Source organism: Trachinotus anak, unplaced genomic scaffold (assembly GCF_046630095.1).
Source record: "Trachinotus anak isolate AG129_WGS33_773 ecotype Australia unplaced genomic scaffold, CSIRO_AGI_Tana_v1 ptg000005l, whole genome shotgun sequence".
NCBI classification, from domain to species: domain Eukaryota; kingdom Metazoa; phylum Chordata; class Actinopteri; order Carangiformes; family Carangidae; genus Trachinotus; species Trachinotus anak.
The window spans coordinates 16,264,788-16,553,145 of record NW_027273856.1 but is presented as its reverse complement, the minus strand read 5'-3'; the positions used below and the strand labels follow the sequence as shown (position 1 = coordinate 16,553,145).

The following is a 288,358-nucleotide window of genomic DNA, read 5'->3' as shown; positions in this document are numbered from 1 at the left end:
TTTGCTTCCACTTTTCAAATTAGATTTTGGTGGAGCCACTGGACTGGCCCAGATTTATGGAAGTGAAAGGGGTTTTCCTTCTTTCCTTTTAGATCAGTGCAGGAGCTTTTTTTTCTCCAACATTAATTCTTTTCTCACTTCTGTGCCATAAATTTCCATTAAAAATTACATTGAAGCAAAATGCAGGTATCTTGGTATTAAAGTTACAAAACAGTACTCTTCATTACAACAAGCTTCACCTGTGATTTAAAACCATTTATTAAATCAGTAAGACTAATGCCAATGAAAAACATTCCTGTCTTTGTAGTTAAAGCATTTGTCAATAGGAGGAAAACATTTTTGCATATCAATGCTTGGTTAATCTATTCCTCTTAAACATATATGACTGTTGCTGTTGTTTCTTGTCATAATCTGACATTTCTGATATGTCTCTGAAGTCTGAAGCCTTAATCAGGTACTGAATCCTTTACTTATTATCTTCGGATTGTGTAAATCAACAATCAGCCTTACTGTGGCCCAGAAACTCTTCTATCACTTCATTTCAGCAAAACAATAATATTCAGCCCATTAAAATGTGGCTGGTTGGCTCAATTAACAGCTTATGTTTAAAGAATATTAAATTTACCGCCCAAAAAAACCCTCTTGAGTTAGTTTGGCAGCCCTCATTACGTAGCTTGTAGTTTGAAATGAGGAGACAGGGATTATCTACTTATCTACTTGTGTTTTTCACTCCTCGGTTTATTGATTGTTATTCCTGTGTCTGTGTTTTTGGCCATGCCAGCAGCATAAAAGATACAGTAGCAATGTAAGTTGCTCCACCACTTTGGTCCAGACTGTAATGTCTGGTTTTGCTTTGATATTTTGAACAGAAATTCACATTTCTCAGAGAATGAATCCTAGTAACTTTGGTGATCCACTAATTTGTCCTCTAGCACCATGAGGTTGGCATTTGTAGTTTTGTCTCGACAACCATTATATTGATTTCCATGAACTTTGGTAAAGACATTTGTGCTCCCCTCAGGATGAATAACTTTTACTTTACTGAATGTGCAGTCTTCCATTACACATAGACATTGTTACCTGTACATGAAGCAAACTGCACAGTAAAAATGTTTAATTATCAGTCTTGCTGAGCGCTTCAGCCATCTTTGCATTTACAATAGAAAACATCATAATACGTCTGCTGTGCAGCGCTACTTCTTCAATAGACTGGACGCTACAGTGACTCGGTATTGGAACGTGATAAGACAGACTGACTAAGCTGCAGATAGCTGGTTTGCATGCTAATTTCACTAGAAGACAGTAAAAATGATAGAAATAGAAGCAAAACAAGAGGGTGGCTTTCCACCTCTGGAGACAGCCCTTGGTGAGTAAAGGAATGATGCTTGATCCTGAACTCTCAACGTTTCTTCGAGACTGGTAAGTAATCAGCTGTTAATGCTAATGTTGGCTATGTAGCAAAAGCAATACTTACAAATAGCTTCTTTAAATAACACACGTTTAGACACTTTTTGGGGCCCTCAGGTCTCTCAGTCAATACCTACTATATTTTAGGGGCACTAACAAAAATCCCAGAAATTATAATCAACTGTGTGATAAACGCAGGCTGGACAGATATTAATGTGGCACTGTGTTCAGATTAATGGACTGTCCACAGTGCATAAGCAGCAGGGGCCTGCAGACAGGCCGTAATGTTCAGAACAGCTGGCTCATAAAGGCTGGGAGGATGCAGGCGGCCGGGGCCAGCAGGACGGAAGCTTTCCTCTGCCCAGTAGCTTCCTGTTTTCAGACACACAGCTCAAATGAAAGGAAACTGACTGACCTCAGATTCACTCTCATCTTACAATCCAACAAACCCAAGTGCTTTGGGAGATGATATCATTTGCAGTTGCTGTTGAGATGAAATAGCATCATGATGTGACACACCCAGCGCAATTATAAACAGTCTTCACTGGACTCTCACTAATTAACAGTGGCTTTTCACTGATCACTCAAGGCTGACATGAACAGTCAGTAAAAAAAAAAAAAACAGCTAACTCATGCCATCCAGTGGTGAAACTAGCAAATAAAAATGTGCCTCCACCAACAAGGTTGTCTTCATCTGTGTTTGTCTGTCTGTCAGAAGGATTATGCATAAAGTGCTGAAATAATTTGCACTGAACTTGCGAAGGGATGGGGGATGGCCGAGAGAAAAAGCCTTTAAAATTTGGTGCAGATGCAGATCATTCACTAAGATTTTGAATTACTTTTTATGAAGTCTGCTGTATGTAGTTTGACAGTGGCCTTGGTGTAGGTCTACGCTCTCTGAGGGCCCTTCTGGTTTCTAAATTTTACAAAAGCAATTCTGCTCAATAAAATAATTTAAACTGTGGTTTAGATTAGGTGAACCAACCCAAGGCAGAAATCAAGTGTTTTTTTAGTTTTTGAGTTTTGTGAAATTATGATGCATAAATGTGAAACTAAAAAATATAAATAAAAAGAGACTTTACAGATATATGTGAGATTTTGTTTTAATTCTTACAATACATGATCATTTTGAAAATTAATCAGATAATTTTGATAATCAATCACAGGTTGTCGCTAAAAACATCAAACCCTTACTGGCTCTTGTTGCAGTGATTTAATGTCATTATGAATACACTACTTTTGGTCTTTGACACATATCACAATAACACAAATCATTTGTTTGTACTATACATGTAATTTGGTCATGGAGTGCTTTAAATTGTTACAATGACAGCTGCTACCTCCCACTGCTAAAGGAGCCAGAGAACTAGCTTACTGGTGATACTTCAGCATCATGGATGTTGGTATCTGAAGGTTAAAGAAGGGTTTCTGTAATATACAGTCAAAGGTCACATAGCAATTGTTGGGATGGTCTCCAGCTCTATGTTCTCCTCATTTTGAGGTTGAATGTTTGACTCTGTGGGCTGACGTTTGTCCTCTGCAATCTTTTTCACCTTGGTGTCTTTGAGGATCTGTGAGATCAGTTGCTCATAAAACCACTCCAGGTCCTGAGGGTCCTCTGGCCAGATGAGGTATTGTCTCTTCTGAGCGAAAGTTCTGATTGCGTTGTACTTCATCAGCTGGTAGTGAGCCACCTTTGGTTGTGTTTAATCAGAATGGAGATTTAGGTCAGTGAAGGTGAAAAACTTAAGTTTTCCTATTGTAATTCACTAAAAGTTGCACAGCACCAGCTTACTGCCCCATGCGAGGCAATGTTCATTTAAATCTACATGAGTCCTGCCATCTACTGGTGAGAAGTAGGCATTGGCTCTTTGGTGGTATTTTGGTGTTAGAGCAGTTCCCTGACACAAAAGACCAGGCAACCTGTTTTCACACATACTTCTCAGACTTAACAAAAATTTGGGTTTCTTAAAGTGGCTTTAATCCATGATTTTATATTAACAATGTATCACATAACAACTTGTATGTTAAAGTGGTCAGTTGCAGTGACAAACCCTCAGACAATCATCATCTGTGTACTTCAGTTCTCCTCAGTTCTACTAAGAGTTTAGGAATCTTTCGAGTAATTGCTTTGTTTTTCTGATCCACAGCTTTACTGTTTGTTTCACTCTCACTGCTCTTATCGGTGTTGTTTTTGGCAGCAGACAGCTTTTCAGCCAAGATCGTCATTTAGCAGTAATAGGGTCATTTATTTCCCTGAAGAGTTGGTAGAGACTGAATTTAGAACTAAAAGCAGAGTGATTATTGGACTTAGACTTCTGAGGTGGTCAGAAACATCACTCCAAACTACTGCTAATGGTTGTTTTAATTATCTGTTAGATGTGTAAAGAAGCAACAGTTGCTTACGCATTTGCCAACAGGATTTATAAGGGGATACTATGTCAATGCTGTGTGTGCAAGTAGCCGATAAAACGGTTATTGCATGTCTAGAGAAAGACTTTCACACAGAAAGGGTGCAAAGTAAGTGTCTCCGCAGCCTAATACACACCTTCCCTACCACCAGCATAATCAAGGTGTTCCTCAGCTCCTCCAGCATCCTGCTCTGGGCCAAGGTGAATGCCTCCAAGCACCAGCCATCTAGAAAGTGGCAAATCCCTGTTAGTTTTGCTTGTGCAAATTATGTTTTATTTGTTAAAGGGGCTATTTGTAAGTTTTCTCTGCAACTGAATGTAGTTTCTTGTCAGGCATGGGTGGTGGTGATTGACGCCTGACAAGCGCTTCAGCCATCATTGCGAGGTTCTAATACATCCTCTCAGCAGTGCTACTTTTTCAGGGAAGATTGTAGGCTATGGTGAGTCGCTATCAGAAAGTGACGAGATGGGCAGGGGCTAGCTGGTTAGTGTGCTGACTTCAGAAGAAGACAGAAGACTTGATAGAGACAAGAGTTAACACTGGCGTTGCTTTCCTCCACTGGAGACAGCTGTTGGTGAGTAAAGGAATGAAGTTTGATGCTGGACACGTTTCTTCTAGACTGGTAAGTAAACAGCTGTTAATGCTAACATCTGCTTTGTAGCAATAGCAAAACTTACAAATAGCTCCCTTAAATAATTTAGTAAGGGAAAGAAAAGATGAGGGAATATCAGCCTAAATATGGCTATAGTGTTAGCTATCACGCTAGCTTTCAGAAATCAGAACTGCAGTGTCTCGTTTGATGTTTTGGGAAATACCTTAGTTCACCGTCATGAGCTTTAGATGAGAAGCTTGACATTTCGTTAATATCTGTTGAGTATGAAGCTACACCCAGTAGCAGGTTAGCTTAGATTAGTGTAAAGACTAGAAACAGGGTAATCAGCCAGCTTGGTCTTGTCCAAATTATAAAAAATCCAGCAGTGAGCACCTCTAAAACTCAAGAAGGAACATGCTATATATCAGCTGTTTAATCCGTTCAAAAACCTGCTGTCTTTAAGCTAAGCTAAGCTAACCTGCGTCTGGCTGTAGCTTCATATTTGATGGACATACAGGAAGGTGCTGTCAAATCTTCTCATCTAACAGTTGGCAAGAAAGGTAGTTTATTTCCAAAAATGTAACTATTCTTTGAAAAAAAAAGACCAAAATTAAGCAGACATGTTGTAACCTTATGACTGGTGATACAGATAAAAAAAAAAAAAAATTATGTACCTTTAAGGAACTCCTTGGAAATGATAACCAGAGTCTTCCTGCTGCCCCAGATGGCATCTCTGATGTTTGAAAGGTGATCCCCACCTGGCAGGAAGTCTCTGGCCTCAAAACAGCAATGGAATAAGTTCTCTTCTGAAAACTGATTATCAAACTTTTTCAGCAAAGCAGCCTCCACCCACCGATAGTCACTGTTGTTGAAGCAGAAGAAGACGTCGTAATGCACCTCATCTACAGGAGGCATCTGTTTTGGGCCCTCAAGAACCCTGCCAACAATTTTTTTGTAGATGATGAATATGTGCCCTCGGAGACGAGCGTAAACAATGCCGCTGAGGGTGACAGTGATGATGAGGAGGGCAGAGAACATGAAGAGGGCAAACTTAAGATCTTGGACAGCGTTTTCATCATCCTCTTCACATGGTTCGATGATTGTGGCATACTGCAGCAGAGGAAGGTTGTGAACATCAGCTGGAAACTCACATCTCAACTCTTCAGTCGGGCTCAAGAGAGTTACATTCGTCTCGTTCAGCCACTTCAGGAAGCTCTCCAGATTACAATCACAGTGAAACCGGTTTGCTGCCAGGCTGAGGAAGATGAGTGACTGAAAAGTCATCGGATCCGGGGAGGCTAGGAAGTTGTTTGAGAGGTCGAGTCTCATCAGGCTGACCGGAAAGACATCCGGCTGCAGATAGGTCAAGGAATTAGACGAGAGGTCGATCTCTATGATCGAGTGGAGACCTCTGAAAATCCCTTCCGGCAGACTCGTGAGTGAGTTGAAGCTTATAACGAGCAGAAGAAGATTGTCAAGATTATCAAACAGGTCAAGGCATTTCCTCTGCTCCCAAATTATCTGCAGGGAACTGCCATGAAGATCTAGCACTTGCAAACTATTATTATGAGGTACTGTAATAATCCCATTTAGTGTACACCACCTGGCGTAGTTGCCACCGTAAAAGAAGTTCTGGAGACGCTTGAAATTAGTCATTATGAAATAAAAATCCTCCAAGTTCATTAACCTGTTGTCTGTAATGTCCACATAGATGCTGTTACCACCCAAGTTAGTAATACCTCTTAGCGATTTCAATTTATTGTCACCCAAAAGCAGATAATCTAAGCTTGGTAATGATGCAGGAAAACCTAGGTCTCGCAGTGAGTTTCCTGTCAAATATAAACTTTGTAATTTGGGAAGACCACTGAAGACTTGGTGTCCCAATGCACCAATGTGGTTGTGAGACAAATCCAACACCCTAAGCTCTGTGAGACTGATGAATGTGTGTGAATATATCTCTCCTAGCAGGTTGGATGACAGGTTGAGAATCATTAAATGCCCTTGAAGACCACTGAAGGCATTTCTGTAAATCTGATTGATCTTGTTTTTGGAAATATCAATCATCCTTGCAGTCTTTAGGGGGCTAAAAACAGCCCTCTGCAAAGCAAATATAAAGTTCTTAGACAGGTCAAAAATGTCAACTGTACTGTTCATGAGACCTTCAAATGTGTTTTCATTTGGATCAGGTAAGTTGTTAAATGAAAAGCCTCGGCCTATGTGTCCAAATAATATAAGATGATGAATTGGAGTCCCCTCTATGGCTTTGAAAAATTGTCTTATTGTGATCACATTGAAATCATTAAGGGATAAATCAAGGACATTAAAAGTCATCCCTTTGAAAGGGTTACCACAACTTTCCTTGTCAAAATCTTCTTCATACATTCTACCTAACTTGTTGGAGTGCAAGTTCAGGAGTGTGAAGTATTTCCCCCTGAAACCAACAAGATCCCCTTCACATAATCGTTTAATCTTATTCAATTTGAGGTTTAATTGTGTGAACTTTGTGAGTTTTGAAAAGAACAGTCCCGGTCGGAGTGTCTCTATTTTGTTAGCAAAAAGGTCAAGCATTTCTAAGGACAAAAGGGGCTGCAGATAGCTTTCCGTCAGTATGGAGTCTCTCAAATTGCAATAATCCAGAAAGAGGTGTTGTAAATTATACAGTCCTGCAAATGCCCTTGGCTCCAGCTGAAGACCAGTATTCTGGCCCAGAACCAAACGTGTCAATTTTGTCTGCCTTAGGAAAGCATTGTTCCTTATGACAAGTTGCACTCTCTGCATTCCCAGGTCTAATTGCTGCAGATGGACATAATCTCTGAGTGAGGTGCGGTTGATCTCACTGATGTAGTTCAGGTCCAGGTAGAGGTCGGTGATGTTGGAAGGCAAAGCAGGAACCCAGTAGTAGCGCTGTGAGGTGCAAGAAGCTATAAGGCCATATAAAGTGCATGCTGCGTAGCATGTGGTTACCTGCAAGTTGGAAGATTACATTAAGATTATCTGAATGATGACTGTATTCTACAGTTAACTTCGGGATATAGGCTTCTTCACCTTTTGCTGAGAGTTGAAATGATAGATGTCACAGCACAGCAAATATGGTGCTATAGCCAGCAGCCAGTTAGCTTAGAGAAATGCACACAGCCCATATTCTGAAGCTGCCTTAAAACAAGCCATCAGGACTTATGTAACTTTGTGATGTCACAAAAAAACACTCACTGCTCTCAGCCATGCCCGAAACCCAGCCCACTCCCACTGTCTAGCCTTGAAGGATTTGGTTTCTCTGAGTGTTTACTGCTATATTTTTATTCGATCACGCAGAAAAACAGTCAGCCAATCAGAGGAGAGGCTCAAAGCCTCTCTTCTGACCTTCAACTTGTTTCTGTTAAAATGCCAGAGAGAAGCCTGAGGAGATATAAAACTACACTGAGATGGTTTTTGGTGCTTAAAACACAAATGTATTTTCTTATTGATATTAAAACTTCAAATAAAACACAGGAAAAGTGTAAAATAAGTGTTTGTTAAATCTGCATATAAACCCAAGTTTACAAGATAACAAGTGCTGGTTTGAAACTGAAAAGTACCAACCCCTCCTCCTCGTGGCTTCAAGACCTGATGATAATCTTGAGAAAATAAAATTTGGAATGGGAAGCTCCGTTTACAAGATATGTCTTTTTGACTGTATATAAAGGGATGAATGCATCTATGTATCTACTTATTGCATTGTATTATCATATTAATTTATTTATTAATTTTTCTTATTTTCTCATAGTAACTGTCATTTTGAAATGGGCCATCAGCTGATACCTTTGTATTATGCCGGTAGTAACAGACAGCAGTGCATACAGGGGGTGGGAGGGCGGCTTGAAGCAATGAGTAAAGAGGCTTATTTGTTGGGCGTAAAAGAAAAATATGTTAATACTCATAACTTGGTCAAAAAAGGTGCTGGTTGGCAGAATTTGCTACCTATGTTGCTGTTTCCCTTTGTTTTCAGCTATACTAAGCCAACTGGCTGCTTGTAGCAAATTCATAATTATATGTACAGATAGCCTATAACAATAGTATCGATCTTATCATCGGAGTCTGGGCAAGAAAGTGAATATGTGTATTTTCAATTTGAATGAGGATATTCCCCAAAATATTGAACTATTTCTTAAATTCTTGTCAGGCTGGATTGTTGTTCAGCTTGTGAAAAACAAAGTGTAACTGATCAGTTTAGAGCTTGATGTTAGACACATACCTGTAGGTGTAAACCAATGAAAACCAAGTGAAGGGCCGGCGTCCTCATGCTGTCCTCGTCCCACCAAGGCGTCCACAGAGAGTCAAAAATGAGCAGGGCCTAAAGGACGTGATGTTTTTGCATTGGCTCAGAAGTGCAAATATTAGCGAGGACACAAAAAGGTGAAACAATCAGACTGTTTGCTTGAGCAGGTTCATAGTTCACTGGTGTGCAGCTTCAGTGTCATGCAGCTCAGTACACAACCAATCCTCCCCGACATCCGCTTGAACAATAAGGCTCCGCTCTCATGGTTGGCATGTTTGGCTTCAGCTCGTGTCCCTCAGGAGCCGCCTGCAAGTTGCACTGTGGGAAATGTCTCCTGTAGGAAGAGGCGGGGACACACCTCCCTGCAGACCTGCCCCTCCACGGTCCCCCGCTGTCTGGAAAACTGCGACTGATACACTTCTGCTCTGCGACCCCGACACTTGCCTCCTCTGTTGCATGGACGAAAGTGGGGATGTCACAGTTTCCCATATGAGCAAACAGCTTCTTCCTCTTTCGAAGGCGACTTCATGTTTGTGTGGCAACCGGGGTTTGAGGGTATTTTTGAAATTAGAGTATATTTCAGACTTGTCTGTATGGTATCCATTGGTAAATCTAACTTTGCTGTTGTGCTTCGTGTTGAGAAACTTGTCGATGAAGTTGGACTGTGGTTGACCCGCCTGGAGCATTTCAGCCTTCTGCAAAGTACAGCTCTGATAAATGCCACTAGAGGTCATTTTTAGATTCATAATGTCCAGTCTTTATTTCAGTGTCTTTGTGTGTGCTGTGGATATATCACCTCTGCTCCCCTTCGCCTCTCTGCTCTTTAACTTGTACTCCAGATGATCTCCCCTTTGAGCAGCTGCAACAGGAAAACGCCTGTTACATACTAATGCATTAGTATTAACTATCTCATAATGTAATCTATAATAATAGATCAGTCACAGGGGACATCTGACTGCAGAATAACTGCTTTTCATTATGGTTATGATCTAATATTTATGTTTTCTTGTAACTTTTCCATAGTCTCCTAAAATAGATGATATGAAATGCAGAAACAAGAATGAAATGTAGCCTAAAGTTATAGAAGATTATATTCCTTTGAGAATTCGTGTTCATAATGTATTGCTTATTATTCAGTCCCTGTTCAACACACATTGAACACACATTTAACTCTGCCCTGTTGTGATCCGCGGTAATGCAATGTGTAGGGAAGAAGAAGAAGTTTCATGTGATTCATTGTTGCGAGAGTTTGTGTTCATGTGTTAACTTCCCTTCCCAAAAAACGTGACATTGTGTATGAACCAAAGTTTGCAGCCGGGTTTCTGGGCGGCCGACCTCCAGTTCCCCCTTTCCGCCACACGGTGGAGCAGTCAGCCTGAGTCTGAGGCAAGAGTCAAAAGAACAGACTTCTCCTTCGTTCACATTTTTATAATTTAATAAGGTTTCAGCACAGACTTAAAAAAAAACAAAACAAAGTTCTTTTTCATTTTTATTACATTGAATCTGTTGTATGTGAGTTGAACTGTAGATGAAACCAGTTTTCTCAGGCAGTGAATAACCTCAAAGAAAACTTAAGTTGTTTGCATATATTTCTGTTGTCTTGTGAGTTTATATTATATGCCCACAGTCCTGTCCTCCGTAGCTATTCTTCTGGTTTGAAATCTGCATCTTTCATACCATGTCCAAAACTGTCTTTGTAGCTGTTGTCGAGTCTTGATCTGTACATTCACATGTCTTTCTTTAGCTCCCTCTCTCCGAGGCTGCCCCCCCCCCCCCCCTTCTTTCTCTAACTGTCTGTCGACACTTTATGTAAACCGTGAGCCTCATCCTCCCGAGCTTTGAGCGCACTGGTGCTCTCCATCTTCCCTCTGCGGTTAAGGAAGTGATGTGCGAGAAAAACCACCAGCACAATAAAGAAGACAGTGCACAGTATTATCCCAACAAACCCCCCCACTGACACCCCCGAGGGCTGCCGTGTGGGCTCAGGCATATATGAGGTTGTGGGGAAGTTTGGAGCTGTGGTCAAGTCGGTGCCGTACTCGTTTTTTACGCACTTATATTGGTCAACTAGCGTATATCCCGGAGAGCATGCGCAGACATAGCTACCGAATGTGTTTGTACAGTCCTGATCACAGTAAAAGAAGGCGCACTCGTCAATATCTATGCAAACTGTTTGGCTCCCTCTTTCCTCTGCTATATAACCGTCTGGACAGTAGCACTGGAACGCGTCATTCGGGTCGCACTCCGCAGGGCATTCTTCCATACCGCAGTAAAGTTTACACTTGTTCGGCGACTCTGGGTCCACTTTGTATCCATCGAAACACGAGCAGGTGTAGCCACCGGGCGTGTTGTGGCACTCGTGTTCGCACGGAGCGGACACGCACTCGTTGTCGTCCACGCACAGGTCGCCGGACATCGAGTACCCGTCCTTGCAGACGCACTCAAAGTTGCCGATGGTATTGATGCACTTGAAATTTTCCCCGGGACACTGCCGCTGGTCCGTGCAGTCATTGAAGTCCACGCACGACCTGCCGTCCCCCGCCAGCTTAAAGCCGTGGTCGCACACGCACGCGTAAGAGTCTCCGCTCTTGAAGCAGGCGTGGTCGCAGCGCAGGGCCAGGCACGGGTCGTCTGCGGCGTCTTCGCAGGTGACTTTATTTGCGGGGTTGACGGTTTGACCTTGAGGACAGTAACAAGACGGGACTTCGTTTGGGTCCACTGCGCATTTGTGGTCGCAACCGCCTTCATTGATCTCGCAGCTCCAGGGCGCCATCAGCCAATCACTGGAGAAGCAGACGTATTTGGTCTCAGATGGCATCAGGGTAGCGATGGTGCCAGGGGGCAGAGACAGCACATCCTCGACCCCGAACCCCATATGGGTTATGTAGGTGACAGACTGATTCGCAGCCTTTAGAGTTCTGCATGCCTCAGTGAAACTGTACTCGCAGAGAAACCCGGCCGCCAGTTCTTCACATGGTTCCTGGGTCCATTTAAAGTCGCTCTCTTTGGAAACTGAGACGCAGCGATGAGAGGAGCAGCTGCTGTCAAAACCTGGCGCCCAGTTGAAGAAGTCACTCTCGTTGTCTTTGGTCACCCACTGGAAGCCTCTCAGCCCAGCGGCGTCCGGACAGCCGCTGTTCAGATGCAAGCCGATCCAGAACCGCCCCGTGAAGTTCCCCAACAAGATATTCAGAATATCATGTGAAACAGATGAGCGCACTGTCATTAAGTGACCTCCTTGATCTTTGCATTGATTCTGCGCTGTGGTGAACTCGCTGGGGTCTTGTATCAGCCCGAAACACTGGTTCCCGATGCAGTATCCGCTACTCGGCTGTGTCCCGCCGGTTCTTCCCATCAGGGAAACCAACATGACAACAAGCAATTCCGTTACATCCCTCATGTTTGAACTTCGGCTGTGTCCCTTTAAGTTCTTGTGAGTTCCAGCAGTCTATAGGCTTGTTTGTTTGAGAAAGCGTTTAGCTCGCATTTATAAGCCCCCGACTCCATGCTACTGCGCCGGCGGAGGAAGGAAGTTGCTTGTAATCGGTCTACTGTGCCGCTCACTGCCTCTCAACAAACTTTCTCCTGGGCACAGACCATATCCCCAATTACGCACGACTTTTACGCACATACGCACCAAAGACGCGCGCACGCAAAGGGGCATTAACCCAACGCCCCCTTTTCCAGTAGCCCCTCCCAGCTCCACTCCACACGACATGTCAGTCTAACCGAGTGGTCTGGTCTCCTGGTCAGTCTCTATATCCTTTGACTTTAAACATTTTCTCTTGGTTTAGACATTTTCAGAACATCTCAAAACAAGACAGGACAAGGGAAGTTAACATTCATGCCCCCTGTACAGTAGGCTATATGGTACAAGGAGAAAGAAGGAAACAGACAACACAAAGCAGGAAACAGAAAGGGGCAACAGTCTGAAGTTTAGCTTATTTCCTTAATTCTCTATTAACCAGTGTGAGTGTTCACTTACACCACAGTTTCTGTCCCTCCCACCCTCTGTTCTCCATAGCTTCTACTATTGGTTATGATGCTTATTCCATTGTGGCTGTCATTACAAATTGTTGTGAATGGTGTCAGCTTAATGCCCACGGCAGTGTGTAGTCGTGTAAATGTAAATATAGAGGAGCTTTAGTTGGGTCTCACAGCAACTCTGCAGTCTAAATGAAATGTTACCACAAGCCAGCTGAGGAAGAAAAACAGCAAGGCAATTTAAACAAAGAAATATATTACTTTTGTGGCAGGAACAAAACAAACAAACCAGACCAAACCACATTAACTAACTAACTAAATAAATAAATATGTAAATATGCCCCCACCCTGACACAAACAAACAAACAACCAAACAAACAAATACACAAACCAGACCAAACCAAACCGCATAAACAACTAACTAAATAAATATGTAAATACAACCCCCCCCCGACCTGACACAAACAAACCATATCAGACCTAACCATACCAAACCAGACCAAACCAAGACCAGACCAAGACCAGACCAACAATGTAAATATGGCTCCCTCCTGAAACAAACAAACAAACAAGCCAGACCAAGCCAAATAATTAACTAAATAAATAAATGTGTAAATATGCCCCCATCCCAAAAAACTAACAAACCCAACCAAACAACATAAAAACTAACTGAATAAATACATATGTCAATATGCCCCCACCATGAAACAAACAAACAAACAAACACACAAACCAGACCAAACCGCATAAACAACTAACTAAATAAAAAATACCCCCCCCCCCCCCCCCCCCAACACAAACAAACCATATCAGACCAAACCATACCACACCAGACCAACTAAATAATAATGTAAATATGGCTCCCTCCCGAAACAAACAAACAAACAAGCCAGACCACATAAATAATTAACTGAATAAATAAATATGTCAATATGCCCCCACCCCAAAACAAAGAAACAAACAATCCAGACCAAGCCACGTAAATAACAAACTAAATAGATAGATATGTCAATATGACCCACCCTGAAACAAACAAACAAACAAACAAACCAGACCAAGCCAAATAATTAACTAAATAAATAAATGTGTAAATATGCCCCCATCCCGAAAAACAAACAAACAAACCCAACCAAACAACATAAAAAACTAACTGAATAAATACATATGTCAATATGCCCCCACCATGAAACAAACAAACAAACAAACAAACAAACAAACCAGACCAAGCCTTAAATAAACATGCTCCCACCCTGAAACAAACAAACAATAACAATCTGAAAAAAAACAATGTGAATAAAGCCTTTAGCTCCAATGTTTATTCTTTCCATTTACAGTATCATTTAATAGTGACATACTGAACAAACAAACAAAAAAAAACATCAAAACCTTGTAATAAGCCTGTGATACAGTGGCTGGTTACATCATAAGGAGGTGCACATGTGTTTTCATTAGAGGCTCCATTATATAAGAAGATGTTAGCAGCACAGTTTTACATTCATGTCTAGCTGATCTCTCTGGACCAGTCTGTTATACAGTAAAGTTAATAACATTCAACTTCATCATAATGTCAGTGGCAGCAGTATACAGCCCACAAGGCACCTCGGCATTATCTGTGAGCATGATAACATGAAAGTTCTAATGCATATAACTAAAGTGTAACTCTATCAGTATTTAAATGATCTATGTTGTATTTCTATCTGTGATACACTTCTGACAGTTCATCTGTCGTAGATAATGTGTTTTTTGGCTGTAAAATGAATCATTTTCACAAACGATGTCACAGAGTTCAAAAAAGCCTCAACACATGCCACCATGGCCTGCTTCACAAAATGTTCCTATAGCAACCAAAACAAACAGTGGTCTGCCTCAAAACTATACATCTCAAACGTCCGAATCCAAGAAAGACAGGAATATTTTATGAGCAAACATCAGTCACAGCGAGTCACTGTGTCGACATAACCCACAACAACACATACAAATAATGTGCCTTTGACTAAAATGTCACTTTCTATGGCATGTTTTATGAAGAGTTTAAAGTGAGACTTCATTTTATCAAAAGATAAAAAAGCAGTTAACACACAAAGTAATAACGTGGAATATCATGTTATGATGTGCAAAAAATGAAAATGTCAAGCAAAGGCATGTTTGTTTTCCTGTTGACGTTAAAGAGCTTAACTACAGTGTGTGTCTACAGTGAAATGAAACATGAAACTGGCTCTTTTATAGGATCATCTGGTCAATCATCAACAAAAAAAGGTTTACATCACTGGATTTGTGACACTTTTTATGAAACTACACTATAATTAGAAAAAAATAACCATATTGACTTTTTAGTACTTTTTTGTGTAACAGCATCTTATAACTCCAAAAATTAGCCTGATTTGAAGTAAATCCAACAATCATGGATGTCAACAATAAAAAGGTGAAGTTACAGCTCCAGTGAATGATCATTATGAGGCAAATAAACCTCAATTCCATGCAGAAATCTATTACGCTTTCAGAAAGCATTCAGCTGCTTCTCTTTACAGTCACACATCTCCACTGGTCATCATTTAATTGCAGCTTTAAGAACTAAAACTATGGATAACTCAGTGGAAAGAGTCCCATGTATCTAAAAAGAAAACAATGCATGAGAGGGTGGTCAAAGGTGTTGAGTGGCGCCATCACTGTCTCTGTGCGTCGTTTTTAAACTGTTTGTCGAAAGATAACCTCTTGTACGTCTCTGTGGTCACCTGCTGCAGGTAGAAAATATCTATATCTGGGCTGGTGAAGGACGAGAGCTTGAATTTGCCACAGCGTTTCACCATGTGTCGGGCCAGGCAGCACAGCAGCGCTGCGCACAGCAGTACGAACACACTGATGCCCAGGACGCTGCCGGTCTTGATGTATGAGGGCACCGCGGCTGGAGAAGCGATGGCTGGTGTTGGGTGGTGAGGAGGAGAGCTGCTTTCCATCCAATCGTCTGGTACACACGTGTGGTCGTCGTGCAGCGTGTATCCGTCATTGCACACACATCTGTAACCGCCGAAGAAATTCTCACACTCGTGGTCGCACTGCTTCTCATCCGCGCACTCATCGATGTCAGTGCAGATGTTCGTGTCGTTCTCCAGGTGGGAGATGTAGCCGTCAGGGCACCTGCACTGCTTCATGTCCTTACTCTGTGCTTCTGTGTTTCTGTCGCACTCAGCTGGACAGTGTCTCGTTGTGCAGTGCGTCTCACACCTGGTGGGGTCTTCGGCTGACACCCTGAACCCCTTCCTGCACGAACACTGGGGAACCCCATTGTGGATGTTACAGTCGTGCTCACACTTAAAACAAATGTCGCTGACACACACTCCATCGTGCATTTCAAACTCATCTTGGCAACTGCACTCATACCCTCCCGGGGTGTTCAGACACTTCTCACCCTCACCTGTGCACTTGTCCTTCCCCTTGCACTCGTCCACGTCCACGCAGTGCTTCCCGTCCGGCGCCAGCTCGTACCCAGGCCTGCACTGGCACACGTTTGCTTGGCCTTCCTGCTGGCAGCCCTCGGCGGCTTTGATGCAGGAGACGCCGTTGGGGTGCAGCGTTTGTCCTTTGGGGCAGGTGCAGGTGTGATGTATGGGGCTGCACTCATGCTCACAGCCGCCCCGCAGCACTTCGCATTGCCAGGGAGCCGGGATCCACTTCCCCGAGAAGCACACATGTTTCGACTCCGGATATTGGCCACCCATCTTTTCCGCCACAGCCGTGGTTCCTTGGGGAAACGCCTCCAAGTCTTTAACTTCGAAATCCCAGTAGGTGATATACTTCAGCTGTGCGCCCCCGCTTGTCTTCAAGCCAGCGCACGGAGCCTCGTCTGTATACAGGCACAGGGCTCCGTCCAGCTTGTCCCGGCACTGCATCCACTGCACCGTGAACTTCCCTCCTGACGACGCGGGGGCGGAGGGGCACAGCTGGAGACCTGGCGCTGATCCTTCGCTGGTCCCGCCTGTCAGCCAGAAACTACCGTTGACTGTGCTGAGTAGACTCTCTAATGTCATCGATTTTTCCTCACCGATCGGGAGTAACTTCGCCGACATGTGTTCGCAGCTTTTCTTGGCATCTGAAAAGTCCTTGCGCTCTTGTAAAAGCACCAAACACTTATTCCCTGCGCAATGGCCGAGCTGAGAGAGCAACGCTTCCTCCAGCCCGCACAGGAAAACCGCACAAATAAGCAGAGCTCTGGTTGTAGGAGTCATGATGTCGATGTTAGAAAAACCGACGGGGGTAAAAAACCTCTGTGTTCAACGATCTGAAGCTAACGCAGCGACTGACAGCAGAACATAGTCCCCATTTATAACAGCCCCCAACTGTGTGTGTTTTTTTTTCCTTGTTTTTTTTTTTTTTTTTTGGAAGGAAGGAAGTTCCGTCACGGCCAATGGTTTAGGTTTATACACACACACACACACACACACACACACACACACACACACACACCCCATCAGATTCTCCCATGAGTGAATCTGCTCCCTCTTGATTGAGATGAAGTGAAACCCTCATGGGAAGAGAGAAATCCAGCTCTCACAAAACCCATGCAAATGTATAATCTTTACTATTATTACTATTTTTTTTTTTTGGCATATCCCTAAAACATGATTAATAGTCTCTCAAAAAATATTCTGTATTTTAAGCAAGTAATTTATTTTCGAAACCTCTATAATGTCACCAGTCCCTGCCCCAACTTTCCCTCCTTTTACCATCACCACCTGGAATCCTTAATCACCATGAGCAAATTCCCAGTTATCCCAGTTAATATGATCAGCTCCAAGAGGCAGGCATGCCTTCCAGGACAGGCACTGACTCATGGATTCAGAAGGTCGACAAACTTCCCTAATATATAATTAGAACTACAGAGGTATACATGCAATTGTCTGACTTATGGTTAATCTAAATCGATCATCATTTCCAACACCGCTCATCATCGTCTCTCAGACTAGCAGAGGAGGAAGAGAGCTGCCCTTCCACTTTTCCTCAAGGGGCCGTAGTGACTGGACGCTGAAGAGGAAGTAGAGAAGCAGACGGCCGGACAGACTTCCTTACTACGGCTGCAAAACGTGACTAACATGAACTGCATTACATGAACCCAGTTATTCCTTGATCTTTAGGGGTTGAGTCGACCTGAAGGAATGTGATCACGTCCGATCGATTCCCTCCCAAAGTGACACAGAGTGACTCAGTAGATGATACAGATGAACCATATGTTGCAGAGCAGGAAGAGTAGAATCATTAGGACATTATTGTTTGATTTGAGCCGCATGAAAACTGACTTATTGGTGTGATTACAGACATTTATGACAGCGATTCACTGAGGTGTTAGAGTCAGTGCTGTTTCAGTGGCTCCTTACTTCCCATCATGAAGGGTGTGGTGCAAAGGAATGGGGTGGAGGGGATGTGGCATGGAAAGGAATCCTTTGTTCATGCTAGAAACAAAATAATCTGTTGTTTTTATTTTAGCTGTGAATGTTATATTCCAACATGCCTACCAGTCGGTGGCATGGATTCAGTCCAGCACAGAGACATACGCTTCCGTGTAAACGAAACACGAAGTTAGCTTGGCGCCAAAAACCAGGTCACTCGCTGTCAGTGTGTTATTTCTCTGATGTCTATCTTAATGCCCACAGTGAGCTTACCCAGGCGCCTTGAAGACTGTTTTGTTTCTGCCAAATCCAACCGGTTCTTTCCAGTCATCACTTGGATTGTTTGCACAGTGAAACCATCTGGTGCAGGCCCCTTGATAAGGTTTGATGTCTTGTTTTTAATTGAATGTTTGTGACATTGCTTCATATTTCTGTTGGAGCAGTTATGCCTTGAATGACCAGTGTGGGCCTTGGTTTCTTGCCACTTGTCAAAGGCTATATACAGCGTGCATAAATATTAAGGTTGCCTTCCTCGTGCAGTAAAAAGAAGTGGCAGGCTGACTACAGTGAAGTAGCTTCTACACATTACAGAGGAAAGTAATATGCATGTAATCTCCTGCAGGGGCGTAGCACAAAAATCAGGGCCCCTTACTTATGTGGTCTCAGTGGGCCCCCTTACATGCTCAATAATCTATTGCCACGTCTGTATGAATAATAAAATCAGCAAGTGTAAGCTCATGCATTTTAGTGTTTATCATGGGAATCAGTAATAAAGTACTTTAAACCATTAAAAAAAATATTTCAGCCTCCTTTCTCTTGAGTTGCAGAATTAAGGTGAATACGTTTCCTACTCATGGCATGGAGGTACAGTGGTTAACGCTGTCACCTCATGTGAGAAGGGCTGGCAAACTACGTAGGGTTTCCGTGTTGTCCTGCATGGGTTTCCTCTGGGTGCTCCAGCTTCCTCCCGCAATCCAAAGGCTGCCCGTAGGTGTAAGCGTTAGTGTACAATACTTTTTATATTACTCAGCCAATGTAAGCTGTGATTTCATTTTACAAAGAAATTACAAGAAACTATTTATTCAGCCCACACTAATAAGTCACTTATCGTGCCAATGATGCAAATGAAGACAAGGATTTCCAGGCTTTGTCAGAGCCCTCCTCCATATTGGGACCCCAGTAACTTTTTTCCACTATTACCCCCAATTCAATGCCCCTGCCCTCAGTCATCAGTGCTCAGGACTCTGCTTTGCACACACACACACACACACACACACACACACACTTATACATAAAGAGCAATATCACTGTTTGTATTAAATTTACAATAAAACTGATGCTACTCGGAAAATGGCACAGACAAATAATTTGTGTCTCACATCTACATCCTTTCCAGAAATAAATCATAATAACATTTGAATGTGTAACCTGTATTCTGTGTAGCCTTAAATGTAGCCTTAAATGAACTGACTTGCAATACTATGAGCATTTAGGAACAAATACAAATGTGAATTCAGTTAGTTAATCTTGGGTCTTCAGTGCTGATTAATGGTTGTAGCCTACGACTGGGAGCTGGGCTCATGTGCCTCACTGAACCGGTAACTTTGCCCACATTTGGGATTTTCAAGCTCCAGAAACTGATTGAGATGTCAGGGTGTGGTATGTACTGGTATGTGTGTCATCACAAATGTTTTACATTGAGATGAATGTAAGTTCATGTTGAGTTTGCTTTTCTGTAAAGTAATGAAGCTATTTTAGACATCCAGGGCTCTGGAAGTTAGACTACGTTTCTGCACAGACACTACTAAGAAACTGGCAGGTTAAAGCTCTGGTTACACTGGCTTCAGGCGACATAAAAACAAGACTGTCCTGTAAAGAACGAGCCTACAGGTCGTTTGTGCTGCAGGTTATTATGACTCGTAGTTAAGTTTTGTTGTTAGGCAACATCTAGCAAAAGCAGTAATTACGAAAGGCGCAAAGGGAAAAGTTTATAGAACGACAAAGTCCACGTCAGGAAGAGGCTGGGGTGGATGGATGGGTCAACAAAACACAGGCATATGACACAGGAGAGTGGTGTGCGATTCCCATATGAAACCATAACTTCATATTGTAACCATGACAACAAAGAGCATCTAATGTTGAGAAGGTAATTATTTTAATCCAAATCACGATCTTTCCCTAAACCTAACCAAGCCATGACCGTTATCATAGTAACCATGGTGATGTAGGTAGGTGTGGTGCTGTCAGTCTGCGTGTTTATTATTGTAACCGTGACAACCAAAGTCGAATACGCCTTGTGCCATATGGCACTATTTCAGGAGACACTCCTATGGGGCGTATCAGAGGGTTGAAAAAAACGACCCTGATTGGGAAAAACATGAAAGCACCTCTCTAGAGCCTGTGTTTGTCCGTTCTGGGCTACTGTAGAAACATGACATGTTCATGGAAGAGGAGCCACTCCCTGTGTAGATATGAACAAGCTCACTCTAAGCCAACGAAAACACGATTCTTAGTTTCAGATGATTATACACTAATGAAAATAGATCAATAGATCCTCCTAAATCTCCGCACAGTAACATTATCAACCATGTGTTGATGTAATTGACGACTCTGGATGGAGGAAAGAAAGAAAGGTCAGGCTTTAGATGGCAATTGTGCAATTTCAAATGTGTGCTTGAAGTGTGCTGCTATAACAAAGCGAGCAGTATCAGCTGTGGATCGGCCAATCTCACTCATAGATGATCGGCATCTGTGGGGGAAAAACGTGATCAGAGCATCTCTGCTACAGAGAGAGCTGCCACCAGCCAAGGAGGAAAAGGGAGGTTGTTTATATGTCCTGCCCGAAGAAGAAAGGAAGGAGAGCTCCCTGGGGCTGTGCCACCCAAACTCTGAGGAATTGACTCGGTGCTGCTGCTACGTTATAGGTGGCACCAGTGGGAAAACACACACACACACACACACACACACACACACACACACACACACACACACACACACACACACACGGCACCAGATCCCACAGTCATTCTCAGATGGATCATTTGAGTGTTTAATCATTTTGTAAATTCACTCCCTCTGGTTTCAAGTCATGTTTGTATTAACAAGGATGTGAGCCACAGTCCTGTATAATCAGCCCGTACACTCAGGAAACATTTCTTTTTCATCGTCCTGTCATCACACAGAAGGTTGTGTCTCTGAACACGTTTGCTTGGTTGCACGTTATATTTCTGGATCACCTTGCTCAGAGAGTGATCACTGAATACTAGGTGATTCATATATATCAGTTAATAAATCCAGAATAAGATAAAGATCATGATTAGATTTTTCCATAAATATTCGAACGACTTAAATAATGTTGAAAAGTTATAAATGTAGAACTTCCTGTTGACAGTATCCATCCTGACAGATCCAATCCTTAAGTTATTTCAAATGTAAGTGATGGAGGAAAAATCTACAGTCCTGATTCTGTGTTAAAATATATACCAAAGTTTATCTGATGTTAATATGAGGCTCCAGTATTCTGAGATAGACAAATGAAATGTATGTTTTCTTAGTAAAAAATTTCTGTTTCTGCTTCCAACCCTCCTCTGCACCTGAACAAGCAAAATCTGTCTGGAGAAAAAACAGAGATGGAATTTCGAACTAAAAGGGCAGAAATGTTGAAAAGTATCCATTTGATTTGTTTAAGTCTGATGAGGCTTCACATTGGCTTCAGAGTAACTTTATTCCGTGGATTTTGTCCCCCATCATGTACACTGACAGTGCGTCAAGACGTGATATTTTATCAGACAACAGCAGGAGTGATTGCAGCAAATAAAATCTGCTACATTACACATATGGACACCTGACTATTGTCTATCCTTTAATATGTGATAGTGCCATCAGATGTATAAGTCTGCAGGTAAACTCTTTTACAATGTGCTTGCAAATACACTTAACCACCAGTTCATTAGTTGCACATTATTGCAGTCTAACACAACAGCTCTGCAAATCCTACTTTCATGAAGGTTACAGGAGAAAGGGAGAAAGAGTTCAACAGTGCAAACTACAACTTCCACTTTATATATATATATATATATATATATATATATATATATATATATATATATATATATATATATATATATATATATATATATATATATATATATATATATATATATATATATATATATATATACATATATACACACATATACATACCTTCATATATATGATTTGATGGGTGAAGCCGCTGTTTTACTGTAATTTCATATGAAAATGACACAACAATGGGCTGTTAATGAGATTTAAATGGAGTGAAGATGTAAGCAAACATTTAAACAAGATATTTAAAATGGATAATTTGGCAAAGTTGTGTCATTTGGTAATGTGTTTACTGTATTCCCATAAAAAGTTGATAATCATTCTAATCAAACTGTGCTCCATTGTTTGACTTCATACCAGAGAAATCCCCCCCCCCCCCCCAACAAGAACAGGGACCCCTGCTGACTTCCCACTCTGCGTACAAGATGACAAGATGGTTGATCTCAATTTTCCTGTAAATGTTTATTCACCCCTTGTTTTCATTTCATCAGGTGTTTTAACTGTGGGACAAAAAGCGTCCTTTAAAGGGTAATTTCAGTTTATTCCCACGTGGGTCACACTTTTGTAGTTTTGTCTGTTCTCTCTGTCGGTTGTGATTATGTTGTTCTCATCAAGTTAACTGGTGACAGTGTTAAACAAGACTAGGTCAAAACCTAGTATATGGGTGGAACAAGGGCCTGTGGTCAAATCCAGATTTTATAACCGTGACGTCGTCTGACAAAATCACCAAACACATAAATTAAAGGCAAAGACTGTGCAGATATATTTACTTATAAAATGATTGCTCAGAGAGAAAGTTAGAAGAGAATGAATATCTTTCTTATTTTTGTCTCTGACACAGAGCACAGACAATAGTTTAGCTTTTATTTTCTTCCAGCTCCAGAACCTAACTGACTTTTATTAGAGGCAGGGCTTTATTTCTAACTCCCTCTGTTTGATATGTAGAATTGGTCATACCACTATTTTAGTATTAGGTTTTATAGTCGCTCCTACTTGCCATGTTAAAGTTGCTGCATTATGTGTGTAACAAACTCAACACTTTCTGTAAGCATTTCAAAATTAAAGCCCTCTAGCTTTTCAGTGGGCAGAAACCCTTTTTTTCTTAACAGAGTTTTACTGCTGTGCTGCCCTCTCTCCTGCTCTCTCTGCTTGGTGTGTCTTATGTTTAGTTATTCCTCTGCCTCCTTTAATAACAATGATACATGTAATGAAAGTAGTTTATTTGCTGTAATGGAGGCTAGGCTCAGTGTATTGGAAGCAATCTATCTATCTATCTATCTATCTATATCTTACTTCACAGGTAAGTGATTTGTGCCAACTATGGCAAGTACAGTAAGTACAAGTTAAAACCAGGTCGGTCTGTAAACTGTGATGAACTCTGGGTGTTGGTTTAAAACCTGTCATGACATGGTTAGACTTCTTTTTTGAGAAATGATGGTGCATTAATATATATATATATATATATATATATATATATATATATATATATATATATATATATATATATATATATATATATATATATATATATTTTTTTTTTTTTTTTTTTTTAATTATAATTTTTCATCAATAGGCATTATGGGGAAAAAAAAAAGAAAAAGTGAATTCATAATAAACGGCAAACCTCCTTTAACATCATTGTTGAGCTCGCAGGAAATTATCTCAGTAAAATTGAGGAAGGCCCATTTCTCCTGTAACCTGCTGTCACAATCAGTGGTTTATGATTAGTACTATTGTGACACAGGAGACATTTGCCAACTCTTATAAGCTACTGCTGAAAAAAGATGGATATAATACAGAAATGTCTTATCTGTAAAAACTGTCCAACGACATACCTACTTGAAAATATGGGAGGATTGCTTTAAAATATTCCTCGATACAGAAATGTTCTCCCCCCTAGATAACTGAAACCTGAAGAAATGTCAGTGACACCTACAACTTGGCAGAACAACGTGATCCCGACAAAGTCACGTGTCTCTAAATATTCTGGCCATCCTTCAAACCTCAGCCAGTCATGGTTTTGAAATTCTGGCATGGTCTTGCTTTCCCTCTCGGACCCTTGCTGACCTTTGAAGAACGTGCTGTGAGGATATTGTGTTTCACCATCTGAGACACACAGATAAATATTCATGTCCGGTGTTGAGGTATGCGGGGGGGGGGGGGGGGGGGTGGATCCACTGCCTCAATAGCAGGAAAAGCCCCTTGGGACCACTGGGTGATGTCACAAGCCTTCAGGTTAAACAAGCAATCTTTAGTACAACGTTGTCACATTTTAACATCTTTGTTTTCATCCTTACTGACTCTGGAGCATGAACCTCAATGAAACAAAAGAGGAACAAGATAATAAACTCAAACTGAATTCATATTTATCAGGGAAAAAAAAAAACAAAAACAAACTGAGATTATTAGTGCATTGACAGATAATTAAAACTGTGAAACAAAATACATGGATGTATCTGGATAAAATTCTTAGTTCGTGTATGACTGGCACTGATGGACTTTTTTGGCTTTAGAAACTCCACCAGAGGTTATGAAAGACATTTTGAGCAGAACACAGGAAATTGCATGAAAATATCTAGCTCGGGTTTTCCTGTGTATTTTAAGTAGAAGGTTTTGTAATCCACTTTAAAGGGGTTTGTAATAAATGATATCATGGGGATCTTGCAAGTAAACCAATAGATTTATGGTTATTTATGACCTGTCTGGTTTGTTTTAGCCATGACTCTCATAAAGCTGGTATGGCAGAAATCCCTGTTTACACATCCAGCAAACAGAGAGCACAATTACAATTATGTTTCTTGCTAACTTTTGGGTGAAAGTCCAATATTCACGCCCCCACCAACTCCTGAGGAAAATATCTGTTTTGTTAGCTGCTAAATGCTTCACTATGTTCACCAGCTGGTCGCAAACTATCTGTTTGATGTTTGGTGCTGAGCAGGTGGTGTTCATTAATTGGTTTGTGTTCTGACTAAGTGATCGTCCTCCCATTAAAAAAACGAACCCACAGGTAATTTGTTCAAGCATTTATGTTTTATTGTTTAGTTGTGTGAGACAGCATCCATCTTTCCGGAAAATGCCTCCAAACAACATGTTTACATTCCTGTGACAAAGCCCTCTAGCGGCTGTAATAACTCTAACAGGAGCAAAGGACGACAAAGTCCATGCGGGAAGTTGGATGGATCGACAAAACATTGGATGGGACCCAAAAGGAAATGCTACATTTTCAGTGCTTTATCTTCCCGTCAAAACGAAATGAAGTTCAGCGATTTCTGATCCAGTGAGTCCTGAAGGTGCACTTGTGTGTAGGAATATGGCGGTTAAACAGTTGAAGAATGTAGTCCCAAAAGAAAGTGCTGTTTTAATGGAAAGCATTTATAAAGATATTGGATTGTTTCAGTGGGCGTCTTTTAAAAGTGTCCAAAACACATTTTTTTCTGCTGACCCCGTGCATAACAGCACATCAATCTGCTTCTGTTCCCATGCTCCAGGCTGACTCTCTTTACTGGGGGGCGCTCCGAATATGCTGCACATAACATGAGTCAGATAACCTGAACTATTCCATTAATAGTTGTATCACTCAAGAAATCTTTCATATTTGTTTGAATATCAATTCTAATTACATTTAGATATTTTCCTACCTGTGTAAATTATTATTTGTTCAGTAGGAGAATTTAACAAATAATTAACCTATGATAATTACACATGCTAATTCTGACGCATAGTTAAGTAGGTATCTCAGTGCATCATGGAAAATAGGACATATTTGTGTGTGTTAAATTTCATTCCTATATCTAAATTACACACCATCACCCACCAAGGGCCAAGGACCAAGATTGGAGTGAACATGTTTTTCTGTATTATATTTAGCAGACTACAATAATCTGATAACCTCACCCTGGTTCCTGCACCCTTACTGTGAATAACACTTCCTGAAACATACGCTGCTTCAGAGGGCACCAGAGACCAGAGCTGGATGATAAATCTCCGCTGATTTTGTAGAAGAGGCACATGATGGATGAAGGTGGATGTTGATGGCTGTCAGTTCAGAGCATCTTCTGCTGTTCTCTCCTGCATGCTCTCTTCATGCCACAGTTAACTGCTGGAATCCACCGACCTGAATGGGCCTCATCTCACACACAGCCAGATTATTCTCAGTCTGTGTGTTTTTGACAGAAGCAGAGGAGAAGCCAAGTGGAAGAATGCTCCTTCCAACAGGAAATCACAGTGGGACATTGTGTCTGTCTTATTTTTCTTCATTGCTGTTATCATTTATGACTTGAAAAAGTCAAAGTGGAGGGGTGTGTTTGGAAGCCTTTTGATTTATTGGCATATCACTTTTCACTTCTCGTCTTGCTATTGTGCTTTCGTGTTAGGGAGGAGTAGAGGAAGGAGGTGACTGAGCACCATGTCTGATATGCAGAAATAACAGCAATGATGAAAGTTATCTGAGCTAATGCTAGTTTGAATTTGCTCTTCTTATAAGTAGAGAAACTGTTTTCCCACAAAGAGTGATGACCCTTTTTTTGTGTTTGCCACACATATTATTTTTTTGTCCAGTTTTAGCTCAAATTTTAGGAGTTAAAGCAAGTCTGTGTGACTTTTGAAAGAAGAAAAAGCATAATCTTCCTCTACGAATAAAAACATTATAACTATAACTCACTCATTTTAGTACACTGAGCAGTTTTTCCTTCTTCAGCCTTCCTTGGTCTGGTATGATCAGTGGCTTATGGTAGTTATAATGTTTGCTGATGTTAGCAAACTAGCACAGCTGCCTGTTTCTGCTTTGTGACATTACTGACTTCATGATTCCTTATTTACTCTGGTTCTGCTGCAGTTTAGCATTTCACAGATAAACCTGTCAATGGTTTTATCAAAAGGTAAACACACACACACACGACACCTCAGCAGGAATCAATGATTGTTTCCTGCTTGTGGCCACATGTCACTGAGTCAGATCACCTAATGATGACGTCTTTAAAGCTGCACCTATCAGTGTTTTCATATTAACAATGAATACAATAACATGTAACATAAACAGGGTCACTCATAGTAATGAACTAATACATAAATATTAACTGTTCTTGTTCCCTTTAGCTCCAGGAATCAATTCATTACCTTTTTAGCTCATTGTTTTGGTTTTAAAAGATGTTCACTACAGCAATTTCATATGGAGAAGAATAAAAATGTTATGTTATTGTGTGTGTGTGTGTGTGTGTGTGTGTGTGTGTGTGTTGTTTTCTTTTTCTTTTTTGCAGCTTTAAATTTAATTTTCCATTTGTTGCTGTTGCATTGCACAAGTGAAATAGTCTTGCTTTAAGGCTTAGGTATGTTGTTTGTATAAGAACAAAAACGTAATTTTTGTTTTGAACAAACTGTAATACATTTTCCAAGAAATGGGACTAAGAAACTTGCAGGAAAGCTATAATACTAAATTGTTCTTGCAAATAACCTCTAAAACAGGACAGTAGCTCTGCATTTTTGTCTCAGTTCCCAAGAAAACTGACTTTGACAGATTGATAGCATAGAAAATCTACCTCATTGTGCTCGCAGTGCCAATAACTCAGCCTCCCCTGTGCCTCTTTACAAAGCCCAGTAACACCAGTGTTTCCCTTCAGCTTTCCTCCTCACTGTTCCCAGTCCTACCTGGAGTGCCGCTGCCCAGTGAAAGACGGACGCATGGATGGATGGACAGGAACACCCCTTTTCTGTTCTCTATACTTCTGCAGTAAACAAGACTGCCCCCCTGAGGAGCCCTCCCTGGCATGCTGACAGAAATATTCTGAACTTCCTGTGACCCCAGAAAGAAGAACAAATACCTTCGCCTTTGTAAGGGAGGCGTAAGTATGAGTCTCTCTCCCCCTCTCATTTTTCATCTTATACAAGTCTGGCTGTTTCCATTTTCCATGTTCTACATTCACTGGTTTATACACACATTCAATTTCTGGCTCTTTTTGCACCTATTGTTCTACATACAGGAACACAAAGGTCCACACAGACGCATGATAACATTTGACCAGCAGATTGTTTTTAAGCTGGTTGCTGGAGTAACATCAGGATGAAAGCATGAGAATGGAAGTCTGCAAAACAGGAGGATTATAGACTGCAGATTTAAAGGGATATATATATATATATATATATATATATATATATATATATATATAAAAAAAAAACTCTGCCATGCAGGCCATTTTTGCCCAGTCTCTTTCTTATGGTGGAGTCATGAACACTGACCTTAATTGAGGCAAGTGAGGCCTGCAGTTCCTTGGATGTTGTTCTGGGGTCTTTTGTGACCTCTTGGATGAGTCACCGCTGCGCTCTTGGGGTAATTTTGGTCGGCAGGCCACTCCTGGGAAGGTTCACCACTGTTCCATGTTTTCACCATTTGTGGATAATGGCTCTCACTGTGGTTCGCTGGAGTCCCAAAGCTTTAGAAATGGCTTTGTAACCTTTTCCAGACTGATAGATCTCAATTACTTTGTTTCTCATTTGTTCCTGAATTTCTTTGGATCGGAGCGTGATGTCTTGCTTTTGAGGATCTTTTGGTCTACTTCACTTTGTCAGGCAGGTCCTATTTAAGTGATTTCTTGATCGAGAACAGGTGTGGCAGTAATCAGGCCTGGGTGTGGCTAGAGAAATTGAACTCAGCTTTCCAAAGATGTGATAAACCACAGTTAATTTATGTTTTAACAGGGGGGGGGCAATCACTTTTTCACACAGGGCCATGTAGGTTTGGATTTTTTTTCCCCCTTAATAGTAAAAACCTTCATTTAAAAACTGCATTTTGTGTTTTCTTGTGTTATCTTTGTCTAATATTTAAATTTGTTTGATGATCTGAAACATTTAAGTGTGACAAACATGCAAAAAAATAAGAAATCAGGAAGGGGGCAAACACTTTTTCACACAACTGTATGGTATGTGTGCCAGGACGTATGAAATCCTAAAGCCAGGGGTCAATGTGCAGAGAGGAGCTTCAATATTGCAGTGAAACAGACACTACTTGTAGTGGGCTGTTTAACTCCACATGTGTCAGCTGTTAGCTGTCTGTAAGTGTGTGTGTGTGTGTGTGTGTGCGTGTGTGTGTGGTTGTGTGTCTTTAGTGGGGGTGGTGGGATTGAAGCTCTTGAGTTAATCTACTAAGGAATTCATGAGTTTTTCCATGACTGCAAAGCATCTATAGAGTTCATGTTCCTGCAGCAGGTCGTGCCCTCACACAGGGGAACTATTCCCATACGTCCTGTGCTCGTCTCCAAGGATCTGGTATATGATATATAGAGATATACTGTACAGGGATGGACAAGTAAATTTATGTTTGTGAGTGGGAACTGACCCATCTGCATGTATTAAACTCACAACTAGCTCCCTAAAGTCATAGCTGGAGAACAATATCCTGTGGGGAGGTCAGCTCCTTGGAAGTTTTCCTAATTTCATCTTGAAAGTATGTGCTTCTGGTGAGGTTGAAATGGGCTGCGATTCCCGTCAGTGTGCGCTCAGACACTGTGTAACTGTGAGTCTGACCTGGTTTTCCCACACAGCAAGGCCTCCCCCTAAACCCTCTGTGGAGAAAAGCCCCCTCCCTAATGCTCTGACCTGTATGTGGATACAGAGCATACGGAGAAGGCTGCACTTCTTTCTCTGTCTTTTGTTCATGGCATGAATTTCAAACGAATACGAGCAGCCGAGAGAGCAACCTGCAGAGTCAGTTTCCTCCAGCTGGAGAGAGCTGAGGTGCTCATCTATTACTGGTAGTGTTCAAGTCTCAAGCAAAGCTTTTATGTATACAAACATACAGCTTGTATCTTAGCACCCAGAAGTGCAAAGTGCTGATCATTCAGCTTGAAACCAACAGTGGAACTTTTTTTATTGCAGTAAGTGAAGACATTTTAATTCAAATCAATCAACTAATCAAACCTGAGTGAATCTTAGGGAGTTACAAGGATGGAGTATGATGTATAGACAATGTGTACACAGACTCCATAGGTCACATTCCAGTCAAGTAATAAAAATAGTTGAAATGCAGTCATCATGTGGCAACATATATATAAACGTTCCCAGAAAAACTAGAGAAGCATTTCCTGAAGAAAGTGCATGTGATGGCTGTAAGTGAATTAATGCTGGTTTGCACAATTTTCATCCAGTGTCTGAGAATAATTAACACTATAATCATATAATTGCTCTAATTGTACTGGCTCTAAAACTTGTACTGAGTTTAGGCTTTAATGAATCATGTACCTGATAACAAAATAAACTTTATATGTCATTGTAATGAGCTTCAGTTGAGGGTGTTGCACATATTACTTTTGAATCTGAGACATGTTTATACTCTACATAATGACTCACATAATGTATTATATACAGGTGCTGAGGTATAAATACAATGGGAGTGAAGGGGCCTCCATAGACTTTAATTTTATAACTGGTAATAATTAATTAACTGTATCTTCCATCATAATGAGCTCATGTACAGTTCATTTCTGTGCAAGACTGAGTAATATCTTAGTTATAGATACAATGTAATTGTTTCACTTAATTACTTACTATGATATATTTAAAAAGAGTTTATACATACGTATACATACTGAATCTTGGTAGCACAAATGCTGCATGAGGAGATACCAATTTTTAAAAATTATATTTTAGGAATACAAATTAAACATAATACATTAAAATATACATACGTATATTTATATGTGAATGGTGAATTACAAGTACTTTAAGCAAACAAGGCACGGAATGAGAATAAGTAGGATATAAGACAAAATGAGTAAAAAATATTTGTTCACTTCTTGTTCTGGTACAGTTTGTGATTAAGGCTGATAAAATGGGCAGATTCTTGCATAAACACTGTGCCAGGTTCAAAGGTGGCAGAGACAACATTCAGTGAGCAAAGTGAAACGGAAATCTGGTGCAACAGCTTTGGCTTTGATGCAGCAGTGAGGTAAAGCAGAGACAAGGTTGTGCTGAAACACCCTGTGTGGACTGATATCATTAGAGGACAACGCTCATGTTGGAAGTAGTATAATGTGATACTGAGTAACAAAGGCAGAGAGGAGGCACTGTTTGAACAAAAACACCCACATCTGATAATGAAATAATATTGTGCAGGACTATTTAGGCATAAGACAGTGAAAATGGAACCTGTTGAGAAAATGAGAAGATAGTTTTTTGGATAGTCCAGTGTCCATGAAAAAATAAAGAATGGAAAATTCATGTGTTCCTTCTTCTCCTTTTTTATTTGGCATATCATCATCTTTATGGATTCAACTTGATGACAAACAATGACCAACCAGAAAGGTATGAGCTACTGAATAATTGTGGCACTGTGGAGTTTCATTCTGGTTTAGCAGCGGCTTTTTCCATTTAAGGCAACATATGGACAGAAGCCCCAGTTCTCAGTTTCACCCTAAGGTAGCTCATTTACAAACTGCAATGATGTGAGATTCCTTTTTTATTCTACATATGCTGCTGGTTCAGATTCATTTTAACTTTTTTCATAACTCCTTGTTGAAGGAAGAGAGGATTTGAAAGAGTGCTGTTGCTCTACACAGTCAGTGAAAGAAACTAATCGTTTACATTAACACTTAAGCCTTATTACTGATGTTCTAACTTAGTATTTTAAATACACTTACTTATATTTTGGCCATTTATTAGGAGGCAGCAGAAACAAGATGAGAACTCATCATTAAGATACTTTTACATTTTTTATGCTCTGTAGCTACCATGCTAGCTACCATGCTAGCAAATAGTTACCTATTTTAGATAGATAGATAGATAGATAGATAGATAGATAGATAGATGGATAGATAGAGATACTTAATTAATCCTTCAGAGAAATTCAAAATAGTCTCATTAATATATTGAGTTAGTCCATGTCATGATCCACTGTCTATGTCTGAGGTGTTGAACAGTCTGATGGCAGAGGCAACAAAGGATTTCCTGAACCTCTCAGTCCTGCAGTGCAGAGAGATGAGACGTTGGCTGCTGTAGCTGCCTCTCTGGTCTGCAAGGACGTTGTGGAGAGGACGGTTGATATTGTTCTTGTCTGACATGCAGCACACAAGAGGACACTGGCCACCACTAACTTATAAAATGTGCAACATTTCAGTGCAGATGTCAAAGGACCTGAGCTTCCTGAGGAAAAAGAGGTGGCTCTGCCCCTTCCTGTTCAGGGACCAGTCCAGTTTACTGTCCAGGTTCACACCTAGGTATTTATAAGTGTGCACCACCTCTATTAAATGCTCCATTATGTTCAGCAGCTAATTGCTAACTTTATCTGTCTGCTGGTGGGGGGTTGAGCAGGTAGTTTTCAGTGGGTTTTCAGAGCTTTTTCATGTGAAACAGTTTCCTGTGGTGGCTGTAAACCACACAAACAAGAGTGAACCAAAAAAGTAAGGTTGCAGGCTGGAAAATCAAAACAATGTACTTATAGATGCTAAAAGGCTGCATAGTCTTACAGAAAAGTAAGCTATTAGAACATCATGGACATTATAAACACAGAGAACACTGACAGGTTGAGGATTAAGAAAATATATTGTGCCATGGGAGACATATACCGTGCTGGAGCCAAAAGGATGTGTCTCAGGGAGGAAAATCAAAATCTCACCTGAAACAGCTTTTCCACAGACAATAGACTGACAGACACCATAAAGTGTCCACAAGCTGGAGAGTCACTAATATAACCTGAACAAATCAGGATGTCCAGTTACAGTTGACTGGGAAAAGAAGCCTCAACAGACAACATCTGGATTAGCATTAGCATTTTCATTCACCTGCTGTAGGTACAGAATTTACAGAGGCCCTGAAAGGCAAGTTAATTTCTTTTAGCAGCTATAAAGTGAGTGCTGTGGTTGATTTAACATAATGTGTCTCTTAAAAAATGCTGCACCCAAATAAACTCAAAAAATAGCTGTGTCCCAATTCAGGAGATGAAGTCTATTAAGTCGTGGCCCCTCGTAACAGTCATAGAGTGTAAAGGCCGAGGATTTTCGCTTTGTGTCACCAGCTTTACTTGTCCTTACCGTTGTGTGGCAAAGCTTGACTCCTAATGCCTAGCAACTTTGGGACAGTCTAGTCCAGCCACTGTGAAGCAATTGGTCTTCAATCAGCCTCCGAAGGATGCGGCCCCTTTAGTTGGGACACAGCTAATATACTATATATGTCATTTCATAGTTAAACACTTGGCACCTAAATTGTTATTTCCCCAGCTTTGACTTATCTCATTACATGGTGACAATATAAAAACAAGCTGACACCTTATTTGAAAGCACACTTTCAGTCCCTTTATTGCCTTCCAACAATTGAGCCACTACATAAGATAAATTCTTGCTAAATGCTTGGCATGGTTATATGTGTGCTTCTGGTCTTGGCCTGCTCTCCTGTCTGGTAAACACATTGGTTCCTGGTTGTGTTTCCTTCTATTTATGTTTTCAAGTCTATCTTACAGCTACAGGAGACTGAGATGCTGGAGGCATCCCAGAGTTGGCTGGCTCAGACAGAGCTCAGTAGCAACTAGCTTGTATTTTAATATTTACTAATCACAATTTCAGATGCCTGTCTGGTCCCTAATTAAGACGTCAATAGACCCAGCAAATGAAGTTAAGAGGAAAACAGGAGTTTACAGTTGGAGCTATTGTTCTGAAGTGAACTGATGAGCTCCTGTTTGTTGCGTTTTGTCGTTCTTCTTTGTGCCATGCCTGATAACTTGTGGCACAGGCAGTGTGTTTGTCTGCAAACTGATGAATTAAGGGAGTGTCTTCATCTATTTATATCTAATTGTGGGAGTGGAAATGAAGCTGGTGCATCTCGACCCAATTTCTCAGTGAGTGAGATTTATAAAACAGAATTATGCGTATGCACGACTTTCTAATTCTGACATAAAGAATGTCTTTTCATATTTCTGGTTTTGTGCATACACATAGTTTCAGTCATGAATCTGCACAGAGCTTTATGCATCTGGCCCCAGGTACTGTATGTTTAATGTGTTCTCATTGTCCTCATTGAGGTTGGATCTCTTTCCTCTGGAGCAAAACCTGCGCAGGAGTAATTTGAGATAGTGGCAAAACAGCTGTAGGTATCAAAGATTGTGTTTGCACATACCTAAAATGTGAATACAACATGATCCAGTCAATCTCCAGAAGGGGTCAAGCAGATCCAATCACGTTCTGACAACATATACACATTGCATTAACGTGTTTTTCTTTGTCCAGTTCCAGTGTCTGCATACAGATGTGGGTGTAATCAGGGTGCGAATGATGGATGCGTTATTAATACACTAAATCAAAAAGTAGTCAAAATCATTGAAAAATTAAATATAACAATGATAAAGTGACCAGATTCTTGATGCCAAACAAGTTATGTTGTCCAGTTCCACTACAAACATATTTTAAGTGCTGTCTGATGGAGAAATATTGTATTCTAAACAACCACGCAGACACATTTTGTTAAAAATGCAAATGATGTCTTTGTTTAAAGAGAGGAAGCAGATGCGCAGCTGGATTCACTCATTTTGTTGACATTAAGATGTTTGGATGTTAAGTCCAACTTTTTCTCCAAGTCATCAACCTGACATTTGAATGCTAAGACTTTTTCACATTAACTCAAAACATTTAAAAATTTCAGATGGAGATGAAAGTATGCTGCTGATTTTAATTGCTAAAAAATAACTTTGATGAGACGTTATGTCTTGAAATAGCAAAATGGCTCTGTAGGCAAAGACATGGATAAACAAAGACATGGATAAAAAATATACATTAATAGTAATACTCATACAAATGTATTTTAGTTGTAGAATCAGTGTTTCATACTGTATACATCACTTTTCAATGAGTAAATAACCCCTAGTTTAATTTTGTTCAATAACAGTAACTGATAAAGTGATTATACAGTTAAATGTACTGAGTCAATTTGAACAAGTAACTGGTTTATATGTGGCACCAATCATCTACTTCTTTATACGTCCTGTGCGTCAATTCAGTAACTATTGCCTGAGCTCAGGCTTTTGCTGAACTGTCATCTTAAGCCAGTTATGCAGATTGTTGAGATACTGTTGTACAGACCAAAAAAAAAAAAAATTGATTCCAAGTAAAATGGTCTTATCTCTTACATACCTGCTATTCAGAAATGTAGCATGTCTATTTACTGACTTGCTGTTTGAGATTGCTCCCATATGGCGGATCTACTTTTTTTTTTCTCAACATGTGATGGTACAGCACTTTCACAAAGCATTGCTAAGTGAAACTAGGTAGAATTGTTTTAGAAATACAATCCGTTACAGTCCACAATGGATACTGCCAGATCAAAGACAAAGTGAGGCTGCACATTTCTGTACACTTATCCTTTTCCATCACAATTAGTAACCAAGCTTTTGCACAAAACTAGACAAAAAAAATCCATTAAGTGGGCATTAGGGATGATAAAATCTGATGAAGATTATTAGGAAAACCCATGACATAATTTATGTATTATCAGAGTTACTTAAAGGACAGGTCTTGCTTCTAAATCTGCAATTCATGTGCAATGGGTATGTAGTGTCGGTGTCATCGCTTCACGCAACCAGCAGCGAGTTAGGAACATTCGTCAAGGACGGAGAGAGGCCACAACAGCACCTTGTCCAGTGGGAGGAAACAGATGGAGGAGGCTCTGAGAGGAAGAGAGCCAAGTCTTAGGGGCTGGTACTGTAGGTGAATGCCAAAGCAGGGGATGGATGACCCGATGTGACCCCATTGAGGTCAGGTGGAGAGACTTCATTGGTAAGTCTCACGACAAGGCTCTTAAGCGGCCAGGAATTGGAGAACTGAACAGCAGTAGAGCGATGAAGGAAATCACAGATGCCACAGAGAAGGCATGAAGGTGGCTGTGAATCAAGTGGGGTGATTAACTCCTAGCTGGGTCGCCTGGGTGAGGGTGTCTGATGTTGAAATACCTAAAACACCCAATGACCCCAGGAAACATCACTGATGATGTGTCCATGTTGCATCGAAAAGTGTGTGCTAAAACCAGCATGGTGGTTACAAACTGACATAATGTCTGTGTTGGATTTTGTGAGGAGGTAGAGTGTAAATGGAAAACAGAAAAAATAGAAAGTCCTAGTCAACGTGACATCTTGTTTGAAACATTAGGTCTGATTGTGATATACTGTTTTAGTCATTATTTAATTGATCGCTAGTAGACCTCAGTGATGGTGTCAGCTGTGCTTGCTAGGACATTTATGATGCAGCTGCAAATCCTCTATGATGTAAGAGTGTGCCTTTGTTAGATGACTATGTTACCACACTTGTGTATGACTCAGCTGGTTGAGCAGGGATGCTGTCTGCAATTCCAACTGAGTTAGAGGAGTCAGAAAACCACAGACAAGAGTGAAGAGGTTAGCTCATCTTGGTCAGTGAATTTACTGATACTCATCTGACCGCTATGTGTTGAAACTGAGAGAGCATATAAACTAGTTAGCAAGCAAGCAGCGAAGTCTTAGCAGTTAGCTAAAAGCTATGGAGCACTGGCTGAAATAGAAAGCTACACTTGATAAAGTAATAAATTAGATTAAATTAGTCCTGTGATAGACTGGTGACCTGTCCAAGGTGTACCTCGCCTCTTGCCCAATGTCAGCTGGCATTGGCTCCAACCCCCCTGCGACCCTCATGAGATGAGTGGTATAGCTGATGGATGGACGGACAGATCAATAGTCAGATACATGTACTGGATACGTTTCGATAGCTAAAAGTAATGCATAAATGGTTGAAATAGTTCACCTCAATGTAAATGATGGCATTATAATAACAAATACAATGGAATAGCTAAAAGTACTGGATAAATGTTAGAAACCTCCAACTTCTACTTTAAAATGGTCGTAGTATGAACACAAACCTGACCAAACCCAAACATGTACAATTCAACTGTATGAAGAAGCAAATTGTAATGACCCATTTTACAGAGTAAACAGTGTTGGGTCCTCAGTCAGAGACAAAAGCTGCCCAGTCCTTTTTTTCTCTGTGTTTTGGATAATGTTATATTATTCCTCATTTATATGAATAGATGCAAACAGAGAGTATAATGTTGCTATATATTCAGTGAAGCTCTGTTAGGCTGTGGTCTACTGCTTTTATTTGTAAATGTTTCGTAACGTTATGCTTGCCAAATTCACTTTTAGCAGTTCCTGTATGCTATGCACTATTGGATGTTCTGACAACTTTCAATGAAATACTTTGATAGTGAAGAAAAGGAAGGAAAAGGAAGATAAGTTCTGGAGTATGAAGGAGCATATGTTTTATTATCTATTTGTGATGGAAGATAGGAAATAATGATATCCTGAATAATCTAAATGACACTGAATCTAAAAATATTTGTATAATCTATGTGTTCAGATTTGACTGAGATATGACTGATTAGTGACACAAATTTTTGAATTTGTTTATTGCCTTCAATGTAATATATAATGTAATGTAACATAACAATGCATTCCATTGGTTCTTGTGCTTGAATAGATTAACAACACTATGATGATAAACTGTAAACTATATATATATTTTTTTGTAAGGGTAACATGACAGTTAGTACAATACAAACGTTAAAGTGAAAAAGTTGGGTTGGTAATTTTTTTTTTTAATGTTGTAATTAAATTTATTAACTGAATAGGCCTAAACCTGAGGAAACTCCCATGTTGTCCTTGGTGACTCCAATGTCCCAAACAAATCAAAATTTTGACACAACAGTGGACATTATTGGGACATTTGTGGTTTGTGTGACATTTTGTGATTAGTACATTTCATGTGTATTAACGTCATCTGATCTGAGAGTCATACAGTAGCTCATGGTTATTTATGGAAACTGTTGACATGTTATAATGTTGGAATCTCCTCCAGTGTTGCCCTCATGTTGGCCACAAAGTCTAATAAATTCAACTGGCTCAGCAGTGTGATGCTCTTAAGTCTCAGTTACTCCCAGATATATTCATCAGGTATTATGCTGCTTTTAAAAAAACGTGCAACACAAATACTGGGAGAGATATTGTTGCTATGTTAGTATTTCCTGAGGGCAAACAGGATATTTTCTTTTAAAAGTCAGAGCAGTTTGCATCAGTAAAATTGAAAACATCACTTTTCTTCTCAGGGTTCAACAATAATGTGGCTTCTGATCAATCTACATCATTAAGTTTGAGTTTTTACTTGTGGGGCACAAAAATGACCATGCACATTGTGTTCTGTTGTTCAGCGATGTCCTGGAAAGTGAGTAGTATTTGAGTTGGCAGCTACATCTGCCCCCACTTTACGATAGCAATGGAAAGAAGTAGAAACAAAGCAATCTTCGGGAAGGACAGAGTCCTCTGTGTGAAGCCATTACTGGCAGGCACTTAGTGTCATGTGTGACCTGCTGCTTCTGTCTGGCCTGGATCACTATGTTTCAATAAGCACTAGTTTACTCTGCACGTGGAGAGACTCTGAGGACTAACAGCAAGTCAGCTGTGTGCATCTGTGGGCGAGGAAGTGCGCAATTCTTACATCGGAATTGTTGTATAACAGTCACTCATTAGTAATTCTGTCATGGAGATGATTAGACGTCATGAATGACATCATGATTTTTTTGGACATGCTTCTTTTTACTCATAGGAAGAAAAGTCTCTCTCACAGAAAATGACATTTTCTCAAGTGCTGTTCCTTATTTTTTCAGTAATTGATTAATTTTCCACTTCAGATATAATAAAGACACAAACCACATTTTGCCTCAAGGGATTCTCTTGACCTTAGAATCAGGAAAGTCAGTGTAAAATATTATTTGTAGAGCATCTTGGGAAACCAGTCTATTGGCAGTGAGCATGAGACAGTTCAAATTAGTGTCACCAAGTCAGATCGAGTTCATAGCCTGTGTGCGGCACAAACTTTAGATAGCCAAGCCTATCTTAAGTCTAGCCTTTCATTATTATCAAATCAACCACACCATAGAAAATTAATACAGGAAAGAATAAAATAAAAACAAACACGAAAAAGAAAGCAGAAAAATGGGGAAAAACCTTTGGTTAACCATAGTAGCTGATTATGCAATGACAGGGCAGTGAATTGGACATTATGAAGAATTATAATAACACACATATACAAATGTAAGACACAACTGCAATTACTTAATACTACTTATTAAATAATTCCAGTTTTTTACAACTTGGGTTTTATGTTTCATAGAATTGGGAACATTTATTAAGATATTTTTTAAGTACTGTAGGTGTTTCCTGCCCTGTCGCACTCTTTTAGTGATGTTGCCATGTTCCCAGATCTCAGCTTTTAACTTGGTGAGTACAGTGTTATTATGTCCTCCAGGAATAATGGCCAAAACTATGAAAAAAAGAACTGTGGTGTAATAAACAGAGTTAGGGGAAACTCACAGTGCTGAATTAAACACATTGGACCAAGTGCAGACAGACACGCGGCCGGAGGATGCGGCGTCCATGGTTTCAGATCAGATCACAGGACGGTTTTCCATTTCACCTCAGACCATCTTAAATGAGCTCGGGCCCAGAGAAGCAACATTTCTGGATCATGTTTTGTAGAGCAGTGTTCCTGAGCCCATGCAGTGATTTCCACTATAGAATCGTGTCTGTTTTTAATGCAGTGCTGCCTGAGGACCTGAAGATCACAACCATCCAGTATTGGTTTTTGGCTTTGTCCCTTGCATGCAGAGATTTTTTGAACCATAGATGCTGAAATTCCAAAATTCTTTGCAATTTTATGTTGAGGAACATTATTCTTCAACTGTTGCACTATTTGCAACAATTGAATAATATAGTGGTGAACTTCTCCCCATCTTCACTGCACAGAGACTCTACCTCTCTGGGAATTTTTATACCAAATCATCTACTGACCTGTTGCCAATTAACCTAATTAGTTGCGAGTTATTCAACCAGGTTTTTTTTTCAGCATTACACAACTTTTCCAGTCTTTTGTTGACCCTCACCCAAATTTTTTGAAATGTTGTTGGCATCAAATTCAAATTGAGCAGATTAAGAGAACCAGATTATTACACTATTACACACTTCAAACAAGACCTGTGGTCAAACTTCCCCCTGCCCCCCTCTACATCTCCCAGCACCTCTTAGAGTGAGAGAGGAAACTGTCTCAGCAGCAGAAGCCTGCAAAAAGTAAAAAGACCATCCACTCCGACCCACATATCTGACATATCATTGATGCCATGTGCAAATGAGCGAAAGGAAATTGATTACATGAATGTACTTTTTTTTTTTTCGAGGGCCCGTGCCGTTCCTGACATGATACTGCCCTGGGTGGCTGCCCATGTAGCCCATATCTAAATCTGCTGTTGGCTGCATGTGTCTCTGCCAATATTTAACCAAATAATTTGTAATTACACATTGGTAATGTGTAATAATAAATAATGTTATTAGGTTTAGGGAACTATCATGCAAAATCCTTAAAACCAAGCGTAATTTTCACTCTTTGGAGCTATTTGTAAGTTTTGCTCTTGCTAGCCATGTTAGCATTAACAGCTGTCTATTGCTGTTTATTTACCAGTCTAGAAGAAATGTTGTGAGTTCAGCATCAAGCTTCTGTCTTTTACTAGCCAAGAGCTGACTCAAGCGGTGTAAAGCAGCTTCTATCTATTTCTATCACTTCTTTTCTTCTACTGATGTTAGCCTGTTAATAAACTATCCCTGTCATGTGACTTTCAGTGACTTGGTATCGGTATTCTTCCCCTGAAGAAGTAGCTGCTCAGAGGATGTATTATAATCTCTTGTCTTGTAAATGCAATGATGTTAATGCAAACGTTGGCTAAGAAGCATAGCAACTTACAAATAGCTCCTTTGAGAAATGTTTAACAAATGACTGTCTGCATTGCAAACCTTAGCTGAGCTGAAACAATTGCCATCCCTTGTTAATTCCAGTTTATCATTTGTTTCCATGTGTCTCTTCCATCTTACCATTACAAATATGTCATCGCTCTCAGTGCTTTTTGTATTTCTTTGTCATGTCAAGTAGAACCATAGAAACATTACAAGTGTGACCTGTTGGGTATTTTTAGCGGGTAAGTTCCCACCCTGTGAGCCTCTGGCTCTCCTAAGTGGCCTTGAGCCTTCATCCGAAGTGTGTGTGTGTCAGCGCTTGTTAAACAAAAAGTGACAATAAGTTTTCAGTGCTTGTTAGTCAACATATTCAAGGCTAAGGAAATTGCCCTATCCCTGGTGAGGTACCGCATTCTCATAGTCTTGCTAACAAACAGTACTTTGGTATGATTTTTATTAACCGATGATTTGAGCGGAAAATGTGCATTTGTCCACACATCCCCTGTGGCAGCAGTGTTGTTTGTGTCACCATGGAGGTCATTTTATTGCAGTGGCAATGATATTATTATACACCACTTATATGCCAAGTCATAAATCCAATACAACAGTAGCTTGCTGCAATGCCAGTTTTATTTTCTTCTCTTGTGTGGACGTTCCCGTGTGCGAGGTGATTTAGTTCTTCCTACAGTCAGAGGCCATTGTTACTGAAACCCCACAGACGTCAACCTTTTGGCTGTTTTTTTTATTTTTCTAAATGTTCTTATTTTACAGGTTTGTTCTGGAAGACCACAAGCTCTCCGTAATTCTTTTTTAATAAGGCAATCCACAAAAAGAATCATCACTGCAAAGAGGAAACGGTCTCACACTGAAGCTGCTTGGTGGAATAATCAGAAGTAAATGCTGTGTTGATTGGCACTCAAAAAACAATTTTCCAAAGAGCAGGGTTTGGTAAGTTGGCATGGTGAGCCTTCTTATAAAACTTCCCGGAACACCACAGTCCTTTCCAAGGACTGTGGTTGGTCTCTGGACCAGCGTAAAGTTAAAGTTTTGAAGTGATTCCCAGCATATCCAGCCACCAACAAGGAGCCTAGTCAGAGGACCAATTTAATAAATTATTTAAAAATCTCTTTTGACGGTACATCTCTGTATCATGAGCCAGGTTTAATTTAAAGATAAATGGCAGCTCCTTCACTTCTTTCTTCATTTCTTGGATTTAAATAAAACCCGAATAATTGCGGCCTGATATTTAGGCTCAGTTTTAATCTTATATTGACAACTTAAAAGAGAGTGAGCATGGTTTGCAAATTCTATTCAGTATAATTGATCTCATTAAGTAAATGCAACAAATTAGTTTTAGTTTAAAGAAGTCTTGTTCAAACTGTTTAAGCTTGTTTGGGTTCAGTGCCAGAGCAGGAACAGGTGATGTTCTTAAATGAAACCCAAAATGCTTCACTTATCAGAGGTTCATGTCTTTTCCCCCCTGAAAACAAAGTATGTGCTCTTTCAAAAACACATTAACCAAAATTGCTCCCTAACCTTATTTGCCATAGGTTGTTTTCTTGTCTTGGTATGAGAACTTGCTGTAATTGGCTGTTGGTTTTCAGCTGATGTTGCTGAGATGCTGAAGAGGTGTCCTGCAATACCCAAGATCAAATGACTTTAAGTATGGGATGTGAAAGGGGTTAACTGTAGCCATGAACACAAAGAGAATAACTGCCCGGATCCTCAGTTTCCGTTAGCGCTATGTCACGTTTTAGCATTTTTACAGCTCATTGTTTTGGTTTTATGGCCTGCAACTTGACTGTTTTGTTCCACACTCACCGCTCCCGTCAACACTGTTTCCAGCAGCAGCCAGTTGTTTTTGGTAAAAACCTCGGATGAACCCGCTTTATGCTGCCTTCCCAGCACCAAACAGCAGACAAGGCTAGCTTCTACTAGCTGGAGAACATGGTGGAGCATGCGGCTACTGAAGAGCCAGATGTTTCACGCAAACACAATTAAAAGGAGAGTGAATATTAGATTTAAAAACATCAGGTGGTGAGAAAAATGACCCTAAAATAATGTTAAAGTTGTGCATATGTGGTTCATGCCACCATGCTGCCAACTGCTGGAACCAGCTCCCAGTGAATGTCACATCCGTCCAAACTGTAACTGGCTTTAAACAGAAGCTGAAAACTGCTCTTTTCTCCACTTCCTTATTTTAATCATTTAATTTTGCACTTTAATTAGATATGACCTGTTTTATAATATTTGTTTTCATACTATTTTTTGCAGAAGCCCTGAAATGTTTTTCCGTTTTTTCATCTGTGAAAACATACCCTGAGAGCAAAGTGATTAAAAAAAAAAGTATTTATTTTTTGTCATTTAAGTGTTTGATTTTGTAATACTGATTTCAGCAAGAAATTTCCTTCCTTCCTAGAAATGTATTTTTTATCAGGATTGGCTTACTACCAGAGACACTTTTGGAAGTCAGGTGAGATAACAAGAAACAAAGCCTACAATGTAATAGGAGAATGAGAATTTGCTTGCCTCACGGTGGTTTGTTATACAGTTGGAAAAAAAAGATCCTGGCCAAAAAAAAACCCAACTTTTCAGGGCTTCTGTAGTTTTCTTCATTTTTTTATACATCTTTTCTCTCTGTTAAGCACATTAAAAGAACTCTGTGTATGATAATGTGCTGTACAAATAAATTTACCTCATGCCTTTACATGTCAACAGGCAGCTATTGTGTTGTAGTGTTGGTAAAAGATCATAAAAAAAGTTGGAGAAAGGCTTTTTTCTTATATAACAGTGGCTAAATTTACATGCATGTATGACAAGTTGTTCTTGAAGAGACACATGATAAACCGATGACAACAGTGTGATGGAGGACAGGAACATCATTTAACTGGGGCACGACAGTCAAGTGCATGAGGTCAAAGTTTCATGTAAACAGCGTATCCTGGATTAGACCGTGACTGGCGTAGGGCCAGCAGCCGGGTCACTGCCTGCATGCGAACCCAGCCCTGATGGTAATGTGGATTTAAAATACCACCATTTTTAGGTCTTTCCAATAAAAGTGTATTTAATTTTTCCTGCTGTTGTACTTTCCCCATATTTATTTGTAGTGATTAATTGGACGTCTGAGCACTGAACATTCAGTACTAGCATGACATTAGAAGCAGCTGTGGTTTTCGCTCTGACATGATGTCTGGGGAAGAGGGAGAAAGAAAAGGGAAAGGAAAAAGTAAGACAGGGTCATCTTTGCTGCTGTGAACACCCAGTCCTCTTCATCCACTCCTAATTTTTCAGTTTTCAGCAGGATGTGTTGTTGTTGTCTCCGTTTCTCTGGGCGACCTGACCATGAGCGTGAAATGAATCAGATTCAGTTATACTCAGGATCTCTCTGTGATTCAGCATTACTCACTAGTTAACCTCATCAGATTGAAAACATGTGAGGAGTCGATGTCAGTGTGTTCATGGTTCAGTATATTTCCTGGGGTGTAGGCCGACAGTGTAAGACCTGACCAATGGAAATGAACCAGGATAGTAGGCAGCAACAGCACAAAAACAGTCACTGTATTGTGAACGTGCCAATGCTGTAGTCCATCGTTATGCAACAGGCAGAATATAACTCCATCCAGAGGACAGGTTTAATGTTGCCTTGCTTATGTTAAAAGACCCTATAAAACTCAGCCTTGTAAAATAACATCCCAACATTATTTACATTGCTGATCTCTGGCCTTGAATGTGCTGACAGAGAACGCACATACTTGGAAATCCAGCCTCAGGGTTCAGGAGGAGGCTGAGAATGTGCTGAAGATGTTTTTTGTTAATTTTTGAAATCCCTCACACTGCACACTGTTTTCAGATTAAATCACTGCAATGACAAATGATATAAAGCAACCAGCTTAATGTCAGGACATAACATTTGTAGAGAGGAAATCAAGAACAACATCTAAAAATATCTGTAATTCAATTAGACAGCTGTTAAAACAAAACCTAATTAAACAAAATCATGCCTAATCTCTACCAGCAGTCTCAGTCCCTGGCCTGCTTTCATATAATTCACCAAAATTATTCATGGAGTGATAATTAATCCCCATCCAAAGCCTCTAATCACTGTGAGCATTCCTTCGTTTTGGCTCTGCATGCATGACCAGAAAGGATTTTCAGGAGCCTGTCCAGCCCACAGTGGGTTATAGTCCTGCTAATGCTTGGCCGCCTCCCTGTTACGTTCCTGTGTCTCTATATGGATGCTGGGTCATATATATGCAGTCAAATAAAAGGATATACAGTAGATACATTTAAACATAAAGATTTCTTTAGGACCTGTAACTGCATATAAAGATGGCCGACTCGTCTGTATTTCTTCCCACTAACATGGAGGGGGCGGTGCTTATGATCAGTTCTGCATCCAGCCACCAGGGGGCAAGCATGATGTTTTGGCTTCACTTTTGGTGAGTTGCAATGTTGTCCCTCTGCATTCATTGTTCAATACATGAACAATGTTTTCACAAGTTGAACTCTTCAACTCATCTTTGTTTGTGTCTTTTCTGTTTGAATTCTTAGACATGTACATGTAAATACAGCCACAGTTCTCAGTGGCAATGGTTTTACAAGATGTTTTGAGATTCTGCTCCATGTTGAAAGACTGCATCACATCATTTCTGCAGATTTGAGAGCTGCACATTCAAGCTGCCAATATCCTGTTCTACCACATCCTAAAGGTTTTCTACTGGATTCAGGTCTGGACCAGTTTGAGACGACTATGCTCTGTGACATGGAGCTTTATCCTGCTGGAGGTAGCCATTAGAAGATGGCAGATTGTGTCTATAAAGGGTTGAACGGGGTCAGTAACTACACTCAGATAGGTTCTGGTTTTTAAACCTCAATTGACTGGTACTAGGAGTCTCAAATCGTCACCAAGAAAACATTCCCCACACCACTACACCACCACAGGCAGCCTGGACTGTTGACACAAGGCTGGTTGGGTCCATAGATTCATGCTGTTGACTGGAAGTTTTTGACCTGACCATCTGCTGCCTCAGCAGAAATCCAGATTCAACGTTTTCCAGTCCTGTTCTGTGTGAAAATAGCAGAATAGCAGCAGTTTCAGAAAAACTCAAACCAGCTGGTCTGACACCAACAATCATGTCACAGTCAGCGTTACTGAGAGTCACGTTTTGTCCCTGTTCTGATGTTTGATGTGAGCATTAACTGAAGCTCATGACCTGTGTCTGCAGGATTTTATGAATCGCACATGATTGGTTGAATGGATAATTACATGAATAAGCAGATGTACAGGTATTCCTAACATAGTGCCCAGCGATTGTACATGATCATGCAAATCTTTTCTCATCCCTTGAGGTTTTCCACAAGCATCTTGTTACTTTTCTGAAAAACTTCTCTACCAGACAAAATTTTACTCTAGTACCCAGATGCATGCAGAGTTGTGCAGTAATATATTTGAGACACGAGAGCTGTCCTGGTTCCTCACACAATGAGTGATTCATGAACACAAAGCAAATATGCACACACAGGGCACCTCCTGCTGTGTTGCGCAGTAGCTGGTATTCTCTCATTTCCTCTGTCACGTGTCTGCCTGTCTCTGACTGTGGGAACACCGTGCATGTAGGCCTCTAAATGTGTTTATGTATGTTTACTATTGGAAAAAGCTACAGGTGTAAAGAGTTCACACCAATAAAAGGCCCGTAAATCCACCCATAACAACATCACAGCAGCTGCTCTCAGGATAGACTTGTCCCTGAAGACATTATCTTTTAAAACCTTAAATTAAAAAAAGACACTACACATGTGCTCACAGTTCCTAGGAGGTTTTTAAAGTTTCATGTCACTGTCCATTGTCTAAAGCAGGGCGCCTATTTATTTAAACTGGAAGACAACTGAAAGGGTTTTTTATAGCCTGTCAGTTTGTAGAGTTTCTCAGTTGTGCGTACATGCACTGACAGTTTTATTGTCATCCGGGGAAATTAATCCATCTGCTTTGTGATTTGATTACATTCTTGTCCTTACTCTCCGAATAAAAGATTATCCAGGCTGCAGAAGTGCAGGTAACAGAGGTTTTCATGTTGTCTGTCGAACCTGGTGGGTCGATGTTTCATATTTTAAATCTGCTTTTATACTTTTGTTTTAAAGCATTGGATGAAAAACAGATATTTGTGATGTTTTGATGATGATTGTAGTTTTGTCAGTCAGGTATTTATTGAATGAAGAGAACGGGATTCTGCTGGATTAACGTCACTTTTTCAAAACTCAGCTGTTGAAATGAAGAAACTTGCTTACCACAAGTAAAGCCAGTGGAGCCAATCACAAACATCTTGTGAACTGGATATATGTTGGTCGTTTCACCTCTTTGGTTCAGAAATATTTCAACAACTATTTGACAGATTGCCATGAAACGTACAGACATTCATGGATAGATCCTACAGGCTGGTGATCCCCTGTCTTCGCTGTAGCACTACCATGCGGTTAATTTTTTTGGTTTTGAGTCTGTTGTCTTGACAACTATTGGATGAATTACAATTTGGTACACACATTCATATTCCCCTATAGAACTGTCATAACATTGATTGATCTCTTAGCTTCACATCTAGTAACATCATCAGGTCCCATGTTGTAGCCTTGCACTCAGGTAGAGGGCTGAGTAAGGGAGGTGGTGAGATGCTGATGGTGTGTCCTTGGGTGTCTCTGGGAGGTTCAGAGAATTGGCAGGTCATGTCTGCCACCTTTTCCATGAAGAAGGAGGCAAAGATATTGGTTGAGAGGTTTGTGTCTGGTTGGGGTGGTGGAGGATTGAGTCAGGTTTTGAAGGTGGACAATCTTTTCCACGTGTCTGGGGCACTGCTGAGCTTATCATCGGTTGTGGCAGCCTTGATGTTGGATGAGAGGGAGTGACTTGTAGCCCTTTAGGTCAGCAGGATCACTGGGCTTTCTCTCAGCAGCTCTGAGATTGGCGTGCATCTTTCAAACGGTGTCAGCCAACCATGGGTGAGATGGAGTGCAGGTTTGGTGGATAGAGGACTCAGAGTATCCAGGGATGAGCTCAGAGCAGAGCAGAGACACTCTTTGGAAACATTGAGCTCTAATGAGGAAAAAATGCTAAAAGAAGGAAGAGCTGAGATGAGCACTGGGGAACAGTGGGTGGGACACAAATTGCAGAGAAACCAGAGGTGGTGGGATGGATGGCAGATCTGGGAGGCAAAGAGTGAAGCAGCTGAAACAGTGGTCAGAGAGTTGCAGAGGTGCGACTGTAAGGCTACATCCACACTACTACGTTTTTGTTTTAAAACAGTGTTTTAAAATTAAATGATCTCCGTCCAGATGAATGTTTTTGCTCCATATCAGAATCGGTGTGTACAGGAAGCAGTTTATTCTCAGCTGATTAGTTGCAGAAAATACTATGAACCGGGAAGGCAAAGCAAGTTGTGGTGCCAAAATGCAGAATTTAACTGCACAACAGCTGCTAGCAAAGACAGCAAGGTCAGTAACACAAGCGACCAGGGAGGTGTGATTATGTCATTGTTTCCACAGGTCTCTGTTTCTGCCACACAACCGTGGAGATTTCAAACTGAAATGGGGCCAGTGTTTCCAAAACTATATATTTTCAGGGCTTGAAAACTCCAGAGAAGTGTTCACGGGAGGCGAAAATGTAGCGAAAGAGATACATTTTAAGACTAAAACATGGTAACGTGGATTTAGCCTTAGACAGTCTGTGGCTTGTTCACACTCAGGAATATTTGTGAATAAGATAATAAGAAGTAGCATTTACGTTACAACTGCAGCCTCCACACAGAGCCTCCCTGATCTTATCACGTTAAAGTAAAAAAATCCACCCTAAAGGGCTGCCCTGGTAGCTCACCTGGTAGAGTGCGTACAAATACAGCCTTTGGAGTTCAAATCCAGCCTGGGCCCTTTCCTTTCTCTCTGCCCTACCTTGCTTGTCTCTCTCTCCACCTTCACTATCACAATAGAAGGCACAAATGCCCCAAAAAATAACTGCCTCTGTAATCCTCCCTGTTTTTGATCTGCTCCTATTATAATTTGCTGTTTATTTTGGTGGCTACTAATTCAAACTCAAACCTTCAGTGTTTATCTACTGTCTTCATACATTTGTGGAAACGGTGAATGGACTTATATATCAAATTTATACAGCGTGCTTTACAATTTGCCCATCATTCTCCCATTTACCCACTCACACACTGATGGCTGCAGGCTGCGGTACAAGGCGCTCGCCTACCAGTTTGGGTTTACGTGGTGCTGAAGAACATTTCGACACGTGGACAGGAGCAGCTGGGGAACAATAAAACTTTCCACTGACTCCGTCATTACAGTCATGTCCTACTCACTGCTCTGCTGTTAATTCCAGCTGATTCCAACATCTCTGTGTGTGCGTGTGTAATTAGTCTCCTGATCAAAGTGACTGCGACGTGAGCAGTGATGGTAAACAGGTTGAGGTAAAACTGAAAGTGATCAGTAATGATCCCTCTTTGCACAAGAAAACTATGCACAAGTTCAAAGAAGTTGGTCTATAAAATTTGCTGAACATTTACAACAGATGTGTTTTATTTCTTTCCAAATCAGATTGACTAATCTGCAGGTTTAAAATCTGCCTGATCATCTGACTTCACATCTTACTCCCAGATCTCAGCAATAACCTGTTGACTATTATTATTGATAGGAATGGTGGTCAAAACTTTATAGCTTGCAATAACCTGAAATTATCCCTAACTGTAGTGACCGTGACTTAAAACTCTCTTAATTCTCCTTTACCTCCATCAATCACACTCCATTAGTTTTCAAACATTCCTCCCCTCTGTGACTCACAGCCCTGTGTTACAGCTCAACATCTCTTTGTTTTACAGCTGTCGGGCCCATCACTTGTAGCTTCAGCATATGGTGATCCAAACGGCCTAAAACCAGATGTGGGGCTTCCGTAACACAGCGTCCCATCTCGTCGTTGTGCCAACAAACAATCTTTGAACCCCAAAGTTGAATTTCTTGATTAACAGAGTGTGTGCTGTTGATGACAGAAATGAGAGATGGCCATGAAAAATGTCAGCTCCTTCATTCACACATACACCTCTGCAGGACACAAGAGGAGAAGAGACCCGACTCTTTTCAGCACTTTGTTTTGAACCAGGATAAACTTTGTTAAGCCTAAATGGCAGGGTGGATCCAGGACATGCTTGTTGATTTAGGTCGTGAACATTAGTTGGCTGTATAAATCTGGAGTAATTATATTGAGTCTGTTAGACTCAACATAATTACATCTTGTTCTCATGGAAAGAGAGAGTCACATTGTTCATATGTTTGGATGAGATTCTTCCTCTTGCAACAGTTGCGTGTTACAGACTGTAATTAACAACACCAACATCAAAACACTCCTACATGAGTAATTACCACTGTTGCTTCAGATACTGAGATAGTTACATGAAGCACAGCAATAATCTTATCTGCAGTATATATTTATTTTACAACATGAATGAAATAATTGGAAATCTGCTTGAATGGAAACTGAATGCAGGGAGGTTATGCTTTCAGCCATGTCTGTTGGTTTGTTTGTGTCTTTCTCAACCGAATTATGCAAATACTACAGAACTGACTTGCATCTACCTTGGTGAAGGGATTGGACATGGACCAGGGAAGAACCTATTAAGGTCTGGTGCAGATGCAGGATTTTTTTTTTTTTAATCACTTTCCGTAACATTGCAAGGCAGTTTCATCAGTTTCTCAGGAAATGTTTGGATCTAGATGTAACAAATCACGACATCTGTGAGTTTGTACAAAACTGCTTCATAGTGATTGATGTTTTATACAGTGTTATTGCGTGTATCATGTAAAGTCATAGGCATCTGATCATTCAGAAAAATTGGCAGGTTTATTGGAGATTAGTAATATGCAAAATACAACATATAATTATATATTATGTACCTATTGGCAGGTTGGGTGTTTAATGGTAAAATAAAAAAGGGGTTAAGGGGTTGTGGGGGTAGGTAGAGGGGTCACTTCCTGGCTTTCTGGGAGCTTTAAAGTGCATCTCATCTGTCTTCCTCAGCAGATGGAGTTTGCCATGTTGATGTGGGCGCTGTCATGCTCAAAAACAATACTTGGTAGCAGAAAGGTAATGAAACTGTGTCAGTAGTTGGACTTTACAGTCTCCACTTGTACCTGCTCTTTACATCTCTGCTGTTCCAAAACACTCCTTGAAGTCTTTTTACAACTATAGCTGCAGAGTGGTTACGTCATGCAGACTATAAGTTAGAAGTCGTAGTTTACAAGCTCCTACCTCCATCTTCCTTTACTGAAAGACAGAAGAATTTGGAGGGGAGGTTAAAATAAAGTATGAGACACTTGAGGAAAAGATAATGGTTGCCTCCTTAGCTGATCCCCCTGCACATCTTTAGCAGTGATCAGCATATTTCTGGCAGTATTAGTAAGAATTCTGATGTATCAGTTGTTTTTGACACAGAGTGCTTGGAAATGACCCTAAATCTACAAATGTTTGGCTTCAGAATTTGTCAGTGATGGATCAGTGGAATCTCTAGAGCAGGATGTGTGAGGTCTTTTCTGTTGTTTTTAACCAAAAGTATCCTACAAAAGTCTTTTTATGCACCAGAAAACAGAAGATTGATGGAATAAAAATGAATTCATGTCAGTGTTGACAGACTTAACTGGAAACAACTTACTTTTCTGTCTTTGATAGGAGAGATCCCTCCTAAACACACCACCTCTGCTGATCCCTGCAGATCACACCCACACACAGACACACACATAGACAGACACACACACACACTCTCTCTCTCATTTCCTGGCATGAAAGACAAGCCAAGGTGTCAGTCCAGGGCATTCTCGCATGACTAGCGTGTTCTCATCTGCTTTCACTTACTTCTCACCATCTCCATATCATGGCCCTGGCACACAGCACCACTGGCTCAACAACTCACTGCGTGGCTCACTCTGGCTGTGTTCAAGTGTCTGTCTCTCTCTCTCTCTCTCTCTCACACACACACACTCTCTGTCAAATCTCTGTCTCATTTATCCACCCTTTAAAGCATTAGCTGTTAGTGAATTACTTCACAGTTTTAACTTGGTGTTATATAACGGTTTAAGGGGGTACATGTAATATTGCTCTTCCATGAAGTTTGGGAACTCGTGAGAGAGACAGATAAAAGAAAAAAAAATTAATGTTCATAATCAGAGCAGCAGAGGCTGACTCTGTGGGTCCCATGATCAATAGCTCACAGCAGTACAATGAGATACAATGAGACACTTATTAAAGGTTCGATAAACAAGATTAAACAAGGTTTTAAACATTAATATATGAGTAAACAACTATTTTTATGTAAAGATATTGTAGTAAAGGTGTGCTGATTGTAGAACAAAGTCACACCCTCTCTGTGTGTGTTGTAATCTGAGTTTCTCTGTTCTCTGTTTTGGTAACCAGGCTGGAAGTTTGAGATGTTTGAGTGATGCGTTTGAGTCCCTCCTGTTAAATGGTTGGCCTTCCCATATTTAAACAGATAGGCACTGCACACACACAAGCTGACACAGTGCAGTATACAGCCTTTAAGTGACAGTGTTCAGGTAAAAGAGACCTTCCAAAATTTCCTCCAAGTTTTTAAGTTTCTGCTGACTCCGTCAGTGTCTTTAGCAGCTCCTTCAGGGTCATTTGTGTTACCACTGTGCCAGCAGATAAATCCAAGGCTGAATTTCTTTCCTTGTCCGACAGTAGCTGGACCCCTTTCGGCCAGTGGTATGTCAAAACATCCAGAAAGTTTTTGCCAGCCCTTTCAATGTCTTTGCCAGCTCCATTGTTCTCTTAACCAGCTCTTCAGTGTCTTTACCAACTCTTCAGGATCTTAACAGGTCATTCAGTGTCATTTGTTCGATCATGGTCCCAGCAGTCCAGCTGAATTACTTTCCCAGTCCGACCATGGAGCCAATACTGCTCTGGCTCTTGCTAAAGGTCTCCAGCTTGACTCAGAACTGGGTTTCTTCTGCTCCTAGTGTAAGTAACCCGATGCTACATAATGTTAAATGTCTGTTTTCATTAGTGACTAGCTACAGTAGCATGATAACATTATCTGACTTGCTGTTACCAATATTATGAATGTTTGGCAATGTTGCTATTGCTAGCTAGCTGTCAGTATTGCTGTGGAGCATATCACAGCAATGCTAGTGTGGGCTAATGGCTGAGGTTAGATTGTATAGATTGTATCGAATGGAGGCCTGAGGTGTGGCTGACATGCTGGTGGTCAAGTGTGACATCTAGTGGCAGTGATGATCGTTTACAGAACCTTTATCATGATCATTTTTGATTCATCACGTGTTTAAATGCCGTGGACACTACCTTTTCAGTCTGTTGTGGGAATTTTTGAGGAGCATAAATTTCCGCTTCAGAAAAAGGACACTCATTCATAATTTTCTACAGAATGTACAGGCAAAGCGATCATGGAGGAAGAGGTCAAATGTACAGAGAAACAGGATGTGGTTATAGTAAAAATGTTTTTTTACATATATCTATGGTATGCTGTACAATACTGTACTACAGTTGCAACAGGAATGTTCCAAAAACTAAACATAATGTTTCAACATTGAATTGGTGTTTGCTGTGTACGTTTCAACCCCTCTCAGCAGATTATTGTACCATACTGTCACTTTAGAACTCTGTAAGGAAATGTAAACACCAGCCACTGGAAGTCAGAAGAGCTTTAGGCTTAGAGAAACAGTGTGCTGGTATATCCAAAAATGCACTATAATGAAAAATATTTTTTGCAAATACTTGATTCTGAGATGTATTTGTGACATTTTCTGTTCGCTGTTTAATTTTGTAGCTGATACGTGGCACTTTGCATTTTATGCGTTTGTGTTTTTGTGTAGAGTTTTGAAAAAATTAGATCTAGTTTAGAAAATGTGTGAAAGCAGTTGTAAAAACTGTAAAATGATAAAGTAAATATGCTGTATTATATTGTAAATGCGGAGTGATTTTGGGCACAGGCTCTGTGTTTTGCTGAGAAACAGCAAAAGTAAACTGTTTACAATAAATTTGCATAGGGTACCTTTAACCCTAAAGCCCTACCCTAAACCTAGTGCTAAGTTGTAGTGTAAACCCTAAATATAAGTCCAAAAGTCCCTGATCCTAAAACAGAGATTTAATGTTGTGCTGACCAGAAGAATGTTATCATTTACTCTTGATAAGAATAGAAATGTTTTCTGTCTGTTTGATAATCTGACAGGAACATTATGTTTGCACTTAGCTCATAGCTTTTCTCTGAACCAGACCAATTGCTTTTAACCCCAGCAGGCCTGAGCAGCACTGTTGTGGGTTTGAGCATGATGAAGTCATCTGTTTTATTGTCAGGCCATCAAACAAAGGATGTTTTCGTAATATTTGTACAATGGGCTGTTCCAACCAATGGAATTGGTTGAAAAAACACGTTCATGCAGTGCTGCTGTTAATTTTTATTCCCCTGGTGAACTGACGTATCAAGAGAGCTGGCTCCAGACAAGCTTTTCATTCAGTTTTTACTTTGAAGAGATCCTCTAAAACATCAGGAACAACTGTTCACAATTATAACAACCACAAATATTTCAAACATGTGGTCTGTTCATTTTAAAGTGATACTCCACCTAAAACCTCAAGTCATTTTTGGTGAATCACTTTTCGGGACATACTGAGTTACCTCTGTAACTTTGTGATGTCACAACAAAGCAGTCACTGCTTTCAGCCACGCCCCAAGCGCAGCCCACCTGGACCCACCATCCAACCTGGCAGGATTTGGTTTCTCTGAGTGTTTACCTGAAATCTGCTATATTTTTATATGGTCCCTCCGAAAACAGTCAGCTCACTGATCTAGAGCCCCAGAGAGAAGCCTGCAAGAGGAGATGTAAAACTACACTGAGAAGGTTTTGGTTCTTAAAACCACAAATATATCTTCATACTAACATTAAAACTTCAAATAAAATATGGGAGAAGTCTAAAATATGCCACCTTTAATATAACAGTTATTTATTTACACATACAGCAAACCCAGACAACATTTGCATTCATTTGGAGTTATGTTTCTGAACACAGCTCCTAAAAAAACTTTTTAGGTTCTGCTACATGTCGGCTAACTAGTCTGTCATTCAGTGCTGAGCAGATAGCATACAGCTGATTCTTAGACCTTTTTTGTTGAAAACAGATGCCGGCTATATCTGTGAACGACGCTGGTGAGACAGAAAAAACCAAAGCAATACATTTGCAGGCTGTAAAACCAAAACAATCAGCTTAAAGACCCTAAAGCTCAGGGTCTCTGGAGCTCAGGGTTAATTCTCTTTGTCATTTCACGTGGCACCTTTCATATTACATTTAAACCATTGTTTATACAAAAATATTGATGAGTGCAGCTTTATAAGTGTAATACAAAAGTTATATAAAACAACAGCTGAAGGATCTATGCTTTTAGGTATGAACATGAAAACATTACACACTCTTCATAATGTTTTTACTGGCTGGGTCTTAGCATTAAATCTTCCTCATGTTCTTCAGCACTGACCTCGGTGTGTAATTTAATTCTACATTTCTGATGTAATCAGAAGGAGGCACATGCAGAGTTAAAGTGGGGAAACTCCTCCATGTGTGCTGTTATACTGTAATCCTTCAGTGTCTTTGGACGATCCTGGCGGATCCATTTTCAACTGTTTATCTCTTGTGAAACCACTTGTGGAAACAAATGGTGAGCTATGATGAACTGCAAACAGCAGCACAAAGGACTCAAGTCTTGGATTTTTTCAGTTTTGGAGTTAATTTTTGCAGACAATATCTCCATCCCACTAAAACATAAAAACTTCCTATTTAAGCAATAGCAGTAAAAGTGGAGCAAAAAAAAAAAAAAAAAGAGGAAAAAAATCAAACCAAAAACTGGCTGTCTTTGATGCTTTTCAGTCTGGATGCTGCCTTTGGACCATGAATCATCATGGAAACTTACTTTAAATCACTTGTTTGGATTCAGAAACTGTATAAGAGGTGCTTGAATAAAGGGAAATGGCTTGATTTAATTATCTGCATATTTTAAAAAGGTTTAAATATGGGGCTTTTACAGAATTTGAGTCAATGTTTTAATGATGAAATTAACTTCTTATTAACTTAAACACTGTGACATGTTCTGACTGCTATCTGCAATGTTTGTAATTGCACTACCATGCAGCAGCAACACAAAGGATGTTGCCCATGCATCATCTTACTGTTTTTATGTGGTTATTTTTGGATTAGTAATTCTGTGGCTTTACATCTGTTTACATTTTGCATCATATGTGGTTATCTACTGTAATGTCTGTTGTTATGTGGGTGTTTGTCATTTTAAATCTCTGTATTTTTGTATATATTCATAACAGACCATATAACTAAGGTGAATTCCTTGTCCCAGATTGGCGGATTGGAGAGTTTTCCGGTTTCCTGTATTTTACAGATTTTGTATCTGCATCATTAGGTGCACACAAGAATACTGAGGATAAAAGATGTTGTCCTCAACTGTATAAAGTCTTCATGATAAGGTCTCATTCATTTTCATAACCTTTCTAATTCCTTAAAATGTTGTGTAAGAAAGAGAAAGTTTCCCATGGCTCCTACTGCCAAGAGAGAGGCAGGACTCTGTTTTTCCACTGAAATGGAACAGTCAGAAAACAGCAAAGCGTGTTGCTGGAACAGAGAACTGGAGATATGAAAAACGTGTTTCACAGCACATAAATCAACAGTAAATGAAGGCTGACAAGACTCAAAACTGTTGATGGCTTTTGATGACCTCGGCACACTGTTCCATACATGCACGTAGAGTACATGTGTGTGACAAGGATGTTTTTCAATTCAATTGTTTTGAAAAGGTTTAAAATGGAGAAATGCAGTGTAGAAACTCAAGCCATGACTCCACATTCTGTCATGAAATGTTGGTGCGACTGTGGTCGTATTGTTTTTTCACTTGTCTCATTCTTCCGTCTTCTGGTCTGAAAGGCAGCATGACGTGGGATTGAGTGTGTGTGTGTGTGTGTGTGTGTGTGTGCATATGTAAAATAGATGTGCATCAGGACAAAGAGGTGATTGGTGGACTGCAGTAGATCCTGCAGCAGATTGGCTCCATTTTGATGACTTGTTAAACAGAAGGATCCAAGATGGCGTGGCAGTGCTGCAAGGGGAACGCTCCTCTCCCTCCTGTCCCAAATAGCCACACAGTTGTTTACATCCTTGTAAGTTATTCACATTTACATTTACTCATTTGGCAGATGCTTTTATCCAAATCAACCTACAAGTGAGGGATAACACTAAAGCTTCAGTGCAGTAGGCTCTATTTAATGAGTGCAAGGAAATCAAGTAAAGAAGTGCATACTAAGTGGTAGTTAGGCATATTAGGATGTTAGAGGTGTTAGGAGAGGATGTGCTCTCAGTAGAGATGAGTCTTCAAGAGATTCTTGAAGATAGAGAGGGACGCCTCTGCTCTGATAGCACTCGTAGCTTGTCTGGGCTGAGGTTGTCTTGTGTGCAGGGATGGCAGTGCCAGACGACATTTCTTACCAGTGCTGGATTCCGCCGAACTCTCAGCATGAGTGCATGTCACTTTGTGGCAAGCATACATTCACTCACTCACCTGTCACTCCAGACGGCACGTCCTCAATTATGCAGAACTTTAAGCCTTAATAAATTTTGAACAGATGAGTTATATAAAAATTCACCCCTGTACACTTCTGATGAAGGGGGATATTAGGTTCAGAGCTTGGTTCAATTGGGTGCAGACCCAGAAGTTAGTCTGAAGGCAAGAAATAGTGACTTGAATTTGATTCGGGCAGCCATGGACAGGCAGTGTAGGTGGATAGGCTGCCTCATTCTAGACCATCTGCCATTGGTTTGACTGGGCAGAAGGGCAATGCAAAAGTCGAGTTGAGACATAACCATGGCCGGGACCAGGAGCTGAGCAGCATACTGAGTCAGGTAATGCCTGATTTTTCTGACGTAAAGAGGAAAGTGGCACAACCGAGAAATGGATGCAACATGGTCAGTGAAGGATAGCTGGTCATCGAACATGACACCCAGGTTTCTTGAGACATTGGTTGGGGTAAGAGATGAAGAGGTGATTTTGATAGTGATATCATGTTGGATAGGCTGATGAGTTCAGTCTTGCCATGCTTAGCCTATAGTTTCTTTGTATGAGAGAGAGATTTGGCAGGGGTGGACAGCCATTTTCCTTTGATCCAATTTTTCTTCTGTTTAAATTCGCTAGGGAGGTAAGTTAACGTCATTTGGTTTTGTTTAGATTTGGATAGGTTACCTTGGAGTTTTATTGTCAAGATTTATTTGTTTGTTATTTAGGCCCATGTTCATCCTGAAGCTAGAATCCCACTCTCTGTTCTTTGAAAAGCACATTGTAAATAAATATCAGAGTTAGTAACTACCTGCATGGTGTTCTGTTGGGTATTTGGGACCTGGGTAAGACAGGACATAACAAATGAAACAAAAATGTCAATTACATAAAGAAAATAATTCAACATGAAGCATGAGACAAATGTGATGAAAACACAACATTCCTACAACCTAATCCGAACGCTTACCCTCAGTAAATATTACACATAGAAGGAACCATCCAGTTAGAGAGATCGAACCATCTTTGTTGCTAAAAAGAAAGACAGCTGTATTTACTTTCTTTTTTAAAATCCAATTTTTATTTACTGTTCAAAACTAACCACTGACTTGCGGAGTCAACAAGCTCAGATTAATAGTGAAATCTCCTTGGACTGCAACTAACAATCATTTTCCTAATCTAACTACTCTACAGATTTTTTTTTGATGAATTTTTTTAACTGTTCAGCCTCTAAAATGTCAGAAAATGAGCCAGAGCTCAAGCTAATGTCTTCAGATCGTTTATTTTGTTCAAGACAGAGGGATATTCAATTTACAAAGATATAAAACCGAGAAAAGCAACAAACCCTCACATCTCAAATCTGGAAACTGTGAATTTTTGCTTGACAAAAAGATTTAATGCAGTAAGTGATTATCAAAACAATTAGCGACTGACTAATTGATTAATTGACCAGTTGTTTCAGCCCTACTATTTCCCACCATAGTTGCACACTTTGTTAGTGTTTGCACTATGGAACTGCTTTTACAAGCCAACAGGAGGCCTGTTTCATTGTTCATTGTGCTCTGGTGTTTGGGTTATGCCTGCTTTGATAATAGATTTGTAATTAAACTGTGTGTTAGTCTAACAAAAGGTTTCTACATAGGATGCTCTTGTGTATCCTGAGGCCTCGTCCAGGAAGCCTCCTTTCTCCATGATCTGTTGGGGATAATCGACTCGCTCTAGGGCACCTCAGCAGCTGTAGCAGCTGCTTTCCCCAACAAACCTGCATACAGTACATTATAATCTCAACATGTAGCCCTGAGTGTTATTAGTTTTTAATCATATAATCCACAGTTATCGCATTAAGAGTCTGGATGTGGTGCTGGAGGAGTAAAAGAAAACAGTTGGCTCTGCACATGGAGAGTGAGACGATGTACTCTGATTTGATTTGCACACAGAGCTCAAGATTACGTAATCCAAAAATGATTTCCACACTCATATCCTGTTGTTTCTTCATTTTAATCATTCCCTAGTTTATTTCTGTGGATGGTGGGTAGTAAGATTTCTTCTGCAGCAGAAGGAAGCATGTGCAACAGGATAAGAATTCTCTTGTTCTTGTGGGCATGGGTCCAGTACTGTCTAACTGGGTGTTTATTGCAACAACTACTCAGGGATGTGTCTTTTAACAATGTGGAGGATGTATGGTAACTCTTATAAGACTGTTGGCTAAGTGTTGAACATGTGCAGACTGTGACAGCAGTTTGATCCATGGTGGTTACTTATTCTGGGGAGTGGACCTGTAAGAGGAGACCGTCATGGTCGCAGCTGTTGATACAGATGTGGGGACCTCCTTGCAGAGGAATGCAGTTTGTACTGGTGGACATTTAGATACAGCTGCAGTATACATTCAGCCAAGGGTTTGAAACAAATCTTCTAACACTGCTTACAGTAAAATAAAACATTGTGTCTATAGAGAGCCTTGTCAGCTGCCTCCTGTAAGAAGCTCAAGTGCTCAAGTTTTTATGGAAACTTACAGTATCTGACTAATTGTAAACAGACGTGATTCCTAACGTAGTTTTCAATTGCACTGCCATTATTCTCCCCAGATTGCTCAAAGAAAGATGTACATGTTGGAGATTTTAACAGTACAAAGCTGGAGGAAGACCTTAGGGGATGTCCTACAGATTTTACACATGAGGTTTGGTTTACACGTCATGAGGAGTACCACTCAGTGTGTAGAGCTTTCTAATGTCAGAAGAAGTAATCCCAATGATGTCATGGCTCAGGCTGGGAGATCACATAACAAACATAATGAACTGGGGTTTGGTGAGTTTGAACCATGGGTGTAATTGCAACAATTACCAGGCAGTGACAGTCAGACTGAAGACTGTTGAGTTGCATCATGGGAAATGTAAGACCCACTCTTTTTTAAGCTTGACCCATACTAGAGGCTAAAAGTCAGAATATCCTGGTGTGTGGATGAGGGTTGATTTCAATTGGCACAGACATATAAAAGTGTTTTGCACCTCTTTTTAGTCGTTGTGCCTCTCTTTGTTGTCATTTTGTGTCTCTCTGTAGTCCTCTTGTCTCTTTGTGGTTGTTTTGCGTGTCTTATTGGTTGTTTTACGCCTTTTTTCAGTCATTTTGTGTCTCTTTGTAATTGTTTTTCATCTCTTATTGGTTATTTTGTGTCTCTTTTTGGTTAACTTACATGTATTTGTGGTTATTGTGCATCTCATTTATGTTTTTGTGAGTCTCTTGAAGTAATTTAGCATTTCTTTGTTGTTATTTGATGTGTCTTTGTGGCCTTTATGTGAAGCAGGTGAAGCAGAGCAACTGGATTTCAGTATTTTGTTCACACTGGACATGAAGAGAGGCTTTCCTGCTCAGCTTCCTGCCACAGTAGATCCACAGTAACCCTCCTCTGCACAAAATATTGCTTTATTCCTACACAATATTATAGGAAACCATAAAGAAACTTTTAGGGTTGCCCTGATCATCCTTTTAACTGAGGTGACCTTCCAACAAGACAAGTAAACAGTCACTTCACAGATGTTGGTCTACAGTGGTTCTCAGTTAATCCTACAGCAGGTGGTGCTATACTGCAACAAGAATTAGCCCCTTAAAATATTTCTAAATAACACCCCTATATATTGTAAATATCTGTTAATTGATGACATGAATTAATAAAAATGTGCACTGAGGTTTTTGACTCTCTGATCCAACCGTGAGAGAGTCAGCCCTCTTAAACCAGGTTCATAAATAGAACCCGTTTTCTTTTCTTTTATGGGAGCCAAAGGAAAGAAGCCATAAACCCAGAGCACATCCCTGGCTAAACGCCCTATATTCACTGGGCAAACACATGTTGGCAGAATGTGCTGCTGGCCACAAAAACTCCACAGACCAAAGCAGAAAATTATATTAAATCCTATTTATAAGAATGAAACTTAAAAATATTATCAAACTTAACTGTTCTGCATCACATATGGGTTTCTTCTCAGATAGCGTGGAACTCTGAATTGCCTGAACTTGGCCTAATACTGAGCTTTGGGGGATGAAAAAAAAAAAAATCTTGAAATGCAGCCACCTGCAGCTCACAGAGAGAAATATTTGTCCAGGGCCTGTTGGATGAGACTCTGGTCCAAATTTCAGAGTGGAAAAAGCTGTTGTGTGTGGGATGTTTTGCAGGCACACAGGGACCTTCAGTCTTTTTTAGGCAACGTGTCCTCGCCTGTGTTGTGCATCAGGCTAGCCGTGAGTGTCCAAAAGTGGTAACAAACCTGCTCATATCATTAGATGCATTGACACAAGGAAAACATCATTTTAATGAAATAATTTTAATTCAACATTTCAGCAATGAAGACACTGGTGAGCCACTAAACTGGGTGTATATAAGAGTTAATTAAGATACAGGGCCTCACATACTAATACTAATACTAATACCAATACTATGCTAATATGAATATGAATATGAATATGAATATGAATATGAATATGAATACTAATACTGATACTGATACTAATACTAATAATGCTAATAATAATACTGATACTAATACTAACCCTAATAAAACTAATAATACTAATACTTAAACTATGCTCATACTAATGATATTACTAATACTAATACTAATACTAATAGTAAGTCCTATTTCTTGTGACCACAGTCAAAATGTAGGACCAAGAGTGCTCAAGTGTTCTGTGGTTGGCTGCTGCCACCCAGTGGCTACAATAAAAAACTCCAAGTGTATGACTCATCCATTCACAGGGTTTGACTCATGATCATTTTCTCAGTTAACTGTGTTAATCTTTCTGTATGTTATATGGTCTATCCAGACAGCTCCACGTGATCGACACAGCTGACTCTATTAGGCAAACTGAAAGTCTGGATGAGTTGGTAAAAAAAGAGCACAAGGATTCTAGCATATTTCTCCAGTAAATTATAATCATTATATAATGACAAGATACAGTGCAGTTTAACATTTTTCCACCATGACTGTTCTCAATGTTGCCTGCTGACTCCCTTTAATTGGTGTGATGTTATCTGATCAGCTGTAAACAAGCTGCAATTGCACATTTCCTGCTAAGTGTTGTCATAATGTGGACCATTGCAGATGCAGGTTTCACATGACTTCTGTTGCAGGAAGCACCTGCGGGGTAATGAATTCAGCTTGTCTCTCACTGTGCAGCAAGTAAAGTTGTGCATCTAAAAATCTAAACTAGCTTCATGCATAAATTATCTGTAACATTTGAATTAGAATACTATGTCAATCATCATCATTAGGAGAAGAGTGGCCTTTAATATCCCACACAAGTGCATGAAGTACATTTAAAATACTTAACATTACATCAGTGTGGTGATAAAAAGCAGATGTCAAAGTGAAAAGTACAAATGTATTGGCAGAGCAGACAGTTTGCCATGTTATAGCAGGAAATACACAGGTGTAATTAACAGCAATAGCAGCTCCTCTGAAAGTAAATGAAAAGAAAATGAAAATGCATTTATTTTAGTATTGTTTTTATATTTTATTGAAAAATGTGTTGGAGGAACTGAAGCACCAAGAGAAAACCCACGCAAGCACAGTGGACATGCAGTCTCCACACAGAAAGAAAGCAGTTGGTCAGTAGATGAAAACCACAACCTTCTTGCTGTGAGGCCACAGTGCTGACTACTCTGCCACTGTGCTGAACTCTATTAACTCTTAAAGTAATAGAATGACATTTTGATTCTCTCCAGGGCCTGAAATCTTTTGAACTGTTCTTCCTTTACAAGTGAGAATGAACTACTACGTTCAAAAATCCAAAATCTTTATTCCATTTCATACTGTACACATATCAAGCGTGGGCGGGGTTAACTTGACGCATATCAGCTAATCCTCACAGTCTTTTCTCTCAATATTACTTATCTCATTAGCCGCCAAACTGGCCTTGTTCTTCTCCCAACTCACTAATCAGCATCTTTGACACTGATTAGCAATGTCAGATTACTTCTTGAATACCCTGCAATCACTTTTCAAGACTGGACAGGCTTTGAGGGTTTCTTTGCTTTCCCAAAAGATTTTTCAGCTGTGTTAATCTTGTCTGCTCGTTTGGCAATGCCACATAAACCCTCTTTGCAAAGCACCTCACTGCTGCTTCATTGAGCTCCTGGGGCCTGTTGGTTGCTCCCATTATCCCCTGCTGACTGCACCCCATCAAAGCCAGTGAGAAACTCAGTGTTTAATTGATGAGAGGGATTGTGTTTTCTATCCCTCCTTCGACAAAGCAAGCTGTTCACTTCAGATGACAGAAGGCTGTAATTCTCGGGCAACCACAAAGAGTGTTTATACCAGCATCTTGCCCTCTCAAACTGGCAGTAATAATGTTGAAGAATTTGGCATTTGACTCAGCGTTCACTGCTTTAGCCAGAATAGTTTTACCATTTCCAGGAAACCTAAGCAGTAGCTGAAACCTACAAAGACTGGACAAACAACACAACAAGTAGAAGACCCAGTAAATCCTGCACGAATGCCAAGTGGTGCATTGTCTTGTACCAAAAGAAATATGGATGGCAACCAGCGGCTTGTACTGGTTATATGTAGCCTGATTTGAACTGAAAGAGTAAAAAAGGAGGAAAAAAGAGAGAGTTTGGATGGAAAAGTGTGAGCTAAATTCAAGTAAAGCAATTTATTTACTGGTATGGCCCCACTGGTAACACATAAGTGATGTCATTGGTTGTTGATTTCAGTTGCAAATATCAAATATGCTTAAAAAAAATCTTTATGAAAACAACTGGCAGCAACTAGATCTGAAGACCTAAGATTAGAGTCTTTACATGTCACACACTATATGATTTGCTGACTGTCAAGACTAACTGACCCAAATGGCATCAAGCCCAGTCAAACTTGGTCCCATCACTCATAACTGGTTCAGTGTTTTTAATGTGTGTCTCTGCCTTCACTGGGACACTGAGCCATCTTTAAAGTTCCTCTCCAGACATGTTTTATACTATGCAAAAAATACTCTAATCATTAATATGCAAATCACTGTGTGCCTATTCAGTAAAGTGCAGTAAAACCATGCTCTCTTTTTGACTGTAATCTCTCACAGAGTGGATACTGGACATGTACTCTACTTCAGTAGACTTGTTCCAGATGCAGCTTGCGGCTCGGTTATTTTCTGATTCAATCCATACAGAGAACATGCAACTTTTGATCTGTCATAGATGTGATAGGCCATGCCTCAGGCAAAGCTTTGAATTGTTAAAGGAACAAACACAGTTGTTTTTTTCTGCTTTTGCAGAAATGTCTGCAGACATTGAAGCTCAGTGCCTTGAAGTCAAGAAGAGACATTAAACACAGAAAAACAAAAACAGTCACATGAAAACTAAAAAAGACAAAATCCAACAAAACATACACATGCTGCTGTAATGATTTTCTGCACAGGACCTCGGAGATTTAAAAAAAAAACACACCCCCTTGAATGGTAAAGAATGCCACTGTGCATGTTTCAGGCTCCCTCAGCCGTGACACAGGCTCAACACTCCAATCGTGTGGACTACAGATGAAAACTGAAAGTTTCTTCCTGCAAGAACAGAGACCAGGTGTTTCTGAGACACAGTTTTTAATTTAACTAGATTCTGCAAAGAAAGCCAAAGGAGAGAAAATGTAATGTTCTTCTGTTCACAGCAGATGATGTACAATATGAAGTGAAATAAAGTCATAACAGAGGGTTCAAACAGATGTCAAAATGTTTCTGAATCTTGTGAGTAACTGGAAGGCAAAGAAGTGTGGGAACTTTTCCTGGCTGAGGCTCAGAGGGCTGTTGATGCTACACAAGGGGCTCAATACAAGACATGAGAAACCCCAACTGCGATGGGACTGGGCACAACTAAAGCCTGGGAAATGCAGATATAGTAGCAACCAGCACACATAGGCAAGGTTTTAAGTGGGGAACGATCTCATTCCTGGCACTGCCTAAGTGAAATTAAATGTCATATTTTTCCTTTTCCATGTGGTTCCATGTCAAACCTTAAGGAGGTATGGTGACCCTCCAGGGCCATGTACTTTTCACAAATTAAATCACTCAGCAGAGTCACTCAATGGCTAAATAATCTCATTATGATTTCAAATGTTCCTTTTTTTCAGTTCTTTTAATACACACTGTACTTAAATGTCAAAATCATGCTCTTTTCTTTGGTAAGGCAGGTAAACAATTGAGCTGGCTATCGTGGCATTCAAATGAAATTTGCCTATCAAGCCTCTGGACCAGTCACTGTAATTTAACCTGATCATATACCATGTAAATGTATGCTGCTGAGTAACTGCTTTTTGCTTGGGATTCAAGGACACATTAAAGGTGCACTGGGTCACAAATGTTTCCAATGTTACTGGTAACTATTTGTAAGACTAGTAGAGCCTGTTAAACAGGGATAACAGCTAGACTGAATGAGCTGTGGTATTTAGATGAATTTCCCAGTGCGACCAACCAAGTAGGTGTATGATGGCACATGCAGCCAGGTGTCCACTGTGGGACTTTATGATAATAGTACTGAAGTACTGGACTGTCATAGCAATGCACAATCTTTTGCACAGTTTACTGTGAATTGATTACTTGCATATATTTTATATTCAGATTTTACTATATGCACATATAATTAATCTTTGTTAAGATGTACACCTTTGTTCAACCCACACTTATCTGTGGATTATGCCATACTTAGGTGGATATTTATTTGCAGAGGGATTCATTCCCCCTTCAATGTACTGAATGCCAAACTCAGTGAAGATGTTAATATAGGGTTAATTATCTGCCTACAGTCTGATAATGTGCCACCATGTGTCAGGTGCAGGAACACTATTGTATTTACTAGTGCAGCCATGAGGAGTTTCCCTTGCCCTTTAAATCTGATAAAATATTGTCCGTCTTTTACAACTTTTACATATTTGTAGAAAGCTTTAGTGTAACATGTTATAATCAAAGTCACATCAATGAGCAGTTTGACTCAGCTTTCCAGGCATCTCCTTCCTGTCAGAAGCCAGGTCTCATCAGGAAGTTGACTCTGCTGCTTTCCGTACCATTGTTTTCTGCAAATATTATTGCTAATTTTAAAAAAATAATTGAAAGGAATTTAGTTCCTGTGTTTTGTGGACATTGGTTTTATATCCTGTGTAAAAAATGTGTGTGAAATAATGATAATGATAATAATAAATAATGAATGTAATAACTGCAATTCCTTCACATTTGTTTTTTTCTATCCTCTGACTTTATTCAAACTTACAGGTGTAATAGTAATGAAGTGGTAACAAAATATGGATATGACCATAAAACTTTGTCGTTACACCAAATAAAGAAACATGTTTTAATATTGTACGAGCAATGTAATAATGAATTAATTTTGTTTGAAAATGCCATTCACGGAAAAAGAAATGAATAATATGTTTTTTCAGTGACATTACTTACTGTTTGGGGTTGAGTAGGCCCAAGAGATGTGTAAGTCCCTGTTATGAACAAACAAATGAACCAAAAACACCAATAACAGCTGGGTCTCAAACAAACTACATCCAAATTATTATATACAGCATACAGATATTATACACAGCCTGAACTGCCAGATGAAGACGACTTTTTCCTTCTGAACCACCTGGACTTGAGTATGTATATGTGTGTATACACACTTTTTTAGGATTTGGAAGGGATGGTGCCAAATTAAAAAGAACTACCAATGCCAGTCTCAGATATAGAGCACATTAATATTTATTGTACTAAACCGTGTTTTCAAGTTTACAGCAAATTTTCTATGGATAACTTCTGACTCATATCATCATTTCAACTCATGTTTAAAAGCAACCCTTACAAAATTATGAAGCATCATAAAGTACAAAACTGATAAAACTATGTTAAGTATGTTTTCTGAGCCATTACTACAGAAGGTCCTGGAGTGGACAGCAAACACAACGCTGGGGTTGTGAGTTCACTGAGACTGAAATTTTATCATAAAAAATGATTTGACAAATTAAAATGAATTTATTGAAGAATACTTTTTTTTTTACATTAACTTCTAGGAGCATACTTGCATGGTGGAAAGGCAGGCAGGATGTCGGAGGGAGGGACGGAGGGGGATGTCGTGCAACGAAACTTCCCGGCTGTATTTGAACCAGGCATGCAGCAGTTTAAATGGGAGTGACTGGACCACAAAGACGCCCCAGGAAATGTACCAACTAAACATTGTGTCTATTTCCCCTATAATTAGTATCAAATCCACAGTTATATGTCACTTCCTTTGTACTGTAGGAAACTATTACAAAACAATGGGACCTGTAAAATAATGTGTTAATAATAGTTATGTTTCTTCTTTTCCTCTGATCAACCACAGGGAGGCCTCAGTTAACACTTCCACTTCAGCTCCTGACAGAAGTGCACTGGAATTTTATATATGAATATAGTTTATGTGAAAGTTGTTGAACAGTTATGAATAATTATTACACAGGAGAAAATATGTGGTAAGCTTTAAATTCAGGTTAGATTTGTAATCATCAGTCCTTAAGCTTGCAATAGATTTCTAAACCCATTAGATTTGGGTGTATTAATAATGTTGCCTAATACATGTAAATTCAGTAGTGTAGTGTCCACAGCCTCATTGATAAAAGCCTGGAGAATATTGATAGACATCAATGTGTTGCCTTCACTATTTCCTGGAAACAGAGAGGCTCTCTAAACTGCGATTTCAGGCATTAATATGAATTAACTGCTGTATGTTAGCGTGCCATTCACAGCCTGTGTCAGTGACAGTCTAAGACACAAATGTGGTTTTAAGCAAAGAGAAACTCGAACCAGGAAATGACATGGTTGAGCACAGAGTGATTCGGAAATATTGCTGATAAGGTTTTACGTCATTGAATAGTGTAAAAAGTGTAATACTGGTTTGTTCCATCATTTACACAGCCAATCAAATATATCATAAAACAACTTATTTAAGCTCATTAACGACATGAAGATGTCCAATACAATCTGTTCCCATGAGAAACTCCACACAACAGTGAACATCTTGATAAAACAACCTCAAACACTCTTCACACTCAAAGTCACAAAGTAAAAGAAGTAAATAAGAATTTTAGAGATACAAGGGAAAAGGTGAATAAAAAATAAAACCAACATTACCAGTAATAGAAGATTAAAATAACCACAGAAAAGAAAGAACAGAAATGTGATAATGTATTGTTATGACTCACATCACACCTTTATCACAAGTGACTATTTCTTTCTATCATAACTTTGCACTTTTTTTTGGCAACATCCACACCCAGACAAAATCACAGTGAACTTGCAATTTGTGAATTAGTGCCAGATCACCCACTTATCTACCAGCAGATCCCCTCAGAGTGAATCTCTACCAGTTAAAACTGCATGAGGTACCTTATCCTACGGTTATAGAGGATTGGTGTTTCATTTTCCACTCAGATCACCTTGACTTTTAACAGTGACGTCCTCAGAAACCAGATGAATATGGTGTTGTAACAGAGTTGATAAATCATATTAGCCAAGGACTTGTCCTTGCTGAAGAGAGGCAATGCTGGTGAAAACTTTCAACAGAATCATTGGTCATCTGAAATGAGCAATAATGCACAACCACTATTGAGTACCTTATCTTGATATACATGTAAAAACTTGAATTCAAAAAATTGGAATTGAATCCCTGTTGCCATTGTACAGATTTCATATCTATTACAGTATCCTCTCGGGTTGGACAATATGATGATGAATACCATGAGATGACAAAAACATGATAATACAGGTGGCTTAGGAAATAGCACAGGTATTCTCCAACACTACAGTGTCCTATTTAAGCCTAATTCTGCCCCAGTGTCTGATACCACTCCCAGCATCTCCAGTTCCATCTCCTGTTGTAAAGCCCCCTCCTATCAGGGGTATCAAGTTTTCCAGCCTTGTAGATTTTCAGGTATAACACCCCTCGCCCCTTTGTTATATGTTTGGATGAGACTTCTAACAACACAACTGATTCCAATTCAACCAGTCAAACCTGAACAGGTAACTCCTCCTCATCCTTTATGAGTAAAAGTCCTCCACTGAAAATGTTAATTTAGTAAAAGTATCCGAGTATAAACAGGGATGTGTACTTAAAATATAAAAAATAAAATTACTAAATACATTAAAATTATATAACTTATATAACTAGATCATCAGCTAATTCTTAACTATTCTACATAAAAGTAATGATTATTTTCATTATAGATGAATCTTGATTATTATCTCCCTGAATTAATGAATGGTCTAGTTTGTAAAAATATTGTAAATTGTGAGAAATACCCATCATTATTCCTTAAAGCCTGAATAGACTCTCCTACATTACTGAAATAATATGACTGGAAGAAAAAGCAGGAAATCCTCAGTATGTAAAAGCTGGAATGATTGAATTGTAATTTATGGAAAAGCAGCATTGTTTTGTATGCAAAAATGTTAGGCCTCGACTGGTTGTCCTTCTGGAAGTTTCTCTCATCTCCACACAGGATCCATGGAGCTCAGCCAAAGTGACCATCAGGTTCATTGCTCTGTTAGCTTCAGGAAGAGTCCTAGTTTCTCCAAACTTCTCCCACGTACGAATGATGGAGGCCACTGTGCTCTTGGGAACCTTCAGTGCAGCAGAAATGTTTTTGTTTCCTTCCACACATCTGTGACTCGACACAATCCTGTCTCTGAGCTCTGCAGGCAGTTCCTTCCTCATGGCTTGGTTTTTGCTCTAATATATATTGTCCACTGAGGGACCTTATATAGACAGGTGAAGTCATGTCCAATCAATTCAATTTACACAGCTGATCCCCAATAAATTTCATAGCAAAGCATCTGAATACTTATGTCAATGTGATATTTCAGTTTTTCCTTTATAATAAATTTGCAAAAACCATCAAAAATTCTGTTTTACTTTGTCATTATGGGGTATTCATTTGAATGTTAGCACAAGGCTGCTACATAACAAAATGAGAAAAATGTTAGCAGACCTACACTCAACCCATACATATAGGACATGTGCAGTATGTCCATATATCAATGTGATGTTGCCATATACAGTATGCCAACTATAAGGAAATATATTATTATCACATACTGTTTGTGCATCCTCTGGATATATGAAGATATACTATATAAAGACCCATAGGAAAATCTGACTATATACATACACTCTATGTATATGATGAATTTTTGTATTGTATACATTTCTCATTAATCTTAAACATGTCTGTCTTCCAATTCTGGGAACGTGGTCTCAGACTGTTGGAACCCACTGTATTTAATATCAATACATAAAACGCTTTGGATAAAAAGGGTCTGGCAAATTAGTAAATGTAAAATGTAAATGCAAATGTAAATGTAACAGAAATGAACAGGCTTCAGGATGGATACATATTTATGTAACCTATGTCTACCACATGAGCATACATACACAAATGTAGAAACACATGTAAGGGCAAGACATATACTGTAGGTCAATGTAGGAAATTGTTCCAATTTCTAGTAGGTTTCATACATAATTTTTTACACATGTTTTTATTTATAAGTTCATATATGGAAGTTCTATATATGTAGGCCTGTATATATATATATATATATATATATATATATATATATATATATATATATATATATATATATATATATATATATATATATATGTTACTTTTGCGTATGGGAATACTTAATTTTTTTGTAACATACCATATATTAATAAGAAAAACCGTCTGTTCCATTGTTAAATACATTAGAAGTTCTTACTTTCTCTGAGAGTTTCTCTTGTTCACTATTCAAATGGTGCCGGATTTGCGTTTCCTTCTCATATTACAGGACTATAGGTAGGACAATGATTCGCGGAGCAGGAGCGCTGTCTCCCTCCCGTTGGCTGGACTGTACACGTCAGCAGTCAGTGAGTCTCACAAGATGTGTCAGAGTCCCATCATCCTCTTCCTGGTACGAGCGTGTTGACACATTACACCTAGCCTGGGTAAGCCAGATAGCGCTAACCGCAGCGAGTTAGCTTTTTTTATTATTATTATTTTATTACTGTCGCATTAGCACGCAAACTCGTCTGTAAGTCGTACTTAGCCAGTTGGCTTTTGTCCCCCCCCCCGCCCCCCCACAGGTGCCAAAAAAACAAGCGGCTGGAGCGACAGTTTGGCAAATGAGGCGGTTTTGCAGCGGAGAGACGAACCTGCGACAGGAGCAGGAGGAGCCGTCGAGCAGCCGCCCGACACTCGGTTAATGACACGCGTCCCGCGGCGTGGGACAGTTTCTAACACGAGTTTTTGTTTTGTTTTTCAGCGCACAAGTGTACGATGAAAACACGGGCGACGAGGTGAATGAAAGCCGCTACTGTTCTGCTCCCGAGTCCGTCTTTACTTTGAGAAAATGAGGTGTCGGCTGCTCAAAAGGAATCTGCTGGCGTTGCTGGGTGTTTCCTTTGTAGTGGTGACTCTTCTGTTTTCAACACGGGTGTTAATAGTCTCGGACAGTGACACCAGCAGGCCCAGTAACTCGGCTCAGGTAAATCCGGGCATGCATGCTGGCGAGGTGGTGAAGTTGAACTTTGGTTCGCTGCCAGAACTGACTCAGTCCGTTTACAATGCCAATTACAAGCAGTGTGTTCACAATGCGGATCAGTTTCCAGGGGAACCTCAGCTGGTTCTGGTTGTGCAGGTCCACAACAGGCCTGAATACCTCAGACTGCTCATCAAGTCGCTGGAGAAAGCTGCTGAGGTCCACAGCTTCCTTCTCATCTTTAGCCATGACTATTTTTCTGAGGAAATAAATGCGATTGTGCAAGGGATAACTTTCTGCAAGGTACTGCAAATTTATTTCCCTTTCAGCACTCAGCTGTATCCCAGTGAATTTCCTGGGCAGGATCCACGAGACTGCCCCCGAGACATATCCAAGGACAGCGCTCTCAAAACAGGATGCCTCAACGCAGAACACCCTGACTCCTATGGGCACTATAGGGAAGCCTCAATCACTCAAACCAAACACCACTGGTGGTGGAAATTGCACTTTGTGTGGGAGCGAGTGTATGCGATGCAGGGCTATAGTGGCTTTGCCATCTTCCTGGAGGAGGACAACTACATCTTACCTGACTTTTTCCATTTCTACAAGTCAATGATAGAGTTCAGGAAGAACAGCTGCACGGACTGTGACATGCTGGCTTTGGGTAATCACAAAGACCTGACTGATTTTACCAGACTGTCCAATAAGGTGTTGACCACTGGGTGGATGTCCACTGAACACAACATAGGTATGGCCATATCCAGGGAGGTGTACTATAAACTGATGGGCTGCAGCAACGAGTTCTGCACCTACGACGACTACAACTGGGACTGGACTCTGCAGCACCTCTCAGGAACCTGCATACCAAAGCCCCTCAAAGTGCTCGTGGCAAAGGGCTCCAGGGTTCTTCACACGGGAGACTGTGGTCTTCACCAGAGGGACAACTGCAGGCCAGAATGGGCCTCGCAGAGGGTCGAGGAGGGGCTTCAAATGGCCAAGGATGGCCTCTTCCCCCCATCTCTTGCCCTTAGTGGTGCAGAAGCAGTGGAGCACAAGGCACACATGAAGAACGGAGGATGGGGAGACATTCGAGACCATATTCTATGCAATAATTACGCCAAACGTCTTTGAACTGTACCTTTTCTCTCAGTAATATGGGTGTTCATTGCTATTCTGCAAATGTGCCATCATACACAACATTTCAGGGGTTTTAGAGGCTGTTATGTGTTGTCTTCCAAGAAATAGAACCAAATCAAGTCCAAGCATGTTGCATGTACACAGCTAGAGTTCAACTTGTTTTTAACTCTTTAATTTTTTTAATCACCAAAGCTGCACAGTTGCCAAAGAGTTTGTTGATGTTTGTGCTGTGTATAATGTGTGAAAGCACAGCCATGCTGTTTACTTTCATGTCAACAGATTTGTTTATCTCTGGGTATCTTACAAGCCAAAACAGTAGGTTAGATTTATTGCACACTGATGGGAAACGAGCATACTATATAAGTGTGTGCATATGCACACAATTCATTCATTTGCAGACATATTTCCTTGAAGAGGAGCACTGCATAGGATGTTGTTTTTTATGGAACATTCACTTGCAATATTATTATTATTTTTTTTTTTACGTGTGCTTTTGATGGTACGATTTTATGTGCAACAACCAAAAAAAACATGTACATACAAATGGGTATAATCACAATGTGTATGACAATCTTCAAAATAATGGGAAGCTCTAGTTTAGAGAGCAGTTGCTGCCTTTGGAGATGACTTTCCTGTCAACCTGGTGTTGTACACATAATGGAGTACACGTTTGTCACTAAATGTAACCATCAGTTTCTGTCTGTTGTAACCAGAGGTCTTTTTTCTGTGGAGTGGCTGACTGACACCACTGACTTTATCAGTCTCCTGCTCCCCGATGTATTGATCCCTGGTTGCAACAACAAGAGTTTGATATCATTGATTTATTTTTTTTGGTTGTCAGTGTATATTTGCTTTCTGATAGGAGAAAGTGACCTTTTGGAGTCTTGTTCAAGATTTTGATTCTGCAAACATCAGAGTCATCTGTTACTCTGAATTTCTATATTTGCACCTTCTTAGTTAAGAGTTGATTTTGGGATGTAACGTCCAGATTAAAACAGAATGAATTGCATTGGGATTTTATAAAAAAGGAAATACAGGTGTTTCTTTTTAAGGCATTCATTCAGGAGTTAAAACATATCCCACTAAAGCTGAACTTGTATTTTTAACAACATAAAACTAACATGATCATAATGATGCTGTTTTTGCCTTAAAGCTGACCAAAAGTGCCTTGTGATAATTCCTTTGTGCCCATGCCAGTTTGAAGAGATTGTTACAGGTGCACTGATGATATTGTTGTTGACCTAGTACTTAAATGACTGTTTGCCAATGCTAGGGACTTATGTTTGTCCCGATAGATATTTTTGATTGTGTCTTTATTCATGAGATGTTGAGGGAAAAATACAGTGTGGATGTTAATGTCACAAAAAAAAACTCTTACTTATACAGTTAGTTAAACTGATTGCCACACTGTGGCATCTTGCTTGTATTGCAGTTAAGTGCCTTAATCTGATGTCAGAGTATCTCATTGTGCCTTATGGAGGTTCCTGTTCAAGAAATATGAAATGAATGTGATAATGAAATAAATTAGCTTGTATTTTATGTTAAAAAAGCACAATACATTTTTAAAGAGTATGGCAAAAATGAAACAAAAATATACATATAATAATGACTTTCTTTGATGTGTGTGTATGTACAGTGTGTGGTTCCTTAACTTGGTAAGATGTACAGTTGTGGAGAATGAGACCAACATTTTTTGTTTTTTTTGCGCTTGTTCACTATCATCATCATCACTTGAAATAGCTGTTTATTGTATACTTAATGTTTGCCAAATGGGAAAATAAAAGACATGGAATGTTTGTCTAGTCATGGGTAACAAAGCAACAGGTACTACTTTATCCAGGTTTTCTGGAAATAAGAGTATAATTTGTCTCTGATTGAGACACTGTTTAATGGGTATACTTCAGCTTAATTCCCATAACTATCTGAGTCCTTTAGTCATTACACAGCATAGAAAAAAAAAAATACATGTTCAGCCATCCATTATTCTTATTACTCTTTCCAGGAAATTCTTTTTAAGGTCAACAACTGCTAATGAACTGAACATAAATACCTAAACTAAAAAAACTGTGAGAACATTGTCTCTATTTTGGTTATAATCAGTGCCAAATGAGTTATTTCAAGGGAAAATCCAAAAACATTTTAGGAAATTGCAAGACCTCTTTAATAAAACATTTACAAGATAATTGGTTAAACAAAACGCTCAATCCAGAGAGAATACTAGAGACTGGTCTGACAGCTGTTAAAAATAGACATATCATGCCATGTTTGAGGCCCTGCGAGGCACTGCAACAAAAGAGAAGCTGATCAGAGATCTGAGTTTTTTTCCCGAACACACATCATGTGACCAAAACGTGTCCCTTCATTGGTCAGCTTCTGCTCTCTGTTTATTTCCGGAAGTAAACTGTTGTCAGTGTCAGTCAGACTTTCCATAAGGACTGTCAAACCTCAAGTCTTCAAAGCCGTAACGACAGGTAAAAGTTGAAAATACATTGTCTGTTGACGATTTAAGTCCTTATATTCAGCTCTATAGTTGGCCAGTTGTCTTATCGTTTCAGTTAGCGTTTACGTTGGTGGATGTAGCCAGTGTTAGCCGTTAGCTGTTGCTCTCCGTAGCTTACGTAATGGACTTTTGTCTACAACAGACAAACACATAATTAAAAAAAAATCTTAATGGCTGTCCAGAGTAACGCCAGAGGCTTTGTATCTAATGTTCAACAACTTTGGGAAGGGCCAACGGGTGTCTTGTGTGTGTGCTAACATGGTGGCCAGTGATTCATAGCGACCCTATCGGTAAAATGACGTTAGCCATGATGACACATTAGCTAGCTGGTTCATTCTGCCTAGTTAATGAATACCTAATTAAAATGTATTAGCTAGTCAGGAGGTCGTCTATTCCGCTGTACCCAACAACACCAGAAATATAACTCATTCATTAACTGCCTGTCATATGTGTAACTCTCTTTAGGTGTGCCCTCAACCACAGGATGGCACATTGGTTTCACAGAAACCCACTGAAGGCAACAGCGCCTGTGTCCTTTAATTTTTATGGAGTGGCAGGGAGCCCCGCTGCCAATAAGATATGCAAGTATGTTTAATCTCCACCTCATACACCCCGACCAGTGTTGTAAGAACGGACTGTGACTATGACAATGATCAGATACAGGACTGGTACATTGTTTTTGACAGGTCTTCCTACCTTTTCTCATGATGACATCATGATCTCAACAGTGGAATGCTGCTGTCAGTCATATGAGCACTGTCATTTCTGTGACTGTCAAGCTGGCATTTCCCTGTTGGTTTTAATCAGTCTGAATACTGTAATGATCAGTATAATTTTGTGCATCAGTTGATGGCTATTTGTTTGACACATTCAGTGACCTTAGGACAACTAGGGCAAGACTGCTGGAGATGTTCACTGATGTCACCTGCAACCCTGAGATCATGAAAAATGCCACAGACGCATACTTCTCCCTCTTACAAGGTATGTTTACACTCCAGCAGATTAATCCTTTAACCCATATTTCTGTGCATTGAAGGAGGAATAACCTAACCTTAGAATTGTTATAAATAAGATTATCATTCATGTTCACTGTGTCATTTGTTAATTTAGAGGGGGCTTTTGACACTTGAACAGTTCTGGAAGCCAAGATGGTAATGAGGTGCCTCAACCCAGAAAAGTACTTACATTATTATTGAATATAAATAGATAAAATTCCACTATAAAGTTAGTCCAAGTTTTCTTTGAAGTTGGCACACCATATGATCAGGATATTAATAAAACTATTGTGATCGAATTGTGCACAGTTTGTGCAGGCAAAATACAAATTTGTGCTCTCACCATTTTTGAGAAATAAATCATTGCATTTCTAACCATAGGCTTGTTATTTTAGTATCCCATTAATGTCCAAACGACTCCAAAGTGGTGACTCACTGATCTTACTTTTTAATTAGATGCCTTACCTGAGTAATTAAGGTGAAATGTGTAGTTATAAAGGAAGTATATAGAAAGGTGGCACAACTGTGTTAATGCGTAGCCTAACAGGATTAACTAGTAACCATTTAGCTTGGCTTGTAACACTCACTTCACCGTGGACATTAGGAAACGCTTTACTTTATGTAACTCTACCCTTATGTTATATTTGTACTGCCTTTACCAAAGTAATTAGCTAAGTAAGAGACTTTCCATTAGGAGAGGTAGGGCGGTCTGCCTTGTTGCCCTTTGCTGTTTCTCTCAAGAGAAGGGGCAAACTTCTGCACATACAACAACAAACAACCTATGTTGGACTGCTAAATGCTGAATCACTGTGTGTGCTTCTGTTTATTTGTTTGTGGGTGTGTGCGACGGTCCCCATCCTTTCATATCAGCCCCTCCCAGCTGTGTGCAGTGGAGAAAGCAGTCAGTCAGTATAAACTCAGGCTGTTCAGTCAAAAACATTGTTCAAACCACCAAAACCTAATTGTGATTCAGATGGAGATCTCAGTGTTTCCCAAGATCAGGCTGAATTTAGAGAAATGTGTGTAAATAGATCCACAAGTAGTGTGAGGGAACAGGCCAGCCATAAAGAAATGGAGTCCTCAGTTTGAATATTTTACTCAGTATAAACACCATACTGAGTGAAATAGTCTCAATAAAGAACAAGCAGATGGAGAGACAATACTTTATATGACATTGCCATAAAGTATTTTTCTAACCTTTGAGATACTTAAGGGAAAAACCCAGTGTTAAAGGGATAAAAGCCTCCTGATTATGCTAATAATTCCCATTTATACACTTACTGAGCACGGTCTTGGAATGTCACTGGGTAAAAACAGTGACTGAAATAAGTAATTGCATACTAAGTGTATATTGTGAACATTTATTAGACAAACACTCTTCATGTATTTGAATACAGTTTAATACAGTAAATTGTTTCTCTTTGTGTGTCTTCTGACATTGCCTTGATTTTTATTTATTTTTTGTTTTTTTTAGTTTGCTTTGCACCTAACCAGCTGCCTCTTTTTCTTTAAATATCGCTTTAACACACAATAGGCTTTATCTTATCCTTGGATGGAACTACACAGGAGAACAAGATGAGGTTCATCCAGAACTTCAAGTGGACTGACACCTTACAAGGAAACACACCAAGGTAGAAAGATAAGAATGAGTGCAGCCAGCCCCATAGTAGGTGGAGGGGACACATCCTGTACAAAGCACTTTTATTCATATTTGAATGATGGAGTGATGCACAAGTTAAGAGCCAGCTACCATAGCTCTAAACAAAGAATACACCTCTTTACAGTGTGTCTGAAATGAGAAATTCTGGGCAGATTTGATCACTTATTAAAATTAGAAAAATGTCAAAACACAGGAAGGAACAGTATTATTTTTATTATTTGTGTGTCACACGCATTGGATCTTGTGTAAAAGTCTTCACAGCAATGATGGAGCCCAGGACTTGTTGAAAAGCTTTGTACTCATTTTTTTTGTCACAAGATATAAGTGATTGTTACCTTGCAAAAGTTGTTTATACTTTTGGTTAAGTCAGAGGCTCCAGCCACAGTGAACTGGTGCTAATTTTCAGTGTTGGTAATGTTGACTTGTTTACATGTTTGTTTGCACATTAAATGGCCACTTCATTAGGTACAGCTGTAAAATCTAATGCAATCTAATATAACAGTCCCGCTATAAAATCCTACTTTACAGAGTTCATGTTGTTCAGATTTTGTTGACATTCTCAAAACTGTTGAATTTCAATTATATGTTTATTACTGTGATCATAGTTGAAGGTTGTGGATCACATTATAACTGAGGGGTGTTTTCACAACACCATCACTATGGTGTCAGTGCTAAAATGTATAATTTAATTAATACCGCTATGACGATGTCAGAAATATTGAAAAATCAAAAAGGCAGACCTTAGTGCAGAGCAGTTGTATTTAGGCTGTAGAGGTGTATCTAATCAAGTGGACACTGAATGTGTCAATCTGCAAAACCCGTTGTCTGTCCTTGCTTCCCCCCAGTGCCCAGCAGGATGCTGTCTTTGAACTGGTCTCTATGGCTTTCAATGTCGCCATCTGGTACACCAAGTTTGCCTCGAGACTAGCGGGGAAAGAGAAGTATGTAGTTATTTTGTGTATGTTGTTGTATCCATTTAGATTAAATCAGTCATATATTCATTATTCAAAGACTTTAAAATTGTGCATTGCTTTGTTACTATATTATATCATCATGTTTTCCTGTTCAACAGCATAACGGAGCCTGAGGCGAAAGATGTACACCGTAGCCTGAAGGCCGCTGCTGGAATATTCAAGAACCTCAAGGTGAGCTACACTGATGGATGAGTCTTCTCCCTAAATTTTTATAGAGCTGTTGGTCCAATTCTCTCCTAGTTTTTACTGATATGTATTATTTGTACAATATACTGTACATAAGAACTAAATACACTGTTCACCAATATCTGTTTTGTGTGAATAATTAGGCTTCTGAATTAATTTGGACTGATAATTTTCTGTTAGTGCAGATGATCATCAATGTACTGTATATCCACCTCCGGCTCAATGATTCAAGGAGAGCACAAACCAAAGTTAACACTATATTAAGTACATTTTATTCAACTTTTTTAAACTAGTGACCACAACAGTCTTGTGCCACTGTACAAACAACTTATTAAAGTTGGTTCCCAACCTGTGGGCTTGGGCCCACTGGTGGGCTGCATAGGTATTGCAAGTGGGCCAATAAATAATATGCAAAACAATACAATTTTAATGAAAAGATGTCATTATTAAAAAAATATATAAATAAATAATGTTTTTAAATGTTTTAAAATGAAATGATCTTTAGAAATATGAAGCATTATTCATGTTTTTAAAGATGATTTTGTTTTATTTTTTTCTTGCCACTGTGATGAGCCAGTGATAGGAATGATCGATTTCATTACAATAAAAAGTGCTCTGAAAAGGCATTATTTAGCCTCTGTACTGTTGTGTGGTTGGATATGGGCCGCCAACATTTTTGAGATTTTCAAATGGGCCATGAGTTGGAAAAGGTTGGAAACCGCTGGTCTAAAGTTCAAAAAATTGTAACGAGGGGATTTTTCCAAACAGCACATCCTGTTCCCTTATGTCCTCTGCAGCACACAAACCTCAGTTAGAATAACACAAAGCAGAAGCTTTTATGTAATACAACTAATTTCCAGACATGTTTTCTACAGGAGGTTCACATCCCTCGCCTCATCACCCCGGCTGAAAAGGGCCGAGACCTGGAGCCCAGAGTGATCGATACATATATCATCCAGTGCCAAGCAGAAGCACAGGAAGGTGCAGTAGTTACATTTTCATGCTTGAATACTGCACTAGCCACTATAAAGCTTTATAAGCTTGTATTCATTTTTAGCCATAGCTAGCATGTTTGTCAGACACATTTATGTTATGTTTATAGCCTTATTTTCATGTACTATTTTTATTCTTCCACTTAATGATAGCTATTTGTTGAATTTTTTTAATTTTTTTGGGACAGATAAAAAACACCTAATCTTCTTAACCTTGCTTGACTATAGAGTTGTATATTCCTTTCCTTGCTATCTAACCGTTGTGAGCTGGGATGGTAAACTGAGCTTAACGCTGTGACACGATAGTAGTCATGATATCAGCCTGATCTCTTGTATTGTTAATTATTTGTTTAACAAAGCCTGTGTGGCTGTCAATAGTAGATCTAAGTCCAAGACAGAATGTCTTCTTAAGGTTCAATAAAGTTTTCTTATCCATTGTATCACATGATAAAGTGATACAATCAGAAAACTCACGCATTTTAGTAATGTGCTCTGTAATGTGCTGTGTAATGTGCTCTGAAAGGCAAATTTTAACAATTCATATTGACACCTGACATTAAAATGAAAGCAGATCATAACTTATGATTTTAAAAAAATTAAATGGGGGTCTTCCTGGTCCAAGCTCAGAGTCTGGTGACAGCAGATACTCATGGGACTGATGGCAATAACTAATAATCCATAATCATCTTTTTACAGTGACAATTGCCAGAGCGATTGAACTGAAGCACAACGCCACACTCATCGCAGCGCTGTCCTTTGAAACAGCAAACTTCTATCAAAAAGCTGGTCAGTATTTTTGCACTTATGACACTTATGCGAATGAGGTCAGTTACGGAGCCACTGTTGAAGCCATTAGCGTTTTATAATAGGTTATTAAAGGTCAGTGTTTCTGTTTTCAGACCACACACTGAATACCTTGGAGCCAGAGTGCAGCAGCAAGTGGAGGAAGTATCTTCAGCTGAAGCAACACTTTTATATGGCTTATGTAAGTTCACAGATCTTTTCTTGTGGATTCATGGACCAAACTAATGGAGGTCTTTTAGCCTATATTTGTAAAGGAACTTTACTGAGCATGCATGTGATCCTGATGTAGCCCTCTCTCACTGAAAGGAAAACGATAAGCTAGGTTCGTGCAGCCATTGATTCTTCTGCACTGTCTTATGGTTATACTCACTGTGTTTGCAGGCATACTGCTATCATGGGCAGACACTGCTGGCAAGTGACAAGTGTGGTGAGGCTATAAGATCTCTCCAGGAAGCAGAAAAGTGTACGTATGTACAAAAAAAGCCTTCTGTTCCCCTTTTGTGCCAAATGATATAACTAATGACACAAGGCAAGACAGCTGTTTCAGGACAGCAAAACAGTTCAGGACATCAAAGAATGTAGTTACAGTGAAGATTTTTATTGGCTTTATCAAATACAAGTTAACTGTTCTGTCATATAAAGGGTGTAGTGTAACGAATAAATACAAAAATGGGACATGTGTCATTCAACCACCATCTTTGGCATTAAGGACTCTTCTGTTTCGTTTTCTTTAAGTGGTTTGTCTCTGTGGAAAATAACAAGCACAGCCACAGCCAGTGATTCAGCCTTAAGCTCTGGTTAACTGTGGTTTTGTGTGTTCATCTACAACAATAAACACAGAATGCTGACATTAATACATTCATTGTGTGTGGTCACTGGAAGCTCAAGTCGATCGTGTGACATACAGAAGCGTGTTTGTAGTGTTATGTACAGTATGTATTAATGAATGCATGTATTGTTAAGTTCAGTTTGTCTTCTGCAAATAGCCTTATACTGCATCTAATTGGTGTATCGACAAGAGCAGCAAGCATAGAGGGATAGAGTGGACAGGGTGCAGTAATGGTTAAATGCGACGCTCTCTTGCCTAACATGTAGCTAAAGTGTGATGAGGTACTTGCACAAAGGTCATGACACAGATGTTTCCTCTGTGTTTATTTCCTGTGTGCCGCTGCAGTATTTTGTGGAGTTGTGGTCTCCGCCTTTATCACCCAAGATTTCCTTTGCATTAACGTGAATGTCTCTGTTTAGGTTATTCCCGTGCCGAGGCACTGTGTAAAGAGTATCGTCAGACCAAAGGCCCAGGCACCACAGCCAAACCATCAGAGCAGCTGTTCTTCCTCAAACTGGGCGGCCTCATTAAAAACACACTGGAGAAGTGCCAGAGAGAAAATGGCTTCATGTGAGTGAGTCAGGGCAGACACACACACACACACACACACACACACACACACACACACACACACACACACACACACACACGTATGCAGACTCACATACTGTAAATGTTGTTAGTTTTACATGGAAACATCTGTCTGTCATATTTTAGTGTTTACACAGTTTCAGATGTGCAAGAAAATCTACAGCCATGTTAACTGAGTAGCACTGACGGCGACTGGCTGAGGACAGCTGGGAGCATCTGTATAACTTTTGTATCTCACCATTATGAAGTATATTTGGTCATTTTGTATTTAAATGAGATCGGATCATTTCACTACCAGATATAATTGATTTTGTTTTGTATAGTATATCAACTTCTCTGAAAATCACATGGTCTGACTAGCACCAGATAATCATCACTGTCCTGGTAACACCTCTGACTTTGACTGAAGCAGCTGCTGTTAATACGGGCTGACTGTGTGTCTACATAAACAGTATCTCTTGCCTCTGAGGCTACGTCCACACTACTACGTTTTCATTTTAAAACATTTTAAATCCAAAACGATCTAATGACTGTTTTCAGCTCTGTATCAGAAATAATCCATACTACCACACCTGAAAACACATATCACATGACCCTTCATGTACACTGGGCATGTGCATGCCGGTGTAAACAGGAAGCAGATGATCTACTCTGCAGTTGCTTAGTTGCAGAAAACACTATTAACGAGGAACAGTTAAGACAGATGTAGTTTTAAGATAAAGAATTTAACTGCACAACAGCTGCAAAAACAACAAGGTCAGTAACAATTATAATTTCATTATTCATGTTGCTTTTCACTACTGGTATCTGAGACTGATAAGACGCAATCAGGGAGTGACCGTGGGTGTCTGTATGATCATTTCCAAAGGTCTCCATTCCTGTCTGTCCAGACTACAATACCACCCTGGAGTTTTCAAACTAAAACATGGCCAGCGGCCTTTCTAAAAATCTGTTTAGGTAATGTAAATCTGTAAAGGTGTGAAATAGTAAAAAAAATGCGTTAAAAGTTAAAAAACTAAAACATAGTAGTATGGATGTAGCCTCAGAAACAATGCAACTTGCCTTGCAGTAGATGCTTACTCTAAATAAAACGTGCATACTCTTTCCCACTTGTAAAGCATTTGGTTCTTGCATAAAGCTATACCAAAGCCTCTGTGATATAAATGAGTGAAACATGATCAAAACTTAAACATCTTCAGCATTACATTTTTCCCATATTTTCCCCTATTAAATTGCAACACTGGACATATCCCCATAGATACTTCCACAAGGTCCCAGCTGAGGCACCCCAGCTGGAGTTGAAGGCGAGCTACGGCCTGGCTGAGCCAATCCCGTTCGAGCTGCCGCCTCTCAGCGAGCAGTGCACAGCTGAAGTCTACGCCACCTTTGACCTGACCAAAGGAGCCAAAAATGACAAGGTACCGTAGCTCACCTCAAACACAAACACAAGACTCTCAAACAAAAGTAAGCTTTTAATGACAATGTTAACATGTGATTCTGAGGTTTGCTGTTTCATATTTATGTTCTTGTTTTAACTTCAGGCCAAACCCAAGGAGGAGGAAGTGAAACCAGTGAAGGAGCCAGATTTGAAGCCTCAGAAGGACACAGGCTGTGTCATCTCCTAAACCTTGCATACATTTTATTTTCAGCCTCATGCTTCATAGCCATCGATTATAATGATGGCATCCATATCTCCTTCCATTCCTTCCTCCATAACAAAATGTATTTTTTTGTGAGATTAATCTCTGGTGTTTTACATTTATGCTGAAACGTGTATCGTATTTGGCTAACAGCCATTATCATTGCACTTAGGCCAGAGCCAGATAAACATCATTGTATGTGGCCACATCCTCAAAACAGCTCACATGTATGACATCTAACGCAAACAGCATGACTTTAAAGTAAACCTGAAACTGTTCTTTCAGGTTAGTATTTAGATCCTGATCATGAATAAGCCTTATGGGCATTGTAGTTCTACTAATGGTGCCTTTGGCAGCAGGGTAAACCTGTTCACTGTTTCTCCTTACAGTGTCTGGGTTTTGGGTAGTGGCCTGATGATAGATTATCCAAACAATGGAGATTGGCTGATTAAACACACTGAATGACCTGAGGATTAAGCTCCAAAACAAAAGACAGAGGCAGATTTTTATATTGAATATTTATCACTACATAGACTATGATGAAACTATCTGGAAAGAGTAAACGTAGGACTTGCAGTCACACAATCACCCTGTAAACTAAAATACCTTTAGATGATTGGAATAAATTTCGAGCGGAGATTTGTTCAGGACTTCCTCATATAAGAACAAGACTTCACGTGTTACTGTTGATGCAGGTTTGTTTTAGCTGTAGCAGTTTACAATCAATATTTAATTTAGCTCACATGACGTATGTACTGTAGTTCTTTTTGTACATGACAGCTGTTTTCTACTTTGACTTTATTACTGGATAAGGCTGAATCATTCTTTAACATTTGGGGATATTATCCCTGATAGGTTTTAATTTATTTCTTTTCTAATGTAGTGATAGTTTAGTTGAGGACTTACAACACTTATGACAGTATATAGCTTTATGAAACTGGTGATGTTGATTTTCATTATGTTTCAGTGGATACATCAGAGTAGCCACTGATATGTACACAATGCTTACTCCTGTAAACTGTTCAGTTGCTGAGAGTGCTGTTGTCTTTAGTTGACACAGTGTATGTGCTTATGTAATGAGTGTTGTCCTCTTCCTTAAAGACGAAGATCAGGGCAGCGTGAACACTGAGGGCTGCTCCAACTGCTTCACAGAAGTTGCTCACATTGTTAAAACTCTCCCACTTAATGTAGTCACATCAGATGAAGCATAATTATCAATTGCTGGAAACTTGTATAAACTGTAATATAAAACTTACCTGTACTTGTACTCTTCATATCCCCACATATGTTATCGTTCCTGAGTTAGACTAGTTGTGAAAAAGCAGACAGACTTACCTTCTCACTAAACTTCTCTATTGCACATTGTATTCAGTTATGCAGGGGTTTCAGTTGAAGACATGTTCCTCCTTGTGGTCTGGTTTGGTTGTAACTGACGTATTGGTTTATGACACTTGGAGCAGTGAACTTAGTGGAGAGGCATGAATCAGACCAGAGTTAGCTCTTAATACAACAGTTTATTAAAAGGGTGTGTCCAATCATCATTACAGTGTACGCTCCTGTAGCTCATTGTTGGCCCTCTAATGGTGTCTGTCATGTAAAATGTATTTCAGATGGTATTAAATCATTCATAAAACTCCATTCTTCCATGTCTTGTGTTTGTATCTGACAGCATGATGATTAAGTCATCATTATTATGATACAGTTATCTTGTCTGTTAATATTTTAAGGGGGCTCCACAGACACATAAAGGGCAGATTTAAACACTTGTATAATTGTGTGGCTCAGCAGGAGCTTTGTCAAACTTAAAAAATGTGTAACTTGGAGCCTGTCTTGTTTGATATGTGCAAAGGACTTTGACCAAACCTGGTAGTAAACTTGTAGTTTACTATAGAATAAACACACTTTACCAATGAGGAAATTACACAATGTTAACATCCCCCCTCCTGCATTGCATTATGGGAGAATAGTGTGTATAGTGTGTATACTGTCTTGATTGCATGTAGTTTATTTTGTCACTTAGCCACTGTGAAAACATAATATAATTCTTATTAAAATTAGTATGCAGTGTGGATTTGGGACATGCTTAAGGAGGGTCTAATGAAAATAGGTTATAGGTGGAATTGTATAGGGAGAAATGTAGGATATAGTATTTTTGGTTCTTGTCCCATATTAGGGACAGGTGATCTCAGCCGCTGCTGCTTTGATTTGGTTTAAATTAAAAGGGGAAAAAAAGGAAAAGATTTTATATACACACACACATATATATATATATATATATATATATGAGTATAAATGTATGTGTACGTATATGCATATATATATCAGCATCTGTCATAGTCCTGTACAATTTCAATACAATGTCACAGTTTTCCTTGATCCAATTGTCAGCTGCTTTCATATTTATTATCCAACAAAATTACATGTACTTTCCACTCAAGTGAAGGGGAAAGTACACAGTAACAAGATACATAAAGTTAATACTAAAAACCTTAAAAAGAAAAATATCACAATAAAACTTAATAAGACACATTTTTCTAAAAGTTATTAAACTTTGGACATGAACAGTTGCCAATTTGTGGTCCACATTTTCTTCAGTGGTTGCCTGAGGTGGTTTGGCTGCACTTTGCTGTTTTTTTGTGGTGTAATTAAAATTCATTTTAAATTCCTGTGAAGTTCACACAACACCAAATATGTCTTTGGCTCATGGGAAATATCCAGAAAATCTGGTCTCCTGGAGTTTAGTGTTAGGTGAAGTGCTGCAAGAAGCAAATATACAAAATGTAGATGTGAGGTATTAAAACTGTGTATCAAAAATGTTTTATCTGATGTTAAGGCCACTAAAGGGACAAATATACGGGGAATACCAATTGTTGAAGTTGGCAATAAAGCTTGACATTCAACACACTGCAACAAGTCCAGCCCCTTCAGCCCAAGAATGAAACTGGTTGCATTACAGTGACAGCTCTCCAGCGACTTGCCTGTGATAAGGTTTACACTGCTGTATCTGGTGTCTCAGGTTTCAGGATTAATCCTGCATCCTGTTGTTGTTTTTCTCCACACAGCAGAGTCAGCGTGGATGGACATACAGTACAACTGTGACATGAAAGAAAGAAACTAAAGTGGTGCATTGGAGCGCTAAAAAAAGACTTAAACTACCTGCAGAATGAACAACAGCCACCAGGAAGTAAGTGTTGTAATAATGAAGCAAGGCAAACAGAGATGTTAGCTTAGGCTGTTTTCAGTAACACTTTAGCAAAGGTGTATGTTGACTTTCAAGCAGCTGTTTGTGATGAGTAATTGGTAAACCTTCGTTCTAGAGCTTGATGTAGTTTGTCTATAAAAAAAGCAACATGCTAGACAAAGTTAAAGACCAATTAAGTTAATGTGTCAGGTAACAAATGAAAGAAAAATCCAAATAAAAGTTTATGTAAAAAGCTGTCCAATCTGCCAGGTAGTAGAGACCCAGGAGACAGACTTTTCTGGTCATGCTCCATCTAAACAGAAGAAGGTGATCCACTTCTCCAGTGGGGAAACTCTGGAGGTGGATGACAGTGAGGAGGAAGAGGAGCAGTCATCAAACAAACCTCCCTTTAGAGAACCTACAGAGAGGGTAAGAAACACTTTAAGGAAGGAGATTCATGTTCGATGTTAAGCAGCAGTCAAGTCATGTAAGTTTTTTTTTTGTCTTCCTTCTCAGACTAGGTTCTCATTCAAGAATATGGCCATTCTCATTGGGAGGATTTCACTGCTGAGTATGTAATGTCACAATTAAATACATTCATAGCATAATAAATAAACAGCAGGACTAATTATAGCTATGTAACAAAGTCTGATTGAGTTTCCATGTCACTTAGCTTGTGATTTCCTTGGCGAGAGACTAGCTGGTGCACTTGGACTGAATGCAGCCAAATACCAGTATGCCATAGATCAATATCAGCGTGATCACAAGGTAATGTCAAATTCACCAGCAACAAAACAAGTACACTGTTAAAGGTAAACTATACTGTGTAATCATGGAAATATAAATACAATAAAAGTGTGGTCGAGTGTAAGGAAATGAATGTTAACAAGTCACTTGTAGACAAATAAGTGGTTAGTTCCTCTGTGTTCCTGCTCTCTCCCTTAGAAAACAAACAGCCAAACCGCCGACGGCATCTTGGAGGGACAGGCAGAGAAAATCCACCTCTCTCCTGAAACGGATGGGAGCCATTATGGAGCTACAGGAGAAGAAAGACGCCCCGCTGATCCCCGGGATGAGAAACATGTGAACAGAAAAGAAGGATACCACAACGGAAGTTACCAGGCAGATGAGGATTGTTTGAAATAAAACTAAAAGAAGAAAGGAAAGAATGAGAGTCGTGATTTGACATGCAAGTGCACTGTGAAACTGAAATAATGCATAGTGCTTTCAAAGTATGGCGAAGCTGTTTGTATAGTATGGTAATGTTACAACAGAAATATGTGAAGAAAAGAAGATTTCAGTGTCTGGCTGGTGGTGCAATTTTGATTATGTCATTCCTCAGATAAATAGAATACTCTATCATGAAATTATCAACAGCTGGTCTGTCAGAGAGAAACTGCTGAATTTTATACAGTGAAGTCTTAAATAAAATATGCACATTCGGAAAACACTGCTTGCTGTCCGGTTTTTACAGCTTAATTGTGGAAATATTAAAAAAAAAACATAAATTGTTGTCGACGAGGATGGGATTCGAACCCACGCGTGCAGAGCACAATGGATTAGCAGTCCATCGCCTTAACCACTCGGCCACCTCGTCTACGTTATTCCTTTCCATTGACGTTATCAATATCAATATCAATATCATATCGGTATCTGTTGACGTGGTCATTATTATCACTTTATACGGCTAAAGTTTGCCAACACGTTTCAAAATGCTAATCTTACGTTACCTAGCATATCTACGGCAGGAACGTACTTTGCTAGCACGCCGTGCTAATGTGCTATTAAGCCAAGCTAACGTTAGCTGCGACTAAAATCTTTAAAGTTGTTAACCACAACTTTCCTTTCACAACTGTGTCAGTTCCACTACCCCTTCCACTACTCCCACCTAACTATAGGCAAGCACAATACATTTGACCGGTTACATTTGCGTAGGTTTTCGGACTGTGGTGTTAACTTACGTTACGATTTCTACAACACCGCTGACGTTAGCAACATTTGTTGTTGAGCTAACTAGTAGACCACGTTTTATTTGTGCTCTGCATCACAATGTCCTTCGGTCGCCTATTTGGGGGTTTATGTGCTATCATAATTTAAATTAACACAACACGACTGCTTCTATCTGTCTCTGTGTTATTTTTATGCCATTAACAATTATTATTATTATTATTATTTTTTAGATGCATACAAGTGTTTTATAAATAAGAACTCAGTTTACACTTATTTTTAAGGGCACTGAATGCTATATTAGATTTGTGCAGTAAAAACTCAAAGTCAAAACAGCACATCTTATTATTATCAAAACTATTTAAAAAAAAAAAAAGTAGAAGACTGGTCTATACTTGGCATCTGCCTTACCTGTTTGCATTTTTGTGCGTCCATTTGTGTCGGGGGGCGATGTAAACCTCCAAGTTACAGCTATATGTAGATATGGAAGACACTAGTGAATAGATAAAGTTTACAGACACTGTGCTGGCTCTATAAGGCCATCTAGTGGTTTAATTGGGTCATTGGAATTTGGCTACCGCGGAGCATTTCCGCTTCTTGGGAACCACCATCACACAGGATCTCAAATGGGAGCTAAACATCAGCTCCCTCATCAAAAAAGCTCAGCAGAGGATGTATTTCCTGAGGCAGTTGAAGAAGTTCAACCTGCCAAGGACTATGATGGTGAACTTCTACACTTCCATCACTGAGTCCATCCTCACCTCCTCCATCACCATCTGGTACGCTGCTGCCACGGAGAGGGACAATAACAGACTGCAGCGTATCATCCACTCTGCTGAGAAGGTGATTGGCTGCAATCTTCCGTCCCTCCAGGACCTGTACGCCTCAAGGACTCTGAGGCGTGCAGGGAAGATTGTAGCTGACTCCTCCCACCCTGGACACAAACTCTTTGAGACACTCCCCTCTGGCAGGAGGCTGCGGTCCTTCAGGACCAAAACCTCTCGCCACAAAAATAGCTTCTTCCCATCTGCTATTAGCCTCATCAACAAGGCTAGAGAGCCCCACTGTTGCTGATCAATTGCACCAATCACCAGAAAAAATTCCTTGTATGTGGAAACATACTTGGCAATAAAACCGATTCTGATTCTGATTCTGCTTCTGACTTGACTCACAACGACAGGCATGACAGACACTAGTTTTATTGAAGTGCAACAATCACTTTCAAGTCAGTGAGAGTCCCCAGTCTAACTGCATACCTTTGCAATGTTTGTTAAACTGAAACACCGTGAGAAAACCAGAGACAACATGGGGGAACTTTCTTACTCCATAAGAAGTCTTGTGTCTGTTATTCAGTTTCAAATTTCTATTGCAGCCTTTTCATGTTCGGTCAGTGTGAACCCTTGCACCATCATGCCAAGGATTCTTTGTAACACTTGCATTTAACACATCACTTATGAGCTGGGAGGAAATATCTGAATTTAGGGGTGCTATCAGATATTATGATAAAATCAGATAATAAGTCAGATATCAGACACAGGTGGTGTAAAAAAAAAAAAAAAAAGTGCTGATGCACATGTACAAACAACCACCAGTCACTAACTATTCTGAGTCAAAGTCCTTCTGTTACTCTTTATGGTGGGCATAAACTTCATCAAGCACCAAAGGTCATATCTGGTCGATGCACACATTTAAACCGAAGCAGCGACGTTTACCTTCTGACATTCAGAGTGATGATGGAGAGAGTGCTATTGTTGGGACTTGTGGGTCTGGCCACTTCATATGCTGTAAGTATTTTTTAAAATTAATTATTTATAGTAAGTGTGATGTTGCAATTAACTGTGTGATGACTTACGCTGGTTTTGTTTCATGCAGTTACCAATTTCCCCTGTGCTACATGGTATGTAAAATAATTATCTTACATAGAAGAAATAAAGTTTGTTAAAGATGCGAAAGGACTCTGAACCATGTGTGTGTTTATTTTACAGAGGTATATGAGAATGGGGAGGATGAGAACCCCATCTTAAACCTGGGTAAGCTACAACATTTCACTGTTGATCACTGGGCCATAACTTACAAATCAATACATACACAATTTTAGTAAATATAGCATATATTTACTAAAATTATAAATGTTGAGGAAAAAATAGATATTTATTACTGATGATGACAATATTTAAATAAAATGTGTTGGATGTACTTGTTTTGTAGGTTCAGATGCCAACCTGTTCGAAGGGGACATTTTAGTTCCGGTGAGTTGAATTTTGACAGACATGTTTTCTTAATTCTATTTTTTTTTTTTTTTTTTTTAGAGAAATGCTGTTTCTTCATTGTTACGCAATCATTACCAATCATTCCTCAGTTGGTTATTGTGTGTCTTTATTAGCCTTGACTAGGTGTATGATTACAATTTGTTAAAGTACTTTTTTAAACATCTTTGTGCTACAGGAGGGAAGGAATGCCCTGATTGACAAAAGATACAGATGGAAATTTCCAATCCCCTACATTCTGGGTGATGACTTAGGTGAGTTTTTTTAAAATTATACTAATATTTACTTTTTTATGGAATTGCAAAGACCCACTGTATGTATGACCCAGAGTTACAGTAAAGTGTTGTTAAGTCTACAGTTTCAACGTCTAACTGATGAACTCCTCTTAAGCAATTTACAGTCTTGGAATTCTTGATATTGATGGTGGGATTCAGTGTCTCGCTACATTTCATGTTCATGCAAAAATGCTTTTATTTTGAAGGAAGGAATACGTGATGTTTTGTTACAGAACACTGTCTAATTGCTGTAGTTATGCATACTCACACTTTCATGGTTGTTTCTCCCACTCCTCAGATCTGAATGCCAAAGGATGCGTCCACCAGGCCTTTGAAATGTACCGGCTTAAGTCTTGCATTGACTTCAAGCCTTATGAAGGAGAGAAGACCTTTATCAAGTTTGAAAAGAGAGGGGGGTACGCTTCTAGCTTTCTTACTTGTGTCTAACATGTAACACAAAGTTACGCAGTTGACAGCCATAGCAGAATGGGTACCTGTTTCCAGTGTTACAGAATTTCAGTATATTCTGAAATTAGCTTATGCCTGTCTGCTGAAATTAGCTTTAGTCAGGTGTTGAAGTTCAAGCTGTTTGCCATCTCCAACGCCACTGATTTAGATTCTTCCCAGTGTGCATAATTTTGCCCGAGCTAGCACTGTAAATAGTCACCTCAGACCTCAGAACAAAATATCACTAAAAGTGAGATTATGCATCGCCTAAAATGTTAAGCCACTGCAATAATATTACAAATGGAAAAGATAAAGTCAGCAAACTGACTCACTATTGTCTGTTATATTTTTTGCTAACATCAGCTAATATTAGCCACATAAGAGTAAAAGTAAAAAGTAAAGTAAAAGTAAAGGTAAAGTTGCAGCAGTAAAATCTCTGAGAGCACTGAACTAAGAAACAGTATGTTTATGAATTATTCATTAAACATTTTATTTGTAAGAGGAAGAATGCACTATTTGTTAGTTTGAGTATAGTTAGTTTCAGTATAATCTCTATCATACACTTAATTTGGGATTAACTCTGGTCTCTCTGCTTTACCAAGAGAGTCTGGTTATTATTATTATTATTATTATTTATGTTTTTAAAGATGACTCACTCTTTTTTGAGTTCTTTTTTGACCCTTATGTTCCTTGGGGTCATTAATTATTCACATTAAGGTCAGTTTCCCAAACAGTACTATTCAGTATGACTTTGGCTTTTGCCAGCTCAAAAGCATTAAAAATAGAAATAAATATAGGATCCAGGCCTTTATAATTGGTCCAGTACTGGACTAAACTGGACTGCATTAGACTAAAATTCAGGATAACTTGGTCTTTGCTTCCTTTAGATTTTTATTTCTTTTGAATTTCGTTTGTCTTGTTGTAGGTGTTTCTCCAGTGTTGGTGACCAGCAGAATGGTCAGATTCTGTCTTTGGGGTCAGGCTGTGACCACAAGGCCGTGATTGAACATGAGCTACTCCATGCTCTGGGATTTTACCATGAACAGTCCCGCACAGACAGGGATGACTATGTTGACATCTGGTTAGATCAGGTTTCACCAGGTAAGTCAAGATATTCATGGTCCCTCATTTTCTGTCCTTTGTCATTCATGTTCTATAAAAACATTTTTTTGTTATTGGGAGAAACATTATAAAATGTCATGTTGTCTAGTTCAAAACACAATTTAGATCCTTATTATCAATCCTTATTGTGCCATTTAGTGTGATGGAAATAATTGAAACAACATGAAATTTCCTGCAGGACTTGAACACAACTTCAACAAATATAATGATGACTATATAACTGATCAAAACACGGCCTACGACTACGAGTCCATCATGCATTACAGGCCCTTCTCCTTCAATAAGAATGAATCCATACCCACCATCACCACCAAAATCCCAGAGTTCTACAAAATCATTGGCCAGTACCTCGACTTCAGCAAGATGGACACTCTCAGGCTCAACCGGATGTACAACTGCTGTATGTATATGTTGACAGAGTGAATTTCCTTGGCTGATCTTCTGACGTTTGTCTTAAACGTTGACAACGGACAGATTGTATTGTTTTTTGACAGAAACAATGAGTCTTTAGCAAGTAGGATTCAGTGTGTACAAAAAACTGTGCAACATGGGCTACAACTTTTGAATAACTCTCTAAATCCTCATCCTCCTCCACCTCAGCTGGCCCTCTCACCCTGCTGGACCAGTGTGCCTTTGAGTACGCCAGCATCTGCGGAATGATTCAGGCCTCCTCTGATGATGCTGACTGGGTTCATACCAAGAGCAGAGTTGGTGCAGAGGATCACACACTGCTGGGACAATGCAGAGGTCAGAGCTGCATGATATTTCTTTTAAAATCCCAAATACAACATGAAAGGAATGAGCATAAATGAATCTGTATGCTTATTTTATTTTGTGTAGATGCTGGGTACTTCATGCACTTCAGCACAATGACTGGGAAGCCTCAGGAGTCTGCTCTGCTGGAATCCCGAACCCTCTACCCCAAGAGGAAGCTTCAGTGTCTGCAGTTCTTCTACAAGATGACTGGAAGTCCCGAAGATCGGCTGGTGATCTGGGTTAAATTGGATGATGGCACGGGCACCATTCGTAAAATGATGAAAATACACACCTTTTATGGTATTTTGATGTTTGTTGCATGTTTATGGAGGACACAAATTTCTAGCAGTTTAGAAATGTACTGAATGTCTGAATACAGAGCTTTGTGTCAAAGCAAATTCTACATGAAAAGCTAAGCTAATCACCTGCTGGCTGTAGCTTCATGTGTAGCATACACAAACAAAAATGTAAACATAACAACTTTTGTTGAGTGAGTTCTTGGCATTTCTTGGCAGCTCCCATGATCTCCTTGAGTTTTCTGGCAACCTTACCAATCCAGCTTTGGACAGAGCCAGGCTAGCTCTCCCATCTGCTTCCAGTCTTAATGCTAAACTAAGATTAGTATAAAGTTTAGCATAAAGTGGACATTAAGGCTCTAGCTTCAGCTGTAATGGACAGACAAGAGAGTGGTATCAATCTTCTCACTTAACTCTTGGCAAGAAAGTGAATAAGAGTATTTTTGAAAATGTCAAACTGTTGCTTACTTACAGTAAATACTGTCACATGAAGGCTAAGGACTAATGTTAAAACCACCTTACCTCACCACCCCATTACTCTATATATACTTTAATATTGCCACACATAGTAGGATTTGTCATCTTGTCCCTGTTTCTCTTACCCAGCGGATTCTGACCACACGTGGAAGATCGCCCACGTCCCAATGAACGTTGGGGAGAAGTTCCGTTACGCTTTCCAAGCCGTGCGCGGTGACCCCTCTGCATCCACCGGTGGCATCTACATCGACGACATCAGCCTCACTGAGACGCGCTGCCCCAATGCTGTGTGGAGAATCCAGAACTTCACGCAGATCATGGAAACAGCTGACCACAACACAGTAATCGACAGCCCTCGCTTCTACAGCCCTGAAGGCTACGGTTACGGTGTCCGCGTCATGCCTTTGTCGAGTTACACTGACTACACAGGGAACTACACCGGGCTGTACTTCTACCTGGCCAGCGGGGATAATGATGTGGTGATGCAGTGGCCAGCGATAAACAGACAGGCCACCTTGGTGGTGATGGACCAAGACCCTGACATCAAACTGAGGATGTCCTCCGCTCGCAGCCTCACTACTGATATGAGGAAAAGTAAGTTCTCATCCCTTATCCCCGGAGAGATTAAGACAAATACAGGCTACTACCATAACATCAAGAGTTACAAGTTTGCTTGTAGGGTTGTAACCATGACTGCAAGCATGTTATCAGACAACAAACGAATGTAAAATGTTTCATTATGAAAGTAAAGGCCAAAAAAGATTTTGAACATGCATTTCAAAATGTACAGATCATTGAGCTGCTCGGATCATCCAGATCAGATCAGGTCATGGGCAACAAGCGTTTTAGTTCAGGTCTTAGAGGACAGGGGTTTTAGTTTTTGGACAAAGGCGCAATCGTAGGGTCACAGGCTGGGGGGATATTCAATGTTCTTTCTTACTGCCAACAAATCCCATGAAAAAAAGACAAAACCAACAACGTGTTAGTCTCTGTGTGGGTCTCAGCCCAAAGCCCAGTGTATTGGTTCCCACTGATGATATACATCTTTAACAAATACACTTTTATACTTTAAAACCACTAACACTTTAAAGGCTAAATGGTTTACAAAATTTCCCAGATTAACACACATATTGTCCTCAAGAGAGTATTTTAGCAATTGGACAGCGCTTGTGGGATTGACTCATTGTAATGAAGGAACATGTCATCCAGTGCAAGTATGGCTCATTGATATGTCTTAAATAGTCTTTGGACAACAATAGAGAATTACAGGCTTTAGCTGCAAAGACTTACATTTATTGTCGATTTAGTTTCTCCATGGGATTTGTTGACAGTGAGAAAAACAGAATATTACTAGAATTATCCTTAGTGTTTGATGGTCACACATGCAACATTTCATGTCAATGAATCTTTCAAATAAAGGCCCTAAAGTCCAGGAGCTACCTCAGAGACTAAAAGGTTTCCTCAGCACATGGTTTTCTGAAAGTCAAGAGTGATGTAAAGCCCTGCGATTTGTGATTTTTACATGTTAAATGAGTAAACATACAAAAAAAAGCAAAAATGATGACAGCATTTAAAGTAACTGTGTGTGGAGTTTAACTTTTTTTGACACTGTAATAACAAAGTGAACAAGGTTGAAGTTGTTTTTCTGTTCCTTGTAATTTCCTGCATTTCCTTAGTTATACCTTGACCTGGGTGACTGAGAATATTCACTGTCTTTTTGTGTCTTCCAGCACCAGATGGAAAGCTGTTCTGGGACAATCCCTCCAAGGTGGGAACGTATGACCCTACCTGTGATTGCTACAAAAGTGGATCATGGGGATGGAGGAACTTTATCAAGCACTTTGACCTCCGGCGGCGCAATTACCTCAAGAATGATGACCTCATCATCTTTATTGATTTTGAGGGTTTGTGATCTGTGGTTAATATTTGCGTGTGAAATTGCATTATATAACAATAATGATCCTAATAAAATTGCCTGTTGTGAAGCATGTGAGGAAGCAGACGTGACAAGAATCTTTCTCCACAGACATCACATCACTGATCAAAACAGAAGTTCCCATTAAGCCAAAGGAGTGAGGTTATGCAGACTTTATATCATGAGGAAGTGGAGGTAAGACATTAGACACTTTTTTATTTCACCTGTTACATAACATCACACCTGTATGTACTCATGATAATGTGATTTTTTTTTTCAACATATCATATACAGCTGAGTGAGAAGAAAAACCTGTGAGGTGAGGAGAAGATGGAAGATTACTGCTGCGACACCATGTCAGAATTATACACACAATTTATAAAATATTGAAGTTATATTTGATATATAATACTATTCTGCATGTAAAAGTTGAATAATATGCGTAACTTTAAAAAGTGCGACATTATTTTAAACAACTCAACTCTTTCTCATTGAACTGTCTTAATTAAAGCAAACTAAGAACAAGTCTGTGGTGTGTTTCCTTTTTTTTTGAGGCGCATTTATGAAAATACCAGTGACCATTCCAGTCAATGGAATTCAAAGACAATGCAAAGTGTTAATATAATACAACTATGTGCAAAGGAGTAAACTGGGAACACAAGAGTGCGTTGGTGAAAAACTTTGTGGTGCAAAGCTAATTATTAAGTGATTCAATCCAAAACGTGCTCAAACACTTTCCTCCACTGAAGACAAACTCCAGATAATTTCACTGTGTGCATGTCCTGCACCATCCAGGTGCTGCACTGTGTGGCCTTTTTGGCTCCATCAGTATATTACACCTACCACTACACCTACACTAGAGTTTTTAGTCTCACACTATAAAAGACTTTGTAAAGACTGAGGATCTTGCAGGGTCACTATTTGCAAGACTCGATTCCTTTGAGATTATTACTATTCATGCTCTTGGTGGAAATTTATGGGAAGAAAACCTTTTCTGTTATTCAAAATGCTGCATTCTTCTTCTTATTCTTCTCCTTCTTATTATTAATGTTTTATATAAAGTTATAAAGTGTTTGGACTTACTATTTTGAAAGATTTTCCTTGTGTCCAATTACCCACATTTCCCTTGTGTATTTAATGCCAGACTTACACCACATTGACACTGATTTTATTCCGACACTGTTAAGGAATCTGTGACTGTGAACATTGCTTGAAAAGTCATTTGGTGTGAAGTACTAACATTTACAAAAAATGATTTTTAGTATCTGTCAGTCAGTTCAGCACAATAAAACACATGAATACTGATTCATTGACAAATCAAAGTATTTCTTGCGAATTAAAAAAATTCAGTACAAAAATTACATTTACTTGTCACATGGATGAAGTGACTGTCTCAGATGCAGGATGAGCTTCTGTTATGTCTGACTGTTTGTTTTTCTGTTTTTCTCCTGTCTCTCTTGCAAAAGAGATATTCATCTCAATGAGATCAAGATTATTTAAATAAAAGTCACATGCTGAAAACTACTTATCCTGTGTAAACAGTTGTATATTGTCTTTGGAGCAGCTTTGTCAAGTCTGAGAAAACAAAACTCTAAGCCTGTATTACACACCTCAGGCACATGGGCATTAGAACAAAAATGTAACAAAAACAAGCTATCAGTGTCAGATCCAGGCATATGTGGACTTAGACCAACACTAGGAACTAAAAGTCAGGATATCTCGGCCTCAGTTGCTTAAATTTTGACCACTATTTGAAACATGTCTCTTGTAAGTCAGTGAACTTTATGAATGTGCAATATTAAATTGCTAAAGTGGCTCTGTAATATCAACTAAATCAGCTGTGTTAACATTTGATACATAACAGTGCAGTAAAGATAAAGATTAAAGATAAGTGCGATGTAATATAGACCCTTATCAAGTATTAGAGATGTCACAGCATGACAGATTGAACTGTCAGCACTCTGTTAACACCTTCGTTCTCTACTCAAGCAATTCTTTAATACATAATTACTCTAATAAACCTCGCATCACTACGGGGGAATGAATTTGCGTTACAAGTTTAGCACAAAGACGATGTGGTTTTGACACAAACATGCAGCCCCATGTCACAGAGAGGTCACAGATCAAACCCATAAACAGCGTTATTGCCTGTTTTATTATATTCAAGATCAGCTCATATAAATCTGTGATTGCCTCTGTACAGGGTCGACTGCTTACTGCTGTCGTTACCTGTGCATGCCAGAGAGCACCTGACAGCATGTCAGTGGTGAGAGTGACAGCGGGGACACGTGTGAAATGTTTGTTACTCATTAAACACAATAATCCTGCTCAAAGTTCCTCTGCAGCCTCGGTCTTCTTTGGCATGTTGACAGTGGCACCGGGAAAACACACCGCTCTTCGAATACCAACATGGGCTCTGGAGAAAGTTTGAGGAAGATTGCTGTGCTGGTTGGAGTCTTTGTGGCTTTGACGGTAGAGAATTTTTAAAGTATTTGAAATGTAATTTGAAATTACAAACAGAAACTGAAAAAATGCCTCTGTGGATGGTTTAAAGAAAGAATTGTCTGTTCTTGTGTGTTAGGTACAAGCTGTTCCGACATTTACTGGTTGGTTCCTATTAACTTTACTGATCTCATACACATAAATCTAGCTCCTTGTTTGTTAGCCTTTAGCTTTAACAAAAAAAAATCTGTATCTTCTAGGTGATAATGCAGATGAAGGAGAACTGAGGGATGACATACCTGAGATCAACAGAGGTAAACTTTTAAAACCTGTCTGTGATCATATACTTTGTTGACAGATTATTTCTGTCAATTAATAATTTCTGTTCCTGACTTTCCTCATTTTCAGGGTTAAAACACCTGTTTGAGGGAGACATTGCTGGTAATGTAAGTAGACAGCCTGTGTAGAGATTGCATTTGTCAAGAGCATGAAAGTATATGCTCTCTGAATTTTCCATGTGTCTTGCAGCCCAGCAGAAATGCAATCCTCGATGAGACAAGAAGATGGAAGTTTCCCATCCCCTACATCTTGACTGATTCTTTAGGTACGTTGTGCACAATAGAGAACATTTCTGTCAAGATGAAATCTGATGAATAGGTAAAACATGCACTGACTGGGAAATTCATTTCTACTACTTCAGATCTGAATGCTAAAGGTGTGATCCTCCAGGCTTTTGAGGAGTACCGTTTAAGATCCTGCGTGGACTTCAAGCCGTATGAGGGTGAAAAAAGCTACATCTCCTTCACCAAGCTCGATGGGTGAGCTGCAGTGTGGCAGATTGACTTGGTTGTTGCACAATTTTTATGGGCCATACAGTCAAGTCATCAAACTTGAGGAATTAAGAGCCAAAGATTAAGAACTGCTGTTGTGATAAATTTCTTTTTAAAGCACATTACACAGTAACAATGCCTTAAATTTATGTTTGAATTTTTCCATTTTATTGATTCAGATGCTGGTCATATGTTGGAGATGATAGAACGGGTCAGAATGTGTCCATTGGGGCCCGATGTGACACTAAGGCCATTGTGGAGCATGAGCTCCTCCATGCTTTGGGCTTTTACCATGAACAGTCTCGCTCAGACCGAGATGACTATGTTAAGATCTGGTGGGACCAGATTGAAGAAGGTGGGTCAAAATGATTTCATCTTTGTTTCATTCAGGGGTGCAGTTTTAGACATATTGAGGTACTGAGTCCAGATTTCCTAAGCAGAACTCCTCCCACCCAAGAAAACTAGCAACCAACCAAACATTTTTTGAGTATGTAAGATTTCATATTCATGGATCTGAAATTACCATCATATGTCCATACCATATATGTTCAGTAGCTTCTTCTGGACCTTTCTTTTGCATTACACAAGCAGATGAAGCTGCCCTATTGTCTTAAGTATTCAATTATATGTAAATGAGATTGGGTCTGAAGAAAATCCCAGTCATATTTCACAACATTTAGTCTTAACTATAACAGGTATATCAGCAGCTCTTGCTAGCACCAGTGGCAATTGTCCATTGAGGCCCTAGGTAAAAAAAAAAATGCTTGGGGCCTTCTCCAATCAACATTCATCATCATTGTGTAATAAATAATTTGACACCAATGAACAATGTGTGAAATCATTTTTGTTAATTCCAAACGGTTACATTCGTATAATTTTCAAAATATAAATATAAAGAATATGAAAATGAATTTTCAAAATATAAATATAAAGAATATGAGGATGAATTTTCAAAATAAACATGATAAAGAACAATAAAAGCCTAAATAGATAACTAAATAACTTCAATGTTGGCACATTGTAAATAACCCTCATTATAAGGCCAGTGCTCATTAACACATAAAGCCCCTTTAGAGAGGTTTCCTACTGAGCGGTGTTGGAAACTTAGTGATTGTATGTGCAGGCTTTACTGAAAAAAGATGCCAGCACAGCTTCAGAGATGTTGTTGCAAGTCGTCTATTGGTTGTTTAAGGGTGAAGGGGGCTGCATTTTGTGCAGTTAAGTTTGCCAGCCTCCTAATAGCATGGGGCCCCAGGGATTGCCTGCCCATGTTGCGCCTCTGGCTATCAGACAATGCTAACATGCTGATGTTCACTATCTTAGTTTTGTGTGTCTGTCTATTTGCTACAATGTTACCCTCTCCTCACAGGGATGGAGCACAACTTCAATAAGTACGAGGATGACTTCATCACTGATCTGAACACGCCATATGATTATGAGTCCATCATGCACTACAGGCCACTGTCTTTCAACAAGAATGAGAGCATCCCCACAATCACCACCACCATACCGTATTTTAATGAGATCATTGGCCAGCGGCTGGACTTCAGTGCTAGTGACATCACCAGGCTCAACCGCATGTACGACTGTGGTGAGTGACTGCTGTCGTGGCCAAGGTTAGAGAACCGCTGCTGGTTCATGTCCTAGTTCTGGGACCAGGAAGTGGTTAAAAATCTGTATATCTTTGCTCAACAAGTAAAGTCACAGCATGGTGACATGGTGACCATGGCTTCCATGTGTGTACTGGTTTAAGTGTAAGTAAAATGCTGTGATAGCTAGCCCATACACAAATGTAATATATGTGCATATATTGATTTTACATATATGTACATATCAAATAAAAACATATTTGTTAAAGTTATATATAAAACCTTTTGGAAATTTGAACAACTTCATATATTGACATATATGTCCAGCCCATACAAATTTATGTGTTTATGTATGTATGCTTATATTGTATTGATTGACATCTGTAAGTATATATCCATCCCAGATCTTGTCAACACATGTTGATTTTAAATAGAGCAGGGTCTGAGTCTGAGACCACTTTACCAGAATGGGAAGTTAGCATTTATTTAACATTTATCAGGAAAACTTGCATATATAAATTGAATATGTATTGTTAACATATAATGAAATATTCTATCATATAAAAATTCATCATAGATATTTTTCAAATATGTACATATACAAATTTTACTGTCGATATAGGTTATTATGTAACTTCTATCTTCATATATCCAGAGGATGTATATATGTGAAAATAATATATCCCCTTTTAAGTGACTCTTGACATAGGGACATATATGTCATATATATTACATTTATCTTAAAGATGCACTAATCTGTATTTTTTAGATTAATGATTGATCAAATGTATAATGTGAAAAGTGTCACAAAGAGTTATAATCTACCTGTTATCATCTACCAGCCCACCTTCCTGTTTCCCCCCTCACCTTTACCCTGCTTTTTAGTCTGTGTGATCATTGTTTTGGTGATCTGTCCTGCACTGCCACCCTCAGCCACAGTTAGCAAACAAGCTCTGACACCCTGCTGGCTGCTACCTGCTCAGCACCAAACAACAAACAGACTAAGTTATCAACCAGCTGGTGAACAGTGAAGCGCTTCACAGACATTTCTTTCAGGGGTTGGTTGGCATGGAAACTGAGCTAAAAACAAGTGAATATTGAACAAAAAAGTGGCCAAAAATACAACTGCAAAGAAATGCTAATTTTGTTCTGTGTCGGCTGTCCTTATGTGCTTTAAGTAACAAACAAGTGCTGCTAATTTTCTGTCCACACTGGAACTAATGATGTGTCACCTTGTGTAGACTTACAGCTGCTGATTGTGATCACCTTGTATTTGCATGTAAGCAAATATCTGTCACTACTATTTCCATAGTGCTGCTGAACAGATGAGTTCTCCCAAACAATAGCCACAGAGGCTGATCAGAATATATTGGCCTTTTTTCATTATGTGTTTAATACAGTATGCTTTTATACAGAAGTTGTATGGCCATTTAAAAATGTGACATTTATACAATATCTGCTGTAAAAATATCTGTTGTAAAACAATGTGCACAGTGGAGAACCTCCTTTAAGTGTTGTTTGGTATGATGTGACTAATTATGTGTTTCTGACTAATTATAGCCACTGTAGCCAGTCAGTCATTGTGGTTACATTGGCTATAATAGTCAGGAGTTCTTACTAATAGTCTGACTAAAACAATAATACCAATGTCCCTAAAAATCCACTTTTTCTACTGCACAATAAGCTTCTGGACTAGTTGTGTTCTAATTAACATATGGGTGCTCATGCCCGTATGGAAGCAGTGCTGTTAAAGTGCAGTTAAACTGTTGCAGGTAAAGCTGACACCTGTAGTGCTTTAAGCTTTGTGGGTTTACTTTTGATAACTTACCTGTTGCAGCCAGCACTCACACTCTCCTGGACCAGTGCTCCTTTGAGCTGATCAACATCTGCGGGATGATCCAGAATGAGCAAGACAACGCAGACTGGGTACAGACATTGAGCAGTCCGGCTGACACTGATCACACCCTGGTGGGGCGCTGCAGAGGTACTCAGCACATTTTAATGCTCATAAACAAAGTTATGTTAAATATAAAACTCAGTTCAATCCTAAAAGAAAACATATCCACATGAAGGTCATTACACTTGTATTCATTTCATGCAAAATATCTTTTTACAGGGAAGACAATTCTGACTTAGACAGATGTGATTATTAACAGTCATGAATATAACATTTCATTGAATGGCTGAGTCATTGCAATGACTCAGCTGGAGCAACTAAATGCAAAGCAGCCTTTATTAATGTGTCTATTTATACCCGTGCCTTTCCTGCACAGATACCAACACAGCTGATGTTACAGTCAGGTGCAACCATGTATGGACCTCCAGAAATGAAATAAATTTAGACACAATTAAAGTTAAGAAGCAATAATATGTTTTGTAACATGTTATTTCAAGTCTGCCTATTTATCATTGATAAGCAGTGTACTAACATTTGATGTAAAAAACACATGATGAAGGAAAGTATGTCTTATATCCAAGTTACAAGTATATTACATCAATAAACACTTACCTGTATATCTATTTACAGCCACATTATAGTGACTTAAAAAAAATGTTTATATTTAATTTAATATTTATACAAGTTTATATAATGCGTATCAGTGCTAGCAAAGCAAACTGTTGCCAGGAGTTTGATTGCACCTATCAGTACACAAAATTCTAAAATTAGAAATGTTCAAATTGTTAAAAGAACATTTCTCATGAATGCCAGGGAATGGTCCTCTTACCAGATTTTTCAGAGATGTCAACCACATTTCACAGTCTACATCAGTGACTGAAGCTAGCTCTGCTGTAGATGCAAGGAACACTATGCATCTGAAACAGCAGGGCCAAAAAGATAGCATCAGCTATTTGTTAACACCTGACCAAACTTGATCAAGTCAAATTCTCATGAATAGTGTTACACAGAAGAAGACTTTAGGACCTAACAGATGGGCAGATACATTGGCATTTTTGTTTAGTTGACATGAAATAACCCATAATGACAAGTGAAAATGTGTTTACCAATTTTTTTAAAAATTATTAAAAATCAAAAACTGAAATCTCTCATTTACAGAAGTATTCAGACCCTTTGCTGTGGCTCCAAACTGTGGTCAGATGCATCCTGTCCTGTTTGCTGTAATGATCTTTGAGATGTGTCCAGAACGTCATCCATTTTGTTATTATGGGTTATTGAGTGTAGATTGATGGACATAAAATATCAATTTTATCCACTTGCAATCATATCTATGACACAACAAAGTGCAGATAGTGAAGGGGTGTGAATACTTTCTGAAAATATCTTAATTATCTTATTAATTATTGGCTAAAGTCTCATTTAGACCCTTGTTACACAGTACAACATAGTAAAAAAAAAACCTGTTCAGCTTGTAGTATTTGAAAAATACTGCTACAACAAAGGATAAATTAAATTATGTTCTTGTAGTAATCATCTTTACCACTGATTAGGTCTTTTTCACAGCATACATTTTAAGTTGTGATAGTAGGAAATGCACAGGTACAACTAATGACTTTAGCAATAATGCTTTTCTATTCAAGTTTCCCAGTAAGCCATGACAGTGTGACAGTGAGTCAGCATGAACAGTACCAGGACCCTAAAACTAAGGCAGATAAATAAAAATTAATGATTGAATTCATCCATGTATAATTGTATTATTCACACCTGTGCTTTTCCTATTGTGACAAGATCTTTAATAAAATATGCACCAACCACTGTTTCTCTTCTCAGATTCTGGCTACTTCATGAAGTTCGACACATCCTCTGGTCCAGTTGGCAGTAGTGCCTTGCTGGAGTCACGTATCATCTACCCCAACAGAGACGAACAGTGTCTGCAGTTCTTCTACAAGATGACCGGAGAAGCTGGGGACAAACTGGTCATATGGATCAGGACTGATGATGGGACAGGCACCGTGCGCAGTGTCAGGAAAATCCACACCATCATTGGTATTTTGTCACCAATACGCCAACACTTCCATACACTGCGCATTGCACTGGAATGCTGGAAAGGAGCTAAATTTTCAGGGTTTATCTGTTTTTTTTTTTAAAGGTCCCATCTTGTATAAAGTGAGATTTCCATGTCTTTTTTGATTATAAAGCAGGTCTAGGTTCTATATTAATACTGTGAAAGTATCAAAGCCTCAGTCCACAGAGAAAAGCACACAGCCTGTATTCAGAAACTGAGCCTTAAAACCAGCCGTCAGGACTTCTGGAACTTTGTGATGTCACAACAAAACAGTCACTGCTCTCAGCCACGCCACAAACCCCACCAACCTGGACCCGCCATCCAACCTGGATTTGGTGTTGAGTGTTTGAGTGTTTGAATCTGTTATATTTTTATTTGATCACTCAGAAGCAAGCCAATCAGAAGATGTAAAACTACACTGAGATGATTTTGGTTCTTAAAACCACAAATATATCTTCTCATGAATATCAACACTTCGAATAAAACACTAGGAAAGTGTAAAATATGGGACCTTTAATTATATTATTCTTTACATGTATTGGTTGAGTTTATTCCATGATTGTAAGACTCATTTAAAGCACAAACTTCAGTACTGAGTAGGTAACTAAATCACCTGCCTTTTGTCTCTCAGGGGATGGAGGCGACGCCTGGAAAATAGCCCATGTGACTCTCAAGGTGACAGAGAAGTTCCGCTATTTCTTCCAAGGCATCAGAGGATCATCCAAGTCCTCGGGCTCTATCTTAATTGATGACATCACGCTTACAGAGACTAGTTGCCCCAGTGCTGTCTGGCAAATCCACAATTTCACCAGCCTCCTCGCCACCACTCCTAATGGCAGTCCGGTTAAAAGCAAGTGCTTCTACAACTCAGAGGGATACTCATTTGGCATCAGTGTTTACCCAAATGGAAGACACAGTGCCTACCCAGACTATGTCAGCATGACCTTGCACCTCTGCAGTGGGGAAAATGACGCAGTGATGCAGTGGCCAGCCGAAAACAGGCAGGCGACCATCATTGCCATGGATCAGGACCCTGATGTGAGACTGAGGATGTCTTCTACAAGAAGCTTCACCACAGGTAGGCCACTGAGGAAATGGAGAGTTTGATAGCAAGATGAAAGTGGTTGGCTTGCCTAAATTATAAAATTATTTACTGCTAATGAGAAATATCCACGCAGATAGTTTTGACCTTTTTTTTTGCCCTTGTTTTGAGATTTCTGCTCCATCTCAATACAAAATGGATGAATGAAAAACAACATTTAAAAAATTAAGCCACGTCTCTTTCCAGATACAGCGTCTTGGTTACTCTGGAAAATTCACAGAACTCACTGTCAACTGTTTTTACAGGACTATTTCTTTGGTAGACATCAGTCCCAGTCACAATGAGGTCCTTGAAATGACACGCCTGTATTTTTAAAATGCACTTGCAATTACCACCAATAATGTTTAGTTGAACTCCATTTCCATCTCCTACAGTTTACAGCTGTCTTTAAGGGAGAAGAGCTTGGAGATTAACTGCCCAGCAGTAAACATAGATCAAACAAGAAGACTGAATGTTGAAATTAAATATGTCAGATGGTCCGAAATACAATGACGAATGAATGCATATGTTGCTTGTCTCCTAGATGTTTAAATAAGCAACTGTTTGCCATCAACACCAACTTAACAACAACAAATTATCAAATCTGAAAGGTCAGTGTTTGTTTATAGTTTGTTGTGCTGCTCCCAGGGAGCAACAAAATCCATTGTTGCTGGATTAGTCTCGCTAACAATACATTTTCTTATGTCGTTATTGTGAAGGAATTTTCTTTTTTGTAGGCCAACACCAGGCCCACAGATCATGAAGGCTTCATAGTGTTAGACAACGGTTCACTGGTTAGCTTCTATTATGACTGATATTGTCCAGATGGGAATACCGCTATCCTCTGTAGTTTGGGAAACCCAGATTTATGGGTAAGGATATAGGGGAAAAAACACAAACAGAAATTCAGTTCTAGCCATGGATGAGTGCAGTAGGGGAAAAGGTAAGAACTTGTTACCACATAATACCTAGGAAATTAAATGTCCTGATGGATCAGACATCTTCAGAAATTGCCGTGGCTCTGATTCACATGTGTTACTGCTCATCATTTTCTGGCCAAACTTCCAAAAAAAAAATCCTTTCTTGATATTTAATGAAACAAGCTGTAAACACAACACAAACATATTATCACTTTATAAAGTTGATATGGTGAATGTGATAGTAAATGTCTGTAGAATATGTTTTTGTCACTGTGAGAAACGCTGTTTTTATGAGTCACTTGATCCATTTTAATATAAGAATATGAAGTACAGCAGATTTAAACATATAGTACTACGACCCTGACACCTTTCTGTTCTAACCAAACCTGTTCAGTTTGAACTATTCATTTCTCAACCCTGACATCTTGTTTCACACCAAAATATGTGGAATTAAGTAACAACCCCGCTGAAGTGCAGATTCCTCGTGGCTTCAAATGTATCTGTCGTACTGAACGATGAAAAATGAATAATAATAATAATATTACTTGTTTGTTTTCCTCCTCAGATGCTCACGCCCGATGGAACAAACCAACACTTACTTCCGGAGCAGTGTGGGATAATAGCTGCGAGTGCTACCGCAGTGAAGACTATGGCTGGAGCACATTCATGTCTCACAAACATCTGCACAGAAGGAGCTTCCTCAAGAACAATGACCTCATCATTATTGCTGAATTCAATGGTGAGAACTGGAAATATCAGCTCTTTTACTTGCCTATGCTACAAAGCAGTCTATCACACAGTCTGCCAAAAATGGCAAATACCTGTGCAATTCATGTTACTCTAAAATCAAATCCTTCTTCTTAAATCTTGTTTCATTAGATTTGACCCACCTGATCAAGACCGAGGTGCCTGTCAAACCAGCTGCACTAAGTGATGACATCCCAGATGAGAAGCCAATCAGTGAGGTGGAAATGAGAGCAGAGGCTCCAAAACACAGAGAGGCACGTGCTGCCGACCCCTGTCATCCCAACCCTTGTTTTAATGGAGGCGTGTGTGTGGAGAGTGAAGGGGAGCCCTCATGCAGGTGTGTGTTTGTGTTTTTTAGGAGTGGATATCCTGAAAATGTACATTTGCGTAACTAAATGTGTGACTTGTGTTTTGAAATGTGGACAATGAAATTTAGCCATTTAGGAAATTGGACATTTTTTCCTGTCGTCACTTGGACGAGGTAGAAGGAGGTAAACAGAAGGCAGGAGAGGTGAAGAAGGTCTACATTTAAAATCAAGGCTAACATTAGACACAGGCTGATGTTAGAGTCATGCTAGTGTGCCAATTTTCAGAAATACACTTATTCACTTTCTTCCCAGAAGTTAAATGAGAAGCTCAACACTCTCATGTCTGTGTCAAGTATAAAGCTAGAGCCAGGAATGGATTAGCTTAGCTTAGAATAAAGCTAGCTTAGCTCTCTCAAGTTGAAAAGTAGGCCTACTAGCACAGCTCTAGCTAAGCTCAGTGATTAACACAATCCCTCAGCATTACATTGACCATTATTTAGACATGATTGAAAAAAAAATTCAACTTCAGTCTCTTTAGTATCCTTAAAGGAACTGTTTGATATTTTGAACAAGGTGCTTATTTCCTTTCTCGCTGAGAGTTAGATGAGAAGATCCCACTCTCATGCCTGTGCATAAAGCTGGAGCCACGAGGTGGTTAGCAAAGCGTAGCATAAAGATCAAGGGAAAACGACTAGTTAAAAACAAATGCCTACAAGCACCTTTGAAACTGACTAATTAACATGTTGAATCTCATTTGTTTCATTTCTTCACAAAAAGAAATGTAACACTGACAGTTTGTGGTTTTATGGGGAGTTAAGTATTTCTTGACGAACAGCTGCTGGGAGCAGTGACTTTCCTGAACCTTGTTGTCATGGTGATGTTGTATCAAGATCAGTTATGTCACATAACTTCCTGCAAAACCACACACAGTGTCGTTTACATGTCTGTTTTTGTATTGATTAAACCAATGAAATGCATTGTGTTGACTGGTGAACTTTAGACGAGTCAGCAACTTTCTAGAGAGCTGTTTCACTCAGCTTGAGGTCCTTCTGTAGTTTTCAGTACATAGTTAAAATGTGCCAGAAGTTGGGTTAGCTTTCTTATGGAAGCACAGCATTCATATTAGATGATGTCTGACCAAGTTTGGGGCTGAAAACAGAAGTGCCAAAATCTGCAGTTCTTCTAATGGCCACATGAGGCTGGCACCAAAAGAGCGTCAGTCCCTACACACTCCCATTTTAAAATTCCCACCTTTCCAGCAGAAATAAACATGTAACAGCCTGGTACAAAAAACTGTTTTGGTCTCTAAATGCACCTTTTTGTGGCAACTTTACAGGAGGTGGATTTTTGTATAACTCACTCACTTTGAGTGAAAAAGGGCTTGCCATAAATATCAACTCACTAACACACTAAACTAAGATGGTGAACAGGGTTAACACTATACCTGCTTAACAGCAGCACTGTTGTGCTGATGTTAGCATTCAGCTCAAAACATGGCTTTTCTAAAGGCTTAAAATTATGCACAATTTGGGGCGTGCTGCTTTGAGTCACAATTGAGTGAGTGTATATTTGCCACAAACTGGCATGCACCGAAGTCTGCACTTCATGTACACACCACCTCTGCCAAATTTTTTGGATAAGCTAGGAGTTAGACGAAGTCAGGCACTGCCAAGATGGGTGACGTCACTGAGGCTAAGTCCATCTATGTGTCTGACTTATCACTACACTTGACAGTGGGTATCAGGCTGTGTCTTCATAAATATGATGGGCCCCACAATGCCATTCTCTAACCCTGACCTAAAGCACCTTTACACTGACTTAAGACTGAAAAAGTTAAACGGTAAAAGTTTATCAAAACAAAAATAATGAATGCAAACCTAAACAACAAGTTAAAAGATAACTTATAGCAAAAGACAAAAGCCTAATAATGGTTAATAAACAACAAAAAGAAACATGATACCAATTAATGACACTTGGTTAATGCCAGAATGCGACTGCAACAGAACAGAGACATCTGTGCCCTCAGGTGGATCTCACCCTCCAGCAGGTGACGAAAGAGCAGCACAAGTCGCTGCAGCTGGAAGAGGCTGATTGGACACTATGCTGACTGAATGTGATGCCAGATAACGCTTGTGTGTTCAAAGCAACCAGAAAAACCTGGTAGTCTGGTTTTCTGCACTGAGGTGTCGATTAGCTATTAGACAGGCTGCAGAAGTACCAAATTTTTTCACTCTCACTCTTGCTTTATACTTTTCCCAGAAGGAAATTTAAAATAAGATCTCTTCTTTGTCTGGCCTGTTTCTCCTAGACATAACTGACATAACATCGTAATAGGTTTTTGACCATATTTTCATATTTTTTTCATCTCAGCTCCCAAGAAATAGTCTTTCTTGTGTCTCACCCCAAATCCAAGTTCAACTTCAGTCTTTTTTTTCTCACACTGCTATGATCTTTACTAAACAGTAAGATCCTAAAAAAAAAAAAAAAAAACTTGATTGGCTTATAAATGAACCTGCACAATACCTGAAAGTGTGATTGTGATCAAATGAAGGCTTGTAAGCACATCATAAGATCTTCAGCTTTTTGTGTGTTTCTCTTGTTATTCTCAAATTGGACAGGATTGATTTCTCAGATCTTGATCTCTTCTTTTGCTCCTTATTTCTCCTAAAGGGGGTTTAGGAGAAACACAATTCAGTTATCTCCAAATAACAGCTGATTTATTTCTGATACAAAAAAAGACAGCAAAATTCTCTTCTGGGAGTGCAGAGAGTTGCATCAATCTCATCCAACCTCTGAAAAAAAAGCAAATTAGCACATATCCCAAAATGTCAAACTATCCCATTAAAGTCTCACTTGGCAAAATTTCATGTTAACCAACCTTCCAGGTGACACAGTACATGTGGTTACAAAATAATTAAAAGTTTTGGATGTGCATTCACATAACATCAATGCATCTTTCATTATGAAATTATTTTTCGTAATCAAAACAAATGTGTCTGTCTGCTGCTTTTCAGGTGTGCAACAACCCAGACCACCTACTACAGTGGCAAAAGATGTGAGCAACTGAACATGGACAGAAGCATTCTGGGAGCTCTGATTGGTGGCGCAGCCGGGACGGTGGTTCTGACACTGGCCATCTTCACCGTCATAAGGAGAGCTCAGTGAAACACATTTTATAAGAGTAGCGTGTCGTTTTTTTCTTTAGACAGAGCCTGGAGTTAAGGTTTTCAAATCTAGACCCCGCCCGCTGACTTTTTAAATTAACACATTTATCATGCAGACTTTCTTGGAGGAAAATACAGCTGTCAAACCTCAGTCTCGCAAACTAACAACATTATGCAAATAGCATCAGTTGCTCTGTGTCCCATGTGTGGTTTATTTGTATGATAAAAGTAATCACATGCAATCTGCTAAATTAATTCTGTTATGAAAAATGTGAGTTTGAAATATCTAAATCACACATGGTGTAAAGAACAATAAAAAACTTAATATTCCTTGTCTTTATTTCATTAAATATTTTGAGATACATATATGCACACATAGTATACAGGTTAGGGTTCATGTCAAATTGTGTACATTTACAAACTTTCCTTTAAATAAAATTGTCAAACCAAGCCAGACCCATTAAAAAGTATGTATTTTGTTCTATATATAGTGAGCACTTGAAGTCAGCTACAATGCACAACACTAAAAACATCTCTTAAATAAGCTTTAGTTAATAATTAAGCTGTTTTTATTACAATCATCTACACCCTTGTAACAGTCTAGGAACTATAATCTAACAAGAAGCAAACTCTAAGTCATATTTACTTGTAGGCTGCAAGTGAAGCTGCGTACATATACATGTAAGCTGCTGTTTCTGTCTGCACAACCTGAAATGTAGAGATGACACATTATTTAGAACATTTACAGACTGGAATCACAAACTCACACAAAAAAATAGAATCGTTTCTGCTTGCACGTGACGCAAACCTGATTTGTTGTTATTTAAAGTGACCCACTTCATGCTACTCAGCATAGCCTGATAAGATGCTGGTTGCTATAGTTATTGCAGCAGCATTTGCCACTGGACCTTGCTGCGTGTGCAGACATTCATCGCTCTCAGAAGATGAGTCCTGTTGACTTTCCTGATTCCCGTCTCTTTCCTCTTGTGCCACCATGATGTTGGGACTTGTGGTTTGAATGAGCGCTCCTGGTTCTGGAAGTTCAAATTCCAATTCATGTTTCCGATACACAATGTTAAGTAACATCACAGTTGCAGCACTTCTATGTCTTGGATCAGCATTAAACTCTCCTGATTAAATAACTAGTACTAAAGACTAAGGGGTGAGTATTGAAATATTTAGAAATTATTGACATTTCCATCAGACCCTATGTCAGGAGAGGTAAACCAGGCAAATGCCTGGGGCCCCCAAGTGGAAAAGGGGCCCCTGATGGCCCCTCATATTGACACATTTTGTAATGACAACTGTAAACCCCCTTAAACCTCCCATAAAGACACTATACAGTGCACTGCTGTTGCCCAAACCCCCCCCTCAATGTGGCTCCTGATGGTGTGTGCTGTAGCTAGCATCTATCCATTGCTGGCATGTCGGGCATTCAGGGAACATCTGTAAATTTTAGTATCTACTACTAGTCTGCATGTGAGGTGTTTAAGGGACATCCCCCTAGAAACTAGGATCACCACTGCCTCTGGTGTACTTTGTGTAGTGGATTTAACGTTTACTGGCTAAATTTGACTATAAGGAATGAACCTTACAGATATCAACAACATAATTTTGACAAGTAGTAATTCAATTTTATCTAGTCACAATGACAGTTAGTAATTCAGCTTTGATTAGTCAAAACTGAAACGATATTCGAATCGTCACACATCCTAAATGACAATTGCAGAATCGAACATTTATTGTCTCCAGACACACTTGAGGACCTAACTTGATGATGGCGAAATAGTTGCCTTGTTGTAGATAGTAAATCCATTTCTGGAGCATTTTTCACTGATAGCTCATGTCAAGCATGGTCTGCAGCGCTAAAACCCCTGTCAAACACAAAAACGTCTTTCTCAGACAGCCCAGACATGGCTGTAAAACCATATATGGCAAGCCCCTCCTCCTACTTGCTATAACTTCTGTCGTAATTACAGATATCTCTAAACCTATTACGAAATATCTATAATTACCTTTTGACTAGGCAGAATGAATGTTAAAGAAATCTCCAATTTGAGAGATTTTAAATTTGAGAAATTTTAATATCTTTGATTAAAATTTATTTGAAGATATCTATTACTTGACAAAAGATAGCTACAATCAAATTATGACTATCCATAATTCAGTTTGAGATATCTACAACGTAATTTTGACTAGTCAAAATTCAGTTCAACATATGTATAATGTCATTTTCACTAGTTAAAAGTTTTCTAAAAAGGGCAATATAGATATCTTTAATTGAGAGGGATTGAATATATCTTGAACTGGAATTATGATTAGTCAGTATTAAATTGAATTAATTAATTAATTAATTAATTAATTAATTGATATTAATATTATTGAATTATGGATATCTGTAATACATATCCAGAGTGGCTATTAATTTCTAAAAGGGCTTGCCATAAATATCAACTCACTAACACACTAAACTAAGATGGTGAACAGGGTCAACACTATACCTGCTTAACAGCAGCACTGTTGTGCTGATGTTAGCATTCAGCTCAAAACATGGCTTTTCTAAATCAGTGATTCTTCATACAAATGCTACTGCAGCAACCCAACCAGCAGCTTTCCAGTCCTAAATGCATCTACAGACCAGAAATGTAGTTCTTATTGGAATTTTGTCTCAGTAAAGATGCACACTTGGAGACAATACGAGACTGACCTCAGCCTTCATTTGTCTTTTGTGTATGTGGTTGAAGTCAAATTCTTTGTACTGTTGCTCTTTCCTTTTGATTTCGCCTGAGGGTAGAAACAAACACAGTTATGATGCACATTTTCATCATTTTGTGGTGTAATACCAAAAAGACCTTGTTGGTGAACTTACCATTATTATCCTAAATAGTTCCTCACGGACCTGTTAATAAAAACACAAATAGGATGCCTTATAAAATTAACATTTTTTGGGTCTTATGCAATTTTTTGTTGGGCCCCCAGGCATCGAACTGTGACGTAGGACGTACAGGAAGAATTTCAACATCAAGGCATTAATGCTGTGTTGTAGTCTCAGTGTATTATTCTGCATGATACAGTCTTTGAAAGCAGTTTGAAATCAATGGACATAGAAAGAGACACAGGCACACAGACACAGATAAAGCACAATAGATACCATTTGATAAAATATCAAACCTACCTTCTGCTCTGCAAAACACCCTGTTATCAAGAGGAAAAGGCCCTGTAAGAGAAAGAATTTGTGAAACAGACATCAAACTGTGTTTTTGTGCTATGCTTTTAGTATTTTGGTTTGAAAAAATATTGTACATGACATTTCTTATCTAAATTCCATTCATATTCAACCTGCATTAACTATTTTTGTCAGTGAACATTTTGTACCAACACAGGAAATAGAGTGATTGCTCACACAGTGCAATAAAAACTACTGTAAAGATGTTGGGGTTGAGGTCATGGATTGATGCTCAGAAGTATAAAAGATTTAACCATCACCTGATCTTTTCTTTTTTGTTACTGTAGCAAAAACATTCAATATCAACCAGGGATGCACTGATCCAAGACGTAGATGTTGACCTTAATGACCTGTTCTAGTATCCTGTAGTATGTTGACCTGTAGTATCAGCCATGATACCACATATCCACATTAAATACAGTTTGTTTGCCACTATTGTAAAATTCAGTCTTTCCACTTACGTTCATTAAAAGAGTACTCCACAGATTTCGCATTGCTTTCATATATAATTGTGGACTCACAATGGACAGTTTTAAAAATAGGATCAAAATCTACAGATGGGGCTAAAAGTGTTGGTACCATTGTACACAGTGGAATCCACTATTCTCTATCCTGTATTTAATAAAACAGACATGCTGCTTTTGATTTTTGATGTAACATAGAACTCTAATTAATTTAAAAAATGAAAGTGACATGGACAAATATATTGGGACCTTTAACCTAATATTTTGTCGCACACCCTTTGAGGCAATCACTACAATCAGATGCTGTCTGTAGTGCTTCATGAGACTTTTAAACTTCTCAGTTGGAAGTTTGGCTTAATTGTTCCAGATTCTTGTTTGTTAGATGTTGTATGTTACCTTGCACCACTTGCCCTAAGCAGAGATGAGGAGGTCTGGTAAGTTCACTTCTTTCTAACTAAACACCCCCAGATTTGAGACTGAACTGATGGTGAGCCACAAAGGTTTTCTACACTCTTTTTTCACATATGCAGTAGTACTCCCCAACACCTTTAATGTGTAGGTGTAGTCAAGCCCTGGTGACCTTTCATTAAAAATGATCCAATCCAAGCTCCATGGAGTGAGGTATAAAGATTAAATACAGGTTAATTTTGGTAAAAAGAGAACACTTGTACTGGATTGGGAAACTGTAGCTGGACATACCCTGAGTTGAAGAATAGGTATTGGGATCGAAAAGTTGGATTGGTACATTGTCAATGTCAAAATTATGCTTGGTGTGTGAGTTGCTTTCAAATTACCTGGAAAGAATTGAGGATGACGAAACTGTAGTTTGCAATTTTAAGCAAGGGACTGTTCCTGTCTAAAATGAGCAGAAAGAAGCCAATAACCCATGTTACTCCGAAGACAGGTGTTAGAAAGATGACCACTTTAAGGATGCTTTTGACTGTCTCCTTCTCATCTGTCTTGCCATCAGGGACTGAGGTCTTCATCAGGGTAAGAATGACAACCACCATGGAAAAGAGATTTGTCAAAATAACAGTTCCCACAGGGAGGAGGAAAGCATGCACAGAACCCTCCAGGAGTCTTTCATAAACTAGCCAGCAGGTATTCTTATCGTAGTAGTGCTTGTTGGTGTATTTGGAATACACATAGCTGGATCCCACTATTAGAATTGGGCAAACATAGCCCACAATGCTGGAAAGGAACATGAAGACCCTTTTCCTCAGTGGGCTAAAGACAAAGATGAGCTGGTGGACAAGCATGACACTCATGCACAGCATCCAGCTAAACATGGCCAAGAAAAACAGGTGTTTGCATACAGTCAAAACTAGGCACCAGGAGTCAGAGAGATTCTCAGGAGAGGAGGAAGCCAAAAAACTGCAGTCAGCGAGCAAGAGGAACACGGCAATGTTCACTATCGCTGTGTGACGGAAATGTGAAAGGTTGGTCTTGACCACAGCAGACCACACTAGAGACTCGATGATGAGGAAGATCAGCAAGGAGCAGACGGACACACATAGGCCAACAGTGGTAATTGTGTCTAGGACTGGATCAGATATATCATCCTTGGCCATGAGCACAGAGAATGAAGTCAGGTGGTTGCACTCACAGCGTGTGCGGTCACTTCCACTACTTTTAACGGTGCATCCTGTGTCTGACCAGTCCCTTTCTACTGTGTTCCAGAAAACACAGTAAGCTTGAGTGGGTTTCAGCTGCTCATTGGGGAAGTCCAGTGTAATTCCTAAACTTGAATTACTGTTGCCCTCCAGTGTAGCTGATAGTACAATGCTGGTAGGTACTGTTTCCTTAAAGTTGTTTCTCAACTTATCCATCAGATTTTTCACAGCAACAGTTTTCACTAGTCCTGTGGTCTTGTTTAGGCTCACGCTGATGTCAAACGTGGACACATTGCAGCCATCACCTGAGCAGAATTTGAGGTCTAAGTTTTGACTGGTGATTGATGGTGCACTGGACTTGCTAACTCTAATATTTTTCACCAGACCCTCTACAGACTGAAGGTAATCTGATGACATGCCATGAACAATAGATGAGTTGATCCCAGACCAGGTCTTGTTCAACATATTGCTTGCTGCGCTAACAAAATCCTGAAAAAGAATAATAATGATAATAAAAATCAGTGCTAAAACACATTTTTCTTGCATCTCACAAACGTTAGCTTCTCAGAACCAATAAATAACAATCATATTAAACTTAATAAAAATGATAAAATTCTCAGCACAAGGTCAAATTAACTTCTTGTTGTTGCTGTTATGAACATAGTATGGAATTTGGCCGTTTAATAACAGACAGCTGTATATGGTATATATTTTCCTAAATATATCACTGTTTAAAGATGGCCTTTGAATGGAGCCCTTGATCTTCCACTCAACTCTTCCACTCAGCTATCCACTTGATCTTGGTTGATGACCTTTGATCCCTTCACAGTCAGTGCTATAATCAGTGTTGGTTTGGTGTTCCCAGACAGCTGATGTTGTCTGTCTCTGATATTCATTCAGTCTTTTGTCCATGGTCACTACCAATCCAGTGTTCCCTGTATCTGGCACATTGTGATATTATATCCAGTTTCCGTCTTTGGGAGTTGTCCTGTCTTCAATGCACCAGCAGAGGTGTTAAGGTGTGGAATAGTTTGTGTTAAGTGCTGACTCCCTGTGACTTAAAAACTCTAACTACTGTGGTCCCTATTACATTGTCTGTGTCAGTGTCTGTCTTGATTAGGTTGGGATTTTATCCTCACCTCGCCATCCTCTCCTTGTACCTGATGGCTAGTTAGACAAAATATCCTCAAGCAGAGCCATAAAGGCTAGAAAAGCTTTGCCGATTAAAATAGAAATGGTCCATCAAAATGTAATAAATCTCAATCACTTATAGGTTATATGTGTGGGACCAGACAGGATGATGTCTGGGTATGGATCAGGACTGTTCCCACCTATTAGTGGCCTAGCAAGACCCCAAAAGTGACACTGGCCAAGGTGCTACCTGTGTAGGAGAGTCCTGATAACTGACTTATAACTGATAACTGATAACTTTTCTGTTACAACCAGTGGTTTTGTCTAAATTTAGATACTGAGCTATGTTAGTTGTTCCTAAACTGGTTGCGTGACATCCTGGGTTGCCAGAAAAACAGGCCAAGATTGTGACCATACAGTTTTAATGATGTTTCAAGACGCTTCAAAGAAATACATCTCAACCTCAACACAGTTTGAGATGATGGGTTCTCATGGAAACTAGGGAACAACTATCAAATACGGCAATGGTGTCAAGTAAACCTCAAGAGAAAAACACTGTGGTCTTTATTGTCCCGTCAGCCTTCACATGAAGACAAATGTCTAGGAGCCGCCACGATCCTTTTCCTATTCACATGTGAACTTGCTTATGTGAACCCTATACAACCACCTGTTATCACATGGTCAAAATTTCATACTGACGTACAACTAAAGCTCCTTAATGACAACTGAGCAACTCCAGCTGCTAAGGAATGCATTGAGATATGGAGCCTAAGTAGGACTTTGTGTTGAGAATTTTATGGAGCTCAAAACTCCACATGTATAACAGTAAAAGCAATAGTAATCATTGGGGCTTACAGGAAAGACCTCATCCTGCAAGGCAACATTTTCTGATCCAATGGCCATCACACTTAGAACATTGATGGAAATACTAATGTCAGCTGTAGCATCAGAATCAGAGTCAAATTCAGAGTTGTTCTTAAGTCCTTCAAATATGTTCATGGCCACCTCCTGGGTAGCCCCTAGTCCCATCTTGAAACTCTAGAAACAAAAAGCACACAATCTCCATGTAAGAGTGTACAAAACAAAAAAACAAAACAAAACAAAAAAGAAAACACAATTCACATACCCCCACAAAATATTTATGGACCTAAACAGTTGTGACCATGAAAATATAAGGTTCCATCTTTTATCTGAGCAGTTTTAAGATTTAATGTTTTTTTTTGTTTGTTTGTTTTTTTGCAATGCAGAGAGCAAAACTGAGAAAACAAGATATTCTAAAGGATAGTTCTATCTAGATGTGCAGGATAATTCTATACGATCTTTAAAAATTTAAAATATTTGACTACTCCTCCTACTCTCTGTGCTCACTTATACAGAATTTTCATCAGCCAAATTCCCATTAAAGCTGTTCTCATTAACATTTTCTGTTTCTGCTGTCAGACGACGAAATACCTTTTCCAAGCTGCTTCTCTGCTCTGCTAAAATCCTGATTTTATATCGGCAACATCGTCTGACAAAATCACCATTCAGTTAAATATAACTAAGTGTGCTGGGATTTTGGCTATAATTACTTGTAAAATCGCTCACAGGACTGGCAACTTTCTGGAAAAAGGCTTTGTCCAAAAAGTCACTAGATTTGTTGCTAAGTGCTTTATTGAAAAAAAGTCTCTATAAAGGGTCTGAAAAGTTGCTATATCTTGAAACAAAGTAGCTAAGTTGGCAACACTGTATTGAGCAACATTTCAATGACTAAAGCAAAAAAGAGATATGTCAAAGAGGCGGAGGTTGATTCTCTTGTGTACATCCAGTGATTTGCATGTAGCACGTATAGAATCAAGTTGTAAGCCCCACATTTCATTTCAGGGCTATTAATGCATACAAATCAAAATAACCTGTACAAAATGATAATAATATCAAATATCAGCATGTAAATAACTAATTTTGGAAGAAAAAGTCAGATAGAACCTTATTATTCTAAGGTCACACAGTGTTATAAGCTATAAAGCCACACTCACGTCTGCTTCATTAAAAACTCTGTTCAACTCTTGGCTGACGCAGTAGGAGAACACTGGCTGCCAGGTAGTACCCTGGCAAGTGCGAGACTTATAGCCAACCCTGCCTGCTGCACATGTTCGATTAATCACTGTATCTCCACTTGGGGCTTTTGGCCAGATCTCTCCGTTTAATTCTTCCTCACTGCAAAATGTTTCACCCTCTTGAAGAAAAATGGAACAAATTATTAGACAGTGCAAGAGAGAATACAAATTAAAAAGTTACAGTTTTATTTAAAGAATCACGTACTATAAATTACTGGGATATCCAGTCGTGCACTTTTGCTTTGGCTTAGTGAGTTTTCAAAAGTGACATTAACATATTGTGCTTCAGTTATTTTTATGCACGAGACAGGAGCCTTGAAAGTATAGACCACAGCATCGTTGACAGCTGTAACAAATGACAGATATTAGTTTCAGGTTAGGGTTTGTAGTTGTCAGTTTGACATGCATTTTATCACAATATTGTGAAATTAAATTTGTGTTGATGTTATCAGTGAAAGTACTGTTTTTGTGCTGCAGCTAACAGAAGGAAAGAAAAAGGACTGATAGATTTGAGAGATACCGCATGTTTTTTTTCTCTTACATGTGTTGTGTAGTTTACTTTCCCTTTTACCCATGAAGCTCCATGAAACTTCATAGTGCTCTGTGCTTTTTGGGATGGTGGCAGTGACTTCAATGTCAACGTTAGAGTTCTCGGAACAGTCCGCCGTAAGAGGATTGATTTTCAAGGTGATCTCATCAGGCAGGACTGCCACCCTCAGATTTGTCTTGGCTGTGTGCCTGACAGACCCCTTCATGAATCCACACTCATATGTACCTACAGGAAACATATTGGTAAATTACATGCTACAACTGAAATGGGTCAGACATGATTGTATTCTCTAACAGATGACTCAGCTCACCAGCACATTGTTTTGAAAGTAAACATGCTTAAAATCAAACAGAGATTTCTGTGTAAGAAAAAGCTGTTATTGTTATAGAAATTGGCTTTTGATTTCTGTGGTTCGCTGACTGGAACAATTGCATACACTGATATAATATGTTTCTCTTTTTTAAACAAGCCCTAATACTATTAATTGTTATCCATTATTACAGATTTAAACTGTTCCATTAACAATAGCCTAAAACATTTGAGAGGACCCATTATGCTGGTAAGCTGATATTCCACTTAGAAAGTGGGACATAGGTAACCTACTTTGCTAGCATTTACACTGATTTCTTTTTCTTTTTTTTCATTCATGTTATTTCAACAGTTCTTGAGTAATCGGCAGCTTCTGTAAACTCAGTGTTGTATTATGGGTTGTTTGTAGCCTCTTGTTTCCTGAAGACTCATGTAACTTGTTTGCTTCTACAGAGGAAATAAATTCATGATGACTGAAAATGAGTTCATAGAAATTAACCAGGGAGAAAATCTGTCCAACAGCAAAGAATTACAGCCATCACACACAATGAGCTTAAAAAATGCTGTCAGAGAAAGTTATTTTGACTGCTTCCAAGAGCGTGACAGGAGGTATTAAGGATTTACATATTATTGTATTTCATGTTTAACTTATATGAGAGAAAAGGCTTCGATGGTGATGACTCTTTCCTTTGCATTTATGACATTTCAGGGAAACTTTCTCAACAGGATTAGTGTTAAAGTGTGTCTTTTCCTCAAAAAGTCCATCCATACATTATCTATACCGCTTATCCATGCAGGGTTGGTGGGGCTGGAGCCAATCCCAGCTGACATTGGGCGAAGGTGGGGTACACCCTGAACAGGACGCCATTCTATCACAGGGCTGACATACAGAGACAAACAACCATTCACGCTCACATTTACACCAACAGACAATTTAGAGTCACCAATTAACCTAATCAGCATGTCTTTGGATTGTGGGAGGAAGACACAGAGAGAACATGCAAACTCCACACAGAAAGGGTTTGAACCCAGAACCTTCTCGCTGCGCAGCAACAGTATTAACCACTGCACCACCATGCCGCTCCCCTCAAAAAGTCATTTTCTCAAAAACAGCTGACCAACATGGTATGTTGGTTCACACAGACCCTGCCCCAATCACATCACAGTACAACTTTGACAATCAGAACCAAAAATTCACATTCCCAGAGAGCACTGATGTAGAGGATACTATCTGCAGAAAAATGAATTAAATTCTTCTTTTTGGTAATTACAACTTTTACCAAATATGTACATATGTCAAAACAAACGCAGGAGACATTTTAAATTTCATTTCAGTTCAACGTCAGTTATTGTGAAACCTCTGTACTTGCCTTCCCAGATGCCTGTCACATTCAGGAGTGTCACTGCAACACAGGACTTGTCTTGCTGCGTGCTACAGTTGCCATCCAGTTTGACCACAGTGCCGTTGTTGAGCTCAAAGCGCTCATGCGGCTTGCTCATGTTCCAGCCAGCACTGTCTGTTGTCTCCTCAAATGTGCATTTCAGTACTGTTTTGTTTAGGTACTCCACTGCAGTCCCTGGGGCTTTTATGGTGACCATGCCTGTGTGAAGAAGGACAGATGAATGTACAGCTGTACAGTGATTATGATTAAGCAAAGAGAGGGAGTTATAGTCTTTCAGTGTAAGTACGTCCACTGGTTTGTGAGTCCCTACATTCAGCTGTCCATCCAAGACTGTGGTCCAAAGCAAGATACCTTGACACAATTGGTGGTGAGCTGACAAATCTGCAGAAATGATGTGATGCAGTCATGTAAGCATGGAGCAGAATCTCAAAGGAAAGTTTCCTGTGGAATCCATGACATGGAGAACTGAGGCTGCTTTGCTTTGAAAGCAAAAGGCGGGACTACCCTGTATTTGTATGGTGTTCCTAATAAAGTGCTCAGTGAGTGTATTTCCCAGGCATAATTTTTGCAACTACTGTGAAATTACTGGACCGACAGCTACTCCCAAGATTCTAAACTGATCCCCAGTTCCCAAAGAAGACTGTAGTGACAAGTAGTTCAACTGATGAGTTTATAGTGATCAGAAGATGTAGAATGAATAGTTGCCCTAAGTATCCAGAGTTTGAAATGTGTTAAGTCTGTTCCAAAGGCGCTCAATGTGTTTACATGCACTGAGGTAACCAGGGTGCAGGCAGCTTTAGTAAGCTGACACCTTTTCCATCACTGGTGTGGGTGACTAAAGAAACCTGGGCCTGTATTTAGGACACCTTTAAGAAATACATAATACTCTAAAGTACCACCTAAAGAGTGTGAGTGTGAACAATAAGAAACATTTATTGAATGACTTACTCCTATTTACAGCAAAGTATAACGGTAACTTTCAAGAGAATCTCAGTTGATCTATCATGAGATCACGTGTGCACATAAAGCAGACATGCTCTGCTGCGTTTCTCCACTGCAGCCTTCTAGGATACACTGTTACCCAAATTAAGAGACCACTTAAAATAAAAAAAAAGCATTTTGAAGGTTTTAGTTTTAAGTTTGTGAGTAGGAGTAAAAGTGAAGAAGTCTTTTATCTTTCACTTATGTCCAATATTTTACTCCAACAGTTAATAAAATAAAAATGGTAATGATAAAAATGGTCCCTGATTTCCCCTGGTAGATTTCTCTTGCCATTGTCTCTGTCATGTATACATGTAACTGGGTCTAGGGATGGGAATTGATAAGATTGTATTGATACTGATGCCATCAATTCTGCTTGTGGGTCTGATTCCCAGTTTTCTGGAAGGGAAAAAATAGGCCTGGCAACACTGTTGTATTGTCTTTGAGTCTAAACACAGAGCAGAAATAGAGTAGGAAAAAGGCATGTATGTGACTCTGGTGTGCAAAAACTCCACTGTTAAAATACTGTTTTAATTTAGGTTTTCTTAGTCCAAAAAAAATTTGCTAAGCCTGCCTTGCACGACTCTAATGTTTAGCCTCTGTTAGGGATGTGTTGCTTGGCTGGGAAGCAGTGACACTCGTCACAGAGTGTCAAATACATGGCATTTTCTGGAATTTAGACTCATGTTACGAAGAAAGATGCATATTGCTGGCATTTCCAGCCTTTCTTGAAACTACCACTTTAGAGACATTACAACAAGCACTGTTGTCATCTTTCTTTGTGAAATGAAGCCATTCTTTGGACTGTTTCTTCCTCTTTGCCATGAGTCCTTATTCCAGCAGTGTAGTCTTGCATAAGCAGACCTATCTCCACACTGGAGAATGGTCTGACTGCAACCATTACCGTTCTCACTCTGGCTTGTTTTTGCTTCTTTAAACCAATCACAATCGTTTTGTGCAGCGATGGTGCCCCTGCTAAATAGGGTCAAGGGGGACTTGTTTTGGTGAAACATTTGCAGGTGGGAATTTGATCACCATCATTAAAATGGATATTTCCCCGCAAAGAAAACACAACGAAAAACAGTAAAAGACACTTTTACTGTTTACTCTTACTGACACTTTTACACATTTTCATCAAAACCTGCCATTTTGAGCATGTACTATAGGTCGCTCGCTCAAAGGCTGCTGCTGTGTGTCCTGTAGCAAACAGGATTTTGAAAACAGTAACAGGTGGATAGCAGAAGGGGAGGATAATGCCATGCAGCCATGCAGCCATGTCAGACTACCAGCAGCGTAGATGCTTGAGTTTGACGTCATTTTTTTGCAATGCACAGCTGTAACAAATAAGCCGGCAGTGGAGGAAGTGATAAAAAAGAGGCATACGATTTCCATGGTTCGGACAATTTGGAACGAGATCTCAACTAGAACTGGTTCTCGATTCCCATCTCCAAGAGGGTCTCTACTCGGCTCTTTTACTTGAGCACATGTGCAGGACATACAACTTGGACAGGGAAAGTTGTGCTGTGCCAATAGTGAGGGTGGATGAAAGGAGACATAATTATGTGGATTCTTCTATTCACAATAACTACATCTCTCACTGTGCTGTCTACTCAAAAACACACACCAAAAAGGGAGGAAGGGGTATCTATCATAAACGCAATGATGACATAATAAGCATGTCATGCTTCCAACAAGATGTTACTGTGACACACAAGCAGTTGTGGCCAGTAGCAAGAAGATGCCGTTCACTTTGGTTAACAGCAAAACCAGATCTTTTTGAACCCAGGTAAGGAAATAAAAAGTGAAGAGAAAATAGGAGAGAAAATGCAAACAAGCTGCCAATAATGCACCAGATGCACCAACTGTGTTGCCAATTTTTAAGACACAATATTTACCCAAAGATTTGTATTTCTAATAATCAAAAAAAAGAACACAAAAGATTTACTGGATATGAAGAAAAATTAAAACCAAATTCTGGTGCATTATGGCTCGCATTATATAATCAGAGTGTATGCATGCATAGCTAGCTAGCACAACAGCTAAGAAATAATTAAAATCATCATGATCTAAATGAATGATAAGAAATGGTCATAGTTTTTTTTTACTGACCTAGAGTGTCGACCAAAACGAAAGCACTGAGATGTTGTTCCACCTCAGTCACGATGCTTTGAAGTTTATCAGTCAGAAATTTGACGCTGACGGCTACCTCAAAGTCAACACCGTTGCTCCTTTAAGATATGGAGAGGATCAATGAAGATGACTCGTTAATGACATTAAAAATATTCATTTGGTTAATGACATGAAAAGTGATCTTGTATTCTATTAGGGCTGCACAATTAATTGGAATATAGTTAAAATTGCAATATGGAGAAGTGCAACTTCCAAATTGCAGAAGCTGCAATTTTTTTGATAAAGGTAAAATGTGTCACAACATGGTTGTGCATTGTTAGCACCGTAGACATTGTTGTGTTACAGAGATGCCTCGGCCTGCAAATCATATTCTCCAGATGTAAGGGAATGGTCTTGTTCGATACAAGCCCAAACAAAGCTCACATCAACATCATTAAATTTTTTTTGTGAAAATGAAATGCAAAAATTAATATTCCAAATAAAATTGTGACTCATATCGCAATATCTGCAAAAATAAGTGCAATATGATTTTCTTTTTGTAAATTGTGCAGCCCTGTATTGTGTGTATTTTTTTTTTTTTATTATAGTAAAAACATTATTGAAAGCACTAGTTTAAACAACTCCTTTTATCCAATGTCAAATTATGTTGTATGCCAGGTGTTTCTGGTCAGTGGGGCTCTTAAAAATTACATTTATATTCTACTGATTTTTAACAGTAAATAGACCCTCTATTGAATAATTTTTTTTCTGAAGCTTTTTTAATGACATGTTACTGGATTATACATTCAGGCGGAGTGATGCATGATTAATGCATTTGTATTTATTTATAGACAACTTAAAACATTTGGCAGGAAAGGAAAAGGTACAGTACGTGAACCCTGGTCTCAGATATCAATGTAATGCTCTTTGTACAGTCATCATCTACCTCATGCATCATGACTAATATACTGTAACAGAATGTAATATCTCCTGGACTAGAAAATGTTTCCAGTGAGCAAAATCAACAGCATTACATTACCTCCAAAAGGTACACAGCTAAACCATTTCATTGTTCTGTAAATACATATAATGTTTGTTTTTTTTTTACTATTTTTTTGGGGCTTTTTATGCCTTTATTATAGCTTAGTGGAGACTGACAGGAAAGGGGGTAGAGAGAGGGGAATGACATGCAGGAAAGAGTCGGACCGGTCGGGAGTCGAACCAGTGACCAGTGCCCTGCTAAGAGCGTCTTGCGCTCAATATGGTACGCGCCCTAACCACTCGAATACCAGGCCACCAGTAAATACATATAATGTTAAAGAGACAGGGTTGCAAAACTGAATACATCTGAAATTGAGGCACAGCTTCTTCTTATAATTGTGCTTTTATTCTTTTTTGAGTGACAATATGCAGTCACCTGTACTCACTTTTAGCTTTGCTAGTGTCATGGCTCTGCTAGCAATTTCTGTCTGTCTGTTGGCCCATCCATTTGATTTGACTGGATTTCAGACTAATGTATCTCAACTAAATACTGAATGGATTGCCATGAAATTTTGTGCAGAGGATGAATATTACTAACTTTGGTGATCCAATGGATTTTCCTCCAGGACCAGCATGAGGTTAACATTTGTGGCGTTAAGTGAAACGTCTCCACAGCTTTAGATGGATTGTAACATCAGGTCAAAATTGTAATTTGGTTTACAACCAAATGCCTGCAAGACGAATTATATTCCCATCAGCCTCAGCTGTATGTTGGCACTGGCACTAATTAGAAAATATTATCTAACTACAGCCTCAGAGCCTGAAATACGATGCAGATGCAAATGCAAATGCAAATGCAAGAAAAACCTCCTGGTGCAAACACAAATGGGCATGACAGCATTTCTCCAGTCACGTTGAAAAGTTTTCAACTTTCCTGGAGTTCCTGACTGTTTGTGTCCACTACTATCTTTGCATGGACCTCTGAAATTCTCTTTGCATTCCATCTGAATGAACCTTTAGAATAATCTCTGCAGGCTGGGGTCGTTGTAGTTTTGTTATAATTTAAAGACATTAGCTGGCTCTGATGTTACAGCTGAACTAATGCTTCTGACTGTGTGACTCTATGTAAATAAATCAAATTTTAAAATTCTTCTCTCAATGATAAAACCAGATTATCTCTTTATCCATTGCCCATTTATAAGGTTTTTTAAACATCAGTCAAACGTCTTTGATTTAAGGAAAATATAATAAAGACAGAAAGAAAAGAAAAGACAAAATCAAATTATGTAATTCATATAGTTGCAATGCACAATACCTGCTATCAGTGATGTTCAGGTACTGGAAGCCATTAAGACCTTCAAAACACTGTATAAGCTTTGAAAAGAAAGAGCATTCACTCATTTATATGTGACTTTGACATATGTACATTGGAAAAAATCCAATATATAACTATAATTTTGTCATGAGAGGGAAATATACCTTGCTATTACTGGTGGAAGACCAGGTTGCTGTTGTTGGAAGCAGTGTAACTGATCCATTGATGTGAACTGTTAAATGCAAACATTATCATTAGTTTCAATTCTGATTTCAACATGAATATTTGCCCATATGGGAAAAAAGTATGGAATGGGAATAAAATCTAATGCATATACACTTTCAGATTATGGTGAATCTTATTTTATTATGCCCTATTAATTTACAAATAAAGTAGTACTAGTACAACTACTACAAAAATTGAGGGATATTTGTCATGTATCATGACTGTTACCTTTGGCTTTGGCGACACAGAGTGGTGCGATGTGGGACACATTTTTTTTGCAAGTAGTTTCTCTGCAACAGCCAGAAGCGTAGCACACTTCATTGCTCCAAATGTACCCAACAGAGCAGTTGCAACTGGTTTGATCTGCAATAATCAGGCACTCTAGAAAGTGAAGCACAGGTGTCAGACTGTTAAATATAGTGACTAAATACTCACCAATCAAAGTTAAATTCTGAAAAACATCCTTAGTTATTAGGGCTGTGTGGGTGAGGTTTAATCAGTTACATAAAAGAAAAAAAAATTTACCATAAATCACCTCTCATTTTAATTTCAGTGTTGACAAGCTGATTAAGAAATTAGGTTTTCAGAAAATAAATGTTTCCACATTATGTTGATAGGAAATATAAAGTTGCAATATGTTTCCAAAAAACATATTTGCTGTTGTAAATTAATAGTATGAAAAAGTAATTTTATAACATTTTTAATTAACTACAACTGGCACTGATGAAATATAGAGCCCAATATTTTCTCATAAAATCACATCCATTTAGCATCATGAACTTTGATAATAGTAAAAGAAAAGAAAAAAGGACATACATTGGAAATAAATGTTTGTCTAATCAATCTGTCTTTTACAAATTATGTTTATATTGTAGTAAATGATTTTTCCAATTATTCTGTGATGGCAAATATCATTTTTAATCCCGTTTGTCAGATTTAGGCAACGCAAACTCTCTGGTTGAGGTTAGGTAAGAACATGGTTTTGGTTAAAGGAGCTGTTGTCTCTGTAAGAACTGGTGGTGGTGGTGATTGTCATTTGACAAGAGCCTCAGCCATTGTTGCATTTATAAAACAAGAGGTTACAATACGAGCAGCTACTTTTCATGGCAGACTGGAGGCTACATTCAGTCGCTACAGGAAAGTGATGAGTGACTAGCTGGTTAGCACGCTAATTTCAGTAGAAGAGAAAAGACGTGATGGAGACAAGAGTTAACATTTGCGTAGCTGCCAAGGAAGTTTGATGCTGAACATGCAACGTTTCTTCTAGACTGATAAGTAAACAGCTGTTAATGCTAATTTTTGCTATGTAGCAATATCAAAACTTACAAAAAGCTCCTTTAAATGTTAATAATCACATTGTGCTTTAGTTTCAAGTAGCTTCAGACTTTTTTTTAAATAAGTGCTGTGGGTGCCTAGAGGACGAAACTTGTATTATGCTGTCCTGGATCGTAAAATTATTCTGGGAAATATTTGGGCCACATATTGTGTTTCATCGTGCTCAGTATATGCCTGGCTTGGCCAAAGTCTGTCAGATGCTACTTGCAAATCTGGACCAATTCTGGTGCACACAGAAAACTTTCATTTATTTTGCTATCTGAGGAAGGTGTTATGAGTAGATATTGTATTGCAAGATTGGATATTTTCTGTATCAGCATTTTTGTGACTTGCCAATAAGTTAATAAACATTTTTAACATTTTTTGAATGAAATCTGAAAGTTTTTTAATGTTTCAAATTAGTTTTCAATAAACATAATTTTGAGACAAACTTGTATGAATGTACTCTAGGACTGTGTCTGCATACAAAATGTCATTGTTGATTTGTCAAAAATAAAGTGCTACATATCCAATATAAGTTTATTACAAAACCAAAAACTACGGCAAAAAAAAAAAAATAAAAAAATTTAATAATGCAGGAAGGAGCAGGTTTTAAGAGTCACCTCCTGAACAATTGTGTAAAGAACAAATGGTGTGACCATTCCCGTCATTTTCAGTGAAACTACTCTTTATTTTATTTTATTTTTTTTATTCCAGTGCTGTGCTTCATTTTTGTCATTTTTACCATATTGAATCATTATTTGTTTTTACTGTTGCGGTGAATTAATTGAATTCAATTTAATTTTATCTCATTAAATATGTATGTAATGATTTGGTGATGTTGCTTATAAATGACCATTGGCTACAAACCCTGCCTTTTTTTACATGCATGAACTTGTCGTTGGTTTGTTAACACTGCTTTAACAGAGCCCGGTGGTTACTACATTTGTGAGACCTTTTATGCAGGAAGCGTTAGGCTCAGTGAAGCCAAATACCTTAAAAAGAGTCTTAATAATTCAAATATGTTTGGTGAGGCAGCCACCACTTTGCATCAATAGGAAATAAATCTGCTTAACAAAATGGGGAGGCAAAGAGCCGTGTACTTTCACTGTAGGATCTTTGTTGTACTTTCATGTTAGCAGTGCATCCTGAGCTGCACTGCCTCCCTCTGTTTCCTCTGTCACAGTCTCAAACAACCACAGAAAAAAGAAAGTTTTCCAGCACGATACCTGCTACCACTTTGCTTAGTAAGATGGTCACTTTGTGGGAAGTTTGACTGCTGTTGCTCACTTGGAGGTCAGTTGTCGTATTGAAAACTGACAGGACAGTCAGGACGTCCAGTGTGACATTGCTCTCTACCATCAGCTCAGCGATGTAGACATTATCTACAGAACATAATAAGCAAATGGGACAGAAAAATAAGTGAAAGTAATCAAAAAATAAAGAAAACTACCAAAAAGGTAGTTAACCCTATGGGTCATTTTCAGTAGATTGTATTTACTTATTTACTCTTAGACATTTCTAAAATATAGCTATATCTCCAGTGTAAAAAGCAACAGCAAGGTTACACACATATACATGTTATGTATATGCACATATAATACATAGACTGTACATTGAAAGTTTTTGTTTTGCTATTTCCAATAAATTATTATCATGCTGTGTTCAATTCAATTCAATTCAATTCAATTTTATTTGTATAGCGCCAAATCATAATATACATTATCTCAAGGCACTTTACAGGGTAAGGTCAAGACCTTACTTTGTTACAGAGAAAAACCCAACATGGCTACATCATCTAAATTTAATTTTAGTGCGTATCTCTTCCAGTGTGAAGACCTTGTCACATCAGAAAAATTAATCCATACATGTTTGGTTAATATTTAGTTCTACAACCGTGGTGATGTAGTGACTATTTATGGTATATTAAATAATTCAAAAAGGTGTGTTGAAAGCAGTACCTACAATCACATATCTATATTTGCACATATACTGTAGGTTTGTACATACACTTAATTTAGTAAGTTTTTGCATATTAGGTTTCTGTTTGCACATTCAGTTCCAGGCCTGCAACTGAACTTTCATGAACTGGGAGGCAAAAAAAAAAAAATTCATTTCCAAAGTCAGTCTCTTGATTATGCATGTAAATCACTTTGGACTAGTTAACATTTGTTATTTAAATTCTATGCAGTTTTAATGTACATTTAATCCCAAGTTTTTCCCAGACATGAAAATGTCCAAATCATGTGTCATTAGCAACCTTTTCAAATAATCAATCAGTATTCTTGATGGGATGGTGATCTTCTGATGGGGTAATGTGTAGAATGAATTTCTACAATGCAGTCATCACAATTTGTAAATGTCCCAGGACAGTTATTAACAAATCATTGCCACTAGAATGCTATTACATTCTAATGACAATTTTACATATATATATAGCAACAAAAAAACAAACTATATACATATATACAGATATATATCAGTATATATAGATATATTAGAGGACAAAAGTTGTATTTTTTTTTTTTTTTTGCATAAGGTCAACATATGCATTCGACAGCCTGGCAGGCAAATGGCTTGTTTCCTCCTCATACTCCATATATGACCCACTGCTATGTCAATCACCGAGGAAAGCATCTTTCTCATTGTGATGGATAACAGCAATGTTGCGTGCCTTGTCTGGGCGGTCACCTAGATCCAACATATTTTGATTCAAAGTGAAACTGAAAAGTCTGGTAGAGGCGTAGGTGTATGTATGTACCTAGATGCAGTGTCACTTTTGCTATCAATGTGTTTCTTCATTCTACAACCAAACTGAACAAAGTAGAAAAAATCTTTGTCCTACCTTTATGTTAACATACTTTACTTTTGTTGTTTGGGAGCTTTGATGCAGCCATTCTCTTGTCATGGTGCAAACAGGAAGTAAACAGCTCTGGCCATATCACAATTTACACTAAACATGCAACACTGCACATATTTCATTTATCAATTAAACATTTATTATTGGCAACCAATCACACTTTTGTTATACTGATTACTGATGTGCACTAGGTCCATAGTTCCATTCGAACATTTGCCCACCACCACTATTAGATCAGAGATCTCACTGGTGTGACAGATGAAAACCTTGATCTTAGCAACATAAAAATGCCTCTTTACACCCTAATAACCAGGTAATCTACACTGTCAATGGATACTGAGATTTGTCTTTGTGCCAAAGCAACTCACTTGTTTGAAGGAAGTTGCACAAACTGTATATGAGTCTACAATTAAAATTTCATCACGTGCCTCCAGGAACAGCCAATCAATGCTGAACAGAGGCAGGTAAAATGCTGATCAATTATATAAGAACATCTGTATAAATGCTACGAAATTTCATGCTTAATTAAATTTTGATTTGACATTTCAACTGAACAAAATTAAAGGTCCCATATTTTACACTTCTCCTCTCTCAGGCTTTTCTCTGGAACTTGAGTAATCAAGGTTGGTGAGAAGCTCTGAGCCTCTCTTCTGATTGGCTGTTGACACCTCCATTATCTAAATTTTTATTCTTGTTTTATTGAGTCTGTGCAGCAAAATAGCTGGGACTAATCTTGAGGAACTCTCTGTGCAGTACAGAGACAAGGCCATAAAAGAGGCCCAGTCAGTTAGTCACCGTAGTCACTCCCTGTTTAGTGAGTATTAGTTTCTTCCATTTGGTGGCAGATATGTTCTGATTAGATGCAGGACCAATAGACTCAAATACTCATAGGTCCTTTCTACTATTGGCTTTTTGAATAGTCTTCTGTAATTCCTTGTCTCTTGTGTAATTTGTTTAAGTGTAGGCTGGTTAATTATTGTATTTACTGTATTTATTTACTGTTGGCTGCGCAACAAATTGCCCATGGATAGATGCTTTGGATAATAAGGACCTTACCTTGAGTGTTTGCAAGGACCTGTAATGCAATGGCAAGAACAAGTAAACAACAGAGTTAGTCTTTCTGTCATGGGTGTAATTAAGTCAAATTGAAATAAATAAATTATATATTTTTAGCATGCCAATTAAAATGGCAATACAAACAGAGTTGTACTTTGTCATTTTAATTTTTAGTCAGTAAATAAAACAGTTTTTTATATATGTCACTTGAAATTGTGTGCATTAACAGAATGTTAGAGTGTAAAGACAAAAGTAAATAAGAAATTTAAATAAGATTCACTAGCTTATAGTCTTGCCCAAAGTATATAACACAGACTGAGATGTAACTTTACCTGATAGTAGATGTGCAAAGCTCCAATCAGAAATATAAACACCCTGGAGCACATTGTTACTCTGGGGGGTAAAAAAACATGTCAGATAATCTAATAGTAGCACCAATTATAGAACAAGGAGACAGACTGACAATACATACTCTCACAAATACACAAATATATACACTCACAGAGTGCATTATTAGGAACACCTGTACACCAGAAAGGCTACAGTAATTCAGATAACCACTCTTTACAACTGTGGTGAGCCGAAAACCATCTTGTTGACCCTTGAGGTGGATGAGCTACAACAGCAGAAGACCACATCAGGTTCCTCTCCTGTCAGCCAAGAAAAGGAACCTGAGGCTGGAGTGGACACGGGGTCAACAAGACTGGACAGATGAAGACTGGAAAACATAGCCTGATCTGGTGAATCTGGATTTCTGCTGAGGCAGCAGATGGTCGGGTCAGAATCCATGAATCCATGGACCCAACCTGCCTTGTGTCAACAGTCCAGGCTGGTGGTGGTGGTCTAATGACGTGGGGAATGTTTTCTTGGCTCACTCTGGGCCCCTTAATACCAATCAATCATGTTTTGAATGTCAGAGCCTAGCTGAATATTGTTGCTGACCCTGTTCATCCCTTTATGGCCACAGTTTACCATCTTCTACTGGCTACTTCCAGTAAGATAATTGCTCCATGTCACAGAGCAAAAGTTGTCTCAAACTGGTTTCATGGTCATGACAGTGAGTTCAGTGAACCTCAGTGGCCTCCCCAGACCTGAATCCAGTAGACCACTGTTGGGATGTGGTAAAACAGGAGATTGGCAGCATGAATGTGCATCTAACAAATCTGCAGAAATGATGTAATGCAGTCATGTCAACATGGAGCAGAACCTCAAAGGAAAGTTTCCAACATCTTGAAGGATCAATGCCACGAAGAACTGAGGCTGAGGCCCTACCACTTTTAGTGCGGTGTCCCTAATAAACTGCTCTGTGAATGTACATGCATTCATAAACAAACAAACATTTCAAATATTCAAGTGTCTAAAAGTCTGCTGTAACTAATTAACTGATCAGTTTTAAGTTTAAACAACTACTCTGAAACTATATCAGCTTTACAAGTCTTAAATCAGCATATGTATGATTTTTGGAACAATTAAAGCAACAATAATTGTTCTGTGTATCTTTGGTAGCACTTTGGCCAAAAAGAAGGGCTGCAGAGGGTGATCATTCTTTCAAATCAAACATAGGTTAAACTAACTAACTACATGGACTTTAGACACACAGAATGATATTCATAATAATCTTTTTGCCATATAATTTTATTTGACGTGCTGTCAATACCCTTTGGTTACAGTATTATAAATCAATAAGCTTTTATGACACCCTTATGAGCAGCTATCTTTTCTTCCTTCCTAACTCCAAAGCTCATATTTTGGGAAGCCAAACTTGTTTGCATCACTTTGCATTTGGACATTAAACACAAACAAGGCAGAGGCAGTTTTCACAGTTTCTCTTAACAGTGCACTGTTTGCTCCTGCCCACATCAGTGGTACCATATACCAAGTATGGTCAAGGCTGTGTTGATGTGGTACACTTCATACCCACCTAATTTTCTTGTTGAGGTAGGATATGGGTTTCTTTTAGCCATTGTTATACTGTGGTTATACAACACTGGACCAACAGCACAGCCGCTCTCTTTAACTAGCAGCACATGGAGGGCTCAAACATACATTAACCATGCCCACATAAACACAATAACAGGATTACCTGCACAACAGCCATGTCCATTAAAATTACTATAAAACACCCAACTAATAATTATGATAAAATGATTCTTTTTGAAGCCTACAATGTCCATTATTGTTGACATTGTCAGAGGTTTTGATATGGTGACCTTTTTTACCTGTTGTTTGTTTGAATAACAAAATAACAAAATGCACAGTTGCAGCAGAAACTAAACATAGCAAGCTTAACAAACTTCACAAAAGAAGAATTCCTTAAGTTCTTCAATGTACCAAAATAGACACCGTAAATCTACTTCCGTTCAGTGTTTTTTTTACAGGAACAGAGAATTCAAACAAACATTTCCGCAATTAAAGTGAGAGCAAATCACCCATTCACTTACCATAAATCTTTGCAGCCAGAGAAATCTCCATGCACACCTTGATAATATCACAAAATAGTATATTAGCTCTCTGTTGGAAGAGATCCTTCAGATAAAAATACTGACTGAACTGTTTCTTGTTGCAGGAATACCTTATGCAAATTTACACTGAATGGTAAAGGATTTTTATGGCAAATGATTTTTTGACTACGAAGCTTACATTTTCTATTGCAACAACAATAAAGAAATGGACTTCAGACGGTGACTTTTTGAAGGGCGTAAGAGCATGGTTGTTTCAAAATTGAAGATATGAAGTCAAACATGTTTTCACATGCTTTCCATGTGCTACTCATACTAGTATCTTAATACTAGGGATACTATTGCCTACAGTACAGTCAAGTGGTACGTAGTAAGGTCTCACCTCTGTTCAGATTACATCTCTTTCACAAAGATAAAAATGCAATCATAAAAAGCTCTTACCTTGGCTTCACACAGATGATTGACCGTCTTTGCTGCAGTTAGCAAACAGAAATCCAACTGTACTCCATATCAGAATTATAGTCAAAGTAAGTAAGAGCGTCTATCAGAAAGACTGGGTTAGACTGAACAGGGTGTGTGTGTTGAGGGTGATGGGTGTGGATAGAGGGTTGAGGGGCACACTGACGTCCTGACTTTCTGCTGAAAGAACATTTGCATTGATGGCATGTCTCCATGCCAGCTGGACTGGTCAACATATGTCTTTTAGCTTTCCATGGATATTTGTCTACCAAATCAGGCACTCTCCTTCCGGAGGTCACACAGCAGACGATTGTGTCATGAAACCAAGTCTGCTCTTTGGGTCAGCTGGCCTCCTCAAACCTCATTCTGAGGAGCCTTGATTATCATAGACCTGGTCATTTCTGAAATATCCATCAGCATGATCACTTGAAAGAAGTAGGGTCACCAATAAATAACCAGTCAGCTGCAAGATAGACAGATCCAGATCAGACTTACAATCAGTGAACATTTACTAATACTTGGTACTTGAATATGATTAAAAGGAACTTGAACTTGATTTGAGTAGTTGGTCAAAGTCAGACAAAGGAAAGTGTGTGGAGGACAGTACTACAGATTGAACAGTCATCAGCTGCCTCTTGCCCACTTCCTATATTTATTTCCTTTCTTGACTTTAGGTAAGCGAACTAACACATGTTGAGAATTTGCATAGCAGCAAAGACTTGTAGACTTTGGGCTGTATTACAGAAAGATGTGTCTGTGGGTTGGTCTGTGCTTTTTTTCATTCATTAGCCATAGAGCATATAGGGCCAAAGCCATAGAGCATATAGGGCCAGAGCCAATCCTAGCTGACATTGGGTGAGGGCAGGGTACACCCTGAGAAAGACCTCCAGTCTATCATGGGGCTGACATACAGAGACAAGCAACCATTCATGATGACATTCACACCTACAGGTAATTTGGAGTTGCTAATTAACCTAACCTGCATATTTTAGGACTGTGGGAGGAAGCAGGAGCACCCAGAGTACACAAGGAGAACATGCAAACTCCACACAGAAAGGCCCCAGCAGGCCAGGAGGTTCAAATCCAGAACCTTCTTGCTGCCAGGTGACAGTGGGGTCTGTACATTTTCATGTATTTATTTTATTACTGTGAACTGTAATAGCATTCATTTTTAAGAAGGATCCTTTTAAAAACAGATTTTTCAAGAGCACATTCAGTGTTGGGGAAAGCCGAGCTTTACAAGCTACCAAATACTTCACACTGGAAGAAGCTGAACTACAGCAAAGGTATGCTCGGGAGAAATCTAGTTTAGTGAACCAAGGCTACTTAGGAAATATAGTTCAAAATACCTTATGAAAAAAAACAATGAAACTTACAATGTACATGCAAATCTAAATTATAGCTAAATATAATACAAAAGAGTCACATGCCAATTTATTGCAAAAAGCACCTACTTGTTTACAGGTCAACATAAACCAAAGAAGTAAAATACCTCACTATTAATGGGAAAATGAAAAGAATGTCAGCTTTGGGTTGTTTAAGGCCATGATGATTCTTCCTTAAGCTGGAATTAAAGAGGTTTATCAATGATGATGTTGCTGTTGTGTGAGCTCTGAGCAAAACCCACACTTGGCTTTTGCACATGCACTAAAGGTCAAGTGTGTGGGAACTGCCTGACGAATGCATTTCCCAGACATGCCTTCACAATGGTCAGGGCTGGTCAATTACAGTAGAGAAGCAATAATAAAATAAAAACAAGAAATCATTCCTTTCCTTTTATGGCCCAAAATTGTTTGTAGTCTCAGTCGTTAACTACACAAGAAATGGCAAAAAGAATAATTTAACTACTTGAATCACTATGCACAAATGAATGTGGTTGAACTATTAGCAAACTACTCAAAATGCAACTAAACTACTAGTTTAACTACATGTGGCTCACTGCTCCCCAACACTGGTGACAGCTGTTGCATTGTGACCTCCTGACCACAGTGAACGTTTCAATGTGTAATCGAATCCATATTCACAGGTTTGACTGATGTTTGAAATACCAACAACAGAGTCAAGGCACTTTTCATTTACATTTTCCAGAGAATGTGAAAATTGTGATAGTGAAAACTATGCTGGATTGAGTGAAGTGATAATGGTTTGAAAACTATGTAATGATGAAACAACAGTATTATTATTTTGACTTTCACTTTGACAAGGTGTCATTTTACTTCTTTTTTTTTACAGATTAAACAAACAAAAATAGTTACAATGTGTTATTCAGTGAGCTTTAGAGGTGTTGGTAGGCGTTGGTGTTTACGCTAAGCTAAGCTAAGCTAAGCTAACAACCACCTGCTGGCTGTAGGAGAAGCAGGAGGTGATTAGTTTAGGTTAGCATAAAGATTGGGAGCTAGCCTGGCTCCATCTAAAGTTCAAAAATAAGCCTACCAACACCTGTAAAGCTTATGTATTTCACAAGTTCTACCTCTCTGTTTAATACGAGCACATAAACGTAGGTAAGATGTGGCTTTACAGGGGATTACATGCTCTTTCTCTGTGGGAACAATAGATTTCCTTTAGTCTTTCACATCCAGGAAGTCACTGCATCCAGCTGCAAGGGTATAATGCATTGTTGACCCACTAGTGTTGGCAAAGATCACAGTATAATGCTATGCAAATTACTCTACAACACAAAAATAACCACAGACCAAAAAAGACAGCTACAGTCAGTATATTGTTCCTGACCCAGTTTGCTAAATGCTGCCTTATAGAAAAAATATACATATATTAATCTTCTGGAGTCTGTCAATTTGTGCCTTGTTTAAGGTCCTGCATGTCTATCTTGTCTAACAAACCAAATAGATGTAATATTTATTTGCCTCTCTTACTTGATGCCAGTTTTAGAAATTGACACACTCATACATCCTCATTTATTTAATACAGCCTCAGAGAGATCCCAAATACACTGACCTTACATAGTGATCATATCCTAAAAGATTTAATGGCTTAGTCCGGCTGTTACAGGTAGACAAGTGTTTTTTAGGACAAAGAAAAGTAATGTGCTGCATTAACAGGTTTGCAATGGAGGAACTGGCACACAAAGTTAGATAGGATGGGTCTAATAGTAATCACTAATAACGTTTTAATCATCACAAACATAATTTATAGAAGGAATACATACATACATATGATGTATTAAAAAAATTCAAAACATTTTTTGACAAATAGAAAAATATGCAATATGCAACATGCATTATAACAAATGTTATAGTTGTCACAAATTGTTACATTTTTATGCATCCACATGTGCAATGATAACTTCAAGTCTCCTGGATATTTACTGTAGCCTGGAAGGAGTGACTGCGACATGAGTGTGGGTGTCAGTGTTGCCTGTGGCTCTGTGGAGGACTTATTTTACATAAGCTAAGTGACTCTCAATGATCTTATTTGCTACTTCCATTGAGCTGCTTTGTTTTTCACTCCCAATATACAAAAACCGGTTGGCAAAATAACTCTGATCAAAACAAAGATACAACACATTATACACTAAATATGAGCCTTACTCTAAAAATGTCAGTTTTAAGAATTTAACCGAAACAGAAATGAAAGCATGTAATAGTATGATGGCACTTTAATAAAATGAGCAGCTTGAACAATTTTGTCACTTTAACTTCCATATTGTACACTACAGCTGTAAAACCTGTGTAGTTGTCACTTCTGTGTAGTTTTATGCTACACACAACTATTGCACAAAATACACACTGAATATCAAGTAGAATTTGTTGTTTATGCACAAACACACACACACACGCACACACCCAACACTTTTGGGGACATTACATAGACTTGCATTAATTCCCAGGACATTTACCCTAATTCTACCCTTTCACAGGCCAAAATTCCTCCAGAAATGTCCTCAGAAAGATGGCAATACAATGACTGTGAGAGATTTCTTCCTGTTACTAAGCATGCTAAAAAAAGAGCCCCTTATATTTACTCTGAGAAATTCCTGGTGCTCATCTTCCCTGTTTGGAATTATATTTGACTGATGGCTCTGTCCAAGACAATTTGTCATTGTGATGCCACCCATTGAATAAACAAGTTCACTGATCTGTGCAAGATAGCCTCGCATTGTGTAACTGATTTGATTGGCAAACCAAAACATAAGCCATTTTGCATCTACTTTGTTGCTGAATACTTTCACTTACATGCGCACACACACACACACACACACACACACACACACACGCCTAACCTTAAAACACACCTTCACCTTAAAATTGACATTAAAACACAACGTTTTACAGATACATTTAATAGTTTGCAAAGTTTAAAATTATATTCACTTTTACAAGACATCAGATATTAAATAACAAACAACTGTCAGAATCTGCTGGTACGGCTTGTTTGGTTGGTTGTAATTCTGACTGACCAACTGTGTGCAAAGATCATCAGGTGTTACCGAAGGACTGAGATGCACTGGTGTCATTAGATGACACATTGTAACCATCTGAAAAAACAGCAACAAAACAACACAATTCAGTTTGAGGCAAAACACTATGATGGATAGAAAAACAAGGCTGTACTTTGGCACAGTGGTGCTATAAGCTAAATGCTAAGGTCAGCATGCTAAACTAGAGAGCTCAGGCACACACTGCTAGGTGTATAGGCAGATAAAAAGCCTACATTCCTTTGTTGCGTTGCTGTTTGTAGTGGTTTGTTTTTTTTGTTTTTTTTTTAATTATTTTTTGGGGCTTTTTGTGCCTTTATGATAGATCAGTGGAGACTGATAGGAAAGGGGGTAGAGAGAGGGGGATGACATGCAGGAAAGAGTCAGACCGATTGGGAGTCGAACCAGTGACTGCCTGCTAAGAGCGTCTTGCGCTCACACATGGTACTCGCCCTAACCACTCAACTACCGGCACGCCCCTGTAGTGGTTTGTTAACAAGTAGAAACCTGATGCACCTAATGGTTGGGAACTGGCAGGCCCTTTCAAAGAAATGCTTGGCAGATGATTGGATGAACCATCTGCAGCACTCTCCCACATCACGCAATAGGAGAGCGCTGAAGAAGAAGCACAACACAACAAGCCACATCCTGAGGAGCTTTAAAAACTAGTTACCATGTACCAAAAGGCACATTTATGACTACCAAAACAGTTGCTTTTCTGTAGCTGCCAGTAGTCTCTCACTCACAGGAGGCTGAATGGTCCAAACCACTGTGGTTTGGCCACAAGCCAATAGCTTGAGGCCTGGAAAGACAGGTTCTTGCTTGCCAGAAATCATTAAATCATTATATAAAGAGGCCTGTTTTTGTGCTGTGAAAAGCTGAGTGTCACAGCTTCCTGCTCCTCCTGATGAAACTGAGATGCTGGTCATTGGCCCAGCCCAACATAGACATTATTTTGAAGTCTGACCCCCAAGAAGCTTGATTTAACATTTCATCCTACCATTTCTTTTGATCAACACATTAAAGACCTGCCTGTTTTTCCACATAACATTGCTAAAATATGACCACATGACTCCAATTTTAGCTTCCATGTCACTTCAGACTTAAAAGGTGCTTCTAATAACATGCAAAATCCCAAATGGGCATGTTCATACCTTCATCTTCATCTCCTTAAATCTTATATTCCATCTTGTCCCCCTCATTCTCAGAATACAGGGTTCTTATACTTCCCCATAATTAAAAAGAGGTCAGGGCCTTTTCCTGCAGTGCTATTAACTTTCATTTAATTACTTCAATTTGTCTAAAGTATTAAACAAAGGGAAATTCTGACCAGCTGGTAATTGATGAAGGTGAACACCATTAACATTAAAATATTCTGGGCAACATCAATGTCTCTATCAAAATGTTATGCCAATCTATCAAAATGTTGATATATTTCCCTAAATAAGTGAAAATGTGAACCTTCTTGATGGCATAAATGAAAGGTTAGGAATCACCAAAGTCATTGGGATTCACCTCAATCCATTCAACAGTTGTTGAGATATTTCAGCCTAGACCAAAGTATTGCAGCGACCAACAGCCTCACCAATATACAGTAAGCTCTGAGCATAGCTTGTTAATACCATTTAAAATGTATCTGTTGCCATACCTCTTCCTCTTCTCCAGTTCCGCAAAAAGCCCAATCCACTTGATGATGATGTTCCAGCACTGGTGCTCTTAAACAAGAATATAAAAAAAAACATGGTTCACCACAATATTTGAAAAATTACAGATGAAAAAAAAGACAAAAAAGAAAAAAGAAAAGACATGATTTAGAGAACTGTCCTTACCCTTGTCCCACCACTGGATGTTTGTGACTTTATTGCTATTTCTGACCGAACCTGAAAAGTTAATTCTCAAAAATTAGCACAGTGCTATAAAACTCAAACAAGTTTGTTTTAAAATGAAATATGTTTTTTTAAAAGGTCAACAAGTCACAATTTATGAAGTTTGGTGAGAGTGTTACCAGTATTCTGGATTTCAAAGTCACTACCAGTTCAGTGATGGATGGCTGAGGAGCTAATATGCTCACTGCTAACTTCTGACAACAGTCAAATTACTGCATCTTTTAATTTTTCATTAGCTTAGTGCAGTTTCACAGTTTGATATTGTTACAGATGACCATAACTAAAAGATTGACTTGAGTAGTAGGATATTTGCAGCAATATTGTTTAAGTTCACACTGGTTTATCATTAAAGGTCAAATTGAATGGCAAGTAATCAGTTAGACAACCAAATATGTACAAGCACACATTCCTCACTTAAAACAAGTCACCAGAATTAATCATACTTTAATTTCTTTTTAGTCTGAATGGACCCTAATTCAATGAGATTTTTTGTTCTTTGTGTGCCTAATAATTTGTTTGATTATTCAGTCTCAGGAAATTAATTTCTGTATGTGCGGTATTGAGTCATGCGTACCTTTTTGTCCAACAATGTTCCAAACACCAATATGAAGAAACCCTATAAAGACACATAAAGTAGCTTTAGGTAAGAAGACTTCAATGAAAAAAGGCAAACCACTATTCAGAATTCACAGAATAACTGTAATAACAGTATTAGTAACCACTGTATCTGTACCTGTAGTGAATTGAAGAAGGCAAATGAAATATGGATTCCTCTGTTTTGTGGGTTGGTCATAGTTCCAACTCCCAGAGCCCAGGTTAATCCAAAAAATGGTGTGAGGACAGCCAAACTCCTTGCAATAACAACTAGAACGTGCCTCTCAGCAGCATGTGCAGCATCCCTCACTGCTCTTCTCCTCAGCATTTTGAATATCACCACAATCAGGATGCACAGGTTAATAACCACTATCACCAGTGCAGGGATAACAAATGCAAGCAGAGCTTTGGACTCGCCCCAGTTGAGCCAGCAGACCCCAGTTAAGCGGATGTACTGTCCATTTGGTTCTGTTACAGCTACAGTTATGATTGCGATGATGAGAGGTGCCCCATAGCCTACGGTGAATCCAATAGCCAACATAGACTTTTTAGACAAACCCCCGTCGAAAACACTGACTGTGCGGTACAGCAACAGCAGGGCTGAGGCTAACATCCAGAAAAATAGGGCTAGGTAGAAAAAATGGATAAAAAAGGTGGCCGCAGAGCATGCTGGTTGGTTTTCCGTGTCTGCATCTGAGATGGCTGCCCCAATGATAAACCAAATGTTTGCAATTAGGAGAGAGACTGCAATGTTAACAATGGAAACATGACGCAAGTAAGATGTGTTGTTCCTTCTTATTTTTCTCCATATGACAGCCTCAATGATGAGGCATATAACCAAGGAAGCTATGGATATGCCAACTCCAATGTAGGTTATAAAATCCAGTATAGGGTCATCTGGAGCGAAGGGTGACATAAGTATAGAGAACGAGGTCAGATGGTTGCAGCTGCAGGAGATGGTTTCGTTTACACTGATTATCACCTCACAGCCCTCGTCGTCCCAACCTCCGAGACCATTGAAGAGGCTGAAGTTCCAGAAAACACACTGAGGGTTCCCTAGTGTGTTGTTTATAACATCAAATGTGAAGGAAATATTATCGATGGTGCCGCTGGACTGAACAAGCACAACTCTCCCATTGATGACATTGGAGGTTGCATTGTCTTCATCTCTGGCCGGGAGTACGTTATCCATTGATGAAAATGTTATCACAGTGAGTGACTTATTCCCTCCGTCAGCCTCTGGTATGTCTATCTCCACTGAAGAATTAAAGTCATCACTGAAAGTGTCTGTGAATGTAGTTTTGTTCAAGAGAATAAAATCTGTCACAATGTCAAAAGAGTCATTGTTAAGGTTAGTTGTTATAATCTCAACAGACTGCAAAAATGATGAGCTGGCACTTCGAGCCTCGGGGATGTTACTTCTTGTTACTGAGCTGTTTCCTGTGGACCTGGTGTTGAGATTTTCCCATGAATTCCTTGCCCCCTCTGTGGTGAGGACACCTGCAACTAACAGGACATCCTAAATTGAGAGGAAAGTAGATATTAGATCATGTGGAATGTAGTATATATGGTATTGTATTATTTAGGACATGTACAGTATGCCTCGGCAGACTAATCCACATACCTCCATTACAGTTTGTGTTATTATGATATTTGACGATCTTGTTGTATTTGCTACATTGCTGAGTATTTCAACAATGGCGTTAATGTTGGCAGGAGATTCAACCACTTCCTGACTGAAGTTAAGAGTGACACTGCTGAGTTGGTCCAAGAATGCTGGCAGTGAACTGTTGGTTAAGGACTATGAGATTTCAAAGAAAAAAGGATAAGCATTAGGATCACATTAAAGTTACTATGTGTAAAAGAACAGTGGGGCCAGCCCTTTAACCTGGAATACCGCTGGCTGACTGACTGACTGACTGACTGACTGACTGACTGATGATATTTCCACCACTGGTCAGCCAAATGCCTCATCATTGAGTTGGAGTTTCTGGTGCAAACAGGTTCTATTAGCAGGGTGTTTACGTCTATCTGTGCCATCTGTGTGTAAACCACATGTGCCAAAGTAAAGAAAATTAAACAAAACTTTAATATAGTGACTTTTTCCAGGAGCAGACTAGACGGCTTTGTCTATTTTGCAGTATGTATGCACTCAACAAGCATGGAGTTATTATAGTGGTTACATGTCTTATATTATTTCCTGTAACAAACAATACTTCCAACCTATCATCCTTTTAAAATGGTCACCCTAACTGAGGATTCACAAATATCAGGACACTCAAGCATATACAATAAATACAAGCTTATATTTGTAACTTGGAGCATGTAAGTTCCTTCATGAATATGAGTCCCCCTCTACTGGTGGACTTTGAAATTATTATGTTTGGGTTATTCTTTTTTAATTTGTAAATTTTATGCACAAAAGACACGTATATGGCCATATGACTATTCAGTGGTACATGAAGTAGTTAAAATTTTAACCCCCTGCCTGAGCTTGCACAGCTCATCAGATTCACCCCTGATGATGCTATCATTTGGTGTCATAAACAGCTGCAGAACTAAGTCACCTGAGACTGGTTAAGCAGTTCCTGAATTGGTCGTAGGATGCAGTTGTCTTCTGTGGGTTCCCATTCGCCATTTGCCCTACAAACTGCTGTCTTTTCTCCCACCTCGTCTTGGTCACAGGAAGTTTTACCAATGTCATCAACATTTCCAGCTCCATAGATATCGTCGACACAATCAAAATCTAAAGAGAAGAAAGTGACTTTTGACATGAGTACTTGTAACTACAAGAAAAAAATGATCTTGACCTAAATGGTAAAGAGTGCTGCAGGGATGACATTTTTGTCGGCCAATCTGGAAGTTTGCATCATCCTCGTTCCCCCCACAAAAATTGATTTTTACATTGGTTATTGGTTTATGATACTGACACGTTTTGTTCAGTAGTATAATCTTCATAATTGAACACAACTTTTATGGCTTTTGAAGCCTATATGCAATCCGTAAAAGTAAAAGCTAATGTTAGTCCCTAAACAAGCTACACATGACTACGCATGACTTTAACATCACCACCACTAAACCTACAACTTGTAGTTAGTGATTTAGCACTAACCTTTTCTTCTAGAAAAACCTTTCCTCTAACAAAGTTAGTAATAGTTTGCAATAGTTTGTTGGCAACACAACATGGCTGTAAAGGTGGACGAGTCAGTAGATAATTTTTTTTGTTTGGTGTCCCAAAGAACCTCTGTAGTCTCATTTAGCCACTTGTTAGCAAGCAGCATTTTTAAAGAGACGTTAAACCTTAAAGAAATCTCAACTGGGGTATTGACAAACATATTTTATGTTGTAGTGTAGTATCTGAAGTTCTATAGGATATGTGACTTTATGGGTTTGGTATGTTTAGATAGGGGCCCCAGGTCAGAGGATGCACTGGGAGATGGGTGCTTCTCTGTTTAGGAAAATGTGGCCTTTTTTGGTCTTAGGTCTAGGTGTTTTGGGAGATGACTGTCTCTCTGAAAATGAGGCCTTTTATGGTATGGATCGTATACGTTGTCTTAGGTTCATGAAGACAACCAACCTATATAGACGGGGAGTTAGAGCAGTTATTCAGAGGAGATTCATATTGGCTTCGACTCCTCTCTCAGGCAATCCATGGTGCTTGATTTGATGCTGGACTTCTTTGTAATAAACCTCTTTATATACAAGTAAGACAGTGTCAGCTGAGTTTTCTTCATCATCTTCACATCATCGCTGATTAATAAACAACAGTAGAATAAATGACTTGAATATGTCTTGAGTTTGTGTTAACCACAGACCTTATTCAGACATCTAACCAAAACCCATTCAAAAAACCCATACATTTTGGGACAAGGGAACGGGAAGTGCTAAAATGCTAACTAAGTCGTTGTTTTAGGACTCATTCCTGCAGCACACTATTGAATGCTCTATAATGTCTGGGTTAACACTCACCATCAGTGGATAACTCCAGTATTATTTCTCTTTTAAAGTCACTGAGGTTTACCACTTGACAAGTAAACTTCTCTTCCTGGTTTGCACAGTTGTCAGGAATTCGAAACGAAAAGTCGATCTTACTACCTGCAGCTAAACACATAAAAAACAAAAGTGGAGTATCAACATTAACAGATGAAATATACTACATTATCTCAAATAGCTGTCTGAGAACTGCATTTATATGTAAATGATTTCCTAATAGCTTATTTTCTTTTTGGTGTTTGTTTCAGGCTTACCTACAGAAGGGATGCCTGGAAACTCAACAGTATAGGGGCTGTTGACAGAGCACTGCAGTGGCACTTCCTTTCCAACCTCACACTTGACCTTGTTTCTTATTGGGCTGATTTGGATCAAGGGTATCTCTTTGGGGGAGAGAAATCCGTCGGATCTCTGTCTGAAAATGCTTTTGTCTCTCAGCCTACATTCATACCGTCCTGAAATTAAAGGTGAAGATCAGTTAAAGATCAACTCAATGTGAGGCCAGTGTTGCCAAACTAATATAAAATATAATGGACAACAGCACCGTCCAGTGACATGGCAGCAAAGCAACAACCTGAATCAGTGTCATGATCGTGTTCGCTCCTCCCCACCTGCCATTCCCTCCTGCCTTGTTTCCCTTTCAGTACAGTCACCTGACCTTCCCCCACCCATCTACACACCTGTTCTCACTCTGTCAATCACAGAGCCTGGACTTCCTGTCTACTCCTGCCTGTTTGGCTCCGGTTCATGTTCTCACCTGTTTTCCTGTTAACCTGCATTCTTACCTGCACTGCCCATAACTCTGAGGTGTCACTATCATATCACTTGACTGTTCCTGTCTGTCTCCTCTGTGTCTGTATTTATGTCCTCCTGCCTGTCCCTGTTGCGTGACAGTAAGATTTGCTTTAGGAGTTAAAAAGACTTGAGTGAATACCTTTCAAGCCCGACTGAAATTAAATTGCATGAACAGCATATAACCTTAACAGCATAAGTCACTGTGCAAGTGTTGCTGTAGATAACAAGAAATGTAACTACTATGCTACTGAGCAGATGAGGACAGCTGCACAGCTAAAAGCTACTGATCTGTTTGATGACAATGGTCATTTAGTATGATCAGTTCAGTTTGAAGATTCTCTGTATAAGACTCAGCAACTGAGAGAGAGATTGCATCAAAGATTTGTTTTTAAATTTTCTATTTGATAAAAAAAAACAAAAACAAAAAAAAAAACTGATGTGTATCATTTGTGCCTCTGTAGAAATAAGCCAAACTTTTATCAGAATGCAATCTCTGCAGACTGCACTGCATTCTGGTCTAATGAGGCTTCTGTTTCTGGGAAAATAATTTCTCTACTTCTATGACACATTTCAACCTGTACCAGTTTATTTAGTCATACTATATTCTTTATTTGTGTAGAGTAAAACCATCAACCATTAACCAGCAACAACATTTAAATTTTTTTTTTAGTCAAATTTCTTTACCATGACCAGAAGCTTGTACTACAAAGCAAGTTCACTATACCCAGGAAATCTTGTCATTATCACAACAATGCTAAGCGGTCACATGACAGTGGGTATCGACTTGGCAAGTTAACACAGATTTTCTCAATCCAGCCATGAGTGCGTTCGCATAAAAGGGGTGATGTTTGTAGTAGAGGACCAATCATAAATTACTGGCAGCAGAGCAGCATGTTTTACAAACGAGGAGCAAACCCTGAAATTAGACAAATGCATACAAGTTAAACACATAATCCAGGCTAAAAGCAACACAACTGCAGTGGCCAAATGCAGGAAAAACAGCTGGCAAAAAATTAGCGATTGTGTGAATGTGTATGTTAATAGGCTTATATAATTGCCCCATGATTAGAGCATGAGTAGATCGGACTATAATTACATTTGTGTATTCCATTAAATTAACGTGATGCCTAGATGTATTCCTCTGGTGTGCATGATGATTTTAGTCTTACTCTTTCAGCTGCAGCCCCGGTATTGTCACATGGACTTGTGTGCAATACAACAAGTACAAGGTTTTAGTGCTTCAGACAGTCTGTGTTGTAGGAGGAGATCGGTATACAAAAGCATTGCTTGCAGCTTACAGAAAAAACAAAGTGAGACAGGAGGGGGCACAGCTGGCCCTCTGCAATAATGAGCTCATATAAAAAGTCATCAGGGAAAGCGAAACAGGATTTGCCAGGCTCTGACCACAGTTACCATTTTCCAAGAGAACTGCTTGGTCACTGTCTTGAACATAATGTGCTCCACAGCAGGTTAGGTGTGGAGCATAAGTTACCACAGTAATGTACCACAGTAAGAAGTGAACCACCATTGTAACCACAAAAAACCCGGTTTTAAACCTGAAGTTACCTTGCAAACCCTAAATCCTGCATTGTAGTACAAGCCTCACGCATAGCCAGGCTAAACAACAAATGGTGATGGTGTGGGGTTTGTATGCCAGATGTTGCTCTCCAGCCAATGAGAGTTCTGCATTTGTGCACGGCACTTGCAAACATGTATGATTTGAAAATGTCATGACAAGACAAAAATACAAATCATGTATTTACTGCACCACTGGATCGATTTCTTACCTCTGTCAGTGACGAAAAATTTGGACACAGTTAAAATTGCCCTTTCCCCATCTCTTGAAAAGCTGTGTTCACTGTCTTCAAGTATTAACTCATCGTTACGTGTCCACTCCGCAGTCCAGCTGTCGCCGAAGTTGAACAATGGTGGAGGAGGACCACATGTCAGGGTCGCTCTTTGCCCCAAAAATGGTTGTACAAACACTAAGCTTGTTGGGCCTTTAGAAAATGGAAACAAAGCCCAGACATTTATTTTAAAATCATCTGTGCACAATGATCAGATATTCCTGACATGATAAAAAAATAAAATCCCAGCAAATTTTATGTCTGTCAAAAATATGTAAAACTGACTTACTGTCATATATCATAGTATATATTTCTGACAGCTGTGTAAATACCCCCGCTTCTAGTTCTTCAATTTCGCTGTCTGGAAAAGCAGCTGCTCTGATAGTGTAATCAGCAATGGTGCTTCCACTCCTGTAACACAGAATCGAATCCCAGTGAAAATCCAATCAGCTGGTATAATATAGTTCATTTAGGACCATATTATATCTGCTCTGGAAACTCACCTACAAAATAGTGTTAAACACTGTATGGTCACTTATTCTGCCACATGAAAAATAGTCCAATTTACAATTGAGTTCAGTCAGTGTTTTGTTGGAAAAAGGCAGCACAGTGTGCTTTGAGCTATATGCTAACACTGACCACATGTATGATGCTAACATAATCACAATGACAATGTTAACATGCTGATACTAAGCAGGCATCATCTTCACCATGATCACCACATAGTTCAGCATCTCAACATGCTAACATTTGCTAATTAGCATTAAACACAAAATACAACTGAGGCTGATACAGGTGATTGATCAGAAACCAAAGCACAGGACAAACTGATGTTCTAACAATGAGATGCTGGTAGTTGAAAAGTTAAAGGATTGCTAAGGTTATTACAAATCATCCTGAGGGGGAAATTAATATAACTATCCAAATTTCCTGTAAATCTAGCCTAGAACTGCTGAGATATTTCAGTTTGGACCAAAATGACTTATACTGCCATCCCAACAGCCATGCTGCAATATTAGACCGATGCATCAGGAATTCTGTGCTACCACTCTTTCAATTATTTTTAAATATCAGATAAAAAAATTTTAAAAAAGATCACACTGGTACTATGCAAATATATTATGTTTCAAAAACCTAAAAACAACCAAACTATCAGCAGACAAATATATCAAAACTGATTTAAGAATAAAATCTGACCTACCTGAACCTAGGTTCTGATGCTGATACCAGGGTTGAGATGACCCTCCTACTTTGTGTTTGAATCTGTGAGATAGTGACATAGCCTGCTTGTTATTAATTCTGCAATCAATTCAGGATCAGATGTAACAATGTATCAATACTGTGACAAAACTACAACAGCGTATTCAGGCCTTTGTAGGCAAAACAAAAATAAATAAATACATAAATAAAATTACAGTGTGGGGTGCAGGGTAATATTCTGAGAAAATACTCAGAATTTCCAAGATTAAAGTCATACATTGCGAGAATAAAACTTGGATATTGTCTAAGATTAAAGTGGCAAATCTATGTTAAAATAAAAATATACAAGAAAAAAAAATGTATTTGTGGGGGAAAATACTCTCACAGATATACAAGAAATTTTGTAAATTTGTGTCTATCTTTGCTGGTAAGCTAATCTAATTTTTAATATTTTACCTTGTGTATGAAAAACACATTCACAACATGTTCACAATGACAGTACATTCCTGACATACATTGACCTGTATTGCTGGTATATCACAATCAATCTTTAAAGTAGGGCTTTACATATGGTCTACTCTTACCTTACATCCCTGAATGACAGTGTCCACACATTTCCCTTACTACTGATTGTTGGCACAAATAAACAAGATACAAAGATACTTGAATGATGGATGGTAATGCATGACAAGCTGCACCAATGGGATGAAAATGGAACAGTTCCTGTCTCCTAACTGAGACACTACACAGCAGCCATTGCGTTTCAGCCATCAATAAAACACACTTCAAAGTCAATTGAACCTGCTACGCAGCCTGTGTCACATCCAGTGGCAGCATCCAGAGTATCCAGCATCAACATTCACTTTGACCCCAACCTCCTGATGGCTGAGGCTGAAGCAGGCAATCAATCTATTGACACTGTTCTGCCTCTGACATTTAAGTTATATGCCAACTGTCTCTTATTGGCTGGGTATATGCATACTTTTGACAAATTATTTAAATTCATTGTTAAATTATGACGATTTCCTTATTGCTAAATCTGATTACAAACTGGGTTACAATTTGATTAGGTCGTCCATTGCAGGCGTAATACATAGCAAGCAACCGTGTCTGCAGTGTGATGAGGTTGCTCCAACTTTGCCATTTGAGGCAGTGCAAAAAAAAAAAAAAGGTGTTTTTCTCATATATGTCTCATAAATTTGTTGGTTTTTTTCCCTCCTTTTTTAACCCTTTAATCTTGGAGAATATCTCATATTTTTTTCTTGTAAATGTATGACTTTGATCTTGAAAATTCACATTTTTTTCTTGGAAGATTTCCCCCACCCCCTGACTTTCCAGTGTTGGATAAGTTACTTAGGAAGTAATAGGTTACTTTTTTTAACTTAAAAGTGATAATATTACTCTACATATTACTTCAAAAGTAATTAGTTATATTACTTGTTCTATTACTATATTGCACTTGCTTTACAAAATATTAAACATTGCACATCTACTGGTGATACTGCAGCTTCCTGTTTTGTTGTTTCAACCCCAACATATTAAACAGGGTCCCAATGTTCAGTTATGAAAACATGATTACATCTCACAGCAGCTTCTCAAACCTCTTATAGACTGTCTGTTCTTTGTCGGGGAAAGCACCAAACCTTCTAAAATAAAAAGCAGCTTCTCAGGTGAGCTAGATGGGGTCGGAGTGTTGTACTTGTAAATGTTTTTGACGTTTGAGAACTAGTTCAGAGTCTCAACCTCAGATCCAATCGATGTCAAGTAGTCCATTACTTCTTTTTCTGCCGAGTATCTGTCCTTGGACACTTTCATTATGACGTAGTGGACACAGAGGCCGGTTTCTGTGCAGTAGCGCGACGCTGCTGTCAGAAGTTCCCTCACAAGCTCTTACCTGCTCTCATCTCTCAGGCACTGGAGTTTGAACCTCAGACAACTAGCAGCTGCAAGAAGAGTGTCTTTGCTATCCAGGACATGAGCAGAACGATGTCACCATAAGATAGTAACACAATGCTGATGTTTTACAAATTGTAATTCCTTACACTAACCATTACTGGGGAAAGTAATAATATTACAGTAATTTGTTACTGAGTAACATGTTACTACCTAACACTGCTGGTGATATAATTAGTGTTGTTTATTTATTTTAACCTACATTGCTGTAGAAAACCTAATGACACAGACAATGGAAACATAAAGACTTACAGCATTATTGATGTTTTGAAAAACTGCACTGTTCTGGTCATTGTATGCATCATCAAAGGTTAGGTCCATGGTAATCGAAAAACTCCTCTCTACAACAGAAACAGTTAAGATCACAAGGAGGCAATTTCATGAGATACACATAACCTCATTCTTTATATTTTATGTGTAATACCCCTTATTATTGGTGGCACTGTCGTTGTCATTGACGTTGTTGTTGTTGTCATTGGTGTTGTTGTTATCTCTGTTGTAGTTGTTGTCATTGGTGTTGTTGTTATCTCTGTTGTAGTAGTTGTCATCTCCGTTGTTGTCGTTACTGTAAAAATAACACAAATCAGCAAGACCTTGCATCACTAAAAACTCTTTGAAGTCAAAGAGTAAGTGGGTTTTTATTTTTTATTTTCCAAGTGTTTTCATCCACTCTAAAAACTTGTTGAACTTTATCCATGCAAAGCAAAGCAAAATGTTTCTCTTACCAGGAGTTGTGATAAGACATGGACAAATATCTTTGCATTTCTCTCAGTTACTCGGAGACTATTTGGACTAGAGCAAACAGGCTTTTATATATTAAACCTACATCGGTCTGCTTAATACCCATACCATTTAAAGATGATTACATATGACACATCATTCTTGATATTCATTTGAATCGAATAATTCAGATACTGCAACTGAGTCCAACCCATGTTGCAACCGTCTAATCCCTATCAGCCATGACAGAACATCATGTGGGCTCTTGTAAACACACCTTGGCATATGCTAATCATGTCATTTAGAAGTCAACAAAACAATGATTCAAACTATTCATTTAAACTGATTAATTCATACAAAAATCAGGACTGTTTGACAAAAAGCTGCATCTGCCCATAAAGGCTGATGATTCCTCTTAGATTGCAAAGCTAGAGCTCTGTTTGTCTGCTGTAAAACACTGGATATCTCATAATTTCCTGGCCACGTGCTCGTATTAAAAGTCTTCAAATGGTTCAGAATGCTGCAGCTAGAATTTTAACTAAATCCAGGAAATGTGATCACATTATGCCAGTTTTAGCTTCCCTCCATTGGCTTCCTATCCATGTCAGATCAGACTTTGCTTCTGATGACATATAAAGCTCGGACTGGCTCCTTCATACCTTTCTGATCTTCTTCAACCTTATACTCCTGCTTGTGATCTCTGTTCCCAGAGTTTAGGGCTCTTGTCTGTTACTAGAGTTAAAAAGTCTTCTGCTGGCAGCAGAGCCTTCTCCTATCAGGCCCCTCCGCTCTGGAACAATCTCCCTGCTGATATTAGACTGTCCAACTCAATTCATGCCTTTAAATCTAAACTTAGAACTTACTTTTATGCCTTAACTTTTACTTAGATGTATATTCTCTAACTACCTCAGATGTGTACCTGTTATTCTCCTAATATCGATGGGTGGGCCTCAGTCTCAATAAATCAGTCATACCCAGTATAGACACAGTATAGCCCAGGTCATTCTGCCGACGAAATTACTGTGAACCTTCTGACTTTACTGCATTTACTGCATTATTCTAACTGCCTGTTTGTCTCTCATGCACATGAGCGCCCAAGCTGTGTGCTCCTCCCCCTTCTCCGTCTCCCTGTGACCCACCACTCACCCCCAACCCCTCCTCTCTCTTTCTTTCTTTCTCTCCCCTTGTTCTTCTCTACAGGTCCTTCTGCCCCGAGCTGCAGAGTTAGAATCTCCAAATGCAACTGCCTCCACGATCCTGCTCAACACCTGCTGCTGAATTACTATCGCTGTTATTAACTATAATTTATACTATGTTTATATCAGTAGCTGCATTATCACTAACTTTAACACTTGTATCGTTGCTGCTGTTAGTGCTTATTGCTGTCACTACTACTAGTGCATCTCTCGCTCCCTCGCCCTCTCGCTCTCTCTCTCTCTCGCTCCCTCGCCCTCTCGCTCTCTCTCTCAAACCCAACCGGTCGAGGCAGATGGCGGCCTACCCTGAGCCCGGTTCTGCCTGAGGTTTCTGCCTCTTAAAGGACGTTTTTCCTTGCCACTGTCGCCAAGTGCTTGCTCTCAGTGGGAATGGTTGGGTCTCTTTCTCTCCAATACTTCATAGAGAAGTTCTTGACTTCCTCCAATTGGAAAGTGCCTTGAGATAACTTTTGTTGTGATTTGGCACTTTATGAATAAAACTTGATTTGATTTGATTTGATTTGATTGGAGGAATAAGACTTGCAACCGTCCCCAATCTCCCCTACAGTACACAACACTTTTCACCACGTTATGTGGAGTCAACATGACATGAATCCCACTGATAATAGTGTTGCCCATGTGCAGTGTCTGTCAGGTTTTTAGCTAACTTTTCTTTTGCTTCAATTGAGAGTATACATGGTCTCTACTGTGTGTAAGTTGTATCAAACTAGAGGCAAACACATGTATTTCCAAACCATTTAAATTGCAGTATTGCAACAACTGATACTTCAAAAGCTATGCAAGTCTTTTGATTTTACAATACCAGACTTCAGAAACACACACACAGACTGTCATTTCATGTGTCATACCATTTGGTGGTGTAGATGATGGTGTAGTTTCTGTAAAAAATCATCAACACTATAATTAAATACTGTCTGACATTTAAATTGTTTATAATGTTTTCTATTAAAAATCAAGAATCTATTGTACTTTATCTGAGCAAAACAAAACAAAATGTTTCTCGTACCAGGAGTTGGTGTTGGACATAGACTGGTATCTGTGGAGAAACATTAGAGGTTACATCATGTCACCACACTTTTCTGCCCCCAAAACACAATATCTTCAATTATAATTAACATCAGATCACTTAAGACATGGATTGATTTTTAAAACATAATTAAACACAAGCCTAAGCATGTTCATGTCAACACACATAGCACAGTCAGACAGACACAGCAGATATTTGTCACCTTCTTGCTGATAGCATCATTTTTATTACAACAGCAGTGCTTACTTGTGATTGGTTCACAGAACTCTCCATCAGGAGGAAGTCCATTTCTGCATGTGCAAATTTCTGTGGTGCCGTTACTACATGAACTGTTTATGTCACACTTGTCACATGGCCAAGCAAAGCCCTCCTCACACTGACACTGCAGACCTCCAACCAAGTATGGATAGCACACTGAAAAAAGAAATCGTCAAGTCACATTATAAAAATCATACAGTATTGATATAAGAGCTCCAAATCAGCCACAAAAATTATGTAAAGAAACAAGCAAGAACTTTCTTACCTGTGGTGACATTTAAGCTTGTTACTATTAAACTTTCAGTGATGGGAAAGAAGAATGGAATAAGGCTCAGAGAGTTCCTTGCTTGGTCAATGAAATTTGATGGCACACTGGAGGCTGGGATGCGCAAGTCAAGGACTAAATCAATGTCCACTATGCCTGTGGTGGAGAACAAGAGAAAATCCATCACATAAGTATATCAACATCACATAGAACAACATAAGGGAGACTGGGGATGGTTGCAAATCTTTTTACATTTCTCTCAGTTACCCAGAGACTATTTGGACTAGAGCAATCAGGTTTTTATATATTAAACCCACATCAGTCAGCTTAATACCCATACCATTTAAAGATGATTACATATAACACATCATTCTTGATATTCATTTGAATCAAAGAATTCAGATATTGCAACTGACCTCAACTCTGGACAGTTGCAACACAGATCAGGGATGGTTGCAGCATATTAAAAATGGACTACTTGATGCTAATTCACTTTTGTTTATATCTCAATCAGCATAGTAATTTGAAAGTATGCACTGTTTACTTTAAAATTATAGAATTATTTATTTCACAATATTTAGCAAAGAGCAGTTATCAAATTTTGTTTTGCAGAGAACATAGGCCTACTTTGAGTCAAATTTTTACTATATTACTATTTTACTGCTTAAGATAAACAGAACAGGCAAATATATTGTGAGACGATGAGAGGCTAACCAAATAATTCCCCAAATAACTTGTTTGTATCCTCTTATGTGTAAAATGAGCAGCTACTGTTGCATCTGTTGGGCTATGGGACCAAATTAGCCACATATATGTTGTCTGTTTTGAACTGAAAATGTCGAAAAATACTGTTGTGTGGTCTGTTTTGATGTTGGGGACTTTAGCAATAACTTGTTGCAACTGTTTACTCCCTATCGGCCATGGCAGAACATCATGTGGTCACTCATAAACACACCTTGACATATACTTCAAAAACTATGCAAGTCTTTTGATTTTACAATACCAGACTTCAGAAACACACACACAGACTGTCATTTCATGTGTCATACCATTTGGTGGCGTAGGTGATGGTGTTGTTTCTGTAAAAAAAATAAAAATAAAAAATAAGACAATTAATTAAAATCAGCAGCACTTTTACTATAATTAAATGCTCTATAAAATTTAAATACTTTACATGGGACAAAATCAGCCACATATGTGTTGCCTGTTGAAAAATACTGTTGTGTGGTCTGTATTGATGTTGGGGACAGTAACAATAACTTGTTGCAACTGTTTGCAACTTGTTTGCAACTGTTTAATCCCTATCAGCCATGACAGAACATCACGGTGGCTAGTAAACACACCTTAACATATGGTTCAAAAGCTATGCAAGTTTTTTTGATTTTACAGTACCAGACTTCAGAAACACACACACAGACTGTCATTTCATGTGTCATACCATTTGGCGGTGTAGGTGATGGTGTTGTTTCTGTAAAACATAAATTAAATCAACACTATAATTAAATGCTGTCTTATATTTAAAATGTTAATAATGTTTTCTATTAAAAATCAAGAATCTATTGTACTTTATCTGAGCAAAACAAAACAAAATGTTTCTCGTACCAGGAGTTGGTGTTGGACATAGACTGGTATCTGTGGAGAAACATTAGAGGTTACATCATGTCACCACACTTTTCTGCCCCCAAAACACAATATCTTCAATTATAATTAACATCAGATCACTTAAGACATGGATTGATTTTTAAAACATAATTAAACACAAGCCTAAGCATGTTCATGTCAACACACATAGCACAGTCAGACAGACACAGCAGATATTTGTCACCTTCTTGCTGATAGCATCATTTTTATTACAACAGCAGTGCTTACTTGTGATTGGTTCACAGAACTCTCCATCAGGAGGAAGTCCATTTCTGCATGTGCAAATTTCTGTGGTGCCGTTACTACATGAACTGTTTATGTCACACTTGTCACATGGCCAAGCAAAGCCCTCCTCACACTGACACTGCAGACCTCCAACCAAGTATGGATAGCACACTGAAAAAAGAAATCGTCAAGTCACATTATAAAAATCATACAGTATTGATATAAGAGCTCCAAATCAGCCACAAAAATTATGTAAAGAAACAAGCAAGAACTTTCTTACCTGTGGTGACATTTAAGCTTGTTACTATTAAACTTTCAGTGATGGGAAAGAAGAATGGAATAAGGCTCAGAGAGTTCCTTGCTTGGTCAATGAAATTTGATGGCACGCTGGAGGCTGGGATGCGCAAGTCAAGGACTAAATCAATGTCCACTATGCCTGTGGTGGAGAACAAGAGAAAATCCATCACATAAGTATATCAACATCATATAGAACAACATAAGGGAGACTGGGGATGGTTGCAAATCTTTTTACATTTCTCTCAGTTACCCAGAGACTATTTGGACTAGAGCAATCAGGTTTTTATATATTAAACCCACATCAGTCAGCTTAATACCCATACCATTTAAAGATGATTACATATAACACATCATTCTTGATATTCATTTGAATCAAAGAATTCAGATATTGCAACTGACCTCAACTCTGGACAGTTGCAACACAGATCAGGGATGGTTGCAGCATATTAAAAATGGACTACTTGATGCTAATTCACTTTTGTTTATATCTCAATCAGCATAGTAATTTGAAAGTATGCACTGTTTACTTTAAAATTATAGAATTATTTATTTCACAATATTTAGCAAAGAGCAGTTATCAAATTTTGTTTTGCAGAGAACATAGGCCTACTTTGAGTCAAATTTTTACTATATTACTATTTTACTGCTTAAGATAAACAGAACAGGCAAATATATTGTGAGACGATGAGAGGCTAACCAAATAATTCCCCAAATAACTTGTTTGTATCCTCTTATGTGTAAAATGAGCAGCTACTGTTGCATCTGTTGGGCTATGGGACCAAATTAGCCACATATATGTTGTCTGTTTTGAACTGAAAATGTCGAAAAATACTGTTGTGTGGTCTGTTTTGATGTTGGGGACTTTAACAATAACTTGTTGCAACTGTTTACTCCCTATCGGCCATGGCAGAACATCATGTGGTCACTCATAAACACACCTTGACATATGCTAATCATGTCATTTCATGTGTCAACAAAACAATGATTCAAACTATTCATTCAAACTGAGTAATTCATACAGAAAGTCAGGTCTGTTTAATAAAAATGCAACTCATGAAAACAAATTAATTTCATATTTCCAAAACAAGTCTTTTTTTCAAAAAATGCAGCAGAAGATTTTGAATGTGTCTTTCATCTTCCTGCTGGGGATAGGGTCTAACTGAGCATGTGCAATATGAGTGTCATCACTCTTGCATGCTTCTGATTGGAGCAACAGTCCCCAATCTCCCCTACAGTACACAACATTTTTCACTACGTTATGTGGAGTCAACATGACATGAATCCCACTGATAATAGTGTTGTCCATGTGCAGTGTCTGTCAAACTTTTTAGCTAACTTTCCTTTTACTTGAGAGTATACATGGTCTCTACTGTGTATAAGTTGTATCAAACTAGAGGCAAACACATGTATTTCCAAACCACTGAATGGCAGTATTGCAACAACTGATACTTTAAAAGCTATGCAAGTCTTTTGATTTTACAATACCAGACTTCAGAAACACACACACAGACTGTCATTTCATGTGTCATACCATGTGGTGGCGTAGGTGATGGTGTTGTTTCTGTTAAAAAAAAAAAAAAGAAAGAAAAAGACAATTAATTAAGATCAGCAGCACTTTTACTATAATTAAATGCTTTATAAAATTTTAAATGCTTTACATGGGACCAAATTAGCCACATACAGTGGGGCAAAAAAATATTTAGTCAGCCACCAATTGTGCAAGTTCTCCCACTTAAAAAGATGAGAGGCCTGTAATTTTCATCATAGGTAGACTTCAACTATGAGAGACAGAATGGGGAGAAAGAATCCAGGAAATCACATTGTAGGATTTTTAATGAATTAATTGGTAAATTCCTCTGTAAAATAAGTATTTGGTCACCTACAAACGAGCAAGATTTCTGGCTTTCACAGACCTGTAACTTCTTCTTTAAGAGGCTCCTCTGTCCTCCACTCGTTACCTGTATTAATGGCACCTATTTGAACTCGTTATCAGTATAAAAGACACCTGTCCACAACCTCAAACAGTCACACTCCAAACTTCACTATGGCCAAGACCAAAGAGCTGTCAAAGGACACCAGAAACAAAATTGTAGACCTGCACCAGGCTGGGAAGACTGAATCTGCAATAGGTAAGCAGCTTGGTGTGAAGAAATCAACTGTGGGAGCAATTATTAGGAAATGGAAGACATACAAGACCACTGATAATCTCCCTCAATCTGGGGCTCCACGCAAGATCTCACCCCGTGGGGTCAAAATGATCACAAGAACGGTGAGCTAAAATCCCAGAACCACACGGGGGGACCTAGTGAATGACCTGCAGAGAGCTGGGACCAAAGTAACAAAGGCTACCATCAGTAACACACTACGCCGCCAGGGACTCAAATCCTGCAGTGCCAGACGTGTCCCCCTGTTTAAGCCAGTACATGTCCAGGCCCGTCTGAAGTTTGCTAGAGAGCATTTGGATGATCCAGACGAGGATTGGGAGAATGTCATATGGTCAGATGAAACCAAAATAGAACTTTCTGGTAGAAACTCAACTTGTCGTGTTTGGAGGAGGAAGAATGCTGAGTTGCATCCAAAGAACACCATACCTACTGTGAAGCATGGGGGTGGAAACATCATGCTTTGGGGCTGTTTTTCTGCAAAGGGACCAGGACGACTGATCTGTGTAAAGGAAAGAATGAATGGGGCCATGTATCGTGAGATTTTGAGTGAAAACCTCCTTCCATCAGCAAGGGCATTGAAGATGAAACATGGCTGGGTCTTTCAGCATGACAATGATCCCAAACACACCGCCCAGGCAACGAAGGAGTGGCTTCGTAAGAAGCATTTCAAGGTCCTGGAGTGGCCTAGCCAGTCTCCAGATCTCAACCCCATAGAAAATCTTTGGAGGGAGTTGAAAGTCCGTGTTGCCCAGCGACAGCCCCAAAACATCACTGCTCTAGAAGAGATCTGCATGGAGGAATGGGCCAAAATACCAGCAACAGTGTGTGAAAACCTTGTGAAGACTTACAGAAAACGTTTGACCTCTGTCATTGCCAACAAAGGGTGTATAACAAAGTATTGAGATGAACTTTTGTTATTGACCAAATACTTATTTTCCACCATAATTTGCAAATAAATTCTTTAAAAATCAGACAATGTGATTTTCTGGATTTTTTTTTCTCATTTTGTCTCTCATAGTTGAGGTATACCCATGATGAAAATTACAGGCCTCTCTCATCTTTTTAAGTGGGAGAACTTGCACAATTGGTGGCTGACTAAATACTGTTGAAAAATACTGTTGTGTGGTCTGTTTTGATGTTGGGGACAGTAACAATAACTTGTTGCAACTGTTTAATCCCTATCAGCCATGGCAGAACATCATGTGGTCACTAGTAAACACACCTTAACATATGGTTCAAAAGCTATGCAAGTTTTTTTGATTTTACAGTACCAGACTTCAGAAACACACACACAGACTGTCATTTCATGTGTCATACCATTTGGTGGTGTAGGTGATGGTGTTGTTTCTGTAAAAAATAAATTAAATCATCAACACTATAATTAAATGCTGTCTTATATTTAAAATGTTAATAATGTTTTCTATTACTAATCAAGAATCTATTGTACTTTATCTGAGCAAAACAAAACAAAATGTTTCTCGTACCAGGAGTTGGTGTTGGACATAGACTGGTATCTGTGGAGAAACATTAGAGGTTACATCATGTCACCACACTTTTCTGCCCCCAAAACATAAAATCTTCAATTATAATTAACATCAGATCACTTAAGACATGGATTGATTTTTAAAACATAATTAAACACAAGCCTAAGCATGTTCATGTCAACACACATAGCACAGTCAGACAGACACAGCAGATATTTGTCACCTTCTTGCTGATAGCATCATTTTTATTACAACAGCAGTGCTTACTTGTGATTGGTTCACAGAACTCTCCATCAGGAGGAAGTCCATTTCTGCATGTGCAAATTTCTGTGGTGCCGTTACTACATGAACTGTTTATGTCACACTTGTCACATGGCCAAGCAAAGCCCTCCTCACACTGACACTGCAGACCTCCAACCAAGTATGGATAGCACACTGAAAAAAGAAATCGTCAAGTCACATTATAAAAATCATACAGTATTGATATAAGAGCTCCAAATCAGCCACAAAAATTATGTAAAGAAACAAGCAAGAACTTTCTTACCTGTGGTGACATTTAAGCTTGTTACTATTAAACTTTCAGTGATGGGAAAGAAGAATGGAATAAGGCTCAGAGAGTTCCTTGCTTGGTCAATGAAATTTGATGGCACACTGGAGGCTGGGATGCGCAAGTCAAGGACTAAATCAATGTCCACTATGCCTGTGGTGGAGAACAAGATAATTTTTTTCAAATAAAATATAACAATAATAATAACCATAACAATAACACATGATACATCCATGCTCACTTGTTTTTCAATGCTTTCAACTTAAACAGTCACAAATCATTGAACAATGTGGTTATTTAGTTTTTTGTGTCCCCTGGTAACACTGCTGTTGTGTTGTGAGTATTTGCAGCACATGTGTTGTCAAATTCATGAAGATGTTTTCTGAATTTGTGTGTGTTTTGCCTAATTGCATGTGTTTTCTTAAGTTGCAGTGCGTTGAGCTCTCTAGGCCACTGCACTTTTGACTAATAACATGAATCCCATGAATGTTGCCCATGTGCAGCATCTGTCAAACTTTTTAGCTAACTGAGTTGATTGAATTGAGAGTATACATGGTCTCTATGGTTACATCAGGGTTGTATCAAACTAGAGGCAAACATATGTATTTCCAAACCATTAAATAGCAGTATTGCTACAATCGATATTTCAAGAGCTATGAAAGTTTTTAGATTTTACAGCACCAGACTTCATAAACACACACACAGACTGTCATTTCATGTGTCATACCATGTGGTGGTGTAGGTGATGGTGTTGTTTCTGTAACAAAAACACACACAAAAAAAAAAAAGAAAATTCTTTAAAATCAGCAGCACTTTTCTACTACAAATTAAGAATTTATTGTACTTTATCTGGGCATAATGAAATACAATTCACATACAAAACGATAGCTCTAATGACATGAAGTGGAACAGTTGTAATCTTTTCCATCAACACTTTTTACTGTGTGCATTCTTCACATAACTTTTGTTGTTCTGATCTGTAAGCTAACGCTTTTGCTCTGTGAAAGTTGTGTGTGCTTGGAGCTGAGCATACTGTATCTAAATCCAAACCAATGTCTGATACAAGATCATGTTTTTCTACACAATTTTCACATATTTTCTAAGTAAACCTGAAGGAGGCCTTTTAGTATGTTAATAATATTTATGCGCTACATCTAAAGAGGCTGTTCTACTTTGCTCAAGCAAAGCAAAGCACAGTAGTTTCTCAAACCAATAGGAGGTGTTCAGGACACCTTTTCAATCACCAAACCTGGTGTCTGCATGCCACAGATTCTTTTCTTCAGGTATGTGCCGATGCCAGCTATCTGATTAAATTTCACTAAGCTCATGTCAAAGAAAACAAGGAAGTATTTACTTTTCTGTCACAGCTGGTTCCTTATTTTATGACTCAGAAAGTTAAAAGTAGTGTGTCCAACACCTGCGGCTTCTCGTTAAAAGAAGAGTACAGTAGAGCCGCCACAAATGCAGCATTTGATGCATGCAAAGCAACACCTACTGGCCAAAAGATGTAACTGCCTGATCTTCCTGATTTACTGTCGTCCATATTTTTAATGAGTGGTTTGTGTAAGTATTTCAGCACTATCCAGAATAATAGACCAGTAACAAATGTTAAATTAGCAGTTAGTTCTTTAGCTGAATTACTAAAACAGGAATTAAAAGAGCTAAATAGGAAGTGTATAGTTAGGCCTGAGTTGGACCCAAGTGGAAACCCACCGTGATGTCACCCATTGTTCGCCAGCTGTGGTACAGTCTGTCGATCATATGATAGCCCCGCCCTGACGCGTACCATGCTTTATTATCTATTTTCCTCTAAACCGACCATAATTTTAAAAAATGAACATCATGTTGTGTTGGAGAAAACTCTTTAGGAGAATGTTTACTGAGGTAACAAATCAAGTGAGAAGTAAGGCCATTTTCCTATAGACTTCAATACAATCAGACTTATTTTTACATCCATTGGAGTCGCCCCCTGATGGTCATTAGATAGAATGCAGGTTTAAGGCTCTTCGGCATTGGTTTCACTTTTCACAGCCGGAGTCTGCGTCCATTTTTATAAAAAGTCTGTGGTTGGACCTCAGTGTAGCCAGATTGCTGAGAGCAGCAATATCATATTAGGAAAACAGTCATTTATAAATAAATGTACTTTACTTGAGTATTAAAAGTCCTCATCATGTACAACGACCCTTTTCAGTATATGTATTGTTTGGAATAAAACTGTCATAGCCACTTATGAAGTAATATGTGAGCAGCACTTTTATGTTGAATATCTAGCTACAACAAGACAACATGTTCTGACCATATATTTTATATGGAACTAATTTTAATACATTTTCAGGTGTTTACAGCTGTTAGATAAATATAGTGGAATAGAAATGTAAAGTATCATAAAATAGTGATACTCAGGTGCCTTAAATTGTACTTGCACTGTATTTAAGGACATATACTTAACATTTTACTAAATAACAATAGCAATACCACAGTTTAAAAGTACTTTGCTATAAGTGAAAGTATTATACCTTTTACTTTAAGTACATTTTGTTTATAAGCAGCAAAATTGGACTTATTGAATTGAATTATTAAATGTAGTACTGCTGGATAATTAATATTATTGATGAATTAACATGTAAGAGGCATTTAATATTGTAGTCAGCTGTGGTGCTATTTTAGCTCATTTCATATACTGTTGAGTGGTTACAACAGTAGCAAACCAGTAACTATGTCTATTCTAACTCTCTAACCTTCTAATTAGATGAAGTGGAGTAAAAAGTAGAAAATCAGTTCACTCCATTACTAATACACCTAATAATGATTCACCGATGAACATGGCTTACCTGGTATACTGGTGTTTAGCTGGCAGAACTGGCCGTCAGCTGGAAGGTCATCAATGCATCCACATGTGCCACCAACAATGGCATCACAGGCCCCAGAGATAATGCAGTTGTTAAATGACCAAGCATAGTTCTCCTCACATCTGCACTGGTATCTACTTGCATTTGATGAACACACTGTGTAAAGAAACAGCAGCACACAACATTAAGATTTAATGACATGTTTACTGTCAGGTAAGATATTCAGTTCCAGCAAACAATGGGGCAACAACAATGAAGCATGTTATACCTGTTGTGGTTTCAATGCTGGTAATTTCCACAGTGTTGTTGATCAGTAAAGTAAGAGTGAGTTGGCTCAAGATAGTTCTGAAACGGTCCAGGTCAGAGACGTTTATTACAGCTTCGAGTACATAGTCAGAGGAATTTAAGGCAGCTGGGAAGACATGAAACAGACATACACACACACTCAGCATCAATAGTCAGCATTGTCTGATCTTATGAGCACACAGACATGTCAATAGTTGACAGTAGAGACAGTAGTTAGAAAAGACTGACCTGCTCTTTTTTCCCTGGCATGACTGTATGATGCTTTTGTACTCATCAGGTCCTGAAAAAATACATTTCCATTCAGTATCTCATAGAAAAGAGCCACAGTGTTGAGTGTTATGACTTCATTATTATCAATAATTGTAAATTATTAATGTTACCTCAAAGAATACGTTGAGAGACTGTCTGTATCCCTGATTCTCCAGAGTGTAGCATATAGCCAGAAGAACAATCATGTATCCTACTGCCTTTGGTAATGCCATCCCGACTAGAGAGAAAGCACAGTCAACACAATGACTTCTCATTATTAACCCGTTTTGCCCCACTGGCAACAATTGTTGCCAAAGTGTATCACTGTCATTTTCGACTAACAATAAAAAATCTCAAAGGTACTAATGCAACTTTTTCCACTTATATGCTAGTAGATAACTTAGACAAAGATTTTGATTTCTAAAAAATGGTTTCCAAGTGCTTCCTATCGCATGACATCATCTGCTTCCTGTCTCTATCGTAAAAAAATTGTACCAAGGATAAATATTTTTTTGTTCATGGGCTTATTTCTGTGAGTGGCAACAATTGTTGCCAGTCATAAAAATGCTATTTTTCATAAGTACAAAATGGAAAAAATAAATACATAACATGATTCAGAGGGACTCAACTGATAAAATGATATGCCTTACAACTCTGAAAAAAATCTGGGCACAAACGGGTTAAGTGTGTACATTTATATACTGTGGATATAAACTGTATAAACTCTTGAACAGATGCTTGAAACTACAAGGTGTTTTGTAATGTTGTTCAGGTAACACAAATTTCATGTGAAATGCTACCAGGAAGCCAACATTTAAAAAAGTAGCCTCTTGATTTGTAGTATGAACATTTGTGGTTGTTAGACGTGTTTGTGTGCATACTGCCAGTTCATTTACACAACCTCTGATTGCTCCTAAGCACAAATTACACAAACTTGACAATGACATGTTGATGTTGAGTTGTTAGTAGTCAGTATTACGTCATGACTGCATTTAGCACAGTTGTGAAGCTGTTGCACTGACCCTGACAATAGTGTCACAACCTTACAACCACCTCTGTGGTAGTTCTTTCTTCAGGACCACATTTTGCCATGATGATACACAAACACACATCAACGCAGACTCATAAGATGAAAACAATATAAGCCGTGCTGTCGCGGCTGCTAACAAAGAGCTAAAGTTACATGTAAGTTTCCTGAATATGCATCATCAATTGGATTGTAATTCAGTCTTCATTTACATATTAAACTGCTGTCCAAGTGTGGCAAACATCATACGCACCATAAATAAAAAGAACAAATAATCTAACAAAACTGAAAACACAGCATCAGAAAAGTGGCATTTGAGTCAAGTAGTACATAAGTTGGAAGAGGAGGAGAATGACGGTAACAACAGTAACTTTCAGAATCCGCTGTTGAATAATTTTGTGTATTTGTGTGTATCATGTGTAAGTCCTTTGGATAAAAACGTCTGCCAAATGATGTATGTATGATGTAAATCTCTGTAAATTTGGCTTCATCTTCTCATATTCTAAAAATATATAAAAAATTTTAATATTTTTTAAATTTTCAATATTTACCTAAAACTAAAGAAAAGACGTAAAAACTTGAAAGGAACATGAAGCTTTCCTTCAGATTCTCAAGACATGCAGATTTCTACATAATAATAGACTCTTAAATCATTAATCAATAACTATTATGAAAAGCGTCTTAAATTACAATGTTACAGAGTCATGTGCATACATAGAAGAAAAAAAACTGGACACATCTTGCAATTACGTATTCTTTACCTCTGCATTATGACAAAACATCCCATAATTACATAATCCCATAAAAACGAGAAAACCTTGGGGAAACATTTGCCCAGCCAAAAGAACCGTCATCCATCAATTCAGGTTCATATTTTTCTGTGTTTAATTTGTACATGAAGTTGGGTGGAGGCAGCATTCATTGTGCTAAGAGACAAAGAGAAGAGGCGTATGACAAAAGAAACAAAAGAAGATACTCCGCACATGCCTGTCAGTGTATGTGCACGCTCACACAGTACATGTCTAATAAAAGAGGCTGACAGAAAGGGAAGTGATAATACACACACACACACACGCACGCACGCACGCACGCACGCACGCACACACGCACACACACACAAAGGAGCTAAACATAGGTGTACTTGTGCGTAGGGATATGGTAGTTTACCAGTTGAGAAAATGTAGTTCCAAAGGAAAGGACGGCCAGATAAAGCAGTGAAAATCCTCAAAATAAAGCAAACAAAGAAGTGGTACTGGCTTTTCTTCAGTGGACATTTTTAAAGTGGATAAAACATGTTTTTGCAGTGGTCCCCTTCCACAGCAGCACATCACTCAGCTTCTGTGCTGGTGCTTCTAACTGCTTCTCCAACCTGGCCCGAACTATCACTTTAAAATGTACCTTCATGTATAATCAATCTTTGTTTAATGTTTCATGTTACTGGGTGGACGTGAGTATAAGACAGTCTCTGATCAATTTGTTGCTGCTGAAGACAAATGTTGCTCCTAAGCACAAATTACACAAATTGGACAATGACATGTTGATGTTGAGTTGTTAGTAGTCAGTATTACGTCATGTCTGCATTTAGCACAGTTGTGAAGCTGTTGCACTGACCCTGACAATAGTGTCACAACATCACAACCGCTCTCATAATTATGAGAATCATTGCTATTATAGCACCTGATTTAACTATGCCATATATATCTATATAAAATGTCTATATAATGAATATAAGCTGAAATATTAGTATAATTAAGTTGGGTTTTGTCTCAACAACATATTTTGGAAAATGTTCATTACATGATAAAAGTCTCGCGAACGGACTGTTTCTGCAAGAACAGAAACGTTTACAAGAAACAGGAAGTACAGTATAATGTAGGCATGGATTCAATGAGTTGCACTGTGGGCTACAAACACAACTGAGTCCCACTTTGAAATTATACTTCCTGGTCTTGGGCCAATATTCGATAATATTGAATATCGCAATGTTTCATAATATTTAGTTGTTTTTTTGTTTTTCTTTTTGTTTTTTTTGCAGTTTTGCACAGTCTGCCCTGCTGCCAAATCTGACTCTTTGCTTACTGTACAGTGTACCTTGACAAACTTTTAACTGCTGTTAGTGGCAGCATTGCTTTTACATACAATACATTAATATAATTATATATTATAAAAAACACTTCAGGGATAAAATACAATAATATAATTGTATATTATAAAAACACCTCTGGGATAAAATACAATAATATAATTATGTATTATAAAAAAAAAAAAATACAACAACATTATATATCATGTTATTTAGGTTGGACTTTACAGATTACATTTTGGATATTGCCCAATCCTGTTAGGAAAATTAAGTACTGAAGGATATAAACCCTATACTATCCTTCACAATTTATTGTGTGCCTTGTAACTCTTCCTCAAACTAAGCCCAAATTGAAAAGGGAGCTCTTGCAAATGTGATCACTGTGCTTACATCTTACACTATGGTTGATTCTATTAACATTTTAAAATCTCATTTACAAACTTATAAGATTTCCACTTTTTGTTTTAACACTACTTACTGCCTCCTCCCTTCAGTTTTCTTGTCATTTTTTAATGTGTTGTATTCTCTTTATTTTATAACTATTTGGTTGTGTTTTTTCTTAATGTGTCTACTTATCAGAATCTTAACAAGTCCTCCATGTTAAACAACCATTTAGGTTGCTTGCCCTTACTCTTAGGAGCTTCATCCCCTGAAGCCTGCAAGTTGCATTAAAATTGTTTCCACCTTTTCCACCTTTTATGAACACTACAAGAACAGCGTGTCATTTTCCAGGACTCCATGGTCAAGAGGTAAATAATCCAAACTGTTTAAATGTATTTGAGAAAGCCCTTTTTAAAAAGCTCAAACAATCCAAGACCAAAGCCCATTCCTAATTCATTTCCATTAAACCAAAGCAAGTCAACACAGCAAAAAATCTTGTTTCCCATCACTGAAGAGATAATTAGAGATCAAAACTCTTTGTGTTAGGATTATTGTGAAGAGTGGAGTTAACCTTAAGGTTGAAAAGCTCCTTTTCAAATGCAAATTTCTGGTCAACTGAAGTTTGGGCAACACTTTCAAGCCTGTCTTTGATTCACAGCAACAGCTATGAGATGTTCCTTTCATTAAAGCAATCTTTCACCAGTCTTCCTAAAGGCTAAAACATGATAGTTGGGTATACATACTATACATTAGAAGGACATTTTACAACATAATGGAATTTCAGCACCTTGACACGTTAACCAAGATTACACAGAATTTATCATATACAGCTCTCTACAGAATGTTATCTCCTATAAAATCTATTCAATATCATATAAAATCCGATATATGCATCTGTAGTATTTATAAAGAAAATATTAATGTGTTCAAGTTATTACTGTTCTGTAAGCTCTGAAATGCTGTCATCTGATTAGAGAAGTAGGTTCAGGTACAGACTTTCTGAGCTTTTGCTTTCTCTCTAATACACAGCATACCACACTACAGTTTGCCTGAAGATATAACAAGTAATAACAACCTAGATAAGGTGAGAGTTCTTCAGTGTTAAAATGATATTTGTATTTCATTACCTCTCATCGTCTTCAGGCTTCAAAAATGGCTCTTACCAGGAGGGCACAATCATTTTTACTGTACGTCTCCAGACAGAGACTAGTTATTAAACTTGAGCGAAAAGACATCAACTTCCTGGAATACTTAGTCTGAGTCACACACCTGTCTGGCAAGTTCAGTGACCTGATGCTTGGCATTAAATGTAGATACGTAGGGTGCTGTGAGTGTGATGATTTTGTATACAGATGAACTTTTCAGGATTTTTGCCCAATATCTAAAAGCTGGCTCACGGGCAGGGGGACATTTCAAATGTTTTTTTTATTTTTATTTTATTTATTTTATTTTTTTTATTCGCACTGTGCTGTTCATGATTATGTAAAGTGGGAATGATGTGCATTCAAATAAAGAAAGTATAATGCGGTGGTATTTATTTATTTGTGTCTCCTTAGCCCATGAAGACATGGTTTCCAAGTTAATTTTAGGTTATACGGTTGTATAGTTCACAGTATCCTGGTCTAAACAGTACAAGTTCACCTTGGTGAAAAATATTTGTCTCAGAGGACTTGAGAACAAGCTTGAATATGAATAAGAATTATAAATATAATATGTGTTATATGCTGCTCCTTTCACTGCTCGAGGCAAAGCAGTATTAAAAAGCCTTTGGAAAGCTGCCAAATCATTAAATGAAATTAGTCATCAACAATTCAACAATGCTCCTCTATGCAACAGCTTTAAAGAGGAGCTTGGGATTTTTTTTTTTTTAATCTCAGCACCTGAGCACTGAGCTTCAGTCAGCCACAGCTGTGACTTGTGAGTCAAAAAATGGGTTCCATGTTTGTTGTGGTTTATACAAAAAGTAGATTGAAAGGTAAAGAGACGGAGGCCAGGACAAACAGGGCTGGGACAGGAATGGTGACAGTAGGGATGGTAAGTCCAGAGGAGGGAACAAGAAAGACCAAAGACGAATCCTAACACACCCACATGGTGGGGAGTGTCATAAAAGTTTTGTTATTGTTACGACCAACAACAAGGTTATGGTTTCAACCGTGTCTGTTTGTTTGTTTTTCAGCAGAGTTACACAAAAAGTACTGAACCGATTTGCACCACTCGGTAGAGGGATGGGGCAGGGGTCAGGGAGGAACCCATTAAATTTTGGTGCCAATCTGATCAAATGGGTAAATCCAGGGGCCAGTTGCACAAAGCACCTGATGTTTTCTCCTTAAGTATGGCACTTAAGGTTGAGTTTCTCCTTAGCTGAGTTGCTTAAGGTTGTTGCACAGAAACTGTTAAAAGGTTTCCTTTTGTAAGGAAACACACTAAGGCATTTACAGCAATGAAAGAAATCTTACAATGATAAAATTCTACAGTTTCCTTGGAGACCATTTTTTTTGCTGGCATCTCACCTGTTATCAAAGAAATGACAGACCAAATTGGTCAGAAGAAGAACATTTTGATACTTCTAGAGGAAGTTCAGCAGATGGGTAAGAGCGTTTGACACTCGGTGAATGACATGGCACACAGTTGATTGATGGACATGAAATATTTCACCAGTAATTGACTGGAAAGTTCCCGTAGCATAAACCGCAGAATAATCATTAACTGCAAAGGACCTGGAAGAGCACAGCTTCAGAAGGTAGAGTGATCAGCTCTAGACTGTCAAACAAATCATAAACTCACTGCTGATCAAATTTATAGTACAAAATCAATTCCACATTGTTGAGGTTGTCCATCAGGTTCTTCTGGTTGGTTTCATCCTCTTCATTAATCACCATAAACGCAACCATGTTGTGGTTAAGATACAATCAAAGGTACCTTAAGGTTTTTTTTTAGTTTGGTTGCTAAGGACTTCTGTGCAACGGCTTAACTGACTTTAAGTGATTCCTTAAGTATAAGACCAAGATAAGGAGAAAATCTAACCTGAAAACTCACCTGTTGGGGCAGGACCATGAGCGCAACCGCTCTTTTGCTCCATGTCATCCTCTCTCCTTTCCTCACTTTCCTGTTGCTATTAAAATAATAAATAGCTTAAAAAAAGTGATGAACCCTGGAATCACCTCTATTGTGTTTTGAGTATTTGCACAATTTAGACATCAGCATTTTACAATTCATACAGCTGTGGAGCTGCATACCTGTATAATGCTGATGTCATCATTTCACTGATGGCTTAATTTAATTTGTTAATTGACCTAGGTTTTCTATCATTTTAGTTCTTTTTGTGGGTGGACCAAGTCCGATAACCTCAGATTTAATTGTAAGAAATTGTCTGACATTCAGTGTTTTATTTCTGTAAGGCAGTTGTGGAGGATTGCTATGTTGGACTGGAAATATAATAAGTAGTATAATAATATAATAAGTAATAAATATTATTATTATTATTATTATTAATGCTGACATCATAATTTCACACAAGTTATAAAACCATACAGCTGTCTTGCAAAAGACAATAAGTGCTCTACTGAGTACCATACCACTATTACTTAAAACCACCTTACACTGACATGTATCAAGGTGCCACCTCATGTCACAGTCACAATATGTCAACAGGAAACAGTTTTCATCAGAAACTGACAGCATTATTTATTTGTTCCCTTTGCCATCAGACTTGTCACGTCTAATGGTTGTACAAATAATATCCTCTCCAGAGGCAACACAGCATTGTACTGTACTTATGAAGGGACATATGTTTATGAAAAGTAGTTTATGATTAGGTTTGGTTGGTAGTAAAGTAAGGTAAGTCAGAAATAGGGTGAAAAAATGAGAATTATGAGGCAATTGTGCTGACAGTGGAATATATTTGTATAAAAACAGTGCTGTGGGCAAAAGAGAGCTCTGTCAGTCTGTTGATATGACTGATACTGATATGACTTGAATCAAAGAACTCTCAGGTTATATATATATATATACGTTTATTCATGTTTCAGGCAAGCAGCAGCCTCCGGGGCTGAAAAATGAAGGCAGCATGGAAGTGGCAAAAACTGCAGTTCTTCCAATGGCTGCTTGACTCTGGCTCCAAAAGCAAGTCAGTCCCCATAGACTCCCATGTTAAAATGTCCAACTTTACAGCAGAAATAAACATGTTTACAGCCTGGTACAAAAAACAGTTTTGGTTTCTATATCTAACTTCCTCCTTCATGACAACTGTACAAGGTGTGAATTTTTACTCACCTAGACATGGAAATGTATAAGAATTGAATAGCACGATTACACTGACCAGAAGCAGTTTACAAGAAAATTGTAAATACTTACCGTATGGTATTTCTGCTATGATATAGTGTGAAACTGGTGACTGTTTCATCCCATTAAAATGTTATTAAGGCCTACAGTTATGCATAATTGAGGGTGTGGCCGCTTTGAGTGACGTGGGTGAGTGTATGCTTGCCACAAACAGGCATTCACAAAGTCTTGGCTCCACACATGGCCCACGTCTTTGCCACGTCAACCTTTATATACAGTCTATGGTTTCAAGCTGATTGTTTTAAAGTAAAAAGCTTTAATATGCACTTGATGCCTGCAGACATGATATTGTTTAAAAGACTAAGGCAAAAGCTGCGTCATCCAGGCAAAAAGTCCCCATGAAAATGTTCCCATTAAACCTGGAAGCAAAGAAGAGGCTTTGTTCTTGTGTTGCAGTGTTGAGCTTGTTACGTTGTTCTCATATGTGTACTACTCCAGTATTGTATGATAAGGAAATAAGTGAGATAAAGCTGCTGTTTCATTTCTCCATAACCCTGTCTGACTGCATTGTTGTACATACTTGTTTGAATAATTATTTTTCTTTCACTTTTAATATTACAATAGGAGTGGACTGACTACGAACATAATGCTATCTCAGGGAATGTTGACTGGGGTTTCTATAGTGCAAACTGTCCTAAATCCAATAAAGACCACATCCAAGCTGCTCACATTACCTTAAAGTCTGATACCAGACACTGGAGAAATACTTGATATGCCAGTTGTAAATGGGCTTTAAAAGTAATGCATGGTTAGCAAGCTAGTTAGATGGAAAAGCTAATGATTGCATCGTACATAAGACCTTGGCCTGCTGTGCCTTGTCACTGTTGTTAAGCTTTGAATGGACAGGCAATGTTTGAACAAGGGGCCCTGCTTATGGTTAATTCACGTCTTGTCTCCTACTAACATTCATGAAGTGGATTTTTATCCACATGCGTTTCTGCTTCTTTTCAATTTTCCAGTGCAAACATTTTTATGCTTAGCATAGGTGGAAAACTTGGTGGATCCATAAAAGCTAAATGTCTTAAAGTGCTATGAAAACAGACTTTGTGATTAATTCATGAAGCATGTCGTTAGCCTAATAGCATAGTTGCCTAAGTCATATTTGAACGTTTTCGGAAAACAAGAAAAAGGCAAAAATGCCTAAGTCAAAGAGATGAAGGCAGACAGTGATTTTAGACTCTAACAAGCGTTCTGATAGGCTGAGGACATAGGCAATAAAGCAGGGTGATGCAGCAGTGGTAGGAGAGTAAAGTTAGGCAGATATGATGTCTTATTATATGTTGTATGCCCTATGTGTAGATGGGGTGATTGTTGTAATTTCGCTGTAATTGTACTTGTACTGTTACAGTGACAATAAAGCTCATCATCATCATCATCATCATCATCAACATCATCATCATCATATCACAATTTGGCCAAAAAATGACTTAGGCAATTATGCTATTAGGCTAACGATGTGACAAGGTGCAGAAACAATTAATTGAAGGGTTAGGGTTAGAGAAATGGGAAGCACCTAAATTTCAAGTGTACTCACAAAGTGATGTTTGAAATTAGTGAGAGAAAAGTGAATTTAAATGATTTTAGCATAGGGCTGCAACATAACAAAATATGAAAAAATTGAAGGTGTCTGAATACTTTCGAATGCACTATATGTTGGTTTCTTTCACAATGGGCAACTTCACTGTCTTTCAAAGAGTAAAACTTTCAGGCATGTTGTTCTACTGGACACACCTACATAGTTTAGTCTTGACTGATATGATCTGGTGTGGATTTCCAATGATTAGTGATAAACAGTTACTACACTGCACTTTCTCAGAATACTTATCCCTTAAACGCACATTACATAACTTCAACCTCTACGGGTTTCTCAATTAAAACAAAAACAGAAGATGGTGTAGGGTGACGTCGTGAAATAGCATGGGATCATGGGAGTTGCTATCTTCACCACCACTGCTATATGCTTCTGCTGGTTTGGATTCCTTCAGTGTCAGTCGTTCAGGAGGTTTTTAGCGGAAGCCAAATTCTCCACAGAGATCTCCTCTCCATAACAAATGGAACTGTGATTATAACCAGTAATTAGAATTACCGCCTCACGTTTGTATGCTTCCGTGACACAGACTAGTTTCAGATCACCTTCTATCCAGAGTCATATAAAATATTAGCCATTTGTGTGAAATTTTGTAATAATTGCTGTGCAAAGTTTTGGCTACTTTGACCACTTAAGTCTTATCAGTTCATCCTTGAGTGAACATTTGTGCAAAGTTTGAAGAACTCTACTCCCCCTTGAGGAGTTCGCGAAATGTCCTGTTCACAAGGCAAAAAGCATGCTTTGTGAGGTCACCGTGACCTTGACCTTTGACCACCAAAATGTAATTAGTTCATCCCTGGGTCCAAGTGAACATTTGTGCCAAAGTTGAAGAAGGCATTACTGAAATATCGTTTCCATGAGAATGGGATGGACGGACAACGTGAAAACAATATGCCTCTGTGCTGGCGACAGCCAGGGCCGGAGGCATATTGTTTTCAGCGTCTTTAAAAAGTGGCTTAAGGCTGTGTAAAAGTACATTTTGACGCTTCTGTCAGGCAACCACAATGTCGATGCAAGCGTAAAGGGGATATGACATTATTGTTGGAATCTCAAGCCATGGGTTCTGAAGAGAACAATGGAGAGGCCTACATGTCCCTCCATTAGCCTGAGCCAGAGTTGGTCTACCGTTTTGAACAACGGAACCACGACCCCCCCACACACCTAGGTGCGAGTCAGAGTTTGAATGTAAACTCAGCATCGGCATTGGCCGAGGCCAGGCACTCTCAGCAGGGATCCCCGGCGACGTCACTCAGGTGATAAAAACAGCACCGCGACCCTCCACCGTTGCCTATTCCCGTGCACCAGTTGCAGTAGAGAGCTACTCCAAGCTCTCTCTGCGACTTGGCTCCTGAAAGGGAGCAATCTGCAAACATTTGACCTTTTTCCACAACTTCTTAAAGCCCAGGGCACAGTCTTCAACTCGCAGGCCGAGCGCATAGACTGCTGTTGTTTCCTTTTTGTTTTTTTCATCTTTCAGATCCGATGTAGATCGCTGTGCAATCAGCTGATTTTATGTCCTGTTAGGACGAGCGCCGACTTTGTTAAGGACAAAACAAAGTAAACCATCTCTCATCTGTGATCTTCCTGCTGCCGCCAAGGAACTCATCACAGTCAACAGATCGGAGCAACTCACAGTAAGAGGCTGATGTCTGGGCAGAGACACAATTAGTGTAGCGTGTATTTGTAATTTGACTTATAAGTGCTGCAGATCCTGTTGTTTAGATCGTTCACTGTGATCAGCTTAATAAACCAAATATCACTAGTTAAAGGACCAATATCCGACCAGACGAACTCCGGTTCGCTGGCTCCGTCATTGTGTAGTGATATTGTGGTGATTATTAACTGTGGTGACGATCTCTTGTGGACTCTTTCCTCTCTTCACCTCTATTCTCCCTCTTTTCTCCCAATCACCTCATCTACATCTCTCTCACATTCAGGCCCTAGAGTGTGGTCGTGTCATACACGTAAAGCAAAGGGCCCTCCCTTTGTTCTTGTTGTTCACGCAATTCCCACTCTGCGGCCAGCTGCCATCTTGGCTCTAGTGACAACGTCACTCATGTCACGCTGCCGCCATCTTGGTTCCTACTGACACGTCACTCACGTGACTTCGCCACCATCTTCTCTCTCTCTCTCTCTCTCTCCCTCACACACACACACACGGTTGTTACATATGTGTTTTGCCTGTAATTATCCAGTTAGTAACCACTGTTTGTTTTAGTTATAGTTGAATTATAATCGGTTTAATATCAAGTAATGTTATTTTGAATAATTATTACTCTCATTAATAAATCCTGTTATAATTTAACCCGTCGTTGTCTGTGATTATTGTGACTATATTTGTGATAACAGCTGGATTCACAACAGTCAGTGCTCAAATTTATCCTTCAACCAACCTTCTGAGACTGTATTTTGAGCCATCAATTCGGTTATTGGTCCCTGGTGACAGGATGGTGCCCCGAGGTTACTACTTGTAGTAAACATCTATATATATCGGTGATTATCACTGATAATCATTAATATTATACGCCAATAACCAAATTGACCCTACCTGTGCACAACATTATTGATACCATGATTAAAACCATTGACCTTTCTAGGTTTGAGAATTGCTGGAAACATTTGGGATAATGTAAGCTCCCAATTAAAAAAAACATAGGACTGGGCATTTTTAGACATTTTAATGTAGAAAAGTTACATATTATAACTTTATGTTTTTAATAATCATATGAATGTAGTGCTTAACCTTATATAGCAAGGCCTATCATCCAACCCTATTGCACATATTCTAAGTATATATTCACAGCACGGTCTGTTAAATTTATATTCAAAATACGAACCACACATACATATGTTGCCTATCTGAAAGAAAGTACACTATCTGAATCAGGGTTAACTTTTTTAAAACTTTTTTATTTTGGCTAAATGATCCTCTAAGTCAGGACCCCCACTGTCAGTAAAAGATGCTTTGTGTATAACTGTAGGTTATATTTTTGTGTTCAGCACTATAAAATGAAATATCATGAGCATGAAAGTCCAATGGCTTATGTGCACAGTCACATAACACCATGATGCAAATGGAAGCAATCCATATAGACTGACTCAGAAAAACTTAAGTGATATTCAGTGAAAAAACAGAATGTATTCCCTCGACTATATGGATGGCTTTTCTCAGTTTTTCTCAGTCTGTTCCTTGTTCCTCATTAAATTGGACTCTATGGTTGTATTATGTCATTATGTCATTGTTCACATCATTAAGTGGCCATGAATTTGTTTTGTTTGGTTATCGCTAGAAAACAATGAAGCCCCAGGCTGGAGAGGTGAGATGATGCAGGCAGGAAGACTATGTGTGCGCATGAATGTGTGTGTGTTTGTGTGTGTGTTTGTGTGTGTGTTTGTGAAAAAGGTAGTTCAGGGACCAACAACTGCACCATACATTCACACCTCTAATTGAAGGTTGCATCACATCATCTAATTGGAGACATCATTATGAAAACCTAAGTGAGCACTTAACTTGTTAAAGAAATGTCATCTTAAGAAGGAACTTATTTTTCCCGCCATTGTTTCATGTAGGAACTTTGACTCATTTTGCTGATAATCCTTTTGTTCACAGTCACTTAATAACTATGTATTTCCCTCATTTTTCTTGAGCTAGGTACATCATCGAAAACACATCAGTCACGTTAATAAGTGATCATGCCGCCATTCCTAATACTACAGCGCTGACTGACTTCAGTTTAGTAGAAAAGTCTGTGGCTGCCTCAAACAGACATAGTTGATTATAAAACTAGGCCTGCATAAGGACTGTTTTAAAGGTTACTACCTTAGCAATCTGCAAAAGCTATAGGATCATGACAGTTTCTCTGGTTTTGTGTTGTTTCTGTAAGCTTTGAACCATGAAGTAAGGCATTTTATATCACAGCTTGGATGAAAATGGTGGCTAAGGGAAGTTGTAAAGGTTAAAGGCTAAAGGTTAATCATAGTATACTAACATAGCTAAAAATGACAACGCTAACATGCTGATGTTTAGCAGGTCAGTGTTTACCATGATCATGTTTGTGCTCAGGTAAATTATTAGCCAAAGACAGTTAGTTAGACTAAAATATGATCTGTTGGTGGTGCTAGAGGGAAAGTTGAGATTGGTAGCTATGAATTACTGCTAGTCCACAAAGTGGAGGTTGAAATATTCTACAGGATCAATGAAAACTTTGACTTATTGGTGGTGCAGTAGGAAAGGTCAGGGAATCACCAAAGTCAGTAAGACTGACCTTTAGGGAACCATGACTGTCCAGAATGTCAATGAAGTCCTTTTCACAGTGGTTGAGGTACTTCCTTCTGGACCAAAGCGGTGGACTGACTGACAGATGCTGCCATCCCTAGAGCCTTGCTGCTAGCGCTGCCAAAAACAACTGATCCTGGCAGTGACACTGCTGACTCAAAGTCTGCTCAGCTTGAAGATTCTGTGTCAAAGCTTAGCTTGCCCTCCAGGCTATGAGGCCAGTCACTTCTTTTTAATTTCCAGTGCTGAACTTTGCTGGGTGACATGCACTGACCAAGCAGTAGAAGTAGCTCATGCAGCTTATGGAACTATGAAAAATGCAGAAAACTATATGCATGTATATGTAGGACCAAGCCAAAGGTACAATAATGATGCTCGGAACTTTAGCTGTGCGCCACCTGTACACCCCAAAACTTTTATGGAGATTTACAATCCTGTACATTTTTTGGAAACAACATGGAAAAATGAGAAAGTGAACTGCCAGATGTGCTGTTTAAGTCAGTAAATAGAGAGTTAAGTCTTTCCATCACCTTACTGCTTTTATCCACCTAATCTTTTCAATTTTACGCTTGAATAAATATATCTATTTTTTAAGTGACAACTTAAAGTGGAAACTCTCTATAGTGAAGCTAATGAGCCTCCTGAAGTACACTAAATGTAATGTTCATAATGGAACATTTTCTGTTTACAGAACCACCAGTACCTGAACCACCTGCCCTCTGATTGGACTCAATTTTGTGATTGGCTTGTCATCGTCCAATCATTCAGGTGTAAAGACAGGGTCAAAATTCACACTTGTAACTTCAGTGGCACACACAGTGTGGGAACTTTGAGTACTGAGTTTTACAGTGTTGCCAACTTAGTGACTTTGTTGCTAGATTTAGCAACTTTTCAGACTTCTCTAGTGGGTTACTTTTTTCAAAAAAGCATCTCTGAGAGAGATTAGCTGAGAGGCTAAGCAATTGAATGAGCTGTGCAGGCTGTGTGAGAAAAAAATAAGAAAGGTATGATGTTGCTTCTACTTTTCTCTGAGTGATCATTTTACAAGTAAATATAGACAAAGTCATAACAAAGTTGTCTTTAACTTGTGTGTATGATGAGTTTGTCAGACAATGTTGTGGTTTTAAAATCAGGATTTGGAAATGGCTCTTAAGTGACAGACGGCTATTTTGAAATATTGTATATGTGAGCACAGAGAGAAAGAGAGAAGCAAACAGATAAAGGGCTGAAATCGACCGACAGAAAGCTGAATACAATGCAATGAGGTATTCAATTCGGTAATTAGTGCATGAGCTCATCCAGTGACTTTTCAAGCAGGCTTTAACTTCTTTTCCACTGAAAGTAGTTGGCAACAGTGGTTTTACAGTCAGTTTAATTAAAGATAAGAAAGATAAGAAATACTTTATTTAATTGCTATAGGGAAATTCACAATTGGCCAGTAGCTTATTCATTTATTTAGTTAAGTTAAGATTAAGTCTGTCATTATCCACTGCCTTTGTCTGAGGTGTTAAACAGTCTGATGGCAGTGGGAACAAAGGATTTCCTGAACCGTTCAGTCCTTCAGCACAGCGAGATGAGATGTTGGTTGCTGCTGTAGCTGCTTCTCTGGCCTGCAAGGATGTTGTGGAGAGGATGGTTGGTGTTGTCCAAGATGGCTGCATCTTACGGTGCATGCGTCTCTTCACAATTGTCCTATGTGAGTCCAGACTCCTGCCAGGCACAGACCCAGCCTTTTTAACCAGCTGGTCCAGTCTCTTTGTGTTTTTATGTGACATGCTGGTGCCCCAGCAGACCGCAGCATAGTTAGACCCCTGACTGATAAAATGTGCAACATTTCACTGCAAAGGTCAACGGACCTGAGCTTCCTGAGGAAAAAGAGGTGGCTCTGCCCCTTCCTGTTCAGGGACCAGTCCAGTTTACTGTCCAGGTTCACACCTAGGTATTTATAAGTGTGCACTGGCTCAATGGCCTTTCCTTGAATATTGACCGGCTGAAGTGTGGGCCTAGACCTGCGAAAGTCAGTGACCATCTCCTTGGTCTTGGAGGTGTTCAGACAGAGGCAGTTCTTGTCACTCCATTCACTGAAGGCCATCATCAAATATCTGTTCTCTCCTTGCTACCCATTCCTGATACACACCACAATAACTATGTCATCCGAGTATTTCTGTATATGGCAAGACTCAGAGTTGTATTTAAAGTCAACTGTATACAGGGTGAACAGGAACGGAGCCACAACAGTCCCCTGTGGAGCCCCAGTGCTGCTCACCACTGTCCCTGAGACACAGTTACCCAGGCTGACGTACTGTGGTCATCTCGTGAGGTAATCCACAATCCAGGACGTGAAGGAGGGTTCCACAACCATCCCTTCTAGCTTGTCTTTGAGAATGGGTGGTCTGATGGTGTTAAGTGCACTTGAAAAATCAAATCATCACCTCCAATATGTTCCTTGTAAGCAAACTATAGGGATTCTAGTGCGTTTTCAACCTGTGGCCTCATAAGGTGGAGAAGCAGATGCTCCAGGGTCTACTAAAGTTGATGTAATTGTATTGATGGTGGCGGCAAAGTCATTAGGATACACCATTAACTTTTGTACAAAATTTTGTGCCCATCCATCAAGTATATGTTGACATATTTCAGCAGTGCTGGTGGCTGCAAATGCAAAGTCAGAGTATCAGCAAAGTCACTGGGATTCATCTTCTAAATGGTCAAGTTAGGCCACTAGCCTGAGAATCAAAGGTTAAATCAACATATGGAACTGTATGTATCATCCTGAAAAAAAGTTAAGAGCATCTCACACAAACACACACACACACACACATACACACACACACACACACACACACACACACACACTGCGTCATTAGTCATCTTTGCTTGTTCATCTGTTGTATTATGAGTTTTCCATTTCTGATTGGGCAACAATTATTGCAAAACAACAGAGGTTGACAAATATTAAGATCCTGCACATCATCACATGTGACCAAGAACAGACATCGCTGCTGATGCATTGATGATCTCCAAGATTTATTAGGTATGATAAAAATTTCATGAATAACTACAAAATTTGTATCCCCATGTTATTCTAAGATTGTTTATACTGTACATGGTTTATGACTGAAATATGCAATTTTCTCTACACTGCTAATGATATGAATAATGATATGTATTTAATTGTAGAAACCCATAAACATGGAACCAGAAGTTACTGTCAACAGGACTGATGTCGTGGCTGACATACATCCCTGCTATGAAATGGATAACTTCACTTACGTACTGACAAGCACCCCTTCTGTTGTATGTGTATTACTATATATTTTCCTAGTCTTACTGTCTGTTATTACAATATGTGGCAATCTTCTTGTAATAATCTCCATCATTTACTTCACACAGCTCCACACTCCTACAAACTACCTGATTCTCTCTCTGGCTGTGGCTGACCTGCTTGTTGGGGTTGTAGTTTTTCCTTTCAGCATGGCGTTCTCTCTCAGCTCATGTCTGTATTATGAAGGTTTATTTTGCAAAGTACGAGGCAGTTGTGATATATCGCTGAGCACCTGTTCTATTCTGAACTTGTGCTGTATTTCCATTGACAGATATTATGCAGTGTGTCAGCCTCTGACATACAAAACTAAAATAAACCCTCGTGTTGTTGTGATCATGATCCTGGTGAGCTGGGGTGTTTCTGCTCTCATTGGAATTGGTGTCATAATTGCTGGGTTGAACAATCAAAAATGTGAGGAAAGGTGTTTAGTTGATGTTCTACTTGCAAACATTTTGGGACCTATTTTATCATTTTACCTCCCAGTGATAATAATGCTTTGTATCTACCTAAAGATTTTCCTTGTGGCACAGAGACAGGCACGCAGCATCCAGACCACGACCAGTCAGAGCACAAAGTCTGGAGCAGCTGTCAGTAAGATGGAGAGAAAGGCCACAAAAACCCTGGCTACTGTTCTGGGAGTTTTTCTTTTATGTTGGACTCCTTTCTTTTTGTGCATCACCTTTCTGCCTTTTTCTAATAATTCAGTACCAGTTCCTGTGATTGAGACGCTTAACTGGCTTACGTTATCAAATTCAATGCTGAATCCATTTATCTATGCTTTCTTTTACAGCTGGTTCAGAGCAGCTTTCAGAATAATCATTTCTGGGAAAATATTCCAAGGTGATTTTGCTAACTCCATGTTGCACTGACTTGCTGTTTGTGGTGCAGGAAATAGACCAATGAAAATGTACTGTGAAACATTAAAAGCGACTATATTTACGAAGAAACTGCCACAGTTTACTGGAGTGTCACAGTTTACTGAAGTGTCACCTTTTGGTAAAATAAATATAAGCTACATGTGTAAAATACTGGACTAACTAATTTTAGCAAATCCTGTTAATGTATTGTAAACCAAATTTAAGGCTCTAACCTCACAGGCAGGACATATTACAGACTCATATCACTGCCTGGCTCACCAGAAATAATCCCATGCCTCCCAATTAGCAACTCTGTACTTGACATACGCCAGACTTCATGGAGAAATAAATTCAAAGTCATCTTAAATTATTCAGATCTGTCCCATATGTACATTGACAGAGTCACAGTCAATGTTAATATACGTAAGTCCTTATGTCCATCATATGAAGTGAGGAAAAATGGTCTTTGTATGACATAATTATAAAACGATTCTTTGATGAACAGCATGTATTTCTTTTAGGTAGACTAATGAAAAAGCATATATTGTTTCTCATGTGCTCTGTCAATAAAATCACTTGATACAATGAAGTGTTTCAGTGACAAAATACAAAATTAAAGCCTCTCACCATCCCAAAATTGAAGAAAAGATAAAGACAGAAACTAGAAAGGGCACTCAGAGAGCGCAGCACTCCGCTAAGGCCAGTGTCAAACAATATACACCAGACTGAAGAGAAAAAACTTAAAATTCAGAGTAAATGATTCAGATCTGCCCCAAAATTTATTGGGTTTTTCCCTGGCCATGTCCTCTCCCTCCACTAAGTTCAGTGCAAATCAGTTCTGTACTTTTTGTATAATCCTGCTGACAAATGAACAAACAGACAAGGGTAAATACATATAACCTCTTTGGCGGAGGTAATAAAGTAAGAATTTGTTCACAAGTCCAAACTCTTGAGTCTGAGTCAAGTCTCAGGACTTTTGAGGTTTAGTCTCAAGTCAAGTCTTAAGTTACTGTGTATTTGACTTGAGTCCATGTAAAGTCACAAGTATAGACAAACACTAAGTGCTTAAGTTACTAACAATAACCTCAAACAAGCTCTTCCAGCAGCTGCTGATCAGACTAGTACTTAAGCTAGTACTTAATGCAAGCGGCAGACCTGCACAATGTTAAAAAAGGAATTTTGGACCATTCTTCCTATAGAATTGCCTCATTTCTGAAATATTGTGATGATGTTTGGACAAAAGGAAGAATTGTGCTGCTGGCATTGCCAAAAGCTTTTGATACAATTGACCATTGTCTGCTTTTTAAGACACTTTGTAACACTGGGTTTGACTCTGTTGTCTATAGATGGTTTCAGAATTACCTGTGTGTTGAAGCTGGAAACATCCCATCAGATATTTTTTTTTCAGTAACAAAAGCTGTTCCACACAGATTAGTTCTGGGCCCAGTATTATTTACAACCTATAGGCCCATTCATAATCTTTCTCTTACCAAATGTGATGTCCATCTTTAAGTGAATGACACAATTCATTCTACTGACTCTGCACATTATTATTGCTATTGAGAATTTATAATTCTGTTTTAGTGCTATTCAAGATGTACTTACCAACTTAAAGCTAGTACTTAATGCAAGCTGCATCAAGTTCATGCTTATCTCTACAGCAAGAGATATTTATTTTAACAGTGTACTAGATTTTATTTATCCACACTAAATGGTAGCAATATTGACAGAGTCACAGAGTATAAATATCTAGGTATTTGGCTAAATGAGTCATTTACACTTAAACATCGTATTAAAACTTTTCATCACCAAACTGCAGAAAATTGGTTTTGTACAGAAACAGATCCAGATTCCATTTGCACTGTAGGAAAAGTGTAGTTGAGACAGTCTTTCTATCAGTTCTAGATCATGGTGACATTATCTACACATGCTGCTGCTTCCACTCCCAAACCCCCAGACTCAGTTTATTATTCTGCCCTACTGTTGAGACAGCACCATTGCACCATTATTTGCTAGATTTCATAAACATTTGCACAGTGAGGAAATGTGTCTTCCCTCCCTGTACTGTCAGGTCTCATTTTACATATGAAAACAGATCCATTTCAAACAATGTAACCGTCGCTGCTCACATACTTCCATACATCCTTTATGCTGGCATGGATGTTACGCAATACATCCACTAGAGGGCAGCGAGGAGTCAAAAGCCTCTGTTAACAACAAACATGGTGACATAGGGGAGGTCGTAATAATGTACCTCTTAACAAAAGAGGCTAAATCGGAGGCAGTGTTGTAGACGATGGTGGTCTGTGAGTTCCAAAAAAGTTCCACTGTATTTCAAAATTTCTTCATTGTGGGTTGTGTCTCGCTTTAACTATTGGCTACATCGCCCCCATGATTTCTGGTGGTATTGCTCCATTTCACCAGTATCGGTAAACTTTTAAGAAAACCTGTGCAAATACAGACAGCATTAACACAGACACACAGAGTACAGATAGCAGGCTCTGTCCATAACTGTATCCAATATTGAACTTAATGGGTCTACAGCCCGCTCCGATGCACAAACACAAACATACACACATATAAGTGAAAATAAGTAAGCCATGATTTCACAGATTTACAGAAACCAGGTTACAACAATGCATATAAACACTTCCTCTGATTGTTCACTTGACCAGGTTTCTATGAGTAACCTAGTTACTAAAGTTAATGTAATCATATTGATGATGGTGCCAAAGTCATTAGGATACACCATTAATTTTTGTACAAAATGTTGTGCCCATCAATCAAGTATATGTTGACATATTTTAGCAGTGCTGGTGGCTGCACATGAAAAGTCAGGGTATCAGCAGAGTCACTGGAATTAATCTGTAGAAAATGTAACAGGAATTCATTCAGTGATTGTTGAGATTATTTCAGTGTGGACCAAAGTGGTTTACCAACTGACCAACTCAGACCGACATGACAAAATGCCAAGTGTAGTTCTGTGGAAAAGTTAGTCATTTTGTGAACATTTTTTAAAGGTTTTAAAACTTGGCAACTCTGGCAGTCTTAATGGATAACTGCTTGGAACTTAATGCTAAAATGAACCGGGACTTAGCTGTACCTCAACCCATGAAAATACTTTTCTTTCATTGATTTCACAATGTATAGCATATGGTGAGGTCAGAGAATGGTCTATATATTCTAGCAATGACATGTGATAGCTATAACTTGTCTGTGCAGGTGTTGGTGGGTAGAAGCTCAGTTGTGGACCAGAGACTAAGTCTGAGCCTCCACTCCAACACTGGTCTTTCAACTCAAGTACACAACTGTTGTTCCCAGTAAGCTCAAATACTCACTGGAGACAGACAGAGTGCAGTGCAATGGAGTTAATTCTTAACACAAGAAATAAACCCGAGCTGGCCCCGGAGCCTAACCGAATTCACAGTACCTAAACCTCATTTTTTTATACAATTCTTTTGGGTGGAAGATCTACCCTATTTTAAAAGCAACCTCTCTTTCCTTTGGTAATAATGGTGTCTTCACCTGTCCTCTCAGGCCTGCCAAGGCTGGTAGGCCCTTTTTACCAGGGTGCTCTCACGACACAGCCACATGGTGTGCCTGTTTCCCAGCTCTGGTGAGAGCTGGTGAGAACTGTGCTCTCCCTCCTTTCTTACACCCTTATCTCCTGAGGTCCTCAGACTCTGTTTTTTCAAACTTTATTCAGATCCAGGTGCACATTTCTCAGACCCAGTTACATGCTATCACAAACTTCTAATCATATAATCTTATCGTGAACAAAGTTGATTCAGCATAAGATATATTTTATAGTACAGAATACATTTTAATCAAATTATTATTATTACCACAACACAGGTTCATCTTTTGCAGCACCAGCACCATGTCAGCCATTGCTATTGCAACATAGGCCTTTTTCCAATACAGGCACTAGCTTTCCCTAATCCCTAATCAGACAACTGTGTTTCCCTAATGGCTGCTCTTGAGAGGGATAAATCAGAAAGAGAAAACTTTACCAAAATGGTCAAGTTAGGCCACTAGTCTGAGAATCAAAGGTAAAATCAACATATGGAACCGTATTAAGCCATGCTGAAAAAAAGTTAAAAGCAACACACAAACACACACAGCATCATTAGTCATCTTTGCTTGTTCATTTGTTGTATTATGAGTTTCCCATTTCTGATTGGGCAACAATAATTACAATACAACAGAGGTTGATAAATATTAAGATCCTGCACAGCATCACATGTGACCAAGAACAGACATCGCTGCTGATGCATTGATGATCTCCAAGATTTATTAGGTATGATAAAAATTTCATGAATAACGTTTTTATCCCCATGTTATTCTAAGATTGTTTATACTGTACATGGATTATGACTGAAATATGCAATTTTCTCTACACTGCTAATGATATGAATAATGATATGTATTTAATTGTAGAAACCCATAAACATGGAACCAGAAGTTACTGTCAACAGGACTGATGTCGTGGCTGACATACATCCCTGCTATGAAATGGATAACTTCACTTACGTACTGACAAGCACCCCTTCTGTTGTATGTGTATTACTATATATTTTCCTAGTCTTACTGTCTGTTATTACAATATGTGGCAATCTTCTTGTAATAATCTCCATCATTTACTTCACACAGCTCCACACTCCTACAAACTACCTGATTCTCTCTCTGGCTGTGGCTGACCTGCTTGTTGGGGTTGTAGTTTTTCCTTTCAGCATGGCGTTCTCTCTCAGCTCATGTCTGTATTATGAAGGTTTATTTTGCAAAGTACGAGGCAGTTGTGATATATCGCTGAGCACCTGTTCTATTCTGAACTTGTGCTGTATTTCCATTGACAGATATTATGCAGTGTGTCAGCCTCTGACATACAAAACTAAAATAAACCCTCGTGTTGTTGTGATCATGATCCTGGTGAGCTGGGGTGTTTCTGCTCTCATTGGAATTGGTGTCATAATTGCTGGGTTGAACAATCAAAAATGTGAGGAAAGGTGTTTAGTTGATGTTCTACTTGCAAACATTTTGGGACCTATTTTATCATTTTACCTCCCAGTGATAATAATGCTTTGTATCTACCTAAAGATTTTCCTTGTGGCACAGAGACAGGCACGCAGCATCCAGACCACGACCAGTCAGAGCACAAAGTCTGGAGCAGCTGTCAGTAAGATGGAGAGAAAGGCCACAAAAACCCTGGCTACTGTTCTGGGAGTTTTTCTTTTATGTTGGACTCCTTTCTTTTTGTGCATCACCTTTCTGCCTTTTTCTAATAATTCAGTACCAGTTCCTGTGATTGAGACATTTACCTGGCTTGCACTATCAAATTCAATGCTGAATCCATTTATCTATGCTTTCTTTTACAGGTGGTTCAGAGCAGCTTTCAGAATGATCATTTCCGGGAAAATATTCCAAGGTGATTTTGCTAACTCCATGTTGCACTGACTTGCTGTTTGTGGTGCAGGAAATAGACCAATGAAAATGTACTGTGAAATGGTGACACATTAAAAGCGACTATATTTACGAAGAAACAGCCACAGTTTACTTTTTGTACAGAAACAGATCCAGCTTCCATTTGCATTGTAATTGAGACAGTCTTTCAATCAGTTCTAGATTATGGTGACATTATATACACATGCTGCTGCATCCATTATTCTGCCCTCAGATTAATTACTGGAGATCTCTATGACGCCCGTGAATTCTGTATAACAAGGCTAGTTGGTCCTCTCTGTCATGATAAACACTTGTACCTTTTCATCCATATAGCCCTTATTGCCACACTATATAACATCTATGCTGGACTGAACCACAGAACCCTACAAAACTTGCTGCACTAACTGTCCTACACACGTGGACAAAATTGTTGGTACCCTTCCGTTAAAGAAAGAAAAACCCACAATGGTCACTGAAATAACTTGAAACTGACAAAAAGAATAATAAATAAAATTTTACTGAAAATTAACTAATGAAAATCATTGCTTTTGAATTGTGGTTCAACAGAATCATTTTAAAAAACAAACTAATGAAACTGGCCTGGACAAAAATGATGGTACCCCTAGGAAAGATTGAAAATAATTTGACCATACTAAGGTGTGTCCTGTAATTAGCATCCCAGGTGTCTTCAACCTTGTAATCAGTCAGTCTGCCTATTTAAAGGGTGGAAAGTAGTCACTGTGCTGTTTGGTATCATGGTGTGTACCACACTGAACATGGACCACAGAAAGCCAAGGAGAGAGTTGTCTCGGACGATTAGAAAGAAAATTATAGACAAACATGTTAAAGGTGAAGGCTATAAGACCATCTCCAAGCAGCTTGATGTTCCTGTGACTACAGTTGCACACATTATTCAGAAGTTTAAGGTCCACGGGATTGTAGCCAACCTCCCTGGATGTGACCGCAAGAGGAAAATTGATGACAAATTGAAGAGACGGATAACACGAATGGTAACCAAAGAGCCCAGAACAACTTCCAAAGAGATTAGAGGTGAACTCCAAGGTCAAGGTACATCAGTGTCAGATCGCACCATCCTTCGCTGTTTGAGCCAAAGTGGACTTCACGGAAGACGACCAAGGACGACACCACTGTTGAAAGCAAATCATAAAAAAAAGAGACTGGAATTTGCCAAAATGCATATTGACAAGTCACAAAGCTTCTGGGAGAGTGTCCTTTGGACAGATGAGGCAAAAATTGAGCTTTTTGGCAAGTCATATCAGCTCTATGTTCACAGACGCAAAAATGAAGCATACAAAGAAAAGAACACTGTACCTACTGTGAAACATGGAGGAGGCTCGGTTATGTTCTGGGGCTGCTTTGCTGCTTCTGGCACAGGGTGTCTTGAATCTGTGCAGGGTACAATGAAATCTCAAGACTATCAAGGCATTCTGGAGCATTCTGGGTTTTCCTTTCTTTAATGGAAGGGCACCAACAATTTTTTTCCACGTGTATGTTTCAAGTCCTGCATAATTACTCTGAACTTGGAAAATCTGCTTTTATTTTTGTGCATCAAACACACAAAATTATCTACAACACACTCTTAAGAGCGTCATGCTCACTTCCCTGAGACAATTCAAGATGATGATCTCAAACCTCTTCACCTTAGTGTGCCTTCTCAGATGTGCATGCTACCCAAGCCATGGGCACTAATGCGCTCCCATACCATCACGGATGCTGGCTTTTGAACTGTGTGCTGATAACATGCTGGATGGTCTCTCTCCTCTCTAGCCTGAAGAACTAAATGATTTTTTATTATGAACCGTAGATGCTAAAATTCCCAGATTCTTTGCAATTTTACATTTAGGAACATTATTCTTCAATTGTACTGGCTTGTACTGTACTGTACAAGTATTACATTATTTGCCCACGTAGTCTTTTAGAGAGTGGTGAACCTCTCGCCATCTTCACTGCACAGAGACTCTGCCTTGCTGGGAGCCTCTTTTTATACCCAATCATCTACTGACCCGTTGCCAATTAACCTAATTAGTTGTGAGATATTCAACCAGGTGGGGGTTTTTTTTAGCATTACACAACTTTTCCAGTCTTATGTTGCCCCTCTCCCAACTTTTCTGAAATGTGTTGCTGGCATCAAATTCAAATTGAGCAGATATTTTTCATAAAACAATTCAATTTCAGCATTTCAACATTTGATATGTTGTCTTTGTCTTTTAAACAGGGATTTACATGATTTGCACATCATCACATTCTGTTTTTATTTACATTTTACACTTGCAACTTTTTTGGAAACAGGGTTATAGATTTACTTCCATGATTAGGGTCATTGTCTAGCTGCATCCCCTCAACGACCACTGAGTGTTAGGGTGCTGCTCTGCCTTCCTCTCACTCCTTGGTGTTTCCACTATTTTCTCCTACCTGGTGTTTCCTTTTTGTCTGTCTATGTGTGTGTCTGTTGAGATGCTGGTTGGGGCTTCCCAGTTCCTGGTTCTGCCACTTCTCATATGGACCTGTGCCTGATCACCTGGTTCCTAACTGACTCTTGTTAGCCTGTACGTCAGGTTCATCTCTGCCTGCACTTGTGCACATGTTCCTAACCCAGCACTCTGCCATTGTCTACAAGCCAGTTCATCTTGGAGTCAAAGTGAATGTCTGAATTAAATCTGAGGAAAACTCCCTCAAAGCATTACTAAGATGTCTGGTTCATGAGAATTAGATATACAGACAATGCCAAAAGACATAATGCCTCTGGTCCTGGGGGTCCAAGTGCGGAGTAAACTAGTTTTGATTTCTCTGTTGCTTTAGTTTTCTATCTAGCAGTCCGCCATTTTATTTACCTCCTTTAGAAAGTGTAGTCCTTAGTCAAATTACAGAAAACTCAACTTTTTGGTTTAATGCAACTTACATTTTCGGATGATTTTACTTGTTACTTGATATGTGTTGTCTGTGTGTGTTTGATGCTGTGTCTTACACGAAATTATATACTTTCAAGTTTTAACACTTTTGACTTTTTAAGGCTTTTGGTATTGTGTCCCTGGAAAAAGATCATAGTATATATGCCTAGACGATGAATTAGTAATTAACAATTAAAAAGCATTTAAAAAGTTAATCTCATCTACAGTACAGCATGTTGCTCTAGCTCTGATGTCATCAAGATAAAAGTGCCGTACCTGATTGGACAATGTAAGACCGTATAGATGAAAATCAAGGTTGTGCCCAGTTGCACAGTTAAGAAGATCTGTCTTCGGTGTTTGAAATGTGTGATGTAAACTTAAAATCTTTCTTCTAGAGAAGTGTCAGTGTAGTTTTGGATTTAATGTGTGTTAAAGTATAACATTTTCAATATCATTATTAATGATTTCAAAACTGATTTACAGGAGCCCCAAAACATGGCACTAGAGGTCACTGTCAACCGCACTGATGACATACATTTGTGTTATGAAATAGACAAGGTCCCTTACATACAATTAATTAGCGTTATCCTCTGGGGCACCAGCCTTAACAACAAAAGATAGCCAATATTGTGGAGTTTCAAACTGATTACTGTTGATTTGGTACTTTAATTAATAATTAACTTAATAATTTCAACCAAAATTACCACATCAAAAGTAGGTAAGGTTGAAGGATGGAAGTTCTACTAAGAAGAGGTTGGTAAAGATCCTTCTTTGTGAAGGACACCAGCAGATATATTTAAAAACATTTATTTACAGACTTGTAAACTTTACTTGTAAACAAGAACATTCAATGTCTAATCTACAGATGTGTATATGTGTATGTGGCTGTGTCTGTGGGTGTGGGGACACAAACAAAGGTAAGATGGCTGAATCAAAATGGTTGCTGTGACCACATGACCTAAATAAGACTGCCACAAGATGGCGGTAAACAAAGAAAGTACACAAGATAGCAGACCTAAAGATGGCTGCTGAGACCACATGGCATGTGGGGGAGGAAGAGTGTTAGTTTCTTTGTTCAGAGCCAGGTCAAGTAGTCTAAAGGATGCCAGGTTAGAAGAGGGTTCAAGGTTCTGGGTGTGCTACAAGTATGTATGTGAACATACAAGTAGCAGTTAACAGCGTGGCTAACCTATAACTTAAACAGATACAAGAACAACAAAGCTTAGATAAAACAAATAATTCATTAAATTTGTGTTAGGTAGACTCCTGAAAAAGCATATATTGTTCCTAACGTGCTCTGTAAATAAATAATTCACTTAGTTAATAATACAATAAAATGTTACTTTCAATGAAAAAACATTAAATTAAAGCCCCTCTCCCCATCCCAAAATAGACAAGCTAGCCTTGTTTAGTCCCACAGTGGGGAAATTCAGTGTTACAGCAGCTGATGCCACCACAGAGTCATAAAAGGTCTTCAGGAGTACCCCCTGCAGTCCAAAAGACTCTCTACAAAAGAGTCTCCATAGCAGGTACAGCTTGCTCTGTCCTTTTTTGTAGAAAGTTTGTGTGTTGTCAGTCCAGTCCAGTTTGTTGTTCAGGTTAACACCCAGGTACTTATAAGAGTCCACAATGTCAATGTGCATACCCTGGATGTTCACTGGTGTGGTTTGAGAGTTTTTGTGCCTGCAAAAATCCACCACCAGTTCCTTGGTTTTCCCTGTGCTGATCTGGAGGTGGTTCTGCTGGCACGAGTCCACAAAGTCCTGGGTCAGTTCTCTGTACTCCCTCTTGTCCCCATCAGCAATGACGCCAACAATTGCAGAGTCATCAGATAACTTTTGCAGGTGGCAGCTGGTGGAATTGTAGGAGAAGTCTGCAGTGTAGAGGGTGAGGAGGAACCGAACCAGAACCGTTCCTTGCGGGGCTCCCATACTGCAGACGACCCTGTTAGACACACAGTCCTGGATCCTCACATACTGTGGTCAGTTGGTAGTCGAGTGTTGGGATCTCAAGCCATGGGTTCTGAGAAGAACAATGGAGAGGCCTACACGCCTCTCCAGAAGCCTGAGTCTCGAACCATGCCTCGTGGTAAGAACAAAAGAGGGGACTACATTTCCCTCCAGGCTACGGGGCCAAAACCACCCCCACAATTCACACCTATGTGTAAATTGGAGTTTGAAAGAAAACTCAGCAAAGGCATTGGCCGAGGCCAGGCATTCTCAGCAGGGATCCCGGGTGACGTCACTCAGGTAATAAAAGCGGCGCTGTGACCCTCCTCCTGCGCTTAATTCCCGTGCACCAGTTACAGTAGAGAGCTACTCCAGCTCTCTCCGCGACTCGGCTGCTGAAAGGGAGCAATCTGCAACAATTGACCTTTTTCCAGAACTTCTTCAAGCCCAGGTCACAGTCTTCAACTCGCAGGCCGAGCGCACAGACTTCCTTGTTTGTTTTTCATATCTTTTCGGATCCGACGTAGATCGCTGTGCAATCAGCTGATTTCACGTTCCGTGAGGACGAGCGCCGACTTTGTTAAGGACAAACAAAGTTCACCGTCCCTCATCTGTGATCTTCCTGCTGCCGCAGAGGAACTCATCACAGTCATCGCCAGAAGAGCGAGACACGACCCGCCGAGCTCCCAGCCAAGGACCAAGCTGTGGAGACCCAGAGTGGACTTTCTTTTCTAACTTCGAAGGATCGGAGCAACTCACAGTAAGAGGCTGATGTCTGGGCAGAGACACAATTAGTGTAGCATGTTTCATTTTGCTATTGACTTATAAGTTCTGCATATCTTGTTGTTTTAGATCGTTCACTGTGATCAGCTTAATAAGCCAAATATCACTAGTTAAAGGACCAATATCCGACCAGACGAACTCCGGTTCTCTGGCTCCGTTATTGTGTAGTGATATTGTAGTGATTATTAACTGTGGTGACGATCTCTTGTGGACTCTTTCCTCTCTTCACCTCTATTCTCCCTCTTTCCTCCCAATCACGCACCTCATCTACATCTCTCTCTCATTCAGGCCCTAGAGTGTGGTCGTGACATACACATAAAGCTCAAGGCCCCTCCCCTTGTTCTCGTTGTTCACGCCCTTCACACTCTGTGGCCAGCTGCCATCTTGGCTCTAGCGAGTACCTCACTCTGCCATCTTGGTTCCTACTGACACGTCACTCACGTGACCTCGTCACCATCCTCTCTCTCTCTCTCTCTCAGTCACTCACTCACTCACTCACACACTCACACACACACACACACACGGTTGTACATATGTGTTTTGCCTTTGATCATCTAGTTAGTAACCAATGTTTGTTTTAGTTATAGTTGAATTATAATCGGTTTAATATTAAGTAATGTTATGTTGAATAATTATTACTCTTATTAATAAATCCTGTTATAATTTAACTCGTCGTTGTCTGTGATTATTGTGACTATATTTGTGATAACAGCTGGATTCACAACAGTCAGTGCTCGAATTTACCCTTCAATTAACCTTCTGAGACTGTTTTCTGAGCCATCAATTTGGTCATTGGTCCCTGGTGACAGGGTGGTGCCCTGAGGTTACTACTTGTAGTAAACATCTATATATGTATTGGTGATTATCACTGATAATCATTAATATTATAAGCCAATAACCAAATTGCTCCTACCTGTGCCCCAACACGAGGATACATGTGGTGAGGTGGTGGCCCACTGGAGAAATCAAAGAACATGATTGGGATGGGGCAATCCACAGGGGGCCCAGATGGTGGTGCTGCAGCAGGGAAGACAGGATGGGGGGAGGGGCGGATTACTGATCAAATTTATTGAAGAAGTGATTCAGGTCATTTGCCCACTTCCTGTTCCCCACAGGCTGGGAGTTGGGTCCCTTGTAGCCTGAGATGGTTTTAAGGCCCCTCCAGGCTCTGCTGACGTTGTTCAGCTGCAGCTCGTTTTCCATCCTCCACCTGTAGCTGTTCCTCCTTGTTTCCTGACCTGAAGGCTCTCTTTTTCTTCTTGAGGAGAACCTCGATGTCCGGAGTAATCCAGGGTTTGTTGTTGGAGAAGTACCGTACAGCAGTGGTACTCAACCTTGTCCTAATCAGGAGCCACATTGATGAAAAAATATTTTTGCAAAAGCCACAATCCAAAAACGCTCCTTTCCTCCCTGAAACCATCATGCATTTGAGAATATGGATAATAGTAATATGTTACGAAAGAATGAAAAGCATAATGTACAGTGCAGTACAGTACAGTAATATTTTCACTGCAACCACAAAACACACATTGCTGATCATCACTGCCCATAACAACAGATAACAGACAGCATGTTGACTGATCATCACTGCCCATAACAACAGATAACAGACAGCATGTTTACTGATCATCACTGCCCATAACAGCAGGTACAGTAACAGACAGCATGTTTACTGATAATCACAGTCCATATAACAGCAGATTATAGACAGCAGGGGTTGTCAGAAGAGTAATGTTGTACTTACTTCACACTCAATGTGATTTCTGACACTCCTTCTGCCGCACAAGTGATTTGAAGTCGGGCTCTGCGCTGGAAACGGCGATCCGAAGGGCCTCTGTTGTGTGCTGCAGACTCAATCTGTTTCGGTTGCGACATTTTATTTTTGAGAGCGCAGAGAATGCTGCTTTACACCGGTATGTGGACGGAAACATTGAGATGATGCGTCTTGCCAGTCTGGAGATATTTGGTAGATGCCCCACCAGTTTCCAAAAGTCCACGACATCTGTAATCCGAAACTGACGCTGAAGTTCATCTGAGCTCTTTAACTCCACGAACTCCATTTGAAGCTGCACAAGTCCGAGCTGGTCGCTTATTTGCTTCATTTCATTGACCTCAATCAGGAATGGGTTTTTCACAAGTAGAAAAATATTGCTATGGTCCTTGAAGTCATGGAATCTTGATGTGTAGTTTTGCTTGAGCTCAGTTAGCACGTCACAGAATTGTGATTGACAGAGCAGGAGAGCGTCAGGAGCATCCAGTTTGTCAGAAAATACTCTGACAGCCGTGTAGAGCTCATACACGGTCTTGTTTCTTCCCTGCATCTTGAGATTAAGTTCGTTCAAGTGCTGCGTAATGTCACACAGCAACGCAACAGACAGCACCCACTGTTTATCATCCAAAAAGGAAAATCGGGAAGTCTCCCCTTGACCGACAATGAAGGATTTCAGGGGTTCAAGCAGGTCCATGAAATGTGCAAACATACGTCCTTTAGACAGCCATCTCATCTCGGTGTGTAACACCAAATCTCCATAGTGAGTGTCAAACTCCTCACACAGCAGTTTAAAATTTAAGTGGTTTCTTGCACGGGCCCTGATATAATTAACCACTTCGATTACATTTGCCATCACTTCATTCAGACATTTGAACTTAGCAAACAAGGCTTGTTGATGCACAATACAATGGTATGAGAAAAAACCCTCAGCAGCAACCCCGCCATTTTTCAGCGTTTCTTTCAGCAAAGCCACGGCTCCGTGCCTCTTACCAAGCATCGCCGGTGCGCCATCTGTTGTGAATGCTGTGATTTTTTCTGGTCCAATGTTAAACTTTTCTAATGTTTCCAGCACAGCGTTTTTTATTTCAATGCCCGTTGTTCCATTTTCCAGTGAAACCATGTCAAGCAGTTCTTCTGTAATGTCAAACTTACTGTTGATCGCTCGGATAAAGATGAGTAATTGGGGCGTGTCATTGATATCAAAGCTTTCGTCCATTGCAAGGCTGACAAACTCAGCGGATGACAGTTTGTCCTTTAGAGTATGTGCAATGTTCTCTGAAATGTCTGATGCCCTCCTAGCTACAGTAGAATCCGACAGTATAATTTTTTTTGCCTCTCGTTCCAGGTCTTTTTTCTCAGGAAACAACGTTGAACAAGCCAGCAGTATGCAATCCTTCACCATTTCTCCATCAGTATATGGCTTCATCTTTTTCATCAGTTCATGTGTAATTTTGTAGGATGCCTCTGTCGCTCTTTCACTCGTATTAGTGTGGAACACGTTTTTTTGAGCAGTTCGGTTCTGTTTGAGCTTTTCCGCCTCAGCTCTCCACCTTTCGGTGGAACCGGTGGAGACGAAGAAAAACTCGAGTTCCCAGTCCTCTTTAAATGTTCGATATTCTTCTTCATATTTTCGTTTCCTATATTCCTTTGCCATTTTTGCATAGTGCTGTAAGCTAGTTTTCCCAGTGTGACGGAGCAATTATTTCACGCACCTGCAATCAGAGCGCGAAACCTGAAATAATTTGTGATTGGTTGTTCAGAGGGATGGGGGGGGGCTTAATAGACTGATGTGTGTGATGATTGATGTGTGACTTGTGAGTGATAATGAAATGTTGATGAATTCTGCTGACAATGTTTTTGTTTTTCGTTTTTTAAAGATTTTTTTAGATTTTTTTTTTTTTTTAAGTGGGACTTAAAAGAGCCGCAACTAGTCTTAAAGGAGCCGCATGCGGCTCGCGAGCCGCGGGTTGAGTATCGCTGCCGTACAGTCTTGGTGGGAATGGCATTTTCCACACAGAAGTTGATGTAGTCCGTTATACAGTGTGTCAGGTTGTCATTGTCCTCTCCGTGGTCATCACAAAGTATTTCCCACACAGCTGAATCAAAGCAGTCCTTTAAGGCCTCTTCAGCCTCGTCAGACCATCTCCTCACTGTGCAGGTGACTGCTGGCTGCCTGTGTAGAAGAGGTTCGTACACAGGGAGGAGATGCACCAGGTTGTGATCTGATCTCCCCAGGGGAGGGAGAAGTGATGAGCTGTATGCCTCCTTAGTGTTGGCGTGCAGTAAGTCCAGTGTTTTATTGTTTCTGGTGGGGCATTTGATATACTGGGTGAGTAGAGTGGAGTCCAGAGTGGCATGGTTAAAGTCCCCAGAGATAAGGAAGAGGGCACGAGGGTGTTGTGTCTGCAGCCTGCTGGTAGCTGAGTGGAGGATATTGCATGCTGCATCTGCATTAGCAGAGGGGTGAATGTACGCTGCTTTCCCTCGGCAGGTACAATGGCCTCATGCTAACGGCTAGGAGCTCAACGTCTCTACTGCAGAGTTGTTCTCTGACAGTGATGTGCCCAGGGTTACACCATCTATCACTCACAAACACAGCCAGTCCCCCTCCCTTCCTTTTACCGCTCTCCTTTGTCTGGTCTGGCCATATCAGCTGAAACCCGTCCAACACAGTGTTGGTGTCTGGTGTCAGCGCGGTTAGCCATATCTCCGAGAACACCATGATGCGACACTCCTGGTGTTCCTTCTTATGTCGGGTTAGCGCCGTTAGCTCATCCATCTTATTGGGGACAGATCTTATCTTCCCCATGGTGATGGAGGGGAGAACTGGTATGTACCCTCTCCTCCTGGTATGTCGCTCCTTCCCGGCATGACTTCCCTGTCTCTTCCTCTTCAGCGCTGTAGTCTACATTCTTATAACACATTTGTTCACTTGTACTTGCTTGTGTGTTCCTGCACTTTGATGTAGACAATGAGGAAACAACGCGCCATGTCAAAAGCTTATCACAGTGAGACAGGAGGCCTGGCGACAGACAGAGAGTCAGGGTTTGTTGAAGAAAAACTGCTAGCGAGCAGGTTAGCTTCATAGAGTAGGTTAATATGGCAACTGACTCCAAGTTAAAGTGATCTCAGTTTCTGGAATGGAAACCCTGAGTTTCCCTCATCTCAGGGTTTAGAAAGTCAATGTGTTTCCACTACTTTCTTCTGCCTCTTACTTCAGTCAGCTCAGTGACTTCCTCTGGCACAAAATGTTGACTACACACGTGGGTATGGTGAGATATATTATGAAGTTCTCTTTTCTTATATTTACAATCCATCTTTTTCATTGTTGGTCTTCAGAGGGGAAAGTGTGAAAACTAATGGAAGAGTTGAATTTCACTGAGGAAATACACAGAGGGACACAGCAGTGCTCACCTGTAGTCCCAGTAAAGACTAATTAGCTAACTGTGAAAAGATGTAATGTAAATAACGCTACTTGAGAGCTAATTTGAAGATGCCATGTAAAGTGACCTGGAAGTTTACATACTGGCTCATATTTTTGTTGAAGTATTCCATAATGTTCTGTGCGTACAGCTAATTTTCTGTGTGAAAAACAAAGTAGGCTTACACAGGTTTTCAGCATCAACGCATCTGTTTGTCTATTGGGTCTGACTCTGAACACAGAGTAGAAACAGTGGAAGAAAAGGGCACAGCTCCTTCATGTTGCAAGTTTCCAACAGCATATGTGCATGAGTTTGACATCATTGTTTTAGAAGGTGCAACTGTCAGGAAAATCTGTTGCCATTGACGAAAGGAACTGATAACTGTTCTGACAATTTGAAGCCGGTTCTCAACTTGAACCAGTTCTTGATTCCTATCCCTACTTCTAATATCATGCAGTTTTCAGTGGTGGACAGTAACGGAGTAAATTTACTTGAGTACTGTACTTAAGTACATATCCAGAGGATTTGTACTTTACTTGAGTATTAGATTTCTTTGGTACTTATTACTCTTACTTGAATACATTTCCAAGACAAATATTTTTACTTTTACTCGAGTAAATTTCTAGGAAGGCTGAAAAGTACTCGTTACTTTCAGGTCTGCTCTTTTTGGAAATTTTTTTTTTTATTCTAAAATACTATTGGACACAAGCTGTGTTTGTCAAAGAATGAAACCTATCACAGTGCACGCTCTCCACTGGGATCTACGTAAAAGCGGATAATAGAGACAAGAGACAAGACAAGACAGACATGGGGAGACAGACATTGGGAGACAGGCACGGAGACAGACAAGACAGACATGGGGAGACAGAGTTTGTTGTGCTCCTATATTGTACTGGTACATGTCCTTCCTGGAAAGTCAAGTGACTTCAACATTGAGTTATTGAAAGCAGAGATGTAATTTTTTGTAAAGCAGTGGTTCTCAACCAGTGGTCTGGGGACAACATTGGTCTTTGAGGGGGTTCCAGTTCCCAACTTAGCTAAATGATAGAGAGTTAGTTGGACGGTGCAGGTTCATTTGGTTACAATTTTAATGATTGTTAATAAACACTGCATCTGCAACATCTGCTGTCCTCTTACGATCCCATTCATTTTATTTGTTTTTATAGGTGTTTCTGCAGGCTTTATATAACTTTGTGGTTCTAAAAGCAAGCACATCAGTGCAGGTGGTTTCAAAGAGTTAATTCTCAGAAACAAGAGTTAAAAGGTCCTTAAATTCATTTAGAAAAAATTATAGTAATTCATTGATGTGAAAAATAAGAAGTTTACTCATACTCTTACTTTTACTTAAAGTAAATTTAAAAGCATGTACTTTTGGATACTTAAGTACCTTTAAAAGCAAGTACTTTTTTACTCTTACTTGAGTAACATTTAGACTGAGCTACTTTTACTTGTAACGGAGTAAATTTTGACCGGTAGTATTTGTACTCTTACTCAAGTACTGGGGTCGAGTACTCTGTCCATCTCTGGCAGTTTTTCAGTAAGGAAAAACTGGTTGACGTCTTCTTTCAGATACTGTTTCACACCCACTTTTTAAAATAACATCTGCATATACTTTCCTAAAGCACCATATGCGTCCCAAATGAACAAATTATCACATAATCTTTGACTGCTCATATCTGCCTCAAAACTTAACTTATACCATCATTCTTTACAGTTTTCCCACCCTAGGTTTGATGAACTTCTGACTCCGATTAGCTTTTGTTTATGTCATTAGCCGAGGGTTCACATGCATTCTCCAACCTACACCGAATGTTTGAAGGATGTTTTCAATATGGACAAGAAGCAAAAAGCAGAGGTTTAGTGTTACCAGAGCATAATCTTTGCATAATCTGGTTCAAATTCATATACATTTTTTTAAGTGATGGAAGATCCGATCACTGCCAAAGCATATGTCATGCAGGAGAGCCAATAAAACAAATAAAATGGTCAAAGTTATCATATTGACATTTGAGGTGTGTTGTTTCATTGACAATGTCAGTTCTTGCATTGAGTAACACCTTAAAAGTTGTTGGTAGCTGCCGGTAGCCTCTGAGCAGCACAGAGATTTAAGTTATTCTTCTCAAAAGGCAGCAAAACATCCTTTAATTCATGCTTCACTCTTTTGATGGTTTCTATAATTGTGATTCATTTGGAAAGTAACATTACAAATCCAGCCTATTACACACACAACTTAACTATGCATGTGCATCATAGGTTGGCCCTAGGACTTAGCACTATAGCTCTGTCAAGAACAATACAATGATTTGTGTATTACTAGTTAAAATAGATTGTTTGTTCATAATTGTAACTTGAAGATCTAAAAATATTTTAAGACAAAAACATAAATATTGTAAATTCCATGCTGTTTTTTTTTTTTTTTTTTGATGAACACCCTGTTCATTTATTATACAGGGTTATATGTTGTTATTTTAGACAGGCACCCTTTTGGTCAGCCCTAGTTATGCTGTAGGGTCCTAGAGTTATGGAGCTAGGTTACGGCAGTTGCTATGGTTACTGATGCCAATGTGACGGTTTCCCTCGATGATAGAGAATGCATTCGTGAAGAGTAAGTTATTGATGGCGCATGAAATGAGGCGCATGTGTGATGACTGCAGGTTCTGATAAGTGCCCTCACATGTGTTTTCGGAGCTGGGTTTACTCATTTTGTGTTCCTGTCTGACTAATTCTCTGTTTAGCTATTAAGTACTACATGTGTGTGTATGTGGAACGCTAATTTGGTACTCTATTAGCCATTCTGTTTAAGTGGCATTTGTGGAATGTTGCTAGCGCAATAATGTGTATTCAGTATGTGAACATTAAGCATTATCTGTTTCTCTTGTTCTATTTACAGTAAACCATTCAATACCATGCCCACTCCTAGTTCAGTTCATACATCATCTATATATATTGGGAGTGTGATGCTGAAGATTTATCTGTCATTCATCTACTTTGATATAAAGAGCTAACACAACGAGAGCTGTTCCCTGTGTCTGTATTCACTCTCTAACCGGAGTAGCCGTAGTAGATAAAGTGGTCCCATCATTTACTTCAAACAGCTCCACACTCCCACAAACTCTCTCATCCTCTCTCTGGCTGTGGCTGACCTGTTTGTGGGAGTTATAGTCTTTCCTCTCAGCATCGAGTTCAGTGCAACCTCTTGTCTGTATAATGAAAACTTATTTTGCATTGTGCGAAGCTACTTTGACATAACACTGTGCACAGCTTCTATTCTGAACCTATGCTGTATTTCCATTGACAGATATTACGCAGTCTGTCAGCCTCTGACATATAATACTAAGATAAATGCTCAAGATTTAATCATGATCCTGGTAAGCTGGAGTGTTTCTATTCTGATTGCCATTGGCTTTATAATTGCAGGATTAAACCATGAAAAATGTGAAGAGGGGTGTTTTATTCAGGTTCCATTTGCAAACATTGTGGGACCTTTTTTCTCATTTTACCTCCCAGTGATCATAATGCTCTGTATCTACCTTTCCAGCCGCGCTGCCCTGTCTTCAGTCTCCCCCAACCTTTCTTCCATGTCCACTGTTCGCCACTCCAGCGAAACAGTTCTCTCCACAAGTTCCTTTAGATTAGTTTCTAGTCTCACCAGAGCGTTTTTGTTGTCTTTTGCCACTTCTGCGTGCTCTTGTCTTAACTTGCACAGCTCTGCCAATATTACGGAGTTCTGTTTCCCACCGACGGGTTCCTTATCCGGCGTGGCTCCACTTGCCGAGTCCGTAACTTTAATATTCGCATTATCCTTTTTGTTAGACCTTGTCTCCATCTTTTTTTTGTTGTTAACTTTCGTTGTCAAGTTAATTTGGTTTTGGCCCGCTTTCTGTTGTTAGTAATGTTTAAAAGAGCTAGTTTTAATTGGTTTCTTCGAGAGCTAACTTTTTAAGTTGTCTTATCCAACATGGCGCCACCGGACAGATGACCTTTGGTATAATGTCCCTGGAAAAAGATCATAGTATGTCTACCTAAATGATAAATTACTAATTAACAATTAAAAAGTATTTAAAAAGTGAATCTCTTCTGCAGTACAGCATGTTGCTCTCGCTCTGATGTCATCAAGATGAAATGCCTCACATCTGATTGGACAATGTAAGACTGTATTGACTGGTAATGAGCAAGGGGTTGACAAAAATTAAGGTTGTGCCTGGTCGCGCATGAAAGAAGAACTGTCTTGGGTGTTTGAAAGGTGTGATGTAAACTTAAAATCTTTCTTCTAGAGTAGTGTCATTGTAGTTTTGGATTCAATGCGGGTTAAAGTATAACATTTTCAACATTATTATTAATGATTTCAAAAATGATTTGCAGGAACCCCGAAACATGGCACCAGAGGTCACTGTCAACCGCACTGATGACATACATCCATGTTATGAAATAGATAAGGTCTCTTACAAACTGATAAGAAAACCTTCCACAATATGTGTTTTATTCTATATTTTATTTGGTTCATTATCTGCTGTAACTGTATGTGGAAACCTTCTTGTTATAATTGCCATCATTTACTTCAAACAGCTCCACACTCCAACTCCCTCATCCTCTCTCTGGCTATGGCTGACCTGCTTGTAGTTATAGTCTTTCCTCTCAGCATGGAGTTCACTATAAGCTCTTGTCTGTATTATGAAGATTTATTTTGCAAAGTGCGAAACAGTTTTGATGTAACACTGAGCACAGCTTCTATTCTGAACTTGTGTTCTATTTCCATTGACAGATATTACGCAGTGTGTCAGCCTCTGATATATATATATATGATCATAATGCTCTGTATCTACCTAAAGATTCTCCTTGACAGGCATGCAACATCCATAACACAACCTGTCAGAGCACAGAGTCTGGAGCAACTGTCAGTAAGATGGAGAGAAAGGCCACAAAATCTCTGGCTACTGTTATGGGAGATTTTTTTGCTGTGTTGGCTTCCTTTCTTTCTCTGTTTTACCTTTCAGCTTTTGAATCATGTGTCAGTGCCTGTTGCAGTGTTTGAAACTCTTACCTGACTTGCACTGTCCAATTCAATGCTGAATCCATTTATCTATGCTTTCTTCTACCGCTGGTTCAGATCAGCTTTCAGAATGATCATTTCTGGAAAAATATTTAAAGGTGATTTTACTAATGCAAAACTTTTCTAAATTATTGTTTAATGTGCTAAAATGGCCTACCAGCTTAGTACTATAGTACTAGCACTGGAGCCATGCAGAGCAAGGACAGTTTTGATGTGATGGACAACATTATTGTATATTGTAGGGAACTGTCCATGTTTGCAGCCATGTAAATGAAAAACAATTCATTTTTGCAATTGTGGCATTATTATATATACCATATCTAATCATTGTGAAATAAGAGATAATAAATTGCATGCAATATTTCTATGGTCTGGAACCCTTCTTTCTCCTATATTATGCTTTAGTTAAAGTCACAGCAACTGTTACACACTGTATTGTACTGGAGGAGGTCCAACTGAAGCAGCAGCTCTGAGGTTCTTTGTTATGCTACTGAAAATTTTGTGTGGTGTCTTCTTATCTTAGCTGGATGCCCCCTTCTAGGGAGAGCAGCCACAGAAAAAAATCACCTCGATGTATAGACAGTTGGCCTGACAGTGGACTGATGGATATCTTAACTCTTTGAGATGATTTTTTAACTCTTTCAGCTTTATGCAAATCAAATATTCTCAATCGTAGGTCTTCTCTTTTTTGCAAGGCATGGTTCAAATCAATAGATTCTTGTGAATAAAAAACTCAAAATGTTTCAAGATATGTTCTTTCTAATTCAAAGTGTCTCTAGCATACATCCTTTTCCTTCACTTTTTTTGACAGTTTTTTTATTTGTGATGTCTTTGCAAAAAAACATTACAAAGCCATCCCATTAGTCTTGGACAGCTTATTCCACAATGCCTGCTGAAAATTAAAGCTAGCTTAGTTATGTATTCATAGCCTAACCTTTTAGCTTACCTTTACCTCTACCTGCGATGCAACTTCTTCTCAGAATGAATGTCTTGAATGCAGCTTCATTTGCTTAGCACAAGTAAACATATATATACAAAACATAATTGCACTCATTCACCTACAGTATATTGCTTAATACCAGACTAATCATCCTACTACATTGACAGTATCATCTAATACTTCTTAGCTACATGTTTGGCTAACTGTGTAATACTTGCAACATGATAAAACTCTTCATAAAGTCAGTGTAACATCTAATCATATGGTCAGTTATAGTTGACTTATGTTTGAAAACTTGCCACCGTAGGAACAGTGGTTACATAACCTTCGAATTTATGTAAAACTTAACTGCTTCATAGGTGATCTTAGGGTACTAAAGGGAAATAATCTGCATCTCCTTTGCATCCACATTTTTAAGTTGTCTAGCTAGCAGTGTGGCATTTTGTTCAATTCCTTCAGAAAAACGTGTCCTAAACTAGGTATGTTTTAGTGCAACTTCTGCACATAAGGGGGTGAGCTTCTGTGCATGAGCTGTGAGATGACACATGAGTATTGCGAGATGCTAAGCAAGGAGGTGAGATTCATCATGGCAGTGCCCAGTTGCTGAAGGAAGCAACACACAACTCTTGGCTTCTTTAGACTTTTTTTGTATTTAAACAACATAATAACCCCCACCGTAAAGACAGGGGCAGAGCTGCCAACTGATCACCACCTGGTGGTAAGTTGGATCAGATGGCGGGGAAGGCTGCCAGACAAACCTGGTAAACCCAAATGTGTAGTGAGGGTGAACTGGGAACATCTGGCAGAGGTCCCTGTCCATGAGATCTACAACTCGCACCTCCGGAAGAAGTTCTTCTACATCCAGGGGGAGGTCGGGGTCATGGAGTCTGAGCGGGCCTTGTTCAAAGCCTCCATTGCAAAAGTGGCGGTTGGGAGCTGCGGCCTCAAGGTCATCAATGCCTGCTGAGGTAACAATTTAAGAATCTGCTGCTGGACACCAGGGGTGAGGGAGGCTGTCCATGAAGGAGGACTTTTGTTTGGCCTCACGGAAATTCTGGCAAACTGTCTGGCAACTCAGGAAAGGGAAGCAGAGCTTGACCCAGATTGGAAGCCGGACTGGAATATTTAAAACATATTATTATTTGTTAAATGTGCTAGTAACTGTTTGAACACTATTTTTTAGGATTTTAGACAAAAACTGATATTAAGAGAAAGGTCTAGTTGTCGAGAGTTGCAGGGTACAAGTTAGGTTTTTTTAAAGGAGGTTCCATAAGTGCAGTTTTAAAATAGGCATGGACAGAGCCAGAGGACAAATAACAATAGATAAAATAGAAGAGCCAATGGTGGGCTTAGTGTCCTTCAGTAGTCTTAGGGACCACATCCAATGGGCAAGATGAAGACATCACTTGTCAATTGTCAAAGACATCAATTTTTTTCAGTAAAGAATATTTAAAACCTTTCACAGGGGTCAAGGGAACAATGCAAGTTATTGTATAGATGGGGCACGAACATCTGGTCTGGTGTTTTCAATAGCACTTTTGAATTCTCCTTAGAGAGTACCTCTTTTTGGGGAGCGGGTGTGGTCATTAATCCACAGGGGGAATTTTCAAAAAGATTTGTTTCTGGTTTTAATTCACCAGTTAACCAGAAAGTCAGGGAGGAGGGGCAGATCAGATGAGCAGGTCAAGAATGTATATGCAAATTTACAAGCTGTTGCTGCCTGGATTCATGTAATTTTAGGAGGCAGAGGAGAACATAAATTAAACACAATACTAAGATGATCATTTTGGGAATAAATACGTTTTAAACTATCAATGGCTGTGTAGAACAGGAACTGATGTCTAGTGAAGACTGGGTGACCTGAGTAGGGACAGGTATGTTAGTGATTGGAAACAATCATGCACATTGGGAGGTCTGGACTGCATGCTTTTTTTTTTGCTTTTTTTTTTTTAAGTTATTTTTTTGGCATTTTGCCTTTATTTGACAGGACAGTAGAGAGTGACAGGAAAGAAGCAGAGAGAGGGGGAATGACACACAGGAAAGAGTCGGGCCGGTCAGGAGTCGAACTGGCACTCGCCTGCTAAGCGCATCAGCTCATGTGGTACGCGCCCTAACCACTTGCTATCAAGCCGCCCCCTGGACTGCATGTTTTATTGTATTATATCCATCCATATGTCCATCCATCAATTTTCTTCCTCTTACCCAAGGTAACATCATGATGGCAGCACATCAAAGTGGTCCAGATGTACCTCTCCATAGCAACATTTTCAACCTCCTCCTGGGGGATTCCAAGGCATTACCAGGCCAGATAAGATATATTATCTCTTCAGTGACTTCTGGATCTGCCCTAAGGCCCCCTACTAGTTGGATGTGCCTGGAAGACCATTGATGGCAGGCACTCATGAGGCATACTAAACAGATGCCAAACAGTCTCAACTGCCTCCTTTCGACATGAAAGAGCAGTGGCTTACTCAAAACTCCCTTCAGATGTCAGAGCTGTTTGTCCTATTTCCATCTTGCGGCGGAGATTGATTTCAGCATTTGTATCCACAATCTCATTCTTTCAGTCAGTACCCAAAGCTCGTGAGCATAGGTGACTGTCGAAACAAACATCGACTGGTAATTTGAGAGCTTTGCCTTCCAGCTCAGCTTCCTCAATTTACTGCCAATTTCTCCAAACTGCCAGTCAAAATCCTCTGCCCATCCTATCATCACTCATGAACAAGACCCCAAGATATTTTAACTCCTTCGTTTGGGGAACAAACTCCATCCCAACCCGAAGAGGGCAAGCCACTGTTTTCCAGCAGAGAACCATGGCATCACAGTTGAGGTGCTGACCCTCATCCCCACTGCTTAACACCAGGCTAAAGACCACTGAAGTGCATGCTGAAGGTCCAGGTTAGATGAGGGTAACAAAACCACATCATCTGCCAATAGCAGGGAAGGAGTCTGAGGCTCCCAAACTGGACACACTCCTCCTCCTGGCTGCGCATTGAAACCCTGTCTGTGAAAATCAGAAACAGGATTGGTGAAGAGACATCCCTGAAGGAGATATCCCGAATGTGTTTGACTTTCTGCCAACAAGTCAAACACTGACTCTCTGTTTGAGAGCAATTTCTGAGAGGTGAAAGGACAGGGCTGGCTCTCTTAGGTTTTATGCAGTAAACAAGATGGTGTATTGATCAGAACACAGGGAATGAGGACGAGTTGGCTTCAAACTTCAGCTGGGTTTATTGCCAGTCACTCAGTACTTTCATTAGTCTGAAATAACAACAGAACATACAACTACTGTAAATACCCAGGTATACATATCTGTATCTGTATCAAACACACTATAGGCATTTATTCTGAATATATGAATACGTAGAGTAAGGCTTATAATATAAACAATTACTTAAATTTATACAATAGGAGCAGAACATAACTCCTGACCCATAATTACAGTATAAAGGTATGAATGGGCCGATACTAGGAGAAATGAAGCAACATTCAGATTGAACAAAGTCACATGGTCCAATAGTGACATCCACTGACCAAACAAGGTACTACACAACATCATAGACATCGCACACATATCCTACCAACGAAGAAATAAACGACCACTTCCGGCAATATTACCGATGTTAAAGCAACTTAAACATGTAAATAAGGACATTGGATAGTTTATACCCTCTCTAATCAATTACTGTTGATGGTAATAACAAATATATTTCTCATCACATTGTGCACTCACACACGCGGCAAACTTAATGAGACATAACATAACAAATACAGCCTAGCATAACAGAAACGACAGACACTTACTTCTGGACCTTCACTTCATACTCTGTAGCGACTGTAGCATACAGAAGGATGGATTTTCAAACGGCAAGGTAACTGGACAGAACTTTCTATCTGTATTGCTAAGAAAAAAAATGTGCTAACTCAGCTAGTCTGTCTCTTCTTCTGCAGTATTGTAAATCTGTCTGGGGGGGGGTCTTCTGTCACTCCTGTTGTAAATAATGTCCCCTCTGCAGATGTGCACATAAGAGACCTAAGAACCTTTTATACACTCTGGTTATACAGGGACTGAATAGCTGGTAGCTACAACATCAGGAGACCATATTCCTGCACTGCCACTGACAAGATCCCACATATCAAATTTTTGTGACTTGAAGGGCCACATCTCTTTTGACCCTCCCCTGTAATTTGAATACTGATTATTTTTCTCCTCCATACACACACCTTTAATTCCTGTATTGATTTTAATTATCATGGCCAGAAACAAAAGAACTATTGTAAGTAGAATTACTGTATGGCTCAGCCAAACAGGACAACAACAACAAACAAGTTACAGGAAATAAGGTCACAATCTCCCCATCCTAAGTTACAGACTGAATAATGGCTAGAGAACATTATGATGTCATAGTGAAATTGTCAAAGTGAAATTGACTTCTGTCCAATTATTATTGATAGAAAACGTCATTATTCCTGATTTTATCCTATTAGACATTTGAATTAAATCGTGTGATAATTAGCTCAGTTAAGGCAAAAACGTGTTTTGTGACCTTTGACGATGAAATTTTAATCAGTTCATCCCTGACTCGAAGGGAATGTTTGTGGAGAATGTAATGAAATTCATTCTGGGCGATCCTGATAGAGCGTAAGGAAATGTCAAAAGGGCATGAGGTCACCATGACCTTCAACTTTGACCTTTGTCTACCAAAATCTAATGAGTTCATTCTTGTGTCAGAGTGAATGTTTCTGCCAAATTTGAACATTTTTTTACTGAGATATCCCATTCACAAGAATTGGATGCACAGATGGGAAGATGGATAACCCGAAAAACATAATGCTTCCGGCCATGCCTATCACCAGCAAGGAGGCATAAAAAGCAAAGAGAAAAACATCTGCGGAAAGGAAAAGTTAATTTAAGATTATTCAATTGATAATAATAAACCAAAATAAACTTTGCTGTTCTTTTAAATTTCTGGTATCCCACCATTTTTTTCACCTCCTACAGAAAGTGGCTCTTGGACTTGCTCTTAGTCATACTACAGAAAAATGAACTTTATGGTAGTATGTTTTAATGCAACTTATTTATTATGGTTATAGTTTGATATGTTTTGTGTGTGCTGATGTTGTGTCTTGCTCTAAATTATTATGGTTTGAATACTTTTGGCCCAGAGATTTTTGTTATAATATCCCTGGAAAAAGATTATAATATGTGTACCTAAATGATGAATTGGTAATTAACAGTTGAAAAGGACTTAAATCTACAGTACAGCATGTTGCTCTAGGTCTGATGTCATAGAGATGAAAGTCTCACATCTGATTGCACAATGTAAGACCGTATTTACTATGGTAATGAGAGGGGAGTTGACAAAAACAAGATTGTGCACAGTTGCTTGGTGAAGAAAAACTGTCTTGGGCGTTTAAAAGGTGTGCGGTAAACCTTCTTACCTCAGAACTGCCATTGTAGTTTTGCATTCATGCAAGGTATACTATGACATTTTCAAAATTATTAATAACGATTTGAAAATTGATTTGCAGGAAGATGGCAAAAGAAGTCACTGTCAACCGCACTGATGACATACATCCATGTTATGAAATAGATAAGGTCTCTTACATACGGATAAGAAAACCTTCCATGATATGTGTTTTATTATACATTTTATTTGGCTCATTATCTCTTTTAACTGTATGTGGAAACCTTCTTGTTATAATTGCCATCATTTACTTCAAACAGCTCCACACTCCCACAAACTCTCTCATCCTCTCTCTGGCTGTGGCTGACCTGCTTGTAGGAGTTATAGTCTGTCCTCTCAGCATGGAGTTCACTATAAGCTCTTGTCTGTATTATGAAGATTTATTTTGCAAAGTGCGAAACAGTTTTGATGTAACACTGAGCACAGCTTCTATTCTGAACTTGTGTTCTATTTCCATTGACAGATATTATGCAGTGTGTCAGCCTCTGATATACAATACTAAGGCAAATGTTCACGTTGTAATCATGATCCTGGTAAGCTGGAGCGTTTCTATTCTGATTGCCATTGGCTTTATAATTGTAGGATCAAACCTTGAAAAATGTGAAGAAGTGTGTTTAATTGAGGTTCTACTTGCAAACATTTTGGGACCTGTTTTCTCATTTTACCTACCAGTGATCATAATGCTCTGTATCTACCTAAAGATTCTCCTTGTGGCACAGAGACAGGCACGCAGCATCCAGAACACAACCTGTCAGAGCACAAAGTCTGGAGCAACTGTCAGTAAGATGGAGAGAAAGGCCACAAAAACTCTGGCGACTGTTATGGGAGTTTTTTTGCTGTGTTGGCTTCCTTTCTATCTCTGTTTTACCTTTCAGCTTTTGAATCATGTGTCAGTGCCTGTTGCAGTGTTAGAAACTCTTATCTGGCTTGCACTGTCCAATTCAATGCTGAATCCATTTATCTATGCTTTCTTCTACTGCTGGTTCAGATCAGCTTTCAGAATGATCATTTCTGGAAAAGTATTTAAAGGTGATTTTACTAATGCAAAACTTTTCTAAGTTATTGTTTAATGTGCTAAGTACTACCGACTTAGTACTATAGTACTAGCACTGGAGCCATGCAGAGCAAGGACAGTTTTGATGTGATAGATTGTAGGTAACTGTCCATGTTTGCAGCCATGTAAATGAAAAATAATTAATTTTTTGCAGTTTTTGCAATTGTGGCATTATTATGTATACCGTATCTATATATTTAGTACATTATTACATTGTTATTATTTATCGTTCTAAATATTTGTTATTGCAGTTTCTGCAGCTTTCCTGCTTTCTCTGCACTGCCATTTTGCTGCTGTAACACTGTGAATTTCCCCACTGTGTGACTAATAAAGGTGATCTTATATGTAATCATTGTGAAATAAGAGATAATAAATTGCTTGCAATATTTCTATGGTCTGGAACCCTTCTTTCTCCTATATTATGCTTTAGTTAAAGTCACAGCAACTGTTAAACACTGTATTGTACTGGAGGAGGTTCAACTGAAAATGAATAGTTTAGAGAAACTGGTGAAGGAGAAGCTTTAGGTGTTACTCTGAGGTTCTTTGTTATGCTACTGAAAATTTTGTGTTGTGTCTTCAGAGTTATCTTAGCTGGATGCCCCCTTCTAGGGAGAGCAGCCACAGAAAAAAACACTGTGTATAGACAGTTTGCTTGACAGTGAACTGATAGATATCTTAACTCTGAGATAATTTTTTAACTCTCTCAGCTTAATGCAAATCAAATATTCTCAATCGTAGGTCTTCTCTTTTTTGCAAGGCATGGTTCCAATCAATAGATTCTTGTGAATAAAAAACTCAAAATGTTTCAAGGTATGTTCTTTCTAATTCAAAGTGTCTCTAACATACACCGTCAATCTTGTTTCATTGATTGCATTCCAGGTTTGATAACCTCTGACTCCACTTCCCTTTTGTTGATATCAGTAGCGAAATAGAATAGAACGTAAATAGAATAGAAAGCCTTTATTGTCATTGTAAGCTGCTGTTGATGTAATGATGTTTTCAATATGAACCACAGGTGTAGTGTTGCCAGAGCACACCGAATGATGCTCCACCACTTTGTTTTCTCCAAATGAGGAAACAGAATGTTCAAAGTTGGCATAATCTGGTTCAAATTCATATACATTATTTTTAAATGCTGAAAGATCCAATTATCACAAAAGCAAATGTCATGCAAGAGAGCCAGTGAAAACAAATGGAATGGTAAAAGTTATCATATTTACATTTAAAGGTGTTTTGATTGGTTCACTGTGTCATCTCATACATTGAGTAACATGCAAGAAAACAGTCCACCCTTAAAAGTCACACACTGGCACATTTAAATTATTTTTTAAACCTAGCTATCATTAACTAATAAAAATTAAAAAGTAGCAAAACATCCTTTTCCTTCACTTTTTTTGACAGTTTCTTTATTTGTGATGTCTTTGCAAAAAAACATTACAAAGCCATCCCATTAATCTTGGACAGTTTATTCCACAATGCCTGCTGGAAATTAAAGCTAACTTAGCTACGTATTCATAGCCTAGCTTTTTAGCTTAGCTTTACCTCTACCTACACTGCAACTTCTCCTCAGAATGGATGTTTTGAATGCAGCTTCATTTGCTTGGCACAAGTAAACATATATATACAACACATGTATACAAATTGTGCTCATTTACCTACAGTATATTGCTTAATACCAGACTAATCATCCTACTACACTGACAGCATCATCTAATACTTCTTAACTACATGTTTGGCTAACTGTGTAATACTTCCAACATGATAAAACTCTTCATAAAGTCAGTGTAACATCTAATCGTATGGTCAGTTATAGTTGACTTATGTATGTTGAAAACTTGCCACCGTAGGAACAGTGGTTACATAACCTTCAAAATGATGTAAAATTTAACCACTTCATAGGTGATCTTCGATACTAAAGTGAAATAATCTGCATCTCCACTGCATCCACATCTTTAAGTTGTCTAGCTAGCATTTTGTTCAATTCCTTCAGAAAAACGTGTCCTCAACTAGGTATGTTTTAGTGCAACTTCTGCACATAAGGGGGTGAGCTTCTGTGCATGAGCTGTGAGATGACACATGAGTATTGCGAGATGCTAAGCAAGGAGGTGAGATTCATCATGGCAGTGCCCAGTTGCTGAAGGAAGCAACACACAACTCTTGGCTTCTTTAGACTTTTTTTGTATTTAAACAACGTAATAACGCTCACTGTAAAGACAGGGGCAGAGCTGCCAACTGATAACCACCTGGTGGTAAGTTGGATTATATGGCGGGGAAGACTGCTGGACAAACCTGGTAAACTCAAATGTGTAATGAGGGTGAACTGGGAACATCTGGCGGAGGTGCCTGTCCATGAGATCTACAACTCGCACCTCCTGAAGAAGTTCTTGTGCATCCAGGGGGAGGTTGGGGACATGGAGTCTGAGTGGGCCTTGTTCAAAGCCTCCATTGCAAAGGTGGCGGTTGGGAGCTGCGGCCTCAAGGTCATCAATGCCTGTTGAGATGACAACCTAAGAATCTGCTGCTGGACACCACTGGTGAGGGAGGCTGTCGGCCTTCAGGGCTTGATTGGCCCAGGGGTCTCAAAAAGCAGCAAATGAGTAGCGGTTGGTCAGAAGAGGGAGAAGTTTGGGGAGACCATGAAGGAGGACTTTTGTTTGGCCTCAAGGAAATTCTGGCAAACCATCCGGCAACTCAGGAAGGGGAAGCAGGGCTTGACCCAGGCTGTGTTCAGCCACGAAGGAGAACTGCTGACCCGGACTGGAGATGTCATTGGGTGGTGAAAAGAATATTTTAAGAAACTCCTGAACCCCACTGATATGTCCTCCATAGAGGAGGCAGAGTCTGAAGACTCCTCAGTGTCAAGGCACCAGATAGGGATGAGATACACCCTGAGGTCGTGAAGGCACATTGTCATCTGTCAAGGCTGACACACCTCTTCAATGTCACCGGGATACTCGGTGTGGTACCTGTGGAGTGGCACAGTGGGGTGGTGGTTTCCATTCTCAAAAAAGGGGACCGGAGAGTGTGCTCCAGTTGTCTGGGTATCACACTGCTCAGCCTGCCCAGGAAAGTTTACTCCAGGGTGGTAGAAAGGAGGCTCCGACCGATTGTCGAACCATGGATCGAGGAGGAGCAATAAGGATTCCGTTTGGGCAATGGAACAGTGGACCAACTCTTTACCCTTTCGGAAGTTCAGAGGGAGTCATGGGAATTTGACCAGCCAATCCACATGTTTTGTGGACTTGGAGAATGCTTATGACCTTGTTCCCCGAGGGGCTCTGTGGGGGGTCCTGCAAGAGTATGGGGTACCAGGCATGATGCTATTAGCCATTCAGTCCCTATATAACCAAAGTGAGAGCTGTGTTCACATTCTTGTTGTAAAGTCAAACACAATTACGGTGAGTATTGGATTCCGCCAATGTCTCTGATCCTTTTTGTGATATTCATGGACAGGATCTGAAGCTGCAGCTGAGGCGAGGAGTGTGTCCGCTTCGGGAGCCTCAGAGTTGCATCTTTGCTATTTGCAGATGAGGTGGTTCTGTTGGCTTTATCAGAATGTGGCCTCCAGTGCTCACTGGGAGGGTTTGCAGCTTAGTGTGAAGCAGTTTGGATAAGAATCATCTGCTCCCTACCGGTTGGGGGTGAGGTACTGTCCCAAGTGAAGGAGTTCAAGTATCTTGGGGTCTTTCAAGAGTGAGGGTAAGATGGAGTGGGAGATCAACAGCGTCAGTGCAGCATCACCACTAATGCAAACCTGGAACCAAACTGTTGTCATGAAGAGGGAACTGAGCCGGAAGGCAAAGCTCTCAATTTACCAGTTGATCTTTATTCCAACCCTCACCTATGGTCATAAGCACTGGGTAGTGTCCGAAAGAATGAGGTTGCAGATGCAGGCGGCTGAAATGGGTTTCCTTAGCCTTAGAGATAGTGGGAGGAGCTCAGACATCCTGAGAGAGCTTGGAGTAGAGTCACTGCTCCTTCATATCAAAAGGAGCCAGCTATGGCGGTTCGGGCATGCAGTAAGGATGTCTCCCAGACACCTTCCTTTGGAGGAGGATCTGGGGCAGACCTGGAATCCGCTGGAGGGATTACATATCCCATCTGGCATGGGAATGCCTTGGGATCCCCCAAGGGGAGATGGAAAGCATTGCTGGAGAGAGGGATGTCTGGAATTCCCTGCTTTGCCTGCTGCCACTGCGACCAGACCTCGGATAAACGGAAGAAAATGGATGGATGAATGGTATCTAACAATAGAACACTATCACGGCAGACATGAATCAGAATCAGAATCAGTTTTATTGCCAAGTATGTTTCCACATACAAGGAATGTAAATAACCTCCCATCAGACTTCAAATGGACAAACATATGCAATAAAAGCTTCTCTATGACATGTAACTCCAAAACCCAACTCATGGGCATGGGCTTTAACCAAACAACACGTTTACACTGCTCAACCTCAATAGACAGTTACTTCCATGCCCTCTGGCTCTGTCCACCCATCCAAAGTTTCTGGTCAGTCAATACATTACAGTCAATACATTACTTGGTGACTACATATACCCTCCCAGCCCTACCTGACATCTGGGCGACATATTGGGGTCCCTGGTGGGGGCAGCACAAGGCAGGACCTACCCCCTCTCTCTTTCACAGCAAAAAGAAAGAGGTACATCTTTCCTCAGTGGGCAGACCTCCTTCAAAATGGTCTGAGGCTTACCCATAGCAGGGATAAAAAATGTTAAATGGATAGCTTACATAGCGCTTGCCTTTGTTACATCCCTATGAGGCCAGGGGATGTGCAGCCGTCAACAGTCTTACTGACAACTCAAAGTGCTTTACAATGTAAGCCACATTTACCCATTCACACACACTGTCATACAGTGCTTACATCTACACATACAGCACTTCTACCATTCACACACACTGATGGAACAGCCATCAGAGGCAATTTGGGGTTCAGCGTCTCGCCCAAGGACACTCTGACACGCGGACTGGAGGAGTCAGGGATTGAACCGCCTACCTTCTGATTAGTGTATGACTCACTGTACCTCCTGAGCCACAGCCACCAAAAACTTTGTTTTCTTCTAGAGAAATTCCATTGTAGTTTTGGATTCATGCAGGGCAAACCATTAGAAAACAAGCACACATTTTTGACATTTTCAAAAATATTAATGATTAGAAAACTCACTTGCAGTAACCCAGAAAGATTGAACCAGATGTCACTGTCAACCGCACTGATGACATACATCTGTGTTATAAAATAGATAAGGGCACTTACATACTGATAAGAAAAACTTCCACAATTTGTTTTTTATTCTATATTTTATTTGGCTCATTATCTGTTCGAAATGGAATGTGAAAACCTTCTTGTTATTATCTCCATCATTTACTTCAAACAGCTCCACACTCCCACAAACTCTCTCATCCTCTCTCTGGCTGTGTCTGACCTTCTTATGGGAGTTGTAGTCTTTCCTCTTAGCATGGAGTTCACTGCAAGCTCTTGTCTGCATAATGAAAACTTATTTTGCAAAGTACGAGACAGCTTTGATGTAACACTGTGCACAGCTTCTATTCTGAACCTATGCTGTATTTCCATTGACAGATATTACGCAGTGTGTCAGCCTGACATATGATACTAATACAAATGTTCACATAGTGAACATGATCCTGGTAAGCTGGAGTGTTTCTATTCTAGTTGCCGTTGGCTTTATAATTGCAGGATTACACCATGAAAAATGTAATGAAGTGTGTTTTATTGAGGTTCCACTTGCAAACATTGTGGAAATTATTTTCTCATTTTACCTACCAGTGATCATGACGCTTTGTATTTACCTAAAGATTCTCCTTGTGGCAGTGACAGGCACTCGCCATCCAGAACACGACCTGTCAGAGCACAAAGTCTGGAGCAACTGTCAGTAAGATGGAGAGAAAGGTCACATAAAAATGGCTATTGTTCTGGGAGTTTTTCTTTTATGTTTGACTCTTTTCTTTTTGTACGTCATCTATATACCTTTTTCTAATGATTTAACACCATTTCCAGAGATTGAGATTCTTAATTGGCTTACACTGGTCAATTTAATGCTAAATTAATTTATTTATGCCTTCTTTTACCGCTGGTGCAGATCAGCTTTCAGAATTATTATTTCTGGAAAAATATTTAAAGGTGATTTTACTAATGCAATTTTTTTTTTAATTATTGTTTAGTGTGCTTAAATAGCTTGCCAGCTCATTAGTATTACTAACACTGGCACCATGCAGGGCTGTGAAAGTTTTGATGTGTTGGACAATATCTTTGTGCTGGTAAAGTGGCTGAGATAAAGAACAGTGGTGCATCGAAGGAGCTGTCCATGTTTGCAATTCTGTTAATGAAAACCGCTGCCTTTCTTGCAGTATTCGCAGTAGCAACAATATTGTGCATATACTGAGTATTCATTGTGAAATATGGTATAATATACTGTAACATTTCTAACTTTTAGAACTTATTTTCTCCTATATAATGCTGAAGGTAAAGTCACAGCAACACTTCCTTACTGTATCACAATGTGACATATCCTGTATTTGCTTGTTCTGACACAATTGAATCCATGTAATGCTTCCATTGAGTGTACCATTATAGGTGGTATGACTTCATTACAACATGAAATGGAAAATTCTACCTGTTCTGTGTATCATTTATCACCCAAATCTAGGCAGATATGTACAGTATGTGTGACTTTGCGAGAAAGGTTCAGAATGACTATTTATTGCAAATGCAAAGTTTTTTTTATTATTGTGTGGTGTGCTCAGAAGGCCGTCACCAATAACTTATATTTATGTAATATTTACTAATATTAGTGTCTATGTAACCAACACTAGCACCATGCAGAGCTGTGACAGTTTTGATGTGTTGGACAATCTCTTTGTGCTGGTAAAGTGCCGCAGATACAAACACTGTAGCTTTCCATGTTTGCAATCATGTTAACAACATTGCAGTATTTTCAGCAGTGGCATGTATGTAATTATTGTGTTGTGGTATAATATACTGCATCATTTCAAACTTCCAGAGCACATTTTCTCCTATATTATGCTTAAGTTAAAGTCATTCATTCATTCAAAACACAAAATGAAAAACTCAACCTTTCCTGTGAATCTTTTATTGCTGTGACTTTGCAAGGTTCATGATTATAATAAGCAATAAAGAGAAATAATGTTTTACAGCAGGTAGACTGTGTTATTGTTAGCATTGTCACAAGAACCGATACTTCCGGTACCAATTCGATACCAACACGCAAAAAATACATCGATACCTGCTTTTTCTGGTACCGTCAGAACTGAATATTCAACTTTTCCCTCAGCAAGCCATGTCGATTCTTGGCGGAACTGACGGGGGCAGTATACGCGTGTGAGCAGGACAGAGCAGTCAGCGGCGCTGAAGAAGAAAACCTGAGATAACAACTTTTATATACAGTCTATGGATACCAATGACAATGGCTTCAGCAAGTGGGAGTGGAAGCACAACACGTCGGCTCGTTGACAAAACAGGTACGAAGAGTCGCGAGTGGAAATATTTTGCATTCGAGGCGATGAATACGGAGCAATTCTAGACACAAACAAGCCGACATGCAAACAGTGCCTGGTATTAGAGGTTTTAGTTATGTGAGATCAGGCTCCACACCACTGTTGTTTTGCTATTTATTTGCATATTTATAAGAAGAAGAATACTTTTTGTTTTATATACTTGAAGGCTCCATGCCACTGCTGTTCTTTTTTGAATGTAAATAGTTGAATATTGTTGTTATTTATTACCATAAAGCACAGTATTGCTTGTTTTTATAGTGGTATTAAATACTTGACAGTTTAAAGCAGTTTTCAATAAATTAGTGAATTTAAAAGTACATGGGTTCTGTTTTTTTTTTGTTTTGTTTTTTTTTTTCAAGATTTTTTTTGGGCATTTTTTTGCCTTTAATGACAGGACAGTAGAGAGTGACAGGAAAGGGGCAGAGAGAGAGAGAGGGAGAATGACACGCAGGAAAGAGCCGGGCCAGTCGGGAGTTGAACTGGCGCTCGCCTGCTAAGAGCATCCGCTCATGTGGTACGCGCCCTAACCACTCTGCCATCGGGCCGCCCTGTTTTTTTTTTTGTTTGTTTTTTTAAATTGTGGTATCGAATTAGTATCGAGAATCGTGGAAAATCATAGGTATTGGTACTGACTACTGAAATTCTGGTATCATGACAACCCTATTTATTATTTTGCAGCTTTCTGCTCCCCCTGCCTCGTGTTCCTTGTGTTTCCCTCTCCCTCTTGTGTGCGTGTGTGTGTGTAGCAGGCTGGGCCTGGTTGACCTCCTTTCAGATTCTCTCCAAGACCATCTACACACCTGACGCTCATCATCCAATCAAGACTGAACTCTGCAGTATATCTACCCGGCTCTCATCTTCAGTCTTCGCCAGTTGTGCTGCTCACAGTGGTAGTTAATTCCGGCCAAGCTATCTCTAATTTTCCTAGTTGTGCATTTCCTTGTTTAATCTTTGTTCTCTCCACGTTCCCTGCCTCCTGGTTCCAGTCCTGTCACCACATTCAGCCTGCTCCAATCGTCATTAAGCCTGTCTGGAATAAACCATCCCGGACCTGCCATCTCCGTTTGCCTCTCCAGCTGTACTGCCTTCTCTGATTTGGATAATAAAACTCTGAGCCTGTCTCTGGTGCCATTTCATCTGCTCTTGAGTCCAAATATTAAGGGTCTCACCACAGACTCCCGAAAAAGCATATGTTGTTTCAAATGTGCTTTATCAATAAAATCAATTTTAAATTATACAATGATGTGTCACATTCAGCAGAAAAAACACAATATTAAAATATAATATGGAGGAAAAGAAAAGAGAAAGATAGAAAACTAGTTTGGCATTCAGAGAGCATAGACCTACACCAAGGCCAGTGTCAAACAACATGACAAACAGACACAGAGGTAAAAAGATAAAGATTTTATATCTGAATGTAGCATTATTAAAATTATCCCAAGATGTCATAAAATTCCCATGATCAATTTTTTGTGTGGGGAAAAAAACTACACAGGTTTTCAGCAACTGATCTCAGTTTGAACACAGAGTAGAAACAGAGTAGGAAAAGGGCATGACCCCCTCTCGTTGCAAGTTTCCAGCGGCATAGACACACAAGTTTGGTGTCATTGGTTCGGGATGCACAACTATCAGAAAAACCTGCCAGCATTGATAAAAGTAACTGATAAGCTTGGAGGCAAATAAACTAATGATTCTGACAATATTTTCTTGATTCCCATCCTTAGTTCTATTATCAGTCAGTTTTTCTATAAATAAAAGAAACATTAAATATGTATGGTTGCCATTTCTTTCAGATACTGCTTCATAGTATACCAAAGGATCGCATATATTTCCCAAACAAATAAAACAAACAAATGAATAACAGAAGACCTAGAGCAGCTCCCAACACCACCGGAGATGCCTACAAAGAGAGAGGGGGAGAGAGAGAGAGACATGAGTAACAGGTAGTGCCTTTTATAGGTTGGTGAACACTGGGCCCAGGTGTCACCAGGAAGCACTAACGACCAAAAGTGTACAATACCATCACCGACCATAGGGGTCGCCACACTGGGCCACTCAAGGATATTCACAGAGTTGTCCCGAAGCCACTTTGTTATCTTGGCTGTGTGATTAGGGTCATTGTCCTGTTGGAAGAACCCGCCACATGGAGCAGCTTCAAGAGGAGATGCACTCGCATTTTTTGGATATTAATGAACATGTCTCAAAAGACGCATGGGTGATGGACCCATTTCTCGCTAAAGAAGAAGATGTGGAGCACCTCCAGGCTCAGGATGAGCTCATGGAGATAAAGTCCAACTCTCTCTGCAAGCGATTCTATGATGAGCATGGATACAAGCGGTTTTGGCTTGTGAAAGGACCAGGAGTCGCTCCTAGGTTTGCTCATCATGCGACCACCAGATTCATCTTGCCATTTGCCACAACATACCTGTCAGAGACTGCTTTCAGCGCTCTGGTCACCATCAAAACAAAGGCACGCAACCATAGACTGTATATAAAAATGGACGTCGACGCCGGCTCCGGAAAATGAAGCCAATGCGGAAGTGCCTTAAACCTGCATTCTATCTACTGACCATCAGAGGGCGACACCACTGGTTGCAAAAAGAAGTTAGATTGTATGAAAGTCTATGAGAAAATGACCCTACTTCTCACTTGGTTTATGACCCCAGTAAACGTTTTCATAACGAGTTTATGGTCTCAATGCTAGTTTCAAGTCTTCTTCAATACAACATGATGTTCATTTTTAAAATTATAGTCCCATTTAATTTAAAATAGACGATAAAGTAGGGTATGCATTGGGGCGTGGCTAACATATGATTGACACATGTCACTTGTCAATTAAGAGCAGTCCCTTCTCACAGAACCGACGATGTTGAATTAGCCGTGAACTTGTTTTTGGGTGTACTGTTTTCGTCCTGGAGTTTTCCACATACAGTTACACAGACCTTCCATCGTGTTTTCAGTTCATGAAAATTAGTTTTAACTTTTTGTTCACCTAAAATGTCAGCGTTGTTCAGCGTCTGGTTGAACCAAAAGACACTCTAAGGAATTGGCTGATCAGTTTATACGGTAAGTACATTTTATTTTTTAGCTTAAGCGTGTTTTCGCTAGCCAAAATGAGCATCCCAATTTCCAATTGATATCGTAGTGTAGATAAATTACAGATGCACCTTGCTAACTCAGCTAGCTAGCTAGCGCTCCACCGGGATGGTGACCTGTGTTTACTCTAGAGGTGTTAATACATGTTTGAACATGATGTTAAAAGCCCAACTAAAATGTGCATATAACTAATGTTAAGGTACCAATGTTATTATTGTGTTTCTGGAACACAAGGTCCAGTCGAAGTGAACTGCGTTAGTGTGTTGTGCTCATATTGAGCTCCATTAATGCAAGTTCTTAAAATGTCAGTTTGGATGTTGTGAAAGTTCGGGTTAACTTAACCTTAATTTAAATGTGGTTAACATGTAGACTGTAAATGAAGCTGGTTTACCGGATCTGTCCTTTTTATTCGACCCAGATATTCTTATTACTGGACAATCAGATATGCTCATAATTTGAAGGACCCTAGAGATTATGTCGCCGTGAAGTCAAGTGTTAACTGTGGTGTGTTGATGTGTTGTGCACAAAAGACACACGTTAGCTTCTCTATGTAGAAGTTCTGTTCATTCACTCTGATCATCACAATACAGTTAGAAGTTATGTATAATACACAATGTAGAAAATAACATTAGTACATAACATGTAGCAGTTAATTCATTTGATGCTGTAAGTGCATATGCAATAGTCCTCAACTGAAGTAGACATTCATGCAGTTGTCCTGACAGCTGGTTTATGTATGTGATAAACTGATCCATCATGTCTGAACTAAAGTCTTTTACTTTGATTTGAAAGGTATCCGTGCTGAAAGCTGAAGGACCACTGCCAACAGAAGGAGGACCTCATGTATGGAGCAGTATTTGTTTCCATTCATCTGGCTGTGGAGAAAGGAGGCTGCGTGGACAACATCCTTAGTTCTCAAATGGATGGTGATGATGATGCTAGAAAACCACTTCCAGTTCAGGTGCCTCTGATGGAAAGACAGACCAGTTCCGTAGAAGTTTAATATTCTTTGTCCTTAGTGTTACTCTGGTCTTACTCTAGTCACCACTTTCACAAATGAAAGTATTTCCTAATTTGACATTTAAAGGATCTTCACTGGACAATAGCTGGCACTGTCCAACCAGAAGTGCAGCCAGGAGCAGAATGTGACTCCTGTAACAGATGTGTGCTGCTGTTACCACTTCAGAAATATTAGCCTTACAAAATGTTTGGTGTGTACTGAAGATTTGACAGTGAGATTTTAAAACAGTCAAGTAAGCAGTAAAGGAATTTATATTTTATGTCCTTTTATGGTTTTTCTTTTGTATAGTGAAGTACAGCTTATGTACATTAGTTTTACTCATATCTGCTGTTACTGTCATTGAAATGTGTTTAATGTGCTTTTCTAATTTGTGATTGTAGGTTTGTTCATGGAATCCTAAATAAACCTACTGTGATTAAAGTGTACTGAGAGCATTTTCTATGAACTACAGAAGTATTGCCTGGGTTTTCCAGATTTACCATACACTTTGTGATGTATTTAACAGTACAGTTTGGTGAATGAGTGTTCAGTGTCATTGAAGTTGATAATTCATAGTACATAAAGTACATAAAACACATGGAAAGCACAAACTAAAATATCTGGCTTTTGATCCTTCATTGTCAATGTTCTTGGATTGTCAAAATTTATACCATAAAACCATTAACAAACTTAGACCAAGAGATTCATAAATACTTTTATTGCACCTTTTAAAAATCATCAATTTCAACAAAATCATTAACCATCGCCAATGCTGGAAAGGTATGTAAAAAGTTTTTATTAAATTCAGTAACTTTTATAAAAATAAAATACTTTTGTGGCTCAAGGTAAAGGTGAACTGTCACAAGTTTGCATAATAAATAGTTCAATCCCTCATCTTTAGTAACAAGTAGTAGAGGTGTTAGACAGCCTCCACTTCAGACCTCCCCAGCCAAACCAGTGGATGGAGACACCATCATCACCAAGGTTGTTCCCCGTGGTCTCTGTAGCTCTCTGGGCTCCACGATGGACGTAGTTGTCCCCAATGATCCAGACCTTGGCCAGATGGAAAGAAACACTGTAATAGTGAGATATGTATGATATTCTAGCAGGAAAAAGGTAAAATAAGAAGCACTCTTATTAGATTAAGTCCACACAGTTATCTGAAAATACAGTACTCCCTCCAGCTAGTTGTAAAAACTGCTGTACTGTTTTACAATATATAATAGAAACTACTCACTTCAGTGGCACTGAGTGTGTGCAGATGCAATAATCAATCCAAGCAGACAGTGATGTTACTTATTCTGAAAGAGAGAAAGAATAATTCCAACAGATGTTTTGACGCCCGTTTTTAACGATGAAATTAACAAAAACTAAAAACAGTGAACCACACTTAATATCAACGCACACTTACGTGACGATCGATTGCACTGCAAGAATAAATATTAATCAATAACACTGATCTGCTGGGTCTGCAGGTCTCCAGCACAGTTCACTGTAATAACGTTATCGTTCTGTAACTTAACGACACCGACAACCCGCTGTCATCATTAACACTCATGAAGTCAGGCAATAACTTTTGATTCACAGAACCAGTTTTAAAACACAACAGTAAAGTTGTTTACAGTCTACACAAGATGTTATACTGCTGCTACTCTACAGTTAGCTCACATACAGTTAGCTTACATACAGTTAGCTTACTCTGTGTGTAAGCTAGCACACAGTAACTTCAGTTACAACAACATTTCATTATCTGTGTGTACATTACATTCCTATAAGTAATATTTTCCACATGTGGTCATGCATGCAGTTATCTATTAACAGTGAGTTATCACCTAGTACTGAAGTTTACCTTGGCTTATGGAGAATGACTGATTTTGGATTCACATGGAGCAGCCTCTCACGGTCTGTCAGATAGCCAGTGTAGGTGGGCGGGAACAGGCGGGCACAGTGACCTCGGCTCTCAGGTCAGCTCCACCCCTCACTCCTCCTCAGCTCCACCCTCTTCTCCAAATATGGTTTCTTCTGGTTTCAAAAAATCAAGATGGCGGCGGCCAAATTGCAAACTCGAGGCTTCAAAACGGCAGTTTGCAAACCAATGGGTGATGTCACGCTGGGTTGCCACTTGCACGCAACAGACTTGATGTGCACAGTGACTTTCGTTTGGCTGTTACCAAAGTCACACCAGACATCCCATCACTGGCTCAAGAAATACCGTGTCAGAGCTCTCATTAAAAGCTAGGCTGCCTGGTATGTATGACAGTGAAATGAAAAGTGAAAAATGAAATGATGAAAATGATGAAAATCATAATACAACGAAAAACGTGCTCCTAGAACAAGTTCTGAAGTTTATGTGGTAATTTTACACAGGTTTTTCCTCATTGTTCCATGCTGTTGCTGTTTTTTTTATTTAAACAGGTAATATATTGAAATATAATTAAGAAAATTGTGTTTTTAAAAATACAAGTTCTGAAGAAATATGTTGTAATCATACACAGGTTCTCCTCATTGTTCCATGCTGTTATGAAATTACTGAAATATAATAAAGTATTTCATGTAAAAGAAGTTATGATGTTCCTTATTTTATTTTATTTTTCATGGGGGGGGGGGGGGTTAAGTCTGGGCTTTGGCTGGGGCACTTAAGGACAGAGACTTGTGCCAAAGTCACTCCAGCATTTTCTTGGATGTATGCTTCCTGTCATTGTCCTGCTCAGAAGTGAACTGTCATCCCAGTCTCAGGTGGCTTGCACTCTGTATTTGGCTCATCACTCCCTCAGTTCTGACCAGTCTCCCTGCCCCTGCTGCTAAGCATCCCCATAGCATGATGTTGCCACCACCATGTTTCACTGTAGGGATGGTATTATCCAGGTTATAAGCAGAGTCTGGAGTTCACCAAACACAGTGTTTGAAGTTTTGCCTAGAGAGTTCCATTTTCTTTTCAACAGGACAGAGAATCTTTTCCTTGTGCTCTTAGAGTCCTTTAAATGCCATTTGGCAAACTCCAAGCACACTGTGATGTGCCTTCTACTCAAAGTGGCTTCCATCTAGCCACCCTACCATAAAGGTCTTATTGATGGAGTGCTACTGAGATGGTTGTCCTTATATGAAATTCTTCCATCTGTGCAGAGGACTTTTTAAGCTGTGCGGGAGTGACTGTTGGGTTCCTGACCAACGCTGTTCTTGTCTGGTTTTTCTATTTGGTCAGATGGCCAACACCATGAAGAGTCCTGGTGGTATATCCATTAACAGGTAAATCTACAACATAATAATGAGTGCGAAAAGTGAAGCTGGTAACTTTCTGAAGCCGCTGTATATTCCCCACAGTTATTGTAGGGTATATACAGCAGGCATCAGATGTCAATGTAACATCAAGATTTCCTTGGACTCTTAACTCTAACGTCGGACAGACAAATAAACTGAACTGAAAGTCAGGTTGATGTCAAAACCCAGTGTTGGCTAATTAACATCACAATGCTCAGTAGACGTTGGGTAGAATGTTTGTATTATATGTCAAGATGGTGTTGGTATGAGACATTTCGAAGACATGAATTTTGGGTACTTAACAACACAACTTCAAACCAACAAAATATCAGCATCAGCTGTCGTCAGTTTTCTGCATCAGATTGAATTGGAATTAGACGTTGTCCTGATCAATTTTGGTCACCCAAATATCAGTGTCTAACGAGGCTGTTGGCCAATTTATTATTCCCAGAGCAATTTAAAAGATACACAAACAAGAACTAGATACTATCCTGGATTGATAGCCCAGTCAAGAAAGAATCAGGCTAGAAACTGTGTTTCAACTGTTGTCTATTGTAATACATTATGTAAGGTTATGAGATGACACAAAGTTGTCCAACCAAAGTGTTGGACCAACTAAATGACTGGCCACCCAATTTAATCACTTTAATTTACTGTTTGCATAACATTTACATAACAGATTTATTACAATGCAGTATTTGTGTTTTCATTATTGCGATGCCATTTAATTCAGACTTGAGCAGTGTTGGAAACGATACTAGCAAAATTTTATTTAAACATGAAAATGACATTTACATATGAACACATTGTCTGAAAGTGGCTTAAGAATGCAGCACCAAATGTGTGACATTATTTTATGAATTAACAGGTAGAGATAAATAACACAACAATAGGTAAGGAGGAAACCTGATCAAGAAAGAGGCCATCACAACAAAATATGCTAGAATACAACCATGGTAGGTAACCCACCCATCCTTTTCAATCAACCCAAGGTCATATTCAGAGAAGTGCAAACAAACATCTGATTGGACAAAAGAGGTTAGTATTAATTATAGTAATGAGATAGGAAATGATAAATTGTGAACTCTAAACCACTGTGCCACAGTAACTAAGGATATCTGTCAGTAGTGATGTGTGGACTATCTCAAGGTTTTTAATAGGTATGATATGAAACATCTTGGAGTACTAGGACGAAAGTAAAACTTGTGTTTGAGTCGTGCATTAATAATCAAATATTTAAGCCTGAAAAATTATTACTATTTTCTGAATTATGATGTGATGCACAAGAATGGAAATGGAAAGCAGCATTAACAGGTCTGATACTGTCACTGAGATGCATCCCTGCCTCAAAACAGATGAATATTATGTGCTGACAAGAACCAACTCTATATTCTGTATACTGTTTCATATTTTCCTAGGTTTATTATCTATCATGACTGTGTGTGGAAACCTTCTTGTTATAATCTCCATCATTTACTTTAAACAGCTCCACACTCCCACAAACTCTCTCATCCTCTCTCTAGCTGTTGCTGATGTGCTTGTGGGAGTTATAGTCTTTCCTCTCACCATGGAATTTTCTATAAGCTCATGTCATTACTATAGGGATTTATTTTGCAAAATTCGGGGCACCTTTGATGTATCTCTGTGCACATCTTCTATTCTTAACTTGTGTTGTATTTCTATTGACAGATATTACGCAGTGTGTCAGCCTCTGTCATATAGAACTAAAATAAATGATCATGTTGTTGTGATCATGATCCTGGTGAGCTGGGGTGTTTCTGTGCTAATTGGACTTGGCTTTATAATTGTAGGAACAAATCAAGAAAAATGTGCTGAAACATGTTTATTTGATGTTTTGATGGCAAACATTATGGGACTTATTTTCTCATTTTACCTCCCAGTGATCATAATGCTCTGTATCTACCTGAAGATTTTCCTTGTGGCACAGAGACAGGCACGCAGCATCCAAACCACAACCTGTCAGAGCACAAAGTCTGGAGCAACTGTCAGTAAGATGGAGAGAAAGGCCACAAAAACCCTGGCCACTGTTATGGGAGTTTTTCTGATATGTTGGCTTCCTTTCTTTCTTTGTACCACTGTTCTTTCTTTCACTCACGTTTACATGCCACTTCCTTTGGTTGAATTACTAAACTGGCTTGCACTGTCAAATTCAACGCTGAACCCATTTATCTACGCTTTTTTTTACAGCTGGTTCAGATCAGCTTTCAGAATGATCATTTCTGGGAAAATAATTCAAGGTGATTTTACTAACTCAAAACTGCTCTGACTTACTTTCATTTGCTGTGATGAAATATTCTATAGACATGTTGATAATGATAACAAGACAGATACACAAATACAGTTATACAATACTATGCACTGTACTATATTGGAGGTGAAATCTAAAAATTGCATATTAAAATAATTTTAAAGCCACATGTGAAAGTCTTACATGATTTTTTAAATCAATTTTCAAACATTTAAAAATAAATGTGAATAACAAAATTCTATGGAATAATAACAGGTGATACTCATGATTACAATTTTGAAAGTTAGAGTAAAGGTTAGTTTGGAATTTTTTTAAAGATCTCCTCAGGCAGGGTTTAAAAAAACCTCGATCTGACAGTGAGGTTTGTTTTACACAACAGCAAGTGAGTTTAAAGAGGCTAAAACAGGTGTCTGGTAAAATTGATGTAGAAGTAACCTCTGTATGGATTCCTGGAAGGCATAAGAGTGTGATGTTGGCAAAAAAGCTGCCATGGAGGCAAAATATTATTCCCCAGAGAAAGCATGTATACAGGGAAAATATAATTGGACCCACAATTGATTCTTCAGCCTCTTCAAACCTTATTTTGGTCAACAAAGAGACGAAACTGACCCAATCACAGGTGAGAAGACCACATTAATGGTTGTCATGTTTGGGGGGAAAATAAACCTGGATCATGAGGTCTGGATGTCTGGCATACAAAGCATAACGCTGCTTTTTTGCCATTTTGAACACTGTGGATGTGGACGGCTTTTAGAGGATCTTTTCTCTGTAGCTTTCAACAGTGGGGAAAACAAACTGATCTTTGTCTGTTGATGTAAACTGCTACTATCTGTCTAGTTGTCGGTCATGTTTAACATATTTAGGAGTTGTTGGAGACTGTCATCCTGTAAAAAAATCTAGTGGACATAGTCAATGTGTCAGGACCAAAGGAAGAAGTCTGGTGATCTAATATGTAGAGCCAAAGATACTATATCGCGTTACAAGCAGCGCCAGTGGTATGAAGTTGTATACACTTCTTGTCTCCTAAGTGGGTGTGGTTGTGATTGATTGTTCATTTCAAAACATTACAATTCAACACTAGAAATGTTATGAATTTGCACCTGATTTTGCTGCTCATTTTTATCTCCTAGCTTAATATCTGATCAACCCAGTACGAGATCAAATCAGTTTAATAATACTCCCTGTTTTTTCCCCACAAAAAACAGTTAAATGATAATAACAGTAATAGTATTATTAAGCAAAGAAGTTTTATTTCAGTTTTAGCTTTGGTTTTACATGGTTTCTCATTTAGTCCCTCTCAACTTGTGTGGTTAGGAAGCGACGTCTGCAGCACTGCAGCAGTGAAACCAGACCAGAACCAACAGAGACAAGTGATCTGTGTTGAGAGAATCCGTGAGTGTGTTGCAGAGACAGAAACAGGTCTCGAATAAAGTTGACTCCTGATCTGTTGGTCTGAAAAATGCCATTTTAATGTCAGAATGTTCAGAAGATCCGTGGCTTGCGAAAAATAGATATAGTATTTATTTAGGTGACTATGAAGCGAAACAATCTGTGCCTGTCATGATCTGTGATCATGTTCACCTCTTCCATTATAATGAATAGATTCAGACCCACTGCTGGTCTTCTAAAGGGGTGAGGAGGTGGCAAAACCCACAAGACACAGTTACAGGAAATAACTTCAAACAGTCTCCTTTCTCGACTGTTTCTGGTAGGGTGACAAAGTCTGTGTTAGGAGGAGAGCGGGTTGGACGGATAGGTCAACAAAAAAGCAGGAATTACAGACAGGACAGCGGCACAATAAACCATGCATTTATTATTGTAACCATGACAACAAAGATAGTCAATTCTTAAGGAAGTTCTTATTTAAACCCAAACCACAATCTTTTCCTAAACCTAACTAGGTAGTTTTTGTGCCTAAACCTAACCAAGCAATGACCGTTTATTCTTTTAACCACAGCCTTGGTCGGCACGCCACTGTCAGTACACGCCACATGTTTATTACTGTAACCATGACAACCAAGGCCCAATATGCCTGCCGCCATTGGAGCACTATTTCAGGAGACATTCCTATGGGTCGTATCAGAGGGTTGGTTCATGTGACCTATGTGGTTGTTCAGGTTGGAGAACTGGTTGAGTTGTTGGCAATGTGGACATTTCTCAGTGAATCCAGCAGATTAGTGCCACTCTTAGACCCGATTCTCTTTCATATGAAACCAACTGCTGTGGTCAGGCAGATACCCCCCTATCCTCAACAGAGGATGTCTGCTTTGTTTAAGTGTTTAAATGCCTGGTACTCTTCACCAGTAAGCAGTCCTGAATAACTCTCTGGAATGTGTGGCATTTGTCTTCAACTCTTCATTTTCAGTCCAGTGGAAAATGTATTGGTATTGGTGTATTGGTTAGCACCCAACGTTGATGAGGCTATTTTTGAAATGTAATAAGCTAAAGGTTTATAATTACCCTCTTAAAAATATAGTAAGTAATGTAACTGTTTTAACTACTTCATCAAAGTAATGTAACTTATTACATTTGATTATTTTTTTGATTACTTCAGTACCATTAATTTAGTCTGTTGGTGCCCTTTAGAAAGGTAGAAATTTTATATTTGAATGTTTAATGAAAACACAATGCTGAATTAAATTAGTGAGTGCTATTAGATCTCACATCTATCACTGATCTGACCCACTTTGTCCCAAGATATACCCAAAAGAAGATGTTCTTGCACAGCCAAAAGATGCAAAACAACAGAACAAATGTTATACTCTACATTTTAATATGTAAAGTATAATCACTGTTCTAATGATTTGGTTTGACTAAATCATTACAATTGTAACTACCTGATAGAAAAATCATACAAACATAAAAAATAAAGCTATTTAAATGATGAAAACTGATAATCCAACAATAATGAAGTTACACAAGGCTGCTAATGTGCTCATGTTCTTGGTTTAAGTTTAGATGAAGCCTGATGAAGAGTCACATGTGTGCACGTACAGTTGCAGGACACAGACATACCTACACATGTTCACACATAGAGGCACACATATACACACATTTTAGTAAATAATCACACAAACCTATGTACGTACTCCCCATAAAGGGCCCCATACACACACACATACACCCACATCCACCCACAAAAAACACACACACACACCTAATACATTGTTACTCCCCTGTGTGCATCTCTTTGGACGCAGTTACCGTATCAGATTGGACAAGGCAAATTTGTATTAATCACATGCATGAGACAGGGGTTAATAAATATTAAGTCGAAGTCCTACTGAGTGTGTGGTGGTACGGTATGAAACTGTCTGGAGAACTGAACACAATGAAAACATTTTGTTCGTATTGTGAATTAATACTGAACTAAATATTTTAAACCAAATATATGTAACTGGAATCTGCTGTATATAGTCTGAACTGTACAGTCCACAGACATGGAATTAGAAAGCAGCATTAACAGGACTGATTTAATTGACATACATCCATGCTATAAAATAGATGTCACTTACATACTGACAAGAACCAACTCTATATTCTGTATACTGTTTCACATTTTCCTAGGTTCATTATCTGTTGTAACTGTATGTGGAAACCTTCTTGTTATAATCTCCATCATTTACTTCACACAGCTCCACACTCCCACAAACTCTCTCATCCTCTCTCTGGCTGTAGCTGACCTGCTTGTAGGGGTTTTAGTCTTTCCTCTCACCATGGAATTCTCTGAAACTACATGTCTGTATCATTTTGATTTATTTTGCAAATTACGCCGCACCTTTGATGTATCTCTGTGCACATCTTCTATTCTGAACTTGTTCAGTATTTCTATTGACAGATATTACGCAGTGTGTCAGCCTCTGTCATATAGAACTAAAATAAATGATCATGTTGTTGTGATTATGATCCTGGTGAGCTGGGGTGTTTCTGTGCTAATTGGACTTGGCTTTATAATTGTAGGAACAAATCAAGAAAAATGTGCTGAAACATGTTTAATGAAACATTATGTTGTGATGGCAAATGTTATGGGACTTATTTTCTCATTTTACCTCCCAGTGATAATATTACTCTGTATGTACCTGAAGATTTTCCTTGTGGCACAGAGACAGGCACGCAGCATCCAGACCACAACCTGTCAGAGCACAAAGTCTGGAGCAACTGTCAGTAAGATGGAGAGAAAGGCCACAAAAACCCTGGCCACTGTTATGGGAGTTTTTCTGATATGTTGGCTTCCTTTCTTTCTTTGTACCACTGTTCTTTCTTTCACTCACGTTTACATGCCACTTCCTTTGGTTGAATTACTAAACTGGCTTGCACTGTCAAATTCAACGCTGAACCCATTTATCTACGCTTTTTTTTACAGCTGGTTCAGATCAGCTTTCAGAATGATCATTTCTGGGAAGATAATTCAAGGTGATTTTACTAACTCAAAACTGCTCTGACTTCTGTTGGTCGTGCTGAAATACTGAGATGTTCTATACAAATAAACAAAATGAATGGTTGTGCATTCAAGGTCTAAACCTTGCCCTTAATTAATCATTAATATTTCTTTATTAACGATGTTTAGTTTCTCTTCATCAAACACAGGGCTCAGGGTTTTTTTTATAGCTCAGCCAACAGAAGTATATCACATATTCAATACAGAAACACTTTGTCAGTTGCCACACCTGACTGATGATGGGCTGTGAGCATCAAAGGAAGCTCCAGTTATGGCAAGGAAGGGTAAACTGCCCCATATGTTCCATTTATGGGTCAAGAAAGCTGTTTTGTTTTTTTTTCCAAAAATAATTTCTATTGACAGCTCGCTAGCAACGGTGGTGTATTCCACTTATGTCTGTCACATCAAAGCCCATACTTCCTGGTCATGTTCAACTATGATAAGTGTGTATTTACCTTTACTGCCAAAGCAGAAGTTACACAAAGCATATTTCCGTTGAACATGCTTTATATAAATAATAAATAGAATATTTATATAAATAAAATAGAATATTAATAACATAAACGCTGTATTCTGTGTCACTACTTAAACAATGATGTCTCTCAACTTGTGAAATAAAGCTTGTCTTTTTACTACATAAATGAAGTTGGTAGAAAATTTCTCAGTCTTTTTGTTATCATCTTTCTCTTACATCCAAAACCTTAAAACTGTTGCTACCTACAGATATCGCATTGGGAGATTGTTATGGTTATTTGTGGGGAAAACAAATGAAATGGCTTGTCAGTTTTATTTACTGATGTGCTCAGTTTCAACACTGAAATAATGATAATGCCGATTAATGTCTCATCAGCTTTAGAACTGTTCTAGCAAATGTACAACTATTATCCTATGGACCATTAACAGCTTCTTGTGTTACCAAAACATTTCTCGTAAATATTTCATCAGTTATTCTTTTTATTTTTTTTTCATTTTTAAGAGAGAGTGTACCTGGTCACAGTCAAACCAAACTAACTCAGAGAAATTAACTTTGCTGAACTATGGATTTCTTACAGTGTAGCCCTGCTACTCCGTGGCCAGTATGGACAGGAGGTATAATAATAGCAACGCACAGCACTTGGAACTTGCATATGGCATGTGATCATTGTATTTTAGCATGCATAAAAAAAGCCAAAACCAGTTCTTTCAAACATGTATTATACCTGTCACCCAATCTTGAAAATCTACAGATTACAATTTCTGTATGTTTTTTTTTTAATTTTTTAATGTGAAACACAAGGCTCCCTCTCTGATTCCATCTTGTTTGGGATAAACACCCAGGATTAGATGTACTATTTAAAGTCATGCTCTTGGGAGGTTTATATCAGTCAGTTAGTCATTCCTACACAAACTCAAACATGTCAACAACTATCAGATGGATTGACAGGGGCTAGAACATGAAGACAAGAGACTTTGGAAATGTCACATAGTTGTTTTTCTGGCCAAATGACTCTACAATTACTCTACACCCAAGCGGTAACCTCTCAGGCTGAAAAATGAAGCAGCAACACCAAAGCACAGAAAAACAGCAATTCCTTGAATGGCTGCTTGATGCTGGCTTAAAAAGCGAGGCATTCCCTAAAGACTCCCATGTTTAAATACCCAACTTTACAGCAGAAATAAACGTGTTTACAGCCTAGTTCAAAAAAGGGGTTTTGGTCTCTGGTGTCCAAATATTATATATAAAAAACTCACCCACTTAAAATTTTGAGAAGCCCTAAAGTTCTGCATAATTGAGGGCGTGGTCTCTTTGACTGCCAGGTAGGTGAGCGTATGCTTGCCGCAAACCAGCACTCACCAAAGCCTCACCTTCACATACACCCCACCTCTCTTTTTACAAAATTAGACCTTGTGTAAAATTAAAGACTGAAAAAAAAATGATTTGCAAGGAAAAGAAAGATTGTTTCAATGGTGACAATCAGTGACACCTTTGCCCCTGCACCTGTGGTTTTAACTAATCTACAAATTTTCAATCCATCTGTCCCCAACATGCCTGTGGTACACACTGCAGTAGAAACTAAATAAATAAGTAATTTGGCTCTCAGCCTTGCTTTTCTGTGCTTTTCTGTGCTTTCATTTTTGTTTCATGGCTGTTAAACATATTTCTAGTCAGGTGCGTTACCATCCATCAACAGCATATACCTACAGCTTTCTAGTAACTAGAATTACTACCTCACAGTTGTCTGCTTCCACCAACCAACCAAGTTGCAGGAAATATGGTCACAATCTCCCCTTCCTGAGTTACAGCACTGAATAATGACAAGAGGTATTTTTGCTGAACATTATGATGTCACAGTGAAGTTGAACTTTGACCTTTTGGATATAAAAAGTAATAATTTCAGTTTAGTAAGATATTTGAGTTATATTTTGTCATAATTAGTGTATGAATTTGTGAGTTATGGCCAAAAACATGAGGTCACAGTGACCTTGACCTTTGACCACCCAAATCTAATCAGTTCATCCTTGAGCCCAAGTGAATGTTTTTGCACAATCTAAACAAATTCCCTAAAGGTGGTTTAGAGATGCCACATTCAAGAGGTCAAAACCATGTTTGTGAGGTCAACATGACCTTTGATGACCAAAATCTAATCAGTTCATCCTTCAGTCCATGTGGACAAGCCAAATTTGAAGAAATTTCCTCAAGGCTTTACTGAGATATCGCGTTCACAAGAATTGGACGGACAGACAGATGGACAACCTGAAAACATACTGCTTTCCAGCCCTGGCTGTCACCTACATGAAGGCATATAAATGAGATAATCAGGGCTTGAGACTAACAACATCCTGTCATCCTGGGGACAATATAAAAATGTGTTCGGGATGAACAGAGATCTGAGCCTGGATGCCTCCGGGCCTATAATTTGGCATTTACTTATTTAGAAAATGACAAACTGAACTAAGCGCTGAGCTGAAGTTCTCCTGTTGTTATAAACGGTCACCAGCTGCTTGGTTACACTACCTCTTAACAAATTTTACTGGCGGTATGTTTATTAGCTAAAGCATTTACAGAATTTCAATATATCATCGTAGTATTTTTGTTATCATAGTGAACAGGTTGTACATGAACAGTAGTGATCCTGTTATATCCACGCTCACCGTGGTTAACCCGCAGGTCCAGTCATAAAAATATCACAGATCTTTAGCGGATGAGTGGGTGGTGAAATGATTCATATTCTGACTGACAGTGAATACCGGGCATGGAGCGGCTGATTGGGAGGCACAGGAAGATTCCTGGTGGGCCAAGCTGATTGTGGGGGCAAGGAAGAGAGAGAGGGAGAGACACAAATGTGTTTTATCAGGAGTAGAAACACACCAGAGGCAGCCTACCTCTAACTATCTAATCTATAAACCAAGAATCTCTGTCTGTGTGTGTGTATATGGCATTTTGATTTTGGGACGGTTTACACTGACTTCGGGACGGTTCAAATTATTTTTTGAGAAGATTTCAGGTGAAAAAAAAGATTAGTCTGGAGCCCTGGATAATTCATGTAAAAGGTTACTTTGAAACTGTTAAAACGGGCTCAAGGGCACAAATGAGTATCATACTCATAACACAGACAAACAGAATCTAATGTACCCCATCTGATTGGACAAGAGCCATTTGTATTATTATTAATTATGGTAATTAGGTGGCAGTTGATAATTTAAATATCAAGTCCAGTGTTTCTGCACAGTGGCACAGGATACACATCTAAATTGATGCGTAGACTAACTTGAGGTGTATGGTATGAAACTTCAAATATTCTGTTATTTTTTACTTCTTGTCTTTGTTACTTAAGTATTTCAAATGTTTTCTCAATGTAATTGATTGTTAATGGAAAACTGAATTGCAGGAATCTAGACGCATGGATCCGACATTGTCTGTCAACGGGACTTACACTGTTAATGACATACATCTCTGCTATGAATCAGATAATGCAACATATATATTTACAAGCAACCCTTCAGTAATATGTGTATTGTTATATATTTTACTTGGTTCGTTGTCTGTTGTCACCATATGTGGAAACCTCCTTGTAATAATCTCCATCATTTACTTCAAACAGCTCCACACTCCTACAAACTACCTGATTCTCTCTCTGGCTGTGGCCGACCTGCTTGTGGGAGTTTTAGTTTTTCCTTTCAGCATGGCCTTCACTGTAACCTCGTGCTGGTATCATGAAGATTTATTTTGTAAAATACGAGGCAGCTTTGACGTTACACTGAGCACAGCTTCTATTTTAAACTTATGTTGTATCTCTATTGACAGATATCACGCAGTGTGTCAGCCTCTTACTTATAAAAGTAAAATAAATGATCGTGTTATCACGATCATGATCCTGGTGAGCTGGGGACTCGCTGCTTTAATTGGAATTGGCATCGTAATTGCAGGTTTTAATCAAGGAAAATGTGAAGAAAGTTGTTTAATTGATGCTTTAATATCAACCACTCTGGCATGTATTTTTTCATTTTATATACCTGTCATTATAATGCTTTGTATCTACCTGAAGATTTTCCTTGTGGCACAGAGACAGGCAAACAGCATTCAGACCACAACCAATCAGAGCACAAAGTCTGGAGCAACTGTCAGTAAGATGGAGAGAAAGGCCACAAAAACTCTGGCTATTGTTCTGGGAGTTTTCCTTTTATGTTGGACTCCTTACTTTCTTTGTATTGTCTTTCAGCCTTTAACATACAGTGTAACACCAATTGCTGTGATCGAGACGCTTAACTGGCTTACATTATCAAATTCAATGCTGAATCCATTTATCTATGCTTTTTTCTACAGCTGGTTCAGATCAGCTTTCAGAATGATCATTTCTGGGAAAATATTTAAAGGAGATTTTGCTAACTCCAAACTCCTTTGACATTTGTGTTATGAATGCTAATACCAGTTTAATTAAAGAATTATTTAATTATTATTTAATTAGAATTATTAGAAAAGTTGAAACAATAAATATTAACATTTCGCAAGCATAATATATGCTATTCACTGTCTGAGCAAGTAATTGTATATACACCAGTATTTTTTATTTACCACTTTAACACAGGTTAAAAAAAATTAATAAATAAATGAAAAGTCAACAAACACACTGTTTCTACTCTGTGGCAGAGATTGTATTTTTAGATATTGTTGTTTACCTAAATGTCTGTTATGACAGGAAGTCCCTGTCTTAAAGTCTGAATTTACATATGGTCTGAAAGTGAATCAGGTCAGTGATTTTATCACTTGAATGGTTTTGGTGAAGTGCTGACATCTGTCTTTGTACAGACCAATAGAAAAACATAAAAGATCCCTTCCACACACCTACTGTATGTCTGTCATAAGATAACAATCAAATACCCATATTCTGGAAAAGGTTTTGTTAGGTGGATGGAAGTAAGCTCACAGTTTACATATTCATATATTTATATTCACTCACCTAGGGTCAGGGGCTGCAAGGGCTGCATTCGCACCTGGGCCGGGTCTAACTTATACAATAAAATTAAGGATGGCATCATTATGCAGCCATGGTTAAAATTGGCATTACCTTGGAATAAATATATATAAAAAAGGTCAAGTCTATCTTAATTAATCACAGATTTAATGCAGCACCTGGGGACCACTAATATACAGTGTTCCAGCCACATATCTCAGCTGCCAGCCTGATTGAACAGATACACTCCTTTTTTAATCATTGCAGCCGTCTACACAGGACATGTAACAACTTGTGTTTCACTTGTGCCACCCATGCAAACGAGTAGCTGTATTTAGCTTTATTTTTTTTTCTTCAGTTTTACATGCATGCCGTACCTAGCGTGATTGTGAATTGAGTTCTCCGAGCCACCAAAATGTAGATGACCTAAACTCGGTACCATGCCTGAACGCATTCTGTATAGATACAGCTGCTGCTCTGCTAACATGATGCACAATGTGTGGACACTGTTGGAGAGAGGCTCCATGTCTCTCCTTATCAGATAAAATACAGTTCAATAGCAAGTGATCCTCTGTAGTGTGTCTGTGCTGAATATGTCCTCCAACAAATCCTCCAGGGACTCAGGAGGTGAGGGATGATTCTCAGGGGCAGGCATTAGGGTTGCATAGTGAAATAACAGTCTTGCCTCATAGATCTTTGCAATCTTATTGTTACTGACAATGATTCTATGACATTTCAACTGGCCATATAATCTGCTGCATTAAACTAGCGCTCTTGTGATTTTTATTGAGAGACCCCCTAGCAGCAGAATATTACATATTGTGCACTTAAGAAAAATCTGACACCGATGGTGAAGTACAGGTAATAAACTAATCTAAAGACAGTTCAGACACAAATATGGTCGTACCACAAAATAAGACTGTCATCATATTATTTGGTATCGAATATTTTAGTAATATGTAGGTAAATGAGAAATTATGCTGATAGGTGACAAGTAACAGGAAAAATGTATGTCACACATTTACCCTTTTGGCCACTGGATAAGGGTACAGTATTGTTAGGTTATATTTCTACCCATTTATCGACCATGCTCATTTGTGAGTAAGTGCATCAGGTCAAGTTGTGTGTCTGTCACGAAGCAGCCATATCACACCTATTTAAAAAATTGTCAAATGAGATCAACTGATAAACACAAAAAATGCATTTTCAACTGCGAGTCTTACATTTAAGTGAAGACCACATTTACTGCACATGTAGAAAACTATTATCATCCTATTATTACACAACACTCAGAACCATGGAAACTTGTGCGATTGACCAAAATGTTAGGGAACACTAATCGTAAACAATGTTCAAATCTTGAGCGTAGAAGCTCATAAATGGTAGTAACAGTAATAGTTATTTCTCTCACATCCATGAGCATAACTGCAACAATGTAACTGAGAGAGAAAGCACTCTACTCTCTGACAATTAACCAAGAATAACTGACCAGCTAATGTTAGCTGTCTGTTGCATATGTTATACTGACCCGTCACCATGTCTGCAGTGCAAGGTGACTGGCTATGTCAAAGCTACAAGCAATTGCAGCTGATAGCTAACCTTATTTGCTGAGTCATAAAACAATTAGCATCACACACTCAGCAGAAAACAGAAAAGGCTTCACTTGGTCCATATCTGTCAGCAAAACTGCTCCTTTTTCCCAGTCACAGTCTGTCTGGTTGAATTCACTACAGATATGGCACCCACCGCCTTGTTGAGAGTTAAAAGCTACTAGCTAATTCAGAGCAACTAGCTAACTTTACTACCTGAGCCTTTACACAAGAAGCAGGGAAATAGCAGCACTCCACCTGGTATGTTCTTGTCAACTTTTTTCATGACAGGCTGGCGACACTGGTCCTGACTTGGTTGGTCATTTCTAAAACTGTAATATCAACCTTGTCAAAATATGTAACCTATTTTTCATTGCATTTACAGAGGTTACATATGGAACTTCTTAGGATTCAAAAATGAAAATACAGTCAAAAGTTCATACTATGCTAGAAATGTTTTTTTGTCTGGCTATAGGTGAGCTCGATATTGCATTCTTCATTTTCTTCAAAATGTTCTTAAATTCTTTTCCTGTTTATGTGTCATTACATGAGTACCTAGGTGAATGTGGCAAGTATTGCAAAGCGCTCTGAGTGGTTAATAAGACTAAAAGAGTGGTATATAGGTGCAGTCTATTTACCATGTACTATAGTTTTGTGCAGATATACAGTAAACTCATTTTATGCCAGTATGCTAGGAACATGTACTTAAAAATAATAATGCCTAATATAGATGCAACACGACAATAAACTCAACCTTCATTTAGGTTATAATGTTTTTTGGACAGCAGCTGTATTGAGAGGTGAACATTGTCTCCCCTCTTCTAACATAATTAAGTGTGGGTGAAATATTAGATACACCATGCTTCTGTACGGATGAACCTCTTGGCTTAGGGCTTTTTGGTTTTACACACACATATACACACGCACACGCACACGCACGCACACACGCACACACACACACACACACACACACACACACACACACACACACACACACCTGGTGATCATTACCCATCGTTCTGTATCTTAGCATTTCATGTAAACAGGATGTAGGTTCCCATATCTGATTGGATGACCAAAGTTTGTGTTTATTCAATGAGACTGGCATTTATAAATACTGTAACAATCCAACAGATCTGAACAGTGCGCTCACAAAAGACCCACAACACTGTCCTTGCACAGAGTTGCTACTAGGTAAGCAAAAAACTTAATGGAAAGCTGAAATGAATTGGAAATGATCAAGAATTGGTTCACTTTAGAGGATTGCTAACGTCAAAATTGTACATACATGCTGAACTTAACCATTTTTAAATGTTCCTAATATTATAGATTATTACTACAGAAATCGAGAGGCATGGAAGCAGAGCTGACTTTCAACGGCACTTACATTGTGAATGACATACACCCCTGCTATGAATCACATAACGCAACTTACATATTTACAATCAAACCTTCCATAATATGTGTTTTAGTATATATTTTCCTTGGCTTATTATCTGTTGCTACAATATGTGGCAATCTTCTTGTAATAATCTCTATCATTTACTTCAAACAGCTCCACACTCCTACTAACTACCTGATTCTCTCTCTGGCTGTGGCCGACCTGCTTGTGGGAGTTTTAGTTTTTCCTTTCAGCATGGCCTTCACTGTAACCTCGTGTCTGTATCACGAGGATTTATTCTGTAAAATACGTGACAGCTTTGATGTATCCCTTTGCACGTCTTCTATTCTGAACCTGTGTTGTATTTCCATAGACAGATATTACGCAGTGTGTCAGCCCCTTACTTACAGAAGTAAAATAAATGTCCGTGTTACTGCGATTATGATCCTGGTGTGCTGGGGAATCTCTGCTCTCATCGGGATTGGTATAATAGTTGCAGGATTCAGCCAAGGAACGTGTGAAGAAATGTGCTCAGTTGATGTTGTAATAGCAAACACTATGGGACCTGTCTTCTCATTTTACCTTCCAGCAATCATAATGCTCTGTATCTATCTTAAGATTTTCCTTGTTGCTCAGAAACAGGTGAACAGCATCCAGAGCACCAAGTCTGGAGCAACTGTCAGTAAGATGGAGAGAAAGGCCACAAAAACTCTGGCTACTGTTATGGGAGTTTTTCTTTTATGTTTGACTCCTTACTTTCTTTGTATTGTCTTTCAGCCTTTGGCTTATTATCCCCCACCCATCCCTGTGATTGAGGCACTTAACTGGCTTACATTATCAAATTCAATGCTGAATCCGTTAATTTATGCTTTCTTTTACAGCTGGTTCAGATCGGCTTTCAAAATGATCATTTCTGGGAAAATATTCAAAGGTGATTTTGCAAACTCCAAATTGTTTTGATTTGTTTTCTTTTAATAGATTATTCAAATACAAAACTCTATACTTCCCCACTCTGAAATATAGATTCTTAATCATCACAACACTGTACATGGACAACACAAAATAAAGCATTTAAAAAATGCACTGTTTCAATTCATTATTACAAGAACTTAAACTTAGAGGAATGATCCATAACTACAAGCAAATAAGTTAAAAATGCTGGTGATAAGATAATAAGGTTACATACAGATAAAATAAATCTGTTAGGAACTGAAAAAAGGGAGAGGTATTTTAATGTGGTAAAATCCCTCCTTTAGGGTATTTTACACCCTGGAGTAATGACAGTCTACTCATCTCCAGACATCATTAATGGTCATATGTGTGTGCAATGTTAGTATGATACATTGTCTTTTTGGCACCTCCGTCCTCAAGATGTCTGGGGAGTACATAATAAATAAAAATCTAACAAATGGGTATACACTACAGTCTGTCAGACTACTGAGCTGTGAGGCCTTTTATTGGCCTCTGCAGTGGAGGCAATATATTTTTGATTGTATGTAACACACACACACACACACAAAGATGAAGATAGCAATATTTAGATATTTTCTTATTGTCAGCAGGTCCCATTACAGCCCAAAACCAACAGTGAATCGATCCTTCTGACAAGTGTATCTAAATCCTGATATCCTATTCCTCTGTGTCACAGACCTCCAATACTTTTCCCAGCACAGTTAAAAACACACCACTGCGTCACATTATTGCAATGGGTGATAATGTTCCTTCATAACCATGAACAGAGGTACTGTGGTTTATTTGGTGTCAGTCCTACATACACTGTCTGCTGTAAATACTCACTAGCACACTGACTGTGTATCAATGAGCAGTAGAAAATAGTCCCCTAAAACATGAAAAAAATATTTTGAGTAATGTTTACTAAAACTACAGTGTCCTAGTGTTTCAGGGACTTACTGAGTCTTTTTTTTTACTACTCTATGTTTAATATCAGACACTATACTGCATATGTCATTCATATCAATAACACAACAGACTTTATGCAGAGTCATGGGATATTTGATACAGTGGCACATCATTACTACAAAAACTCACTAACTTAAGTCTATGACACTGACAATGAATACTTATATACTAAAATACAACAAAATATCATTCATATCTTTTTAAATATACTGTATATTGTGGTGTGTATTGTGTAGGCCTGCCTATTAGGTCTCACTAATATGTCATGATATGAGATTATAATATTTATGGACGATAAGCCTGTGAATATTCTCATTTGTCCAGGTCATAGTATCTCAAAGGAGTTTTAAATCGAAAGCAACTGGACTTGGTTATTTGTCTAGGAAGACGTTTCACCTCTCATCCAAGAGGCTTCATCAGTTCTTTCTCGCACCTGACCAGGCTGGGACTGGTCCAGTTGCTTTCGATTTAAAACTCCTTTGAGAATATTTATGGACAGGACACATTCATGCAAATTTTTTTTCCCCACAATGTCCTCCATCATCTTTTTCTTCCCAACTATCCGACTCCTATTCCACTGCAGTGGGTTTCTCTGTGTAGCTGGCCTGTGGATAACAGTGTTCTGCCTTTGTGAGTCGTGGGCTCTCCAGTCTCTATTCTTTCGGAAAATTCATCGGAAAATAACGTGGATGTGAATATTAATATATGTGGCCTGATTATTATGTTTAAAATACTTGTTTATAAAACATTCTGACTCTGATATGTTATTATGGAACTTATTGTGATATAATGATGAAGTAATGAGGAACTAATGGCCAATAATTTTGTTTGATGCATCACTTTACTGACCAAAGCAATATATTAAAAAAAACAGCCAAAAAATGCTACTGGACTTCACTTACATTCATGGTAAAGTTCTGATGTAATGTGTTGCAAATTACCCTCTACATAAGTTCAATAACACAACCTCAACCTAACAAATTGAGGCAGACAGACACCCACCTTGAGTCTGATTCTGTTGGAGGTTTCTTTCTGTTAAAGGGAGTTCTTCCTCCCTCCACTGTCAAGTGGCAAGTGCTCGCTCATTGTGGTAACTGTTAGGTTTCTCTCTATAATATTGTAAGATCTCATCATTACCCTATAAAGTGCCTTGAGATAATGTTATGATTGGGCACTTTACAAATAACATTGAATTAATAAGTGTCTAACAGGCGATGGATAGTTTTTAGCTTCCTAATTAAACTATTTCTGTGACTGAGCTTTTGAAGTTCTGCAGTTGTTCTTCTGGTGCTTTTTGGCAGGTACCAAATAGCTACAGATGCACAGATGTTAGTGGGTCTTAGCTTTTTTGTTTTGTTTTGTTTTTTAACCAAGGGGCTTCCAATCTGGGCATTTGTTTCTTTTTTCCAAACGAACCTGGGTGGAACCTGAATACTCTGCTGGCACGATATAGTAATTGTGCAGTAATCTATGACTGGGAAGCAAAAACAGGTCAAAACAGGTTTAACCAATTGTCGGTAAATCCAAATTGGCTATAAACCTTTCAGGGCTACCTATCAGGAGCATTTTTATTGTCTCTATAAAAACATATTCTGATGCTCAGCTTTCAAATACGAAAACAGGCTGCTTTTGAACTCCTGTCTGAGTAAGCTCTTAGAAATTGCCTGACCTGACTTGGACTCTTACACAGTAATTATGGAAGTTATTTTTGCTGTTACTGTTGTGGTTACTCAGCTGTTTTTGTTTTGATTCAGTTTGTAACTTTGTTGGAAACACTTCAGGTATAAACATTGCACAACAGCAATTAGATAGTTTGCTTTAACAAAGCACCTTGGGGAGAAGTAGAGCTCATGTGTATCACCAGAGCAGTTAAGGGACCAAAGACTCATTCACACCTCTAATAGGAGAGGTGTCAGGTTGCTTGATATCATTGCATCAGAACATAAACAAACTTTGTTGAGTTAATTACATCACATATTATGGCCAAATGTTTATTGTCAGTAATACAACTAAAACCTTTTTCACAGTTAAACTTCTGAGTGACATTTTCATTAACGTGTTATGCATCATATACAGATTAAACTGTTTTGGTACAAATCAGTGCAGTTCCATTATGCATGCCAAAATCTTAAAGGGATAATAAATTTTAAACATATGAACATCTAAACATCTCCTAATTTATAAGTTGTGCCCTTCATTTTACAGGTTATGACCATTAGACTTACCGGTTTAATAACTAAAATTTGGGGATTCCATATGAAAACATACAGAATGCAGAAACATTTTGCTGCAAAGTCATGATTAGGTTGGGAAATACGCAGATTCTTTTTTTATGTACTAGCTAAATGTTTCCTGACAATTAAAAGCTTGATTAACATTGTTATTGTTATGTTTCGCCAACTAAAAGCACTCGGTCAGGTTCAGGGAAAGATATCAGTTTTGGTTATATGTGGAAAAATAGCACAATTTTGGGCCTGGCAGCTTTAAGTGACAGATGGGTACCATGACACTTGACTAGCTGTCTGCTAAGTGTCATGAAATCGACTCTCAGAGTGACTCAGGACCTCTCTTCCATGTTTGTGGTGTCGGCACCTTTTGGAGGACAACAGATAATACCAGAGCATGAGGAAGTCTGTGCTCCTGTTTTTGAGGTGACTGAAATTCTAGTATTATTTTATTTATGTGTATGTGTCTGACCTCACCATACCTGGCTTATCTTAGCTTGTTAACTAGCTAATTCACCAGCAAATGAATTAGCCTTGCGTTAGCTTTCAAGCAGGATGCCCAGACACCCAGCTGAGCTAACAATGCTAACGGAAGCATATTCTTCCTATAGTTATTAAACCAACATGCTCCTAAGCCTCCGCCCCACACACAGCCCACCTCTTTGCCCATTTTTGCATAAGCCGGGAGTTAGACACTGCCAAGATGGCAACTGCGGAGCAGCCCACCGTAAGCTATCAGAGGCTTCTTCCATATACAGTTGTTGATCATACCATGTGTTCCAAACTGCTACAATAGTATCAGAAAATTACATATATTTATTTATCCATGAGCCCTCCACAACCTTGACTGTGCGCTGTGACAGCAAAGGTCCCCTAACCTACCGAATACTTTTCCTAATCCAAGTAGTTACACAATCATTACACAATCTTAACCCCAAATTAATATATTCTCAGCATACTTATTAAATATAGAATTTTAGGTTTTGCTGTAATTAATTATCAGTATTGTAATATAATTGCACTTATTCCCCTCAGTTTGTGTGTGAGACTATCATGAGTCAGTAAGATAATACGACAGACTGAAAAAAAAAAGAAGATTGCTTCCTGGCATTCTCACTTTAGGGAATTGAGATGTATTTAGTTAAGGTTGCCATATTATTAAGTATAATAAGAGCGTGATATTTTTCCTTACTTCATTCTAAAATAAATCTTTCCGGTCGCTTATCTTTTAGATACTAGAATAAGCAAAAGAGAGGTTAGAGTTAATTCTTTTAACATTAACCTAAACTCTGTTGTAGTAGCACCCAGCACCGGCTTCCACACAGTGAGCTAGTCGAGAAGGGGGTTTACATCTTGACGTGACTTTTAACCTCTTAAAATGTGGTTAACTAATGAAATGCTCTTTGAACTTTTGAAGTAATGCTGGGGTAGGTTACTACTTTAGGTAGTAAGTGATTAACCACACAAGCTAATGCTTTTGGCTTACATTAGAGGGGATAAACATACTGTTTAAGTCCTTAAACATCTGCTCTTGTGCTTTTGGATTAGGAATGGTGAAATAAAAAGACACAACCCTGAAAATGCTTTAGATGCTGAGTATAATGCACATCGCATTAGAAATCCAAAGTTCAACAGGCCTGCAGTGCCTAGTTACAGTTACTATACTGTAAATGGATAATTGCCATTTAGGGGAGGGGTTTTAGCAAATGGTTAATTATGGTGATGGGCTGGAGATATTTAGGTATGCGAGGGATTTGGAGAAACAGCAGAGATAAAGATAATGACATAACCAATACTTCACATGCGATAGCCACTTCTTTAGGGTCAACAGTTTGGTAAAGATACAATGCAGCTCCAAAAACGACAGAAAAATGCTATCACTGCTTCTTCTTTTCCTTGAAAGTATTTCTTGAATCTGTGCTTAAAGATACATTACTGTAAATGTGCTGTGGATACAGTATAGCTGGATTTACATACAGTAACATACTGAAAACTAAAAACTGAAGGATCCAGGAAGCATGGAACCTAAAATCATCAACAAGACTGATAACGGCAAGGTCATGCATTTCTGTAATGATTCAGAAAACGCCTTTTGCATAATGACAATAACTCCTTCAACAATACGTGCAGTTTTATTTATGCTCATTGGCAGTGCACTATCTGTTCTCACGATCAGTGGAAACCTTCTGGTGATTACCTCTGTTATTTACTTCAAACAGCTCCACACTCCTACTAACTACCTTATCCTCTCTCTGGCTGTGGCTGACCTGCTTGTAGGGGCTGTAGTTTTGCAGTTCAATATTGCACTGTCTGTGAAGTCTTGTCTGTATTTTGGGGATTTAGTTTGTAAATTGCGACGCTGCTTTGATATTTCACTAATTATAACATCAATTCTCAACTTATGTTGCATTTCCATAGACAGATATTATGCAGTGTGTCAGCCTCTGACATACAGAACTAAGATAAATGGATGTGTCGTTGTGATCATGATCCTGGTTAGCTGGACTCTTTCTGCTCTGTCTGGATTCGGTATCATATTTGTAGGACTTAAACATTTTGTCTGTGAGGGAAGGTGTTTCCTATTCCATATTCCAAATTCAAATATATACGGCTCTGTTGTCTCATTTTACCTCCCAGTGATCATAATGCTCTGTATGTACCTGAAGATTTTCCTTGTTGCACAGAGGCAGGCACGTAGCATCCAGAACACAACCAATCAGAGCACAAAGTCTGGAGCAACTGTCAGTAAGATGGAGAGAAAGGCCACAAAAACTCTGGCTATTGTTCTGGGAGTTTTCCTTTTCTGTTGGACTCCTTTCTTTCTTTTTCTGACCTTCAATCCTATGACAAATTATTCAGCCCCTTCACCCCTGAATGAAATTCTTGTTTGGCTGGGATGGTCCAATTCAATGCTCAATCCATTTGTTTATGGGTTCTTTTACAGCTGGTTCAGAGCAGCTTTCAGAATCATCATTTCTGGAAAAATATTTTATGGCAATTTCACAAACTCAAAACTGTTATAACTGAGTGACTCAAAAATTTACAACCATTTTAAAGTGCATTTTAGAAAAAAATCTTACAGTTAAATTGTAACCACCAACAACTCAACGGAAAAGACTGCAGTGTGTACAATAGCAGATTGTAAGTGTGAGGTCATAACAATTCGTAGTCTGTTGGTTATTATCTTTGCCAAGTTAAAAGCTGTCAAATAATGACAGTAGGTATGGCAGAACTTTTACTTTTATAACATGTTGCTGGCAAAGTGAAATTAATTGTTCATCTGTTTCTAATTTAGATGACAAATTTATTGGATTTTATTGAACTTATTGCAATTTGAATTTTCAATAAATGTAATATTCTGCTCTGTTATTAAATCTGTTTACATTCTACTACTGAGTGTCAAATAATTATGCATTATAAAAACCTTAATGTAAAAAAAAACGTAGTGTTTGAATTAGTAAAATTATTTTATATTGAGAGCCCAAGTGTGTTTTTCTTATTGACAGGGCTTCACAAGAGCAGTCTTAAATGCTGTGGGGAACACACCTCATTGCATTGAATAAGTAAAAAATTGTAAGAACTTTCTCAGATGGAAGGATGCATGTGGGATGTAGGAGCAATATGTTGGTTGTTATTGTCTATGCCAGGGTTGATGAGGTGATCAAAGGTGTTAAAAATTACTCAAATTATATACATACCAAATTACTCTGGGGTTGTGTATGTTTGCATTTATAAGATTTGAAAAATACAGCTGCCATGTGGTCCGAATTGCTGGATGATATATTTTGAATTTTTTCGAATAAAATCTCTTTATGCACTTGCATTTTGGTTTTGTGCCATCTGCGCTCTGCAGTCCCACAGTCCCTTTTTAGTTTAATAGTTTCATGGTTCCTCCATGGCATGTTTCTCTTTGTCCTAATTTTTCTAATTTTCAGTGGTGCAACAGCATCAAGGGCTGTGGCCAGCTTATTGTTAAAAGCATCGGACAAAGTGTCAACTGAAGATGGATTACATGTAATCTGGCTTGTACAGATATGTAGGCAATTAAGGCAAAAGTAAACAACACAGTGTATGTCTGTTCCAAAAAAAAGTGGGGGGTGATGGGATGAACCTCCCACAAGGTTTTGAGAGTTTGCATAGATCACGGGAGGAAATGTAGAAATGCTACATGCTTGAGATTAATGGTAGTGGTAAATGTGCATTAGCTTACAGTATGAAAAAATAACCTATTGTCAGACAGATCAATTGAAAGGAAACTCGATTAAAAAATAAACAGCAGGATTGACACTGAGACAAAGGTGGTGATGGAACTCATACTCTCTACAGATTTGGCTGCATGTCAAAAGCTCCTCCACAAACAACAATGGAATATTGCCTTCTTTTGCCTGAATTGGGATGACAGTTTATCCCATGAACACATTAAACTATCTATGAGGAATGCAAACATGGCAGCCCATTCATTCCACTAAAAACTATGCAGGTAATATACAAAAAAACAAAACAAAAAAAGTATATATATATATATATATTTTTCGCAGGGGACGTTACTACTATTATACAATAATGACCCAAATAGTTCAAATACAAGTGCACACTTGTGTGCGCACGCACCGAGACACGCAACTACAGCAGACAATGACAATGGTGACAATGTCACCATGGAGAAGCAAACTTCCAACTCCCTGCAAAATAGCCTTTGTTCAGGACACCAGAAAGCAGTCTTAGTGTCAAATTTAGAGCAGCACTGAGATTGAAAAGTGACTAATGGTATGCTGCTAGCAGTGGAATGACTTACCAGTATCACGGCATCAGGATACCACTGGATGGTGGTATTTTGCTAGGTAACAGTACATGAAGCATCTATAGTTGTACACCGGTAGGAAACGGCTTATGCCCCTTGGTCAGTGTAAAATGGCATAATTGAGGCCCTTAATGAAAAATAAGGGCAAGGATTAGGCAAGGCAGGGCAAGGTGAATTTATTTGTTTAGCACATTATCATACACAGAGGTTATTAAATGTGCTTAACAGAAATAAAAGAAGCATAAAAGATAGATAATACAATGTGTTTAAAACAAAATAAATGAAGCATAAAAAGCATAATAAGAAAACAGTATAAAAACAGATTATAAAACAGATAATATCTAATTATAGTGCAAGATTAAAAGATTAACTGAAAGCAGTGGAGAACAGAGCCGTTTTTAGGAGCTTTTTAAAATTGGTTATGGTTTGGGCACCACTGTGAGATCACCAGTAGGTCACCAGTAACTGACCAGCTCCTGCAGATCTTAAGGTCCCAGTAGACTCATATACAATGAACATTACAGAATTATATTTAGGGCCAAGACCATTAAGTAGCAACTGATAAATGGAGGAAGAATTTTTTCTAACAGTTTCTGGATAAAATAAATGAAACTATAAAAAATGTTGACAGGTCTGGGTTGTGTGGCTGTCAAATGCTGCCAACATGAAGGAGTTACCAAATCTGTAGTATAGTGTCCCCTCCTGACAGATATAGGCCCTTGCCTGTGTGGATTCACACCAGTGTATTATCAGTAAAAATATATATCAGGTGTATTAAATTGATACATATATAGGCTACTCATTCAAAGTATTAATGGTAAATAGTAAATAAGATGTCATTCTATGCCTGGTTATGCTCTGTGATGTGGAGTTTTACATGATGTAATGTGTGATGTGTTGTACAGATTAAAGCCAACATACCAAAAATAATACACCTGTTATTTGGTTGGTTGGCTGTAAATTTCTGATATCACTTGTCAGACTGGCTACAATAGCTAGGATAACAAAGGCTATTTTAAGTGAGAAATTATTTTACTGTATTCAAAACCATTAAACCATACCGGCATACCCCAACAACAGAACATATGAGACAAATGTATGGATGCATATTTAATGGGGGCGATGACAGTGGCCAATCACTGTCAGCCTCACCTGCCGTTGGGAAACGGTATGTGCCGATGAAACATGAATGGCATACCCCCGGAGATCATATGCTGCTGAGGGGATCTGCATACACAGCTCCACCACTATACCAACAGCCACAAATCAGGGCGTCTCTCCACATTTATCAGCTCTAATTCAACAACCTGCTCTGGACTCAAACCACCACAGCAGCTATCAAACACCCACAATAGCGAACATATGAACACAAAGCTAGCTCACACAGTGTGTTGGTAAGCGTAAACACATGACCATCAAGAAAAGCACAACTCATTACAGGTCTACACAGTATGAATGAGACGGCACCTGTTCACACGATCACTTCCACTGATTGAACTCATCATTCATCTTCAGTGACACAGCGGCCACATGTTATCACACACACAGATCACAGTAGCTGCACATTAACATATGAGAGGGAACAGTTACACTGCTATAGATTTAAATCCTTGATCCCACACCATAAAAAGAGAAACCTGTACTCACCCATGAGAAGTTCATCTGGGCCTTCACTCAGCAAAGTCATTAACATCACTGCTCAAGTCCAAATTCCTGCTCCGCTGTTCCCTGTTGAGTGTAAAGCCAACCCAGCTAACGTTAGCCTCCAGCTGCTATCACTCGATGGACTTAATGCATAGTGAGTAAATTACGACTAATTTCGTCAGTTCTGCCGTAAACTCACCCTGTTCTCTCCGATCCTTCCTCTTCTCAGCACCGTTTTTTTGTTTGAATATGAACATTATGCTGCTAACCGTGCCTTTGCTGAAAAACACTAGTTTCTTGCTAAAAGGCTGAAGGAAAAAAAACTGACGTTCACTCAGTTTTACTTGCTCAAGGAGCAAACTCATTGGCAAGCTGACTTCCCAGAAGGCCTCACTTCATAAGTTTTTAGAAGAAAGTAACCAAATTATGTATAAATAACAGGTTTTTTGTTTGTTTTGTTTTTTAAATAAAACGTGCCGTTTTTGAACATAAATAAGGGAAATGAATATGTATATATATATATATATATATATATATATATATATATAGCAGTCTGTTTGACATTATGTATTGCAGTTAATAGTTTTTGTAATATTACAGCCAATAATCTACAAGACAGTGATGAAGATAGTTGCTACCACATGTGTCCTACATCTGATGGGAAATTCCTGACAAAAATGTTTGAAATAAGGGGGGAGGAAAGCCTGATATTAGTAACATTTATCTTGAGTTCTGAGTCATCTCTGATCCAAGCATGACTGCCAGCTGCTGTAAACTTCTTGGCCTTCAACATTTCTGATGTATAAATGATGACATAAGAGTTGTAAATAGCTTTTATTTGTGCACTGTAGTTTACAAGATACAAATCTCATAATATTTAGTCACATGCTCATCACAACACAGGCCATCAAAAAGAAAAAAAACAAAAAACAATATAGCACTTAAAATTTTGTAGACACCCAAATGATGTCCATTAAACCCCCATCTATCCATCCACTAGCTATACCCACTTATACTCAGTTAAACTTGGTGGATGCTCTGGATGGCAGATTGAGAAGATTGTACATTGTGGAGTGGTATCACTTTAGCAAGCTCTACCACCCAAAATGGGAGTAGTACAAAGAACAATTATAGAAAAATTCTTATACTGCTACAGCACAGACAGAAATCTTTTTCTTACAGTATTTTTCAATCTGAGCCTTGTTTTGGCTTCATTTGGCTCATTCTATCTCTGCTCTGACACTTTGGAAAAAGCTATGAACATGCGACTAAGAGGAGGAAATGTTTGCTTTCCTGGCCCATGATGACAAATTGTGTTTACTGTATCCACAGTGCAGTACATTCATATTAAAGATCCCGTAATTTACACTTTTCCTGTGTTTTATTTGAAATGTTGATAACCACAAAAAGATATATTTGTGGTTTTAAGAACCAAAAACCATCTCAGTGCAGTTTTACATCTCCTCTCTCAGAGTTCTCTCTGGAGCTTTTGGAACCACCATCGGTTGGATGTTCGGACTGGGTGGGCTTTGCTTGGGGCATGGCTGAGGGCAGTGACTGCTTTGTTGTGACATCACAGAGTTAAGGAAGTCCCGAGGGCTCGTTGTATGGCACACTTTTGTCAACAGGCTGTGTACATTTCTCTGTAGACTGAGCGCTGTAACAGTATTAAAATAAAAACCTAGACTGGCTTTACAATTAAAAATAACATGGAAATCTCACTTTATACAATTAGGAACTGAAAACTGTTTCACGATAATTAAGAATAAAGATAGAAGATCATTTACAGGAAAGTGCTGAGACTCAATTTATTCATTTTACAGATTGTCATGTGCTCATTTTGTCACAGACTGATCATTCAGTAAACATAGTGTAAAGCTTTGGACAAATTAGTATCTTAAGAGAAAAACATTTTTGTATAATTTTATTTATAATTTACAGAAAATTTTAAAAATAAATCTACTGTACATTGAAAATTCAATGAACACACATTATTTAACAATAAACATCTTAATCAGCAGATTTTTGAGTTAATGAACATTAAAGTCTTGTTTCACTTCATTACTCGTTAATGTTTCAATTTACAAACACAATGCACATTAGACAGAAGCTGAATTATCTGTGAAAATAACAATAACACAATAAGTACATTGCAGGTCACTGAAATTATGTTTTCAGTACAACAAAGATGGCAGAGAGTTGTGCATGTGACGTGGCTGCTGATAAGGTAACACATGTTGATTAGTCACACTGATAGCTAGATAAAATCAATGAAACTATGAAAAATGTCGACAGTTGAGGGTTTTGTGGCTGTGAAATGCTGTGAACATGGACAAGTTACCAAATGTATAGCATAGTGTCCCCTCCTGACAGATTTAGGACCCTGCCCAGGTAGATTCACACCAGTGTTTTTACAGTAAAACTATGTCAGGTGTAACCAATCGATACATACATAAGTTACTGTTACGTCCCTCAGTGATCCAGAGAAGTGGGGAAGTAACAGAATAAATCAATAAAAAAGTGGAAACATGCTCTGCCCACTCACTAGAGTACACCACCACATCATCAAGATACACATTAGAATTGGGTACATCTCCTTACACTAGGAGCATCAGGCGCTGGAAAGGTGTGGCAGGTGCGTTTGTCATGTTGAACGCCATGACAGGATACTGCATAAAATGATCCGGTGTTACAAATGCAGATATGTCAGATGCTCTGTGGGTTAAAGTAAAGTAACCCCCAGAGTAAAGACTTGCCAGTACCCTTTAAGTAGGTTTGTTTGGTAATGAAAACCAGATAATTCACCTTTTTTAATTATTTCCCTCTTTCCCACAGGATAACAATAGGCATGCTGTTTAATTGGAGCAGCAGCTCCAGCACACTAGTTTGGGTTGGCACATCACTGTACAGAGAGGGGTAGGAGTGAAATAAACAGAGCACGTCCCCTCGCTGACTTACAGAGAAATAGGAAAGATGGGTGCTTGCACTGGACAGAAACTCAGAGTTAGACAACATTGTTGGTCAGAATGCTCCACCAAACCATCAGTCACAACATCAACAGCTCCCCCACAAACCAAAGAAGCAGCAGATATCGTCACAGGGACAGCATCCTCCCAGCAGCTACCCCTGGGCAGCTTCCCTAGAGTTGTAGGGCTAATATGACATAACCATGTTTCTCTCCTCCGTTTGGGAGTGCGTGTGATGTAATCTGTATCTGACACCCTGCTGTCCACCACATATGGACCTGAGAAGTGAGCAGTGAGAGGAGGACCAGGCATAGGCAATAAGACCAATAATGTATCACCAGGCTGGAACTGACGTTCAACTGCTTTCCTGTCATACCGCTTCTTCATGCTGACCTGAGAAGAGGTGAGGTCGCACGATGCAAATGCTCCTTACACCATGACACAAAATCCTGCACATTAGTTTTTGAAGAGGAGTCAGCCAGCACCTGCTCCTTCAGCACCTTTAATGGGCTATGCACATTTCCACCAAACACCAGTTCAGCTGGGCTGAACCCAAGGGACTCCTGTTTCACATCACGGATGGCAAAGAGAACAAAAGGCAACCCTTCATCCCAGTCTCTCCCTGTGTCATGACAGTATTTCCCTAAACACTGACTTTAAGGTCTGATGCAAGTGCACCTTGTAACTCAGGATGGTAGGCGCCGGACACTGAATGAGACACATCTAAAGCCTGCAAAGTTTGTTTAAAGGTCTTTGACAGAAAATTGGTTCATTTGTCAGTTTTGCACAAATTTAGGTAGCCCAAAGGTGGTGGAAAAACTTAGTCAAGGCTTTAGGGATGACTGGTGCAGTGATTTTATGTAGGGGAACTGCTTCAGGGAAACGAGTGGAAACACACAATACTGTCAACAGGAGCTGGCTGCCTGATTTTGTTTTTGGCAGTGGACCGACACAGTCTACAATAACATGCTCAAAAGGCTCACAAACAGCAGGAATGGGGTGAAGAGGGGCTGGAGGTATTCCCTGATTTGGCTTACAACCTGGCAGGTACAGCAAGTTTTACAGAAACGCACCACATCAGACTTCATCCCTGGCCAAAAGAAATGCTTTAAGATGCAGTTGTAGGTCTTAATGACACTCAGATGACCCAACCACGCATGCTCAAGGGCCAGCTCTAACACATGCTGCCGAAACCCAGCTGGAACCACTATCTGATACACCAGGCCCCAATCCTCACCAGCTGCATCACCTGAATGGGGGTTCCACTTTTGCATTAACACACCGTCATCAACCATGAACAACTGATTTTTATTACACTAACTAGCACCCTCAGCAGCAGCAGCGAAATATATGGCCAAAGATGGATCGCACTTCTGAGCCACTTTGCTAACTCCCCAGCAGGTGGCGACCTATTTTCCGAAAAAACAGGCAAATAGTGAGTCGGACAGAGCAACATCCTGAGCCTGCTTATGGGCCTGAGCTCTCGTCAAAACAGTAACTGCAAACACATCAGGGTGACTGCAGGCCAGGTCATCTTGTTCAGACTAAGGGGTGGGGGCATCAACCACTTCAGGAACAGGATAGACTTTACCCCCAGCTATATCGTTTCCCATGATGAAGTCAACACCATCAGCTGGGTTACATGAGTGGATGGCGTCTCGGAAGAAACCAGAGAACAGTGCAGCCTGTATATGGATACAACGTAGGGGTGCGGGCACAAAACCCATCTCACCCACCCAACATGCGGGGAGGGCTTATCAATGGCCCTCTGAGATTTCATTGAGGGAAGAGGGGTCTTGCCTAACAAAACCACTCTTATGTATTTGTATTAGGGCAAATTCATCCACAAGGGTAGCGGCCCACTGCAGAGTAGTCACTTTCTGTTCATTAAGATACACTACAGTGCACTCAGGAACACAGCTTTAAACATCCTCCACCAATACTAGCTCATGCATAGAGGCCATGTCTTTCACCTTGCATGTCGAGCACCGCCGGTCGAAAAGATCACCTTTTCTCTCGCATAGTCAGCGTAGGTCTGACTGGATGTCTTCTTAAGACCTCTAAAACACTGTCTATAAGCCTCCGGCACCAAGTCATAGGCTTGTAAAATCGCACCTTTAAGCATCTCATACACTAGGCTATCTTTAACTGACAGAGAAGAACATGCCTCCTGAGTCCTGCCAGTCAATTTACACTGCAGCAGAATCACCCACACATCTTTTGACCATTGCAAGGCCACAGCAATGCACTCCAATGCGCCAAAATACAACTCAACCTCTGACTCACGGAATATCAGAACTAAGGAAATATTTTTACTTACAAAACAGCAGCTGCACCCGGTCAGGGCGGTCCTTGCCCTGGGATACTGTGGCCTCCAATCCCGGAGACTCCACAGACACCAGCAAGCTAAAAATCCCCTGACTCACCAAACAGTTATGAGAGCTGCTTTCAGCTCACTTTTAGCAAGAGTGCTAGACACAGGAACTCCATAAAACTCCACAATGTTGCGCAAGTCGCTTTTTTTAAGTTTATCAAACTGACTCAGTGTGGGATTGGCCACAAACTTATCTCAAACAAAAGATGCCATACTCACCGGGTGATAGAAGAACAGCTTTCAGGCTACGGAATAACCGATCGCCTTATGCGCTGCCAAGCTAAGCTAAACAACGCCACAGCTACTGCTGAGAACTGCTTCCCTGCCCAGGATTACTCCAAAAACAAGAAAGGCAAAATAACAAAAGAGTGCCTGACGGAAGGACTGAAGCAGCCCAGCTGTACACTCACCTACTTAACTGAGAAAGCTCTCCAATTATCGCGGTAGCCACGAGAGACTAAAGCACAAAGAAAACAACTTACTTGGATCTTACACTAGCCTCCTGATTTTTCTCTGATGCCGGATGAGCCCCCAAATGTTACATGTGATCCAGGGGAGTGGGGAAGTAACAGAATAAATGAACCGGGGAGAAAGGAAACCAGGAAACCAAGGTAAGATCGCAAATAAGGTAGTTTATTTTGAAGTAAACAAGGTAAATCAAGGTCCTTCAACAGAAACGGAAAACGAGCTCCAGGAAATGGATGAAGCTGGAACATCTGAAAATAAAGAAAGCAATCAGAAAACTATAAGTTAAAACCAAATCACCCTCCCAGCCACAATCTCGTATACACACACAGCCTTCACACTGCCACCTGGCCCACTAGCTGATAACAATAACCGCTAAGCAGTCACCACTCATGCACACACACAGCATTCACGCTGCCGCCTAGCCCACTGGCACCGGCACACCTCAGGTCCCAGCATTTATACAGGCTCTGATGAGCCATTTGCTGCAGGAGGGCCGGTACCTGGAGAGGCAGCAGACAAACACACACACAACACTACACTATGGCCGTAACAGTTAAACATTTAAAGTAATTGTGGTGAATAGTAAATAAGATGTGATTCTATGCCTGGTGGAGTGGAGCATGGAGTTTTACATGATGTAATGTGTGATGTGTTCTACCAATAAATCCAACATACCAAAAATAATACACCTATTATTTGGTTGGTTGGCTGTAAATTTCTGTGATCACTTGTCAGACTGGCTCAGTGGATAGGCTAACAAAGGCTATTTTAAGTGAGAAATTACTTTACTGTGTTCAAAACCATCACACATACCCAAACAACAGAACAGAGGAGACAAATGTATATATGCACATTTAATGGAGGCCATGACAGTCTGACAGTGGCCGAACTACTGTCAAGCCGCACCTGCCGTTGGGAAACAGTATGTGCTGATAAAACACAAATGGCATACCACCGGAGATCATATGCTGCTGAGGGGATCTGCATAAGCAGCTCAACCTCTATTTATCAAACAGCCTGCTCTGGATTCAAATCACCACAGCAACTATCAAACAAATGACCACAAAGCTAGCTCACACAGTGTGTTGGTAAGCACAGAACAAATAGCCATCAAGAAAAGCAAAACTCATTATAGGTCAAGTCTTGTGATATTTTATGAGTCACTTGCTCATCACAACACAGGCCATCAAAAAGAAAAAAAAACAATATAGCTCTTTAAATTTTGTAGACACCCAAATGATGTCCATTAAACTTCCATCTATCCATCTACTAGCTATACCTGCACATACTCAGTTAAACTTGGCAGATTGAGAAGATTTTACATTGTGGAGTGGTATCACTTTAGCGAGCTCTACCACCCAAAATGGGAGTAGTGCAAGGAAGAGACCTACTACATCAAATATATGCTGGCATGATTCATTATATATCAATAAAATAATATGTAAAGGAACAATTATAGAAAAATTCTTCTAGTGTTACAGAAAATAGATGACCCCCCCCCCCCCCCCCCCCCCCCCACCCCCACCCCCATTCCCCTGTGTGAACTGTGTGAAGTTTATTTGAAATACATTCTTGAATTAATCATCAGTTATTCATTTATCCACAATAGTTTAAAACTCTTAAACCATATAGGTTTTGGATATTAAACACACACATGCACATTCACAGAAGTGGTATGATTACTCATACATTGTATTGACCTAAATGAAATGCCCCTCCCATTAATTTAATATGCTAATTAGGCCCAGAATATTAAATCTAATCCTAAAATACTGCTCACTGTTACACAGGCTAAGGACAAACCAGGACCATCACTTACATGGTGTGAAACATACAGGGCAGTACAGAAAACCTTATGCTGTTGTGAATATTTATGTCTGTGTTATGCTTATATGTCTTAATTTAATGTTATTGCAAATGCAGGTACCGCACTATTAATGATCATTTATGCATGGAGCCTGAATTCTTTAGAAACAGGAGTGATGTTGATGAGGATAAACCTGAATGTAATGAATCAGCAAACGTGCCTGACATAACTGCAGTCACCACGTCATATTTATTGTGTGTTTTTGTTGGCTCTTTATCAGTTCTTATAATGTGTGGAAACCTACTTGTAATAATCTCCATTGCTTACTTCAAACAGCTCCACACTCCTACAAATTACCTCATCTTCTCTCTGGCTGTGGCTGACCTTCTAGTAGGGGTTTTAGTTTTGCCTTTTAGCTTGATACTTTCTGTAAGCTCACATTGGTATCTCAAAGATTTACTCTGTAAGGTGCGAGGCAGCTTTGATGTCTTGCTGTGCGCTTCTTCTATTTTGAACTTGTGCTTTATTTCAGTTGACAGATATTACGCAGTGTGTCAGCCTCTGTGGTACCGAATTAAAATAAATGTCCGTGTTGTTGTGATCATGATTCTGGTGAGCTGGACTGTTTCTGCTCTAGTTGGAATCTGTGTCACATTGCCGGGACTGAAGCAAGGACAATATAATAAGAGGTGTGTTATATTTTCAGATACAAGTACAACAGCTATGGGAGCTGTTTTTGCATTTTACCTCCCAGCTATCACAATGGTCACCATCTATATGAAGATTTTGATAGTGGCAAAGAGACAGGCACGCAGTATCCAGAGCATGATGAAGTCTGGAGCAACTGTCAGTAAGATGGAGAGAAAGGCCACCAAATCTCTGGCTGTTGTGATGGGGGTTTTTCTGATGTGTTGGACTCCTTTCTTTCTTTCTATCACTTTTTACCGTTTGACCAGATGTACAATACCAGTCCCTGTAATTGAGACATTTAAGTGGCTTGGATGGTCAAATTCAATGCTCAATCCATGTGTTTATGCTTTCTTTTACAGCTGGTTCCGATCCGCTTTTAGAACGATAATTACTGGGAAAATATTTCAAGCTGATTTTTCTAATTCTAAGCTCTTTTGAGTCATTATTTGACATCTCACTTATGACATCTGGCACTAAAGATTAACATCTCAAGCATCCCTCCTCTTCATCTCATATATACATATAGGAATTACTGCTGTACTATGCATACAGTATCTGTTTATATAGCAGTGTGTACCCTATCCCTTGACCAGTATATGATATGTTAACTTGCTCCTCCATTTGATGTCCAGTTACTGATTGTCCTCGAGCATCATTGTGCATCTCATTTATTGAATTTATTTTGTTGTGCAGACACTGCATCTCTATGTTAAATCAAGGCATACATCTTTAAATGTTTATCTTTGTAAACGTCATTAGTTCATTTGTCTTTGAGCTTTAATTAGGAAGGTCCTGCTACAGCACAGACAGAAATCTTTTTCTTACAGTTTTTTTCAATCTGAGCCTTGTTTTGGCTTCATTTGGCTCATTCTATCTCTGCTCTGACACTTTGGAAAAGCTATGAACATGCGACTAAGAGGAGGAAATGTTTGCTTTCCTGGCCCATGATGACAAATTGTGTTTACTGTACCCACAATACAGTACGTGCATATTAAAGATCCCATAATTTACACTTTTCCTGTGTTTTATTTACCATTTATTTAAGTACCAAAAACCATCTCAGTGTAGTTTTACATCTCCTCTCTCAGGCTTCTCTCCAGAGCTTTTGGAACCACCATCGGTTGGATGGTTGGACTGGGTGGGCTTTGCTTGGGGCATGGCTGAGGGCAGTGACTGCTTTGTTGTGACATCACAGAGTTAAGGAAGTCCCAAGGGCTCGTTGTATGGCACACTTTTGTCAACAGGCTGTGTACATTTCTCTGTAGACTGAGCGCTGTAACAGTATTAAAATAAAAACCTAGACCTGCTTTATAATCAGAAATGGCATGGAAATCTCACTTTATACAATTAGGAACTGAACACAGTTTCACACTTATTAAGAATTAAAATACACATCTGAAGACTGTATATTCATAATTTTATTTTTATGCATACTCACAAATATTAAATACATATTTAAAATATATGTAAAATATTAATTTTTTCTTGTTAATGGAAAAGGAAAAACACAAATTTTACATTATATGTGTGACGGCCCTAGTGCCTTTGCCCAGTGTACTGTGTTGTTTTGTCTTGCAGGTCCTTGGCTGGGCGGGGCTGAGGACACATCACAGTAACTTCCAACACCTGGCCAGTGTTGGAAGTTACTTAAGCCCTCCAGTCTAGATGCCATGTGTGGTCTTCTCACCCACCACCGAGCTTGACACGCTCTCCTTTGTTTCGTTGGGTTATTTTGCTTTACACTGACAACATGCACCTCTCATCTCTCACTTTTCATACACCATCACACACCACTGATTCTGATTCCCACACCTCATTGATTCTTGTTATTTCGTTGACTATTTGTTCTTTATTTAATAAATATGAGTTTATGATTGCCGCACTCCAGTGTTTATCTCCCTACTTTGTTGCGGTCTCTGAGCCGGACGTAACAATGAAGCAGTTGCCACTGCATTGTAGAAATTGTAGGAGCATCATTGAGTAATCATTGTGATAGGCTACAGCATTCACAGGAAAGTGTTGAGACTCAATTTATTAATTTCACAGATTGTCATGTGCTCATTTTGTCACAGACTGATCATTCAGTAAACATCTTGGTTTCTTTGATCAATGTAGTATCTTAAGAGAAAAACACTCTTTCATTATTGTATAATTTTATTTATAATTTACAAAAAAAATGATTTGAAAAATAAATCTACTGTACATTAAAAACTCAATGAACACATTATTTACAATAAACATCTTAACATCTTAATTAGCAGATTTTTGGAGTCAATGAACATTAAAGTTTTACTTAATTACTAGTTTATGTTTCAATTTACAAGCACAATGCATATTAGACAGAAGCTGAATTATCTGTGAAAATAACAATAACAGAATAAGTACATTGCAGTACACATAGGTACACACATGTTGATCTGTCACACTGATAGCTGGACAAAATAAATGAAACGATAAAAATGTTGACAGGTGAGGGTTTTGTGACTGTGAAATGCTGCGAACGTGAGGATGTTACCAAATGTGTAGTATAATGACTTTCAGAGAGGTAAGAAAGATGGGTGATTGCACTGGACAGAAACTCAGAGTTAGACAACATTGTTGGTCAGAATGCTCCACCAAACCATCAGTCACAACATCAACAGCTCCCCCACAAACCAAAGAAGCAGCAGATATCGTCACAGGGACAGCATCCTCCCAGCAGCTACCCCTGGGCAGCTTCCCTAGAGTTGTAGCGCTAATATGACATAACCATGTTTCTCTCCTCCGTTTGGGAGTGCGTGTGATGTAATCTGTATCTGACACCCTGCTGTCCACCAATTATGGACCTGAGAAGTGAGCAGTGAGAGGAGGACCAGGCATAGGCAATAAGACCGATAATGTATCACCAGGCTGGAACTGACGTTCAACTGCTTTCCTGTCATACCGCTTCTTCATGCTGACCTGAGAAGAGGTGAGGGCCTCCTTCACCAACGAGGTCGCACGATGCAAATGCTCCTTACACCATGACACAAAATCCTGCACATTAGTTTTTGAAGAGGAGTCAGCCAGTACCTGCTCCTTCAGCACCTTTAATGGGCTATGCACATTTCCACCAGACTCCTTTTTCATATCACAAATGGCAAAGAGAACAAAAAGGTGCCCTTCATCCCAGTCTCTCATGAGAGTATTTCCTAAACATTGACTTTAAGGTCTGATGCAAGTGCACCTTGTAACTCAGGATGGTAGGCGCCGGACACTGAATGAGACACATCTAAAGCCTGCAAAGTTTGTTTGTTCAAACCACCACAGCTACTATGAAACATCCGAAATAGCCTTCGCCAGCCAACGCAAACAAATGCACACAAAGCTAGCTCACACAGTGTGTTTGTAAGTGTAGGACAAATAACCATCAAGAAAAGCAGAAATCATTTCAGATCTACACAGTATGAATGAGAGGAAATGTTCACACAATCACTTACATTGATTGAACTCATCATTCATCTTCAGTGACACAGCGGCCACATGTTATCACACACACAGATCACAGTAGCTGCACATTAACATATGAGAGGGAACAGTTACACTGCTATAGATTTAAATCCTTGATCCCACACCATAAAAAGAGAAACCTGTACTCACCCATGAGAAGTTCATCTGGGCCTTCACTCAGCAAAGTCATTAACATCACTGCTCACTTCTTCCACATTTTGTAATGTTACAGTCTTATTCCAAAATGGATTAAATTCATTTTTTACCTCAAAATTCTACACACAATACCCCATAATGACAAAGTGAAAAAAGTTTGCTTGAAATTTTTTGCAAATATATTAAAAATAAAAAACAAAAAAAATCACATGTACATAAGTATTCACAGCCTTTGCCATGACACTCAAAATTGAGCTCAGGTGCATCCTGTTTCCACTGATCATCCTTCAGATGTTTCTACAACTTGATTGGAGTCCGCCTGTGGTAAATTCAGTTGACTGGACATGATTTGGAAAGGCACACACCTGTCTATATAAGGTCCCATAGTTGACAGTGCATGTCAGAGCACAAACCAAGCCACGAAGTCCAAGGAATTGTCTCTAGACCTCCAAGACAGGATTGTATCGAGGTACAGACCTGGGGAAGAGGACAGAAAAATTTCTGCAGCATTGAAGGTCCCAATGAGCACAGTGGCCTCCATCATCCGTAAATAGAAGAAGTTTGGAACCACCAGGACTCTTCCTAGAGCTTGCCACCCAGCCAATCTGAGCAATCGGGGCAGAAGGGTCTTCGTCAGGGAGGTGATCAAGAACCTGATGGTCACTCTGACAGTGCTCCAGCGTTGCTCTGTGGAGAGAGGGGAACCTTCCAGAAGGACAACCATTTCTGCAGCACTCCACCAATCAGGCCTGTATGGTAGAGTGGCCAGACGGAGACACTCCTCAGTAAAAGGCACATGACAGCCCGCCTGGAGTTTGACCAAAAGGCACCTGAAGGACTCTCAGACCATGAGAAACAAAATTCTCTGGTCTGATGAAACAAAGATTGAATTATTTGGCCTGAATGCTCATCACCTGGCCAATACCATCCCTCCAGTGAAGCATGGTGGTGGCAGCATCATGCTGTGGGGATGTTTTTTGGCAGCAGGAACAGGGAGACTAGTCAGGGTCATGGGAAAGATGAATGCAGTAATGTGCAGAGACATCCTTGATGATAACCTGCTCCAGAGCGCTCTGGACCTCGGACTGGGGCGAAGGTTCATCTTCCAACAGGACCCTAAGTACACAGCCAAGATAACAAAGGAGTGGCTTCGGGACAACTCTGTGAATGTCCTTGAGTGGCCCAGCCAGAGCCCAGACTTGAACCCAATTGAACATCTCTGGAGAGATCTGAAAATGGCTGTGCACTGATGCTCCCCATCCAACCTGATGGAGCTTGAGAGGTTCTGCAAAGAAGAATGGGAGAAACTGCCCAGAAATAGGCGTGCCAAGCTTGTATCATCATACTCAAAAAGACTTGAGGCTGTAATTGCTGCCAAAGGTGCTTCAACAAAGTATTGAGCAAAGGCTCTGAATACCTATGTAGAGGTGATTTTTTGTTTTGTTTTTTATTTTGCAAAAACTTCAAGCAAACTTTTTTCACTTTGTCATTATGGGGTATTGTGTGAAGAATTTTAAGGTAAATAATGAATGTAATCCATTTGGAATAAGGCTGTAACATAACAAAATGTGGAAAAAGTGAAGCACTGTGAATACTTTCCGGATACACTTTATAGCAAGGGAGCAAACTCATTGGCAAGCTGATTTCCCAGAAAGCCTTACTTCATAAGTTTTTAGAAGAAAGTAACCAAATTAGATAAGTGATTTGTCAAAATAATAGTTTTTTTAAATAAAAGGTGCAGTTTTTGAACATTTAAATAAGGGAAATAAATATATTGTTGACGATGTTGTATATGACTCAAAACCGTAAGTGTGAGCCACTTCATTCTGGTACAGCTCTTCTGCTCTGATATGCCAACAGGCCACTAATATAGCAGTCTGTTTGACATTATGTATTGCAGTTAATAGTTTTTGTAATCTTTTGCAACCACAAATGTTCTACATCTGATGGATAATTCCTGACAAAAATGTTTGAAATAAGGGGGGAGGAAAGCCTGATATTAGTAACATTTATCTTGAGTTCTGAGTCATCTCTGATCCAAGCATGACTGCCAGCTGCTGTAAACTTCTTGGCCCTTCAGCATTTCTGATGTATAAATGATGACATAAGAGTTGTTAATAGCTTTTATTTGTGCACTGTAGTTTACAAGATACAAATCTCATAATATTTAGTCACATGCTCATCACAACACAGGCCATCAAAAAGAAAAAAAACAAAAAACAATATAGCACTTAAAATTTTGTAGACACCCAAATGATGTCCATTAAACCCCCATCTATCCATCCACTAGCTATACCCACTTATACTCAGTTAAACTTGGTGGATGCTCTGGATAGCAGATTGAGAAGATTGTACATTGTGGAGTGGTATCACTTTAGCAAGCTCTACCACCCAAAATGGGAGTAGTACAATGAAGAGACTTAGTACATTAAATGTATGCTGGCATGATTCATATTATATATATATATATATATAAAGGAACAATTATAGAAAAATAGAAAATAGATGACCACCCCCATCCCCTGTGTGAACTGTGTGAAGTTTATTTGAAATACATTCTTGAATTAATCATCAGTTATTCATTTATCCACAATAGTTTAAAACTCTTAAACCGTGTAGGTTTTGGATATTAAACACACACATGCACATTCACAGAAGTGGTATGATTACTCATACATTGTATTGACCTAAATGAAATGCCCCTCCCATTAATTTAATATGCTAATTAGGCCCAGAATATTAAATCTAATCCTAAAATACTGCTCACTGTTACACAGGCTAAGGACAAACCAGGACCATCACTTACATGGTGTAAAACATACAGGGCAGTACAGAAAACCTTATGCTGTTGTGAATATTTATGTCTGTTTTATGCTTATATGTCTTAATTTAATGTTATTGCAAATGCAGGTACCACAGTTTTAATGATCATTTATGCATGGAGCCTGAATTCTTTAGAAACAGGAGTGATGTTGATGAGGATAAACCTGAATGTAATGAATCAGCAAACGTGCCTGACATAACTGCAGTCACCACGTCATATTTATTGTGTGTTTTTGTTGGCTCTTTATCAGTTCTTATAATGTGTGGAAACCTACTTGTAATAATCTCCATTGCTTACTTCAAACAGCTCCACACTCCTACAAATTACCTCATCTTCTCTCTGGCTGTGACTGACCTTCTAGTAGGGGTTTTAGTTTTGCCTTTTAGCTTGATACTTTCTGTAAGCTCACATTGGTATCTCGAAGATTTACTCTGTAAGGTGCGAGGCAGCTTTGATGTCTTGCTGTGCACTTCTTCTATTTTGAACTTGTGCTTTATTTCAGTTGACAGATATTACGCAGTGTGTCAGCCTCTGTGGTACCGAATTAAAATAAATGTCCGTGTTGTTGTGATCATGATTCTGGTGAGCTGGACTGTTTCTGCTCTACTTTCAATTTGTGTTACATTGCCGAGAATGAAGCAAGGACAATTTAACAAAAGGTGTGTTATATTTTCAGATACAAATACAATAGCTATGGGAGCTGTTTTTTCATTTTACCTCCCAGCTATCACAATGGTCACCATCTATATGAAGATTTTGATAGTGGCACAGAGACAGGCACGCAGCATCCAGAGCATGATGAAGTCTGGAGCAACTGTCAGTAAGATGGAGAGAAAGGCCACCAAAACTCTGGCTGTTGTGATGGGGGTTTTTCTGATGTGTTGGACTCCTTTCTTTCTTTCTATCACTTTTTACCGTTTGTCCAGATGCAAGATACCAGTCCCTGTAATTGAGACATTTAAGTGGCTTGGATGGTCAAATTCAATGCTCAATCCATGTGTTTATGCTTTCTTTTACAGCTGGTTCCGATCCGCTTTTAGAACGATAATTACTGGGAAAATATTTCAAGGTGATTTTACAAATTTTAAGCTCTTTTGATTCATTATTTGACATGTCACTAATGAAGTCAGATTAACATGTCAATCCGCCCTCCTCATCTCATATATTCATATTGGATTCGCCGCTGTACTGTGCACACAGTATCTATAAATACAGCAGTGTGTACCCTATCCCTTGACCAGTATATGATATGTTAACTTGCTCCTCCATTTGATGTCCAGTTACTGATTGTCCTAGAGCATCATTGTGCATCTCATTTATTGAATTTATTTAGCTGTGCAGACACCGCATCGCTATGTAAAAACAAGGAGTATGTCTTTAAATGTTTATCTTTGTAAATGTCATTAGTTCATTTGTCTTTGAGCTTTAATTAAGAAGGTCCTGCTACAGCACAGAGAGAAATCTTTTTCTTAAAGTATTTTTCAATCTGAGCCTTGTTTTGGCTTCATTTGGCTCATTCTATCTCTGCTCTGACACTTTGGAAAAGCTGTGAATATGAGACTAAGAGGAGGAAATGTTTGCTTTCCTGGCCCATGATGACAAATTGTGTTTACTGTATGCTTGGGGCATGGCTGAGGGCAGTGACTGCTTTGTTGTGACATCACAGAGTTAAGGAAGTCCCGAGGGCTCGTTGTATGGCACACTTTTGTCAACAGGCTGTGTACATTTCTCTGTAGACTGAGCGCTGTAACAGTATTAAAATAAAAACCTAGACCTGCTTTACAATTAAAAATAACATGGAAATCTCACTTTATACAATTTGGAACTGAACACTTTTTCACAATAATTAAGAATAAAGATACACATCTGAAGACTGCATATTCATAATTCTATTTAATGCATACTCAGAAATATTAAATGAATATTTAAAATATGTGAAATATAATTTTTTTCTTATTAATGGAGAAAGAAAAACACAAATTTTACATTATATGAAGCAGTTGCCGCTTCACTGTAGAAATTGTAGGAGCACCATTGAGTAATCATTGTGAAGGGTTGAGTATTAAGTAGGCTACATCATTTACAGGAAATCATTGAGTCTTGATTTATTCATTTCACAGATTGTCACGTGCTCATTTTGTCACAGACTGATCATTCAGTAAACATCTTGTAAAGCTTTGGTCAACGTAGTATCTTAAAAGAAAAACACTCTTTCATTATTTTATAATTTTATTTATAATTAACAAAAAATAAATGATCTGAAAAAAAAATCTACTGTACATTGAAAAGTCAATGAATGCACATTATTTAGCAATAAACATCTTAACATCTTAATTTTTGGAGTTAATGAACATTAAAGTCTTATTTCAATTCATTACTAGTTCATGTTTCAATTTACAAACACAATGCACATTAGACAGAAGCTGAATTATCTGTGAAAATAACAATAACACAATAAGTACATTGTAGGCCACTGAAATTATGTTTTCAGTACAACAAAGAGAGTTGTGATTTGGCTGCTGATAAGGTAACACATGTTGATTAGTCACACTGATAGCTGGATAAAACCAATGAAACTATGAAAAATGTCGACAGTTGAGGGTTTTGTGACTGTGAAATGCTGCAACCGTGGAAAAGTTACCAAAAGTATAGTATAGTGCCCCCTCCTGAAAGATATAGGACCCCACCCAGGTAGATTCACACCAGTGTTTTTACAGTAAAACTATGTCAGGTGTAACCAATCGATACATACATAAGTTACTGTTACGTCCCTCAGTGATCCAGAGAAGTGGGGAAGTAACAGAATAAATCAATAAAAAAGTGGAAACATGCTCTGCCCACTCACTAGAGTACACCACCACATCATCAAGATACACATTAGAATTGGGTACATCTCCTTACACTAGGAGCATCAGGTGCTGGAAGGTGGCAGCCGCATTTCTCATGCAGAACGCCATAGCATAGGCAATGTAGCGGCCCACTTGGAATTACCACACAAGATGCAGAGAGCTTCGACTGGTGTTACTTTAATTCTCTCCTCTTTTCACCACTGGCATTTGACACCTTCTGACACCATGAAAACTATGAAAAATAACAGAAATACAAATGCCATAGTACCAGATTTCACCATCCAATAGAAAAGATAAATAAAATGAACCACTCTTTTACGAGTACACCATTAGCCTCCTCCTACCTCCTTCTGCTTCCAAGGGCGCTAAGTTTGAGCTCAGCCTGCTAGCAGCCTGTCTTCCTCACACACACACCTCGCAGTAACAGTCCTTACATGAGAAATACAATAACACAAAACACGGAGCGAACCACGATAAAATAACCTTTCACAACTGTCAACACAAGATACGACATGTTAATAGTTTGTTTGCATGTTTTACCAGTTCTGTAGCATCGTGAGCATGTTGTTTTTTGCTGAGACGGGAGCGGGAAATCTAGTGTCTTCGATGACAGGAAGCAACAAAACAAGAGTGGTGCTCTTCAAAATAAAAGTACAAAAGTAAAGTGGCATAACTGCATAACTTATCATAAACAAGATTAACTGCCATTTACACTCCCACCAAATCCTGCTACAATGAATGAGCAAATACACAAAGAACGAATGAATTGCACAGGATTTCTTCATTCTAATAAATGAATTACTTTACATTGAACTGTCAGAGGTATACAAATGATTTGTATCACATCATATCACTAAAGCAGTGTGCATATAACTGTTGTGGTTTGTTCTAATCAATTTTCAAGAAGAAGCACTCATTTTTGGATTGGTCTCTCAATAACTGAGGGTTTGGAGGGGAGATCTTGTTTTCTTTGAGGCTTTCGCTCTCCTACTTGCACTTTGACTCGACGGACTAAGCCATCGCTGTCTTGAACAGTCTCCACCACTTGTCCTAGTTGCCAATGATTTCTCGGGAGGTTGTCGTCTTTAATGATGACAATATCATTGGCTCTGAGGTTGCGCTGAGGTAAGTGCCATTTCTGTCTTGTGGATATGTTGAGCAAATACTCCTTCTTCCAGCGACCCCAGAATTGTTCAATGAGATATTGAACTCTTCTCCATCTCTTTGTAGCGTACAAATCCTCCTTCACGAATACTCCAGGGGGAGGAAGAGCAACTTTAGATTTCATCATGATGAGGTGATTCGGTGTTAAAGGTTCCAGTGCATGAGGATCACTGATCCCATCTACTGTTAATGGGCGACTGTTAACGATTGCCATGGCCTCATACAACAGTGTCCTGAGAGAGGCGTCATCAAGTCGACCTGAGCACTGGGCGAAGGCTGCATTCAGCACATTTCTAACAGTTCTAATTTGCCGTTCCCAGACACCGCCTGCATGGCTGGCAGAGGGGGCGTTGAAGAGAAATTCACATTGCCTCTCAGACAGGAAAATTTCCAGTAGCTTGATGTTGCAAGTGCTTCCTTAAACTCATTTCTGGGGCCAACAAAGTTAGAACCTTGGTCACAGTGTAGTTGTCGGACAGCTCCTCTGAGACTGATAAAACATCGCAATGCATTGATGAATGAGTCTGTTGACAAATCTTCGAGCATCTCGATATGGACAGCTCTTGAATACAGACGTGAAAATCAGGCCAGATCTTTTGTATTCTTTGCGGGCTTTCTTTACAATGAACAGGCCAAAACAGTCCATGCCGCTATTTGTAAAAGGTGCTGGGGCTTCAAGACGTTCTTTAGGGAGTTCAGCCATCCGTTGGTTCTCTGTTGGCCGTCGAAGTTTCCTGCAAAGCACACAGGTGTGTATCAGTTTAGCAACCAGCTTGCTCCCACCAATGACCCAGAATCCATTTGTCCTAAGCTCCATTTGTGTCTGGCTTCGACCCTGATGGCATGTCTTAGCGTGGCAGTGGGACACAATCAGCTTAGTAATATGACTGTTGTTTGGTAAGATGATTGGGTGCTTGATTTTGTGGCAGAGAGATGTTTTAATCTCCCACCAACACGGAGAAGTCCTTCAGACCAGATGGGATCGAGACTGAAGAGAGAGCTTGAGTTTGGGAGGTCTTTTTCACCTTGAAGTGTCTTTATCTCATGGGGGAAGGCTTGCTGCTGTACGATTTTAATCACTGCCTCAGCAGCCTTCTCACGCTCCTCCACAGTCACATGTTCACTATGTTGTTTTTGTTTAGAACTCAGTCTCTTGATTCTTGCAACCACTTTTACAAGTGTTGCCCATGAGGAAAACTGACTCAGATGCTGGAGGATGTCGTTGCAGTTATCGGCTTTGGTTGCAAGCACCTGAATTGTCTTGACTTCAGGATCACCGACGAGCAATTCTGCTGAAGTGCTGGGTGTTAGATGTAATTCACGCTCCCAGAGAAACTTTGGTCCTCGCAGCCAGTTCGTTGAGTGAATGTCTGACGCATGAAGACCTCGGGATGCGTGATCTGCCGGGTTTTGTGACATTTCCACATAATACCACTGACTGGGATTACTATTATCTCTAATCAGCTGAACACGGTTTGCAACAAATATGTGGAATGTATATGTTGATGTACCCAAGCACAACCTGCGAATCAGTCCAGAAAATTTCTTGATCAATTTTCATGTCAAGCTCACCCTTTAACATGACGCTTACTTTTAAAGAAACCACCGCTGCTGCGAGTTCAAGTCTCGGGATACTTGTGACCCTTGAGGGTGCGACCCTTGCTTTTGCCATCACGAGACTGCAATGGACTTCATCCTTGTCATTTTTGTACCTGAGGTAAGAACATGCACCATATCCTACGCAGCTGGCATCTGAAAAATGGTGTAACTCTACACTGACAATGTTATGAAAGTCATGTGGGTGGTAACATCTTGGAATTGAGACCTCTTTCAACTTGATAAGACCATTTATCCATTCCTCCCACCGTGGCTTTACATCTTCTGGGAGTGGGTCATCCCATCCGATGCCTCTGTGACAAAGCTCTTGAAGGATACGTTTTCCATTTAAGCTGAATGGAGCAATGAATCCGAGTGGATCGTAGAGAGAGGAGATGACAGACAAACAACCACGACGAGTTGAAGGCTGATCTTTCAAGCTGATGTTAAAGCTGAAAGTGTCGTCCTTTAGCGACCATTGAATGCCGAGAGCACGTTCTGATGGGGTTGGATCAAAACCTAGAGGCTCAATGTTTGCTGCTCTTTCAGAGGGATCTAAGCAAGACAGTGCTGCTTCTTCATTTGAGTTGAATTTGTGAAGGCGTAGGCCTCCTCTTTTGCACAACTCTTGTGACTCAGTGATCAGTTTCTTGGCTTCCTCGACTGATGAAACGCTGACTAAACCGTCATCAACGTAAAAAATTTTCTCCACGAATGTTGATGCTGTGGGATAGTTAGCTTTGTGTTGTTGTGCTAGATGCTTCAAACCAAAATTGGCGCATCCTGGGGACGAAGCGGCTCCGAAGAGATGAACCGTCATCCTGTACTCCTGTGGTTCCTTCTCCAAATCACCACCTTTCCACCAGAGGAACTTCAGATAATTTCTGGATTCTGGAGTAACAGAGAATTGATAAAACATTCTTTCAATGTCACAGATGATGGCTACAGCTTCCTTCCTGAATCTGCAAAGTACTCCTATCAGAGGATTGATTAGATCAGAACCAGTTAGCAGAGTGTCGTTTAGAGAAACTCCATGGAATTTGGCCGAACAGTCAAAAACGACTCTCAACTTATCCGGTTTTCTGGGGTGATAGATGCCGTGATGCGGCAGGTACCATTCTGTCTGTCCCTCGGATGTCGTAGGGGCAGGCTCTGCATCACCTTTGTTGATGGTTTCCTCCATGAATGTTTTGTATTGATCACAGTATTGTTTGTTGGCCTTTAATTTTTTCTTGAGACACTGTAGGCGAACCGTGGCTAGCTTCTTGTTGTTTGGCAGGTTGGGTGGACTGTTGCCTTTGAAAGGGAGAGGCATTTCATAATGCCCATCCTCTTTCTGTGTGATGTGGTTACTGAGGAACTGTATGAAATGAACATCTTCTTGAGACACATATTTATCCTCATACGTTCTCTCAATAAAGTCTGATTCTAGGGCCTTTAGGACATCTGTCGCTGGTGGAACTGGCAGTTCCTTTACTGTGAGTCGATGCACAAAGCTCTGACTTCCTTGTCTGTCTAGGTGGGGGTTTGATGAGCCTATTATACTCCATCCTAGTTCTGATCTCTGTGCGAACGGTTGGTTTTTGTCACCTAAGATGACTTCACGAGGAGCTAGTGCTGCTGGACAGTCGTATCCGATTAGGAGCCCTACATCACAGTCTTGGAGGGGTGGTAACTTATCTGCCAAGTTTCTGAGATGAGGCCACAGTAATGCTGTTTCCTTTGTTGGAACATAAGACTTATCCACCGGGATAAAGTCACGGCTGTAGGCCTGCTGTAGTTGAATGCGGCTCTCAGAGTGGAGTCCTCGAACTTGTAGACCATGAACACTCTTACTCGATATGATTGTGTCAATTGCTGTCATAGTACTAAGTTTCAGTTTTACTGGTTGGACATCCACATTCAATTTATCAAGTACATCTTCTAAGACAAATGTTGAATCACTTTGTGTGTCTAGTATTGCGTATGTGAGTATTTCTCTGTGTGGTTCTTGCACTGAAGACACAAAGACTGGGACGATACTTGAGGTAGCAGATGCACGTTGTGTTGATGTATGGGACATGACTTTGTGTGTTTCCTGGCTTGCATGTTCTTCTGTAGAAGTGGAGCTATTCGTTATTGCTTCCACAGGTCTTTGTTTCCTGTCTTCGTGCAAGCAGGTTGGGTGACGACGGTTGCATGTGTTGCACGTGTGTCGCCTCTTACAATCTTTAGTCATATGACCCTTTCTCAAACATCCAAAGCAGAGCCGATTTTCATAGATAAATGCCTTTTTATCTTCAACACTCTTAGCTGTGAAAGTGGGACACTTTGTAATGCCATGAGCTTCACTTTTACAGACAAAGCAAGGTGATTTTGATGATCTGTTTGTTTCATACTTCTCTTGAGCGAAACTCTTTGGTTGTGTGTTTGTGTTTAAGGCTTTGGCTCTCTTTGGGATTCTATCATCTACAGGTTTAAAATGTATCAACAGTGGAGAAGCAATAGGGTTACAAGCTATCCGTGCTTCTCTGCTCAGGAACTCTGTGAAGCATGCAAGATCTGGATAGCTGCCTGATGTGTCAAGTTCATCTACAACAATTCGACTCCACTTTCGAACAATCCATTCTGGCAGTTTTTTGAGTAACTTGTGGTTTTCCTCACAATTGTTAAAGATAGCTAGTCCTTTGACATATGGGATTGCCTCAGTGCAGCCTTGGAGGAAGTCGGCAAACTCTCGTAGTGCTAGTGGGTTGTTTGTGCTGATCTTTGGCCATTTCATGAGCTTATCATGGAAAGCTTTCTGTATGATGAACGGATTCCCATATCTGTCCTGTAAAACTTTCCACGCTCCATTGTATGCATTCTCTGAATCTCGATAAAAGAAACCTTCTACAGCTTTTCGCGCTTCTCCAGCAAGATCATTTTTGAGATAGAACATCTTCTCACTTGCTGAGAGTGGTTTTCTGTCAATAAGAGTCATGAATGACATTTTCCAATCTGAAAATCTTAAAGGGTCACCACTGAACGTGGTGGGTTCAGGGACTGGCAAGCGATTCATACTTAATGAGCTAGCAATTGCTTGTGCTAAACTGACAGACTCCTGGGTCATTGTCATTTCAGAAGCTGCTTGGCAAGGTTGGAATGATGCAACGTCTGGATTCAATTGAGGTTCAGTTTTCAGCTTTCTGTAGCAAGCGGAGCTAGTTTTGTTGATAATTTCTTCGTTGTGGTTCTCTAAATCTTCAAAACTGTCATATGCTCTCACACGAGCTGCTGCTATAGCAACCTCTTTCTCTGCTTGTAACTGTTGCAGTTTTGCTCTCTCTTGTTCCAACTGTTGTTGCATTTCCACTTCTCTTTGTTTCATTTCTGACAACATTTTTGCCTCTTTGAGTTTCCATTCACTTTGTAATTTGTGAAGATGTGCTTGCTGTGCTTGAATTTCTTCTATGGCCTTTGATTGCTCCAGCTTAGCAGCAAGCTCTGCTTCTGCATCTACTCTACCGCTGTGCGTACTGGTTGAGCCAGAGTGGTTGCTCAATTTCTCTGATGACGCTACTGAGCTTGTAGTTTCAGTCTTGGTGTGGCCAAAGACAGACCCATATTCATTTTTGTTTAACGTTTCTCTTACTCTTTCTTTCTCAAGTTGATTATTATAATCTTCATTAACAGTCTCTAGACGGTTACTTATGAGACTACAGATTTCCTTTGTTAGCGTAACACAGGCGTCCATTTTGTTGACAATCTCAGATGTGGTGCTACTGTTACGTAGGATAGGTTCATATTGCTGTCTTACGGCGTCGTGCTTTGTTTCAATATCTTGCTGTAATTTATTGAGGTCTTCTAATGAGCAGAGGGTTTTTAGTTTTGTCCTTGTCTCCCTTGCTCCTAGCTTCCAAGAGTCATAGGCTTTGTTAAATGTTCTTTCACGTTTTTTGATGTCTTGGTTATGCTTCTCTTGGCCTTTCTCTGTTAGCTTTCTCTCACGTGAGCTAGACCTGAGTGGTGTGCCTGTGGGATTGTTTGTTTCTTCTGTTGGGAGTGACATTTTGTTTGCATGCTGCTTTAAATTGACTGTAGCCCTTGATTGTCCTATGCTTGAATCTATACTTATAAGCTGTAGCTATCTTTTACCACAGAGTAATACTAATGTCAAGCATTTACAGATTATGGACATTCAACAGGATTTTTTAGCATAAAACAGTAACAACAAAAATGTCATAAATGAGCACTGTAGACATTAATAGCTAAAGAGCTTCACCTTTTAAACCTTTTCATAAACAGACATATCATGAATTATTACTCCTTAAACACATGTACCACTTGTCTTGAAATATTAATCAATTTCAGAACTGTTATGCAATAGAAACTAACTCACAAATTATTTTGACCTTAAATGTGATATGTTAGTATGTTAACACTTTAGTTACGCTGTAAGCTTGTATGTGTGTGTAAATAGTCCCATTTTGCTCCTTGACGCTTAATGTCTCTTTTTCAGCATCCGTAGTTGTACTTTTAGTGTGCTGTCCTTTTTAATCTTGCCTGAGCAGGATGTGGATGCGAGTGGAGTCAGCTGGCTGGTAACAGGTTGGTAGCTGGATCTCAGATGAGATGGCGCCAGCTTCTCTGTATGGATGGCAGGTCTCTTGCATCAAAGGAGTTTTCACTGTAGTGGCCCACTTGGAATTACCACACAAGATGCAGAGAGCTTCGACTGGTGTTACTTTAATTCTCTCCTCTTTTCACCACTGGCATTTGACACCTTCTGACACCGTGAATACTATGAAAAATAACAGAAATACAAATGCCATAGTACCAGATTTCACCATCCAATAGAAAAGATAAATAAAATGAACCACTCTTTTACGAGTACACCATTAGCCTCCTCCTACCTCCTTCTGCTTCCAAGGGCGCTAAGTTTGAGCTCAGCCTGCTAGCAGCCTGTCTTCCTCACACACACACCTCGCAGTAACAGTCCTTACATGAGAAATACAATAACACAAAACACGGAGCGAACCACGATAAAATAACCTTTCACAACTGTCAACACAAGATACGACATGTTAATAGTTTGTTTGCATATTTTACCAGTTCTTTAGTATCGTGAGCATGTTGTTTTTTGCTGAGACGGGAGCGGGAAATCTAGTGTCTTCGATGACAGGAAGCAACAAAACAAGAGTGGTGCTCTTCAAAATAAAAGTACAAAAGTAAAGTGGCATAACTGCATAACTTATCATAAACAAGATTAACTGCCATTTACAGGCAATAAGACCAAAAATGTATCACCAGGCTGGAACTGACGCACAACTGCTTTCCTGTCATACCGCTTCTTCATGCTGACCTGAGAAGAGGTGAGGGCCTCCTTCGCCAACAAGGTCGCACGATGCAAATGCTCCTTACACCGTGACGCAAAATCCTGCACATTAGTTTTTGAAGAGGAGTCAGCCAGCACCTGCTCCTTTAGCACCTTCAGTGGGCCACGCACATTTCCACCAAACACCAGTTCAGCTAGGCTGAACCCAAGGGACTCCTGTTTCCCTGTGTCATGACAGTATTTCCTCAACATTGACTTTAAGGTCTTATGCCAGCGCTCAAGTGCACCTTGTAACTCAGGATGGTAGGTGCTGGACACAGAATGAGACACACCTAAAGCCTGCAAAGTTTGTTTTCAGGTCTTTGACAGAAAATTGGTTCCTTTGTCAGTTTTGCACAAATTTAGGCACACTATCTGATGCACCAGGCCACGATCCTCACCGGCTGCACCACCTGAATGGGGGTTCCACTTTCGCATTAACACACCGTCATCAACCATGAACGACTAATTTTTATTACACTCACTAGCGCCCTCAGCAGCAGCAGCGAAATATATGGCCAAAGATGGATCGCACTTCTGAGCCACTTCACTAACTCCCCAGCAGGTGGCAACTTATTTTCCGAAAAAACAGAGGCAAATAGGGAGTCGGACAGGGCAACATCCTGAGCCTGCTTATGGGCCTGAGCTTTTGTCAAAACATAACTCAGGATGGTAGGCGATGGTAAGATGACTGCAGGCCAGGTCATCTTGTTCAGACGCAGGGATGGGGGCATCAACCATTTCAGGAACAGGATAGACTTTACCCCCAGCTATGTCGTTTCTAATGATGAAGTCGACACCATCAACTGGAAAACATGAGTGGACTGCTACTGGGAAGAAACCAGAGACCAGAGCACACTATATATGGATACGATGTAGGGGTGCAGGCACAAAACCCATCTCAATACCTCTGACCACAGAGAATAAGAGATTGAGAGCCCCCAGTGTCTCGCAACACAGTGACTTGCTGCTGATCCTCAGCCTTTCCTGTGAGTGACACAAAACCAGTGAAGATAAAAGGCTTAAAACAGGCATCAGGCTCTTTCGATGTGGTGGTCTGGCCAACAGGGGACACCGATTTGACCAACCCTACACCCTTATGCTGCTTTGGAGCCTGCTGTTTATGCTTAAGTGCTTCACAATCTGCAACCAGATGGCCAGGCTTATGGCAAAAGAAACACTGTTTCTCCCCCTTGGGACCTGAGGATGCAGCACTAACTAGCGGGACGGGCTTATCAATGGCCCTGTGAGACAATTCATTGCAGGAAGAGGGGTCTTGCCTAACAAAACCACTCTTATGTATTAGGGCAAATTCTTCTGCAAGGGTAGCAGCCCGCTGCAGAGTAGTCACTTTCTGTTCATTAAGATACACTACAGTGCACTCAGGAACATAGCTTTAAACATCCTCCACCAATACTAGCTCACACATAGAGGCCATGTCTTTCACCTTGCATGCTGAGCACCACCAGTTGAAAAGGATCGCCTTTTCTCTAGCGAAGTCGATGTAGGTCTGACTAGATGTCTTCGTAAGATCTCTAAAACACTGTCTATAAGCCTCTGGCACCAAGTCATAGGCTTGTAAAATCGCACCTTGAAGCATCTCATACACTAGGCTATCTTTAACTGACAGAGAAGAACATGCCTCCTGAGTCCTACCAGTCAATTAACACTGCAGCAGAATGGCCCACACATCTTTTGGCTAGGCTGCACACCTGGTGCAAAGCCAACAGCTTGCTGTTCAGTCGCCTCTTCCACTGTGGGACAGGGCAGTCCTCACATGGGTATACTGTGGCCTCCAATCCTGGAGACTCCACAGACGCCAGCAAACTAAAAATCCTCTTGCTTACCAAAGCAGTTTCAAGAGCTGCTTTCAGCTAACTTATAGCAAGACTGCTAGGCACCGGAACTCCATAAAACTCCGCAATCTTGTGCAAGTCGCTTTTCACAGTGTGGGATTGGCCACAAACTCATCTCAAACAAAAGATGCCATACTCACCGGGTGATAGAAGAACAGCTTTCAGGCTATGGAATAACTGATTGCCGTATGTGCTGCCGAGCTAAGCTAAACGATGCCATAGCTACTGCTGAGAACTGCTTCCCAGCCCAGGATTACTCCAAAAATAAGAAAAGCAAAATAACAAAAGAGTGCCTGACGGAAGGACTGAAGCAGCCCAGCTGGACACTCAACTACTTAACTGAGAAAGCTGCTCAATTATCGCAGTAGCCACGAGAGACTAAAGCACAAAGAAAACGACTTACTTGGATCTTACACTAGCCTCCTAATCTTTCTCTGATCCCGGACGAGCTCCCAAATGGTATGTCCCTGAGTGATCCAGGGGAGTGGGAAACTAACAGAATAAATGAACCGGGGAGAAAGGAAACCAGGTGTGGCAACCAGGGTTTTATGTTAACCAATTGATACACTCTAACCTTAGCTCAGTGTTGCCAGACAACGCCACCCGGGGAATTTCACCCAGGGAACTCTTACAATCTTTAAGGCACTCAGGTCTGTCATACAACGGGGCAGAGACAAGATACAGTTACAGAATTATTTAATTAAACATATCAAATAATAAAAGGGATCAAATTGCATCCACACTGATGTTGCAAGGGAAAGAAAGGAGACCAGTCAGGGTGGAGGCCTACCAGTAGGGAGATGGGTCCAAGGAGTAAAAGGGGGTCCCAGGAAAGTCACCCCAAACACTCGTGAAACGCACACAATAGTGAAAATCAACCTGGGGTGAAAACACACACACAGCACACAGGGAAGAGACACTGCCACCGGGGACACCACATCCACAACGTCCACCACCGTAGTCTTGACCTCTGAAAGGACACAAACACAATTGAAGGTATAGAAACAAATAAAAAAATAAATAAACAAAATCAAACCTAACCGCACAAAAAAAGGAAATAACTAGATAAATAAAGAAATCACTACAAAACAAACTGAATCATAATTGGACAGACAACAATTATGTGCAACCTGCTAAAAGTAACCACAATAAACGTACAATTAATACAGGCAACCGACATTACTAATTGCAAGTTGCAGGCAACTTAAATTCCCACAGAACAAAACAAAATCAAATAAACAATCATCTAAGCTTAATTACATGCGGACACTCACATAAGGCGAGTGGACGCACACAACAAAATATACACACATATAAATTCCCCAAATCGGTCCCCAAAAGTACAACAATTCCCTAGACAGGGAAGTGCATGAACCAGAGGACCCACCGGCAGTAATCGTGCAGAGCTCACCAGACCCGCGGAACCCAATCTGGCCCTTCAACAAAAACAACAGTCTTATTTACTGTCAAACTAAACACGCAAACTGACAGCGCAGCCACCACTAGCCTACCTGCAAACACCAGCAGAAGAGGGACGGGGATGAGGCAATAGGAAGTAACGTGCCCTCGGCCTCTGCAAACAAGAAAGAGAAATCCGTGACACCTACCAGGCATGCAATTAGAGGCCATCTTTTTTAAATTAGATGATACAGATCCACAATGCTCATCACCCTGCTAAGCATGGAAGGATGGCAAATAAGATAGTTTATTATAAAGTAAATAAGGTAAACCAAGATCCTTTAACAAAAAAAAGAAAACAAGCTCCAGGAAACGGTTGAAAACAAAGAAAACAATCAAAAAACTCTAAGTTAAAATGAAATCACCCTCCCAGCCACAGGGAGTAACACGTTAACACCATCTCATATACACACACAGCCTTCACGCTCCCACCTGGCCTACTGGCACCGGCACACCTCAGCTCCCAGCCTTTATACTGGCTCTGATGAGCAATAGGACACCAGTGTGCTCCAATGCCAAGTATTTATGGTAAATAGTAAATAAGATGTCATTCTATGCCTGGTTATGCTCTGTGACGTGGAGTTTTACATGATGTAATGTGTGATGTGTTCTACAGATAAATTAAACATCCCAAAAATAATACACTTTTACAATTTGGTGGACTGGCTGTGAATATCACTTGTCAGACTTGCCACGATGGCTCGGCTAACAAAGGCTATTTTAGCTGAGAAATTATTTTACTATGTTCACACATACTCATGGGGGCGATGACAGTCTGACAGCCGCACCCGCCGTTGGGAAACGGTATGTGCTGATGAAACATGAATGGCATACCACTGGAGATCATATGCTGCTGAGGGGATCTGCATACACAGCTCCACCACTATACCAACAGCCACTTTAAAATCAGGGCGTCTCTCCACATTTATCAGCTCTAATTCAACAACCTGCTCTGGACTCAAACCACCACAGCAGCTATCAAACACCCAAAATAGCTTTCACCAGCCAACATACACAGACTGTTCTGTGTTTATGTGTGAAAAGGTGTGTCCCTCTGAGTTGCTGTCGGGGGGAAGTTCATGGGCTTTACCACTGATGTTGTGAGGGTGTGTCTCTTGGTCTGGAGGAATAAAGTGCAGTGGAGTTGCTGCTGGACACGCTGTCTCGTCTCCTGTCCTGTTTATTGTTTTTCTATATTCATACAGTATAGGCGAACCCAGAACGCTCGGCTACATTGATGGCAGCGGTGTTCTTCTGTAAACCGCTGTTTGTGTTTCGTTGTGCGTTTAGTCTGTTGCGGCGCCGTGTCTGTGTTTATTAGCTTAGCTGCCCCAGTATAGCTAGCTGGCTAACCTCGCGCGGTGCTTGGAAGACGTGCGCTACGTTGTCGACATGTGGCGTGCGGACGAGGACCCTTTTAAACCTGGTTCGAGCATGCTTGGCAGATACTCACCGGGCGGAAATGTTAAAATCGACCTGCCTGCTCCTTTCACTGGTGACGGGAGCCAGAGTTTCCTCAGCTGGGCGAGGCAGTTGGAGGTGGCCGTCACCTGGAGGTGTACTCTGCTGATGTGAGCCGGCATTTCCGGATTATGGTGATGTTGCACAGAGGGAGGAAAAGTTTCGGCGCTTCCTGGCTGGTCTTGACCTGGCGTTGAAAGCCAAGTGTCTGGAGATTGGCGCCACGGACCTGGAGGAGGCTTTGCATGTGGCGGAGCGATGTGAAAATGCCAGAGTGGCCCTACAGAGAGACTATGTGGGTACTGCTGCTGCTGTCTACGGTGGTGGGAGCCCATCTGTACAGTCTGTGTCGGTCTCTGAGGGTCTTCAGTGAGCTGTTGAGAAGCTAACAGAGGACATGCACACCATGAGAGTGGAAATGAAAGAACTTTATGAGGAAAATCAGAGACTGAGGGCATGGAATACTGACATGAGGGGCCGCAGGTTTTGCTTGCCCTCGGGAGGACGCTGTAACTGTACCTGTGGTACAGTGGTACGTGTGGGCCTTAAGTTGAATCCCAGGAAATGCCACCTTGCCAGGGACCATGTTGTGTTCCTGGGCCATGTGGTCTCCAGGGATGGTCTCCAGCCAGACCCACGGAACACTGACAAGGTGAGAACTTGGCCAACCCCCCGCACCCCGTCAGAGGTCAGGGCCTTCGTGGGTCTATGCTCCTATTATAGGAGATTTGTGCTTGGTTTCTCCCAAAACGCTGCACCACTGAACTGGCTGGCAGGGAAGAATGTGCCCTTTGAGTGGTAGGCTGAGTGTGAGGCGGCATTCACCTACCTCAAGCAAGTGCTTACATCCTCTCCGGTGGTGACGCTACCTAACTTTGCATTTCCTTTCAAGGTGTACACCAACGCCTCTAAAGACTCTGTTGGGGCAGTGCTGGCGCAGGACGAAGAGGGTTGTGAGAAGGTGATAGCCTACGCCAGCCAGGCCCTCACACACACACAGAAGAGATGGTCCACCTTCGACAGGGAGTTATGGGCCGTGGTGTGGGCAGTGCGTGAGTTCAAACACTATGTGGGACTATCTACATTCTCCATCATCACTGACCATCGCCCTCTGCTGGGCCTCAGGCGCATGGCTATTGATAATAACCCTACTGGACGGAGGAGTAGGTGGGTGCTGGAGTTGGACCCAAAAATGCTGACGCTCTGTCCTGCCGGCCCGTGTCCCCTGACCCAGTCAAGCAAAATGCTCCTTCAGCTGGACTGTACACCGTGGCCTCAGTGGAGGCATCTGACCACTCTCCACCTGCGGACGGGGCACAATCGGAGCCGGTTCCTGTCTATTCACTCTGTGGTAGTGGAGCTGAATTGCAGTCACTACAGCGTGAAGACCCTGACATTAGAACTGTGTTGACTTGGTTGGAGCAGGGCATGGTGCAGCGGCCTCGTAGACTCCCCAGAGGTTCCTCTGCCAGCTTGAGGAAGCTATGGACTGAGTTTCACCGTCTGTTGGTGATTGAGGGACTGCTGTGCCGCACGGCGTTGCCTGAAACCATGGGAGAGAAGCGAATTCAGGCTGTTGTTCCTGCAGCCATGGTGCTGGAGCTCCTTCAGCAGTTGCATGGGGGGCCAGCTGCTGCACACTTTTCTGCTGAGCGTGTGTGGGAAAAGGCCAGGCAATCCTGCTACTGGCCTTTCATGTTGAGAGACATAAGACAGTGGTGTGAGCAATGCAGGGCCTGTCAGACTCGCAGGACCCCCATCCCAGGGCCGAGGGCTCCCATGGGGGGGTCCCAAGTTGGCCGTCCTCTGCAGAGGGTGGCCGCAGACATCCTGGACATCCATGACGTCTCGGGGGAACAGGTACATCTTAGTTGTGGAGGACTGCTTTACTAAATTTGTTTCCCTGTATGCTTTACCGAATCAGACAGCGCACTCAGTCGGACGCTGCCTTTTTGAGGATTATGTATTAGTGCATGGTGTCCCGGAAATCCTGCACAGTGATCAGGGCCGTCAGTTCGAAGCAGAGGTGATTCAGAGCCTCTGTCAGTGGCTAGGGATTAAGAAGACATGCACCACTGCCTATAATCCCAAATCTGATGGCATGGTGGAGTGTCACAACCGGACTTTGATCGATCAGCTGGCGAAGATGTTGCTTTCTTATGGGGGTGAATGGGACGCTTATGTGAAGCAAGTCGCCTTTGCATATAACACCTTTAAACATGCCAGCACTCGGTTCACCCCCTTCTACCTCATGCATGGACGTGAGGCCCGGGTTCCTGCTGACGTGCTGGTGCCTGCTAGTGCTCTGGACTCCCAAGACACTGGATCCCAGATGGAGTATGCATCCACCATTGCAGAGCGGCTGGAGTCAACCTTCAGCACAGCCAGGCTTAACTCTGCAGAGGCTCATGAGAGACAGAAACTGTACTATGACGAGAGTAGCTGCCACCGTTCCTGTGGTGTAGGTGTGCTGGTGTGGCTGAACAACCCCACGGAAAGCCGTATGAAGCTGGCACCACACTGGAAGGGCCCATATCGGGTCCTGCAAGTGCTGGTTTCTGGTGGAGAGGCTGCATTAACATATCGCATCATCAACCCTCTTGACCCAATGGAGCGGGCTCAAGTGGTTCATCATGACAGACTGAAACCGTACATCCTGCCATTGCCTGCACAGACTGTTCCTGCCACTTCTGTTGCCGTTATGTCTCCTCCTGTGGTCGAGTCTTCACCAGTTCACCGGCTCCCACAAAGCAGGAATCAGCCTCAGGCTGGTGAGTTGGACAATGGACTGTGGGGGAACTCGCCAGAGCTCAGGTCCGGACAGTCTCGCAGGGGACGAGTGGTGCGACCGCCGTCCCATTTGCAGGACTTTGTCATGTATTGAAGATACTGTGTACTGGGCTAGGCAATGCAGTGAAAGCTTGCTGGTTTAAGAAAAAAAAAAAGAAAAAAAAGTTTTTTGTTAATTTTACTTCAGGCTAGGTTTCATGTGTATAGCCTCAAGGTGTTGCATAAATGTTTGGCATTATTGGTTATATGTTTGGATCACTTGTTACAGGGTGACAGTATTGTTTAAACTTAACCACTGCTTAGAAGATTTACAGTCCAGGTACGTTAATGTATATTCTGGATTATTTGTATTGACTATATTGCGGTCCTGTTGGGATTACAGGTAATAGGAATTTGTGGGGGTATTCTTCCCATGTGTTTTAATTTTTTTTTTACAGGTTGTGTTTTGTTTTGTCCCTGGTTCTGTTTCAGGTGAAACGTGGACGTTTCTTATTGAGGGGGGGATGTGTGTAACAGACTGTTCTGTGTTTATGTGTGAAAAGGAGGTGTGTCCCTCTGAGTTGCCGTAGGGGGGAAGTTCGCAGGGTTTACCGCTGATGTTGTGAGGGTGTGTCTCTCGGTCTGGAGGAATAAAGTGCAGCGGAGTTGCTGCTGGACACGCTATCTCGTCTCCTGTCCTGTTTATTGTTTTTCTATATTTATACAGTATAGGCTACAATATGAACACAAAGCTAGCTCACACAGTGTGTTGGTAAGCATAAACACATGACCATCAAGAAAAGCACAACTCATTACAGGTCTACACAGTATGAATGAGACGGCACCTGTTCACACGATCACTTCCACTGATTGAACTCATCATTCATCTTCAGTGACACAGCGGCCACATGTTATCACACACACAGATCACAGTAGCTGCACATTAACATATGAGAGGGAACAGTTACACTGCTATAGATTTAAATCCTTGATCCCACACCATAAAAAGAGAAACCTGTACTCACCCATGAGAAGTTAATCTGGGCCTTCACTCAGCAAAGTCATTAACATCACTGCTCAAGTCCAAATTCCTGCTCCGCTGTTCCCTGTTGAGTGTAAAGCCAACCCAGCTAACGTTAGCCTCCAGCTGCTATCACTCGATGGACTTAATGCATAGTGAGTAAATTACGACTAATTTCGTCAGTTCTGCCGTAAACTCACCCTGTTCTCTCCGATCCTTCCTCTTCTCAGCACCGTTTTTTTGTTTGAATATGAACATTATGCTGCTAACCGTGCCGTTGCTGCTG

General features: G+C 39.5%; 22 protein-coding genes, 3 long non-coding RNA genes, 1 other non-coding gene and 1 pseudogene across 33 annotated transcripts; 19 read left to right on the top strand and 8 right to left on the bottom strand.

Moving 5' to 3' along the window:
* Nucleotides 1-2,496: 2,496 nt before the first annotated feature.
* Nucleotides 2,497-8,974, bottom strand: LOC139621758 (toll-like receptor 5). Of its 3 annotated transcripts, none has more exons than XM_071478577.1 (4): nucleotides 8,643-8,974; nucleotides 5,086-7,375; nucleotides 3,956-4,044; nucleotides 2,497-3,101 (listed from the first exon to the last, which is right to left on the bottom strand). In XM_071478577.1, the coding sequence occupies exons 1-4, from the start codon at nucleotides 8,688-8,690 to the stop codon at nucleotides 2,856-2,858; spliced, it is 2,673 nt and encodes an 890-aa protein (XP_071334678.1). In that variant the 5' UTR covers nucleotides 8,691-8,974; the 3' UTR covers nucleotides 2,497-2,855. The 3 variants fall into 3 exon arrangements, with proteins under 3 accessions (XP_071334678.1, XP_071334680.1, XP_071334679.1); XM_071478579.1 differs by having other exon boundaries at nucleotides 5,086-5,861; nucleotides 8,643-8,964; XM_071478578.1 differs by lacking the exon at nucleotides 8,643-8,974 and having other exon boundaries at nucleotides 5,086-5,861; nucleotides 7,249-7,372.
* A 1,107-nt stretch (nucleotides 8,975-10,081) lies between these two features.
* On the bottom strand, nucleotides 10,082-12,268 carry LOC139621759 (thrombomodulin-like). The gene has a single exon (XM_071478580.1). It carries the CDS (start codon nucleotides 12,064-12,066, stop codon nucleotides 10,453-10,455), a length of 1,614 nt encoding a protein of 537 aa, XP_071334681.1. The 5' UTR covers nucleotides 12,067-12,268; the 3' UTR covers nucleotides 10,082-10,452.
* A 1,683-nt stretch (nucleotides 12,269-13,951) lies between these two features.
* LOC139621760 (thrombomodulin-like) lies at nucleotides 13,952-17,008 on the bottom strand. Its single transcript, XM_071478581.1, has one exon. It carries the CDS (start codon nucleotides 16,871-16,873, stop codon nucleotides 15,314-15,316), a length of 1,560 nt encoding a protein of 519 aa, XP_071334682.1. The 5' UTR covers nucleotides 16,874-17,008; the 3' UTR covers nucleotides 13,952-15,313.
* A 54,335-nt stretch (nucleotides 17,009-71,343) lies between these two features.
* LOC139621753 (alpha-1,6-mannosyl-glycoprotein 2-beta-N-acetylglucosaminyltransferase) lies at nucleotides 71,344-74,258 on the top strand. Its single transcript, XM_071478572.1, has 2 exons — nucleotides 71,344-71,471; nucleotides 71,610-74,258. Exon 2 carries the CDS (start codon nucleotides 71,876-71,878, stop codon nucleotides 73,133-73,135), a length of 1,260 nt encoding a protein of 419 aa, XP_071334673.1. The 5' UTR covers nucleotides 71,344-71,471; nucleotides 71,610-71,875; the 3' UTR covers nucleotides 73,136-74,258.
* Nucleotides 74,259-74,662: 404 nt separating this feature from the next.
* Nucleotides 74,663-74,937, top strand: LOC139621757 (uncharacterized). Its single transcript, XR_011691079.1, has 2 exons — nucleotides 74,663-74,778; nucleotides 74,818-74,937. It is a non-coding gene; the product is annotated as an uncharacterized lncRNA (long non-coding RNA).
* A 551-nt stretch (nucleotides 74,938-75,488) lies between these two features.
* On the top strand, nucleotides 75,489-85,950 carry brox (BRO1 domain and CAAX motif containing). The gene is made up of 13 exons (XM_071478573.1): nucleotides 75,489-75,612; nucleotides 76,107-76,226; nucleotides 76,516-76,622; nucleotides 78,171-78,267; nucleotides 79,142-79,237; nucleotides 79,369-79,441; nucleotides 80,332-80,437; nucleotides 81,145-81,234; nucleotides 81,348-81,433; nucleotides 81,634-81,715; nucleotides 82,501-82,651; nucleotides 83,931-84,090; nucleotides 84,214-85,950. The coding sequence occupies exons 2-13, from the start codon at nucleotides 76,126-76,128 to the stop codon at nucleotides 84,295-84,297; spliced, it is 1,233 nt and encodes a 410-aa protein (XP_071334674.1). The 5' UTR covers nucleotides 75,489-75,612; nucleotides 76,107-76,125; the 3' UTR covers nucleotides 84,298-85,950.
* A 1,319-nt stretch (nucleotides 85,951-87,269) lies between these two features.
* Nucleotides 87,270-88,933, top strand: LOC139621756 (protein FAM177A1). 2 transcript variants are annotated; one of them, XM_071478575.1, is made up of 5 exons: nucleotides 87,270-87,496; nucleotides 87,764-87,922; nucleotides 88,010-88,064; nucleotides 88,167-88,261; nucleotides 88,439-88,933. In XM_071478575.1, the coding sequence occupies exons 1-5, from the start codon at nucleotides 87,476-87,478 to the stop codon at nucleotides 88,637-88,639; spliced, it is 531 nt and encodes a 176-aa protein (XP_071334676.1). In that variant the 5' UTR covers nucleotides 87,270-87,475; the 3' UTR covers nucleotides 88,640-88,933. The 2 variants fall into 2 exon arrangements, with proteins under 2 accessions (XP_071334676.1, XP_071334675.1); XM_071478574.1 differs by lacking the exon at nucleotides 87,270-87,496 and having other exon boundaries at nucleotides 87,558-87,922; nucleotides 88,439-88,781.
* A 75-nt stretch (nucleotides 88,934-89,008) lies between these two features.
* On the bottom strand, nucleotides 89,009-89,090 carry trnas-gcu (transfer RNA serine (anticodon GCU)). The gene has a single exon. It is a non-coding gene; the product is annotated as a tRNA-Ser (tRNA).
* Nucleotides 89,091-91,123: 2,033 nt separating this feature from the next.
* Nucleotides 91,124-284,351, top strand: mep1a.1 (meprin A, alpha (PABA peptide hydrolase), tandem duplicate 1). Of its 2 annotated transcripts, none has more exons than XM_071478571.1 (14): nucleotides 91,124-91,224; nucleotides 91,313-91,337; nucleotides 91,426-91,470; nucleotides 91,649-91,689; nucleotides 91,886-91,961; nucleotides 92,281-92,398; nucleotides 93,355-93,530; nucleotides 93,730-93,951; nucleotides 94,152-94,298; nucleotides 94,392-94,607; nucleotides 95,210-95,674; nucleotides 96,811-96,984; nucleotides 97,107-97,190; nucleotides 97,290-97,520. In XM_071478571.1, the coding sequence occupies exons 1-13, from the start codon at nucleotides 91,171-91,173 to the stop codon at nucleotides 97,154-97,156; spliced, it is 1,809 nt and encodes a 602-aa protein (XP_071334672.1). In that variant the 5' UTR covers nucleotides 91,124-91,170; the 3' UTR covers nucleotides 97,157-97,190; nucleotides 97,290-97,520. The 2 variants fall into 2 exon arrangements, with proteins under 2 accessions (XP_071334672.1, XP_071334671.1); XM_071478570.1 differs by lacking the exon at nucleotides 97,290-97,520 and adding an exon at nucleotides 284,342-284,351 and having other exon boundaries at nucleotides 91,137-91,224.
* Nucleotides 99,243-112,494, top strand: mep1a.2 (meprin A, alpha (PABA peptide hydrolase), tandem duplicate 2). The gene is made up of 14 exons (XM_071478569.1): nucleotides 99,243-99,467; nucleotides 99,577-99,601; nucleotides 99,698-99,751; nucleotides 99,846-99,883; nucleotides 99,966-100,041; nucleotides 100,138-100,255; nucleotides 100,447-100,622; nucleotides 101,637-101,858; nucleotides 103,694-103,840; nucleotides 105,584-105,799; nucleotides 106,450-106,896; nucleotides 108,385-108,558; nucleotides 108,699-108,903; nucleotides 111,889-112,494. Exons 1-14 carry the CDS (start codon nucleotides 99,405-99,407, stop codon nucleotides 112,037-112,039), a joined length of 2,112 nt encoding a protein of 703 aa, XP_071334670.1. The 5' UTR covers nucleotides 99,243-99,404; the 3' UTR covers nucleotides 112,040-112,494.
* On the bottom strand, nucleotides 112,360-136,709 carry adgrf3b (adhesion G protein-coupled receptor F3b). Of its 2 annotated transcripts, none has more exons than XM_071478567.1 (19): nucleotides 136,572-136,709; nucleotides 136,113-136,149; nucleotides 134,004-134,064; nucleotides 133,672-133,690; nucleotides 130,985-131,140; nucleotides 128,670-128,822; nucleotides 128,381-128,448; nucleotides 128,217-128,275; nucleotides 125,921-126,039; nucleotides 122,798-123,028; nucleotides 121,110-121,343; nucleotides 120,774-120,914; nucleotides 120,488-120,687; nucleotides 119,328-119,510; nucleotides 116,523-117,830; nucleotides 115,214-115,255; nucleotides 114,908-114,937; nucleotides 114,746-114,822; nucleotides 112,360-112,746 (listed from the first exon to the last, which is right to left on the bottom strand). In XM_071478567.1, the coding sequence occupies exons 3-18, from the start codon at nucleotides 134,055-134,057 to the stop codon at nucleotides 114,754-114,756; spliced, it is 3,066 nt and encodes a 1,021-aa protein (XP_071334668.1). In that variant the 5' UTR covers nucleotides 134,058-134,064; nucleotides 136,113-136,149; nucleotides 136,572-136,709; the 3' UTR covers nucleotides 112,360-112,746; nucleotides 114,746-114,753. The 2 variants fall into 2 exon arrangements, with proteins under 2 accessions (XP_071334668.1, XP_071334669.1); XM_071478568.1 differs by lacking the exon at nucleotides 112,360-112,746 and adding an exon at nucleotides 112,941-113,072.
* LOC139621749 (adhesion G protein-coupled receptor F5-like) lies at nucleotides 139,488-171,286 on the bottom strand. 3 transcript variants are annotated; one of them, XM_071478563.1, is made up of 34 exons: nucleotides 171,158-171,286; nucleotides 166,671-166,777; nucleotides 166,519-166,570; nucleotides 166,253-166,396; nucleotides 165,967-166,140; nucleotides 163,863-163,892; nucleotides 163,133-163,288; nucleotides 162,856-163,023; nucleotides 162,589-162,618; nucleotides 162,422-162,451; nucleotides 160,471-160,500; nucleotides 158,923-159,078; nucleotides 158,646-158,813; nucleotides 158,379-158,408; nucleotides 158,215-158,244; nucleotides 157,826-157,855; nucleotides 156,777-156,932; nucleotides 156,500-156,667; nucleotides 156,233-156,262; nucleotides 156,075-156,104; nucleotides 153,714-153,854; nucleotides 153,542-153,630; nucleotides 151,338-151,399; nucleotides 150,426-150,547; nucleotides 150,077-150,289; nucleotides 147,752-147,949; nucleotides 147,474-147,605; nucleotides 146,072-146,250; nucleotides 145,129-145,305; nucleotides 143,644-145,023; nucleotides 143,485-143,526; nucleotides 142,854-142,904; nucleotides 142,673-142,739; nucleotides 139,488-141,084 (listed from the first exon to the last, which is right to left on the bottom strand). In XM_071478563.1, the coding sequence occupies exons 1-34, from the start codon at nucleotides 171,162-171,164 to the stop codon at nucleotides 141,026-141,028; spliced, it is 4,638 nt and encodes a 1,545-aa protein (XP_071334664.1). In that variant the 5' UTR covers nucleotides 171,165-171,286; the 3' UTR covers nucleotides 139,488-141,025. The 3 variants fall into 3 exon arrangements, with proteins under 3 accessions (XP_071334664.1, XP_071334666.1, XP_071334665.1); XM_071478565.1 differs by lacking the exons at nucleotides 156,075-156,104; nucleotides 156,233-156,262; nucleotides 156,500-156,667; nucleotides 156,777-156,932; nucleotides 157,826-157,855; XM_071478564.1 differs by lacking the exons at nucleotides 160,471-160,500; nucleotides 162,422-162,451; nucleotides 162,589-162,618; nucleotides 162,856-163,023; nucleotides 163,133-163,288.
* LOC139621747 (trace amine-associated receptor 1-like) lies at nucleotides 182,721-184,468 on the top strand. Its single transcript, XM_071478562.1, has one exon. It carries the CDS (start codon nucleotides 183,425-183,427, stop codon nucleotides 184,424-184,426), a length of 1,002 nt encoding a protein of 333 aa, XP_071334663.1. The 5' UTR covers nucleotides 182,721-183,424; the 3' UTR covers nucleotides 184,427-184,468.
* LOC139621746 (trace amine-associated receptor 1-like) lies at nucleotides 188,867-196,373 on the top strand. Its single transcript, XM_071478561.1, has one exon. The coding sequence runs from the start codon at nucleotides 188,867-188,869 to the stop codon at nucleotides 189,866-189,868; it is 1,002 nt and encodes a 333-aa protein (XP_071334662.1). The 3' UTR covers nucleotides 189,869-196,373.
* On the bottom strand, nucleotides 197,249-198,922 carry LOC139622227 (general transcription factor II-I repeat domain-containing protein 2-like). Its single transcript, XM_071479457.1, has one exon. The coding sequence runs from the start codon at nucleotides 198,920-198,922 to the stop codon at nucleotides 197,249-197,251; it is 1,674 nt and encodes a 557-aa protein (XP_071335558.1).
* Nucleotides 203,759-205,324, top strand: LOC139622226 (trace amine-associated receptor 1-like; the record flags this gene model as incomplete). Its single annotated transcript, XM_071479456.1, has 1 exon — nucleotides 203,759-205,324. A coding segment is annotated over one exon (822 nt), but the record flags the coding sequence as incomplete, so codon positions are not given.
* On the top strand, nucleotides 207,774-214,829 carry LOC139621742 (trace amine-associated receptor 1-like). The gene has a single exon (XM_071478560.1). It carries the CDS (start codon nucleotides 212,217-212,219, stop codon nucleotides 213,204-213,206), a length of 990 nt encoding a protein of 329 aa, XP_071334661.1. The 5' UTR covers nucleotides 207,774-212,216; the 3' UTR covers nucleotides 213,207-214,829.
* On the top strand, nucleotides 218,528-219,921 carry LOC139621743 (trace amine-associated receptor 1-like; annotated as a pseudogene).
* On the top strand, nucleotides 219,927-225,441 carry LOC139621745 (uncharacterized). Its single transcript, XR_011691078.1, has 4 exons — nucleotides 219,927-220,721; nucleotides 221,504-221,647; nucleotides 221,744-223,823; nucleotides 224,646-225,441. It is a non-coding gene; the product is annotated as an uncharacterized lncRNA (long non-coding RNA).
* Nucleotides 225,555-227,363, bottom strand: LOC139621744 (uncharacterized). The gene is made up of 3 exons (XR_011691077.1): nucleotides 226,703-227,363; nucleotides 226,091-226,154; nucleotides 225,555-225,906 (listed from the first exon to the last, which is right to left on the bottom strand). It is a non-coding gene; the product is annotated as an uncharacterized lncRNA (long non-coding RNA).
* On the top strand, nucleotides 227,505-230,538 carry LOC139621741 (trace amine-associated receptor 1-like). The gene has a single exon (XM_071478559.1). It carries the CDS (start codon nucleotides 229,400-229,402, stop codon nucleotides 230,396-230,398), a length of 999 nt encoding a protein of 332 aa, XP_071334660.1. The 5' UTR covers nucleotides 227,505-229,399; the 3' UTR covers nucleotides 230,399-230,538.
* LOC139621740 (trace amine-associated receptor 1-like) lies at nucleotides 230,685-234,889 on the top strand. The gene has a single exon (XM_071478558.1). It carries the CDS (start codon nucleotides 233,821-233,823, stop codon nucleotides 234,820-234,822), a length of 1,002 nt encoding a protein of 333 aa, XP_071334659.1. The 5' UTR covers nucleotides 230,685-233,820; the 3' UTR covers nucleotides 234,823-234,889.
* LOC139621738 (trace amine-associated receptor 1-like) lies at nucleotides 238,312-241,578 on the top strand. The gene has a single exon (XM_071478555.1). It carries the CDS (start codon nucleotides 238,700-238,702, stop codon nucleotides 239,699-239,701), a length of 1,002 nt encoding a protein of 333 aa, XP_071334656.1. The 5' UTR covers nucleotides 238,312-238,699; the 3' UTR covers nucleotides 239,702-241,578.
* Nucleotides 241,588-245,129, top strand: LOC139621739 (trace amine-associated receptor 1-like). Its single transcript, XM_071478556.1, has one exon. The coding sequence runs from the start codon at nucleotides 243,194-243,196 to the stop codon at nucleotides 244,178-244,180; it is 987 nt and encodes a 328-aa protein (XP_071334657.1). The 5' UTR covers nucleotides 241,588-243,193; the 3' UTR covers nucleotides 244,181-245,129.
* On the top strand, nucleotides 249,247-250,592 carry LOC139621260 (trace amine-associated receptor 1-like). Its single transcript, XM_071477556.1, has one exon. It carries the CDS (start codon nucleotides 249,384-249,386, stop codon nucleotides 250,386-250,388), a length of 1,005 nt encoding a protein of 334 aa, XP_071333657.1. The 5' UTR covers nucleotides 249,247-249,383; the 3' UTR covers nucleotides 250,389-250,592.
* LOC139621259 (trace amine-associated receptor 1-like) lies at nucleotides 261,329-263,083 on the top strand. The gene has a single exon (XM_071477555.1). It carries the CDS (start codon nucleotides 261,570-261,572, stop codon nucleotides 262,551-262,553), a length of 984 nt encoding a protein of 327 aa, XP_071333656.1. The 5' UTR covers nucleotides 261,329-261,569; the 3' UTR covers nucleotides 262,554-263,083.
* On the top strand, nucleotides 268,678-272,231 carry LOC139622225 (trace amine-associated receptor 1-like). The gene is made up of 2 exons (XM_071479455.1): nucleotides 268,678-269,632; nucleotides 271,992-272,231. The coding sequence occupies exons 1-2, from the start codon at nucleotides 268,678-268,680 to the stop codon at nucleotides 272,111-272,113; spliced, it is 1,077 nt and encodes a 358-aa protein (XP_071335556.1). The 3' UTR covers nucleotides 272,114-272,231.
* Nucleotides 284,352-288,358: the final 4,007 nt, after the last annotated feature.

Bases quoted from the DNA above. Each gene is read 5' to 3' on its own strand.
- brox (XM_071478573.1), top strand. From the start codon at position 76,126: ATGGCACATTGGTTTCACAGAAACCCACTGAAGGCAACAGCGCCTGTG. The intron at 76,623-78,170 runs GTATGTTTACAC...AACACACAATAG, and splicing joins ATACTTCTCCCTCTTACAAG to GCTTTATCTTATCCTTGGAT. The intron at 81,434-81,633 runs GTAAGTTCACAG...CTGTGTTTGCAG, and splicing joins AACACTTTTATATGGCTTAT to GCATACTGCTATCATGGGCA.
- mep1a.1 (XM_071478570.1), top strand. From the start codon at position 91,171: ATGATGGAGAGAGTGCTATTGTTGGGACTTGTGGGTCTGGCCACTTCA. The intron at 91,225-91,312 runs GTAAGTATTTTT...TGTTTCATGCAG, and splicing joins GTCTGGCCACTTCATATGCT to TTACCAATTTCCCCTGTGCT. The intron at 91,690-91,885 runs GTGAGTTGAATT...TTTGTGCTACAG, and splicing joins AAGGGGACATTTTAGTTCCG to GAGGGAAGGAATGCCCTGAT.
- LOC139621260 (XM_071477556.1), top strand. From the start codon at position 249,384: ATGGAACCTAAAATCATCAACAAGACTGATAACGGCAAGGTCATGCAT.
- LOC139621739 (XM_071478556.1), top strand. From the start codon at position 243,194: ATGGAAGCAGAGCTGACTTTCAACGGCACTTACATTGTGAATGACATA.
- LOC139621758 (XM_071478577.1), bottom strand. From the start codon at position 8,690: ATGAGGACGCCGGCCCTTCACTTGGTTTTCATTGGTTTACACCTACAG. The intron at 7,376-8,642 runs GTATGTGTCTAA...TCCAACTTGCAG, and splicing joins TCATTGGTTTACACCTACAG to GTAACCACATGCTACGCAGC. The intron at 3,102-3,955 runs GTGTGTATTAGG...ACACAACCAAAG, and splicing joins TTATGCTGGTGGTAGGGAAG to GTGGCTCACTACCAGCTGAT.
- LOC139621741 (XM_071478559.1), top strand. From the start codon at position 229,400: ATGGAAATGGAAAGCAGCATTAACAGGTCTGATACTGTCACTGAGATG.
- LOC139621756 (XM_071478574.1), top strand. From the start codon at position 87,695: ATGTGTCAGGTAACAAATGAAAGAAAAATCCAAATAAAAGTTTATGTA. The intron at 87,923-88,009 runs GTAAGAAACACT...CTTCCTTCTCAG, and splicing joins TTAGAGAACCTACAGAGAGG to ACTAGGTTCTCATTCAAGAA. The intron at 88,262-88,438 runs GTAATGTCAAAT...TCTCTCCCTTAG, and splicing joins AATATCAGCGTGATCACAAG to AAAACAAACAGCCAAACCGC.
- mep1a.2 (XM_071478569.1), top strand. From the start codon at position 99,405: ATGGGCTCTGGAGAAAGTTTGAGGAAGATTGCTGTGCTGGTTGGAGTC. The intron at 100,042-100,137 runs GTACGTTGTGCA...CTACTACTTCAG, and splicing joins CATCTTGACTGATTCTTTAG to ATCTGAATGCTAAAGGTGTG. The intron at 100,256-100,446 runs GTGAGCTGCAGT...TTATTGATTCAG, and splicing joins TCCTTCACCAAGCTCGATGG to ATGCTGGTCATATGTTGGAG.
- LOC139621742 (XM_071478560.1), top strand. From the start codon at position 212,217: ATGGCAAAAGAAGTCACTGTCAACCGCACTGATGACATACATCCATGT.
- LOC139621738 (XM_071478555.1), top strand. From the start codon at position 238,700: ATGGATCCGACATTGTCTGTCAACGGGACTTACACTGTTAATGACATA.
- LOC139621753 (XM_071478572.1), top strand. From the start codon at position 71,876: ATGAGGTGTCGGCTGCTCAAAAGGAATCTGCTGGCGTTGCTGGGTGTT.
- LOC139621759 (XM_071478580.1), bottom strand. From the start codon at position 12,066: ATGAGGGATGTAACGGAATTGCTTGTTGTCATGTTGGTTTCCCTGATG.
- adgrf3b (XM_071478567.1), bottom strand. From the start codon at position 134,057: ATGTGCTCCAGGGTGTTTATATTTCTGATTGGAGCTTTGCACATCTAC. The intron at 126,040-128,216 runs GTATTGTGCATT...CATATCTTAAAG, and splicing joins CTGAACATCACTGATAGCAG to GAGCAACGGTGTTGACTTTG. The intron at 121,344-122,797 runs GCAAGTACAGAG...TGTTTCCTGTAG, and splicing joins TGTGACAGGCATCTGGGAAG to GTACATATGAGTGTGGATTC.
- LOC139621259 (XM_071477555.1), top strand. From the start codon at position 261,570: ATGGAGCCTGAATTCTTTAGAAACAGGAGTGATGTTGATGAGGATAAA.
- LOC139621740 (XM_071478558.1), top strand. From the start codon at position 233,821: ATGGAATTAGAAAGCAGCATTAACAGGACTGATTTAATTGACATACAT.
- LOC139622225 (XM_071479455.1), top strand. From the start codon at position 268,678: ATGGAGCCTGAATTCTTTAGAAACAGGAGTGATGTTGATGAGGATAAA. The intron at 269,633-271,991 runs GTGATTTTACAA...TTTTTTGCTGAG, and splicing joins TACTGGGAAAATATTTCAAG to ACGGGAGCGGGAAATCTAGT.
- LOC139621749 (XM_071478563.1), bottom strand. The intron at 147,950-150,076 runs GTAAGAAATCGA...CTTTAATTTCAG, and splicing joins ATTTTTCGTCACTGACAGAG to GACGGTATGAATGTAGGCTG. The intron at 145,306-146,071 runs GTGACTTAGTTC...GAAATCTCATAG, and splicing joins AACTGCTTAACCAGTCTCAG to TCCTTAACCAACAGTTCACT.
- LOC139621760 (XM_071478581.1), bottom strand. From the start codon at position 16,873: ATGACTCCTACAACCAGAGCTCTGCTTATTTGTGCGGTTTTCCTGTGC.
- LOC139621747 (XM_071478562.1), top strand. From the start codon at position 183,425: ATGGAACCAGAAGTTACTGTCAACAGGACTGATGTCGTGGCTGACATA.
- LOC139622227 (XM_071479457.1), bottom strand. From the start codon at position 198,922: ATGGCAAAGGAATATAGGAAACGAAAATATGAAGAAGAATATCGAACA.
- LOC139621746 (XM_071478561.1), top strand. From the start codon at position 188,867: ATGGAACCAGAAGTTACTGTCAACAGGACTGATGTCGTGGCTGACATA.